The 288,358-nt window shown below is 40.5% G+C and overlaps 3 protein-coding genes across 4 annotated transcripts; 1 reads left to right on the forward strand and 2 right to left on the reverse strand.

Moving 5' to 3' along the window:
- Positions 1–10,596: 10,596 nt before the first annotated feature.
- On the reverse strand, positions 10,597–168,114 carry fndc7rs1 (fibronectin type III domain containing 7, related sequence 1). Its single transcript, XM_073062451.1, has 70 exons — positions 168,032–168,114; positions 167,907–167,925; positions 163,934–164,194; positions 161,052–161,306; positions 139,504–139,773; positions 137,439–137,699; positions 135,509–135,772; positions 129,379–129,639; positions 128,480–128,740; positions 122,725–122,991; positions 122,001–122,258; positions 121,409–121,669; positions 119,830–120,090; positions 117,651–117,911; positions 115,785–116,045; positions 114,585–114,845; positions 113,231–113,491; positions 104,327–104,587; positions 101,301–101,561; positions 99,243–99,503; positions 96,553–96,813; positions 96,057–96,317; positions 95,687–95,941; positions 94,292–94,552; positions 91,077–91,334; positions 88,605–88,859; positions 84,495–84,755; positions 81,896–82,156; positions 81,374–81,634; positions 80,726–80,986; positions 80,356–80,610; positions 79,901–80,161; positions 78,990–79,250; positions 78,248–78,502; positions 73,734–73,994; positions 72,227–72,487; positions 70,504–70,764; positions 70,046–70,306; positions 69,676–69,930; positions 69,221–69,481; positions 67,107–67,367; positions 64,004–64,258; positions 62,110–62,370; positions 61,752–62,012; positions 59,420–59,680; positions 58,325–58,585; positions 55,812–56,072; positions 55,466–55,720; positions 53,344–53,604; positions 52,560–52,630; positions 52,079–52,340; positions 48,333–48,587; positions 47,020–47,280; positions 46,662–46,922; positions 39,416–39,676; positions 38,407–38,667; positions 36,704–36,964; positions 36,345–36,599; positions 35,608–35,868; positions 34,263–34,523; positions 33,565–33,819; positions 32,675–32,935; positions 32,306–32,566; positions 30,628–30,888; positions 27,299–27,559; positions 26,679–26,939; positions 20,068–20,328; positions 19,552–19,839; positions 17,643–17,885; positions 10,597–11,379 (listed from the first exon to the last, which is right to left on the reverse strand). The coding sequence occupies exons 1-69, from the start codon at positions 168,083–168,085 to the stop codon at positions 17,644–17,646; spliced, it is 17,325 nt and encodes a 5,774-aa protein (XP_072918552.1). The 5' UTR covers positions 168,086–168,114; the 3' UTR covers positions 10,597–11,379; position 17,643.
- A 28,442-nt stretch (positions 168,115–196,556) lies between these two features.
- Positions 196,557–215,660, reverse strand: fndc7a (fibronectin type III domain containing 7a). The gene is made up of 14 exons (XM_073063418.1): positions 215,477–215,660; positions 214,898–214,916; positions 214,345–214,602; positions 211,350–211,604; positions 210,075–210,335; positions 206,631–206,906; positions 205,444–205,698; positions 205,060–205,317; positions 204,440–204,694; positions 199,103–199,357; positions 197,531–197,788; positions 197,355–197,384; positions 197,180–197,216; positions 196,557–197,096 (listed from the first exon to the last, which is right to left on the reverse strand). The coding sequence occupies exons 1-14, from the start codon at positions 215,522–215,524 to the stop codon at positions 197,090–197,092; spliced, it is 2,472 nt and encodes an 823-aa protein (XP_072919519.1). The 5' UTR covers positions 215,525–215,660; the 3' UTR covers positions 196,557–197,089.
- An 11,624-nt stretch (positions 215,661–227,284) lies between these two features.
- On the forward strand, positions 227,285–283,823 carry stxbp3 (syntaxin binding protein 3). 2 transcript variants are annotated; one of them, XM_073063419.1, is made up of 19 exons: positions 227,285–227,654; positions 234,290–234,339; positions 245,311–245,392; positions 249,224–249,300; positions 249,748–249,820; positions 253,864–253,964; positions 255,190–255,356; positions 257,201–257,291; positions 257,843–257,967; positions 263,737–263,838; positions 267,533–267,590; positions 268,717–268,782; positions 269,723–269,803; positions 269,970–270,108; positions 271,884–271,987; positions 278,545–278,643; positions 281,450–281,535; positions 282,392–282,540; positions 282,751–283,823. In XM_073063419.1, exons 1-19 carry the CDS (start codon positions 227,612–227,614, stop codon positions 282,810–282,812), a joined length of 1,755 nt encoding a protein of 584 aa, XP_072919520.1. In that variant the 5' UTR covers positions 227,285–227,611; the 3' UTR covers positions 282,813–283,823. The 2 variants fall into 2 exon arrangements, with proteins under 2 accessions (XP_072919520.1, XP_072919521.1); XM_073063420.1 differs by lacking the exon at positions 227,285–227,654 and adding an exon at positions 231,102–231,188.
- Positions 283,824–288,358: the final 4,535 nt, after the last annotated feature.

The following is a 288,358-nucleotide window of genomic DNA, read 5'->3' on the forward strand; positions in this document are numbered from 1 at the left end:
AAGGATACTATATCAGAAGGACGGGAAGGTACCTAGGCGGTGGGGGGAGGGGCAGGGGTGGCTCTGTTGGTGTTTTTTTTAAAAAAAAGTCAAATTTTTAGAGGTGCCATAGAACTGGAAGATATAGAATCCTTCTGGGTTGAGTTAAGGAACTGAAAGGGTAAAAAGACCTGTATGGGAGTTGTATAAAAGCTTCTAAAGAGTAGCCAGAATGTGGTCTGCAAATTACAACAGAAGATAGAAAAGGCATGTCAAAGAGGCAAAATTTTGATAGTTGATGGGTTTTCAATATGCAGGTAGATTGGTGAAAATTAGGTTGGTGCTGGATCTCGAAGGAATCTTGTAGACTGCTTGCAGGATAGATTTAAAGAGGCTTGTGGTTGAGCCCACTAGGGGTTCAGCTATTTTGTATTGGGTGTGTAATGAGCCAGATATGATTAGGAAGGTTAAGGTAATAGACCTCCTTGGAGGCAAATAAAATTCACCCTGCAATTTGCGAAGCTAAAGTCAGATGTATCAGTATTACAGTGGAGTAAAGGGAATAAGAGGCATGAGCGAGGAACTGGCTAAAGTTGATTGGAAGGGGTCACTAGCAGAGCAGCGATGGCTGGAGCTTCTAGGATCAATTCAGAAGTTGTAGGGTAGATACATCTCAAAGTAGCAGTATCCCATCCAAAGATGGGATGATGCAACTGTGCTGACAGGCGAAGTCAAAGCCAACATAGAAACAAAAGTTAGGGCATATAATGGTGCAAAAATTAGTGTGAAGTTAGAGGATTGAGAAACTTAAAAAGACACAGGCAACTTAAAGACAGTAAGAAGGTGGGGAGAGATGAAATATGAAGGTAAGGTGGCCAATAGTGTCACAGAGGACACCAAAAGTGTTTTCCCTCTAGTCATTTAAGAGTATATGTGGACCTCTGGTAAATGACACTGGAGAGGTAATGGGAACAAGGAAATGGAGAACTGAATAAATATTTTGCAACGGTCTTCACTGTGTAGACAAATTTCAAAGTCAGGGTGAAAGTGGGTGTCGTTGCTATCACTAGGAAGAAGATGCTTGGAGAAATTGAAAGATCTGAAGGTAGATAAATCTGGACCAGATGGTCTGCAGCCCAGGGTTCTGAAAGAAGTAGTTGAAGAGATTGTGAAGGCAATGATCTTTTCAAGAATCAATAGATTCTGGCATGGTTTTGGAGAAATGGAAAATTGCAAATGTCACTCCACCCTTCAAGAAGGGAGAGAGGCAGAAGAAAGGAAATTATATACCTGTTAACCTGACCTCAGATGTTGGAATTGATTGTTAAGGATGAGGTTTTGGGGTACTTGGAAACACTTGATTAAATGAGCCAGAGTCAGCATGGTTTCCTTGAAGAGCAATCTGCTTGGAATTTGAGGAAATAACAAGTAGGATAGATGGTGAAGTGGTGAATGTTGTGTACTTGGATTTTCAGAAGGCTTTCAACAAGGTGCTGCACATGAGGTTGCTAAAGATAATGCATGGTTACAGGAAAGATACTATCGTGATACTATTGGCTGATTGGCAGGAGGCAAACAGTGGGAATATAGACTGCCTATAACTAGTGTTCTGCAGGGGTTGGAGTTTGAACTGCTTCCTTTTGCATTGTGTATCATGATTGATGGCTTTGTAGGTGATATGAATATAGGTGGAAGGCTAGGTAGTTTTGAAGCAGGGAGGCTGCAGAAGGACTGAGACATCAGGAAATTTGGCAAAGAAGTGTCAAATGGAGTAGTGTTGGGAAGTGTATAGTAATACACTTTGATGAAAGAATAAAGGCATAGACTGTTTTCTAATTCAAAAATCTGAGATGCAAAGGGACATGGGAGTCCTTGTGCAGGATTCCTTAAAGGTTAATCTGTGGTTGAGTCGGTGTTAGCATTCATTTTGAGAGGAATATAAAAGCAAGAATGTGAAGTTTTTGCTTTATAAAGCACTGGTGAGGCCTCACTGGGAGTATTCTGAGCAGTTTTTGGCCCCTTGTTTAAAAAGGATGTGCTGACATTGGATAGGGTTTGGAGGAGGTTCACAAGAATGATTCTTGGGAATGAAAGGATTATCATAGGAGTGATTGATGGCGCTGTGCTTGCACTCACTGGGATTTGGAAGAATGAGTGGGGGATTTCATTGAAACTTATTGAATGTTGAAAGACCTAGATAGCATGGATGTGGAGAGGATGTTTCCTGTGGTGGGAGAGTCTGGGACCAGAGCACATAGCCTCAAAATTGAGAAATAGCCATTTAAAATGGAGGTAATGAATCTGGAATTCGTTGCCACAGGTAGTTGTGGATGCCAGATCATTGGGTGTATATAAGGTGGATATTGATAGGTTCTCGATAATTCAAGGTGTGAATGCTTGTAGGGAGAATAGGATTCAGAGGGAAGTGGATTAACCATGATGAAATGGCAGAGCAGACAAGATGGAATGAATGGCTTGATTTTGCTCCTATGTCTTATGGATCTATGGTTTCCTGTGGCCTCCATAGTTGGTTCAACTTAAATTTGACTAACAATTCTCTGCCACTTTGAAACAAAAATCAATTAAATGGCCTATTCTTCTATTCCCTGTTTTACTGATACCTAAACTGACTTACCAACTGGTTATTGACGTAACAAAAGACATTTTTCCTCCAGGACTGAAAGCTCCTGCTAGGTTTCCACCCAAAATTGTTTGTAAAGTAGCAAAGACTAATTTGGTCTGAGAATTAGTGTGCTCCTTCTAGAAGTGCTTTGCATAAGTATCATGACTCTTCCCTGAATTGAATTTCCAGTCTATTTCTGCACACATTTCAACAATCCTTAAAAGGGATGGTTTTGTTGCTGTGGCTTTTTATTAGCTTTCACATAACATGGCAAATAAACAGAAAACTTGTTCTTGGTCAACAAGTGAAAGTTGAAATCTTATTCCCCAGATTCCAGACTAATTCTTAAATGCCCTACTAAGCACATTCTATGGTTACTTGGATTTTAATTTAGCAATATAACAATACACCTTGGTTATTCATGGATGTCAGTTGGATCTTGAGCAAATTGGCTGTTACATTCAAACAGAATTGTTAAAAATTAATTTTCTAAAGTTGTGTGTTTTTGGTCATGAAAGATGTGTATAAATGCCTGTTAGATAATTCAAAATCTCCAGTCTTGGGAAGCATCTTAAAAACTAATGTAGTCTTCCAGTTTAGCAGATTCTTTTCATTGTTTATTTACTGAACTGAGAGAGTGGTTTGTGCTTGGGTTTTTGCATTGCTTTTCACCTGTGATTCCCAATGGGAATAATGAGTATGATCCACAATCTTAGCAACACCACAATAAACCTTCCACTTGATTCATCCTATTAATTGCAGCACTTTCTTTCTGATACTTGTTAGGTTGCTAAGCACTATAGTTGGATCACTTACTTTCTGTTATAATTGATCTGATCTGTTCTAAAGTTTTCCACAATCTGTCTCTGGTCACAGCCAACTGTTCAATGCTCAGATGACCCTACATCCTATTTCATTTTCTCTTCTGCTTCTAGCTCCTCCACAGGCAACCCTTTTGAACTGTATGGCTCAATTTCTTAAGTAAGCTAAACATAATTCCTATTGATAAATGATATTGCACTAGCGACCTATTCCAAAACAGACTATAACAGATACTGTCAGTTTGTCATGTTGTGATGGTCATAGCACCTCTAAAGAAACTGGTCTCAACCTTTTCTGCTCCATGCAGCTTACACATAAAATATCTTATCAGGTCAGGTTTAAGTTCCATTATGCATTACGGTGTGTATATATATGAAGTAACCTTTCATTGCCTACTATCAAGAGACCATTAAAAGCACATGACTTGCACCACCTTTCAAAGAAGAGTTCCAAAGACTCGGTTGTCAAAAATAAATTACTTGCTTACTACCCCCAGAATGCCTTATTATCTTAACACTGGAATCTTAATTGGATTTATTTTTCCTGCCAGAATCAACAATATTCCCCACATTGTCCAAATATCTTTATCTACTCATAACATACTTGTATCCCATTTGTGGTTTCCTTGTGTCAGTTTATTTACTTACTTTATTTCGTAGGCAAATTTAACAACCATAATTTTGGCTTTATAAGTTATAAGAACTTTTAAAAAGCCTTTGTTAGACCTTGTTGTCTGGACATGTTCAGATCAACTGCTTTCAGCTAGGTTAACTTCCTATCCTTTGCCCCAACTCCTTTAATTTTCCACAATAACCTTTGCTTCAGTGGGAAAATTAAAGGGCTAAAAGAGGAATCTGATAGGAGACTGGACCATGGAAGAAAAAGGAGAGGTGGCATAAATAGTGTAGTGGTTAGCACAATGCTTTACAGTTACAGCAATGCTCTTTAAGATCTCCCTGTGACCGCCTGGTTTTCTTACATATGCTCTGGTTTCCTCCCACAGTCCAAAGACAAATCAATTTGTAAGCTACTTGGTCATTGTAAATTGTTCCAGAATTTGGCAAAGGTTAAATCAGCAGTTACTGAGCAGTGTGGATCAAAATGTGGAAAGGGCCTATTCCATGCTGTATCTCAAGTAAATAAATAATGGGGAATGGGTAAAGAAGTGGAAGGGAGGAAAATTACCCATGTTCATGCTGTCAGGTTGGAAGCTGCCCAGACACATGGGACTTTATGCTTGGGTATGTGACACTAAAGGAGGCTTTAGTGAAGAGTAACTCTCCTGGTACAAAGCACTTTGCCCACTTGTGTCTGACCGGGATCAAACATAGGAGATTGGTGGGTAAAATCAAAGCTCAGGGCATCGGGGGGGGGGAAGACTTTGACATGGATCGAAAACTGGTTGGCAGATAGAAAGCAAAGGGTATCGGTGAATGGGTGTTTCTCGGAATGGCAGGTGGTGACTAGTGGGGTGCCACAGGTCTCGGTATTGGGACCACAGCTGTTTACAATTTACGTCAACGATTTAGATGAAGGCATTGAGAATAACATCAGCAAATTTGCTGATGATACTAAGCTGGGTGGCAGTGTGACGTGATGAGGATTTTAGGAGAATTCAGGGTGACTTGGATAGGCTGGGTGAGTGGGCAGATACTTGGCAGATGACGTTTAATGTGAATAAGTGTGAGGTTATCCACTTTGGGAGTAAGAACAGGAAGGCAGATTATTATCTGAACAGTGTAGAGTTAGGTAAGGGAGAAATACAAAGAGATCTAGGAGTCCTTGTTCATCGGTCACTGAAGGTGAATGAGCAAGTGCAGCAGGCAGTGAAGAAGGCTAATAGAATGTTGGCCTTTATTACAAAGGGAATTGAGTACAAGAGCAAGGAAATCCTCTTGCATTTGTACAGAGCCCTGGTGAGACCACACCTGGAGTATTGTGTACAGTTTTGGTCTCCAGGGTTAAGGAAGGACATCCTGGCTATAGAGGAAGTGCAGTGTAGATTCACGAGGTTAATTCCTGGGATGTCTGGTCTGTCTTACGCAGAGAGGTTAGAGAGACTGGGCTTGTACACGCTGGAATTAAGGAGATTGAGAGGGGATCTGATTGAAACATATAAGATTATTAAGGGATTGGACAAGATAGAGGCAGGAAATATGTTCCAGATGCTGGGAGAGTCCAGTACCAGAGGGCATGGTTTGAGAATGAGGGGTAGGTCATTTAGGACAGAGTTAAGGAAAAACTTCTCCCAGAGAGTTGTGGGGGTCTGGAATGCACTGCCTCGGAAGGTAGTGGAGACCAATTCTCTGGATGCTTTCAAGAAGGAGCTAGATAGGTATCTTATGGATAGGGGAATCAAGGGATATGGGGACGAGGCAGGAACCGGGTATTGATAGTAGATGATCAGCCATAATCTCAAAATGGCGGTGCAGGCTCGAAGGGCTGAATGGTCTACTTCTGCACCTATTGTCTATTGATATGAAATATGATTCTGATTGCTATATAGAAATTTGTCAGGAAAAAATGTTCCTCAGTCAGCTACCAGACTTGCACCAACATCAAACAATGGTAGATTGAGTTTGTCTATGATATAAAGTCACATTGCTTTTAGGGGCTACTTTTAAGCATCTGAACTGAAATCATAGGCTTCCTAGATAAGCTTACAAACTGGACCTCTCCCAAGATTACTTGTTTAACTTCTTAACTGAAAGCTGCAGTAAAAGGCTTCATGTATGTGACTTCTTGTGTCATTTAAACTGGAATTAATCACTCATTTAAAAAAAGAATATGAGCTCATCATCTGCAGTTCCATTAAAAAGAATTTTTAAAAGATCAAATTAGTGTAATTTTTAAATGGACTAGAGCAGGGATTGGCAATCAAAATGAAAGCAATTTTTATCCCAAGTTTCTTTTCCCCCCCCCAACCAAAAAATTCTCAAGCTGCATTGCATGAAATCTTTGTTTTGAAAGTTTAAAAAAAAACAAAAGAGAACAGTGTTGGAATAAATATTTAATAATGTTCACAAAGTATAATGCACTATTCCCTAACACTTTAGACATGTTCTTTCCAACCACCATATTCCTCTTAATACTGTCATCCTAAGCCTACCTTCTTTTCTGTCTCTTTGGACAGAATTCCATCATTTTAAAATGGTCATAAACCTTATTCAAAAAGCACAAAAATGCAGGGCTGAAAAGCTGCTGATCACATTGCTATTTGCATTGGAAGTTTTTAAATATGCAGGAAACAGAAGATCTGTGGAATGAGGTATGAATTTGGCAGTTTAAGTCTGAGACCCTTTGGAACTGGGGTGGGGGGGGGAGATTTTCATTTTAGAGAAGCTTGGAGGAATGGGAAAAGTTAAGGAATACCTCTGATAGAATGAGACCAAACATGTAAACATGGCAGAGACAGATTATGCTACTTGAAGTTCTGTAGGATGTATCTAGCACACAAGTTGATACTAGTAGAAAAATTAACAGACAGACATGCGTGGTGTGATGGAATTCTCCATACTTTGATATGTGTGTGATTTCAGCTACAGTCAAGGAATGTGCCACCTTCCAAGACAAGGCAGCCCACTTGCCCTTAAGGTCATAAGACAGGAGCAGAGTTAGGCCATTTGTCCCATCATGTTGCTCCACTATTCCATCATAACTGATCTATTATCCATCTCAATCCCATTCTCTTGCCTTCTCCCCATAACCTTTGACACGCTTTTTAATCAAGAGCCTATCAACCACTGCTTTAAATTTACCTAATGACTTGGCCTACCCACCTGTCTGGCAATGAATTCCACAGATTCACTACCCTCTGGCTAAAATATCTCATCTCTGTTCTGAAGTCTGAGGCTGTGTCTTCTGGTCCTAGAATCCCCCACTTTCAGAAACATCCCCTCCACGTGCACTCTATCTAGGCTATTCAATAGGTTTCAATAAGATTCCCCCCATTCCTCTAGCACAGAGGTTCCAAATCTTTATGACATGAACCATTACCATTAACTAAGAGGTCGTGGAGCCATCAAACGCTCTGCATATGTTAACCCTTTCTTTCCCAAAATTGCTTAATATTCCAAGTGCAGTCTGACCAATGCCTTATAAAGCCTCAATATCTTAAGCATCTTTTTTTTCATTACCAGCACACCCTAGCTGCTGTTGGTACCATCTACAGAATGTAAAATGCAATGTAATTATGTACTACTCTCTGAAACCCATGATACCTACCACCGTGAAGGATGCATCACTGCTAATCTGTGAAGATCTTGGGCCAGATCCTTATTGCTATGATACACAGCCATAATCTGAGCTTGTGGTATCCTTGTGTTTGCTCGCCTATAACTACTGATGAGATAGGACAAAGCCGGAACTCGAAATGCTCTTTTATTCAGTAAACTCATTCAACTACAAATCTCAAATTGAAAACTCAACTGTACATCCCAAAGCATGACTACATGACTGGTTTACCCAATGCACATTCATGGTGTTGATTGGAAGACTGATCAGTTACTGAAAGCCAGGCTGGAATTGGTTGGTAGTTGAACAATATGTGGGTGTTGCTTCGATCATTCTTTCTAAAAGCATTTCTAATATTTCTCTGCACCACCAACAATCCTGCTTCCGCATGACGATCCCAAGCACACATTGGATGCAAACCTTATACTCCTCTCTCCAAGACTAGAGAACAAGTCTAATTTTTCCACCCCTTTCATTTTCTTGAAATAACTCAAGAATCTAGTAGAACATCATCATAAAAAAGAAATCAGATTCATCTTCTGCAAACAAGCAATTAAAAGTAGAAATATGAAAATTCCTGTTAGCAATTTTGTACTCCTTTGCAGGATTTGCTGTTATAAACTTTAAGTTTTTAGAAATAAGGGAACTAATGAGAACTTCAGATATGTGCAAGCTTAAACTTGCTGCTTTAAAAAAAATCTTCCCAATGTTATATATAGAAATTTTAAAGTTATACTTAGGTATAATTTCTGTTAACAATCTTTTCACCCTGGAAAGTTAATTTTATGAAGATTTTAAAATTGCAGTTGCTGGAAATCTGCATTAAGACATAAAATGCTGGACAAACACAGCAAGCCAGGTGCCATTTGTAGTTCTGAAAGGTCAACTGCTTCTCTTTTCAAATATACTGCATGGCTGACCTACTAAATAGTCAGCATTAAGTAGTTTTGTGTATTTATTGTCTTTTCTACTGTTACTTCAAAATCCAATTTACATTTATTTTATTAAAGATATATTTAAAGCTTAATCTTGTACATTGACAGCCCTAATTTTTTTCATGTCGTTTACTTTGCTGGTATGGGGTCTGTACGAATTCTTCAGTGTTTATTGGCTATTTTTTTGGCTTGATGTTATAGCTGAATGCCAGAATTCCACAAAAAAAGAGAAACTTGATCACAATTTGTGTTGGCAGTAATGAAATCCATGTCCTTGACAACTCTCAATTCTTATGAGTGATCTGAAGTTTGTAACATAGCCTTATAACTGATAGTAAAATCTGTTACAAAGCTATTTTGCCAATTAAAGTAAAAATAAAAATGCTTGTACCAGACAAATTGCAATTAAATTAGCAAGTATGTTATATAAACACAAGAGATTCTGCAGGTGCTGGAAATCCAGAACAACATATACAGAGTACTGGAGGAACTGAGCAATTCAGGCAGCATATATGGCAATGAATAAGCTGTCAACATTTCAGGCCAAGATCCTTCATCAGGACCAGAAAGGAAGGGGGCAGATGCCAGAATAAGAGGGTGGGGTGGGAGGAAGAAGGACAAGCTAGAAGTTGATAGGGTGAAGCCAGGGAATAATGTAAGAAGCTGGAAGTTGATAGGTGGAGAAGCCATCTGCTAAGAGATGAAAGTGGACCATGGGAGAAAGGGAAGGAGAAGGTTTGGTGGTAGAGTCCCATTGGAAATGTCAGTAGAGGATGATGCAGAGGGCCCTAAGAACTCCTTAAGGGAGCAGAAAGAAGGGGTAAGTGTGGATGTTTGGGAAATGAAGGAGATGTGGGCATCAATGGTGGAGAAAGAAATCCCATTCTTTGAAGAAGGGGGGCATTTCTGGTGTCCTGGAAGGGAAAGTCTCATCCTGGGAACAGCTATGGCAGAGACAAAGGAACTGATTCAAGGAAATGATATTGTTGCAGGGGACAGAGTGGGAAGAGATATAGTCAATATTAAGTGTAGGATCAGAAGGTTTATAAAAAATATCAGTAGACAGTTTGTCTCTGGAGCTGGAGTCAGAGAAATCAAGAAAGGGAAGAGAGGTGTCGGGAATGGGCTAAGAGCATTTAAAGGTAGTGTGGAAGTTGGAAGCAAAGTTGAGGAAATGGACAAACCTAGCACGGATGCATGAAGCAGCACCAGTGCAGTCATTGGTGTAGCACAGAAAGAGTTGGGGGTTATTACCATTGAAGGCTTGGGACGTGGACTGTTCCATGTAGCCGACAAAAAGGCAAGCACAGCTAGGACCAATGCAGGTTCCCCTAGCTACACCTTGAGTTTGGAGAAAGTGAGGGGAACCAAAAGAGAAATTGTTTGGCGTGATGCAGTCTATATTTGATATGGGTAGTATTCATCCAGTTTTTGCTTTATAATGCATAATATTGGAATGCAAGTCTGAAGGTATTTTAAAAGATATTATTCAATGTGTTAACTACCATTGGACATGAATTCCTTTACTGTTGTAGAAAATTGCTGATACATTGTGAGGACAATAGCAGTTACTTAAAAACAGGAACAGAACGTCAACACTTTGAGCAGGTCTGCTGTACTGTGGCTGTTCATTAAGTCCAAACTAACCATGAAGAAGTTCTTTGGGTTTTGTGCATGCATGTAGTTTGATACATTCATTTATAAAGAAAGCTAGTTTTTCCTTTTGGTTCCTTCTGACCTTAGATTGACTTCAGGATTTGCTCAATAACACACAGGCAGTTAGACTTGGTGACCTTAAAGAAATACATGATTTTCTTAGCAAAAGAAAGGCATGCTGTATATTGCAAGAAGTAATATTTCTTATAAGACTGTGCATCATATTGTTTACAGAACAATTTCAATATCACTAAGAATTTCTTGTAAATAAATTAATTAGGTTGAAAATACTTATACCAAAATTTAAGCTATTTAAATTATTTTATTTAAACCATTTATAAAGAATCAGAAAAGGTATTCTCTGAACTAAATAATGACTAAAGTGCTGAGATTTGTTTTATTTACATGCATCAAATATAGAACCAATATTTTACAAGGAAATCAGTAAAAATATAGTTTTTTATAAGTATGAAGACTGTCATTGAAGTAATTGCACTTGGCTTCTACAGTGAAGTTATATTTTCTCTTTGTATATCACAGAGAAATAAAATCATTCTATTTACTTAATCTTGCATTATGAAGTTGTGCCACAGTAGATAATCAGAGTAGAAACATAACATTTAAAAAAGTCATTATATTAGCATCACATATATAGACAATCTAATATCTACAGGTTGCTTCAGTTCTATTAGCATACCTTTCTGAGGAGTATTATATTATAATTATAACTCTAGGGGAAAACAATTAAGTACTACCCATGTAGAGATATTTTTACAATTTTCTAGATGGCTAGTTGTTTACTAGACAAAGTTGGCAGTCAATGTGATAGAAAGATATTTTAATGTAGCTGACTAAGCAAAATGGAATATGATTTTTGTCATCAATGTGAGATCAGATTTTGGCAATTTCACATGTTAAAGTATTTATTACTTCTGGTAGATTTCTTCGCTGACTGCATTTTGTGTTCCAATCGAACCACCAGATATACTGACAATCTTGTAACAACTATTATTAATAATTTGTTGCAGCCTTTTAAACTACAGTTGTAACCATACTGTGCGTCCTTTTTATTCCTTCATGCAATATACGGTCATCTGTTATAGTACAATTCTTTTGAAGAGGAATAATAGCCTAGAAAGAACACAGGGAACAATTAAAGTCTCCATTGTTAAACATTTTCATTAAATATCTAACTTACTGAAGGTTTGCCCCCTTTCTTCTGTTAGAAACATGAAAGAAGTTTACAATGTTATTTCCTCACTAGCTCTTTGAACAATCCCAGCTAATCACACTGACCAGCTTTTTTCACATTGCTTTGCATTTTTCTCTGTTTCGAAAATAACTCTAACCTCTGTATTAGGAATATTTCCTGATTTTTTCCCCCTTATTCATTCAGTTATGGTGCTATGTTAGTTACTGACTGTCACCTTCTTTCATCACCAACATCATATATTTTAAAATCTCTGTAATTCCTGATCCCAGAGGTGTATCTCTGCCTGTAAACTTAGTTTCTTACTCGTATTTAAAAAGTTTACTGAACCTTTATCTTCAATAACTGAACTTTTAGTTTAATTCCCAAATACTCCAATCGACTTCTTGACTACTCCTCAACTTTTCAAATACTTATGAAAAATCCTACTGCTTTCTATAACATCATCTCCTCCTGTAGTTGGAGTGCCCTTTCTTGGATCAACATTCTGTCTGGAGATAACTGCAACACTCTTACTTTTTAATTGTCATACTCATACCCATTGATCTACATGGACTTTTTGACTTCTGTCCCCCATTTCCACCAGTTAGTTTCTAGTGCTTCTACAATCTCTCTAGCTCTATCATAACAATCCACTCTGCCCTGGTGCTCTCTAAGTGCTTCCCATCTGAAACTATTTCTCCATATTTTGTGACTTGTGGCATCTCTTTTGACTCCTTTTTGTTTCCTCAAATTGACCTTCCATATTAGATGTGCCTTCAGATGGTGAACTCATTGCACCTCATTCCTGGAATCCCCCAGGGAAATGGGGGTGGTCCTGCCCGTAATCAGGAACTTTGCTGGATTCCATGAGAGTGGAGGAATAATAACAAAGGATGCCAAGCTGAAATGTAGACCACTATAAGGAACCAGAAACCAGAAGTCTAAATCAAAAATAGTAATTCTAGAGTTACCTACCAGGTCAATCAACATCTGTGGAAGGAGGAAGAAATAATGTTTCATAAGAACCAAAACACATCTCCCCATGACCTTTGATACTCTGATTAATCAAGAACACATCAACCTCCACTTTAAATATACCCAATGACTTGGCCTCCACAGCTGTCTGTGGCAATGAATTCCACAGATTCACCATCCTCTAACTTAAGAAATCTTTCCTCATTTCAGTTCTAAATGGATGCCCCTCAATTCTGAGAGTAATATCTTCTCCAAATCCACTTTACCTAGGCCTTCCAATATTCAATAGGTTTCAATGAGTTTCTCCCCCCCCCCCACCCAATTCTAAGCTCTAGTGAGTATGGGCCCAGAGCCATCAAATGCTCCTCATGTGTTAATCCTTTCATTCTTGAGATCGTTCTCATGAACCTCCTCTGGACCCTCTTCAGTGCCAGCACATCTTTTCCCAGATAAAGGGTCCAAAACTGCTCACAATACTCCAAGTGCAGACTGACCAATGCCTTATAAAGCCTCAGCATTATTTCCTTGTTTTTATATACTCTTCCTCTTGAAATGAATGCTAACATTACATTTGCCTTCCTTACTGCCAGCTCAACCTGCAAGTTAATCTTTAGGGAATCCTGCATGAGGACCCTAAGTACCCTTGAACTTCAGATTTTTTATTTTTTTGCTGGTTTAGAAAATAGTCTACAGCTTTATTCCTTCTACCAACGGGCATGACCATATGCTTCCCTACATTATAATCCATCTACCACTTCTTTGTCCATTCTCCTAATCTATCTAAGCCCTTCTACAAACTCCCTGCTTCCTCAACACTACCTGCCCCTCCACCTATCTTCGTATAATCCACAAACTTGGACACAAAGCCATTAATTCCATCATCCAAACCATTCACATACTGTATAATGTGAAACAAAGTGGTCCCAAAACTGACCCCTGTGGAACAGCACTAATCACCAGCAGCCAACCAGAAAGGGCCCCTTTATTCCCACTCTTTGCCTCCTGCCAGTCAGCCAACTTCCTATCCATACTAGTACATTTCCTGTAATACATTGGCTCTTGTTAAGCAGCCTTATGTGCAGCACCTTGTCAAAGGCCTTCTGAAAATCTAAATAAACAATATCCACTGACTCTCCTTTGCCTATCCTACCTGTTATTTCCACAAAGGGTTCCAACAGAATTGTCAGGCAAGATTTTGATCTTAGAAAACCATGTTGATTTTGCCCTGTTTTATCATGTGCCTCCCAGGTACCCTGAAACCTCATCCTTAATAATAGACTCCAATATCTTTCCAACCACTGAAGTAACTGGACTTTCTTCTGCTTAAATAGTGGAGTGACATTTGCAATTTTCCAGTCTTCAAGAACCATTGCTGAATCTAGTAATTCTTAAAATATCATTACTGATGCCTTCACAATCTCATCAGCTACCTGGTGTGTAGCCCATCTAATTCAGATGACTTTTCTACCATCAGAACTTTTCAGCTTCCCAAACACCTTCTCCTTAGTAATAGCAATGACACTCACTTCTGCCCCGACACTCTAGCACTTCTGGCATTCTGCTAGCGTCTTCCACAATAAAGACTGACAAAAATATTCATTATGTTCACCCGTCACTTCTTTGTCCCATATTTTTACCTCTCAAGTGTCATTTTACATCTCTATTTTACTCTTTATATATCTGAAAAATCATAATGTATCCTTTTTATGTTATTGGCTAGCTTACCTTCATATTTCATCAACCAACAGTCTTTCCTACTGTTGGTTTTTAAAAGGTTCCCTATCCTCTACCGTGCCACTAATTTTTGCTACTTTTATGTCCTCTCTTTTGTTTTTATGCTATCTTTGAATTCCCCAATCAGCTAAATACTTCACTATTTTTGTGATGTGTTTTCCTGTGCCTTCCGAATTTCCCCCAAAAACTCCAGCCATTGCTGTTGTGCCATCATCCCTGCTAGTGTCCCTTTCCAATCAACTTTCACAAGCTCCTCTCTCTTGTCTCTGTAATACTGCTACATCCAATTTTACATTTTCCATCTCAAATTGCTCTGTGAATTCTATCACATTGATTTCTGCTCCCTAAAGCTCACTAATCAAATCTGGGTCACTAATATAGCACGCAATCCAGAATTGCCTTTGCCTAGTGGGCTCATCCACAAGCTGCTTTCAAAAGCCATCTTGTAGGTATTCTACAAATTCCCTTTCTTGGGATTCAGCACCAACCTGTCTACCTGTATATTGAAATCCCCCATGATTATCACAACACTGCCCTTTTTATATGACTTTTCTATTTCCTGTTGAAGTTTGTAGCCACATCCTGGCTACTGTTCAAAGGGCTATATGTAACTCCCATCAGAATAATTTTTACTCTTGCAGTTCCTTAGGCTCTACCCACATGGATTCTACATCTTCCAATCCTAAATTACCTCTTTCTGAGGATTAGAATTCATATTTTACCAACAGAGTCCCCCCACCCCCTCTGCCTACCTGCTTGTCCTTTCAATACAATGTGTATCCTTGGATGTTAAGCTCCCAACTATGATTTTCTTTCTGCTGTGACTCAGAAATACTCACAATGTCATACATGCCAACCTCTAACTGTGCTACAAGATCATTTACCTTATTCCATACACTGTGTATTCAAATATAACGCCTTCCGTCCTGTATCAATAACCCTTTTTAATTTTGGCCCCCGTTACACTTTAACTCATCCTGCTGACTGCCTGTCCTTCCACACTCTCACTACACACTGCATCTAGTTGTATACCAACTTCCGTCCTCAGCCCTATCAGTCCAGTTCCCATTCCTCTGCCAAATTAGTTTAAACCCTCCCCAACAGCTCTAGCAAACCTGCCCGCAAGGATTTTTGTCCCCCTCAGATTTAGGTGTAATCCGTTCCTTTTGTACAGGTCATACCTTCCCCAGAAGAGATTCCAGTGATCCAGAAATCTGAAACCTGTCCCCTGCACCAATTCCTCAGCCGTGCGTTCATCTGCCAAATACTCCTGTTCTTACCCTCAATGGCACATGACACAGGCAGGATTCCAGTGATTACTACCCTGAAGGTTCTGCTTTTCAGCTTTCTACCTAACTCCCTATATTCTCACTCAGAAACTCCTCCCTTTTTCTACCTATGTCATTGGTACCAATATGTATCATGACTTCTGGCTTTTCATGCTCCCCCCTTAAAATGCCATGGACCCATTCTGAGACATTTCTGACACTGACACCTGGGAGGCAACATCCATCTGGGTGTCTCTTTCATCCGCTTTTTGCTCCTCTAATTATGGAATCCCCTATCATTACTGCACTCCTTCCCCCTTTCCCTTCTGAGCCACAGCACCAGAGTCAGTGCTAAAGACCTGGTCACTGCAGCTTCTCATCCACCCCAAGAGTATCCAAACCAGTTTACTTATTATTGAGGGGAATGGCCACAGGAGTACTCTACACTGGTTGCCTATTCGCTTTCTCTCTCCTGTCAGTTGCCCAGAGACCTGCCCCCTGCAACTTAAAGGTGACTACCTCCCTGTGGCTCCTATCTATCACCTCCTCGCTGCAACCCCAGTTCCTTAAAGTGTTCTCTGAGGAACTGCAGCATGGTGCACTTTGTGCAGATGAAGTTATCAGGGAGACTGGAGGTCTTCCAGAGATCTCACATCTCAAACAAAGAACATACCACTACCTCCAGAACCATTCTCAGTGCACTAGCAATGTACTGACAGAGAAAAAAAAATACTAGAAACTTATTTAGAACCTATGCTTGTGCTTACCCAAGCCTGTTGACCCAAAGCTTGACCAGTCTAACACTGGTCCACACACACAAATGCCACTCCATTTACATCTCCAGTTTTTATTGGCCCCACGCTGATTGCAGCCCGCTGAGAAGAGCCGACAACACCTAAGCTCTTTGTAAACCTCATGCCGTGTCATCAATGGACAACCTCTCACGCTGATTTTAGTCCACTGACTATTGTTAATGATACGTTAACTCTCATTCCTACATTTCCTTTCAGATTTTATATAAGCCATTCTTAGTCATTTAATTTCCCTTCCACTTTCCCACTACATTTTACATGCAATTTATAATATTTTTGGTCTTTTGCTTTTGAAGTGCTTGTTTCTATAGAGTATGTCTCTATGAAAATGATTTAAAAATATAATTTCTCAAGATACAGAGGAACTACACAAATCTCATAGTAACTGTTGATTTAATGATGGATGCAGGAGAGCACCTTTCTCTAAAAAACATTCACTTTATTAAGTCTCTCATTGGGAAGGCCACTAATCACACCTGCATGGAATATTGGCAAGAGATGAAATGAAATACCTCCCAAAATATCAAAATCTTCAAGCAGCTATAGAAGTGTAACAGGATTTTAGATGATCAAATGCAGCCGAAAACTTGCTGACAAGTTTAAACATCAGACCAAATGATTAGAAACATAGAAAACCTACAGCACAATACAGGCCCTTCACTCCACAAAGCTGTGCCGAACATGTCCTTACCTTAGAAATTACCTAGGCTTACCCATAGCCCTCTATTTTTCTGAGCTCCATGTACCTGTCCAGGAGTCTCTTAAAAGAGTCACAACACCTCCAATCTTCGTGTCATCAGTAAATTTACTAACTCATCCCTCCACTTCTTCCTCCAGGTCATTTATAAAAATCATGAAGAGTAGGGGTCCCAGAACAGATCCCTGAGGCACACCACTGGTGACCGACCTCCATGCAGAATATGACCCGTCTGCAACCACTCTTTGCCTTTTGTGGGCAAGCCAGTTCTGGTACCACAAAGCAATGTCCCCTTGGATTTCATGCTTCCTTACTTTTTTGATAAGCCTTGCATAGGGTACCTCGTCAAATGCCTTGCTGAAATCCATATACACTACATCTACTGCCCTACTTTCATCAATGTGTTTAGTCACATCCTCAAAATATTCAATCAGGCTCGTAAGTTACTGGAACAAAAATAAGCAAATCATGCTTTAATAATAGATTTGGGCATCTGACCACAAGCTATAGAAATAAATAAATAAATAATCCTATAAATCAAATCTATAGAAGAACATTTTGAAAAGGACATTTTTCTACTATTTCTCTCAATTATATTAAGTTCCTAATATACAAAACAAAATTTGTAATATAAAAAAATCAAAAAACTCTTTTAGTATATCTGCTAGAATAAACCTTCAATGACTATCATTCATTTTCAAGGCAGAAAGACTTACCTTAGAAAAAATTTACTGAAGTGATTTCACTTTCGCCAGCAGAATTTAAAGCAACAATTTCAACTGTATCATTCTGAACATTTGAAACTTTACACGAGAGAGTTGATGTTCTGCAAATCTCATTTCTTTCTAAATTGTAAACTTCATACACAACATATTCTGCGGCATTAATCGACTCCTTCCATGATAAAAATAGTGTACCATTTTCCAAAGAAGAATTTAGATTGGTTGGAGGGCAAGGCACTGAAATACAAAATATTATTTATATGCATGATTGGTTTGTTACTTGCATAATGCCACCAAGAGATTGCTTTTCTTTTAATTGAAGAGACTAGAATGTTGCATGGAATAAATTGATCGTTATTTAAAATCATGATGAATGGAAAGTTCTTAACACAAAGTGCATTAAATCGTGAGATTTCATCATTAGAATATATTCAAAGCGGAGACATGTATTTTTGGATTGGAGGTGGGGTGGGGTGGCAGAAATGGTCTTGAAGTACCCAAGATGACTTTGATCTCTGCAGCAGGCTCAGTAACATTAAACATAAAGCTTTTTAGGTCCCATGTGTACCCTGATCACCTAGATTCATCTCACCAGCACTTCTCTTATCTTCTCTGTGCTGGTCTTAAAATTCTGGTCTAGTCTTCAGGCACAATTGAGTTGATATTATCTAATTTCCTACGTATTTTTAGTCATTATACAGTAATAATTGAAGGTCATGATGATATGTGACTTGGATGGAATGTCATTTGGCTCCTTGAACGTTCTCCACCGTCAAAAAGTTCATCTCTGATCTTCATCTTGATTTCCCAAGTGCTTGCTGCCCTTCACCTTATCAATGTTAAAGATTACAGGTTAGAGGATGAAGTTGAAGAACAAGTTATTAATACTCTGTGGCAGGAGTGAATCAGGTCATGTACCAAAGCAATGACATTCCCTATGCGAAGATCCTTTTAGAGCATCACAGGAGAAGCTAGACCACATTATTTAGTTGAGGTCTATTACTGGTTATTCCTGGAACAAAGCAAGCTTTAATGGCCACATGCCACACTGAGACATTATTTAGTTAGGGCCTATTAATTTACCTCCTCTTCTTTGTTAGGCCATTCCTGCATGTTACCTCCACATTACCAAATGCTCTCTCACCTCTCACTCATAATTGCCCTCTGATTCTCCCTAGCCCAAAAAATTGATTCTTTCTATTGATGAATCCTGATATAGACCACCGATCTCTATCCAAGACTTGTCACAAGGCAATGATTAATGAAAGATCAGTTCACATCTCTCCTTGCCCCCCTCCTCAACTGGGTTCATATGCTCTGATGAACAGACACCCCTGTTCAGGGTCTGATTTGGCTAGCTTATCTTTCTTCACTCATTCCACAACATGTGAAGGAAATTGGGTAATATCAACTCAACTGCGCTGGAAGTCCACACTGCAATTTTAAGGCCAACTAAAGGAGAGGCACTAGTGAGCTGGAACTAGATGTCATCAGGATATATAGGGAGCCTGATTTTTTTGGGATAATGTTGTTTAGGAGTATGAGATTGAGAAGCATGCCAAGCAAGGTGATTGGGCAATTCAAGAGAAACAAATGGAGATTATTCCCCGGCTTCATTTCAGTAAAACAACAACACTGAGTAAGGTTAGGACCTTCCAACTCAGTTAGGAGGTGAAGCATTGAAGAGGATGATGCGGTCATTGAAATAGAAGGCTAAGGTTGGATTAAGGAGGAAGTAACTGTATATATAAGAAAACATACTGGAACAGATGACTTGTATTTATTTTCTTGTCCATTAATATCTTTTAAGTCCTAACAGTACAGAGCTGTAGGGAATCATTTAACAGTATGATGAGATTTCAAACATGTGAAAATGTGCTTTGTTTCTAATTCTATTACCTACCATTGAAACCACTTAAAGGGGTGCTTGGGCTGCTGACTCCTGCTGAATTCCGAGCTGTAACAGAAATGTTATACGTGGAGCTGCAAGGAATCGGGAACTGGAAGAACGTTCTGGTCGTCCAATATGAGCGCAGTGCATACAGGGAGAACGGATCCTGTTCAATTTGTCCATTAATATTGACTTCATAGTCTTCAGCACAGTGACTGTCCATCCAGCTGACCTCAATTTCTTGTACTCCATTACTGGCAGGACCCAATATGGCTTCAATGTCTTCTGGTACACATGGAACTAAATGTCAACATGGATGGAATAACAAGTAAGATGAAATGAACACCAGTCGTATTAAACTGGAATAAAACTGGTCAGGCAGTTGCTATTTATATGCCTATAAATAGACTGGATTTTTGTAAAAAGAAATATGTATAGTACATATTAGTATAATCTTTTTTTCATAACAAATAAGGTTCTAAATGAAAACACAAGTTGAATAACAGATAGGATTAGTAGTACATTTACCTGTGCCAACTTCATATGTAGTTTCAATTATATTCCTGCAAACTCCATCAGAAGCATAAACAGACACGTTGTACTTGGTACCACAGCTCAGCTGCTGAATGTAACAACTTGTGTTTGTTGTGTTACAGTAAAGCAGGTCTTCATTGTTAGCACTGACATCTGCCCTATATGATATTGCTGTATTACTGTCGCCCCATGAAAGCAACATGGAGTTGTTTGCACAGTCCACATTAGCTTCAAGGTATGGTGGATTACATGGCACTGGAAGATTGAAGAAAAAATGTCTGTTATTTGGTGAGTGTTGTATTAGAGGAAAGCATTGTGCAAGTCATTTTAAAGTTGGCAATTTTGTACCAGTAGCACCTCAAATACTTACAACATATTAATATTTTAGATGAGGATGAAGAATGTATTGTAGTCAAACTTGCTGACAGCACAAGAAAGCATATTAGGAGAAGTTTGTGAAGAGTCTGCTAAAGGACACAGATGAGTGACTGGGCATACTTTGGAGGATAATATAATATATATAATGGAAGTTATATAATTTGCTAGGATTAAAAAACAGAATATTGTTTTAATGGACATTGTCCATAGAATGTTGCAGCACAGGGTGATCATCACACTAAGTTATAACGCAAACTACAAATATTAGGAAGGCAAATAGAATGCAGGACTTTATTGCAGAGACAATGACAAAAGCTGAGAAATCTTGGCTCCATTGTTCAATGGAGCATTGCACTGGATTTAAATTAGGCTTAATTAAAGAATGGGAACTTGAGTCTAGAATTAGAAAAGAGATCAGCAAAACTTGATATGGGAGGCAAGGGGTGAGTAAGTGTGATTTTGCAAACAAAGAACTTAGAAGTAGACTTTGCCAATGCTATTGCTGTAACTTCAAAGCAAGAAATCTAATAAGTGATATATGAGATAGACATAGACACAGCTAGACATGGGAAGCATGATTTCACTTCAATTACTGAAACACAACTTAAAGAAGAGGGTTGTGGTTTGGTAATTGAACTGATATCATGCTTCTACCTGTCTATATGGGAGCATAATTCCAAATTAAACATTTTAAAAAGTTAGATGAGATGGAGGAGAGTAAAATACTGTAAGTGGCAGGGAATAAAGGGTACTGAACTGGACTATAATACTGGAAAGCTACTACGTTTGCTCCATAAGACTCAGGATGAGGTCCTTCGCTTTTGGTGTTCTTTGTTAATGATTAGACTTAAAAGTAGGCACCACAATTAGGAAGATTTCAGCTGATATAAAAATTGGCCATGGAGCTGATAGTGAGGGAAGTTGAAAGTAGACTCAGAGGCCAGTTTATTAGGTACACCTAATATAACTATCTAATTAGATAATATGTGTGGCTAGGCACAGCTCTAACACCATCTATAAATTTTGCTGATGACACAGCTATTGTTAGCAGAACTTGATGGTGATGAGGAGGCATACAGGAGTGAGATAGATCAGCTGGTTGAGTGGTGTTACAACAACAACATTGCACTCAATGTCAGGGAGACCAAAGAATTGACTGTGGACTTCCAGAAAGGGAAGTTAAGGGAACACATACCAGTCCTCATTGAGGGATCAGCAGAGGAAAGGGTGAGCAGTTTCAAGTTCCTGGGTATCAATATCTCTGAAGATCTATCCTGGGCTCAACATACTGATGCAATTACAAAGAAGGCACAACAGTGGCTACATTTCTTTGAGAGTTTGAGGAGACTTGGTATGTAACCAAAGACTCCCACAAATTCCTAACAGTGTACTGTGGAGAGCACCCTAACTGGTTGCATCACCATCTGGTATGGAGGGGCCACTGCACAGAATTGGTAGAAGCTGCTGAACGCTGTGAACTCAGCCAGTTACACTGGGCTCTGACCTCCCCACCATTGTGGACATCTTCAGAAAGCGATGCCCCCGATAGGTGGCATCCATCATTAAAGACCCCCCCCCCCCCCATCACCCAGAACATGTCCCCTTTCATTGCTACCATCAGGGAGGAGGTGCAGGTGTAGATACACACTCAATATTTTAGGAATAGCTTCTTCCCCTACCCCAATCAGATTTCTGAATGGACACTGAATCCTTGTACATCACCTCACTATTTTTTTCTTTATTTGCTCTCTTTTTTCACTGTTAATTTCATTTAATTTTTAAAATTATATTTCTTATTGTAATTTATACTTTTTTATTATTACATATTGGAATGTACTGCCATGCAAAACAGCAAATTCCACAACATATGCTAGTAATATTAAACCTGATTCTGATTTTGAGCCAATCATGTGGCAGTAAATCAATGCGTAAAAGCATTCAGACATGGTTAAGGTATTCAGTTGTTGTTCAGACCTAACTTCAGAATGCAGAAGAAATGTGATCTGAGTGACTTTGACTGAGGAATGATTGTTCATGCTAGACAAGGTGATTTGAGTATCTCATGTACTGTGAGATTTCATAGAAACGTAGAAAACCTACAGCACAACACAGGCCTTTTGGCCCACAAAGCTGTGCCGAACATGTCCCTACCTTAGAAATTACCTAGGGTTACATATAGCCCTCTATTTTTCTAAGCTCCATATACCTGTCCAGGAGTCTCTTAAAAGAACCTATCATATCTGCCTCCACCATCGTCGCCAGCACCCATTCCATGCATTCACCATTCTCTGAGTAAAAAACTTACCCCTGACATCTCCTCTGTACCTACTTCCAAGCACCTTAAAACTTGCCATCTCATGCTAGCCTCTGACTATCCATATGATCAATGCTTTCATCATCTTATATACCTCTATCAGGTCTTATCCTCCATCACTCCAAACTAAAAAGGCTGAGTTCACTCAACCTGTTCTCATAAGGCATGCTCCCCAATCCAGGTAACATCCTTGTAAATCTCCTCTGAACCTTTCTATAGTTTCCACTTCCTTCCTGTAGTGAGGCAACTAGAACTGAGCACAGTACCCCAAGTGGGTTCTGACCAGGGTCCCATCTCGCTGCAACATTACCTCTCGGCTCCTAAACTCAATCCCATAATAGATGAAGGCCAATGCACCATATGCTTTCTTAACCATAGAGTCAACCTATGTAGCAGCTTTGAGAGTCCTATGGACTTGGACCCTACAATCCCTCTGATCCTCCACACTGCCAAGAGTCTTACCATTAATACTATATTCTGCCATCATATTTAACCTACCAAAATGAACCACCTCACACTTACCAGGGTTGAACTCCATCTGCCACTTCTCAGCCCAGTTTTGTATCCCATCAATGTCCCACTGTAACCTCTGACAGCCCTCCACACTATCCACAACACCTCCAATCTTTGTGTCATCAGCAAACTTACTAACCCCACTTCCTCACCCAGGTCATTTATAAAATTCACAAAAAGTAGGGGTCCCAGAACAGATTCCTGAGGCACACCACTTGTGACCAACACCCATGCAGAATATGATCCGTCTACAACCACTCTTTGCCTTCTGTGGTCAAACCAGTTCTGGATCCACAAAGCAATGTCCCCTTGGATTTCATGCCTCCTTACTTTTTCAATAAGCTTTGCATGGGGTACCTTGTCAAATGTCTTGCTGAAATCCATATACACTACATCTACTGCTCTACCTTCATCAATGTGTTTAGTCACACCCTCAAAATATTCAATCAGGCTCAAAAGGCATGATCTGCCTTCGACAAAGCCATGCTGACTATTCCTAATCATATTATGCCTCTCCAAATGTTCATAAATCCTGCCTGTCAGTATCTTCTCTATCAACTTACCAACCACTGCAGTAAGACTCATTGGTCTATAATTTCCTGGGCTATCTCTATTCCCTTTCTTGAATAAGAGAACAGCATCTGCAACCCTCCAATCCTCTAGAACCTCTCCTGTCCCCACTGATGATGTAAAGATCATCGCCAGAGGCTCAGCGATCTCCTCCTTTGCCTCTCACAGTAGCCTGGGGTACATCTTGTCCAGTCCCAGTGATTTATCTAACTTGATGCTCTCCAAAAGCTCCAGCACATCCTCTTAATATCTCCATGCTTAAGCTTTTCAGTCAGCTGTAAGTCATCTCTACAATCACCAAGATTCTTTTTCCTAGAGAATACTGAAGCAAAGTATTAATCAAGTACCTCTGCTGTCTCCTCCGGTTCCATACACACTTTTCCACTGTCAGACTTGCTTGGTGCTATTCTCTCATGTCTTATCCTCTTACTCTTCACAAACCTGTAGAATGCTTTGGAGTTTTCCTTAATCCTGTCTGCCAAGACCTTCTCATGGTCCTTTCTGGCTATCCTAATTTCATTCTTGCTAGCCTCGTAAGTTTCTAGATCTCTATCGTTACCTAGTTTTTTGAACATTTCATAAGGTCTTCTTTTCTTCTTGACTAGATTTACAATAGCCTTTGTACACCACAGTTCCTGTACCCTACCATCCTTTTCCTGTCTCATTGGAACGTATCTATGCAGAACCCCATGCAAATATCCCCTGAACATTTGCCACATTTCTTCTGTACATTTCCCTGAGAACATCTGTTTCCAATTCATGCTTCCAAGTTCCTGCCTGATAGCCTCATATGTCCCCTTACTCCAATTATATGCTTTCCTAACTTGTCTGTTCCTATCCCTCTCCAATGCTATGGTAAAGGAGATAGAATTGTGATCAGTATCTCCAAAATGCTCTCCCACTGAGAGATCTGACACCTGACCAGGTTCATTTCCCAATACCACATCAAGTACAGTCTCTCCTCTTGTAGGCTTATCTACATATTGTGTCAAGAAACCTTCCTGAACACACCTAACAAACTCCATCCCATGTAATCCCCTCACTCTAGGGAGATGCCAATCGATATTTGGGAAATTAAAATCTCAACCCTGTTATTATTACACCTTTCCAGAATCTGTCTCACTATCTGCTCCTCGATGTCCCTGTTACTATTGGGTGGTCTATAAAAAACACCCTGTACTGTTACTAACTTCCACCCACAGAGACTCTGTAGACAATCCCTCTATGACATTCTCCTTTTCTGCAGCTGTGACACTGTCTCATCAACAGTGCCACACCCCCACCTCTTTTGCCTCCCTCCCTGTCCTTTCTGAAACATCTAAAGCCTGGCACTTGAAGTAACCATTCATGCTTTGAGCCATCCAAGTCTCTGTAATGGCCACAACATCGTAGCTCCAAATATTGATCCACTCTCTAAGCTCATCTGCTTTGTTCATAATACTCCTTGCATTAAAATAGACACCTCTCAAGCCATCGGGATTTTCTGTGATAAAATTCCTGGGATTTTCACGCACAACATTCAGCAGAGTTTACAGAGAATGGTGCAAGAAGCAAAGAAAGATCCAGTGAGCAGCTATTCTATGGGTGGAAATACCTTGTTAATGTGAGAGGTCAGAGGTGAAAGGCCAGACTGGTTCAAGCTGACAGAACGGCAACAGTAATTCAAATAGCCATGTGTTATGATAGTGATGTTCAGGGAAGCATTTCAGAACGCACAACACATTATACCTTGAAGTGTACAGGGTACAGCAGCAGAAGACCATGAAAACACGTTCTGTGGCCATTTTATTAGACGTAGGAGGTACCTAATAAAGTAGCGACTTGGTGTACGTTCCAGAGGAAGGTATAACTGGATTAATCAGGTGGGCAGGTGAAAAAAACGAACACTCATCCACAGAAATATGGGTGATAAAGTACAACATAAAAAAGGCCCTTTGGCCAACTACATCCATGCCTACCTTCTGTCCACCTACACTAAACCCATTTTCCCAATTAGGAACTAAAATCATTCTATGCCTTGCCTGATCAATTGCCTGTCTAAATGCCTCTAAAATGTAGTAATTGCATCTGGCTCCACCACTGTCTCTGGCCACATGTTCCAGATTTCAGCCACTTTCTGTGTAAAACTCGGGTCCCCTTTAGAACTCCTCCCTCTCACCTTAAAACCATTACCTGTTGTTTTCAAAACCTAATCTCGAGGAAAAAAATGAGTTTCTGATTTTTTACCCTATCTAGGCCTCATTATATACCTCCACAGCATCACCCCTTAGCTTCCTTCACTCTGAGGAAAACAAGCTCTGTGCACACAATCTCCCCTCATAACTAGAAGTTCTCCAATGCAGACATTCTTTCCAGCACAATGACAGAGAAAGATGGAGTGAGAGGGGATGGCAGCAGTTAAGCTGACTGGTATAAGCGTTAGGAAAGAGTTTATGAGGACATATTTTCTGCTTATGAGGATTCTCTAGTTTGACTGATTGAGGGGCTTTCCAGCTGCTTTTCCTGTGTTCAAGTATCTCAGAAACCTGGCAAGGTTGTTGCATTTGATCTGTCAACTGAATGTCTCTTGAGCAGTCAATATAAAGTCTCTGAATAACTGTTCTCAGTGAGACTGGCGGAACTGAACTCAGTATCATATGATGTTCTCATGAACATGTATAGTTATGATACATTTAGCAAAGTTTTTATTCATAGAAGAAAAGGGATACAGTATGTGTGTGTGTGTGTGTGTGTGTGTGTGTGTGCACATGCACGCACGCAATGGATAATCCCAATAAATTCTCTGCGCATGGCATAAAATTAACTAAAATGGAAAGCTGGAACAGGTTACCTCCTTGAAAACTGCTTATTGCACTGTCTGAACTGTTGCATATTTCATTAACAGCTACCACTGTTACATTGTACGACTGTCCACACTGCAGGTCACTGATTTCACAGGTTACATCCTCTGCAGAGCACAAGTGTATTTCTTCGTTGATTCCCAAAGCAGTGGCAATGTAGAAATCGCTCCCACGGCTTGGCTCCCATGAAACTCTTGCAATGTTAGTATCGCAATCCACAAAGGCAGAGACATTCCTTGAGATGCATGGTCCTGGAATTGTTTTCGGAAAGAGCGTATGCTTAATATACGATTATTTCAAAAAACAATTTAAAGTAATTAGTAGCCTGGCAATATTGTAACATTTAAAACATTTCTAATGATTGCTTTGCTTCAATTTTAGTTTCTGTTTAGAAAAGCTAACTTTGAATACTAGAAAATAATTTATATCTCTGTCTTCCAGTGGTATTGCATATCTAACCACTCTCTAATACAACTGATATTTACATTGTTATATTGCACGAACAATCCTATCCTTCAACTCTTTGCATCTGCTGTTTTACTATCTTGTTTTTTACTTTGTTACTTGAGTTAGGATGTTAGCAGCTTCTAGTTGAGCACGAAGACATTACCTGTTTGAATGGACACCTGTACACTTTTGGAACTGTTGCATATTTCATTAGCAGCCGTTACTGTTACGTTGTACGACTCTCCACAGTGCAAGTCAGTCATGTTGCAGGTTGTTCCCACTGCATTGCATTGGTGCTCGTGTCCATCACTCGCTTCTGCAGTAGCAAAGTAAGTGTCGCTCCCGTCGGACTGCTCCCACGACACTAAGGCATCATTGGTATCGCAGTCCACCTGAGCAGTAATACCCTCGGGGGTACATGGTGCTACGTTTTATAAAGGAAAGTAGCTTTCAGTTTGGTATCAGTTACATACATACATCATATAGTAGCCAGTTAGTATCAGTGTGCGTTGCAAAGTAACTTCTGGGAAACACAGTTCAAAATAACTAGCACTGAAAATAAAAGGATAGTTTCATAAAAGTGGTAGTCAGAAAAAAGGTCAGTTGATGATAATTAAAATGCATGTTAGAGATAGTAATAGAGAATTTGATCAAAGATAAGTGAAAGAGATTGACCAACATTATTTGTGCTTTTAAATATTGACAGTGATGAACTGACAAAGTGAGGGTTATGATTAACATAGACCAAACAAGCAGAAAGAACAAATGATTGGATAAATGAAGTGGTAGATATAAAAAATAATTTGATGAATATGAATTCACGATCGTCACAGAAAATTAAGACCTATCATTCAGACTTTCAAAATATTGATAGTAATGAATAATTACGGTAATAGCAGATTGTTTAATATAGACACCAACTAGATATATAGAATATAATTTTTAAATTTAATAACATGAGACTGGATGTCAGAGTAAAAGAAATTTGCTATGAAAAATTGAAAAAATGAACTCCGTGATTAAGTAATTAAAAAAATTAACATCTTTAAAGAGTAAGGATTAAATTAAGCCAGAAGTGGATTGAAGAATAATAAACAAAATCAAAGATAATGAAATGTAATGTGAAAGGTGATGGTTCCTGAAATACTGAGCCTATGGAAATATAATATCCAAAAGCACTTTCTTGTATGTGTCATCTGAGTTAAATGATCAGAGCTATTTGTTTAGCTTAATTTTCTTTGGGGTTTGAGAGTAACTCAGCACAATGGCACAGCTGGACTGAATCCAGTTCCAACAACCTGGATTCTGTCCTGACCGCTGGTGCTGTCTGTGTGGAGTTTGCATGTCCTAACTGACTGCCTGGCCTTCCTCTGCATGCCCAGGCTTTCTCCCATATCCTAACATGTGGCTTGAGAGATTAATTGCCTTATTGTGTAGGTGTGGGGTAGAATATCAGAGGAGTTGATAGGAATGTGGGAAGCCTAACAAAGGGATTAGTGCAATATCAGGTGCTTGCAAGTCGATGCATGCTTGGAGGGTCGAAGGGCTTCTTTCAGTGATTAACATTTGCATACAAAATTAAAATTGATTGGATGAACTGTGAAGGAGGGGCCTGTTCAACTATTTGGCCTTTTTCATCTTTTTCTATGTCCACTAGAATATCTTTGCCTCATTGTAAATTTCACAATCCAAGTAACAATATATGGTGTTGTTGAAACAGGAAACCAATATCAAAATAGAAGCTGTTGTTATTTTGATCTGCAATGTAAATATGTAAATATTATCATAGCATTTGTCATGGTCCAGATTGGGTTCCCTTTAAATTTACTTTGTTTGTGTTATGCTCCGAACCGTTGACTTCTTGTTTCCCTTTAATTCCCTGTTTTCTCGTGTCCCTCGGGCTTGGTGATTAAAGGCAATTTACTCTCGACTGAACCGGCAGTTTATAAGTCTCCAGCTTCAGCCGTTCGGGGGAGAGCGTTATGGAGCGTTAATGAAGTCACCGAAGCTAGTACAAGCCAAAGTCATCTAGCCAGAGCCAACGAAGTTTCTTGCCGGACCAAGCCAAGTCTCCTCCTGAAGCAAGTGCCAGCGAGCTGCCTTCCCTTGCCAGAGCGGGTCCAGCAAGGTTAACCCGCCAGGGTGAGTCAGGAGCTCACCGCTGCTTGGAGCAAACTTGTGCCCAGTTAGAGTACCGTCTATCGTTGTGTGGTCTCCGATTCTATGTCCTGTGTTTAAAAGGGGTCCCGGCCCTGTACCCTAGAAGGGTCCTGACCCTGTGTCAAGAGAGTCCTGACTCCGTCCTGTGTCTAAGGAGAATTCCCCGCTCATTGTTTTATGTCCTATGTCTGAGTCTGTCCCATGAATAAGAAGAGTCCTGCCTCAGTGTTCTATGTCCTGTGTTCAAGTATCAAGTCCAAGCTCCATGGTTCAAATATCAAGTCCAGGCTCCGAGGTTCAAATATCAAGTCCAAATCTGGGGTTCAAGTATCAAGTCCAAGCTCCATGGTTCAAGTATCAAGTCCAAGCTCCATGGTTCAAGTATCAAGTCCAAATCCGGAGTTCAAGTATCAAGTCCAAATCCGGGGTTCAAGTATCAAGTCCAAGCTCCATGGTTCAAGTATCAAGTCCAAATCCGGGGTTCAAGTATCAAGTCCAAATCCGGAGTTCAAGAATCAAGTCCAAATCTGGGGTTCAAGTATCAAGTCCAAATCCGGGGTTCAAGTATCAAGTCCAGGCTCCGAGGTTCAAGTATCAAGTCCAAGCTCCATGGTTCAAGTATCAAGTCCAAATCCGGGGTTCAAGTATCAAGTCCAAATCCGGGGTTCAAGTATCAAGTCCAAGCTCCATGGTTCAAGTATCAAGTCCAAATCCGGGGTTCAAGTATCAAGTCCAAATCCGGAGTTCAAGAATCAAGTCCAAATCCGGGGTTCAAGTATCAAGTCCAGGCTCCGAGGTTCAAATATCAAGTCCAAGCTCCATGGTTCAAGTATCAAGTTCAAGCTCCGAAGTCTGTGTTCCGAGTCCTGGCTCTGATCCCCGAACTCCAAATCCTAGCCCAGACCCTGAGTCCCAGCCTAGTCCAGGGCCTGAGTCCATGTCCATTATGCCCATTCCTGCTTCCACTTTGCTCTCCTTGATTTCTCTCTGTTCTATCTTTGCATCATGGCTCTCCTTGTAACTAGTAATAAACTCTATTTAGTTACCCTACAAAATATGTTTGTGTCCTGCATTTGGGTCCTCCCCCAGCACCCTTACCCCCATATTATGACATCATCAGACTTTATTGATAATTGGAATGTTGATTTTGCTACCCATGACACAGTGTATAAATAATATTGTGTAATAACCTATGATTGACAACATTGAAATATCATTTACCATATATAAAATTGATAAGCATGACCATTGAAAATATTTCAAGTATGAACTTTAAATATAATTTATGTGGGCAAACATTGTCTAAAACAGAACACAAGTAGAAGTGGTTACCTGTCTGAACAGTCATTACTGCACTTTCTGAGCTGTTACACATTTGATTAACAGCCATTATTGTTACGTTGTAAGACTGCCCGCAGTGCAGGTCAAAAATTTCACAGGCTCCCTCGTGTGCCCTGCATGATCGTGTATGTCCATCACTTGCTTTTGCAGTTGCAACAGAGAAATCACTCCCACCCTTCTGTTCCCATGACGCCAGTGCACTATGGGTACTGCAGTCAATGTGAGCGTCAGTGTTCTGAGGAGTGCAAGGTCCTACAGAGAAAGGAAATATACTTCAGATTGCTACTAAAAACGCATCTCCAAAATCTGTATTCTATTCTTATAGCTATATTACAATATGCTATTCACATTATAATGGCTGATACTATTGTAATAGTATTTTATTACAATTATATTAAATTGTTTCAATTCTATGTTAGTTGTAATAGTACCGCTAAATGTGTTGTTCCTTGTTGAAGTGTAATTTCATTTATTATCGTAATCATGCTCTGCTTTAACATAATTGAGCTCTTCAAGCACTTTTTGATTACTTCAATTGGAAAATATTTTCCTTTAAAGGACAGCTTCTTACACTAAAATGAGTAAAATCAGAATTTATAGGGAGGTTGAAAATAGAAATGAGTTTAAAACAAGATGAAATACATAAAGGCAAGGAGCTTTTGGCCTGCAGCAAGAGATGCATGAAGAAATTATAAAGATATGCACACTGTGGAATTAGATCAAATGTTTTCAAAGGGTTGCTGCAATATGCATAAGGCAGAGGGTCACAAGTGGCAGAGGTTCAAAGCAAATTCTCGACTGATTCTGCACTGTAATAGCTGAGGGGTCCAATGTTAACAAGTTCTGCGACATATGCCTGTGATGTTAAACCTGATTCTGATTCTGTTCAGCACAATCGGGAAATTCCTGGCAGCATTTCTTAGGAAATTGAGGACATTCACATTTGCAGACAAACTGCACTGGAGTCCAGAGCTTCCTGCCAATTACTGAAAGAAATGCCAGCCATTCGACAAGGCCCCTAGCACTTATCACAACAGTACAATACACTATTTTTATTGAATACAGCATAATAATTGCTCAGTAAAGTAGTTAGTAGAATAAAGAATACATTGTGTATCCATTTAATTCATACAGCTTTGGAAAATGTTAGCTCTGTTATCCAGAATCATTAGAGCATCAATCAAAGTATCAGTGGAAACACTTTAAACTGAACAAAAACACAATATATTCTTACAATGGAGTTACTGTTCCTAAACGGCATGGCAGCGTAGTGGTTAATGTGAACGCTTTACAGTGCCAGCCTGTAAGATCAGAGTTCAATTTCCACCACTGTCTGTGAGGAGTTTGTACGTTCCCTCCATGACCATGTGTGTTTCGTCTGGGAACTCTGGTTTCCTTCCACATTCCAAAGACGTACGGTTAGGGTTAGTGAGTCGTGGGCGTGCAACATTGGCGCCGGACACATGGTGATACTTGTGGGCTACCAGCACAATCCTCCCTGATTTGATTTGACAGAAACCTCACATTTCACTGTACAATTCAATGTGCGTGTGACAAGTATCTTTAAAAGCATTAAAGGAAGTACAGCCGTGATCTCTAATCTAATCTGCACTACGAACTATAGTCATATAGAAGGACCAAACAAACGACAGATGGAATCGAGCAATACCTGTAAGTACATTCACCACTGCACTCTGAGGACTGCTGCAGATGTCATCTGTTGCTAGAACAGAGATCGTGAAATATTCACCACACTGCAAGTGTGGGAGCTGAGCCCTTGTATCACTTGTGTTGAATAGGGCAATTACTTTTTGTCTATCTTGAACGGCGACAGTATATAACTTGGCTCCGTCAGTGTCATTCCACGTGATGGACACTGTATTCGAACTGCAGGTTAGCTCAGCTGCTAGGCTCTCCGGGATACAAGGTGCTATTCAAAAATTTAAAAAAATTGTATCAATTCCTCTGGCCTGGAATGTATCATAATTAATAAATCTGACCATTTCCATTGTGCATACTACGAATTAGATAGTATTACCAGTTTGTATTTGGATGGAAGTACTCGAAATGCCATGCCGACCGTAACTCAGTGTCGTTACAGTAATGTTATAGGACTGTCCGCAGTGTAAATCCAGCATTTCATGGCGTGTCTCTGTGGTGTTGTGTGTGAGTATATGTCCATCACTTCCCTCAGCAGTCACATCGAACTCTTTTGCTCCATTAGTCCGGCCCCATGAAACTACCACTCTGTTGGAGTTACAGTCCACATTGGCGGCGATTTCATCTGGAGCACAAGGTGCTATAGAAAATGATATGTAAACATTAAAATTCATCAGGCTCGTGCCAGAGGAGGTTGCCAACATTTTACAGAACTTAGGTTGCTCTGACAAAGTTACCTTTATATTCTATAGATTGAAATCTTAATTTACACATTGGTTAAACAAGTCAAGAGCAAGCCTGGCCAAGGTTCTGTCTGCTTTCACTGAGTATTGATAAATGGATTTTGCGGTCATTAACAAGTATTAGCAAACATTTCAGTTATAAAACCTGATCTGGTATCCTCTCTGAGAGAAATTAAGGGAACCACTGTCCCCAACGACCTGTTGTCTACCGGCACGAATTTGATCTGAAGGCCAAGCTGGTTCTCCATACTGAGAGGCAATCCTTGAGGATGAGCAGGTTGTGCACTGCAAACAGACTCTTGCCGCAGGTGACCTTATGACAGCCTATAATTTGAATTTACGTGACCTTATGACATTCTATAATTTGAATTTCAATCAGATAGTAAAAGCAGTTAGATTATTAACAATTAAATATATAATAGCTGACTAGTCTGAACATGACTGGACCCATTTTGTTGAGTGTGAAAAGTCCTGAGAAGATGAAAAGGACTCGTGCATTGAGAGAGGTTTTCTCTTCCTATATTACCTGTTTGAATTTCAGAACTGGAGCTCCGGAGGCTGCTACAGGTTTCACCGAATGCGAGGACTGAGATGTTGTATGCTTGGCTGCAGTGAAGATCTGGGATGACACAGTTTGTTTCGGATGTGGTACAGGTGGCCGTGTGTCCATCGCTGCCCTCTGCCGTAGCGGTGTACCACAATGTGAGGTTACTCGGCTCCCACGTTACAAAGGCAGTGACACCGGCACAATCAGCTTGTACGTTCTGAGGGGGGCAAGGGGCTTCAGGACAGGAGGAGAGAGAAAAGAATCAATATTTAATGATAGTAGTACAGAGTTTCAATTGTTTCCATTAATATACACGCCAGAAAATAAACTTTTACTATAGAGATGCACATAGTGATGATGTAATTACAGTATATTCTCATTCAAGTACATACAGTTCATCAGCGTCTTAATTTTCTAACAAGCTATTTTGTCACAAGGCTTTGGATCACATCTGAAAGTGGAAGAAGGAAAACCTTCTAATATAAAGGGTTAATGCTATAAGACATGCAGAAACCTACTGACAATGCTGAATAATATCAACACTGGGAGGAAAACACGAGTCTCTACAAATTCGTAAAATAACAGCGTGACTGGACTGGACTGCAGTCTGGAGAAAAACCTTTTTGCTGTGACAATGAAATGTTTTTCAAACATCCTAAGCCTCTAGGAATTTTTACCTGTTTCAGTTTCAAAAACGGATGTATTTACACTCTGACAGTTATTGTCCATTGCTGTTATAGTTATTGAATATATCTGACTGCAGTGCAGGTCCACAAAGTTACAGCTCGTCTCTGTTGTGTTACACAGTGAAACGTGTCCATCTTGTCCTTCTGCTGTTGTAATGTACCACAAGGCACCCTCAGCCTTTGCCCAGGTCACTGACGTACTCTTGGTGTCACAGTCCAGACTGGTGGAAGTGTGTTCGGGTGCACAAGGTGCTGCAAATTACAGAAACACAAAGTAACTGTGACGTGGTGGGAATGGCTAAAATCCACTTCTTTCAATATAAGTAGTCAGTAAAATTATTTTTGAGCTTGCGAGAATAGTGGATTTATTTTTGTACTTGTTGTCAACAAAGAGACCCCTATAATACTTAACTAATTGAAGCAGTAATTACTGGGGAAACAGAAAATTCAGAACAGGAAAGTCACTTTTGAGCTTAGTTTCATTTAAGGAGGCTATCGGTTTTATTGAAAATAACACTAAAATATCTAGAAACAATCTAAATATAAGTTTTGGAGGACTTTCAGTACTGATTACATTAAGAGTGTCACTCTCAGGACTTTGACGGTACCAAACCAGCAGATTTTCTGGATTATTGGATTATATTCCTGTTAGTACACTGACACATTTCAGTTTTTGGGAGGATATTATACAGTGACATGATAATATTTCCAGTGAATGTAATAAAGGGTATGCAGAAAACGGGGTCTTGGTCAGTTTAGGAACTGGTCTCTACTTGAACTGAGCCTGAAGGACGAAATGGAATCGTGGCCCTGAGGTTTAAAATAAGCTCAGGAACCAGGGCCAGGTGAGTTGGAAGGGGGCACGGAAACTTGGTTCAGCAGAGGGGAAGGATGGAAAGTTAGCCCTGGTAAGCTGCAGGTCAAGTATCACCTGGTGTGTCAAATCCGAACTATCTGTATTTCAGAATAGTTAAATATTAAATTGAAGCTTTCCTCTATTTGCATTTTAATCTGTCAGTCAGCTGCCATACTTCCAACCATTGCATTTACAGCTTTTCTCTGCACGTGTACTATATGGATTATTGAAGGTTACTGATAGAAAGGACCTTATATTCCCCATGGCAAGTTTTCTCAATTAATGGTCATTCCATGCCTGATGTTGACAACTTTCAAAATGTTTAATATTTAGCATAATTCGTTTGTGGGCATACCTAACAGTTTTCTACCTCAACGTGGTGTGATGTTTGAATACATGGAAGGTGCACTGTAAGTGAAATTTTCAGGAAGAATTGTACAGTTAATTATGAAACTTATGCAATCAGATCAAAACACCTACCAGTGCTGAATGCAAATAGAGAGCTTTGTGAGGTGTCACACACACCGTCCAGTGCTGTCACAGTTAAGTTATACACCTGTCCACAGTGTAGGTTGGTTATCTGACATTCGGTATTGGCCGTCTCACAGGAAACTGGGTGCCCATCACTTCCTTCCGCTGTTGCCGAGTAGGAGACTGCACCTTTAGTGTGGCTCCACAATACTGAAGCATCGTTTGTGTCACAGTCTAGATGGACATCCAGGTTCTGTGGGATGCAGGAAACTAGAAAAGGCAAAAGCAACAGATAAAGTATCACTTACATGGTAACTGCTAAATTGTTTTTAGAACCAAAATATTAAGGCAAATGTTTATTTATTTAGAGATGGAGTGTGGAACAGACCCTTCTGGGCCAACAAGCCATGTCCCCCAGCCACCCACCTATTTAACCCTAGTCTAATAACAGGACAAATGTCAATGACCAATTAACCTAAGTAGCATGTCGTTGGACAGTGGGAGGAAACCAGAGCTCCCGGGGGAAAACCCCCATACTCATGGGAAGAACGTATCAACTTTCTTACAGAGGACGCTGGAATTTAACTCAGAACTGCAACCCCTCGGGCTGTAATAGCTTCACGCCTACCGCTGTCCTCCAGAATAAATGTATTCTAGAGGAGGATGTTCTAACAGAGAAGGCACCAAAGTTAATGTGAAGGAGAGAGAAATCAGTAATGCAGGAAATTGCTCTTCGCTGCAGTTACCTGTTCTCGTTGTGACGGAAGGGCTTTCAGCAGAGTCACAGGTGTCATCGTGCGCAAGGACTGTGACAGTGTAGGTCTCTCCACAGGACAGGTCAGTGATGTCACACAGCGTGTCGTTGGCGCTGCATTGCTGCACGTCGCCTCCGTCTGCAGTGGCAATGTATGATGATGCGCCTTCACAAAATTCCCAGGAGACCGACATATGTCCAGAATCACAGTCCATGTAAGCATCAACATTCTGGGGGACACACGGTACTGCAAGAAGAAAATGTATCAATATAGGCTGATGGACACATAAAAGCCAACACTGTAAATAATGTATGTAAATTTTAGAAATGATTTCCAGTTCTTCACGTTACCTGTTTTAACCGCCAGAGCCGAGCTTTGTGAGCTGTTACACCCCATGCGGACTGCCTGTACAGTTACATAGTAATACAGTCCACAATACACATCGGAGACCTCACATTCAGTGCCTGTTGTATTGCAGGAGGCCCAGTGGCCATTGGTCCCTTGTGCTGTAACATGGTATGACTCTGAGCCATTGCTGGCATCCCAGAACACTGAGACAGTGTTGTTCTCGCAGTTGATGAGAGCTACCACATTCTGTGGGATACAGGGTACTGTAGAAAGATGCACAAGAAACTATTGTGAACAATATAACATGATTACATGTTACACAATATCAAATCTTACAATTTTTGTATGGAAATCATAGCTAATTTGTGCAAATCCTACTACTACAGCAATGAGCAAAATTGTATACAATCTTTTTTTAGTAATATTATTTAAGACTGAATCTTAACAGAGAGTATATATTAGAGCATTTGTGATAATGGAAATGCTACACAGTTAACATTGCCTGAATATTATCTGTTTCTGTCGATTACCATCGGACCATATGATTATAAGTCATAGGAGCAGGATTAGGCCATTCAGCCCATCAAATATGCTCCACCATTCAAGCATGACTGATTCATTATCTCTCTTAACCCCACTCTCCTGCCTTCTCCCTGTAACCTTTGATGCACTGACCACAGAACATACCAACCTTCACTTCAAATATACCCAATGGTTTGTCCTTCCCAGCCATCTGTGGCAATGAATTCCACAGACTCACCACCCTCACCTCAGTTCAAATGAGTTATCCTTCTATTCTGAGGCTATGCCCTCTGGTCTTAGGCTTCCCCACTATAGGAAACATCGTCCCATGTTCACTCTATCCAGGCCTTTGAATATTCGATAGGTTTCAATGAGACCACCCCTTTATTTTCTAAACTCCAGCGAGTACAGGTCCAGAGCCATCTAATGCTCCTCATACCCTTTCATTCCCAGAATCATTCTTGTGAACCTTCTCTGGATCATCTCCAGTGTCAATTCATAGCTAAGGAGCCTAAAGTTGTGCACTATACTCCAACCGTGTTCTAACCTATGGTTTATGAAACCTTAGTATTACATCCTTGCTTTTATATTCTATTCCTCTCAAAATGAATGCTAACATTGCATTTGTCTTCTTTACCCCTGATCAACTTGCAAATTAATCTTTAGGGCATCCTGCACGAAGACTCCCAAGTCCCTTTGCACCTCTGATTTCTGAATTTTCTCCCCATTTTGAAAATAGTTTATGTTTGTATTCCTTCTATCTAAGTGCATGCCCATTCATTTCCCTACACTATATTTCACCTAACCAAGGTGGATTGTATATGAAAAAGATATTCTTGTCTCCTTGCCAAGCTAAATATTTTCATAATCTCAGCAAGCTCTGAAACAATTCAGAAAGCAAGGTCTATATAAAGTGAGAGTGTTGAACCCTTACTAATGTTATATGATTACCAGATAAGACAGCATTCCCAATGCACAGTTAAAGCATGAGCAAGAGGCCTCCTCTGCCAGGATTATCTGCTACCCATTTGAGTTTGTTGCAATGATTACCTATGTTAATTATTATTTTACTAACTGTTTGGGGTTGGATATTGATCTACTGTTCTATCATGTTATGCAATTTTTGAAATTCATTTTTGATGCTCATTCTGTTGATGTTTATTGAAAAGGAAAGAATCCTTACCTGTTTGAATTTCAAAGGCTGGACTTGGCAAACTGGTGCAATTCTCGTCCATCGCTAACACTGTTATATTAAACATCTGGCCACATGGGAGGCCTGCAATCTCACAGTTTGCTCCTGTTGTATTGCACGAGTAGTCCTCTCCTTCCACTCCTTCTGCCATAACAGTGTAGTACACTGCACCCTCGCTCTCCTCCCACCAAACTGATGTTGTGTGTTTTCCACAGTCCAAGTGAGCACTTACATTCTGGGGACTACAGGGAGCTTAAGAAATAATTAAAAAATAACAAAATGGAAAAAGGAATAGTCATACATTTACTTAAATTAACATATATACATCAATAAATTTTAAAAATGGAAACTTCTAAATAAGACCATTAATAATTCTTTCTGTAAACATGGGAAAGCATTGTATGGGACAGTAAAAACATCAACAACTAAATGTTTCGATCTGGTGACTGTGTGACAGTCACATATCTGGAAGTTGCCTTGATGGGTTTCACTACTATGTAATACCTTGAGAGGCTAACTTGATCAGTACTTGAAGAATTCAATCACTATCCAAAATGGGAATCTAAAATAATTGATAAACTACCATTATTGGGATTAAATCATTGAATCCTGCATGGATTTATTAATTTCAAGGCATGCTTGATAATATTTACAGTCATTAGGTGGAGGATTAGAGCACAGATATTGTCGCAGGTTGTTTAATTAGGCATTTACAGAAAAAAAGTTGAAACGCTCAAAGTAAAATTTATTATCAGACTATAAATAAGTCACCACATACAACCTGGAAGTTAGACAAAATGGTGTTAGAGCAGTCTTGGTAACAAAACATGCAAAATCTAAACAGCAATTTGATCTTGTGTGGCTGACTAGCAAGACTTAGGTACAACTGATAATTTTTGCTTAATATTATGCCAATACACTGCTCTAGTATACTACTGAATTAAAATAATGGAACTGTATTTTTTGGATTATATGTCATAGTCAATAATCAATGGATTACCTGTCTGTATTTCAACTGCTGAGCTCAGAGAATGGTTGCAGGTCCTGTCTGATGCTACAACGTACACAGAATATAACTGACCGCAGCGCAGCATGGGTGTTCTACATGATGTTTCTGATGTGCTGCATGAAATGTTGCCCCCGTCAGCTCCTTCTGCAACAGCAGTGTACCACAGTGCTCCTTCACTATAGTCCCACAATACAAGAGCTGTATTGAGGTTACAATCCAGTTGTACTGTGACATTCTGTGGGTCACAAGGGACTGAAAATAAGATTGAAAGTTAAAGTGGACGTCAGGCAATGGATCAAGCATTGTGGATTCAAATAAACTGATTGACAAACTTACTAAGTTAGTAATAACTTTATTAGAGTTTATTGTTCCAAATCATGGAAATGGTTAGCAATTTAAAGTATCAGAGTTGATGAGGTTCACTCTCTGAATTTGTGAATATGATGTTTGAATTCATCGCAGATGATACGATTGCTAGCAGAAATGGAATCCATGAACTGAAGGGCAGGGGCAGCATGGTTATCAAATGATTAACAGACAGTAATCAGAGGTAATGGTAAATTGTTGGTTATCATACTGCAGACAAGTATGTAGTGGTACTCCTATAGAGTTAGGACTTCATTCATTAATTAATTTTATATATTAACATCTTAGATAAGTCTGCCAAAGATTCTAAACATAGTCTATAGTTAACAGCATAATGGGGAAGGATTTAAGTAGGACATAGAATTATGAGATGAATGAAGATACTAGCAGTATCACGTAATCCTATTTTGAAGGAAAGTTGAGGAAGAACATAAAATAAATGGTACAATATCAAAGCAGGGACACCAATAAACTTGCAGTTTAGAAACAAAAATCTTTGAAGCTTAACTTTTCTCATTTATTTATTATTTTTCCAGGGATTGGACTGTGGTGAACTACATATACCTGTCTGGACACGCCCCCTGCTGACTGCTCCTGTGGCTCCTCCCACAGACCCCGGTATAAAGGCGATTGAGGCCTGAGCCCGGCCCTCATTCTCCAGGATGTAGTATGGTGGTCAACTACTGCTTGTTCTTTCTTCCAGTCAATAAAAGCCGATATCTCGACTTCACGTCTCAGAGAGAGTTATTGACGGTGCATCATGGACATAGTGCAGGGGTGTCAAACTCATTTTAGGTCATGGGCCGGATTGAGCAAAATGCAGCTTCATGTGGGCCGGATCAGTCGGACGCGTGCGAACGCAGCTTTCGTTGCCTCCGTTTTTTCAGCCTGCTCTCATGTGTCTCAGTCTCTGCTATTACTACAAAGTGTTTCACTTTACAAATTCCGTTTCTTATGAAGAAGACTGCCGAGCAAGACTGCCGAATAAACACTAAAAACCCTGAAAACCTGGTACCTGAATAAACTCAGCATTAGCCATATCATACGCCATAGGCGCTTCGATTACTGGGGCCAGCTTTAATAGTAATTAGATATTATCTCGCGGGCCAAAGATAATTCCACCGCGGGCTGGATTTGGCCCGCGGGCCTTGAGTTTGACATATATGACATAGTGGGAAAGACCAATATTTATTTCTCATCCCCAATTGCCTTGAGAAGGTAGTGGTGTGCTGCCTTCTTGAACCGCTACTGCAGTTCTGATTAAATACTTTCATAAAACCCTTGGAGAGGCATTTCCAGAATTTATACTGAGCAGTGATAAAAGAATAGTAATATATTTCAAAATTGAGATTTGTGACTCAGAGGGGAAGCTTTAGATTGCGACTTTTCTGTGTGTATGTTGCATTTGTACTTCTTGGTGGTAGAGGTTATGGATTTGGGAGGTGACATTAGAATAATTTTGGCAAGTCACTGCAATGCATTTTGTGGAAGGTACATATTGCAGCCACGGTATATTGGTGGTGAAGGAAATGGATGTTTAAGGTGGTAAATTGGATGCCAGTCAAGTAGGCTGCTTTGTCCTGGAAGGTATAAGAACAGAAATTACTGGAAGCACTTAGCATCTGTGGAGAGGGAAACAGAGATAATGTTTCGGATTGATGATACTTCAGAATTTGGAAAAGTTGGAGATGTTATAAGCCACAGAAAACTGAGGGGCTGAAGAGAACAAAGTAGATGTTTGTGATTAGACTGAAGGTCAAGAAAGACTGAATAACACCAATACTGTAGTTGCTAGCTGAAAGAGGGTGACTATGGCTTGTTGATCAGAGCTAATATATCAAGAGGAGACGTAAATAGAGAAAAAAGAATGAGGGCCTGGAGAAAGGGAAAAATCAAAGCTGCAACTTCCCTGCAGTTGCTGCAAAACAAGACCAGGAGAAATACGGGAAGTATTAAGCAAATCAAGCAGAACCTTAAAGAAGGAATAGCTAACAATACCAATGGATGACCTTTTATCAGAACCAGGATTTTCAGATATAGATTTAAAAAGCTGGTTATCTCAAATTTTTGAGTTAAATGTTGAGTTTTGATTCCCCCGGCCTTGTAAACTAAAACATCTTTTCAACTTCCCTAGCTCCCATGAAAGGCCAACAATCTGAAATGCTATTTGCCTGATTGATGAGAATTTCCAGTATTTTGGATTTCCACCGGTTGTAGATTTTTGATTTTATTTAAGACTAGACAACCGGGTGACCCGTTGGGGCACCCTTTGAGAGAAAGGTAGTGCAGTCTGATGTGATGTGCTTTGGAAATTAAAGAAGAAAAACTCAGTTTATTAAAGAAGAAAGACGCGTAGCAAGACAAACATAGCTCTTACTCGTTTAACGAAGAACACTTTTGATGACAACATTTCTGGTTGATCTGCCACCCTTCAAGAATACTCTAACGTTCTCATTTCTTTTTATCTGGCTTAAAGCCACATACAGCTGACCATGCTGGAATACTGGTTTCTCCAGATAAATCAACACATTCTCCATGGTTTGGCCTTGCGCCTTATGTATAGTTATAGCAAAGCATGACTGTATCAGGAACTGGCTCCACTGAAGAGGAATATCTTCCCCTTCTGATAAATTGAGAGTAATTCTTGGGATCATGACAATGTCATTTTTGAACGCAGCAATGTTTATCTTTGCTACGATGAGATTGTCGTGCAGTCAATGACAATGGACGCCTCTGGCATGCCTCAAATTTGTTCTTTTGCAAGTCGAAGGGACGCAATGTACAGGTTTTGTTGTCGTAGTAGATTTTCCAATAATTCAACAATCTCACGTTGAATTCCATCATTCTGAAGTATCCTGATTCTTGATTCTACGCTGTCTTGAGGATCCATGAAGTAAATTTGAAGGAATCGGGCTTGCTGGTTGTGGTCTGGCATTAAATGTCAGATGTAATAATGGATTTGGCCTTGAATAATCACAGAAGGATTCCATCCATTCCTAGTTGGAAGGACTTCTTTGGCACTAAAAGATGTCGTTTGGAAGAGGCAATTGTATTGTCTGATGTTCTTCCTGAACTCATTTGCAATAGGTTCATCACTGCTGTATAAATTGAAGAGTTCATTAGGAAGAGGCTGCAAATTGCCTATCCTTACCTTTCCCTTCATACAGCAGAAATTTGCGGTTTTTCCAGTGAATAGGAAGGCAGGACAGTGAGGGCATCAGCAGAAACGTTACGGCGTGTGGGTCGTGCATTTTGCCTTGCTCTTTCTCTGTTGAGGTGTTGTCGTCGAAAGCGGCCATTGTCGTCTTCAGCAACTCTTGCAATACAGTAATTACTCTTCACCGCATATTCTCGAGTTGATCTTTCCTTTTCTCCTCTGTCTCTTCCTCTCTCCTCCTTCTCTGCCTGTTTTTGTCATTCTGGAGATGCGCAGCCCTTTCATCCTTCATCTCTTCATCTCTTCTACCATTTGTTCTTTCTCTCTGATCCTGGAGTCATACGTCCCTGGCCTGATCCAATCCTTGTTCTCTCCTCCTTCTGTGTCTATTGTTGTCATTTTGGAGATATGCATGCCACTCCTCCTCTGTCTCTTCTTCCCTCATTTTTTTTGTCCTGACTCTTTAATCCTTGAGTCGTGCAGCCCTGGCCTCATCCGATTCTTGTTCTCTCCCTCTCTTTGCCGCTTCCTGATGACGTTTGGCATCATCTCTTGACCATAATGTCCCCCTTATCTTTCCACGTGGCATAATTAGGCTGTCCATATTTTTTTACCCTAATGTTAGATAGAAGATATGAAGCAGTAACACCAAAGCCTCCAGGGTGCTGATTTTTGATGATGTGGTTGACGCTCTCCTAAATGGACGTAATGGCCCTGCCCTTTTGCTGCGGTTGGTGTTGCTGCTGTGAGCATCGTGAGTGCTGCTGAGGCTGGCCGTGCGCATGCGTCGTGGTGTCGCGTCACATCGCGGTTTCCATTAAAGCTGGAATCAGCTCGGGTTGATTGATGAGTGAGCAATTTTATACGAATTTATAACCCTGAACTTTGCCTGCATTCTGTAAGTTAGCACATTTTAAGTTTATTTAGTCAAGAAAAGTGCAGCTGTAATGCACCATTTGGGCTAATTGGAGGTTGCAAACAGACAGAGCATGAGAGTTTTAGTAGTATATAGATAGATAGTTTTGAGCTACTTGAGTGCTGCTGGTGGTGGACTCGTCTGAGAAAGCGGGTAACTTTCCATCATAAGCTTGACTTGCACCTTGTGGATGGTCGAAAGGCTTTGTGATGTCAAGTGGCGAGCACTCTGACCGGCTCTTGTGTTCACGTGACTCATTTATTTGAATTTCCCATGAACGGTGACTCCAGGATGTTGATGCATGCAGGATACAATGTAATGGTGGTGACATTGAACATCAAAGGGAGGTAATGAGGTCCCCTTGTTGCAGATAGTCAATGCCTGGCACTGAACATCAAAGGGAGGTAATGAGGTCCTCTTGTTGTAGACGGTCAATGCCTGGCACTGAACATCAAAGGGAGGTAATGAGGTCCTCTTGTTGCAGATGGTCAATGCCTGGCACTGAACATCAAAGGGAGGTAATGAGGTCCTCTTGTTGTAGACGGTCAATGCCTGGCACTGAATATCAAAGGGAGGTAATGAGGTCCTCTTGTTGTAGACGGTCAATGCCTGGCACTGAATATCAAAGGGAGGTAATGAGGTCCTCTTGTTGTAGACGGTCAATGCCTGGCACTGAACATCAAAGGGAGGTAATGAGGTCCTCTTGTTGCAGATGGTCAATGCCTGGCACTGAACATCAAAGGGAGGTAATGAGGTCCTCTTGTTGCAGATGGTCAATGCCTGGCACTGAACATCAAAGGGAGGTAATGAGGTCCCCTTATTGCAGATGGTCAATGCCTGGCACTGAACATCAAAGGGAGGTAATGAGGTCCCCTTATTGCAGATGGTCAATGCCTGGCACTGAACATCAAAGGGAGGTAATGAGGTCCTCTTGTTGTAGACAGTCAATGCCTAGCACCTCAGCAGCATGAAAATTATTTGCCACTTATTTTGAATATTGTCTAGCTCTTACAATATGCTGGCAAGGGCTGATTTATTTCCTGAGGAGTTGAAAATGAAGCAAAGCATTCCTACTTCTGACCTTAAGAAAGGAAAGCAATTGATGGCTGGGCTGAGGACACCGTTCTGAGGAACTCCTGTAGTAATGGTCTGGGTTGAGCTGACTGACATCCTGCAACCATAATCGCCTTCCTTTCTACAAAGTATAACTAAAACATTATCCTTGATGCCTACTGACTTCAATTTTTCTATGACTCTTTGACACCAGACTTGACAAAAACTGCTGCTTTAATGACAACCTTTTAGAATTCAGCTAATGCTGCAATGAGGTGTTGAACCAATTGATCCTGACCAATTCCCAAAGCGGACATCAGATTACTAGTGAATAAGTACCACTGTTGACAAGACGTTCCATCACTTTACTGATCAACCGCGGAGCATTGGTCATAATTAGCCAGTTTGGATTCGTTTTGCACTTTGCGAACAGGCAAAAAGCCAAATTAACTCACAATAAAAAAAGTTGCAGATGTTGGGTATGTGAAAGAAAAAAATAAACAAAGTAGTGGAAATATTCAGCCAGCTAGGTATTGCTCGTGGAAAGAGAAAGAGATTTAATATTCAGATCTTTCAACAGTTACTGCCTAACTTCTTGAAAACTTAAAGCATACTTCATTTGTATTTTAATGTTTCACATTGTTGGGTATATAGCAGAATTAGCTCTGGAATTCGGGTTTCAGTATTACAGATGAGATATCCCAACATGGGATCTGAACAGCCATTCCTGCACTGTTAGTTCTGGCATCCTGGGTGAGTTACATATTAATTTCAGTGTGTACCATAGGTTGCAATCTTTGCATTCACAATTCAATTAAAACCATGGAATATAAATCCAATATCCTTCCTATGCTATGTAGTTCCCCTGCCCAGTGACTCAGGTTAAGAACAGCCGAATAGATTTAGTGCATGTGAGACTGGTTAGGGAAGATTATGACTCGGTGTGTTGATCTTAGTGCTAGCTCACATTCCCAGTAAACATGAATAATTTTGACTTAACAAACCTGTGAATAACAGTGACAAGCCAGTCTTCTCACGTGCATGCAGAGTGTGACTGCAGAAGAGTTCTCCTCCAGGTGGTAAAAAAGCAAGGGAAAAATTCCGAATCTTTCTAAATTGCTGGTTACTGCCCAAGTTGAATTTCCCCATGGGGATGAATAAAGTATCTATCTATCTATCTATCTATCTATCTACTGGTATACTCTGTTCAATTCTGCACATTACACTTTACGAAGCATGCAAAGTACATGGAGATTTAGTGGAATGATACCGAAGGATGAAGAAGTTCCATTACGTAAAGGCACTGAAGCAAGTGGGGATGATGATGAGTTCAATATTCATTTCATTAAGTACATGGTCAGAATTCCTAATTTCTGGCTGCAGCTAAACCAATGTTTATCATTCTATGGGTGGTCCTTACCAATAGCTTTGATAATTTGCATGGTGAGGATGAACAGTGGTTGATTTAGAAATACACTCACCTAGGACTTGTGAAAATGCTGCAATCCCGTACAAATAACATTGGGAAAAGATCCATTAATCAGAACTCACACACAGCAGCAAACATTATTCCCATTACACCACTGGAAAAATCTTGAGTTGAGGTAGAAATGACATTTTGAAAAATGTTTAACATGAGGATAATGTTTAAAAAGTGAGAAATATACACAATGATAAATTGCCAGTGGATAGCAAGACTTCATTTGCTGATCTGTTACTAAAAGCTTTCAGGAAGTGAGCAATACCTGAATGTACGTTCACCACTGCAGTCTGGGGCCTCCTGCAGAAGTCATCTGTTGCTAGAACTGAGATTGTATAATATTCACCACACTGCAGGTCCTGGATTTGAGCCCTTGTATCACTCGTGTTGAATAAAGCCGTAACTCTTTGACTGTCTCGAACAGTCACAGTGTATAACTTTGCTCCAGCAGTCTCATCCCACCAGAAGGATATTGTGTTCAAGTCACAATTAAGCTCAGCCGTTAGATTCTCGGGAATACAGGGTGCTATTTAGAAAATACAAGTGAATATCAATTCCTGCTATCCTGCAGAAACACAAAATGAATACACATGGAAATAATTTCCTTGCTGAATGTTATTTACCAGTTTGTATTTGGACGGAAGTACTCGAAATGCCATGCCGTCCGTAACTTAGTGTCGTTACGGTTATGTTATAGGACTGTCCGCAGTGTAAATCCAGCATTTCATGGCGTGTCTCTGTGGTGTTGTGTGAGTGTATATGACCATCACTGCCTTCTGCAGTCACATCGAATGAGGTCGCTCCACCAGTCCTTCCCCAGGACACCACCACTCTATTGGAGTTACAATCCACATTGGCAATGATTTCATCTGGGGCACATGGTGCTGTGGAAAAGGAAATACAAAAATTAAAATCCACTACCTGCTAGCAAATCACTGAAGTCAAATATTTTCAAATTTGTTCTACATTTGTCCACTTAGCCCAACCATATTAGAATCAAAGGAATTCCAGGTCAACAGAGAGGGTTGAGAAAGTCTGCAGATGCTGGAAATCCACAGCAACAAACACAAAATGCTGGAGGAACTCAGCAGGTCAGGCAGCATCTATGGAAATGAATTAACAGTTGATATCTTGGGCTGAGACCCTTCTTCAGGCCAACACCTTGGGTCAGTGTGGTTGGCACCAAGTTTGAAAATTTAGTCATCAATGTTGACTGGAAAAATTAGAAGGATTCTGATTCCAAAATCCATAGAGAATTTTGGAATTTATAGACATGAGTGAAAGTTGAACACCATGCGATGATTGGAAATGAAATCATTGGAGCTTGGGACCGCATTTCCATAGCAACCTGTTGTCACACCGAGAAAAGGAAACTGAGAGACAGACTGGAGAGACTAAGTTGACAGACAGTGTTTCTGTGGCAGTTTAGTTTAAAACCGATTGCTTGAAAAAGTAGGCACATCAGAATGATGGACAATTGGCCACTCCAATGCTTGGTTATAACTAAGAGTGAGTTGCTGTGTACCATCTCTGTATATTTCAGCATTGCCATGCAGTTTTAACTTTAACTACCCAATGTAAATTTAGCAGGAGGGCAATTTAAAACAATGTTGGAATAATTTACAATGATTATTGTTCGATCGAGTAAAGATTACCAGGGACATAATAGCAGTTCAGCGACGTCTGTTCCAGTTAACGATACTGAAGAACACTTTTGGAGAAGTATGCACTACTGCGTCACCAGGGAACTGCCTCTTCTAACCAGATAATTCAGTTTAATGACATTTCTGCAGAGATCGATGTGCATAGCTTGACTACTCACCTTTCCCTGACTTTTACAGTGCAAACACTTCAAAAATAATCTCTTCATTGCAAGCTCTGTCAGAACATCACAGGGAGATGAGAGGTGCTATATAAAGCTTTATTTCTTCTTTACCTGTATGAATTTCGTAGTGGGAGCTCCGGAGGCTGCTGCAGGTTTCACCGAATGCGAGGACAGAGATGTTGTATGCTTGGCTGCAGTGAAGATCTGGGATGAGACAGTTTGTTTCGGATGTGGTACAGGTGGCCGTGTGTCCATCGCTGCCCTCTGCCGTAGCGGTGTACCACAATGTGAGGTTACTCGGCTCCCACGTTACAAAGGCAGTAACACCGGCACAATCAGCTTGTACATTCTGAGGGGGACAAGGGGCTTGGAGAGAAAGAAACACATGAATTACTGAAATGAGTGAGTACCACAAAGGCAGATGTCAGACATTGGGGCAGCACTAGACTAGGCCATTCGTGCTGTTTAATTAGATCAAGGCTGAATTTTCCACGAGCACCTTGTTTTCAATTCCCTGAATATCCTCATGTAATAACAGCTGTCAAAATTTGAAAATGCTTATTAATCTAGCATTGTCAGTTAGGCAGCGAAGTCCTGATTGCCATTTTTAATTATGTTAAGTTATAATTGCTGATCCCATCCCTGAAGGATCTTCTTGTAATTTTAAACTGATTTCCCCTTTGTTCAGAACTCCTCTGCCATTGGAATTAGTTTCTGTCTCCACAGACAAATCCTTTAATCATCTTTAAAAACAGTTCACCGCTTAATCTTAAAACAGTACACTTTGGTCTTATTTGAAGCTAGGATCAAGTTTCAAACTCTTATCCTCTGCAGTCTTGCTCTTGAAATTTCCATTGTTCTCATGCACTCAGTAAACAGCCTCAGAGCAGTGAGCTGAAACAGCAGCTGCTAGTTTCAGGTTGATGATATTTCATCAGAACTGGGGAATAAGTTTTAAATTGCAAAAGGAATAGGAAGGGACAGAGAGAACAAAGAAATGTTACCAGGTGCACGTGAGGAGATCTTGAATGAGCTGTCAAAGACACACTGGTTGGTAGGTAAATTGGTCTTTGTAAGTTATCCTGTGATTAGCTACAGTTAAATTGGGGGTTGCTGGGCAGCACGACTTGAAGAGCCAGAAGGGCTTGTTCCACACAGTATCTCAAAAAGTAAAAATAAATAAATAAAAGAAAAGTGGAGGTATGTCTGGAATATATAAACAGGGGGAATTAAATCTACCTGTGGGACTGAGTTGTTAGAAGAGGTGATTGATAGATAGATAGATAGATAGATACTTTATTCATCCCCATGGGGAAATTCAACTTTTTTTCCAATGTCCCATACACTTGTTGTAGCAAAACTAATTACATACAATACTTAACTCAGTAAAAAATATGATATGCATCTAAATCACTATCTCAAAAAGCATTAATAATAGCTTTTAAAGAGTTCTTAAGTCCTGGCGGTAGAATTGTAAAGCCTAATGGCATTGGGGAGTATTGACCTCTTCATCCTGTCTGAGGAGCATTGCATCGATAGTAACCTGTCGCTGAAACTGCTTCTCTGTCTCTGGATGGTGCTATGTAGAGGATGTTCAGAGTTATCCATAATTGACCGTAGCCTACTCAGCGCCCTTCGCTCAGCTACCGATGTTAAACTCTCCAGTACTTTGCCCACGACAGAGCCCGCCTTCCTTACCAGCTTATTAAGACGTGAGGCGTCCCTCTTCTTAATGCTTCCTCCCCAACACGCCACCACAAAGAAGAGGGCGCTCTCCACAACTGACCTATAGAACATCTTCAGCATCTCACTACAGACATTGAATGACGCCAACCTTCTAAGGAAGTACAGTCGACTCTGTGCCTTCCTGCACAAGGCATCTGTGTTGGCAGTCCAGTCTAGCTTCTCGTCTAACTGTACTCCCAGATACTTGTAGGTCTTAACCTGCTCCACACATTCTCCATTAATGATCACTGGCTCCATATGAGGCCTAGATCTCCTAAAGTCCACCACCATCTCCTTGGTCTTGTTGTAAAAAGACAATTGGACAGGCAAATGGATTGGAAGGATTTAGAAAGTTATGAGCCAAATGTTGGCAAATGGGACTAACTTAAATGGGGCAGTGGGGCATCTCAGTCAGCATGGACCAACCAGGCCAAAAGGACTGTTTCTGCACTATGAAATCTGAAATACCAATAGAGTAATTTGCACATTTTCCCTGTGACAACATGGCTTTCTCCAAAAGTTCAGGCTTCATTCTACAGTATATGCCAACAGTATGTGTGGCAAGGTCAATTGTCCCCATTGTGTAGGAGAGTGGTAGGATCTGGGGGAAGTTGATGGGACTGTGGGGAGAATTAAATTGGTTTAATGTGAGATTAGTGTAAATGTTTTTTTTGTCAGCATGATCATCAAAAGGATGAAGGACCTGTTTCTGCGCTGTATCACATTATAACTAAGAATCTTTCCCTCTTTCCAATAGTTCTGATTAGTTGCCTTCTCCTTGTCACAATTCTTCCAGATGTGTCTCTACCACCAGGTTCAATACGCACTGTAACTAGTTAGTGTCTAAGAGATTTATGAGGATGCTGCCTGGACTAGAGATCCTGAGTCTAGAGAGGTCGGCACACAGGACATTTACTCCCTTGTGCTCAGGAGAATGGTCGGGGGGGGGGGTGATTTCATAGAAATTTATAAAATCATGGATAAGGTGGAAGGTCTTAGCCTTTCCCCCGGGGCTGTGCAGTCAAAAACCATAAGGCACAAAAACAAATAATTAATGAGAGACTCAGAACAGACCTGAGAGATAACTTCCTTGCATAGAGGGCAGTGAATAATTGGAATGAGCTGCCAGAGGAAGTAGCTGAGGTGGGAATTTGGATAGGTATGTGGAGCGAGGAGCCTGGGCAACTGGGATTAGCATGGACTAGTTGAGCCGAAGGGCCTGTTTATATGCTGCTTGATTCCATGTTAAGGCCCTAGTGAAGATATGCATTGCATTCAGACTGAAAACATTTACTTTGATTAAATTTGGTAATCTATAAAAATTAGTTGGCATATTCCTTCCTCTGGACGAAATACCTTAAACAATATAACTTCATTTTATGCTTTAAAATAATATTAGTAGATTGTTTTATTTTAGTAACTATTATGATTGGTTTGGTTGGTGGGTGTGATACAGAAATGGGTGAGTTTCCATCTGTGACTGGACAGAAGACAAATCCCAGGAGAGGCTTAGAGGGAGTCTGTGAATTCTGTGACCTGGACCCCAGAAGCAGCTAACATGAAGATCAGTATCGTGGGAGTGGATAAGAGGTAGGCCCGAGGTCCCGGAATGAGAGCTGGCTTAGCTGATTCAGCCTATTGTGATACTCTGGAATTGGAATTCTCTGCAATTTTGTTATTTAGGTACCGACGTAGTCAATGACCTGAAACATTAACTCTTTCTCATCATTGACACTGCCTAAATTGTTAATTTTGTTTTTTTTAAAAATTTCTTCCAGAATCTCATTAAGTCTTTGTATCCATTTGGCCAGCAAGGAAACGAGGATTCCTAGTTGTCATCTGGATTAAATTCAGCCTATGAATTCAACATAGACTACAGAGTTTAATTAGGACTTGCAATTGCAAGGGTCAAGAGAGGCTACTTTTAGTGGAGGAGAAGGGAGAATACCTCCCGTTTTACACACCAATGACAGAAACCCTCTGATCACTCAATACTTCTACTGAATGTGTTCAAACTGAAGATCCAGAAACACTCAAAGTGATTTTTCCAGTTCTGAGATCTCGGAATAGATCTTCCTTCTGTAGCAGTGTCAGGTTTTTGTTTTACAAACCAGAGACTTCAGCAATGTTACCTGTCTCAGTTTCAAACACTGAAGTGTTTATACTCTGACAGTAAGCATCCATTGCTTTTACAGTCATTGAATATATCTGACTGCAGTGCAGATCCACGAAGTCACAGCTCGTCTCTGTTGTGTTACACAGTGAAACATGTCCAGCTTGTCCTTCTGCTGTTGTAATGTACCACAAGGCACCCTCAGCCTTCGCCCAGGTCACTGACGTACTCTTGGTGTCACAGTCCAGGTTAATGGAAATGTTGTCAGGTGCACACGGGGGCTGCAACGTACAGAAACACAAACCAGGAGGGAATTGTTACAAAACAGATCTTTCAAAATGGTTGGTTATGACAATGTAAAATTTAATTTTAAAAAATAAATTATGATGGGTAACCCCCACTCTATTTACATAAGGAATTTCTCCACGTCTTAATTTTGATAAATATATCTTAGGCTTTATTAAGAATTACACTAAAAAGCTTCCCATTTCCCTTCTGACATGTCGGTCTATGGCCTCTTCTACTGCTACAATGAGGCCGTACTCAGAGTAGAGGAGCAACTCCTCATAATCTGTCAGGGTTGCCATCAACCTAACAACATGAACATCAATTTCTCTAACTTCTGGTAATTTCTCTCCTCTTCTTCTCTCTTCTTTCACTCCTCATTCTGGTTCCCCTCTCACCCCTTCTCTACTTCTCACCTTCCCATCTCCTTCCTCAGGTGCCCTCTTTCTTCCATGGTCCATTATCCTCTCCTACCGGATTCTTACGTTACCTTTTCCACCTATCGCCTCCCAGCTTCTTATTTCATCCCCCTTCCCCACCCACCTACTCCCTCATCTGGTTTAACCAATCACCTGCAAACTTGTACTCTTTCTCCCCCCCCCCCCCCCCCACAAACTTCTTGTTCCGGCTTCATCTCCTTTCCTTTCCAGTCCTGATGAAGCCTCTCACATTTGTCCTGAAATACCAACTGTTTATTTGCCTCCATAGATGCTGCCTGACTTGTTAAGTTCCTCCAGCACGTTGTGTTTGTTGCTCAAGTTTTCCAGCATCTGCAGAATCTCTTGTGTTTATGATTCCCAATAGATTGACATTTTGCTGACTGCCCATTCCTGCCTCCTGAACTGAAGTGATTGTGGGTGTGGATCACATTACATGACCAACCAATCTAAATTTTGTTTTAGTAGAGATATTTTTATTTAAAAAGGAACAGCCACTGAAAGAGAAATTATTATAGTAAACTGACTTAAGAAAAATAATAATTCAAGTAAAGAGACATACCAGTGCTGAACTCAAACTGCGAGCTTTGTGAGGTGTCACACACACCATCCAGTGCTGTCACAGTTAAATTATACACCTGTCCACAGTGTAGGTTGGTTATCTGACATTCGGTATTGGCCGTCTCGCAGGAAACTGGGTGCCCATCACTTCCTTCCACTGTTGCCGAGTAGGAGACTGCACCTTTAGTGTGGCTCCACAATACTGAAGCATCGTTTGTGTCACAGTCTAGATGGACATCCAGGTTCTGTGGGATGCAGGAAACTAGAAAAGGCAAACAGATGATGAACATTGCCAGCAGCTTTATGGATGGTTTACTTAGCCAAAATCTTCAATTAATTTTACAGTATGTGGCTTTATAAAATTGGGAGTACATGCCTTTTTGAAATGTACCATTTGTATGTGATATACATACACACTCAGTGGCCATTTTAATAGATACAAGAGTTGAACCTGGTGTGGTCTTCTGCCGCATACCCCATCCACCTCAAGATTTGACGTATTGTGCATCAAGAGATACTCTGCTACACACCACTGTTGTCATGTAAGGTTCTTTGAGTTACTGTCAACTTCCTGTTAGCTTAAACCAGTCTGGCAATTCTTCTCTGACCTGTTGTTATTAACGAGGTGTTTTTGCTCACAGAACTGCCACTCACTGTATGTTTTTTTTTGCACCATTCTCTGTAAACTCTGTTGTGTGGGGAAATCCCAAGAGATCATCAACTTCTGAGATACTCTAACCATTTTGCGTGGCACCAACAATCACTCCACAGTCAAAGTCACTTAGATCATATTTCTTCCCATTCTGATGTTTGGTCAGAACAACAACTGAATCTCTTGACCGTGTCTGCATGCTTTTATGCATTGAGTTTCTGCCACATGACTGGCTGATTAGATATTTGCATTAACAAACAGGTGTACAGATGCACCCAATAAAGCGGCCAATGATTTGGACAAAAAGTAGGTGGGTTGATTAGTAAGTTTGTCAATGCTCTTGATAGTCAGCAAGGTTATCAAAGGAGACATCAGGAGATGGGTCAGTTGGAAAGGTTAGCAGAGAAGTGGCAGGTGGTGTTTGATCTGGCCAGCTCTGAGGTGTTGCACTGTGGGTGGTCAAATGTAAGAGGGAAGTATACAGTAAATGGCAGGACCTCTGGGAGCACTGATGCACCAAGGAATCTTGGGACGTAAGTCTGTAACTCCCTGAAATGGCAGCACAAGTAGATAGGATGATGAAGAACTCATAAGGTATAGTTGCCTTCGTTGGTCAGGGTGTCAAGTATAAAAGTCAAGAAGTCATGTTGCAGCCATATAAAACCTGGTCAGACCTGACCACATTCGGACTATTCAGATTGCCACGTTTTGGGAAGGAAATGGAGACCTTGTAGAGAGTGCAAAAGAGGTTCCCCAGAATGTTGCCGAGACTAGAGAGATTTAACTATAAGAAGTGGTTAGACAAACTTTGGTTGTTTTCTCTGGAGTGTTGGAGACTGAGAGGCAACCCGATACAAGTATAAAACACGATGAGAACCACAGATGATGTCATTGCAAAGTCTCTTTCCCGGAGTGAAAATATCGGGTACTGAGAACATGGCCAGAATGTGTGATAAGAAAGTTTAGAAGAGATTTTTGAAGTGAAACTTTTTTTAGACAGAGAGTGGTAGGTGCACAGAAATCTCTGCCAAGGGAAGTAGTGGAAGCAGATAAAATAGAAATGTTTAAGAGACATTAAGACAGATACATAACAAGCAGGGAATGAAGGATATGGAACAAGTGCTGGCGGATGTGCAGGTTAAATTGGGATCATGGTCACTACAGACATTGTGGGCTGAATTCTCTATTCCTGTGCTGTGGCCAGCTCCTCCCCATGTAAAGACTTGTACTGTGAGTATTGAAATGTCTGTAAGTGGATTTTTTAATAACAGGCAGACAGATAAGTAAATGCTTTGCCACTTCAAAAGGTTCCGCTTAATTAAAAGGCTTAGTTTAAACCCATAGGTTATACTATATTTACAACGTCAGATTGAGAGAAAGCATTTGAGGATATTTCTCAAGCAGTATGATGTTGAAATAAAGATTAGTGTGATCAATAGCTTTGCAGGAAATTACTCTTCGCTGCAGTTACCTGTTCTCGTTGTGATGGAAGGGCTTTCAGCAGAGTCACAGGTGTCATCGTGCGCAAGGACTGTGACAGTGTAGGTCTCTCCACAGGACAGGTCAGTGATGTCACACAGCGTGTCGTTGGCGCTGCATTGCTGCACGTCGCCTCCGTCTGCAGTGGCAATGTATGATGATGCGCCTTCACTGAACTCCCAGGAGACCGACATATGTCCAGAATCACAGTCCACGTAAGCATCAACATTCTGGGGGACACACGGTACTGCAAGAAGAAAATGTATCAATATAGGCTGATGGACACATAAAAGCCAACACTGTAAATTTTAGAAATGATTTCCAGTTCTTTACGTTACCTGTTTTAACCGCCAGAGCCGAGCTTTGTGAGCTGTTACACCCCATGCGGACTGCCTGTACAGTTACATAGTAATACAGTCCACAATACACGTCGGAGACCTCACATTCAGTGCCTGTTGTATTGCAGGAGGCCCAGTGGCCATTGGTCCCTTGTGCTGTTACATGGTATGACTCTGAGCCATTGCTGGCATCCCAGAACACTGAGACAGTGTTGTTCTCGCAGTTGATGTGAGCTACCACGTTCTGTGGGATACAGGGTGCTGTACAATGGAGAAAGCATAGAGAAAGAATCCTTCAGCAGCTGAGGAGTTAATATTGCAGTTCTGTTACTAATATTTAAACAATCCAGAATGTTGAACTAGCTGCCTGGAGGTATGCCAGCTACCTTGAGCAATGAGGTACTGAGAGGTGATCTGTTCTGTATTTAAGGTACTAAGATATTTTGGGATTGGCAGCCCACAAAACCCTCCATTTAATGGAGTAACTACTCTGGGTCGCTATGTTTTTTTTATGGCAAGGAGCACACAGCTCAACATTTTGTAAATACAGTGGATTCTGGTTAATTGGTCCATTTGTTACTTGGGGCTGCTACTTTTTTGAGATAGCTCTTAAAGAGCAAAAACTGATCGAGAGAATAGCCAGGATTCCCTTTGTTTATTTGGGACACTAAGCCGCTTAAATATGACAAGAGGCTGTTGCCAAAAAGTTTCTATCTAGCACCAGGCATGTGCACTTGTGTGGCCATTATCTCTACGCTGTACTTAGGGCAAACACTTTTTAAATAACATCAGTTGCAAGTGGTTGTGTTCAAAAAGCAGTGATTTTTGTCACTGATAGTTGGCATGACACTGAGGCTGTCTACAAGAAGGGTCAGAGCTGTCTCTATTTCCTGAGGAGACTGAGGTCCTTTAACATCTGCCGGATGATGCTGAGGATGTTCCATGAGGCTGTGGTGGCCAGTGCTATCATGTTTGCTGTTGTGTGCTGGGGCAGCAGGCTGAGGGTAGCAGACACCAACAGAATCAACAAACTCATTCGTAAGGCCAGTGATGTTGTGGGGGTGTAACTGGACTCTCTGACGGTGATGTCTGAAAAGAGGATGCTGTCCAAGTTGCATGCCATCTTGGACAATGACTCCCATCCACTCCATTATGTACTGGTTAGGCACAGGAGTACGTTCAGCCAGAGACTCATTCCACCGAGATGCAAAACTGGGCGTCATAGGAAGTCATTCCTGCCTGTGGCCATTAAACTTTACAACTCCTCCCTCGGAGTGTCAGGTACCCTGAGCCAATAGGATAGTCCTGGACTTATTTCCACTTGGAATAATTTACTCATTATTATTGAATTATTTATGGTTTATATTGCTATATTTCTACACTATTCTTGGTTGGTGCGACTGTAACAAAACCCAATTTCCCTCGGGATCAATAAAGTATGTCTGTCTGTCTGTCTGTCAGTGAAAAAGGCGTAAGACAATTCAGAACTGTTTTGCTCACTGCAGTTTCAAGCATTCAGGCTTGGTGATACCAGAAATGGCCAGAAGTTAAAATGAAACAGTTTTACTACTTCAGCAAGTTAAGAACTGCAAAGAATTTGAAGGTATCGACAATCATCTTGATGTCACAATGAAAATGAAGATTTGCAATCATTGACAGCATTGTACAAAGGCAGTCTATTACCTGCACTAGTGTCTGCGTACTGATCTTGTTCATCAAAAGAACTCGGCATGCACACTGGCTTAAACCCTCCGTTCACAAACAAAAGAAAATCTGCAGGTGCTGGAAATCCGAACAACACACACAAAATGCTGGAGGAACTCATCAGGCCCGGCAGCATCTATGGAAAAAAGTACAGTCATAGTTTTGGCCCGAAATATTGACTGTACTTTTTTCCATAGATGCTAATTCCTCCATTGATAAATACTAGGAAATACAGAATTTTATAGTACTGTAGTAGTATTGATAGTGTTTTAATTTGTTCTGTATTTCATTTAAATACATAATTTGTTACTTAGCTAAATGATAAATTGTCTTTCTTATACCATGTTAACTATTTCCACAATGGGGCTACCATTTAATTGAGCCAAAACATACTGGTTCCAACATGTCCCAATTAACCAGAATCTATGTTACATACTCTGAATTCTACCATTGTCCAAGAGTAAGAATATATGACAACAACAATAAACACCTGTCAGCTCCTAGCTGAACAAATCCCACACTCAACAAACGGAAAAGATAAAGACAAACTTTATTTGTCACTTGCACAATGAAACATCCAGTGAAATGCATTGTTTGCTAATAAGTAATGGTATTGAATCATCCTGTGTTGTAGCTGGGATCCCAGATATTAAATTTATTATGTAGTAATTTTCTGATGGTGTTATGTTTGTTTTTGAGACATACATCATGCATATACGGTGCACACTAAAATTGAGGTATTATAACAGATTAGGTTATTCGGACAATTGACTATTTTATGTTTTTCACATAATTAAAAGATGATTTACCTGTTTGAATTTCAAAAGCTGGACTTGATAAACTGGTACAACTTCTGTCCATCGCTAACACAGTTATATTGTACGTCTGGCCACATGGGAGGCCTGCGATCTCACAGTTTGCTTCTGTTGCATTGCATGCATACTTGTCTCCTTCCATTCCTTCTGCCATGGCAGTGTAGACCACTGCCCCCTCACTCTCCTCCCACCAAACTGACGCTGCGTGTGTTGCACAGTCCAAGTGAGCACTTACATTCTGGGGACTGCAGGGAGCTGAGGAAATAGATTTTAAAAGTTGGTGTAATTGTAAAAGAGCATGGTGCAGCATCAGTGAAAACTGAGCCTCCAGGTGATCCTAAAGAATTCTAAAGATACTGTAATCACCAAGAGAAGAGATTTCAGTGATGAATGGTTGACCCTTTAATCTGAGGCAAAGACCACAGGTTTTCAACACCCCAGCTTAGGGAAACATCATTCATGTATCCACGCTGTCAGCCTTATAACAGAATCTACGGTAATTAGTCTGACAAATTGGAAGACATGTATCAGATACAATATGAATTAGTGTGAGGTGATATATTTTGGTGGAAAGATAAGGATAGCAGTCACACTGCTAATGAATGGCGAAGGTAGCCTTGGTGAGTAGCTGAGGTTTATTGTACAGCATTTTGATTTATTTACTTATGAGAAATGAACATTACTGGTAAGCCCATAATTTATTGTCCATGCATTTCTGTCCCTGAACTGATGGACTGGTTCATTTCAGAGGCTAGTTAAGTAACAACCACATAGGCCAGGCACAGTAACTGTGGCAGATTCATGACGTCTGTTTCTGAAAAACCAAATTAATCATGTCTACCATTATCAGGACAATATTTTTATCCCAGATTCATTTATTAACTTTAGTTTAAATTCCCAAGCAATTCTAGAAAATTACAAACCCATGTCTCCAAAATCACTGAGCCTGCCTCTAGATACCAAACCCAGTAATTTAATCACTGTCACCAATATGATATCAACAAATTGCAGCAACAAAATGATGGATAGACATGACTGACATTTTTTTTGGATAGTGTGTCACATCAAGCAGTAAAAATAGTGAGTTACCTGTCTGAATTTCAATTGCTGAACTCACAGAGTGGTTGCATGTGCTATCCGATGCAACAACATATACGGAGTACAACTGGCCACAGAGTAACACGGGTGTCCTACATGATGTTTCTGATGTGCTGCATGAAATGTTGGCTCCATCAGCTCCTTCTGCAACGGCAGTGTACCACAGTGCTCCTTCACTATAGTCCCACAATACAAGAGCTGTATTGAGGTTACAATCCAGTTGTACTGTGACATTCTGTGGGTCACAAGGGACTGAAAATAAAGCTGAATGTTAAATTGGGTATCAGGCAGTTGGACCAACGGTAAGCAAGTAAATAAGTGCTTGGGTGAAGTCATGAAGAAGTCAATAACTGCCAGAAAGTTATTTTGAAGACGTATTCATAAATTTGTAGAGTAGAAAAGCAAAGAAGGTAGTGAAACTTTATAAATTATAGGTGCAGCCACAAATGGAGTACTGAATCCATTTCAGGATTATGACAGGTTTACAAGGTCCCAAGAGAGGGTGCAGGGGAGATTCAATAGGATGATAGCAGGGCAAGGGAATTCAGTTACATCAAGATACTGGAGAGGGTGATATGGCTCTCTTTAAGACTGTAAACTGAGCGGGGGAAGTAATATTTTGAATGTTTTTGCCAGAAAAAATAAGGAAAGTTTGTTCTGGGAGGAGGGTAACAATCAGAAGACAGATTTATGATAAATGGTAAGGGAGTGGACATGAAGTAAGATACATTTTTACACAAAGAGAGCATGGATTGCAAGGCCTTGAATGGAAGTTGAAGAAGATTCAATGTTTTTTTTTCTATAAAGTACATAAATGTTTAAAGGGAAAAGAGCTTAGAGACAAACAAATCAGAAGGGAGATATTGGGGGAGTGGTCAAGTGGAGAAGAGGTCACGTTCTTACTCACGTTATTATTATCTAGAATGCATTGTCTGAAAAGGGATTTGGACATATGCATTAAAAGAAAAAAAGCTTGCAGAATTCTAAAGGAGAAAGCAGAAGAACTAGATGAACAGGTTTAAAAAGACAAATATGACTCATTCTGCTTCATCTGAGCCAATTATGTACATTTCAGCAACTCATCCTTTAGAAGGATAATCAGAGCCTTTATCATAATATTTTTATTTGCATTGTTCTAACTCCTTATGCTATTTATGTCTGAAATTAGTTCTCAAAAAAGTCACTAAATGCTAACATGCCCAGCCATATAATATGACTCAGAACTCCATAATTTTTACTGCGAACAAAACGCTAACATTTGTCCAGAATGATATCCCAACTAAAAACATTACTCATTTCCTTTGGCAGATGACAGATGGTTAGTTTAGAAATGCAATGTTAGAAATAACTCTGTGATCCGAATATGGTGCAGGAGTAATACTTTTCCCTGTTGGATCCACGGAAACATCTGCAATGGAGATGGATATAAATTTAAATGGATTTCCACTGTAGAGTTGCCAGACTAAAGGTCTCAGGCACTGATGCCTAGAAACTGTGCTTCATCCACTTTAGGGGCACAAGACAGGTGCTGTTCAGCCTAAGAACAAAATCACCTGACCGAAAAAAAATCATCAAGCTGAGCCATCCTTGTTTATTGAACAACAAGTGTGGTGTGGGGGAGAATGTTGTGAATCATAGCAACTGGCAGGGGGATGGGGAGGAACAACACCCAAATGTCCACGTGGACATCACTTGGCACATGGAACAGACCAGTTGCATTTTCAGCCTCAAAAAGCCGACACAACATCAGGGTCGTGGACTGAGGCATCTGCGACCTGAAGATAGCTGTGCATGGTGGCTTCGTACTGTGCCCAGAGCTGCTGGAAATCAGATTTGTAATGCATTAGAATGACTGGGGCAGATTTATAAAACGTAAACTGAAGTCCCATGGGCACATTTTTAAGCACACTAAGTTTGATGTAATCCTCAGTTTAGTGAGAGTTAAACATGAAGGTTGAAAGTTGGAAACATTTGATCCAACTTCAGTTGGTAGGTGCCACATATGTTGATAACTTGTCCACGTGCACAAAGTACAAGGGGGAAACAGCCCTGTACTGACGTGGGTCATGCTGAGAATTACTCGTTGGGCTGAACCTCAACTGCAAAATGACTGTTGCAAGTTGGTTTGTATTGCAACTTGCTTATTAAAAAAGGTGCTAATGGGTTCATTTTCCTGCATTAAAATAGTTTGTCTAAGAAGTTATAAAATTACCTTTCAAGAAAGCATAATTAATGAAAGAATTATTAATAATATTGAAAACAATAATCTGAATGTTGCCAGTGAAACATCGCACTTCAGTTGATGAGAGAACAAACGGTTTACCTGAATGTACGTTCAACACTGCAGTCTGGGGCCTCCTGCAGATGTCATCTGTTGCTAGAACTGAGATTGTATAATATTCACCACACTGCAGGTCCTGGATTTGAGCCCTTGTATCACTCGTGTTGAATAAAGCCGTAACTCTTTGACTGTCTCGAACAGTCACAGTGTATAACTTTGCTCCAGCAGTCTCATCCCACCAGAAGGATATCGTGTTCAAGTCACAATTAAGCTCAGCTGTTAGATTCTCGGGAATACAGGGTGCTATTTAGAAAATACAAGTGAATATCAATCCCTGCTATCCTGCAGAAACACAAAATGAATACACGTGGAAATTATTTCCTTGCTGAATGTTATTTACCAGTTTGTATTTGGACGGAAGTACTCGAAATGCCATGCCGTCCGTAACTCAGTGTCGTTACGGTTATGTTATAGGACTGTCCACAGTGTAAATCCAGCATTTCATGGCGTGTCTCTGTGGTGTTGTGTGAGTGTATATGACCATCACTTCCCTCAGCAGTCACATCGAATGAGGTCGCTCCACCAGTCCTTCCCCAGGACACCACCACTCTATTGGAGTTACAATCCACATTGGCAATGATTTCATCTGGGGCACATGGTGCTGTGGAAAAGGAAATATAACCATTAAAACCTATGGCACAGACATCACTTGCCAGTATGCCACAAAGCTCAAATATCTTTAATAAATCAGCCACAACAATGTCCACATATTCTACTTAGTCCAAGTACACTAGATCCAAAGAAATTCTACATCAAACCTCTGATTGGCTTTCAGTTTGAATCAGCCTCCCACTGATTTCCTTGATCACCGAATCTTCGATTCAGTGATGTCAGATAGCGATAGAAGGATTCTGAGAGAAAAATCCACAGAGAGATGCTGAAAAGCACAAGCACTTATTGCATTGGGGGGGGGGGGGGGTGGGGGGGGGGGTGGTGAAATCACTGGGGATAAGATTAAAATCTTGCCACCACCAAGAAGAGCATCCTGCATCCATACTGAAGGAAAGCAGCTCCCTGGGCTGACTCATGCCCTTTTCAATTAAGTCAATCTGTATCTGTGGCTGTCTCTTTGAAAGTCAGGCACTTATCGAACTAAACAGATCCAAATGAAGCCCAGTTCTCATGCCCTCTTCTCATTGCTACCTTCAGGGAGGAGGTACAGGAGCCTGAAGGCACACACACATTGATTCAGGAACAGCTTCTACTCCCATTCAGATTTCTGAATGGACATTGAACCCATAAACACTGACTGACTACTTTTTGTCTCTTTTTGAACTACTTATCTAATTTAACTTTATATATATATTTCTTACTGTAATTTATTGTTCTTATTAATATGTACTGCAATGTACTGCTGCTGTATAACAACAAATTTCATGACTTATGCCAGTGATATTAAACCTGATTCTGAATCCTGTTAGAACAGTGAACAGCTGCAAAAGAGTCCTTAAGCTAACAGGACATTGTTCCATAGGTCCAAATGACATATATTTCATCACTCCATTCAAATTCATCTCTTCTCCATCCTCTGCAAATTTGGCAACGACATCAATACTCCCCAATGCCATTCGGCTTTACAATTCAACCGCCAGGAGTAAGATATGTTAAAGTGCCGGGGTTAGGACTCAATGTATTTAAGTAAACTACTTAAGAACTTTTTAAAAGCTATTATTAATGCTTTTTGAGAGGGTGATTTTAGATGCATATCATATTTTTACTGAGTTAAGTATTGTATGTAATTAGTTTTGCTACAATAAGTGTATGGGACATTGGAAAAAATGTTGAATTTCCCCATGGGGATGAATAAAGTATCTATCTATCTATCTATCTATCTATTTATAGACTAGAAAACTGGCAGAACGGGCTAACAGATCAACGCAGAGCTGGTTCCCCATGTTGCGTATTGATGATGTGCAAATTATCAGGGGACAATGTCAGGATAATGAGTCAGATTCCCTGAATTTGTTTCAAGATGTTAGATAACTAATCCAAAAAAGTGTTGGTTGTTGTGTTATCAGGGTGTTGCCCCTTTACGACTCTCTTCACACACATTAACGGCAATACACCAAATGTCTGCTTATGGCACATTATTGTATTTAACTTTGCTCAGTTTGCCCTGACTTTGACAGTGAGTCCACTTTCAAACTGCAAGTAATTCCTTCGTTGCAAATTTGCCACGATATCCTGAGGGAATGAAAGCTGTTAAATACAGAGACTCTTTCTCCTTTTACTACCTGTTCGAATTTCATGGTGGGAGCTCCGGAGGCTGCTGCAGGTTTCACCGAATGCGAGGACAGAGATGTTGTATGTTTGGCTGCAGTGAAGATCTGGGATGACACAGTTTGCTTCGGGTGTGGTACAGGTGGCCGTGTGTCCATCGCTGCCCTCTGCCGTAGCGGTGTACCACAATGTGAGGTTACTCGGCTCCCACGTTACAAAGGCAGTGACACCGGCACAATCAGCTTGTACGTTCTGAGGGGGACAAGGGGCTTCAGGACAGGAGGAATAAAGACAAACAAAAGATCCTGAATTAGTGATAATGATGAGGCATTTCAGTAGTGAATATACAGCACTGCATGGGAGAAGGACCTTAGCCCCTCAACTCAGTTGAGCTTTGAATTAGACATAAGCTTATAACTAGCAACTGCTTAACTGCATCTTGGTTGAACACCTCTTTACATGCAGATATAATATAAATCTATCAATCAGGCTTTTGGTTATTTTAGTATATCTAGCCTCAACAAATCCGAGGGGAGAGAGAGATCCGGATTTCACGTTACTGGCGGAAATAATGATTTCTGGTCATGTTCCTTATATCTTCCTTCTACACTAACAATGCTTCCCATTGCTCAGGACACCCAGTTCACTGAAAATTACTGAAAATCAAAACACACACTGCAGATGCTGTAAATCTGAAATTAAAATAGGACTTGTAAGCACCCTGTAGGTCAGGCAGCATCTGTGGACGAAAGCAGGTTTCAGTTGGAGACCCTCCAATGGAACTATGGAATGGAAGTTAGTTCAAAGGTACAGAAAAGCTGAGGGGGAGGGGGATAACCCACCCTCTCTGCAATTTAAAACTGACCCGTTTTCCCCCTTTCCCAGTCTGGACAACTGGTCTTCAACCTGAAGTGTTAATTGTATTTTTTTTCCAGTGATGCTGTGGGAACTGAATGTTCTGGAAAGCTCTGCTTTTATTACAGGTTGAGTACCCGTTATCCAAAATACCTGGGGCCAGAAGTGTTTCAGATTTTGGATTTTTTTGAATTTAGGAATATATAATGAGATAGCTTTGGATCGCCATTATTTCGGACTCTGAATTTATGTGCTACCGGTAAGCAGTCTTTGTCTTACTCTTGTTTATCACACACATGTACTGATGCAGCTGTTCAGTGTGTTCGATTTTCATCAGCAACAATCTTGGCAAACTCATCAATGAATTTCTCTGTTCCTTCGTGATCAGCAGATACTTTATCACCACAAATCTTTAAAAATTTGTGCCTTTTCTTAAATTTCTGCAATCAGACTGCCGAATATTCACAATTACCTTCAATTTTCAGTTTATTGAGAAAGATCTTCATTCGTTTCATGATCAGCATACCGTTAAGTGGCATATGTTCACTCCAGTGCTGATTAATTCACTCTTTTCAATACACGATCAAAATTTTCATGCAATGTTTTTCTATTTTTCATTAACTTCTGTCCGTTACATATGTGAAATCACTTCTCAGAGCTGTCTGTGGTGCTCAGAGACCTGCGCATCGACTGGGAATTTTCCCAGCACCTTGTGGAAATTCTCATTTGTGACGTCATGTCAGTGCTCAAAAAATTTTTGATTTCGGAGGTTTTCTGATGTTGGAATTTCAGAAAAGGGGTACTTAGCCTGTAATGGAAATTATTTCTCTCCTTTGAATACCTTAAGCACCTCAATTCCATTATCCTAATATGATTTTACCACATGTCCTAACAACTTAGCTTTCAGCCCCAGCATTATCCTAGTGAATCTGTGCTGCATTTTACCTATTTAACCTATCCATCCAATCTGTAAGCCGAAGTGTAAGGCTATATCATACTGCTCTGGTTCCCCTGACACAATACCACCTATATTCAGATTTGCTAATTGTTCACAACCTTGATCCCACCGATGTGGTCTAGCTGGAAACTGGACCTCAGGAACTATAGAACTGTGAACCCAGTCCCAAGTTGCTCTGAACAGTTCCTAATAAAAGATAATGCAGGACGGAGGGCCTTGACTTCTATCAGAGCTGATATGGATTTTAATCAATTTTTAGATAATTTTGATATTCAAAGATATTTAAAATAATTTAAATGTAAGACAATAAAAATATTAGAATATTTGTTGAAAATAATTGATCTAAAGTCATATTTATACAGAAATGATTAAAACTAAAGCAATCCCATTTTAAAAACAAATTTTCTTTTTTCATTGCCCACTAAAACCCTGGTCTACAAATGAATTCAAATGGATTTTGGATTCCGATATGACACAGGATATGGGAGGCTGTTCTCTGCTGTTATGTTGGGGACTGAGTTCTACGGACAGTCCAACAGGAAGGCATGCAAATAATTTTGCCCCCCCGGATCTGTCAGCATCTCTGTGTTTCAAGGTTCAAACACAGTGGATAAGGACTGAGATGTCAGAAATTCCAATCAGAGTTGTCATAAACAGAGCTCAGACAGAGTCCAGCATTGATTGCACTTCTTGAAATGTGCTGCATTCAGAGCATTATGCACCATTCCAGACTTCCAACATCCCATTAGCTTCATCAAGGGTTAGCAACATTAACTGATTTTATCTCCAAAGATGTCATCTAATCTTAATGTTTTTAATTGTGCGTTTTAATAAGTGGTGTTTACCTTTTCAGAAATCCATCCATCTTGTATCTAAAATAAATAACCTCAACGTGGTTTTACCTATCACAGCTTTGCATAATGTTTCTCTTTGATAGCGAGCCACTAAAATAATCTCTTAGCGATAACCAGGTATGACTTTGGAATCATACATTCAATATTGATTGTAATCTCTAGCTGGGACTTATACCACCAAGGCACAAGAAAGGCTCCTTCATATTTGAGGGGAAGATAGTGAAAAGATCTGCTATTTTACCATGAATGTAAAGTGTTAGTGCTCAAAGCCAGATAGAAACTACAGGGTCATAGCATTCAACATTATAACTGAATGATAGCAAAGCAGGCATCTTCATAAACAAACAAGCCACTAGTGTGATCTTTCTGGATTACAGATCTCATAAAATACCCTTTACCCTACAGCACAGTAACATTTCCCTCCCTAAGAAATTTTTAAAGAAACTTTACCTGTTTCAGTTTCAAAAACGGATGTATTTACACTCTGACAGTTATTGTCCACTGCTGTTACAGTTATTGAATATGTCTGACTGCAGTGCAGGTCCACAAAGTCACAGCTCGTCTCTGTTGTGTTACACAGTGAAACGTGTCCATCTTGTCCTTCTGCTGTTGTAATGTACCACAAGGCACCCTCAGCCTTCGCCCAGGTCACTGACGTACTCTTGGTGTCACAGTCCAGACTGGTGGAAATGAGTTCAGGTGCACAAGGGGCTGCAGAGTTTACAATACAAACTGGCTATTACTGAGCTGGAAAAGTATACAATAGGTACTCTACAGCCTTTTTTCAGCAAACAAAATATCAACATATTTGATTGAATTAAGAATTTTGAAAAAAGGGTATTTCTTTATTGAAATCTCTTATGTTTCTATTTGGCTTACATCTCGCAGAATCTATCTCTGTACATGCTGGATGACACAGGAAAAGTAATTGCTTAGCCAGAACCACTTGCTGAATGTCTAAGTTATTAACTTATAAAAGGTTATTACTTTTACAAATAACTTGCAGCAATTTTTAGAGTCTTTAAAGAACCTGAATATCAGATTTCTTATTTCTAGAAATAAGAAACTTTCCTAGAAGGATCCCAGCTTAACAGAAAGAAAAACTTTGCTCCACACCCCCATCCAACTCTACCAGTAACTCACTCAAAAACTACAAGGCTGTGAGGGAGACAGGCCTCAGGAGTACCCCACCTGAGGCCTCATTAACAAGGCCCAATCATTTTCATAACCAAGTCCAGGGAAGTGTTGGTATTCAGGGACCATGGCCCTGAGCCTGAAACTCATTATTGGTCCATCTTTCTACCTTGATTTCCAATCACATCAATTTTGAGAATTAGATTTATTGATGAACCAAAAGCATCCTACCTGGATACATTATGGCTTGCTATGGCAACTGCTCTGCACATGACTGCAAGATACAGTCTCTTGACCTCATTATGATCTTGCACTCTGTAGTTGTAGATTCTGTTGCTGTTTAACCTTGTTCTATGTCAATGCACGGTGTAATGACTTGACCTACCATCAACAAGCTTTTCACTGTATCTCAGTATATGTGACAACAATAAACCAGTACCAATATAATCCGAGTAAGAATACTGATTATGTCTGCTTCAATGAAAATGCTTTACAAAAAACAATTCTCTTCAGAAAGTGTCCCCTTAGAAGCAATGGGCAGCATGTAATTCCACACCACAATTCCTGTTATCACTATTCTCCAGTGTCTTTCCATCCAAAAATATATCCCAGAATACTGTATATAAATTGCTTTGGGTTATCCTGTGGTCATAACAGGTGAAGTATAAATTACAGTCATGCATTCATTATTAATTCAAATCCTACCATAGTCTCACTCCAATCTACTTCAGAAAACATTTCTTCTTCCTTATCTCAGATTACACTCACAGGCTTTAGGCTCTTGTACATTTCTGCATACCTTTCTCTCTGACAGCAGCCCCCACACCTAGGCAACATGCAACAATAATAGCTTCTTGTTCCGTATTCGCTGTGTCTTCAGCTAAATAGGGAACTGCTCTGTGGAACTTGATTTTAAAATTGCTTTAGAGTTATAGAGTCATAGAGAAGTACATCACAGATTCAGGCCATGCCAAAACCATTTAAACTGCCTACTCTCATCAATTAGGACAATAGCCCTCTAGATCCCTACTTTCCATGTAACTATCCAAACTCCTCTTCAACGATGAAATCAAGCTCGCATGCACCACTAGTGCTGCAGCTCATTCCACACTCTCATGACCCTCTGAGTGAAAAAGTTCCCCCTCATGTTCCCCTTAAACTTCTCACCTTTCACCCTTAACCCATGACCTCTAGTTGTAGTCCCACTCAACCTCAGTGGAAAAAGCCTGCTTGCATTTACCCTATCTATATCCCTCATAACTTGCTACTTTTCATATCTTGCTATCAGTCATGACTTTTCCCAGTTACTATTAAATATCCATGCTCCTCGTCCCAATAAGGAGTCTCAGATATTTTACAACAGAAAATAAGTAGCTAAAATTACCATTGGAAACATGGTATATTGATAATATCTAATTCAAGACACCTACCAGTGTTGAATTCGAACTGAGAGCTTTGTGAGGTGTCACACACACCGTCCAGTGCTGTCACAGTTAAGTTATACACCTGTCCACAGTGTAGGTTGGTTATCTGACATTCGGTATTGGCCGTCTCACAGGAAACTGGGTGCCCATCACTTCCTTCCGCTGTTGCCGAGTAGGAGACTGCACCTTTAGTGTGGCTCCACAATACTGAAGCATCGTTTGTGTCACAGTCTAGATGGACATCCAGGTTCTGTGGGATGCAGGAAACTAGAAGAGAACAAAGAGATCAAATGAGTAGCGGATGTACACCAACAGCTAACTTGAGGGACTGGTTTTGGTAATTGCTTGCAAAGATACAGGAGAGCTTTTTCAGGAAAACAGAGTTTTTGCCAGATCAGAAATCAGTTAGTGTGACTGATGGAGAAATCAGCGATTCAGAAGTTGGACGACTCTGCAGTTACCTGTTCTCGTTGTGACGGAAGGGCTTTCAGCAGAGTCACAGGTGTCATCGTGCGCAAGGACTGTGACAGTGTAGGTCTCTCCACAGGACAGGTCAGTGATGTCACACAGCGTGTCGTTGGCGCTGCATTGCTGCACGTCGCCTCCGTCTGCAGTGGCAATGTATGATGATGCGCCTTCACTGAACTCCCAGGAGACCGACAGAAATCCAGCCTCACAGTGCGTGTAAGCGTTGACATTCTGGGGAACACACGGTACTGCAAGAAGAAAAAGCATAACCTGAACCTGTTGCAGAAATATTCAGCCACATAACAGTAAGATGTGAAAGAGAATATCTGCAGAATTTTAATATACGGTTCTGACTAGAATTACCTGTTTTAACCGCCAGAGCCGAGCTTTGTGAGCTGTTACACTCCATGCGGACTGCCTGTACAGTTACATAGTAATACAGTCCACAATACACGTCGGAGACCTCACATTCAGTGCCTGTTGTATTGCAGGAGGCCCAGTGGCCATTGGTCCCTTGTGCTGTTACATGGTATGACTCTGAGCCATTGCTGGCATCCCAGAACACTGAGACAGTGTTGTTCTCGCAGTTGATGTGAGCTACCACGTTCTGTGGGATACAGGGTACTGTAGAAAGAGGAAGCAGAGTATGGATTAACATTTGGCTGGTTTAAAAGTTTATAAATACAAACGTTTGTAATTTTGTACCCAATATCTAGCGTAACATCTATCCATTTTATAAATCTATGCTAATTCATATTATTCCTATTTGTCAGTGATTCTGTTCTGTTGGTTTTCAAAAAAAAGAATAATCAAAATGTTACCTGTTTGAATTTCAGATGGTTGACTTGGTAAACTGGTGCAATTCTCATCCATCGCTAACACAGTTATATTGTACGTCTGGCCACATGGGAGGCCTGCGATCTCACAGTTTGCTTCTGTTGTATTGCATGAGTACTTGTCTCCTTCCATTCCTTCTGCAATGGCAGTGTAGACCACTGCCCCCTCACTCTCCTCCCACCATACTGACGCTGTGTGTGTTGCACAGTCCAAGTGAGCACTTACATTCTGGGGACTGCAGGGAGCTGAAGGAATGAGAGAAACAGGATAGATAAAGGCTACGTCCGATCTTCAGTTCAGCTGAAGTACGTGCATCAAAAATAGCATTCAGTTTGTAAGCCTTTCTTCTGTTTACCAGTGAGAGGGTTTTGGTGAATGAATGATGTGATGTGTAACATTAACAAATCTCGTATGGTTATTACTGTGAACAATCATCACTTTCAACAAAGTCCAGTTCTGTATAGATTGTTGTTGTACTAACAACAATCAGTCTATCGTGCTTCATAGTTACTTCTAAACTGTGCTGGCCTTTGTGTTTGTGAGGGAGGTGATGCACCATCAATAACTCTCGGAGACGTGAGGCGAGATATAGGCTTTAATTGGCTGGAAGAAAGAACAATCAGCAAGTGACCACCACACAACATCCTGGAGATTGAGGGCAGGGGCTGTGTCCCCAATCGCCTTTATACCGGGGTCTGTGGGAGGAGCCACAGGAGCAGTCAGCAGGGGTCTGTGGGAGGAGCCACAGGAGCAGTCAGCAGGGGTCTGTGGGAGGAGCCACAGGAGCTGTCAGCAGGGGTCTGTGGGAGGAGCCACAGGAGGAGTCAGCAGGGGTCTGTGGGAGGAGCCACAGGAGCAGTCAGCAGGGGTCTGTGGGAGGAGCCACAGGAGCAGTCAGCAGGGGTCTGTGGGAGGAGCCACAGGAGCAGTCAGCAGGGGGTCTGTGGGAGGAGCCACAGGAGCAGTCAGCAGGGGTCTGTGGGAGGAGCCACAGGAGCAGTCAGCAGGGGTCTGTGGGAGGAGCCACAGGAGCAGTCAGCAGGGGTCTGTGGGAGGAGCCACAGGAGCAGTCAGCAGGGGGTCTGTGGGAGGAGCCACAGGAGCAGTCAGCGGGGGGGGGGGGGGGGGGGGGCGTGTCCAGACGGGTATATGTAGTTCACCACAGGAGGCTTGATGAGTCTAAGTCTTTTCTTGGATTTTGCATGTACTGTGTGTAAATTCCTACTTTCTTGATGGAATCCACATGGCTTTTCCGAAGGGATATGTTATGGTGTCCCAGAAAAGAATGCTGGAGAAAATTAGGTGAATTTTTGAAAAGGAAGTGTAGCAACATGGGTAGATTGGTGCTTCAGAGGATTTAATCAACAAAATAATGAAAGCTTTTTTGCAACTGAGGAGTGACTAACTGTTGCTGCCTGTGTAGAGAGATATTCTATGGGTAGAAACTATGTTGAAAACAGAAAAGAGAGAAGTTGAATTGACAGAAGACATGGAGATCAAAGGGATGTGCAGATTAGTGTCAAAGGTAATTTATCACAAATAGGTATGAGATATTAAATTTCTAGGGAAAATAATAATTGTAAATACATTATTACCAAAGTTCATTCTAATTTCAGCATCATTTTGTCAACACATTAAAATCTACACTGGTTGGCATATCTCACTGTAAGTTTTATTGTGACAATGAAGCATTAGTTAATAAATTACCTGTTTGAATTTCAACCACTGAACTCAGAGAATGGTTGCAAGTCTTGTCAGAGGCTACAACATACACAGAATATAACTGGCCACAGAGTAACACGGGTATTCCACATGATGCTTCTGACGTTCCACATGACACGATGCTCCCATCAGCTCCTTCCGCAACGGCAGTGTACGACAGTGCTCCTTTACTGTGGTCCCACAGAACCAGAGCTGTATTGAGGTTACAATCCAGTTGTACTGTGACATTCTGTGGCTCACAAGGGACTGAAAATAGGATTGGAAGTTAAGGGATGTAAGACCAGGGGTCAACCATCATTGTGAATTTACCAAATATGTATTTACTTTAAGATCTATGGGCTCTGATGCATCATCATTAGATGCTTCACTAAATATGTGAACGGATATTTACTTACTTACTTTAGCACTGACTGAATAAATTTAATTATTTTCATTCCTTATTTCTCAAACTCATCATTGCTGACATTATATTGAAGTCAATATTTATATCTCTGGTCAAAAGAAATTGATGAACAAATTTCCAATGGAGCTGAATTCCTCATGCCAGATAACACAAAAGCAGAGCAAAATGATTACTGATTCAACCGTGCAAGTATAAAATGATGCAGGCTGTTTTCTGCCAAGGCGATTCCTTCATCCAGCATCTCGCACACCTCTTATGCTTCTGTTTTTATACAACCATACAGTCATGCTGACTTGAAGCAATTAAACAACCCATACAAGCATTAGTACATTGGATGGGACAGCTTTTAAAAATGCATTTTAATTAAAACAGCCTTCCTTTTTTCTCACAAATCCATAAAGGTATCCTCTAAACTTTGGGAATAAGGTGTTTAATTGATAACCAAGCAACCTTTTGAAAATGTTATTATTTTGCAACACAGAACGCTGCATTGTCTGTACCAGCGGGAATATTTTAATTTAAGGGGGTTTAAAAATGCTTTCCTACAGTTCACATGCTAGGACAAAGGCATGAAAAAATAGAGGAATTACATCTGTGGAATCACAACTATGAGTTCAACAAATTAACTTTCAAAGACACCTTCAACATAGGCATAATAAAATAATAACATAAAATGTTTGCTGTTCACACTTAATCATTGAACCTCACATTGTGAGGTTCATACAAGACTTCATCGGCTAGTCTGTTCTAAACATCTTTACAGAAGGGAGTGATATACATGCACTCTGGAATCTCCTGCAGATGTTACCTTTTGTTAGAACAGAAACTGTATATTCACCACACTGCAGGTTTTAGATTTGAGCCCTTGTATCACTTGTATTAAAGCCATGACTCTTTAAATGCCTTGAATGCTCTGGCAGTCATGTGACCAGGAGGATACTGCATTTTAATCAGAACTTAACTCGGTCGTTAGATTCTCAGCAATGAACAGTGTTTCTTAGAATATAACTTCTCCTACTGTCCCAAAATATACACAATAATATAAAATTATTTCCTTGCTAAATGTTATTTAAAGATTAGTTGTATTACCAGTTTGAATTTGGACGGAAGTACTCGAAATGCCATGCCGACCGTAACTCAGTGTCGTTACGGTTATGTTATAGGACTGTCCGCAGTGTAAATCCAGCATTTCATGGTGTGTCTCTGTGGTGTTGTGTGTGAGTATATGTCCATCACTTCCCTCAGCAGTCACATCGAACTCTTCTGCTCCATTAGTCCGGCCCCATGAAACTACCACTCTGTTGAAGTTACAGTCCACATTGGCAACGATTTCATCTGGAGCACAAGGTGCTATAGAAACAGAAATACTACCATTAAAAAGTTCATGTGAGAAAAATTTTAAGAAATGGCCTTTCCTGATGTTTTATATGAACTTAAATAGTCCTCGTGAATCTGTTCCCTTTATATTCCACATGTTGCCAACTCATATAAATTATTGTGTAATCATTTGAAGAAGTTCTAGCTTGGGACATGGCTAAGTTATGGTCCATATCCACACATATTTCATCTCTCAGTGCTTTCTATATGAACAGTGAATATAACACATGGTTCTGTTACAAGAAGAGAGGTCTTAAGTTCCATACTAATGAGAAGAGACATGAACTTGAGTCTCACTGTGGCATTCAGCAACTAAAAGTAATCAATTAAAATATCTGGAATTTGAAAAAAAATTGTCATTGAGAATGGTGATATGAAACATCTAAAATACGATAACTATCTATCTGGATCACTAACTGTCTCCAGTAGGAAAATCAATTGTCTTTGTGCAGTCTCGTCTATATATGGCTTCAATCATGCAGCAAGCAATTCCAGCAGGCAATTTTCTTAGGTCAAGCTCCTATGCTAAAACATCATATGAATAATATTGGATAAACTGAAGCACCAGGTTTGAATATGACAAAGGTATATCCAGCTCAAAGCACCCTGGAAAGTTCTCCTCACAAACATCTTGGGTTTTAAGTGAAGTAGAATTTTACTTTCTGCACTTTGCTTCAGAGCTCTCCTTTACCACTAATGGATGCATCCTACTCTACAGTCAGGTGGGCCATTGGATATGGCAGGACTCTGGTGTAGCCATCAAAGTAGGTACACAATGTCCATGAGGTCTCATGATGTTGGGTTGTGTCTTGCTAATTACCACTCACTTTCCTCTCCTAGTTCATGGATCAGCATTCTCTTTTATGTTGAGAAGTTTGGAAGAGGCACTTAGGGTGGGAGGTTCCGTAACAGTCATCTACAACAGCCCTGACTCAAAGCCAAATGGGGCTGTGGTGGGTGTCAAGCCATTGACATGAAGTAATAAACTAGTTAATCTCATACTCAATCTCTCTTTTGCAGTTGCATCTGTCTGAAATTGGTCTACAATGTCCTTGTGGAGACAATGTCCAATATCCAGTTGATGATGCTCTCTGTCATATTCTGTGTTTCTTTCAGAATGATTCACATCAGTTCTAGGAGCTGAGAAGTGGGTATCAACACAGATCTGTAATCTCATAGACTTTTCCCTGAGGACGAACCCTGGTTCAATGAATAGAACATGCCGTGAAAACCATAAGGAGCACCTATGTTAAGCTACCTTCCTGGTGAAAGCACCACGCAGGACCACGAAGACACAAGAATCTACAGACACTGGATTCTGGAGCAGCAAAGAATCTGCTGGGGGAACTCAGTGGGGTGAGCAGCATCTACGAGAAGAAAGAAATTGTTGATGCTTCGGGTTGAAACTCTGCATCAGAACTGAGGGTGGAGAGGTGACATGGCCAGTATAAAGAGGAGGAGAGGGCAATGGTGAAAACAGTGACCTGTGGACTGAGGAGTAGTGCAAGATTACAGGTAGGTTGCCCCAGTCATCAGAAAGGAGCTAAGGTGGGCTTGGAACCATGTGTCTCTGACAAATGGTGCAGCAGACTGAAGTGCTCTTACACCCAAATGATGTGGACAAAGCTGTGGAATAATCACATCCAGTCCTGAATGGTAGTGGACAATTTTTTAAAAAATTGAGATGAGGAGAAATCAAGAATATTCTTTTTCTCCATATTGACAGAGCCTAGTATATCCGGAAAGATGAAGTTTAGCAACTTCCAGCCATTATTCAGAAAGAGATGCCATCCATCTCAGCTTCCTCCTTCAGCAAAATTGAATTCACGCTGCATGAAGGCGGCGAGTACCGGGAAAGGGTTGACAACATCACAGCTCTAGGGTAGAAAACATGCTTCAGAACTCAGTGCACAAATAGCCAATATGGCCTAGGAGAGTGACAACAATGAAATCTTTGCATCCAAGCATAAAATTCCTTTGATCTGCAAGTGCACAAAAGCAGGACAAGTCCAATGCAAATAATTACCGTCTCCTCAGCCAGTAACTGTAAATGCTAAAAGTGTTGCACAAATCCTGTTGTTGTTTGGGACTCTGACGTGAGTAACTTTGCAACTCATTGGCTTATTACCCTCAATTACTAAACTTCAAAACCAGCCTCTTTAATGATGCAAAATGCTCAAAGTGGTCTTAAGCATTCCTGTTAAAACTAAATTCCATTGGGATCAAGGTGAAGCTCTCTCATGAATGGAGTTATATTTGACCAAAGGGAGTTTGTGGCTGGTGGAAGTCATTACACCTTTCTCGAGCTCTTCTGCAGGACCTCAGGACAATGTTCTAGGTTTAACTATCTTCAGGTGCCTCATCAATGACCATCCTTCCATCATAGGGTTAGAAATCGGGATATTTGCTAGGAAATGCACGATGTTCAATCTCATCTCTATCTCTCAGAAAAGTGAATTGCATACAACTTGTGAACAATTTGCGTACAAATTGCGAGACTTGAGAAACTGAGTTACAGAGAAAGGTTGAATAGGTTAGGACTTTATTCCCTGGAGCGTGGAAGAATGAGGGGAGACTTGATAGAGGTATATAAAATTATGATGGGTATAGATAGAGTGAATGCAAGCAGGCTTTTTCCACTGAGGCTAGGGGAGAAAAAAAACCAGAGGACATGGGTTAAGGGTGAAGGGGGAAAAGTTTAAAGGGAACATTATAGGGGGCTTCTTCACACAGAGAGTGGTGGGAGTGTGGAATGAGCTGCCAGATGAAGTTGTAAATGCGGCTCACTTTTAACATATGAGAAAAACTTGGACAGGTACATGGATGAGAGGTGTATGGAGGGTTATGGGCCAGGTGCAGGTCAGTGGGACTAACAGAAAAGTGGTTCAGCACAGCCAAGAAGGGCCAAAAGGCCTGTTTCTGTGCAGTAATGTTCTATGGTTCTATGGTAACTGCATGCAGTAAGCCTGGATAACTTTTAGTTATAGACTGATAAACAGAAAGCAACATTTGCAAAACACAAGTGTAATGCCGAGATATTCTCTAAAAGGATGTAATCTAACCATCTCCCCTGATCAATGGCATTACCCTCACTGAAAGCAAACCACCAAAATGCTGTGGTCACCTCTGGCCAGAAACTCAACAGGACCATCCATATGAATGTTGTGGAGAAAAGAGCACGTTGGACGCTGGATACTTCATATGAGACCATAAGACATCGGAGCAGAATTGCACTATTTGGCCCATCATTTGCTCTGCCATTCCAATGTTGCTGATTTATTATCCCTTTCAATTTCATTCTTCTGCCTTCTCCCTGTAACCTTTGATGCCCTGACTAATCAAGAACCAATCAACCTCTGCTTTAAATATACTCAATGACCTGGCCTCCAGGACATCTATAGCAATGAATTCCATAGGTTCCCTACCCTCAGGTGAAAGAAATTCCTCCCTATCTCTGTTCTAAATGGACATCCTTCTATTCTGAGATCATGCCCTGGACTCACCAACTATAGCAAACATCGCTTTCACTTTACATCTAGCAACCACCGTCTACAAGAAATGAGTGATGAACTGAAGGCTCCCTCTGTACTGCCTGGCAACAACAACAGCTTTCAAGGCTGATGCCATCTAGTACAATGCAATCTACCTGAATGGCATCCCATCCCTCATCATAAACATTCACATTCTCTATCACAAGTTCACTCTGAGGCTGCAATGTGTACCAACAACTCTCAGTTCCTCTTCAATTCACACAACATCCTGACCATGAAAATGCTTTTTCTTCATTGCTGAGTTAATATTTTGGAACCCCTGCTGAATATTACCGTAGGAGTGCTTTCAGCAGAGAAAAGAAAATGGTTTGAAAAGGGAATTCAAGAGCACCTACCCAAATGAAATTGGGAGGAACTGATAAATGTTGGTCTTGCCAGTGACTTTTTAAATAAATAATAAACATACAACTATGAAAACTGTAATAGAAACAGATAATCTTTTTCTGATTTGTTTTTGTTGTTCCTCTTTGGCTGTTGTGGTGCATTGGGTGGCATTTTTTATGCCATTTCCTTAGCATTTGTCTGTTTTTTACGAGGCCAGGATGCTGCCTCAACACTCAACCCAGCACAGCTGGAGAGCGTGCAAGGAGCTGGCGAGATTCGAACCCGGTACCCTTGGCTTCCAAGTTCGGTGCTGATACCACTACACCGCTGGCTGGCTTTTTTCTAATTTACCTGTATGAATTTCGTAGTGGGAGCTCCGGAGGCTGCTACAGGTTTCACCGAATGCGAGGACAGAGATGTTGTATGCTTGGCTGCAGTGAAGATGTGGGATGACACAGTTTGCTTCGGGTGTGGTACAGGTGGCCGTGTGTCCATCGCTGCCCTCTGCCGTAGCGGTGTACCACAATGTGAGGTTACTCGGCTCCCACGTTACAAAGGCAGTAACACCGGCACCATCAGCTTGTACGTTCTGAGGGGGGCAAGGGGCTTCAGGACAGGAGGAGAGAGAAAAGAACAAATGGGTCACTAATAAATGATAGAAGTGCACTTTCAATGGTTTCTTTCAATATCAAAGTCAGCAAGAAAAAAGTCAAATGTAGAAAATATCCTGGGAAGTGACGCAGTAACCAGCTTCCCGTTCAGAGACACAGAATCTTCAGAACATAATTTACGATTTTATTTTTAAAACACAAGGGAAATGGTCTCACAGCAAGAGGAAAGAAGAGGGAAACATCTTCACTCTACAAATAGAAATTTATAACTACCTTTATAAGATGTTAAAAGCTGCATGGAAACCTTGAGAATAGTGCATCCTTTTTATTTTTTTAAAATCATATTAACATTAAGAACTAAAAGCAAACATAAACACCAAAATTACCAGTGTGGCTCTCCTGGAACACAATTCTCAGAAAATGAAATATTATTGCACTAGATTAACATTTCCCATGCCTCATAAATGCCTTCAGATTTTTACCTGTTTCAGTTTCAACAATAGAGGTATTTACACTCTGACAGTAACTGTCCACTGCTGTTATAGTTATTGAATATATCTGACTGCAGTGCAGGTCCACAAAGTTACAGCTCGTCTCTGTTGTGTTACACAGTGAAACGTGTCCATCTTGTCCTTCTGCTGTTGTAATGTACCACAAGGCACCCTCAGCCTTCGCCCAGGTCACTGACGTACTCTTGGTGTCACAGTCCAGACTGGTGGAAGTGTGTTCGGGTGCACAAGGTGCTGCAAATTACAGAAACACAAAGGAATTATGACTGGGTAAGATATTGCAACTACTTTTTCTCTGAAGGAGGTCCAGGTTATATTGCCAATCTTGACAAACAATCTTGAATACAGAGTTCTCAGATGACAGTCACCATGTATTTACAAAAAGAAAAACATGCCCTTTTAATACCATTACTATAGAAAAGTGAAAGTAAGAGAAAAATCAATACAATATTTCTGGACTTATTAAGTCTTTTGACATAGTTAAACAGCATGTTCACAGGCAGGGAACAGGGGACCATGTGCAGACAGATAAGGTTAATTTAATTTGGCATGGTGGTTGGAGTAGAGCTGGTAGGCTTCAGGGCCTTTTCCTGCACAAAATCTGTCAATATTTCTATGTTTTCAATGAAAAGAAAGATTTATTAGGACATAGCAGAAATGTTAGATTGTTAATGTCGATCTAATTTAAAGTTAGGTATCTAAGTGTCACTTAGAATAATTTGACACTACAAGTCATAGATTTGCTAATAAAATTCTAGTCCCAATTAAGTGCATTGGAATATTTGTACATTGTAGAATGTACAGTACACTGTGAATTAATATTTTTGTGGCAAACAGACCGCGCAGTTTAGAATTATGATGAATATAGAAGTAGAAAGACATACCAGTGATAAATTCAAACTGAGAGCTTTGTGAGGTGTCACACACACCGTCCAGTGCTGTCACAGTTAAGTTATACACCTGTCCACAGTGTAGGTTGGTTATCTGACATTCGGTATTGGCCGTCTCACAGGAAACTGGGTGCCCATCACTTCCTTCCGCTGTTGCCGAGTAGGAGACTGCACCTTTAGTGTGGCTCCACAATACTGAAGCATCGTTTGTGTCACAGTCTAGATGGACATCCAGGTTCTGTGGGATGCAGGAAACTAGAAGAGAACAAGGAGATCAAATGAGTAGCGGATGTACACCAACAGCTAACTTGAAGGACTGGTTTTGGTAATTGCTTGCAAAGATACAGGAGAGCTTTTTCAGGAAAACAGAGTTTTTGCCAGATCAGAAATCAGTTAGTGTGACTGATGGAGAAATCAGCGATTCAGAAGTTGGACGACTCTGCAGTTACCTGTTCTCGTTGTGATGGAAGGGCTTTCAGCAGAGTCACAGGTGTCATCGTGCGCAAGGACTGTGACAGTGTAGGTCTCTCCACAGGACAGGTCAGTGATGTCACACAGCGTGTCGTTGGCGCTGCATTGCTGCACGTCGCCTCCGTCTGCAGTGGCAATGTATGATGATGCGCCTTCACTGAACTCCCAGGAGACCGACAGAAATCCAGCCTCACAGTGCGTGTAAGCGTTGACATTCTGGGGAACACACGGTACTGCAAGAAGAAAAAGCATAACCTGAACCTGTTGCAGAAATATTCAGCCACATAACAGTAAGATGTGAAAGAGAATATCTGCAGAATTTTAATATACAGTTCTGACTAGAATTACCTGTTTTAACCGCCAGGGCCGAGCTTTGTGAGCTGTTACACTCCATGCGGACTGCCTGTACAGTTACATAGTAATACAGTCCACAATACACGTCGGAGACCTCACATTCAGTGCCTGTTGTATTGCAGGAGGCCCAGTGGCCATTGGTCCCTTGTGCTGTTACATGGTATGACTCTGAGCCATTGCTGGCATCCCAGAACACTGAGACAGTGTTGTTCTCGCAGTTGATGTGAGCTACCACGTTCTGTGGGATACAGGGTACTGTAGAAACAATAATCATAGTTTTATACTCAAATTAGTAATTTATTATCAATGTATTCCTGTATAAATACAGACGTTTGTATGTCCATATCTTACAAACAAACAGGATTGTGAATTTGCATTTTATCTTTACATTAAAAGGTCTCAAATTGATAGTTGGGAATGAAAGGAAAATAACTGCATAATCAGTTTTTCAGAGCAGCGGTCAGCTTTTGATACGATTGATGATGAAGCCTATAATAATAATAACTAACTATAGTAATTGCGAATATATTTGATGTAGAGCCTTAATGATGACGTGCCATTTCGATTTATTCCTGCATTTTCTTAGCGAGTGAAATAAAGAGGCTTTTGTTATGTTAAGTAAAAAGGTTGTCATAAGTTTACCTGTCTCAATATTAAAAGCTGGACTCAGTAAACTGGTGCAATTCTCGTCCATCGCTAACACAGTTATATTGTACGTCTGGCCACATGGGAGGCCTGCGATCTCACAGTTTGCTTCTGTTGCATTGCATGCATACTTGTCTCCTTCCATTCCTTCTGCCATGGCAGTGTAGACCACTGCCCCCTCACTCTCCTCCCACCAAACTGACGCTGCGTGTGTTGCACAGTCCAAGTGAGCACTTACATTCTGGGGACTGCAGGGAGCTGAGGAAATCAAGCAAATAAAATAAGTAAAGGCAGTCAATTTGTATGTAAATTCCAGACATGGGTAAATATAAAATAATATTGAAAAAACTCCCACAATAAATTCTAAAAATTCTTATAAAGCATCAAAATGCCTAGCACGGATTGAGATTACAAGCTGAATGAAAGAATATAAATGATTGCACGGAAATGCATGACAAGCAATCAAACATGCTGTAAGCTTGTTTCATACTAGTATATACCATATCATTAATTAGTTACCTGCTTGAATTTCAACCGCAGAGCTCAGTGAATGGTTACAATTGCTGTCAGATGCTACAACATACACAGAATATAACTGGCCGCAGAGTAACAGGGGTATTCCACATGATGCTTCTGACGTTCTGCACGACACGATGCTCCCATCAGCTCCTTCCGCAACGGCAGTGTACGACAGTGCTCCTTTACTGTGGTCCCACAGAACCAGAGCTGTATTGAGGTTACAATCCAGTTGTACTGTGACATTCTGTGGCTCACAAGGGACTGAAAATTAAAAAGGATGTCAGACAAGAGGATCAAAAAGACGTGCAAGTGAATTACACTGGTACTTGTCACTAGTGCAAAGTGAATGGGGATTAAAACAAATCTGATGTACATGTAATTGCACATGTAATCTCCTTAAAAGTAGAGCTGATCTATTTCTCTATCATAATAGCCGTAAGAAGTGATTGTCTTGTTGGCATCCTGAGCATCAGAACAAACTATAGAAGTTCCTGATGTGCTTGAAAATGTGTTATTTTAAGATAATAAACAGGGATTACCAATTGCCAAGATGAACTAGCCATCTCTGCAGATGATGCATACAGATATGGGGGTGGGGGGGGGATAAAGAGAGGGGCAAGTCTTTGATCCCTGAAGGGCAAACCTCCATGCCAAATAAATGAGTATTTGCATCTGGCGCAAAGAATGTGGCAATCTAGATGTCAGTTATGAACAAAGTTAAAGCCTTCAGAAAATATTTCAGAAGTCCAAGTGCATCTAATTTTAGCATATAGGTTGAGCACCGCTTATCCAAAATACTTGGAGCCCAAAAGGGTTTGGACTTCATATTTTGCAATATTTGCATCAATGGGACACAAGACTAGGCAAGAAATCCATTTACATTGTATATGCTGCTTATACATGCACCCTGGAAGAAGTTTTGCATGTTAAAATAAGTTTGTATTGGTACATGGATGGCAGGGTTATAGAGGACTATGGTCTGGGTGCAGGTTGATGGGACTAGGCAGTTTAAAAGGTTCTGCATGGACTAGATGGGTCAAAGGTCCTGTTTCTATACTGTATTTTCCTATGAATCTAATCTGTTTTTAATAATTTTGTGCATGAAACAATAATGTGTACATTGAACAATCAGAAAGGCAAGCTATCAATACCATGGCTGCCTAGGTGGACAGTCAGTGTGTTTGGCATCACCATCATTTCTGACTCTGAATTTATGTGCTACCTGTAAACAGACTTTGTCTTACACTTGCTCATCACGCTTATATACTGATGCAGCCGTTCAGTGTGTTTGATTTTCATCAGTGGGGATCTTGGCAAACTCATCAATGAGTTTGTTGCTTCATGATCAACAGATGCTTTAAGACCAAAATCTTAAAAAATTTAATGCTGCACCTTTTCTTAAATCTGTGCAACCAGCCTGCTAAATATTCACAACTACCTTTGTTTCAGTTCATCATGATAGACCTTTGCTTGTTTCATGATCAGCATACATTAAGCGGCATATGTTCACTCCATCCACTCTTTCAATACACAATTGAGATCTTCATTTTCTGCTCTATGCAGAGTTTTTTGATTTTTCATTAACTTCTGTCCATTATGTATCTGAGGACAGTTCATGTGCCTGGGAATGTTCCCAGCACCTTGTGGAATTTTCCATTTGTGACATCATGTCAGTACTCAAAGAAATTTCAGATTTCCGAGGCTTTCAGGTTTTGGTATTTCAGATAAGGGGTGCCCAACCTGAATGTGGATCCTCCAGCTTGAAGATTCAGCTGTATCTTTTGCATACCAGCTTTTACTGGACACAAGGGAGATGTATCACGCAGTGGGTTTATAAGTAATACTTTTCCCTATTCCGTGTGCAGGTATAAAGGATCACCTGTTTCAGACACCTGCCTCCAACATCCACTCTATAAGATCGAATAGTCTTGTTCGATCCTTGCTGGAACAGATAATTGCTGGAATATTGTGGCCTTTAAACTTTGATACAGAGAAACTTTGATTTGCCTTCTGCAATGCGGACAAAATGCTTCTGAAGCTACAAACAATGTATGACCTTGACTTTGCCAGGTCAGAGACACCAGCAACAAAAAGACTAAGAAGGACAATGATAACTTCATCCAAAATCCATTTATCAAGAGAGTAATTAACATGAAAAAAGCAATGACTTGTGCATATTCTCTGCAGGATACAAGGGTTCCCATGCTAATAGGTTACATCAAATTGAAAGATACCTGAATGTACGTTCACCACTGCAGTCTGGGGCCTCCTGCAGATGTCATCTGTTGCTAGAACTGAGATTGTATAATAGTCACCACACTGCAGGTCCTGGATTTGAGCCCTTGTATCACTTGTGTTGAATAAAGCCATAACTCTTTGACTATCTCGAACAGTCACAGTGTATAATTTTGCTCCAGCAGTCTCATCCCACCAGAAGGATATTGTGTTCAAGTCACAATTAAGCTCAGCCGTTAGATTCTCAGGAATACAGGGTGCTATTTAGAAAGCAGAGAGGAATATTTATTATTATGCAATTGTATAAACAAACAAGGTAAAACTATTTCCTCAGTAGATGTAACTAAATGATTAATTACTTTACCAGTTTGTATTTGGACGGAAGTACTCGAAATGCCATGCCGTCCGTAACTCAGTGTCGTTACGGTTATGTTATAGGACTGTCCGCAGTGTAAATCCAGCATTTCATGGCGTGTCTCTGTGGTGTTGTGTGAGTGTATATGTCCATCACTTCCCTCAGCAGTCACATCGAATGAGATTGCTGCGTTAGCCCTACCCCACAACACCACCACTCTATTGGAGTTACAATCCACTTTGGCAACAATTTCATCTGGGGCGCATGATGCTGGAGAAAAGGAAATACAAACAGTAAAAGTGACTGGAGAAAAATATGTAAAATCATTCCTTTCTACTATCAATCCTGCTATTTAAGATGATTTACAGAACCTCAAAACATATCAGGCTGCTGTTTATTGATTACATGTTGATAGATTTCAACACTAGCATTCCCTTAGTCCTAAACATCAAGCTTTGAAGTCGGACCCCTGCATCTCTCTCTGCAGTTGGCTCTCGAGTTCGTTATCAGGAAACCACAGGCATTGCTGATCAGTAGTATTATCTCCTCAATGACAATCAACACAGCAACACCTCAACAATGAATGCTTAGCCCATGGCTCTACTCTTTCCACATTCATAACTGTGTGGCTAAGCACAGCTCAAATGCCATTTATAAATTTGCTAATACCACCACTGTTCTTGATGGAATCTCAGATGTCAACAAGGAGGCAAATAGGAAACAGATAGATCGGCTGGTTGTGTGGTGTCATAACAACAACCTCACACTCAATGTCACAAAGACCAAGTAACTGATTGTGCTCCTCAGGATGGGGAGTTTGGGAGAACATATACTGGTTCTCATTGAAGGATCAGCTGTGAAGAGGGTGAGTAGATTCATGTCTCTGAATGTTGACATCTCAGAGGATCCATCCTGGGCCCAACACATCGATACAATCACAAAGAAAGCATGACCGTGGTCTACTGAGCTGGACATTTGAAGAGATTCAATTTGTTGCCAAAGACTTTTGTAAATGCCTGTAAATGTATAGTGGAGAGCATTCTGACTAGTTGCTTCACAGTATGGACATTACAATATCCGTATGGACACTACAATGCACAGGATCACAACAGGCTGCAGAGAGTTGTAGACTCGGCCAGCTCCATCATGGGCACAAGACTCCTCACTATTGAGGTTGCTTTCATGAGGTGGTACCTCAAGAAGGTAGCATTCATCACCAGGGACCCTCTTCACGTAGGACATGCCCTCTTCTCCTTATGACCATTGGGGAGGCAGTGCAGATGCCTGAAAAGCCACACTCAGACTCAGAGACAGCTTCTTGCCATCACCATCAGATCTCAGAATGGCCCATGAACACATCAACACTCCTCTGTAATCCTTTAGCGTTGCACTATTTAACTTTGTAATTTACAGTAATTTTTCTGTCTTTGCACTGCACTGCTTCTGCAAAACAACAAATTTCACATCACATATATTTGCGACAGTAAATCTGTTTCTGACTTTGATCCACTCTGGCTCTACAGCATTAGGGCCGCCAACTGCCGGTTTAAATGCTCAATCTCTGTCAAGTCAAGTCAAGTCACTTCTTATTGTCATTTCGGCCATAACTGCTGGTACAGTGCATAGTAAAAATGAGACAACGTTTTTCAGGACCATGGTGCTACATGACACAGTACAAAAACTAGACTGAACTATGTACAAAACAACACAGAGAAAGAAAAACACACAACAACTACACTAAGACCTACCCAGGACTGCATAAAGTGCACAAAACAGTGCAGGCATTACAATAAATAATAAACAGGAGAATAGGGCAAGGTGTCAGTCCAGGCTTTGGGTATTGAGAAGTCTGATAGCTTGAAGGAAGAAACTGTTACATAGTCTGGTCGTGAGAGCCCTGAATGTGGGATATTTGAATCAATAATGCTAGGTATGCATATATTATCTTTATCTTTAGGTCATGGTAAGATTTCAGTGCGTGTAGTGAAGTTGCTATGTGATGCACCATCAATAACTCACTCTGAGACGTAAGAAGCGAGGTATCGGCTTTTATTGACTGGAAGAATGAACAACACTACATCCTGGAGAATGAGGCCGGGCATCAGGCCTCAATCACCTTTATACAGGGGTCTGTGGGAGGAGCCACAGGAGGAGTCAGCAGGGGTCTGTGGGAGGAGCCACAGGAGCAGTCAGCAGGGGGTCTGTGGGAGGAGCCACAGGAGCAGTCCAGACAGGGGTCTGTGGGAGGAGCCACAGGAGCAGTCAGCGGGGGTCTGTGGGAGGAGCCACAGGAGCAGTCAGCAGGGGGTCTGTGGGAGGAGCCACAGGAGCAGTCAGCAGGGGTCAGTGGGAGGAGCCACAGGAGCAGTCCAGACAGGTATATGTAGTTCACCACACTATGTTCTAGCTGGTTTATGAAATCAGTGAACCATAGAGCTGCAATCCTGATAGAGCTGCAAACCCAGATAGGGCCGTTGTGGAACTCTGGCTAAGATAGTGCTCTGGAGAAGAGGTGGACAAATGTTTATTTATGTTGGCAGGACAGACATTCTGTATACCAGATTAGTTTTGGCTCCAATCTTTACAGAGCACTTCAAGATAATTGGATGAGTTTCGTGATACTGCTGGAAGATAGAGTGTTTTGTAAATCCTTTTAATTTCACTGTTAGTTGACCCAAGTAAAACAGCACCTAAATGTTTCATTATTTGCATGCTTTTCACATGTCCTGAGGATATTATTTGTTCCTTAAGTTTGTAATAGTGGGGGATAAGCTCCCACTAACTATTCAATGCTCCCAAAGGCATGCATTACAAATAGCCTCCGTCAACCAGGTCCAGCCTCTGGCCTTCACTTGTGGCATAGCTACTAAGCCCGGCAGAACCATTTCTACTGACAGGAGAAGGGGCAAAGGTGGGCTACTGGCACCTTAAAACTAGTCATTTGGGTAAATGAGGCTCGCCAGCTGCGGTTAGTGGCTAATTTAGGAGAAGAAAACCTCTGATCTCAAACCTCTGCTGTTTTGCAGCTATACCCACTGATTGGGAAGTCTTTGGGAGTAATCCCTGAGGAAAATTCTGGAGCTGGAGTCCCGAAGGCAGTCCTATGTTGAACTCAATGCTGACTGGCAACTCTTGTGATGCCACTGGTCTTTGTCATTCCTTTGGATTCAACAGTTGTGTAGAGAGGGGGAGCCTCCTACATGGGTAGGCTTGTGTATCACATAGACACCTGAGATGCAACATCCATGGTTGACCCCAGCCAATGGAGGGCCTCAAAGAAGATATTATCATTCAGACCTATGTCCACTGTAACAGACACAAAAAGGAGGCCCCTAGAATTCACCAACCGGCCACCTGGTAGTCCTCTTGAGCCGTTTGATCCAGTTTTCTGCTTTATGCCCATGATTCCAGCCACAAAGAGGAAGTCTATGGGAAGCTATCAGGCCTGAAGGAATATAGATTTCTGAGGCCCTTACCTTTCTAGAAAGGGTTGGGATATAGCCAGGATGGCAGAAAGACTGAGCTTAGATTTTCAGGTCCTCAGGTCAGAGAAGTAGTCCTGCTCTGACAATCCCTACAAATATTAGAGATTTCTCTATTGGGATCCAATTTAATTGGACAATAGGTCAGAATGAGCTTGGTGCTCACTTTACCCAGTTCACTCCAGTAATGGTAGTCACAATTATTTGCAAATTATTAAATCCAAATTAATACTTTGGCTTGGTTTCACATCAAAAATTTAAGTGTAGCCCACGTAGAATAACCAAAGGTCAGCCAACCTTTCCACTCTCTTCAGGTTACTAGCTGCCTGCTGTCATGTAATCCCAAATGATAGTTTAATAAGAGTGAGAGATCCTTGTCCATGAGCTGTACTTCCAGTGAGGCCAATGTGATCTTGTCTATTCTGGTCAGTAGTTCTTTGAGCATTTCTTGGAGAAACTGCCCTGACTACAATTCACCTTTAACCATGAGCACTGTAGTCACCTTGCCAATTTATGCTACTCTCAAGAGTTATTGTGAGTAAACTGAATGCACATCAAACTTATCTCTCGATCTTGAAGATACTCCTGAGTAGATGAGAAGTTTTATATAAAGGGGAATATTTTATTTTTATATCACCTGTTTGAATTTCAGAACTGGAGCTCCGGAGGCTGCTGCAGGTTTCACCCAATGCGAGGACAGAGATGTGGTATGTTTGGCTGCAGTGAAGATCTGGGATGAGACAGTTTGCTTCGGGTGTGGTACAGGTGGCCGTGTGTCCATCGCTGCCCTCTGCCGTAGCGGTGTACCACAATGTGAGGTTACTCGGCTCCCACGTTACAAAGGCAGTGACACCGGCACAATCAGCTTGTACGTTCTGAGGGGGGCAAGGGGCTTCAGGACAGGAGGAGAGAGAAATAACATTATGAATTAGTGATATCAGTGCGGTGTTTCAATGGTAAAAATACAACATTAGGAGAGGAGTGAACCCGTCAGCCTCTTGAGTCTATTCTGCTGATTAGTTGGATCTTGTCAATCATTGAATGATTTAGAAAAGCAAAAACTGCAGTTGCTGGGAAACTGAAATAAAATGCTGGAAATAGACATCATCAGTGTAGTTAGAAACAGAGGTGATTAGTGAACTCACAAAGTAATTAGCCAAGGAGAGACCTGAATGGCATTGCTGCTACTAGATTCCTATTCAGAGTCACTCAAGTCATTGAAGACTGTAATTTATGTTTGGGCCATTCAGAAAATCATTGGCTCAGTCAGGAAATATACATATCAAAACACATTGGCCTTCATACTGCTTGTCAATATTCTAAATCAATTGATTGTCTAATTGGATCTGTGATTTGGACAAACATTAGTGGACAGGAAGTTGTCTTTCATGTTCTTCCAACTAATATGAATGAAAGAAATTTGGTGTTCATTTTGTAATTATTTAATTTATTCCTCTCAATGTTAAAGCAGATAAGCTGATTATTGCCACACTACTGCTGTGGCATCTTACTGTGTACACATTGACAGTCAAGATTCCCACATTGCACTCCATGAGAATGTGTTGGTTTATTCCGAAATGGCACAATATAGTTGCAAATTGTTTGAAAATTGGACTTTAATATCTTTCTCAAGCCTTTTCATATTTTTCATTTCACTTAAGGTTTTTGTTATTCAGTTCCTTCAATTCTCACAACAGACGATGGTTTGGATTCCCATCTTGTGGAACTGATTGTCCGGCTGTTTTACAACTTTACATAATATCACACTGGCAGAAGGATTCATAAGGTGATGGAAGCCAGCTGCTTTACAAAAGCTCCCTATTTCACTGGCCTTTAACAACCTTGTGCAAAAGAATTCAAGCAATGCCCTACTCTTCAAATGTGAACAGAATGCAAAATGAAATGGGAATTTGAAAAAATTATATTTACATTTTACAATGTCTATATCTTGTCTAGCTAGTAATTGTTGCAGGTGGGTGTGAGTCAGTTCATTTGTGAGTGATGCAAATGCAATTGAGCTTTGTGCGGTCGATCAGTCAACATCCCGCATTATGATGGCATAAAGTCATTGATAAAGCTTCTAATGCTTTGCCTATCAACACACATAAAATGTTGGTGGAACACAGCAGGTCAAACAACATCTTTGGAAAGGAATTTCAGCACAAAATGTCAATTGTTTACAAACAAGGGAAAACCTGCAGATGCTGGAAATCCAAGGAACACACAAAAAAAAGGGGGAAGGAGCAACTGTGGGAGGCACTGGGCAGACAGGGAGTTAAGGTGAGAGAGGGAAAGGGGATGGGAGATGGTGAATGAGAAGGGGGGTGGGCTGTGGGGCATTGCTGTAAGTTTGAGAGATCAATGTTCATGCCTAATTGCCTCCCTTTGGTACTCCTCCCTCCTTTTCTGTCTTCCATAGCCTTCTGTCTCTGCCACCTATCAACTTCCCAGCTCTCTATTCACTACTCCTCCTCCCGGTTTCACCTATCACCTTGTGTTTCTCCCTCCCCTCCCCCCACCTTTTAAGTCTACTCCTCGGCTTTTTTTCTCCAGACCTGCCGAAGGGTCTCAGCCCGAAACGTCGACTGTACTTTTTCTCGTAGATGTCAGTTGTTTATTCCCTTCCATAGTTGCTACTTGACCTGCCGAGTTCTGCCAGAGTGTTGAGTGTGTTGTTCTGGCTTTCCAGCATCAACAGAAAATCTAGCATTGGTAATGCTGTGCCTAGGGCACTGCTCTGAGGAACTGCTTCTGTGGCATCCAGTGGCTGAGATGCCTGACCTCTAGGAAGTTCCTGGAGTCACAACCTCAGGAAGATTTTTAAAGATAAAAGATTTAAGGATAAGATTGCAATGTAACAAACTCTACAAATACCTCATAGACATATAAAGTTAACCTCTAGCTTCTGACTAAATTTGGAGCTATTATAAATTGCCACTCATATCTGATCTGAGGAGTTTTAAGGCAATTCCATGTTTATATTGATTGCCCCGAGCTTTTGTTTTGTTGCAAGAACAGCCCTGCGATATCCCAGCCTCAGTGCTATTCTAAATCTCAGAAAGGTATTTCCAACTGTAAACTTTCTCTCAAAAATCTTCAGAAATCTCACCTGTTTTGGTTTCAACAATGGTACTTATACTCTGACAGTAACCATGCATTGCCGTTACAATTATGAAATACGTCTGACTGCAGTGCAGGTCCACAAAGTCACAGCTCGTCTCTGTTGTGTTACACAGTGAAACGTGTCCATCTTGTCCTTCTGCTGTTGTAATGTACCACAAGGCACCCTCAGCCTTCGCCCAGGTCACTGACGTACTCTTGGTGTCACAGTCCAGGTTAGTAGAAATGTATTTGACTACACAAGGGGCTGCAAAGCACAGAAACACAAACTGATTAAGATAAGTGAAGGAATAGATGCAGTGCAAATACACACAATCAGAAGTTATGGTGAATACTGTGGGGCTCTTGAGAAATGCTGTTGGAACTAATCAAACAGTCAAGAAAGAAAATCTAAACTGTTTTCAAAGAAGGAGGCCCTCTTCTAAATGAAAATAAATAGCTTTCTAACATGGAAAATTAACCCCAGTATTATTAAAGATTAATTAAAAATCTCTGCAAAAACACATTGAATTCAAATTACAGTGGAATTTGTCATGTAATGTTAGCCTTCAGTATTGTGAGTTGTACTGTGGGGTGTTGTTTGGCGTTCTTATAGTTGTTACTGCTGGACAATTTCTGTTCTCCATGGCAGAAGAACAATCAAAGGTTGCAGAATATTCATTGTCCTAAACTTTAACAGTACCAATAGAGTTACATTAATCAATCAATGACTGTGTTGGTTGAATATTTGTCACATAAAAATTGAACTTCAGGATATTAGGTGTTATTGTATTATCCATGAGCGAGAGCAAGGTTTTCTTTTGTGAGCTCCAAACTTTATTCATAATTTAAAAAATTACTTACAGGAATAAACATTTGAATGCTTTTTCATTCCTAGATCCATAGTCAATACTTTCAGTATTTTTCTATTACATTTCATAAAACCAATAGAACTGTTCCACTCATGTGGCCCCCTGGGGTGGTACATTACTAAAATAATTGAGGGCCTTCCTCACCCAACCCAGCCCCTCCACCTCCAATAATGGAAGAACCTGATAATGGATGCTTTCCCGTTGAGCCCATGTGGTGTCTGCACCAAACGTCAGTGTATCCCTCAGCACGTATTCCCGTAGCCTATAATGAGCCAGTCGGCAGCATTCCTCTATGGACAGACTGACACGTTTTGGACGGATTGCAAAGATTGCCTAGTTCACGGCTAGGCTTGGCCCAGTGGGGAGAAAGCAACACGAGATCGGAGATCCCAATCACACCGAGAGGTTGGCTGCTTGAGTCGGGGTGGATCAATAGTGAAATCATGAAGGGGACGGACGGTCAACAAGTTGAGAGGAAGTTGATGGATGTTTCTAGGAGAGAGCTGGGAAGTCTAATGGTCATTTAGGGGTAGGGTCACAAAAGATCAGATCAGTATGTGGAGGGAGGCAAATTCAGTAGAGTGGGAAGGAGTGAGTAGATTCAGGAAACCAGGTACCTAAAACAGTTGTGTCCCACTGCCAGTTTAAGAAGCCCTGCATAAAATTGCCATGCTTGCTTGCCTAATTGAATCTAAGTTGGGCTGAGATAGCTAAAAAAAACCATGTGTGCTTTTCAACCACAAGCACTAATTTTTCCCAGCCGTGCTCTTATCAAGTGTTGCATGAAGAGTGATGTCATTACATTTATCAAATATGACAAGTTCAATCTGTGACTGAAAGTGCCTGTTCAAATTCCCAGAGTGGCATGATTGGACCATCATAACAGGATTGCACGCATGGATTTGTATACATTGAAAAAAGAACATTGCACAGTTGAGAGAAAAAGATCTAATTTCTTGGTGTAAAAGAATTTGGCAGTGAAAATTCCAGCTATTCAGAATATAGACTGATGTTTTGTTTGCTGAGCTATCCAACCTGAAGAGCAGGTGAAGCACTTGAGGCTATTTTTTTTAATATACTTACAGTACTGTACAAAAGTCTTTGGTCTGCACCCATACCACACCCCACCCCGGCACTCTTTCTCTGCCACCTGTCCCTCAGCCCTCCCCCGGTGCTCCACCCTCGCCATTCCCAACATCCTTTGCTCCCGCCAGATTTACAAACTTGTTTTCCGCTCCACGTTGACAAATGCAGTATTGTGCAAAAGCCTTAAGCACCCTGGTTATAAATATGTGCCTAAGACTTTTGCACAGTACTGTATGTTGGAAGAATAAACTTGAACAAGCGACACCACAATGGGAGAGGGGTTTGATCAACTCTGCAATAGTTCTCCATTTCAAACATGGTAATACATTTTAACTTCCTATTTGAACACCTATAGACACATACTTCATTTGAAATACAAAAGGGAATGCGTTTGTAGACCCACCAAGAATTAATCTGCATAGCAGCTGATTCTAGTGCTGACCTTTACAACGCTATTTGGGGACAATGCCTGTGCAGAAATTTAGCGTGAGTCAGCCAAGTATTGCGTTACACAATTTAGAAAAGGCACAAAACAGGAGCAAAAGAAAGTGGAAAAGCATGTTCCTGAGGGAATAGATGGTTAAAATGAAAGGTTTTGGAGACTTCAGAGGGCAGAAGGGTTGTCAGAACAGCCCAGAAAATGGGTGTGCACTGGCCAAAGTGCAAAGGCACTGGGAAATGAAATCAAGTGTCTGGAAATGCATGGCACAGTCCCAGTGGGAGTGAAGGAACATAGAACGTAACAGCACAGTGTCATGCTGACATCTTAACCTACTTTAAGATCTACTTTAACCTACTTTAAGATCAGTCTAACCCTATCTTTTTACACAGTCCTCCATTTTTCTATCATTCATGTGCCTATCTAAGAGTTTCTTAAATGCCCCTAATGTACCTGCCTCAATACCCTCCCCTGCCAGAGTATTTTTAAGCACTCTTTGTGTAAACTTACCCTGACATTCCCCCTGTACTTTTTGGATCAGCACACAGACAGACTATAGAAATCTGATAAAGCTGTAGCTAAACACAGTAGAGGTTAGAAATCAGGAAACAGATCTTAACAGGAAGCTGGTCTTGAAGTGAGAAGACCACAAAACTTCAACACATTACCGAATTATCTGCTCATGTCTTAACAAGAGCACTACATGGATTTAAGCTTAAAAAAGTGGAGTCCTACAATTTTCATGCAGTGTGAAATCTTCAATTACATTAACTTTGTGGATAGGTTGGGGTAGGTTTTAAATCACCATATTCCAGAGAAGATGCCTACCAGTTTCAAATTCGAACTGCGAGCTTTGTGAGGTGTCACACACACCGTCCAGTGCTGTCACAGTTAAGTTATACACCTGCCCACAGTGTAGGTTGGTTATCTGACATTCGGTATTGGCCGTCTCACAGGAAACTGGGTGCCCATCACTTCCTTCCACTGTTGCCGAGTAGGAGACTGCACCTTTAGTGTGGCTCCACAATACTGAAGCATCGTTTGTGTCACAGTCTAGATGGACATCCAGGTTCTGTGGGATGCAGGAAACTAGAAAAGGCAAACAAGAGATGAAGAGCAGTTGTTGAGCAGCTGGTAAATTTATGAGTTGTTTATTTAAGTACTACCATTCGATTAGTACCACTAACACGAGAAAATCTGCAGATGCTGGAAATCCAAGCGACACACACAAAATGCCAGAGAAACTCAGCAGGCCAGGCAGCATCTATGGAAAAGAGTAAACAGTCAATGTTTTGGGCTGAGACCCTTCAAGAGGACTGGGTAAAAAGATGAGAAGTCAGAGTAAGAAGGTGGGAGAGTGGGGGAAGAAGTACAAGGTGGTAGGTGATAGGTGGAACTGGGAAAGGGGGAGGGGTGAAGTAAAGAGCTGGGAAGTTGATTAGTGAGAGAGATAAAGGGCTGGAGAAAGGGGAATCTAAAAGGAGGGGACAGAAGATCATGGAAGAAAGGGAAGGGGGAGGAGCACCTGAGGGAGATGATGGGCGTAATTACTACCTCTACTTAATTACTACCATTTTTGGTGGGAGCGCATCCAGTGTATCATGTATAAATGTTGTTCTTTGCCAAAGAAAGAACAATTGTCATTGAAGGACTACAGTGAAGTTTCAATAGATTGACTCCTCAATTGCAGGCTGGATAAATGAGGAGAGATTTGAGTTGACTTGGCCTGTGTTCTCAGGAGTTTAAAGGGATGAAAAGAGATCACACTGAAACTTTCACTAAGCTGAATGCAGAGAAGGTGTTTACTAGAATTAGAAGATTTACTAGATTTATTAGAATTACTAGATTTATTAAAAGACAGAAACTAGAATCTGATCGTACCATGTCAGAACAAATGACAGGATGTTTAGGACTGGGTAAAGAGAGCTTTCTCCATGCAGAATTTTCTCCCCAAGAGAGCAGTGGAGCAGTGGAAACAATGTTTGAGAGATTTCTGGATGTTAAGAAAATTGAAGATAGTGCAGGAATTGCATTGAAATGGATCAATGATGAGCAACGTCAGAGGGTCAGATGTCCTACAGCTGCTACTGTTTGGGTTCTTATTTGAACTTCACTTGTCTGTAAGTTTTGCTGGCTAACTGTGCTTTGGCCAGTGGAGAAATTAGTGTTCATGTGATTGACGGAGAAATCAGTGATTCAGAAGTTGGACGACTCTGCAGTTACCTGTTCTCGTTGTGATGGAAGGGCTTTCAGCAGAGTCACAGGTGTCATCGTGCGCAAGGACTGTGACAGTGTAGGTCTCTCCACAGGACAGGTCAGTGATGTCACACAGCGTGTCGTTGGCGCTGCATTGCTGCACGTCGCCTCCGTCTGCAGTGGCAATGTATGATGATGCGCCTTCACTGAACTCCCAGGAGACCGACAGAAATCCAGCCTCACAGTGCGTGTAAGCGTCGACATTCTGGGGAACACACGGTACTGCAAGAAGAAAAAGCATAACCTGAACCTGTTGCAGAAATATTCAGCCACATAACAGTAAGATGTAAAAGAGAATATCTGCAGAATTTTAATATACGGTTCTGACTAGAATTACCTGTTTTAACCGCCAGGGCCGAGCTTTGTGAGCTGTTACACTCCATGCGGACTGCCTGTACAGTTACATAGTAATACAGTCCACAATACACGTCGGAGACCTCACATTCAGTGCCTGTTGTATTGCAGGAGGCCCAGTGGCCATTGGTCCCTTGTGCTGTTACATGGTATGACTCTGAGCCATTGCTGGCATCCCAGAACACTGAGACAGTGTTGTTCTCGCAGTTGATGTGAGCTACCACGTTCTGTGGGATACAGGGTGCTGTACAATGGAGAAAGGATAAATTAAAATACATCACAATACAGAATTGAAATGAGTAATGCAATAGAGGTTTCAACTTGATTAGAGCCTGTTAAGATCAACAGCTGAATAGTAGAGTTTATGGTACAGATTTACTAGCAATTATCAATAAACAAATGCAAGTTAAAATTCATGATGCACAGTCAATACTAATTCATACTTAGGGCTTTAGTAACCACAATGACCATAGTTTTACCTGTCTCAGTTTTAAAAGCTGGGCTTGGTAAACTGGTGCAATTCTCGTCCATTGCTAACACAGTTACACTGTACGTCTGGCCACATGAAAGTCCTGTGACCTCACAGTTTGCTTCTGTTGTATTGCATGAGTATCTGTCTCCTTCCATTCCTTCCGCAATGGCAGTGTAGACCACTGCCCCCTCACTCTCCTCCCACCATACCGAAGTTATGTGTGTTGCACAGTCCGAATAAGCATTTACATTCCGGGGGCTGCAAGGAGCTGAAATTATTAGAGAAACAGGGTAGATAAAGGCACTGTCAGAATGTTATTGAAAAATCAAGTTTGGTTGCAAAGAAGTAGCATCTGAAATTGATTAAAATAAATTCAATGTGATTATTGCCATTATAATAAATAGAAAAATATCAAAAACTGGAAAAAAAACTGTTTTAATGAATAGTAAAATAATTTAAAATCAGATAAACTTACTGCCAATTGGGACTGACCATTAACATGTTATCTTGAAGAATCTATACATTTTGATGAAGAAGCTAACTAAATATACAAAGGGACTGTAGTTAGTGTAATTTTTTTTCCAAATATTTGGTTATGTTTCTCAAAAGGAACATTCAGGAATATATATATATATTGGTTACTCCAATAGAAATGAGTTGAATGTGGCCAATCCAGGAACAAAAAATGAATAGACCTTTGCTCTTAAATAGAGAAAATTTGTGAATGCAAAATACTAGATATTCTGAAAATCAAAACTTAAAACAGACAAATGAAGAAAGACTTGGCACTTGAGGGGAGGTAAAATGATCTAACATCTTGAAGGCTATGCATCATATGGATTCCCATAGCAATATCTGTTATAGTAAAAGTGACAGATGTCAGTAATTACACAAAGCAACAGCTTGTTCAAACAAGCAGGAAAGCATTGTGGTGGAGGACAGGGATTACCGGTAATTAGACCTCTGGTTAAGGAAGAAATGAAGACCCAACAAGATCACCTGATGGAGGATAGATATTAATAGATTGTATATGCATGGATGAACTGCCTTTGAATTTATCATAAGAACATAATAAAAAAAAGATCAAAGATAAGAGTAGGCCACATGATTCCTCAAGGGTATTCAACCTATTCAAAAGTTCCTGGCTAAATCTGTATATCAAGTCCCAATTCCCACACTCCCCCATAACCCTTGATGTTCTTTGTATTCAAACATCTATCAGTCAGTCTTGAATACACTCAATGGACTGAGCATTCACAGTTCTGTGGTACAGATCCTCTTAAATGAAGTTTCTCCTCATCTCAGTGTTAATTCCTTGAGATTTGTCCCATTTCCAGACTCTCTGATCTTAGGAAATAACCTTTCAGCTTTACCCTGTTAAATCCTCCGAAGAAATTAAAGACAAAAAAGGACTGAATGTACTAGAAATAAAGCATACACTTGCTTCAAAGAGGTGCACGGAGAGTCATAACATGATACTGTAAATGCAGGCCCAGGGCAACTAGACTGGACATCACATACATAGTGAGCAAGAATTTAACTCTGGCATCATTCAATGTGAATGCTTTCTGCATGATTGCTAACAGGTAATATATCTGAGTGAGGTTCTCAAAATCTGCTAACACAAAGACACGGTGACATTTGGATAATCAATAAAACATGTCACTCTTACTAAAATCAGACACAAATCATTGAACAGCTGATTACATATCAAAGTACCAAAGCAAATATTTATCAATGCTTTAGGCTGTGCTCATGTTGTCCTTTAGATCAGGAATTCCCAACTTTTTTTTTGTGCTCCATTAACGAGGGGTCCATGAATCCCAGGTTGGGAACCCTTGCTTTAGAGTCGTAGGGTACTACAACACAGAAACAGGCCCTTCATCCAATCTAGTCCCTGCCGAGTTGCCATTCTGTCTAGTACCATCAATCCACGCCTGGACCACAGTCCTTCACACCTCTCCCATCCAAAATTCTCTTAAGTGTTGCAATCAAACCTGCATCCACCACTTCCACTGGTAACTCATCCAAACACTCTCACCACCCTTTGAGTGAAGAAGTTCTCCCTCAAGTTGCCCTTAGATATTTCACCTTTCACCCTTAACCTATGACCTCTAGTTCTATCCCCACCCAACTTCTGTGGAAAAAGCTTGCTGGTTATCTGTACCCTTCATACTTTTCTATACCTCGATCAAATCTCCTCTCATGCATGGGAAAATTAGTAAATGAAAAACAAAGAAAGGCACAGAACTGTAAACAGGATAAATCTGTGAGATTCATTTTGTGCTGTTCTGTTGGCACACACATAATGAATGTAGTCTCTTCAGTTCTGTGCTTACGTCATAGCATCAACTGACCTAAGGGAAATGACACATCAATCACATAAAGGAAATTAGATATTGAGACATGAGTACAAAGCCTGTAGCTATAAGAATATCAACCCTCTCATCACCTATGATTTTGGTTTCTTGTTTGGGGTGTTAACTGGAAAGGGAAATGGACATTTTTCAGAATGACTTTACTGGATGGTGATAAGTGATTTGATCAGAAGAGATTGAACTGATGACATTCAGCTTATAGCATTAGCTATAAGCATTCAGCTTACCAAGTTAAATAGCTTCTGTACTATATAAATAAATAAATCTTGGTGATTTTCTAGAATGCAATGTGCCACAGGTCAGTAAAACAATGAGTTACCTGTCTGAATGTCAACCACTGAGCTCAAAGAATGGTTGCAAGTGCTGTCAGATGCTACAACGTACACAGAATATAACTGTCCACAGAGTAACAGGGGTGTTCTACATGATGTTCCCGATGTTCTACATGACACGATGCTCCCATCAGCTCCTTCCGCAATGGCAGTGTACCACAGTGCTCCTTTACTGTGGTCCCACAGAACCAGAGCTGTATTGAGGTTACAATCCAGTTGTACTGTGACATTCTGTGGCTCACAGGGGACTGAAAATAAGATGGGAAAATGAAAATTAAAATGGATCTGCCTTGTTTGGCCTGTCAAATCAATCTGCCCTGATTGGCCTGTCAAATCCATTTCAGCTTCTTCTACATTCACTGAAGAGTAGTAATTGAAATTAATTACATTTTTTAAACACAGAAATTATTTAAAGCAATTAAAATTAAACTATACTTAGTCATAATCTATTTAACACATATATCAACTAAAACATTCACATTAATTAAAATAACAAGCTAAAAAAAAAGGACTGTTTGGCTTTATTTGGGAGGTGTAGATCACTGGCATTTATTCCCTGTACATAGTTATGCTCCGAGATGTTTTTGGTGGTCTATTCTGAAGAACAATTAAGTGTCAAGTGTATTGGTCTGGGATAGGAGTCACAAAGGGACTAAACCAGATTAGGATCAAAGGCATCCTTCACTAGAGGACATTACTGAACCTGGTGAGAGTTTAGGATATCTCAGCAGCTCTACAGTTACTTTTACAGACTCTCTTCACATTGCTATTGAAATTCTCATACAGTGACGCTGGGATTTGAACCTGCATTCTCACAGACATGATTCCATGGTCCTGTAAACTCTCTGATAGTTTGTTAAATTGGCTTGTGTTCACAAGAGATTCATGTAGTGCAAGAAAATTATTTGACAGCCCTGATCCTGACCTTAACCAGTACGTTCACACAATTAGGAAGTAAATTTCTTTCAATATAGTTGAAGGTTGTAATAGCTGCCCAACTAGTTGCTCTGAATTAATCAGGAGGTGCAGGAGCCTGAAGATCGAGCCTCAGTGATTCAGGAACTGTTCCAACCCCTCACCATCAAATTTCTGAATGGCCCACAAACAATACCTTATTGTTCCTTTTATTTGCATTATTGAGTCATTTTCATGATTTATAGTAATTTTACGTCTTTGCATTGTACAAAACAACCGATTTCAAGTCATATAAGAAAATGAAAATAAATCTGATTCTGATTCTCTGCTGGCAATCTTGCAATAGTATTATGTAAGCAATGTCAGGATATTGGCGTATTTGTGTAGGAAAAAGGATACTTGCTCAAGTAAGGATTGATGAGAGGAGAGTTCAGTAGTGAGTATTTTTATTATATTATTGTTACTTTTTTACTTAGGGCTACAAGACACCAGTGGAAGAAGTTATTGAGCTAACTAGTGGGTATCATTGTAGAGAAGAATTAAATTATCTTTAACTGACATTTAGCTTCCTGACCAAGGTCTCCTAGCTTAATTAAGATACCACAACTGCTAGTCGATTTGAGATTACCGAAATTAATTGGGCCAAGGGTGGAAGTGAAATCTACCTGGACCTAATCCTTGAACTACAGGGAGAATCCAACTGATGAAGCAACAGAAGAACTCTGCACTTTGCATTCTCTGCCTATTGTTCTGGTGAAGTACCGTATGTATTTCAGAGTCTCAAGGAACAAGCCTAGTATGTCAAACAAATGATTAATGGATTCCCCTTAAATCCATTATTAACTGGGTGAAAAAGTTCTCCAAGAAGATGAAAACTTTGAAACTTTCTCTCTGAAAGCTATCTTACTCAATTTTAAGAAAGCATTTTAACTATATGTATGCTAACCAACTCTGACCATCACCGCTATTCCACTGACATTTCCCTAGCAGAATAATCTATTTATTCTGTTGGTAATTTGGATATTCTTCCAACTTTGACACAATTTAATTTCAATCATTTAAACAATGAACCATCCAGATCTTGTCAAAGTATGACATTAATTCAGTGAAATATATATTTTGAAAACCACCTGAATAGAATCTGATGCTGCGACTTGGCGTGCTATCACATGAGTAGCCTTGGGCGGTTACAGTGATAGTGTATCTCTGTCCACACTCTAAATTATATATTTTGCAGTTTCCATTGGTACTGGAGCAGTGCTGTGTGTGGCCTTTGCCTCTCTCTGCAGTTGCCATGTACGATAATGCTCCACCATACTGACTCCATGAAACCACTGCCGTTCCAGATCCACAATTCAAATGGGCTTTGACATCCTCTGGTGTACACGGTGCTGAAAAATACAACAGTAACCATTGGTTGCACAATTTCTATTACAGAAATATAATTACTCCTGAAATGAATGATTGTTACAATTTACAGTTTGTAAACTTGAACTGAATTGGAACACTGGTCCCTCTAGTGTTCAAACAGCTATCACAATTAGCCTTGAATACATTCAACAAATGAGTATTCACAGCTCTCTGAGGGAGAGGAGTCTGAAGCAGAAATTAACAACTTATCTGCACAAAGAAATTTTACCCTATCTCTGGCTAAGGCCTCACCCTGAGATCCCTACATCCACATCCATGCTCCCTAATTCTCCAGATGGAAGAAAATCCCGTTGGCATCTGCCCTGTAAAGCCCGCTCAGAATTTTGTAGGATTCGTTGAGATCACCACTCATTCTTCTGACTCTCGATCAGTGGATGATCGTCTCAGGAAACAGAACAGTAAACCTGCGTGCAGCAGTCCGGGGTAAGTATAGCCTTCTTTAGGTGCAGAGTCCAAAACTGCACACAAATCTTTGGCAAAGCCCTGAAGGATCTCAGACTTCATAACCTTTCTACTTAAATCTCCTTGCAACCAAAGACAATGTACTAAACGCTTCCTAAATGTTCGCTGCAACAGCATGTTTACTTTCTGATCTTGTTTACTAGTTTCTCACCTTTTATTAGATATTAAGTCTGGATTACTCTTCTTCCTGCAATGATCTCACATTTGTCTAAATATACACCATCTGCCACCTTCTTTCCTAAGCAGTTAACAAGTCAATATCCCTTAGCAGACTCTTGTTATCGTAGTCAAAGAGCAATACAGTGTGAATGAATCCATGCCAACCAACTGACCTCAGCTTCCTTCATTCAGCCCATATCCCTCAAAACCTTCCCCTCTGTATACCTATCCAAGTGCCCTTTAAATGATACAATTTTATCTGCCTCGACCACTGCCTCTGGCAGCTTGTTCCATATATCACCACCGAGCTTGGCCATCTCTCCCTATAATCCAGGACCACTAGGCCTGGGAGCACCCTTGTTAATCCTCCTTACAGATTTCCTTTGGCTATATACATTGGTCCCAGCATGGACACCGCATCACACCGCCTCTGGCATCTCCCCTCCTGGACGAGCCCATGGCATGAGGCTGAGTCTTCTCTACAACTGAGGCTTCTTGGCTCCCTGCTGTCTGTCTCGTCAACAAACAAGCAGGCTGAATGGAGGAAAATCCCCTTTTCTCTCACTTCGAACTCTCATCCTTGGGTTTAAATACAAAGGACTGGGAAGAACCTTAGGTTGTGGTGCAGTCATCGTGACTTCACTCATGTCATTGAAGAGGAAAGGCTGCCAAGGCGTCAAGTAATTTACAGCTCTTTTTTTAATTAATCAGTTGTGAGGTCGAAGTTTTGAATCTTTTTTCAATGCTTTCATATTTTTAACATTAATGTTCTGACATAATTTAATTGCAATTGATATTGTTTCTTTACAGTATGCTTCTTAATATGAAAGATTGAAGAGCCACCACAACTTAACCCTACAACAACCCAGGGTCATGCCATATCGGTGACATTCCCTTTGTCCCATCCAATGCTCCGATTACTTCCAGCAAGATGGCAGCATTCTCGGATGTAGCAGCCTCTCTGGGGGGCAACCAAAGGAGTTTTTGTCTTTTTAAATGTCTTTTTTATGAATGCAAGAAAATGCTGAACATTGAAACTTTCAAGGGCTGCAGGTCGACCTCATTAGCGAGCTGGAAGACGAGCTGCCCGCTACAGAAAGGCAACAGGGTCAGTGCATGAAGGCGGCATGCTGTCTGACAGCGACTGATTGTCATGGACATCTTTCTTGCAATCGCAAAGCCCTGTAGGACATTGGTAACTTAAAATACCTGTACTGCAAGTCTGATTCAGTTGTTCATCGATGAGACAGACGGCTGTAGCGAGGACTCAGCCTCATGCCGCGGGCTTGCCTGTTGCAGCCGTCCAGGAGAGGAGAAGCTGGAGGCGGTGTGACGCGATGTCCCTGCTGGATTAGGGGCTGGCCCCTCCCATCAGTGCTGCCCTCCAGTGTTCACTCGGTGAAAGACAAGCTGGATTGTGCATGAGCATATGTTTGTCTGCGGACTGCCGAGAACGACTTGTTCTTGCCAATAACACCATACACCATCAGTTTACAGACCATGTCACTTGGACTTGGGTTACTGTATATATTTTCTGTGTGTGACTACAGGTTTACTGTGATCTTATATGTGCTATGTGTGTCTTGAGCTGTGTGTGACTGTTGGCACTGTGTTTTGCACCTTGAACCCGGAAGAATGCTGTTTCATTTGGCTACATTCACGGGTATTCATGCAAGGTTGAATGATAATTAAACTTGAACTTCCATCTTCTCTGAAATATTACTTTGAGTATAAATACTTCTGACAATTATTTAGTCCAGAGCATAAAGCTTAAATTAATCTTTCTTTTTTGAGTATTTCTGTGGGCAGGTCTTCTTTGGCCCTGTCATATTGGAATTTACATCTGGTTGACTCATTACTGTGCTGGGCCATGTATACAGGAATTAGTACAGTGTTTATCGAGGACATTCTCACTGAGGGATGCACACAAGTGTAGATTTAATGGACAGGTACAATGTAAGCACAGGTACATTATCACTGCTTGAAAATTGTGGGCCGTTGAACACCATCTATGTAAAGTACAGATTACATTCCAAATGTCTTTGGAAAATCCATGCCCAAATGGTGTACATCTTAAAGTACAATAACCAAACATTTCTATTACCTGACTGGATTTCAAAAGGATCACTTTGTTCACTGTTACATTTCCCATTCATCGCCTCCACAGATACATTGTAGCTGTGCCCACAATGCAGTTGTTTAATTTCACACTGTGTAGTTGATGTATTACACCAGTAAACTTCTCCATTCTGATTTATCGCTGTCGCAATGTAAGACATTGCACCCTCACTCTTACTCCAGGAAAGAGTGGCTGAATTAACTTTGCAATTTATACTTGCCATGACGTTGGTGGGGAGACATGGTGCTACATGGAAAAAAAAGGCACAAAGATATTTTACATGGCAAAGTAATTTCATTGCTCAAATTAACATTAATGGTATATTATAACTTTAGATCTCCCATGTTTCAGATTTTCCCATCATAAATCTCTATGTTCTCAGTTATAATTAAGGCTTCATTTTTTCCCAGCGTTTATTATAGAAATATAATTATTTTAGTTGGTCTTGGAGATTTCTTTTTTTAACTTTTGGCAAAATCTATTAATTTTAGATGTTGAAAATTTTTGGATAGAAATACTTTGACTTTCAGTCTTTTATAGATTACAGAGGCTTCTGTAGAATGTGCTGAGAATTTTTTCAAGTAATGTTGTTGCAACAAGGTAATTCCATGTTTACACATTTTCCATTTAGACCAAAACTATATTCTTCCCATAATCATTTTCATTGCGAAAGTACCGAAAGGAGGATTCGTATATTGCTGGGCACTTTTTAAACACACCATTCTGGCAATGTATCACAGATTATTTAGAAAGACCCCTTGCAAATATTTGCTGCAGAGCTGACATACGTGAGGCAGAGGTCTCTCTGCTGGGACTCTATCGTAAAACAGTTCACCAACAGGTCCATCTACTTAACTCAGTGCAGCCCACCCCATTACCAAAATAAATGTACAAGTGAAGTCCTTCTCTTTACATTTTAGTGTCTGTTAGCAAATCTCTAATGCTCAGGAGGTTTCGGCTGGAGCCATTTTAGTTTTGTGTGAAGGCATTCTAAAATCCAACATGTGGCTTTATTGGTAACTGCAAGGATGACTGCTCTGCAGGGTTTACATACCAATTCAGCGTTTCCCTTAATTATTTTGTCACCAAAATTTTAAATTTAATTGTTTTATTTCTTTCAGTGTACTATTTTTTGAGGGGTGTGTTGTTACTTTTTCAGCTTTATCCACAATATCATGCCACAGATTGCCACATCCTATCAACTAAAAGGATTGGTCGGCATTCTACAAACTCACTTTAAAAGATACATGCAACGTTCAGATGACAGAATTTAAATTCTGCTTTTACAATCAGGTTTATTTTAAATGACAAGAGCCTCTATCACCACTGCTGGAATTACATTTTCCAGTCTGCAGCTGGAACACCACCGTTTTCAGTCTTTTATTTCTTAACCCTCAATGGGTGGAAACTCCAGACTTTTTCTATTTTACAAATTGTTCCAAATTTTTCTGCTAAATCACTTATTTTTAGTATTCTTTTGAAATAAGTTTTTAAAATACCTTTAAAATATCATAATTTTTAAAAAAGTATGCTTTAAAATTTTTCAACGTTTTTCAGAGGCTTTCTCCCAGGGCTGAAATGGCTAGCACGAGAGGGCACAGGTTTAAGGTGCTTGGAAGTAGGTACAGAGGGAATGTCAGGGATAGGTTTTTTTACGCAGAGAGTGGTGAGTGTGTGGAATGGGCTGCCAGCGACAGTGACGGAGGCAGATATGAAAGGGTCTTTTAAGAGACCCCTGGATAGGTACAGGAGCTTAGAAAAATAGAGGGCTATGGATAACCCTAGGTAATTTCTAAAGTAAGTACATATTCAGCACAGCATTGTGGGCTGAAGGGCCTGTATTGCGTCGTAGGTTTTCTATGTTTCTATAACCAATATTAGCAAGAGCACCAGTGAAATTTATACTTGGTTAATAAAAGTGTCATGTTACAGGCCCGGTAATCTAGTTTGGGCCGGGATTAATATTCCATAGGAGGTAAATTTAAATAGGGCAGATTGGCAATTTGAATTCATTTTAAAGCAAACTAGGTAAATAATAACCATAATTTCTGGCAAAAAAAGCTTCTTTGAACCTATCAACATATTGTGTGCAAACAGTTTACTAATAGAAATTTGCTGGCCTTTTGCACTTTGATTCCAGCTCAGCACAGAAATGATTGACTCCTTCCTGACTGACAAGGTCAAGGAACTGGTACTTGAGTTGGATGCACTCAAGACCGTCCAGGAGACTGAAAACCTCACGGAGTGTGATCGTAGTGTGAAGTAAGGTGAATAAACAGTCAATGGAGAGTTGTCCTGCGGCCATTCTCCTCAGCTACGTATCCCCCTTTGGATACTTCTGGGGGGTGGGGGAAATGACCTATCTGAGCACAGCAGCAGTAGACAGGCCAGTGGCTCTGTGGCTCAGCAGGGAAGGGTAAAAACAGGCAGAGCTGTAGCGATAGAAGACTTGATAGTTGGGGAGACAGACAGGAGATCCTGTGGCTGAGGAAGAGATGCCAGGAAGAAATGTGTTGTCCCCAAGGGGCTAGGTCCACTGCAGGGTATTCTCAAAGAGGTAAGGTGAGTAGCAATAACCCCTCTAAGGTGTGCGCATGTGCACGCACACACATCTTTTGCTACCAGCACACAAAGGAATTTAAACTGTGCACAAAAGGTTGTCACCCTCTACCTTATTGGCATGTTAAGCATATTTCACAATCGTACACAATCACATTTCCTTTTCTGGTTTCTGATGTGGACAGCGTTGATAATGTGGAGTTGGCGATGATTTGTCTGCAGATTTTAAAACTGGCTTATTTATACTGTTTTTATTGAATAAATTATTCATTCCACACATGTTGTTGTCACTGGGCAGAAGAATTGCACAGCACAAGACTTTTGTGCACACTGGTCATTACAAATTAGGGGGAACATTGGTTTGCTCGTGGTGCCTATTTACTTCATAACATAGGTAGAAAGGGAGAGGAGGTGCTGTGTAGAGAGCACAGGGAGTTAAGGAAGAAGCTGAAGAGCAGGCCCTCCAAGGTAGTATCTGGATTACTCCAGTGCCATGTGCTAGTCAGCTGTGATGGTGCAGATGAATGAGCGGCCGAGGAACTGGTGCAGGAGGCAGGGTTTCAGGTTCTTGAATGATTGGAGCCTCTTCTGGGGCAGGGGTGACCTGTACAAGAGGGATGGGTTGCACCTAAACTGGCCGGGGAGGGGAGGGCAGTTTGCTAGTCGGGAGACTTTAAACCAGATTGGCAGGGGGATGGGAACCAGAGCACCAGCTTAGAAAGTGAAGGGATGGAGAGGAAGATAGATGTCAGTGCCAGTAAAAATGAGCAGGAGCAACACTTGAAGTGTGTGTATTTTAATGCTAGGAGCATTGTGACTAAAGCTGATGAACTTAGAGCATGGATTAGTACATAAAGCTGTGTGGCTATTACAGAGACTTTGTTGAGAGAAGGACAGATATCGGTGATTAATGTCCCAGGGTGTCAACGTTTTAGAAAAGAAAGAAAGTGGTAAAGGGGGAGGGGGAAGTTGTACTATTAATCAGGGACAAAGTTACAGTTGCACTCAGAGGGGATATAATGGTGGGCTTATCCACTGAGTCTATATATGTAGAACTCAAAAATAGGAAAGGTGCAATCACTCTGATTGGATTGTACTACAAACACCCCCTTCCCATAGCCTCTAGGACATTGAGGGACAGATATGCAGGCAGATTAAGGAAGGATGTAAAAATAATAGGGTTTTTGTTATGGGGAGCTTCAACTTCCTGAATATAAAACGAGGACCTTCTGAGTGCCAGTGGTTTAGATGGGGCAGAATTTGTTCAGTGTCTTCAGGAAGGTTTCTTAAATCAATATGTACATAATCCAACAAGAGGAGGATCTGTACTGGATCTGCTGTTGGGTAATGAGCCTGGCCAGCTGACCGACCTTACAGTGGATGCACAGTTAGGGAACAGTGACCACATCTCCTGAAGTTTTAAGGTAGCTATACATAAGGATAAGTAAGGACCTTCTGGGAGAGTATTAAACTGGAGCAGTGTGAATTACGAGAGCATTAGGTAGGAACCAGGGAGGGTTAATTGGGAACAGCTTTTTTCTGGTAAGTCCACCCAACATGTGGAGGGTGTTTAAAGACCAACTGCACAGAGTTCAGGACAGGTATGTTCCAGTCAGAGGGATGGACAAGGATGTCAAGGTAAGAGAACCTTGGATGTCAAGAGAGGTGATGAATTTAGTCAAGAAGAAAAAGCAAATGTATCAGAATCAGATATAATATCACTTGGCATACGTTGTTATATTTGTTGTTTTGTGGCAGCAGTACAATGCAATTCATAGTAATAAAGCTATAAATTACAGCAAGTATATATAAAATTAAATTAAATAAATAGTGCAAAAAGAGAGGGAAAACTGGTGTTCATGGGTTCATTGTCCATCCAGAAATCCGATGGCGGAGGGGAAGAATCTGCTCCGGAAACGTTGAGTATGTGTCTTCAGGCTCCTGTACCTCCCCTTTGACGGTAGCAATAAGAAGAGGGCATGTCCTGGGTGACGGGGCCCTTAACGACGGATGCCGCCTTTTTGAGGCATCGCCTTTTGAAGGTCAGCTCGATGCTGGGGTGGCTGGTGCACATGACGGAGCTGACTGAGTTTACAACTTTCTGCAGCTTTTCCAATCCTGTGCAGTGGTCCCTCCATACCAGATAGTGATGCAACCAGTAAGAATGCTCTCCACGGTACATCTGCAGAAATCTGCAAGTGTCTTTGGTGACATACCAATTCTCCTCAAGCTCCTAATGAAATATACCCGCTGCCATGCCTTCTTTGTAGTTGTATGTAAAGCTTAGGAACTTCGATTCGAACAGAGCCCTTGAGGATTATAGAAAAGTTAGAAGAAGAACAAAAGAAGGGAATTAGGAAAGACAGGATGGGCCATGAAAAGTCCTTGGCAAGTGAAATTAAAGACAATCCGAAGGCATTCTTTACATACATCAGGAGCAAGAGGATAACTAGGGAGATGGTGGGAACACTCAGGGATAAAGAGGGAGCATTTGTTTGGATGCAAAGGATGGGGGTGAGGTCCTTAATGAGACTTTACATCAGTATTTACCCAGGAGAAGGATAGGGAGGATACGGAGATCAGTGCCGTAAGTATTAGTATGCCAGGGCTTTTTAAAGTAAACAAAGAGGTAGTACTACAGATTATCCCAAAAAAGACCCTGCCACAGCAAGGTCCTGGAAGACTGGTGAGCAGCTAATGTTGTTCCATTTTTCAAGAAATGAATCAGGGATAATCCTGGAAACTATAGACCTATGAGCCTCATATCGGTGTTAGGTAAAGTTACTGGAGAAAATTCTTAGGGATGGGATTTATGGGCATTTGGAAAACCATGGGCTAATTAGGGAGAGTCAGCATGTCTTAATGCAGGGCAAGTTGTGTCTTACTAATTTGATTGAGCATTTTGACAAGGTGACAAGGGTGATTGATGAAGGTAAAGCTGTGGATGTTGTCTGCACGGATTTTAGTAAGGTGTTTGACAAGTTCCCTCATGGGATGCTCATCCTGAAAATTAAGATGCGCGGGGTCCATGGTCAATTGGCTATTTGGATTCAGAACTGGCTTGTCCACTGGAGACAAGGGGTAGTGGTCGAAGGGACTTATTCTAGCGGGAGGTCTGTGATTAGTGGTGTTCCGCAGAGATCTGTACTGGGATCACTGCATTCATTGTCTATATATACTGCCTATAAAAAGTACTTACTCCCTCCTTGGAGGTTTTCATGTTTTGTTGTTTTACATCATTGAATCAGTGGATTTAATTTGGCTTTTTTGACCCTGATCAACAGAAAAAGACTCTTGTGTCAAAGTGAAAACAAATCTCTACAAAATGATATAAATTAATTACAAATATTAAATAACAAAATAATTGATCGCATAACTATTCAGCCCCTTCAAGTCAGTATTTAGTAGATCCACCTTTGGCCGCAATTACAGCCTGGAGTCTCTGTGGATCAGTTTCTATCAGCTTTGCAGATCAGAACACTGCAATTTTTCTCCGTTCTTCTTTGCAAAACTGCTCAAGCTCTGTCAGATTGCATGGGGATTGTGGGTGATCATCCCTATTCAAGTCCAGCCACAAATTCTCAGTTGGATTGAGGTATGGACTCTGACTTGTCCACTCCAGGACATTAACTTTGTTGTTTTTAAGCTATTCCTGTCTAGCTTTGGCTTTATGATTGGGATCATTGTCTTGCTTGAAAGTAAATCATCTCCCAAGTCACAGTTCAGTTGCATTAAATTTTTCTCCAGGATTTCCCTGTATTTTGCTGCATTCATTTTATCCTCTTCCTTCACAAGCCTTTCAGGGCCTGCTGCAGTGAAGCATCTACACAACATGATGCCGTCACCTCCATACTTCATGGTATGGATGGTGTGTTTTTGATTATGTGCGTGTTTGGCTTACGCCAAAAATAGTGTTTCATCTAATGGTCAAAAAGCTCAATTTTGGTTTCATCAGACCATAGAATCTTCTTCCAGATGACATCAGAATCTTCTACATGCCTTCTAGCAAACTTTAGCTGAGATTTCATGTGAGTTGTTTTTTACAGTGGCTTTCTCTTTGCCACTCTTCCATGAGGCTGCAACTGGTGAAGCTCCTGATCAACAGTTGTTGTATGCACAGTCTCTCTCATCTCAGCCACTGAAGCTTGTAACTCCTCCCTCACTACTCCCCTTCTTGCACGGTCACTCAGTTTTTGAGGACAACCTGCTCTAGGGAGTCCTATAGCTGTGCCATATTCTTTCCATTTGTAGATGATCGACTTAATTGTACTCCCAGGGATATTCAGTGACTTGGAAATTTTCTTGTATCCATCTCCTGACTTGTGCTTTTCCAATAACCTTTTCACGGAATTGCTTGGAGTGTTCTTTTGTCTTCATGGTAGTTTTTGCCAGGATACTGACTCACCAGCAGCTGGAACTTCCAGATACAGGTGCATTCTTATGACAATCAATTGAAGCAATTTGACTGAACACAGGTCTCCAAAAACAGATCTCCATTTAACTAATGATGTGACTTCTAAAATCAATTGGCTGCACCAGCGATGATTTGGTGTGTCATATTAAAGGGGGTGAATACTTATGCAACTAATTATACTGTGTTTTATGCTTGTAATTAATTTCGATCACTTGGTAGAGATCTGTTTTCACTTTGACACAAGAGTCTTTTTCTGTTGATCAGTATCAAAACAAAAACAAATTCAATCCACTGTGATTCAATGTTGTAAAAGAATAAAGCATGAACACTTCTGGGGGGTGAACAGGGTTGAATAAGCACTGTAAATGTCTTGGATGAAACTCTGGATGGGTGGGTTAGTAAGTTTGCAGATGATACAAAGATTGGAGGTGTAATAGATAGTGTAGATAGCTGGCAAGTAATACAGCAGAATATCGATCATTGCAGACGTGGGCTGGGAAATGGCAGATGGAGTTTAACCCAGCAAATGGGAGGTGTTGCACTTTGGCAGGTCAAATGCAAAGAGACAGCACTCTGCGAAGGGCAGAGTTCACAAGCAGAAGGATCTAAGTGTCCGAGATCGGAGTTCCTCGGAAGTATCTACGCAGGTTCAGAAGCCACGTGGCATGCGTTTCTTTATTAGATGAGGCATTGAGTTTAAAGGTCAGGAAGTTACATTGCAGCTGTATAAAACTCTAGTTGAGCCGCATCTGGAGTATTTCATACAGTTCTGGTCGCCCCATTACAAGAAGGATGTCAAGGCTTTGGAGAGGATGCAGAAGAGGTTTACAGGAAGCTCATGTGTTTGAAAAAATTTCAGTTGTTTCTTCTGGAGCAGCAGAGGCTGAGAAGAGATCCGATAAAGATTATGAGAGGCAGAGATAGAGCAGACCGATGGTATCTTTTTCCCAGGGCTGAAATATCCAATGTCAGAAGGCATACATTTAAGGTGAGAGGTGGTCATTTTAGAGATGTGAGGGGCAGGTTTTTTTAAACGCAGAGAGTGGTGGTCACCTGGAATGCCCTGCCTGGGGGGGGGTTGTAGAGGCAGATTCATTAGGGACTTCTAAGACATGTTTAAATAGGCACGTGAAATTAATGTGCAGAAAATGGAGGGATATGGACACTGTGTGGCAGAAAAATTAGTTTAGTTAGCCATTTGACTGCTAACTTAATTGGTTCATCACAACATTGTGGGCTGAAGGGCTTGTTCTATGTTCTTTCCTATCCCTAAAGTGGCTTGGAGCACCATTGTATCAATCCATCAAACTTTTCCTGCTGTAGCTCAAACCCAGTGCCACCTTCTAGAGAAAAATAAGGATGACAATAAATACCAGCCTTGTTCAAACCCTAATGAATGGAAACTGGATTGTGATTAGTCTGAAAACTGTCCAGATCATGTTTAATTTTGTGTTTAATTTCTCAATGTGTCACCCAGACGCCATCATCACAATAAATAATTCCCTGGCTGATGGATTAAAATATTGATGCAGGAATACATTTAAGATGCTAAATCTTTATATAATTTCTTGCTACCTCTGCTTTTAGTTGGAAAAAGATTTACACAGAAGTAATAACTGCTTGCTACAATGAGCGAATTGAGTATTAAAAGCCAGCATCAATAATGGGGATACAAGGGAATTGCTGTTAAAGGTCACCTTTGCACTGATGTACTTTAAGGGAGGAAATCAGCTGATTATCTGAGTATCTGATGTGGCCTCTTGAGACCTCAGAGCCACTCTGAATGAGTTCGGTGGCAATAAGTGCAGGCCTGTGAAACCGACATATTACATTTATGCATAATAATTAAAACAGCAGAGACACTGAACAGGTACGTAGATACTGAGATATCGTCTTACTGATGGTGAATTTGTTACCTGTGTGAACAATGGAGCTGGAATTCATTGCACTCTCACACATCTCATTAGCAGCTTTGACATGGAAACGATATGCTTGGCCACAATAAAGCTCTTGAACTTCACAGAATATGTCACTTGAATTGCATGCAATGTGGTGTCCAGTGCTTCCTTCTGCCATTGCTGTGTATGACGTTGCCCCATCACTGTGTCCCCACTGAATCAATGCTCTGTTTTTATCACAGGCCACATTAGCCTCAACATCCTGTGGAACACATGGTGCTATTGACATGAGGGAGAGCGAAAAAAAAAACATTGTAAATTATGAACTGTTTGATAGATCTGTGACAGATGAATCTCATCAATATCATCCAAGTTCAATGATGATTAATTTTTCCTTGCCTAAACAAGCAGAATTATTCTACCTAACAAGCATCCATTTCAACTATGTCAGAAGGCTGCTTGTAGATAATTTACAATATTTACCCATCAACAGCAGCAAATGAATTCCAAAAACTCTGGAGCTTAAAAATCTGCGCTAGTTTTCAGTCACGTTCCACAAAGAGGCAAATTCGAGTGCGATAACTTAAGTTCACTTTTAGTAACTGTGGAATCTTCAATTTTAGCATCATCTGTTTCCTGTACTTCCAGTTTGCAAACTCCAGTGCAATAACTTGAAATAATTTAAAATAAAATGACACCAAATGGAAGTGAAACGAGTGTACTTTCTCACCATCACGAATATTGTTTTGCTACCTTTACTGTCTATTTAATTCATCCATTGTGTCATGTTTGATACTTAATTATTTCAATAAAATATTAAATATCTTCTGAAAGTGTGTGATAGTGAGACCTGACTCTTGGGAAGGAAAACTAAATTTTCTTCAGCTCCTTTTCAATGAGGTTCATGTAGCACAATAATCTGATGTAATGGATAGCCCATAATTAAGTAACAGCCCATCTATTGTCAAATTTGTTGTATGCTCAGACATTCCCTTTCTATGCCACTTAAACATGCCTGAAGTCACCTAACCTTACATCAGAGAGAGCATCATTTTCTGCAGTCTCCATCCTTTCTGCATCACCAACACTAAGGAATTTGCTGCTCCAGGGCCCAAGACATAGAAAATCGACTTATAATAGCAAATCATTACCTCTCCTCTATCAGACAACACAGATTGTGATTCAATAACCATGTTGTCTTTTTACATTTTTTAAAAATCACTGTATTTGTCAAGCAGCAATGCCTTCCTATGCTTCACTTCTGTTCAAGTATAAATGCACCCTTTCATTCCTGCTACATAAACTCTCCCCTGACTTTGGACATAAATAAGTGAATGTAGAACATTCCACACTTTCAGAAAGTTGCCCCCACCTGTTTGAAATTGAACAGTGTAACTACTGTTGCTCCTGCAGTTGCCAGCCATCGCCTCTACAGTTACTTCATACGTCTGCCCACACCGCAGCTCAGGCAGATCACAATGTTCCTCAGTTGTATTACATTGCGATGTATGGCCATTATGCGCTTGTGCTGTTGCAGTGTACAATTCTGCCCCCTCACTCTGTTCCCAAGTCACCAGCGCCATGTTATCTTCACACTGTACAGCCGCTTCAACTGACTCAGGAGCACAAGGGGCTTGGGAAACAAAAAAACATTAATTAATATTGTGACCTATTTTACTGAACATTGTCTTCATGCATAATTCCAGCTTCTGGTTAATTGATCACATCTGATTGAAATAATATTTGTAAAATATGTCATTAAGGACAAATGTTGGCAAAGGAATAACATGATTTATTTCCAAGGTGTTGGACTTCAACAAATATTCCTTTTTTTGCTTTCCTTTCTACTTTACTTTGTTATAGAGCTGTAACAATTCCACATTATGTTCTTTTATGGTAAACTGTATTTAACTGTTCTGGACAAGTATATAAAGTGTATTTTAAGATTTTTGCAAATAATCAAATGCAGGAAGATTGTATGTTTGTAACATCATCCTTTGTGAAAATATAACTTAGAAATAAGCACCGAGATCTCTACAAGTGCAGATTATACTGTCAGAAGTTATGTCTAAACTAGTATTTTCCCACTAAATATATATGTAATATATTATTTTTATATTCATTAAAACATGCCGAAGTCACCATTGTGTGTTTTCTGTTGGTCTCATTGCCGAGCACATTACAGAAGTGAATATCTGAGCTAGTTTTTCCCTTCCTCTTCTGTATGATCCTAGTATTCAAAACAGTCTTAGTCTGAATGGCTAAGTATCAGTACAAGGGTATACTTATTCACACAGTCAATACTGGAGCTGGCAACACATTTCCTTGAAGGTTATACTAATATAGTTACCAATTTTGAGCCAGATTTACATATTGGATTAAATATCGAAAATTTGTTTTTGAAAGGTGCTATTCTTTGAAAGAAAAATGGAGGGCAATGTAAGAGGGAAGGGTTAGGATGATATAGGAGTAGGTTAAAGGATCAGCACAACATTGTGGGCTGAAGGGCCTGTACTGGTTTATGTTCTATGTTTATCATAGACAGATCGGTGCCAATATTAGAAGTAGTTACCTGTCTTCATCTGCTGGCTGTAACTCCCAGAGATGTTGCAGATGTCATTGAGTGCTAGAACAGTGACTGTGTATTTGCGGCCACATCGCACAGCCACTAGCTCACAACTACTGCCTGTTGTTGTACAATAATCCACGTGACCGTTAGTTGCTTCTGCGGTTGCCACGTACATCAGCGCGCCATCGCTGAGGTCCCACGATACTACTGCATATCTTGTCTCACAGTCAATGTGAGCTGTGACATTCTGAAGGCTGCAGGGTGCTGAAATGTGAACAGAGAGAAAAAGAAGTTTGCAAAAAAAAACAATTTGATTATAGTTTGGCTCCAAACATATTTCAAAATGGTGTGTGATTTTACTTGAATGAATATGATTAATTAGCATGTTTTGCAAATTTGCATTGCAACTGAAAAGAAACAGGACTTTGCCACTGCACGTAACTAAAACTACAATATCACTATCTGTTTCACCCTGAGGGTAGTATCTTAGCATTTCTCCCTCTTTTGCTTTCCAAATTCTGGTTTGTTCACTCTTCTCTATATTCATTCCTTTACTCACTCCACCATGTGTGAACAACAGAGCTCGATTCCTGCCACTAAACCATGAAATGACTTGGCAAGTGCAGATAAATACAGGGCAGAGATTTGACATTTTATTACTGTTATTGATAATGCATTTACTTAAAATTATGTGAATATTTATCTAATTTCATTTCCTCCATATTTAACCAATATGGTTACAATCACCATGTACACCATTGTTAAGATTCAGCTGAACAATGTCAAAAACATACTTCCAATCAGATTTCTTTGCATTTTAATGTAGATGAAGCACAGAATCATTAATGTTGGTCAGTTCACTTCCATCACTATTCCTAAGTCTTATGCCTGGTAACATCCTTCACCCATCCACCCCTCCACATATTGGTTCTTCCATGTCTCCTTTCATAATTGTGGAGACAGAATATTGTAATGGAGAAATGGATGGGAAATACAAAATGGGAGAAGGAAATTTGAATCATCTTTGGATGCTAATCTACATTAATCAGTAGATTCCTTCATGTGTTGGAATTTTCACTGGCATGTTATGACAGAATATTGTTTACATTCTCCCTTTCAGTCCCAGCAGCTCATTGTTAAGAGATTAGTGAATTAGTAAATCATAGTTAGATATATTTACATTTTTTTTATAATCAAGCAAAATTTAGAGTAAAGGCCTGATTTTGAACAAGTATAAGTTTCCATTCTGGAGTTGTCCTCCGACTCTTTACACTGAGTGCTTGTCAGCTTCAAAGGTAATTAGATTATTTGAAAGGCCTTAAAACAAATCAATCACCCAATCCAATTTTTAGTGCTCATCTTCAATTTGGTCCCATTCTATTTAATTCTATTTGTATATCCAGGTTTCCTTTAAGTGCTATGTGTCTCAAATAATACACTTAACAGTGAGATTCATGTCACAACCGTACATTGTAACTAAGGCGGTGCATAAAGAGGCTCCCCTTGAATTCCCTTTTGATTTGTTGGAGATTGTCTCAAATTTACTTGTTTGGTGCTAATATTACTGTGAATCAGAGGATGATAACAAGTGCCATAATTTGCAATTTAAATTGTAAGCATTTACATTGAGTCATACAAAACATGCCAGTTACATGTATTGACAAGAGAAAATCTGCAGACGCTGGGAATCCAAGCAATGCACACAAAATGTGGGAAAGGAGTACTGTTGAGGTTTTGGGTCTCAGCCCGAAACATCGACTGTACTTCTTTCCATAGATGCTGCCTGGTCTGCTGAGTTCCTCCAGCATTTTGTGTGAATCACATGTATTGACTTGCTTATTTCAACAAAGATACTAAAGTACAGAGTACCTGCTTGAATTTCAAAACTTGAACTTTGGACGCTGCTACAGGTTTCATCCACAGCTATTACACTGATATTGTAGTGATGTCCACATCCTAGGCCTTTGATGGTGCAGGTGAGATTGGATGTGGTACATGATACTGAGTGCCCATCCCCTCCCACAGCGATCGCCATATATGATATGGCACCAGAACTATGCTCCCAGAGTACTGACACTGAATTAAGCTGGCAGTCTACAACTGCATTCACAATCTGAGGAGCACATGGTACTATGAGAGAAAGAGAGAAAAAAAATTAACAATTGATTCAAAGAACATTTATTGTCAAAGAATGTATATATTCTACACCTTGAGATTTAGAACATAGAACAATACAGCACAGTACAGGCCCTTTGGCCCACAATGTTGTGCCGAACATTCTAAACCAGACCTTAGATCCACTCCCACTCATTTCAAATTCAAATGTGTTTCTCTCTAGCAAATCTCTACCCTGATTGTGTTGTTTGTATGCCTTCGCAGAGAGGTCACTGGAGTACAATACCATTCGTCTACTGTTGAGACAATACTGTGAGGTGATTCTTCCTCAAGCCACCCTGACCGTGCAATGGTTGACATTAGGGACTTCAAGTACGGAAAATCAAACCTGCATAGAGTCACCTTATTCCCAGCTAGAACTGCAATATTTAAAGTACGCCCAGAAAACGGTTTGAAACCTGAGCTATTAATCCTTGTGAACTATATTTCCCAATTCACTGCAAAGGAAGATGCAGACCTAGCTTCCAAGATAACCCAATTAATTCATTCTTCGTGGTCAAAGTCTCACAGTAAAGATGTAGATTAAGTTCTTCTGAAACTTACACTAGAATATGCTTTCTTCCCGCCCTGTGGTCAGCTGGTTTTTTTGTTTCGTGCATAATTGTGTGCCTCAGTTGAGAGTAGGAATTGACTAACATGTGACTGGAGGATTTGTTAGTGCACTGAGGTATTGGGCAGCCAGGAGCCAAATTACATTTCCCACAAAGAAGTTCTGACAGTACACACTTCTGCGTATGCTCAATTCCTGCAAGAACAAGGTTGTCTACCAATCTCCACACACAGTACCACAGAGCCCCTGACAATACACATTCACAGTGGGACACTGAAAGAAGTGGAGCGCTCCTCGATACCTGGGAGCCACCTCTCAGTGAAGGCAGATATTGATGATGTTGATATTTGGTGTGTTTGCTTAGTGCCAGTAGTTTGCTCTGGCACGTAGTGCTCGCATTCAGTGCTTGCATTTAGCATACTTGACATTTGGTAGTTCTCTCTTGCTGTGTTAATGTCTCGAATCCAACGGAAGTGAATGTTTCAAATAAGAAACGACATTTCTTCTTTTCAGGAATTGATGGATCTACCCTATATCCCTAGCAAAGACATTTGAATACTGTGTGTATTGAATACTGTGGCTGAACGGAAATGTATTCACACGCTTAGTGGCCACTTTATTAGGCACAGGAGGAAGCTGCTACAGTGGTTACTGAGTGTACTTCTTGACACTTGTGGCCTCCTGCTGTGGTCACCCATCCACTGCAAGGTTTGAGGTGTTTTGTGTTCAGAGATGCTCCTCTGCACACTACCGTTGTAATGTGGTTATCTGAGTTGCTGTTGCCTTCCTGCGATCTTGAACACTCTGGCCGTGCTCCTCTAACCTCTCTCATTAACAAGGCATTTTTGCCCTCAGACCTGCTGTTCACTGGATTTTGCTTGTTTTATGCATGCTTCTCTGTGAACTCTGGAGACTGTTGTGTGTGAAAATCCCAGGAGATCAGAAGTTTCTGAGATACTCAAACCTGCCCATCTGGCACCAACAATCATTCCACAGTCAAATTCACTTAGATCACATTTCTTCCCAACTCTGATGATTAGTCTGAACAACAACTGAACCTTTCAACCATGTTTCAACGAATTGCTGCCACATGATTGTCTGATTAAATATTTGCATTAATGAGCAGGTATACAGGTGTACCTAATAAAGTGGCCACTGAGTATAAGTGCACGTGTTATAATTCCTATAAAAATGACTCACTGGCTTCACCCACTGACACTGAAGAAACACTCCAAGGATCTTCTGTGAATGCTCTCACAATTAAGTTTCTAGCTCGACTGCTTCCCCTGTTCAAACAGTTAACGTAAATAAGAAGTTACATACCTGTGTGAAGCTGTAGACCAGAGGACTGTGAACTAATGCAGCCATTTTTTGCTGCCCTCACAGTTACTGTGTAGGAGTGGCCACATTGTAGCTGTGTGAATTCACACTTGGTGTCTTGTGTGTTGCGGAAGACTGTGTATCCATCACTGGTCTCTGCTAGTGCAATGTACAATGTTGCTTCTTCACTTCGAGACCACGATACCAAGAGACTGTTAAAGTGACAGTCGGGATAGCCAGAAATGATCACAGGTGGGCAAGGTGCTGTCAACGTAGGGGGAAGAAACACAGACTCTGGAGATATAACTGTGCAGTATCTCTTGATGATTTTAAATATGTCAGATGTAAATCTATAGCAGCTTCTTAACAATAATCCAGCAACAAATTATACCATGCAACATCAGTGATTCAGATTTCACAGTAAGGTTTAGGAGGAATGGTGCACCTGGTCATCTAGACTGAAGCTGCCCACAACGTTTTATGGGGCTTGAGAGCACAGATTTCCTCATGTGAATTTGTTCCTAATCTCAGGATTCTGAGGGATAAGGTGGACGTGCACTTGGAAAGACATGGGTTGATTAGCACAGCTTCATGCATGGGAGTCTAATGAAGCTGAAGTTTCTGAAGAAGTAACCTTAGCATCAATGAGAGCTGAGCAGTAGATGAGGTCCATAAGGACCAGTGAGCTCTTTGATAATGCTCCGTATGCTAGGTAGGTGTTTTGGAAAGTTAGATCTCATGGGGTTCGGGAAGAACTAGCTAACTGGATAAAGAATTGGCTTGATAGTAGGAAGGTTGTTTTTCTAACCGGATACCCATGACTAATGGCATTCACCAGGGTTCTGGGATAGGCCCATTATTATTTGTCATCTATATCAATGACTTGGGTGAAAAAGTACAAATGGTTAGTTAGCTTGCAGATGGCACTAAAATTGTTGGGGTTGTAGGCAGTGAGATACTTATCAGGAATTACAGAGGGGTGCTGATCAGTTCTGTAAGTGGGCTAAGGAACAGCAAATGGAGTTTAATTTAGGTAAGTGCAAGGTGTTGCCAAATGTGTTGTTCAATCACTATACACCATGGAGCCACTAAAGACTCAGACTGCACATTTTCTGCTGATTCCACCAATAGGCCAAAGATGCACATGAGGGGATCCCTGGGAGGTGCTTTAAATAATTCTGGTCTATCTGTGCACCTGCTGACACTGTCAGTTTTATACAGCACTCATCCTACAGCAAGTTCTCGGTCATTGCTATGGATTGCTGAATTAAAAGTTAGGTTCAATCACAGAAAAGAATACCATTTGTTTTATTGCCAGGGTCCGGAGGATCAAAAATGGTTGAGAGATGGACTGAGGTTTTTCAATTAAACTGAAAGTCTTATTTAATATGTTTTCATGTGTTTTCAGTTCATGGGTTACTTTTTTAATCTTTGAAACTCCTTGTCAATGTTCTATGTTCAAATTTTGGAAAATATCCCTTAGCCTAGTAAGTTCAAATTGACTGGAAAATTTTCAGTGGTCCAAGAAAAGAGAACAATGTGATAAATTTGCCAAGAAAACTTCTAGTCTAGAATGCCATACCTGTCTCAAGATCAACAGCTAGGCTTTGGATACTGCTGCACTTCTCATTAAAAGCAGTCACAGTGATCGAATAATTGTGGCCACATGGTAAATCCTGGAACATGCAGTTAGGCTGTTGTGCTTTACAAGAGTAGATCAGACCACTGCTCATCTGTGCTGTTGCTGTGTATGCCAACACCCTGGCACCAGGACTCCAGTGCACCGAGGCATCATTTGTGGCACAATCCAAATTGACATTCACATTCTGTGGAACACAGGGTGCTTCACGTTCAGAGAGAGAGAGATGGAAGGAAAACAGAAATGGCAATTAAAGTGTGAATACTGGAACTTCTTAAGCACCAGTTCAGCTCTCCACATTCACCGCTAATTTTTTATTCATAAACAAGCAACGAAAATACATGGCTGCCTTTCACTGGAATTGTACCACAGCTACTAATACAGTCACTGGACCTTAATGTCTGATTGTTATGGGGAACTCCGTTGGTACTGCTACAATCAGGCGAGCATCCTGATCTTAACCAGAACGACTATGATACGTTTGACAAAATATGCTTTGCATTAACTAAGACAAGTTATGCAATATTATCAGTACCTGTTTCAGTCTGCAAACGTGAGCCCTTGGAGTTTATGCACTCAGTGCTTGTAGCGCGTATGATTATGTTATACGACTGACCACATCGCAGGTTCGTGAACTGGCAGCTTGTTGCTGTGGTGTTGAGTGAAACAACGTGCCCATCGCTTCCTTCTGCAGTAACAACATGTGCTCCTGCTATGGCTCTGGCAGACCAGGACACCACAAGGGCATTATCGCCACAGTTCAAGTTTCCAGTCACATTCCATGGCTTGCAATCTGATATATTTCAACATGCAAGAGAAAAACGGTGCAGCTAAATCCAAGAAGTAATTATGAAACGTATTATCATTACTATTTGTCATCTATATCAAAGATCTGGGTGAAAAAGTACAAGCAGTAGTTAACATGCTTGCAGATGGAACCAAAATTGTTGAGGTTGTAAGCAGTGAATATATTTATCAGGTATTACAGAGGGATGCTGATCAGTTGTGTAAGTGGGCTAAGGAACGGTAAATGGAGTTTAATTTAGATAAGTGCAAGGTGTTGTTTAATCACTATACACTATGGAGCCATTAAAGAGTCAGACTATCAACAAATTTTAAGCTTTTCATTTATTTTTAGTGTGATAATACTGATACTATATTGAAAAAAAAGTATCATTGGAATACATTTCACTATTGCCTGATTGTTGGCAAATAATAGCATAAAATCTCGGAGATACAAACTGAATGGTAACACTTACCTAAGTTTGAAATATCTCCAAAAACCGTGGTCCGGTTACTCTCACACTTTTCATTGACTGCTTTCACAGTCACGGTGTAGTCTTGTCTGCACGGCAGATTTGTGATCTCACAGGAAGTTTGCTGCGTGTTACAACTGTATGACCACTCATTGGGATCTGTGACTGATGCCGTGTAGGAAATGGCCCCCGGGCTGGAATCCCACGACAGTGAAGCAGTGCTCGTGGCACAGTCCAGCTGGGCATCCACGTTCTGCGGAATGCATGGAGCTATAAAGAGAGGAGAAAATGAAAGCTCAGTTTTAACTGCAACTAAAAAAGGCAACAAAGCTCAGCCTTCTAGTAAAAAAAATTAAAAACCAGCGCATGCAAAACCAGAGAAAACCAACAAGGCTTGATTTGCTGTTGTTGCTTTGTCACTTGCTGTGTTCTGCATTGTCGTCTCCTGTGTTGTTGCGACGAGCATGGTGCATGTAAGCTGCGTTGGCGCTGGAATGCGCAGGTGCATGATGTCAGCCAGTTGAGCGCGAAAAGAAGGCAGCCATATCCAGTGGGCAGCGTTGGGAGCGGGCAGCAGAGTGAAAGGGCTTTGGCTCCACGGGCTTCGGCGGTAACGGGACGAGGTGAGGCAGTTGTTGATTGCAAAAGGAGGTAGTATGTGTGTGAGGCCAGTTTTCTGTGCTTGGTGTCAGATGTAGGAGGTCCTGGAGCCTCCCGACGTCCCGGACGGCCACATCTGCACCCGGTGCATCGAGATGCAACTCCTAAGGGACCGTGTTAGGGAACTGGAGCTGCAGCTCGATGACCTTCGTCTGGTCAGGGAGAGTGAGGAGGTGATAGAGAGGAGTTATAAGCAGGTGGTCACTCCGGGGCCATGGGGGACAGAGAAATGGGTTACAGTCAGGAGATGGAAGGGGAAGAGACAGGTACTAGAGAATACCCCTGTGGCTGTACCCCTTGACAATAAGTAATCCTGTTTGAGTACTGTTGGGGGGGGGACAGCCTACCTGGGGGAAGCGACAGTGGTCGCGCCTCTGGCACAGAGTCTGACCCTGTGGCTCAGAAGGGTAGGGAAAGGAAGAGGATGGCAGCAGTGATAGAGGACTCTATAGTCAGGGGGTCAGACAGGCGATTCTGTGGACACAGGAAAGAAACTTGGATGACTGTTTGCCTCCCAGGTTCCAGGGTCCGGGATCTTTCTGATCGTGTCCAAGATATCCTGTGGCGGGAGGGAGAACAGCCAGAGGTCGTGGTACATATTGGTACCAATGACATAGGTAAGAAAAGGGAAGAGGTCTTGAAAGAAGAGTACAGGGAGTTAGGAAGGAAGTTGAAAAGCAGGACAGCAAAAGTAGTAATCTCGGGATTACTACCTGTGCCATGCGACAGTGAGAATAGGAATAGAATGAGGTGGAGGATAAATGTGTGGCTGAGGGATTAGAGCAGGGGGCAGGGATTCAGATTTCTGGATCATTGGGACCTCTTTTGGAGTGGGTGCGACCTGTACAAAAAGGATGTGTTGCACTTGAATCCCAGGGGGACCAATATCCTGGCGGGCAGGTTTGATAGTGCTGTTGGGGAGGGTTTAAACTAGTTTGGCAGGGGAGTGGGAATCAGAATGTGAGTGCAGGGATTAAGGTAGAAGGACAAGGGCATGATGCTAAGAGTTCTGAGTTGATGAGGAAGGACAGGCAGGGGACAGGACATAATTGTAGCCAGTTAAAGAGGTTGAAATGTGTCTATTTCAATGCTAGGAGTATTAGAAACAAGGAGGATGAACTTAGAGCATGAATTAGTACGTGGAACTATGATGTTGTGGCCGTTACTGAAACTTGGTTGGAGGAAGGGCAGGATTGGATGATGCAGGTCCTGGGGTTCAGGTGTTTTAAAAGGAATAGGATGGGGGTTAGAAAAGGGTGGGGAGTGGCATTGCTGGTCAGGGATAGAAAGGGCTATAGAAACGGCTATAGAAAGGGAGGACACTGCAGAAGGAGTGTCCATGGAGTCAGTCTGGGTGGAAGTCAGAAATAGGAAGGGATCAATCACTGTGCTGGGAGTAGTCTATAGGCCCCCAAATAGCCCTTGGGACACCGAGGAGCAGATAAGTGGCAGATTTTGGAATGGAGCAGGAAATACAGGGTAGTAGTTATGGGTGATTTCAACTTCCCTCATATTGACTTGCACCTCCTGAGTGAAAGTGGGGTAGATGGGGCTGAATTTGTCAGGTGTGTTCAAGAAGGATTCCTGACATAGTATGTGGACCAGCCAACGAGAGGAGAGGCCATACTGGATCTAGTTCTGGGTAATGAACCTGGTCAGGTGACAGACCTCTTGGTGGGGGAGCATTTTGGTGAGAGTGACCACAGCTCCCTTAGCTTCAGCATAGCTATGGAAAGGGATAAAATCAGACAAAATGGTAAAGTGCTTAACTGGGGAAGGGCTATCTTTGAAGGGATGAGGCAGGAACTAGTGAGAGTAAATTGGAAACAGATGTTCAAAGGGGAAAGCACAAAAGTAATGTGGGAGAAGTTTATGACCACCTGAGCTGGGATCAGGATAAGTTTGTCCCACTGAGGCAAGGAAAAAATGGTAGGAAAAGGGAACCGTGGCTGACGAAACATGTGAGGCAACTTGTCAAGAGGAAAAAGGAAGCATATGTTAGATATAAGAAGCAAGAAGTAGAGGGGCTTATGAGAAATTTAGGGTAGCCAGGAAGGAGCTAAAGAAAGGATTTAGGAGAGCTCGAAGGGGGCATGAGAAGGGCTTGGCATGTAGGATTAAGGAGAACCCCATATGCATATGTGAAGAATAGGAGGATGACAAGAACAAAGGTGGGACCACTAAAGGATAAAGAGGGCAACATGTGCCTGGAGGCAGAGGAGGTTGGGGAGGTCCTAAATGAATACTTTGCTTCAGTATTCACAAGTGAAAAGGATCTTGATCAGGATGAGGTCAAAGTAGAGCGGGCCTGTGTGCTGGACAACGTGGAGATTAGGGAAGAAGAAGGGCTGGATCTTCTTAAAAGCATTAAGATTGATAAATCCCCAGGGCCGGATATGATACACCCCAGGTTGTTGTGGGAATTGAAAGAAGAGATCGCAGGAGCATTAGCCATGATCTTTGAATCCTCTTTGGCTGCAGGGGAAGTGCCAGAGGACTAGAGAATGGCAAATATAGTTCCCTTGTTTAAAAAAGGCAATAGGGAGAAACCTGGGAACTATAGACCGTGAGTCTTACATCAGTGGTATGCAAACTACTGGAAAGGATTCTTAAGGATAGGATCCATGAGCATTTGGAGAAGTACAGTCTACTCATGGATAATCAACATGGCTTTGTGAAGGGAAGATCGTGTCTCACAAGTCTGATTGAGTTTTTTGAAGAGGTAACAAAAGAAATTGATGAGGTTAGGGCAGTGGATGTGGTCTACATGGACTTTAGCAAAGCATTTGACAAGGTCCCTCATGAGAGACTCATCCAGAAAGTCATGAGGCATGGGATAAGTGGAACCTTGGCTGTTTGGATAAAAAATTGGCTTAAAGGAAGAAAGCAGAGGGTAGATGTGGAAGGAAAGTATTCTGCCTGGAGGTCAGTAACTAGTGGAGTGCCGCAGGGATCTGTCCTGGGACCCCTGCTATTTGTGATTTTTATAAATGACCTGGATGTAGAGGTGGAAGGATGGGTGAGTAAGTTTGCGGATGACACGAAGATTGGAGGAGTTGTGGATGGAGGTATAGGTGGTTGAAGGTTACAAGAGGATATAGACAGGCTGCAGAGTTGGGCAGAAAAATGGCAGATGGAGTTCAATCCGGACAAATGTGAGGTCATGCATTTTGGAAGGACAAACCAGAAGACTGAGTACAGGATTAATGGTCAGTTACTTAAGAGTGTGGATGAACAAAGGGACCTTGGGGTTCTAATCCATACATCCCTCAAGGTCGCTGCACAGGTTGATAGGGTAGTTAAGAAGGCCTATGGGATGCTAGGCTTCATTAACAGGGGGATTGAGTTCAAGAGTAGAGAGGTCATGTTGCAACTCTACAAATCTCTGGTGACAGCGCACTTAGAGTATTGTGTTCAGTTCTGGTCACCACATTATAGGAAGGATGTGGAAGCTATGGAGAGGGTGCAGAGGAGATTTACCAGGATGTTGCCTGGATTGGAGAACAACTCATATGAAGCAAGGTTAGCAGAGCTGGGACTTTTCTCTTTGGAGCATAGAAGAATGAGACGGGACTTGATAGAGGTCTACAAGATTATGAGAGGCATAGATAGGGTGGATAGTCAGTACCTGTTTCCCAGGGTATCAATAGCAAACACCAGAGGGCATATGTACAAAATTAAGGGAGGGAAGTTTAGGGGAGACATCAGGGGTAAGTTTTTTACACAGAGGGTTGTGAGTGCCTGGAATGACTTGCCAGGGATGGTGGTGGAGGCTAAAACATTAGGGATATTTAAGAGCCTCTTGAACAGGCACATGGATGAAAAGAAAATGGAGGGTTATGGGGTAGTGTGGGTTTAGTACATTTTTTAAGGATTATATGGGTCAGTACAACACAGAGGACTGAAGGGCCTGTACTGTGCCGTAGTGTTCTATGGTTCTATGGAATGTGTGGCGTCAATTGCGGGCTGCCCCCGGCACATTCTTAGGTAACACAAACCACACATTTCACCAAATGTTTCAATGCACATGTGATAAGTAATTCTGAATCCCAAACTTCCTTTCACATAACACCATTAACAGGGTAATATGTCCCAAGGTGCTGCAGTGGATGCCATATTCAGATATATTCAGTCAGAAGGCCATTTATCAGTAATAACAAACACAAATGACAATAACAAATAAACTATCGGGACTCTGAGGACTTGTGGAAACTGTGTGGTGGTTTCTTTCAAACTTATAGTCTTTTAACACCTTTGGACTATTTTTACTGTGCCCATGGTCTGTTTTTTTTTTATCAATTATGGTACTGTCTGCACTGTTGTAACTATATGTTAACTATAACTATATGTAACTATGTGGTTTTGTGTAGGTCTTGTAGCTTTAGTTTTGGTTTGTTGGGTGGTAGAGTTGGTCTCCTGACTTGGTGTGTGTCTGGGTAGTCTTGTTTTGTCTGGTGGATTTGGAGCTCCTTTCCAGGGACCGCACTAAGATGGTAGTGCGATATTAATACACAGCAGCCTCTCCGGACTCTGGCTTTGGGGATTACCAAACGTTATGTGGATTTTCTAGTGTAGTCTGTTTTGTCGTGTGTTTTTGTGATATCATTCTGGAGGAACGTTGTCTCATTTTTTAACTGCATTGCATTTGTGGTTTCTAAATGACAATAAACTGAAACTGAACTGAACAACGTTCATTCTCCATTACAATCATTATAGCAAGTAAATACAGCAGACGGGCTTGATCCAGCACTTGTGCCCAGCGCTATACCCCCCAGCTGCACTCACGTTTCATAAACCTGTGAGTACAGTTAACCTTAAGGCCTCACCAGCATGGCCACCCCAGCTCAGAGTGGTCCACAAATGAGAACTAGGCATCATGGCCAGTTCCCAAGATCCCATTCTCCAACGATCTCGATGACCTCTTGACAGTTTGCTACAGTGTCGGCAGGGTTTGCATTTATTTGCGACTACTACAGGCAATTTATATACCAGGCCACATTTTGCATTTAGATTCCACAGTCATTATTTGTTTAATCAAATTTACAACATAAAAAACCTCTGTAGTTATGATTAATGCTTGGCTAAATCTTCAGCTTACCTGTCACAAAACGAACTGGAGAACTTTGTGAACTGTTGCACAGGTAATTTGAAGCAATGACAGTTGATGTGTACACCTGGCCACACTTCAGGTCTGGAAGCCAGCAGTTTGTGTGCAACGAGGCACACATCATTTGAGTCCCATCACTTCCGTTGGCCGAGACCATGTAGTTAATTGCCCCATCATACTTATCCCATATGACATTCACTGTATTTGTGTCGCAGTCCAACTGTGTATGAACATTTGCTGGGGTGCAGGGTGCTGGAGAAAAGGATAATTATTTAGGAAAGTGTGGCCTGTTGAATTGTTCAACGCAGTGCAAGTTTCCCTGCTGTATTTCACCACTATCTAGTCAATGATTACCACCGTCTCTACTAAAAATAATCATATAAAGCTCTCTCTTCTAAATATAGCCATAAAAATATTTTACACTCATCATTTCTCTTATTAATAAACAGAATCCTAGCCTCACGATAGGTTATAATACACCAGCAAAACTTACCCCATTCGTAAGATGTGTTGTCAGAAACACTTTTGAGTTATAATTTAGATTTTGCCACATTTCAAACAATTTATTTCAGTCGATTAAATGTCTTCAACACACATTTATAAAATCTCCCTTAATTCCTAGTATTACTATAAAACTAATGTCAGACTTACAGCTAGGTTCATTACTGCTGTTACTATTGCTAACTGTCACCTAATCCTTGACGGTCTTCTTGACAGGACGGATGTGAAAAGGAAGTTTACTCTTGTCAGTGAACCCAAAACTCGGGATCACTATTTAACAATAAAAAGCCCTCCATATAAAGCAAAGATGAGAAAGCTTTTCTCAAGCGCACATTGAAGGAAACTCGGAATTAAAGCGAAGCAGATGTACACATGGTGGTCCATCCTACCTGTTTCTCCAATGGCGTAGTAAGATCTGCCGCTGTCACATTCATTATCATAAGCAATGACAAATACAATGAACCCTATGCCACACGGTGGCTTGGAGATGGCACAGCTGGTCGTGGAAGAGCTACAGTTGTACTTGCTTCCATTCGTTCCCACTACTTCCACCTCGTATGTCTGGGCCCCCAGTGCCAGTTCCCATGAAATGGTTAAAATGTCAGAAGAGCAGTCACTGGAGGCTTTCACATCTTCTGGTATACAAGGGGCTGCAAAGAAAATGAAGCTGGTGAGACCATTCCGATGGAATGAAAACCTCATCGTCTCACACTTTTTCCTAAGTTCCTTCTCAACATCCTCCCTCTTGTCCTGCACAATTAGTTACACTGTGTTTGCTTTCACAGTCTACCTGAATTAACTACCTGAATCCCCTACTATCAGCATCCTGGGGGTTACCATTGACAGGAAACTGAACTGGTCTGGCCATATAAACACCGTGGCTCCCAGAGCAGGTCAAAGGCTAGGAATTCTGTGGCGTGTAACTCACCTCCTGACTCCCCAACGCCTGTCCACCATCTACAAGGCTCAGGTCAGGAGTGTAATGGAATACTTGCCACTCACCTGCTTGAGTACAGCTTCATCAACACTCAAGAAGCTTTACACCATCCAGTACAAGGCAGCCCACCTGATTGGTACCCCCTCCACAAGCATCCAATCCCTGCACTATCGACAAACGGTTGCAGCAGTGTGTACTATCTACAAGATGCACTGCAACAACACATCAATGTACCTAAGGCAGCACCTTCCAGACCCATGACCACTACCATCTGGAAGGACAAGAACAGCAGATACCTGGGAACACCACCACTTGGAAATCCCCCTCCAAGTCACTCACCATCCTGACTCGGAAACGTTTTGCCGTTCCTTCATTGTCGCTGGGTCAAAATCATGGAATTCTCTCCCTAACAGCACTGTGGGTGTACCTACACCTCAGGGACTGCAGCGGTTCAAGAAGGCAGCTCATCACCACCTTCTCAAGGGCAACTAGGGATGGGCAATAAATACTGGCTTAGCTGACAGTACCCACATCCTGTAAATGAATAAATAACTTTAAAAAAGTAGCCAGGCAAAGTTGACAGTAGAAGAGAAATTCCTTTCAGCACATTTGCAGGGGTTTGTATAGGTTACTTAGGAGCACAGTCCTTTTGCTGAAACCACTCACAAGAGCCTGAACTTTAAAATGCATATATTATCATGGATTTCATAAGCAGGTACATACAGTTGCATATAGGAAGTTTAAGATGTACCAAAATTATGCATTTATTCAGCATTAATTAGAATATTGAATCTAAAACAGAGCAGATGAAAAGGCCCAAGTGAAAGGTAAGTGTCAAACTTTCAATATGAGTGGAGGAAAGTTTACGGGTGCTGCCAGACTTTGCTGTTTTTTTAACATTGATAACAAAATGTACTGCTGGGGCTGGGTGGCAGAGTCTGTCACAATAGGATATTTAAGAGACATGGATTTTAAGAAAAATTAAGGGTTATGGTCTATGTAGAAGGGAATGGTTAGACTGATTGTGAAATAGGTTTATATGGGTCAGCACAATGTCATGGGCTGAAGGGCCTTACATTGCTGTACTGTTCTGTTCTGTGTTCTAAAACTAGTGAGGAAGGAAGCAGGTCAGCCTCAATCCCAAGGGAACACTCAAGTACAGAGTGTTATCCAATGTTGTCATCTCTGATGGTAGTTGTTCTGAATGCTTAATAGATACTAATTTTAGCCACAGTTCAAGTTTTGCTGCTGCAGCGATAGCCAGATTTCTTGTACTCCGGTGTAGTGGTTCACTGCTTTGCATCCGTCCACTGGTCAGCACATCACAACACAGCAGCTGCAAATCCTGCTGACTGAATCAAAGCAACAGCTTGTGGAGGAACACTGGGGTCTCCTCAGTGCACATCACTGGGCCCTGTTTTTGCTGGATTCCAAGAAGTGGAGTCCTCCACATCTAAATGAGGTAAATGATAGGACTTCTTTGGTGATTCTGAGTCAAGAGGACTAGACAAGAGACATATGGTCCAAATTAAGGTAGAAATATTAATACTGATATTATAAAGAATCAGCACAAACAACAAAGAGCTGATTGTGGACTTCAGAAAGAGTAAAACGTGAGAACACACCCAGTCCTCACAGAGGGATCAGAAGTGGAGAGAGTGAGCAATTTCAAGTTCCGAGGTGGTAATATCTCTGAGGACCAAACTTGGTCCCTAAACATCGATGCAGCTATAAAGAAGGCAAGATAGCAACTATATTTCAATAGGAATTTGAGGAGACTTGGTATGTTACCTAAAACATCCACAAATTTCTATAGGTGTAGCTTGGAGAGCACTCTGACTGGCTGCATCACTGTCTGGTATGTGGAAAAGGGCTACTGTTCAGGATTGAGGTAAACTGCAGAGAGTTGTAAAATTAGTCAGCTCCATCATGGGCACCAGATTCTGTAGTATCCAAGACATCCTCAAGGAACAATGCCTTAAAAAGGCAGTGTCCGTCATTAAAGACCCCCATACCCAGGACACGCCCTCTTCTCATTGTTACTATCAGGAAGGAGGTACAGAAGCCTGAAGGCACACACTCAGCGATTCAGGAACAACTTCACTCATCTGCATCCAATTTCTGAATGAACAATTGAACCCCTGAACACTACCTGACTACTTTTTAAATTTCTGTTTTTACACTACTTACTTAACTATTTAATACACATGTGTATATACTTACTGTAATTCAGATTTTTTTCTATTTTATCATGTAGACTGATAATATTGAACTGCTGCTGCTAAGTTAACAAATTTCATGACACATGCCAGTGATAATATACCTGATTCTGATTTGCTCATCTACCTTATATGCAAAAAGCTTTTCACTATTCTACAACACAGCAGCATAAAGAGCCACTACCAAGTTTAATCACTGAATATCAATACAGTTGAATATAATCAGAGTAATTGATTGATTAGAATTGTTCTACGGATTACGGGAGAAATTATAACCCATCTCAGCCATCAGGAAACAAGTGAGATAGAGTGGAACACGAGTTTTATATACTTCTGTGAAGTGGCATGGTAACACAGTGCTTAGCATAAAGCTATTACAGCATCAGTGACTGGGATTCAATTCCTGTCGCTGCCTGTAAGGAGTCTGTATGTTTTCTGTGGTGACATGATGTGTCATGTGTAAGAACGTGACTGGACGGAGTTCTGAGCATGCGCAGAAATGACAGAATGATTGAGAAACTTGTATGGTTAAAAATGTGGTTGCTGTTTCCTGTTAAATAAAGTTCTAGTTATATTCTTCTAGAATATGGGTTGCTCTCAGTAACTCATGGCACGTATAAAGAACACAACATGGTGTCAGAAGTCGGTCTGGAGGAAAAATACGTTCACTAAACACGGGAGAAGCAAAGATAATCAAAAAAAAAGAGCGCAAACTTTTTTAGTGTTTGCTAACAGCTTTAAAAATGGAAGCTTTGCAACCTCCGAAAACACTTCAACTGACTCAGAACGTAGCTGAGAACTGGAAAAAATTCAAACAACGTTTTGAAATTTATTTATCGGTGATTGGAGCAGAAAATAAAACGGAAAAAACGAGAGCTGCGATCCTACTCCATGTGATTGGTGATGACACAATTGAGGTGTTTTACTTTTACTTTACTTTCATTTTACTTTTGGGAATGGAGATAATTTGAATCTAAAAGCGATAATCGACAAGTTTGAAGCCTTTTGTATACGGAAGCGCAATGTGACGTATGAACGGTACAAATTCTTTACAAGCAAGCAGAAAGGTGGTTCGACGATTGATCAATTTGTTACGGAATTGAGAAACCACAGTAAAACATGTGAGTTTGCAGAGCTGATGGACTCTCTCATTAAAGACAGAATTATTTGCTGCATTCTGGATGATGCTCTGAGAGAAAGACTCTTAAGAGAACCAGACGTAAATTTGGAAAAAGCTTTGATTCTCTGCAATGCTTTGGAGACCGTGATGTCACAGGTTAAAGAGCTTTTTATTGAGAGCTGCGTAGGCGCTGTGGAAAAGTGCAAACAGTTAGAGAAAATAATAAAATGGCAACAAAACCAACAGGGAGCAAGACGTCATCTGAAAGAAAAAACTTTGTGATTACTATGGGCAGCAGCACCGACCTAAAAAGTGTCCAGCGTATGGAAAATGGTGCAATCACTGCGGTAAGAGTAATCATTTTTTCACGCTGTTGCAGCAGTAGAAAGGAAATAAAACATGTAAATGCAGTGCTTGAAAATGAACGTGCAGAGTTTTATATTGATGTGCTTTGTGAAAATAAACAAAGTAAGAATGCCATTGCAAGTGAACCAAAACAATATTCTGTTTAAATTGGATACTGGAGCACAAGTAAATGTTCTTGCAGAATCTGAGTTTAATGCATTAAAGCCAAGACCAAAGTTACATCAGACAAACATAAAAGTGGCTGGGTATTCAGGTGCAGACATTCCAGTTAAAGGAACATGTGTGGCAAAAGTATCACACAAAAATATTGAGCACACGCTTTCATTTGTGGTAGTGCCAAGGAATGTACAGTCAATACTGGATCTATCTGCCTGTGAGAGACTGAATTTGGTGAAAAGAGTCTTGTCCTGGACAGTGACACAGTCAGAATACAGTGACTTGATGAAAGAGAGAAAGAGAACAGAATTTGATTCTAACACGGCAAAAGTAAAGTAAGTCATAAAGAAAGCTCCCAGACCCATCCCTTTGTTACCAGCATCTGACAAAGCATTGACGCCAAAACCAAACTTGTCAGTACAGTACAATACTGATCTGAAGCCAAAGAGTGACAAGAATCAGGACCCAATTGAAGAAGTGAAAGTGCAAGTGAAGGAATTGAGAACTTTGAAATGAAGAAGTCTCAGCATAAAAAAGAGATTACACCGTTAACAAGTGAATTGTGATTTCTTCACAAAGACCTCAAGAAAGAGCCAACTTCAGAGTTTCCATTAACTGATGCAGACCAGATGAAACATGAAAATAACAATGACACACAAGAAATGTGTGAACCACTTAGAAGGTCTACTTGTGTTTGTAAACCCCCAGAGAGACTGACAGAGACATGTTAAATTATACATTTGTTTTGATTAATGTTGCTAATTGTTTTCTTTTTAAGGAAAGGAAGATGTGATGACATCACGTGTCACGTGTAAGAACGTGATTGGACGGAGTTCTGAGCATGCGCAGAAATGACGGAATGATCAAGAAACTTGTATGGTTAAAAACGTGGTTGCTGTTAGCTGTTAAATAAAGTTCTAGTAATATTCTTCCAGAATATAGTTTGTTCTTGGTAACCTATGGTACGTATATCAATACAGTTGAATATAATTAGAGTAACTGATTGATTACAATTGTTCTATAGATTATGGGAGAAATTATAACCCATCTCAGCCATTCAGGAAACAAGTGAGATAGAGTGGAACACGAGTTTTATATGCTTCTGTGAAGTGGCATGGTAACACAGTGCTTAGCATAAAGCTATTACAGCATCAGTGACTGGAATTCAATTCCTGTTGCTGCCTGTAAGGAGTCTGTATGTTCTCCCCATGATTGTGAGGGCTTCCCTCAGGTGCTCCAGTTTCCTTCCACAGACCAAAGATGTACAGGTTAGTAGGTTAATTGGTCATGTGGGTGTAATTGGTCACATGGCCATTATTGGTCACATGGGTGTAAATGGGCTGAAACGGCCTATTACCATGCCGCAAATCTCTAAATCTAAATGTCATGAGCTTCCACTCATCTGATGTCAACGGAGTAAAATTGATGTTCCACCTAATCTCATGAGGTACCAAACAAGGAGTTAGATTCAAATATGCCCATGTCTCAAGCTGATGCTATTTTGCTACCTATTGTATGTAAATCATTGCACCACATTTGTTAAAAGCTATCTGAACAGAAGTACTTGTTATTGGGCTGCAGATGGGCAGCCCAATAACAAGTACAAAGCAATAAGGTCAACACGACTGACTATTGATTTCCAAGGGGAAAAAATAGATTCTGGTTAATATCTGAATATGATAACCTGACCTAGAGTGGAATAACAGGGCTTAAGAACACACCTGTGCGTATTGCAGTGGGGTCACTTGCATTACTCTTGCATTGGTCCCTTGATATTGCCTCAATTTTCAGTTCATACTTCAATCCACATTTGAAAAAGGTAAAGACACAGGAAGTTCCTCTGGTGTGGCATTTTTCTGTTGTCCCATCGGATGCCAGGGCAGTTACCCTGTACACGAAAGCTCCTCTCCTGGCTCTCCAGGAAGTCCACACGGTGTTACTATGGCAATCACGATCTACTTGGAAATTCTGAGGAGTGCAGGGCTCTACAGGTAATGAAAGAAGACTATTAGTTTATAGAGTGTAATGAGCACATGCTTTAAACTTCTCGTTACCTGTCATATAATATTGGTGATTAACATATCACAGCAATATTTGTTTAAATTATTACTATGTCAAGTCTTCTGCATTGAAGTAAGTACAACTAAATTCACTCTAAGTGTTTGCTCTGGCTTTTGACTCTTTCTAGTGCCTCGAGTTACAACTGTTTCTATTACAGCTCAAGTGAAGATGTTAATGTTTGTAAAGTCCATGACTTATCTAATACTTATTCATAAATAACTTAATCATATTCAGTACATCAAATGTCCATTTTATAAAGTTCTCTATTTACTCTTATAACTACCTTTCTTCAGTTATCCTCATTTGCCTTGATGACTTGGAGCATTCAACAGGCCTCTTCGTCTACAGTGTCTGTGTCAACCACGATGCCGAATGAAACAAATCCCCTCTGCCTGTACATGATTCATATCGCTCAATTCCCTGCATGTTATATGCCTGTTTAAATGCCTTTTAAGAGCCACTATCATGTCAGCTACCGCCAAGTACCCCTGGCAAAGCAATCCAAGCACCTACTACTTGTAAACACGAGGAAATCTGCAGATGCTGGAAATTCAAACAACAACACACACAAAATGCTGGTGGGACACAGCAGGCCAGGCAGCATCTATAGTGAGAAGCGCTGTCGACGTTTCGGGCTGAGACCCTTCGTCAGGACTCACTTTCTTCCCTTCGCTAACATCTGCCTGTATCACCAAGATCATCCTGCAAAGTGAAATTTGTTTCACACTTTTTACCACAGACTCTGCGCTGGCATCAACCTCTGTTATCAATTGAAACAATGGTGCGGTACCCAAAACTACATCTGCTCAAAAATTCAGCTGCTCAAACATAGCTCACATCATCCTATTCATTATCACTCCTTGATTGCCCAAACTGTAAGTTCTAGAATTCCCCTTTTGAACCAATTCATCCTGCTATTAAACCACTATACCTACTACTTGTAGCTAGGTAGGATACAAAGATCTCTGGCAAGGATCCAGCAATCTCTCTCAGTAACCTAGCATACGTCCCATTAGGCCCTGGGGACTCAATGTTCTTCAACAGACCCAACACCATCTCCTTCTTCATCTCAACATGCCCTCCATCACTGGCATACCCCATGCTGATCTCACTTTCCCTGACGCCCCTCTCGTTGTTGAACATTGATGCCAAGTACACGATCAGTATCTCATCCACTTCCTCGGGCTTCAGGCATAAATTCCCTCCTTCATCCTGGAATGGTCCTACTCTCCCCGGCTACCTTCCTGCCTTTCACGTATGTAATGAATGCCTCTCACTTTCCTTCTTGGTACCTCTTGGTGCTCCTAATTCCCTGTGTGTGTCCTTTCATGCTTTCTTTCTATTTCTTAAGGCCCTGTCGAATTTCAGTTTTCTATACCTCATACATACTTCCTTTTCCTTTCTGGCTACATGTACAACTCCACTATAGCAAATTCTGGTGAATAACTCACCTCACAGACAGTTAGCAATAAACAATAACTGTGGGCCTACCCAGCAAACACCCAGATCTCAAAAACATCACTTCAAAATTAATCTCCCTCACAAGCACGCAGTATAATAATCCAGTACTCTCTATGAACGTAAACGTACGCGTTTCAAATATTATGGGTGGACTTTCATTGGAGTTACACTCGTTGGTCTGAGCCACAACCGTTACTGAGTAACTTTCGCTGCAGCCCAATCCGGTAATTCGGCAAGTAGCAGCCGAGGAGGTGCAGATCAGAACTACACCACCACCGTTTCTGGCAACAGCTCGATAGTCCGTGGCACCGGGGCTGACTTTCCATGAGAGCACAGCTGAGTCGGCAAGGCAGCTGTAAATTGCTTTCACGTCTTGCACTGGACTTATCGCTGTTGAGACAAAATATACCCAACATCAACTTCTCTCCGACTTGAAAATTTAATAGCAGAAAACAAAGGAAAAACATTTGGTATTCATATAAACTTTGGGTTAAAAATCCAAATTTCAAGTTACCAGTGTGCCAATCGACAGTGTTATATGGATGAAACTCTGGTGCTGTCTGACAGATGCACCCTTACAGGGCAGTAATGCTGGCAGATTTCCGATGGTTTCTGCAATAGTCAATCCCTCACTAATTAGCATCTACTATAGGTCAAATGAAAACAAACAAGGAGAACGAACTGTACCCTATATTTATGCTCAAATCTGGGTCGTCATCTAGCCCAACAAGCAGGCACCGGCACTCAGAAAAAACGATCCTTTGGTTGTACTCCCCGTTTCTCTTCCATGCAGGCTTGGCCACCTTCCCTTTTCAAACGCAGCACCCTCCACACTCCCTTCATTTACGCTGACAGTCAGACTGAGGAACTTTGACCCCTGTCCGTATTGTGGCTGGATTTGCAGGAGCAGTCACCAACCAAAAACTATCAGTAATCCAGAAGTTACAAATGAAGGTCCTCAACCTTAAAAATTAACTCTGTTTCTGCTTGAGGGAGGCTGCCTAACCTGCTAAACATTTCCAACTTCCTGTTTCTATTTCAAAAGATACCAGTGTTGCTATTTGAGGCTGTACTTCTGACTCCATCTTGAGATCTACAGGAGAGTGCATGCGTGGGCAGTTTTGACTTACTTGTATTACCCACCCCCCCCCCCTCACCTCCACCCCTGGTGTTGAGCAGTCAGCCAGTCCATCCCACCCAGGTGAAGAGCAGCCAATTGAAAATTGCTTCTTCCTCCCAATTCTAGGTAGCCTTCTGCAAGGCAATGTTGCCTAACCCTTCCTTCACAGTCCCCTCCCTTGCTGAACAAACAGGCAGTCCCTCTCCATGTGACTCAGAAATACAAAATCACGAGGTAAACTATGACTGAAAGTTAAAGCACAAGCTCAGATTGGTTCCAAAGTGAGGCAGGAAAACTCTGATTGTATCATCTAATTTTCTTTTAATTAATTACTGGATGTAGGTGCACTTTTACCACATATGCCCGACTGCCCATGAATTGGGAGTTTGCTCGGCTGTTTCAAAAGAGAGTTAAGAATAAACCACATTCTTGTGAGTTTTCAGTCAAGTCTTGGCCAGATCAGATTGTTTTTCTGAGAGGACATTACTGAAACAATTAGGTTTTTGTTTACCATTGCTTAAAGTTAACTAAAGTTAACTTTCACAACTGCCATTGTATGGTACATATGTTTATCTCTGAATCATTAGCTTTTTCCTATTCCCAGAACATAACCATAGAGTCATTGTTTCATTAAATAGATTCTGTGCTAAAGAGGTATCACAGATGTAATTTGTTATAGGGAGAGAAGTGGGAGTTGGCACCTTCACCGTACACCTAGAGAGATCAGGGAGCCATCTTGTATTCTGGGTGCTCGTGTCATGGAATGTTCCAGCAGCAAACTAGGAAGTAGATTAGAAGTCAGTAGAGTTGCTCCACTGTCTGGATAGAATCAAAATTCCTGAATGAGCAAAACAGAGGGAACACTGGGTTTCTTTGATAATAATGAATTGATTCTGAAATCTGTGATTCATCTGGGAGCAAGCTGCAGGAAAATGTACCCCAAGGAAGATAAATAGCAAACAATATAGATTCAAATGTAAAGATCAATTTAGTTACTCCTCTACTGAGTCAACATTATTTAGCATTAGTTTCAATAGAATAAACACTAAAATGCAGTTTCTACATTTTACTTACATTCAGTTGTATAATGTATAGATGTGCCTTCTCCAAAAAGTTTGAAATCATTCAGTGACTTTATGGTGATGGTGTAATTAGTACATAGTGCAAGATTATTTAGTATTATAAAATTAGTAAATATATTTGTAGTTATTCCATCAGAAGAGTCTTCAGAATTCTTATGCACTGTTACTTCATACTGGAATACTTTAGCAACTGGATTCCAACTTAACCGGATTGCAGTTTTACCAAGAACTGTGACTTTGATGTTGGATGGAGGCATCACCACTGTAAATAAAAAAGGTACATTAACTGTCAGGGTATTTTAACATTTTAGTCTTCACATAGGAAACACTATTCCATGCACTCACCACTCTCTGAGTAAAAAACTTACCCCTGACATCTCCTCTGTACCTACTCCCCAGCACCTTAAACCTGTGTCCTCTTGTGGCAACCATTTCAGCCCTGGAAAAAAGCCTTTGACTATCCACATAATCAATGCCTCTCATCACCCTGTACACCTCTATCAGGTCACCTCTCATCCTCTGTCGCTCCAAGGAGAAAAGGCCGAGTTCACTCAACCAATTCTCATAAGGCATGCTCCCCAATCCAGGCAACGTCCTTGTAAATCTTCTCTGCACCCTTTCTATGGTTTCCACATCCTTCCTGTAGGGAGGCGACCAGAACCGAGCACAGTACTCCAAGTGGGGTCTGACCAGGGTCCTATACAGCTGCAACATCACCTCTTGGCTTCTAAACTCAGTCTCATGATTGATGAAGGCCAATGCATTGTATGCCTTCTTAACCACAGAGTCAACCTGTGCAGCTGCTTTGAGTGTCCTATAGACTCGGACCCCAAGATCCCTCTGATCCTCCACACTGCCAAGAGTCTTACCATTAATACTATATTCTGCCATCATATTTGATCTTTACCATGAATACTATATTCTGCCATCATATTTAACCTTACCATTAATACTACATTCTGCAATCATAGTTGACCTAAAAATTTTTCAACGATACAACTTTCCCAGATTTTAATCCACTCTTTTTGCAGGGTTTTTTGCTCCTCATATGTTAACTCCTTTATTCCCAGAATAATTCTTGTGAACCTCCTCTGGACCCTCTCCAATGGCAGCACATCATTACTTAGATAAGGAGCCCAAAACTGCTCACTCCAAGTGCATTCTGACCAACGGTTTATAAAACCTCGGCATTGTATCCTTGCCCTTATATTCTAGTCCTCTTGAAATAAATGCTAACATTGCGTTTGCTTTCCTTATCGCCAAATCAACCTGCAAGTTAACTCTTAGGGAATCCTGTGCAAGGACTCCCAAATCATTTTCCAACTCTAATTTTGAATTTTCTCGCCATTTAGAAAATAGTCTACGCCTTTATTTCTTCTACAAAAGTGCATGAATCAAAATCAGAAACAGAATCAGGTTTATTATCACCGGCATGTGACGTGAAATTTATTAACTTAGCAGCAGCAGTTCAATGCAATACATAATGTAGAAGAGAAAAAATAAATAAAAATAAAAATAATAATATAAATGAACAAGTAAATCAATTACAGTATGTGTATATTGAATAGATTTAAAAAGTGCAAAAAACAGAAATACTGTATATTAAAAAAGTGAGGTAGTGTTCATGGGTTCAATGTCCATTTAGGAATCAGATGGCAGAGAGAAAGAAGCTGTTTCTGAATCACTGAGTGTGTGCCTTCAGGCTTCTGTACTTCCTACCTGATGGTAACAGTGAGAAAAGGGCATGCCCTGGGTGCTGGACGTCCTTAATAATGGACGCTGCATTTCTGAGACACCGCTCCCTAAAGATGTCCTGTGTATTTTGTAGGCTAGTACCAAAGATGGAGCTGAATAGATTTACAACCTTCTGCAGCTTCTTTCAGTCTTGTGCAGTAGCCTCCCCACCCCCCCATACCAGACAGTGATGCAGCCTGTCAGAATGCTCTCCACAGTACATCTATAGAAACTTTCGAGTGTATTTGTTGACATGCCAAATCTTTTCAAACTCCTAATGAAGTATAGCTGCCGTCTTGCCTTCTTTATAACTACATCGATATATTGAGACCAGGTTAGATCCTCAGAGATCTTGACACCCAGGAACTTGAAGCTGCTCACTCTCTCCACTTCTGATCCATCTATGAGGATTGGTATCTGTTCCTTTGTCTTGCCCTTCCTGAAGTTCACAATCAGCTCTTTAATCTTCCTGACGCTGAGTGCCAGGTGTTGCTGCGGCACCATTCCACTAGTTGGCATACCTCACTCCTGTACGCCCTCTCGTCACCACCTGAGATTCTACCAACAATGGTTGTATCATCAGCAAATTTATAGATGGTATTTGAGTTATACCTAGTCACACAGTCATGTGTATATAGAGAGTAGAGCAGTGCATCAGTGTTGATTGTCAGTGAGGAGGAGATGTTATCACCAGTCCACACAGATTATAGTCTTCTGGTTAGGAAGTCGAAGATCCAATTGCAGAGGGAGGTAAAGAGGCCCAGGTTCTTCTCAATCAGGATTGTGGAAATGATGGAATTAAATGCTGAGCTATAGTCAATGAACAGCATCTTGACGTAGGTGTATGTGTTGTCCAGGTGGTCTAAAGCTGTGTGAAGAGCCATTGAGATTGCATCTGCTGTTGACCTATTGTGGCAATAGGCAAATCGCAATGGGTCCAGGTCCTTGCTGAGGCAGGAGTTCAGTCTAGTCATAACCAACCTCTCAAAGCATTTCATCACTGTCAGTGTCAGTGCTACCAGGCGATAGTCATTAAGGCAGACCATATTATTCTTCTTAGGCACTGGTATAATTGTTGCCTTTTTAAGCAAGTGGGAACTTCTGCCCGTAGCAGTGGGAGGTTGAAAATGTCCTTGAATACTCCTGCTAGTTGGTTGGTGCAGGTTTTCAGAGCCTTACCAGGTACTCCATCGGGACCTTCCGCCTTGCAAGGGTTCACTCTCTTTAAAGACAGTCTAACATCCGCCTCTGAGACAGAGATCACAGGATCATCAGGTGCAACAGGGATCTTCACAGCTGTAGTTGTGTTCTCTCTTTCAAAGCGGGCGTAGAAGGCGTTGAGTTAATTTGGTAATGAAGCAACTCTGCCAGTCATGCTACTGACCTTATACTTCTCTATTTTCAATCCTAGTCCTTCAATCTAAGACCTTCTGCAGCCTCTCTGTTTCATCAATACCTCCTGCTCCTCTACCTATCTTCAATACTTGGCCACAAAGCCATCAATTCCATCATCCACATCATTAATATAAATTATGTAAAGAAGCAGTTCCAATATTGACCTCTGTGGAACACCACTAGTCAACCAGAAAAGGCCCCCTTTATTCCCACTCTTTTCCTCCTGCCAGTTAGTTAATCTTCTTTCCATTCTCATATCTTTCCCATAATACCATGGGTTCTTGTTAAGGGCCTTCTGAAAATCCAAGTAAACAACATCCACTGACGCTCCTTATTTCCACAAAGAAATTCAACGGATTTGTCAGGCAAGATTTCCCCTTAATCAAACTATGCTGACTTTGGCCTATTTTATCACATGCCTCCAAGTACCCCAAAACACCTGTCCTGTCTCCCTTCCTCTTCACCATCTACACCTCGGACTTCAACCACTGCACAGAGTCTTGCCATCTTCAGAAGTTTTCTGATGACTCTGCCATAGTTGGATGCATCAGCAAGGGAGATGAGGCTGAGTACAGGGCTACGGTGGGAAACTTTGTCACATGGTGTGAGCAGAATCATCTGCAGCTTAATGTGAAAAAGACTAAGGAGCTGGTGGTGGACCTGAGGAGATGTAAGGCACCAGTGACCCCTGTTTCTATCCAAGGGGTCAGTGAGGACATGGTGGAGGATTAAAAATACCTGGGGATATGAATTGACAATAAACTGGACTGATCAAAGAACACTGAGGCTGTCTACAAGAAGAGTCAGAGCCGTCTCTACTTCCTGAGGAGACTGAGGTCCTTTAACATCTGCCGGACGATGCTGAGGATGTTCTACGAGTCTGTGGTGGCCAGTGTTATCATGTTTGCTGTTGTGGGCTGGGGCAGCAGGCTGAGGGTAGCAGACACCAACAGAATCAACAAACTCATTCGTAAGGCCAGTGATGTTGTGGGGGTGGAACTGGACTCTCTGACGGTGGTGTCTGAAAAGAGGATGCTGTCCAAGTTGCAAGCCATCTTGGACAATGTCTCCCATCCACTCCATAATGTACTGGTTAGGCACAGGAGTACATTCTGCCAGAGACTCATTCCACTGAGATGCAACACTGAGTGTCATAGGAAGTCATTCCTGCCTGTGACCATCAAACTTTACAGCTCCTCCCTTGGAGTGTCAGACACCCTGAGCCAATAGGCTGGTCCTGGACTTATTTCCACTTGGCATAATTTACCTATTATTATTTAACTATTTATGGTTTTATATTGCTATATTTCTACACTATTCTTGGTTGGTGCGACTGTGACGAAACCCAGTTTCCCTCGGGATCAATAAAGTATGTCTGTCTGTCTGTTAATAATATCTTCCCAACCACTGAAGTCAGGCTAACTGGCTTATAACTTCCTTTCATCTGCCTCCCTCTCTTCTTAAAGAGTGGAGTGACATTTGCAATTTTCCAGTCTCTAGAAGCGTTCCAGAATCTAGTGATTCTTGAAAGATCATTACTAATGCCTCCACAATTTCATCTGCTACCTCTTTCAGAACCCTGAGATGTAGTGCATTTGATCCAGGTGATTTACCTACCATTCAGATTCCCAAGCACTTTCTCCTTAATAATAACAACTACACTTACTTCTGTGCCCCCCTCAACACTCTTGAATTTCTGACATACTGCTAGTGTTTTCTACCGTGAAGACTGAGGCCAAATACTTACTAAGTTTATCTACCATTTCTTTGCACCTCATTACTACCTTTCCAGCGTCATTTTCTAATAGTCTGATATCCACTCTCACCTTTCTTTTATTCTTTATATATTTGAAAAATCTTTTGATATCTTCTTTTGATTTTTTGGCAAGCTTATCATCAAATATAATCTTTTCTCTCCTTATGGCATTTTTAGTTTTGTTCTGTTGGTTTTTAAAAGCTTCCCAATCCTCTAACTCCCCACTAAGTTTTGCTGTATTATATGCCCTCTCTTTATGCTGTTTTTGAATTCCATTGTCAGCCATGGACAGCCATCCTTCCATTAGCATACTTTCCATCTTTAGGATGTTTCTATCCTGCGCGCTCTGATCAACTTTGGCCTGCTGTTCTCTCATACCTCTGTAACTCCCTTTATTCCATTGTAAGACAGATCAATTTGATTTTATCTTCACACTCTCAAACTGCAGGGTGAACTCTATCATAATAGATCACTGCTTCTTAAGGGTTCCTTTACCTTAAGCTTCTGAATCAAACCTGCTTTGTTACACAACACTCAATCCAGAATTGCCGTTTCGTGTGGGCTCAACCACAAGCTGTTTTAAAAAGCCATCTCGTAAGCTTTGTACAAATTGCCTCCCTTGGGATCCAGCACCAATCTGATTTTCCCAATCTACATGCACATAGAAATTCCCCCATGACTCTTGAACATTACCCTTTTTACAAGCCTTTTCTATCTCCCATTGACATTTGTAGCCCACATCCTGACTGCTGTTGTGACACCTGTATATAACTCCCATCATGGTCTTCATAAACTTGCAGTTTCTTAACTCTACCCTCAAGGACTCTACATCTTCCAATCTTATGTCAGCTCTTCCTCAGGATTTGATTTCATTTTGCAACAACAGAGCCACCCCACCCCCCTGTGCCTTCCTGCCTGTCCTCTCAATGCAATGTGTGCCCTTGGATGTTAAACTATGATCTTCTTTCAGCCATGACTCAATGATGCCCACAATGTCATACCTGCCAATCTCTGAATTGTGCTACAAGATCATCTACGTCATTCTGTATACTGCGTATATTAAAAAAAAAACAGCTTTAGTCCTGTAGTCATCACCCTTTTTGACTTTGGCCTCCGGTTAGACTTTAACTCATCCCATTTACAGCAATTTTGCCCTATCATCTGCCTGTTCTTCCTCAAGAGCCTCACTACACAATGCATCTACCATCTGCCCCATCCCTCTGCTAAATTAGTTTGAATCCTCCTCAACAGCTCTAACGCATTTGCCTGCAAAGATATTTATGGGTGCTCCTCTGGTTTCAGGTGGAGCTTGTCTTTTTTTGTACAGGTCATACCTTCCCCAGAAGAGATCCCAATGATCCAGAAATTTGAAACCCAGCCTCCCTTAGCCCCATATTCATTACCAAATCATCCTATTCTTACCTTCACTGGCACGTGGCATAGGCAGTAATCCAGAGATTACTACGCTGGAGGACCTGCATTTACTTTAATGCAAGAAGCTTCAAGGGTGAGCCAGGTCAGGCTAGAGGATAAATCTGCACAATTACAATCATAGGAGGGGAATCACCCTTCCAATGAGGGAGAACATAGAGAAGATATCCTGGAGAGATTATCCAGTGTGGTCATGTGGATAAAAATTTAGAAATAAGATGGGTGATTATTTTCTGGAGTTATTCTGCATGCCTCCAATGGTCACAGGAAATAGAGGAACAGATATGTAAGCAAATCGCAGAGAAGTGTGAGAGTAATAGGATTATGGAAATGTGGAGTTTTCCTTTTCCATTATTGACTGGGATCAGGATTGCCTTGGTGCAAGAGACATGGATGGGACAGAATTAATCAGATGCATTCAAGAGACAATGAAACAATATATAAAGTTTCCCATCAGAGACTAAGGGCAGTGCTCAACTTTGTCACAGGAGATTAAACTGGGCAGGTGGTGGAAGTGCCATTGGAGGAAGGCTTTGAGAACACTGTTACAGAAGTCTGTAAGTTTCAAAGTAGTTATGGAAAGGGATGGTGTTGGACCTCCAGTTAAAGCCTTGAATATGGAGAATGCTGATTTGGATAGCATAAGAAAAGTTCTGGTGAAAGTAGATTGGGAGCAAATAGTTGCAGGGAAACAATATCCATCAAGCAAGGACTTTTAGAAGAGAGTTAGTAAGAGATCAGGGCCAGCAAGGTACATTCAAATGGTCAGCATAGCTCATCTCCTTAATTTGACTGAGTCTTTTGAGGAGTTAACTTGCAAAACTGAAGAAGCCAAGGCAATAGATATTGCCAATATGGACTTTAGTAAGGCAATTGACCAAGTCCAAAATAGTAAGCTGCATGGTAGGCTGCTCCAGAAGGTTATTTCACATGACATCCAGCGTGAGCTGGCTAGATGGATCCAAAATTGGCGGTGTGATGGGAGGCAGAGTGGTAGAAAGCTGCTTTTGGATTAGAAATCTATGACCTGTAGTATTCTCCAGAGATTAGAGCTGGGACCTTTGTGTGTGATATTAACAACAAAGGTGTGAACATAGGAGGTATAAGTACTAAGTTTGCAGATGACACAGAAGTTGGTGATGTACAGTCGGTAAGGAAGGTCGGTTAAGGCTGCTGCTCGATGCAGACTAGATGTCGGATAAAACATTAAGAGGGAAGATCATGTGGCCAGCCCTATTCATGTCAGCATTAACACTACAACTGCCTCTACCCACCTTCTCCCAGAACTGACCCTCATCAAACGATGGTGGGATTCAATTAGCAGAACTAACATTAGCCTCCTTTGATGGGCATACATTTCACTGCATGACTACATGCAAACAAATTATGAACTCTTCCTTACCTGTTCAGTTTACTGTTTAATAGTCAATTTTTTTCCTTTACTCTCCAAAAAACATGTGGATTTATAAGTTAATTTGCCTCTGTAAACTGCCTTTAGTGTATAAATGAGTGGGAGAATCTGGGGAGGGAAGTTGTTGGAAATGGGGGGGGATGAATTAAATGGGAAGTATAAATGGGTGATTGATGGCTGGTATAATTCGGTGGGTTGAATGGCCAATTTCTGGGCTACCTGCCTCTATGATTGTTATGCTAACAACAGTTGATTTGACTGGAATAGATTACAGGGGAATCTGCTGTGGGAATCTCTGCATGCCTGCATATATCACAATGGCAAATGAGTTACCTAATGGTGCGGTGGAAGGGGAGGGAGAAAGACAGTTTAGAGGACACAATTCGTAGCAGCAAGATAAACGTTGGCTATTTGAAGGATCAAAGTATGTTTCTGGTGAAGGATGGATTCAGCAGAGTCCTGTACTGTAGTGTTTCTCAACCTTCTTCTGCTTGTGGCCCACTTGTGACTTTCACTTACCTCTGTGGACCCCACCTTCCAGTTTCCATTAGCTGCTAAAGTTTTTTTTGTCAACTGTACTAATTATTCTGATACACAGTCAATATTTATGTTTTAATGATATTTATATTATTATATGTTAAATATAACATTACAGGTATATATGAAAAATAAAACTCTTTCAAAGCTTTGATTGGGATAATTTATTTATAATTTATATAGCTGGCTGGTGGTGCAATGGCATCCACACTGGACTTCAGGTGAGTGGTCCCTGGTTTGAATTCGGCCGGTTACTTGCATGCTTTCCATCCTTGCTGGGTTGAGCACTGAGCTAGCAAATTAGTCATTTAATGTTCTTCCAACCAACAATGAAAAAGCATTTAATATTGGGTATTAAAAACACAAAATGCTGGCAGAACTCAGCAGGCCAGACAGCATCTATGGGAGGAGGTAGTGACGATGTTTCGGGCCGAAACCCTTCATCAGGAGTGAAGTAACATGGGATGGTCGAGGGGGGATGAGAAGTGGGGGGACGGATAAAGTAGAGAGCTGGGAAGTGATAGGCTGGAGGGAAATGGGCTGGGGGAAGGTGGAGAATTATGGGAAATAAAAGAGAAAGAAAGGTAGGGCTGGGGGGGAGCCAAAAGTTTCAGGGCCGAAGAAAAAGTAGGTTGGGAGCAGAGAGAGAGGCTCTCGCTGAACTCCCGTCGGAGAAAAGATCTGAACTTCTTCAGTGTAGGCATCACTGGAAGAGGCTTCGCAGTAGTGAATTCAAAGGCAACACAAGTGAATCTGCAGATGCTGGAAATAAATAAAAACACAAAATGCTGGCAGAACTCAGCCACCTTCCCCCTGGCCCATTTCCCTCCAGCCTATCACTTCCCAGCTCTCTACTTCATCCCTCCTCCCACTTCTTATCCCCTCTTCACCATCCCATGTTACTTCACTCCTGATGAAGGGTTTCGGCCCGAAACGTCGTCACTACCTCCTCCCATAGATGCTGTCTGGCCTGCTGAGTTCTGCCAGCATTTTGTGTTTTTATTTATTTCCAGCATCTGCAGATTCACTCGTGTGCCTTAATATTGGGTATTAGTCAGATGCTTGTCACTGATGCAAACTAGTGAGTTTTTGATTATCTGGTTACAACTTGGTCAATGATAATCGAAGACGACCTCTTTTTGCAACAGAGAGTAAGCGGGCCATTTCCATGCTGTAATTGTTATATGGTTATCAAGACAGTTACAACCTTCTGATAGCATGTAAAGAGTTTGACTAAAAACACATTCAACTAGGCAAGTGGTGGGAAATCCAATTAAAACAACTTTGCTTTCTCCCAGAGCTGTGGAAACTTTTTTTTGAATATCACAAGTTATCCAGAAATTTTGCTTGAGTTGTTATATCACTCTGCAGCTTAATAAGACTTTCTTGCAATGTTGTGTCAACAAAATTCACATTCTCCCCAAATGGATCCACCACCCAATCTGGAATATGCAATCCCAGCAGGTACCTGAACCCAAATTCCCTATCAGTGTGGAGTTGTTTCAAATGAAATAATTTCCAACTCAGGATCAATAAAGTACTTATTATTATAGAATCAGATCATCATCTTGCAGTTCTATTTCAAGAGTGGCCAGTGAACGAAATTTCATAAACTCCTATTGTCTAATATTAAATTTTCCAAGGAAGGCAGTAATAGCCTCTTGCATAATATACAATCGCAGTTTTTTCTTTGTAACTGTTTAATAAATCGTTTTTTTTTAAAGATATACTGTATCTGACAGGTTAAATAAGTCAGACTAAGCACTGACAGTTGTTCTCCAATCTGCTTTATCACTTAGAAACGGTACAATACTACCCAAAGTGCAACAAACTGAGGAAGACAATTATCTTTTGATAGCCATCAGACTTTTGTACACATTAGTGGCTGTTCAAAATCTTCATTTGCGGCTTTCATGTCACATTTTTAAAGTACTATAACACGCACGGGTCTGTGGAAGGCTGATAGAACAGTGTCCTGCAGCACAGTCGCCGATTGGCCTTGCTGCAGACAGCCTCTCCCAATCTGCAGTTTGTGGTTTGGGGTGGGTATGGAGCGGGGCTCCTTGCAGGGCGTGAACAGTGATTTGTGTGTGGTCAAGCAGGAGTAGAGATAACAAGCGATGTGCCGCACCACACACCGGCTGCCTCACTGCCCCATTCATTTCATTCTAAATTGCACATATTAATTCATTTTTATTTATATATTTCAGTAATACTTCATTAAAATAGTGAACTGATCGTGGCCGATTCAGAAACTCCTGTGGCCCCCATGTTCTTGTGTTTTTTGTTACCCCTACAAAATCCGGCATGGCCTGGCCCACGCTGAGACCCGCCGCTGTACTGGACAATCATTAGCGATAGAGGAACTGTTCTTAAATCTAAGTCCGTTACGTTTGGGCTTTAGCTTATACAAAATAAACATTTGTAACGCCTGTACCACTGTAACCCCATCTCCCCCACCACCGTATTCTGCCACGCGGGTAATTTACGACGCCAACCTTTAGAAGGTGGGAGGAAACCAGGGATTGGGTCCGTGTCTCTGCCTGCCCCTGTGAGGTAGCTGCTCTGAAAACTGTGCCAGAGTGCATCCCAGCCCCAGGAGGTGCCGTCTGACATGGAACATACCGCGGTAGGACGGATGCTCCGGTTTGATAATCCGTACACTGGTTCGAGTGGGACTAAATCACCATCTCGTGGCCATCACATATAATCACAACATTACGTGTCTGGGGAAACCCTCAAAATAAATTCCGGGAGAAATTTAAACAAGGTAACGTTTGTAATCATAAGCAGTCCCATATCAAACACCAGGAAGTAAAAATTTCTGCAGAACGGTCCATTGTATTAGAAAGAACACAGAACAGTACAGCACAGTATAGGTCTTCGGAAGCTGATGTTATACCGATCTTTTAACCCAGTGGTTCTCAACGTGGGTTGACCCTGCACCTCAGGCCATGCCGAATTTCCTAGGGGTCGTAAGTAACAACCAAGAAAATGGGGGCCACAGGTGTTAGATCATAAAATATAAGAGCAAATTAGGCCATTTGGCCCATCGAGTCTGCTCTGTCATTTCATCATGGCTGATCCATCTTTCCTCTCAGCCCCAATCTCCTGCCTTCTTCCCATATCCCTTCATGTCCTGACCAATCAAGACTCTATCAACCTCTACCTTAAATATACCTAAAGACTTGGCCTCCACAGGCACCTATGGAAATGAATTCCACAGATTCACTACTCTCTGGCTAAAGAAATTCCACCACATCTCTGTTCTAAAAGGATGCCCCTCCGTTCTGAGGTGGTGTCCTCTGGTTCTAGACTCTCCCACCAAGGAAACATCCTCTCCACATCCACTATCAAGGCCTTTCAACATTCGATAGGTTTCAATTAGGTCACCCCTCAGACTTCTGAATTCCAATGAATGTAGGCCCAAAACCATCAAACACTCTTTATATGACAAGTCGTTCAACCCTGGAATAATTTTTGTGAACCTTCTTTGAAACATCTCCAGTGTCAGCACATCCTTTTTAAGATAAGGAAATTCTGCTCAAGAACTCCCAAATCCCTTTGCGCCTCAGATTTTTGAATTTTCTCTCCATGTAGAAAATAGTCAACCCTTTTGTTTCTTCTACCAAAGTGCATGGCAGAATGCTTCCCGACACTGCATTCTATCTGCCACTTCTTTGCACATTCTCCTAATCTACTTAAGTGCTTCTGTAGCCTCTCTGCTTCCTCAAAACTACCTGCCCCTCCACTTATTTTCGTATCATCTGCAAACTTTGCAGTTAGCCATCAATTCCATCATCCAAGTCACTGATGTATAATGTACAAAGAAGCAGTCCCAACGCAGATCCCTGTGGAACATCGCTAGTCACTGCCAGTAAGGGCTCCCTTTATTCCCACTCTCTTCCTCCAGCCATTGCTTTATCAATGCTAGTAATACCATGGGCTCTTAACTTGTCAAAGGCCTTCTGAAAATCCAAGTACACAGCATCAATTAATTTTCCTTTGTCTATCCTGCTTGTTATTTCTTCAAAGAATTCCACTAGATTTGTCAGACAAGATTTTCCCTTGAAGAAACCATACTGATTATGGCCTATTTTATCATATGCCTCCAAGTACCCTGAAAGCACATCATTAACAATCGATTCCAACATCTTTCCAACCATTGAGATCAGACAAACTGGCCTATAATTTCCTTTCTTCTGCCTCTCTCTCTGCTTGAAGAGTGGAGTGACATTTGCAATTTTCCAGTTTTCTGGAACTATTCCAGAATCTAATGATTCTTGAAAGATCATTACTAATGCCTCCATAATCTCTTCAGCCACCACTTTCAGAACCCTGGGGTGTACACCATCTGGTCCAGGTGATTGATCTACCTTCAGAGCTTTCAGTTTCCCAAGAACATTCTTTCTAGTTATGGTAACTTCACACACTTCTGACCCTTGACTCTCTGGAACTTCCACCATACTGCTAGTGCCGTCCACAGTGAAGACTGATGCAAAATACTTATTCAGTTTGTCCACCATTTCCTTATCCCCCTTTGCCACCTCTCCAGCATTGTTTTCCAGTGGTCCAATATCCATTCTAGCCTTCCTTTTACACTTTATGTATCTAAAGAAATGTTTGGTATCTTCTTTGATATTATTGGCTAACAAACCTGCATATTCTACCTTTTCCTTCTTAATGACTTTTTAGTTGCCTTCTGTTGGTTTTTAAAAGCTTCCCAATTCTCTAACTTCCCACTAACTTTTGCTCTGTCATATGCCCTCCCTTTGGCTTTTATGTTGGCTTTGACTTCTCTTGTTAGCCACCATTATGTCATCTTGCCTTCAGAATACTTATTTCTGTTTGGGATGTGTATATCCTGTGCCTTCGAATTTACTTCCAGAAATTTCAGCTATTCTTATTCTGCCATCATCCCTGCCAGTATTCTTTTCCAATCAATTTTGGACAACAGCTCTTTCATGCCTCTGTAATTCCCTTTACTTCACTGATACACCTGATTTTAGTTTCTTCTTCTCAAATTTCAGGGTGAATTTGATCATATTATGATTACCTGTCCCTGAAGCTTCTTTTACCTTAAGCTCTCTAATCAATTCTGGTTCATTGCACGACACCCAATGACTATTGTAACAATGCTCTTTCGGCATGCATTCTCTATCTCCTATTGTAATTTGTTGGCCACATCTTTACTACTGTTTGGGGTCTGTATGTAATCCCCATCATGGTCTTTTTACGCTTGCAGTTCCTTAACTCTACCCACAACAATTCAATACCTTCCGAAGCTATGTCACCTCTTTCTAATAATTTGATTTTATTTTTACCATCAGAGCCACACCACCCCCTCTGCCTACCTGCCTGTCCTTTTGATACAATGTGTATCCTTGGGCTTTAAGCTCCCAGCTATAATCTTTTTTTCAGCCATGACTCAGTGTGCTACAAGTTGAACAACCTTATTCTATACATTGCACTGATTGAAATATAACACCTTCAGTTCTGTATTCACCCTTTATGACTCTGTATGCCTTTTACATTACAACTTGTTGACTGCAATTTTTCCCTATCATCAGCCTCTCCTTGCTAGGAGTCTCACTAAAAATTACCTTTGTTTTTAAACCAACTCCCTCATCCTCAACACTATCACCCCAGTTCCCATCCCCCTGCCAAATTAACGCAACTCTAGCAAGCCATCCCACAAGGATATTGAACCCCCTTGGGTTCTGGTTCAAATGGTTCCATTTTAATATCAGAGAATGTATACAGCATACAACCTGAAATTCCTATTCTTTGCAGACATCCACAAAAAAAAGAGAATCTCAAAGAATGAACAACAGAAAAGCATTAGAACCTCCAAAGCCCCCTCCCCCCCCTCCCACACACAAGTAGCATCAATGCATCAACCTCTCCTTCTGCCACCCATTTCAGCAGAAAGCGTCAGTGTCCACCGGCCACCAAGCCATGTAACCCATCCCTTTTGCCCATTTGTACAAGTCGTACCTTCCCCGGAAGAGATCTCAATGATCCATAAATCCACAGCACTAGACTTAGTGCCAGAGACCCAGTCACTGTGGCTCCCCCTCAACAGTATCTAAGGTTGAGGGGAATGGTCACAGCTGTACTCTTCACTGGCTGTGCATTTTCCTTCCTTCTCTTAACAATCACCCAGTTACCTATCTCCTGCAACCTAGTAGTTACCTCCCTGTAGCTCCTGTCTATCACATTGAGCTGCAGCTCCTGGTCCTTAATGGATTCTCTCAGGAGCTGCAGCTCGGTGCACCTGGTGCAGATGTGTTTATCTGTGAGACTGGAGTTCTCCCAGACTTTCCACATCCCACACACACTACAAAACACTGTCCCTGGAGCCACTCTCACTAAACTACTCTGCCCTAAGAGACAAGGAATGAACAAACAAGGGCAAAAAGAGAGAAACTCAGATACTTTACCACACCCAAGCCTGATGAGCCAAAGCCACTCGAAACACTGGCACACTCAAAAGAATGGCACTCCAGTTGCACTTGTGTTATTTTTATTCACTCTTTCTAATGAATCCCTCTCATTGACTGGTCACAGTCCAACTCTTTTTGCTGTTTTAATGAAGTATTATTAAAATATATAAAATAAAACAAAATCAATATATGTAATTTAATTGAAACCTTGAATGAAGTGAATGGAAAAATATGCTAGATGATGCAAATAAGGAAACAAAACAGATTGGCCTGTGAGTATGTGTGTGATGCTGCACATCAATCGTTATCTTTGCCCCTGCTTGACCACGTACAAATCACTGTTCATGCCCTGCAAGGTGGCCCACTGAGCCCCATTCCACATCCACCCCAAATCACAAACTTCTGTTTGCCTTCCGATGACGTGTGCATGTTATAACGCTTACGAAACCTGACATGACATGAAGGCAGCAAACAAAGATTTTGAATGGTTACTATTGCATCTAGAGGGCTGATGATTATCAAAAGGTAATTGTCTTTGTCGCTTTGGTGCATTTAAAGACATTATTGCAGCATTTCTAAGTGATAAGCAGCTTGGAGAACAAATTGTTACTGCTAAGTCTGACATATTTTACCTGTCAGATATATTTGAAAAACTGAATTTATGAAATGGATAGTTACAAGGTAAAAAAATGGAACCTCATATCATGCAAAGAGGCTATTACCACTTTCCTTGGAAAACTCAAAACATTTTAGCAGCAATATTGAATGTCGCGAGTTTACGCAATTTCCTTCACTGGCCACTCTTAAAATAGAATTGCAAGATGGTGATCTGATTGTATAATAATAAGTACTTCATTCATCCTGAGTTGGAAATTATTTCATTTGAAACAACTCCACACTGATATGGAATTTTGGTTCAGATTCCTGCTGGAAATGCATATTCCAGATTGGGTGGTGGATCCATTTGGGGAGAATATAAATAATATTGACACTACATTGCAAGAAAATCTTGTTGAGCTGCAAAGTGATATAACAACTCAACAAAATTCAAAACACGGCAAACAATATATCTGGATAACTTGTGATTTTCAAAATCAGTTTCCACAGCTCTGGGAGAAAGCAAAGTTATTTTAATTGGATTCCCCACGTCTTATCTAATTGAATGTGGTTTTAGTCAAACTCTTCACCTGCCAGCAAAAGCTCGTAACCATCTTGATGTTGTGAAAAGAGGTGATTTTTGATTATCTTTAACCAAGTTGCAACCAGATATTCAAAAATTCACTAGTCTGCGTCTGTCGCTAGAATCTCACTAAATACGCAAAGTATTAAGTGCTCTTTCATTTCTGGTTGGAAGAATATTATATATATATATATATATTATAAACAAAGTATCCTACTGAGAACTTTGAAATAGTTTCAAAGTTCAACCAACCGATTCCCATGGTTACCCTGACTATACCTCTCACATCCTATCTTCTGTAAAAATGCTACACCTGCTTCTCAGTTCCTTCATCTCTGTTGCATATGCTCCCAGGATGCTTTTCTTTCTATGACCTCATAAATGTTCTTCTATTCAAAGAACCAAGAATGCCCTCACCCGCATCTCCTCCACTTCCCGAACATTCGTGCTCACTCCATCTTCCCACAACCTTAACAGTGTTAGAGTTCCTCTTGTCTTTACCTATGCATTCAACACATCATTCTCTGTAACTTCTGTCATCTCCAAAGGGAACCTATTACCAAATATATCTTTATCTACACCCCTCCCCCTGCTTTCCACAGGGATCACTCCCTCTGTGATTCCCTTGTCCATTCATCTGTCCCCACTAATCTCCCTCCTGGCACTTACCCCGCAAGTGGCTAAAAGCTACATCTGTCCATTCACCTCCTCTCCCCCCTCCATTTAGGGCCCTAAACAGTATTTCCAGGTGAGGAAACACTTCACCTGCAAATCTGCTGCGGCCGTCTGTTGTGACCAGTGTTCCCAATACAGCCTACTCTATATTGGTGACACCCACCGTAAATTGGGGGACTGTTTCATCGAGCATCTCTGCTCCATCTGCAAAACGTGGAACTTCCCAGTGGCCAAACATTTTAATTCAAGTCCTATTCCTGTCCTGACATGTCGGCCCATGGCCTCCTCTCGTGCCACGATGAGACACCCTGAGGGTGGAGGAGCAACGCCTTGTATTCTGTCTATAAAACATTTTGGGTAGCCTCCAACCTGATGGTACGAATATCGATTTCTCCTTCCGGTAAAAACATTTTCCCTCTCCCGTCTCCACTCATATTTCCCACTCTGGCTCTTCACTTCTTCTCACCTGCCTATGACCTCCCCCTGGGTCCCCTCCTCCTTCTCTTTCTCCTGTGGTCCAGTCTCCGCTCCCATCAGATTCCTTCTTCTCCAGCCCTTTTTTTTCCTACCCACCTGGCTTCACCTATCACCTTCAAGCTATCCCCTTCCCCTCACCCACCTTTTTATTCAGTCCTCTTCCCCCTTTCTTTCCAGTCCTGAAGAAGGGTCTGGGCCCAAAATGTTGACTGTTTATTCATCTCCACAGATGCTGCCTGACCTGCTGAGTTCATCCAACATTTTGTGTGTATTGCTTTAAAATAGTTTTATTTTTCATATACACCTGTAACATTATATTTAATATATAATATCTATAACCTGTTAAAACATAAATATTGACTGTATGTTAGAATAATTAAAACAGTTGACCGAAAATAAAACACTTTATAGTAATGAACAGAGGCTATGGAAGATGGGGTCACAGAGGTAAATTAAAGTTAAAAGTGGGCCACAAGCAGAAAAAGGTAGAGATCCACTGTCTTAACCTACTCCAAGATCAATCTAACCTTTCCGTACCTTATAGCCCTCGATTTTTCTTTCGTCCTTATGCTTGTCTAGGAGTTTCTTAAATATCCCTGATGTATCTGCCTCTCCCACCACCCACAGTGGTGCATTCCATGCACTCAGCACTCTCTGTGTAAAAAACTTACTTCTGACATTCCCCCTTTACTTACCTCCAATTGCCTTAAAAGCATATCTTCTGATGTTCACCACTGCAGCCCTGGGAAAAGGTGCTGGCTGTCCACTCTTATCATCTTATGCACCTCTATCGAGTTGCCTTTCCCCCTTCTTCGATCCAAAGAGAAAAGCCATAGCTTGCTCAACCTATCCTCAAAAGACATTTTCTGCCATCCGGGCAGCATCCTGTTCAATTTCCTCTGCACCCTCTCCAAAGCTTCCACACCCTTCCTGTAGTAGGGTGGCCAGAACTGAGCTCAATGCTTCAGGTGTGGTCTGACCAGAATGTTATAGAGTCTTGGTCATGGTCATAGTCATGAAGTACTACAGTGCAGAAGCAGGTCCTTTGGACCTGAATTGTTCTTCTGCCTAGTCCCATTGACCTGCACCTGAACCATATTTCTTCATACCTCTCCCATCCATGTATCTATCCAAATTTCTCTTAAATGCTAAAACGAAACCCACATTCACCTCTTCCGCTGGCCGCTAATTCCACACTTCCAGCATGCTCTGAGTGAAGAAGCTCCCCCTCAGATTTGCCTTAAAAATGTCATCTTTCACTGTTAACCCACAACCTCTAGTTCTAGTCTCAACCAGTCTCAGTGGAAAAAGCCTGCTTGCATTTCCCCTATCTATACCACTCATAATTTTGTATACCACTATCAAATCTCCTCTCATTCTCCCTTGCTCTTGTGGATAAAGTCCTAAATAAATCAGCTCATCAAGTCCTGGCTACATCCTTGTAAACTCTCTCTGTACTTCTTCAATCTTATTGACATCTTTCCTATAAGCAGATGACCAAAACAGCACACAGTATTCCAAATTAGGCCTCACCAATGTCTTATACAACTTCACCATAACATCGCAACTGCTGTACTCAATACTTTGATCTATGAATTCCAATGTGCCAGAAGTTTTCTTCACAGCATTCTCTACGTATGATGCCACTTCCATGGAATTACGGATCTGTATATTTCTGATTTATTCCTAGAGCCTTTCTTGAACAACTGAGTATTAGCAAACCTCTAGTTCTATGGCACCTCACCTGTGGTTAAGGACTGTTTTTAAGTACCCCTGCTAGGGCCCCTGCAATTTCTTCACTAGCCTCCCACAAGATCAGAGGGAAGAACTTTGTCAGGGCCCGGGGATTTATCCCACCTAATCTGCCTCAAGATGACAAGCAACCCCTCTTCTGTAATCTGGATTTCGTTCACGACCTCACTACTCTTTTTGCCTCAGTTCTATAGACGCTCTATCTATCTCCCCAGTAAACGTAAATGCAAAAATCGTTTTGAGATCTCCCTCATCTCTTTTAGCTCCATGCATAAGTGACCACTCTGATCTTTAAATGGACAAATTTTGATCCCTGCTTTTAATATATCTGCAGAAGCCCTTGTGATTCTGTTTCACCTTGTCTGCCAGGGTAACCTCATGTCCTCATGATTTCTTTCCTAAGTGTTCTCTTGCATTTTTTATACTTCTCAAGAGACTCAATTGATCCTAACTTCTGATATCTCTTTATGCACCTCCTTCTTCTTATCCTACTCAATATCCCTCAAAGCCAAAGTTCCCTTTTCCTACTAGCCTTGCCTTTTATTCTGACAGGAACGTACAAATTCTATGCTCTCAATATTTCACCTTGTGAAGGCCTCTCTCTTACCAAATATCCATTTGCCAGAAAGCAACTTTTCTCAATCCACACATGCCAGATCTTTTCTGATGCCATCAACATTGGTCTTTCTCCAATTTTGAATCCCAACCCAAAGACCAATCCTATCCGTCTCCATAATTATCTTGAAACTAATAGACTTATGCTCACTAAATCCAAAATGTTCTCCCACACACACTTTTGTCATTTGACCTGTCTCATTGCCTAACAGGAGATCCAGTATCAAGCTCTGTCTAGTTGAGACCTCTTTTTTAAATTCTCCTGAACCCGTTTGACAAACTCTATCCCATCCCGTACTTTTACAGTATGGGATTCCCAGTCAAAATGTGGAAAGTTAAAACCATCTACTATCACCACCTTATTTTTATTACAACTGTGTGCTTTTTCTCTACCAATTTGCTTCTCTACATCCTGCTGGCTACTCGGTTTTCAGTTGTATAATCCCACTAACTTGGTCAACCCTTTCCTATTCCTCAGTTCCACCTGTGCAACTTCAGTAGACAAACACTACAATCGATCCTATCTGAACTCTGCTGTGACATTTTCCCTGATTAGCAATGCCACCCCTCCCCCTTTAATACCACTCCCTCTAGCATGTCTAAAACAATGGAACCCCAGAACACTGAGCTGTCAGTCCACATGTTGATTCATGGTCTAAGCTTGTCTGCCTTACCTACAATAGTCCTTGCACTGAAATAAACACAACTTAGGACAGTAGTCCCACCATGCTCAACTGTTCTGTTCTGAAGCTGTAACATTATCAGTTCTCCCAGTTTTTTTCTGCTTTACCCCTTCTGCCTTATGTTACGTTGCCTCTGTTTGCTTTCCCTTGACCTTTGTTTCTTACTATTGGCCTTCCCCAGCGATTCATTCTTCCTCTCATCATTCTCTTACTGCTTCTGTTCTACAGTTGTGAACAGCAGAAATGTTTCCAGGGATACATCAAAGCTCAAAGTAAATTTATTATCAAAGTACAAATGCATCACCATATACTACCCCTGAGATTCATTTTCTTACAAGCATTCACAGTAGAACAGAAATGCAATGGAATCAGTGACAAACTACACAAAAAAGACATGGTTCATATATCAAGATTTTATTTATGAAACTTCAATTGAAAGGATGATGGGAAGGGGATGTGTTGGGGGGGGGGGGGGGAACGAAATTAGCTCAGAAGACCAGGATCACAAAGGGCAAGAGAGGCAGAGCTTGTGATTGAAGTCAAGGAAAGCCCAGAACCAAGCAGAGAGTGGGGTAAAGTTGGCCACAGAGAAAGAAACCACAACCTGAAAGAAAAAAAATGGGATAACTTCTTACGTTTCCCCCATTTCCATCACCAAAATATATTAAGTTCTTCACCATGAGAAAGGAGTAGTTGATTCAGCAAGCTGTAGAACCCTATCATTTTTCCATTAACTTGGCAACATCCCAAACTTTTTTTGCAGCATATAACTAGATGTTTTGGGGCTGAAAATAAAACATGAAGTGTCCACAGAAAGCATTCTGATATCAGTCAAATCCAGAAGTCTTTCTGTGTCTGTTCGAGTCAAAAGCCCTGACAATTTGGTCTCACCATCACCCTGTCTTACGGCTTCAGACAGCATCATGATTTCCACCCTGTAAAGTCAGCTGCTACTTTGTCATCAGGATGCTACCCTGTCACTTTAAAGAGCAAAGTGTACCCACCTTTCATTGTTTGACAAATTGCTTTGAAGTTGTCCTTTCTGATTTGCCAATGTCAGAAAGGCAAATTATTTCAGTATAAACAATTGACAAGTTGATCCATCATCTCCAGGAAGAGCATAAGGCTACAGGTGATGGTTTATAAGAATAGGTAAAATTTACCACAGTTTAACTTGATATTGCAGTAGAGGAGTGGTAGGGACAGAGGACAAGGAACAAGGTTCCTCTAGTTGCTGTTAACTTCAACCTAAAACTGCACAGAATTCCTTGGAGGTGCATTTTGCCACATTCATAGCCAGGGCCAGATACCTCATAATTTAACAACTTTCAAAAGCAGTGATATGAGACTATTTAAATTAGCGACCAAATTAACATAAATATCCTGATTGCAACATTTACTTTAAGTTAAATTATATGAATGGAGATTTGACAAGAAAGCATACTTACAGGTGACGATGTTCCTTGTTTTGCTTGCACCTCCAATACCAGCTGAATTTGCTGCAAAAACAGTAATTCTGTAGACAGTGGAAGACTCCAAACCCGTGACCGTTCCATTGTTTTCGTAAAATGTCAAATTATAATCACTGGTGTGAGATTTCACATTCAGAAGATATCGATCTGCTCCTAATACTTTGGTCCACTTCGCAATGATCGTTGAACTTGAATTAGATTTTAAGTTGAGCAACTGTGGTCTGTTTGGCACTTCATGAGTAAATAAATAAAATGGAACAATGATCAATGAGACTGTGCTTTGGAAAGATACGTAATTAAAATGCTTAAACGGCTAGAAGGTTTAGATATGCACAATATTTTCTAGACTATGATCATTTCAAGTTAATAACTTGATGTTTACTTTGAGTTATTACTGTATGTTATCTCAGAATATGTTTCCCCTCCATACTCTGTACATGCTAAACTGAGAGGGCACCGGACAGACAATGATGGGCCTTCTTGTTATATCTGGTTCATTGTTTGGAGAGTTTAAAGAAAAATTACACAGATCGCGGCGGGTGCCTGGAATACACTGCCAGAGATGGTAGTGGACGCAGAATAGATAGCGATGTTTCAGACGATCTTAGTTAGACACATGAAAATATAGAGATAAGGATATTTTATAGACTGAATGGATTACTTTTGTTAAGTGTTTAATTACTACTTTAATTAGTTTGGCATGACAATATGGGCCTAATGACCTGTTTCTGTGCTGTACTGTTCTACGTTCTATGACCTTTTCCCCCTCCTAACACTGAAGCCTGTTCGAACTTGAGCATTTGATCAAGCATTGGGGCAGTGCAGCAGATAATTGTACATCTTCTCACATAAATCTGTCAAGGTCCTGCGTTGCCTTGTCTTCAAACAATACTAAATTACAATTCATACCCAACTGTGGCCATTCTTCCATTTGCAAAAGGGATGTTCTTAGTCAAAACGTTTCAGGAGACAAAATTTCCTAATTTTAAAAATGCTGGAAAAATACATGATGAGCATTTTGATATAGTATGTTCCTCTATATAGTGTGGAGTTCCCCTATTTATACATTGAAAAATAGCTCCATAAATTGAAATGCATACCTCCACAGAGTCAATGTGTAATAGCAACAATTCATAAACCTTATGTTTGTACATCAATGTATTCCAATGTATGCTGCTGGAACGTGGTGATATGAATCGGACTAGGTCATTCAGACACTTCAGCCAGCATCATATTCAGTCAGATCAGCGTTAATCCCTGACTTCAACTGTACTTCCTCAACAAATCCCCATGTATTTATGACCAAACTTCTATTGACCTCAGCGCTAAGGCAAATTTCATACTTCCACTCTCTGAACTGAAGAAAGAATTGCTGTTAGATTGCATTTCAAGATCTCCAGATTTCCCAAAGCACTTCAGAGCCAAAAAGGTATTCAAAGCGCATTCAGCCTAGGAAACACACCATCCCATCTGTGCACAACAAGCTCCCACAAATGGCACAATGATAACAGATAGATAACGAGGTCATCTGGTTTTGCTGGCTCAAACGGGAGGCAGAGGAAGATTGTTAGTGGGATGAGGTGAGATTCATCACACATTGCTTACTTTTACCAAATTCTTTTACTGCTCTTTACCTTGCCTTTTGTCTTTAAATGTATGAATTACCCCTTGTCCAACCCTTCATTTTATTTTTGCATTAAGGTGCTGCTGATATACAGAATTATCAGTGTCCTATTGTCTGCGATAATAGCAACCATTGTGCTGTGAGGGTGATGATATCCCTTTGAGCAGATTATTTTCAGTAATTTATGCAGACAATTACAATGAAACACGTTGCTGCCCAGAGTTGGCATACATAGATTGTAAAGATACAAAACCTTTATTGATAAACTGGTACAGAACTTTGGGAAAAGAGCCAAAGATGGATAGTCGCATCTCCAAAGGGAACTAGAGGGAGCGTCCCACCAGTCTGGTTGCAATTTAGGACTTGCCTGTGTCCACACTCCACATAACAAGGGGATAGCTGGATTATGAGATAGAAAGTTAATCAATTATTGAATTGAATGCATTGGGTGGGAATTCCTACATGATTAGATGAAATTTTTAGATCCCTTCCAATATTATTCTATTGAGCCAAGGCATCCAATAGGCAAATTGAATTAAATTTGCAGGAAAACATTTTTACTTTTTTGTTTATCTGCATTGGCCAACACAAAAGCCTCTTATGCAGTCTATAATACTCATTTTTCATGATCAGTGCAACAATACCAGCTCATAATTACCACGTCTCACTGCACTAGACAAGGCCTGAGAACACTGAACAACTTCTGGGAAGGTACAAGTTGGAATCTCTCACCCTTCTCTTAAAGCACATTGCTAACATAATCCAAGATAACTTTGCAATATCAGCACTGTTATCATTCAGGCAAGCATAGTCACATTGTTTGTTAATCTGTCTCTAGGTAGCTGAGGGAAGAATGATTGCAAGGGAGCAGAAGGACACATTGGCCTGTTTTTGGTGAGACCTATGAAATCCATCTGAATCGAAGACGAACTTTGGTTCGTCACTGACGAACCATTACTCTATACATTCCATTTCACTTAAATACTAAGCAGAATATCTTGGAAATGCACAGGCTGTCTGTGACAGAGAAGAATTTAGTACATCTAATTGAACACTGGCATTTACAAAGCTGCCACACCCACCATAACAATGCAACTAGTCAGAAATACATGCTTACGTGTTTGGTGTGGGATTCAAACCCACAGCTCTCTACCCCAGAGACAAATTGATACACTGAAAGTAGGAGGAAGGAAATCCAACCCTAGCCTCCATTAAGTATGTGTCATTGTCTTACCTGTCCTTCCTGTTTGCCATGTGGAAGCAAGTATGGTAAAATACCTAAATGCTTTGACGGTAACATTATAGAGTACTCCGGCTCGTAACCTTGGAAATATTTTTGTAGTGATAAATGAAGGTGTCACAAAGATGAATGGTAGACTTCTGGTATGATTTGCAATCCTTAGGTCAAGAACATAAGTATTAGCTCTAGGATATGGTGTCCATGATACTTTTAACTTGGATGAACCCACTGATGATATTTCTGTGATGGCAAATCCTGTGAACATAGTTAAAAAAACAATTATGCCTTTTCATGTCACAGCTTACACAATTGGTTACATATCATAAAGCTGATAAACATTGAATCTAATGGATTTTGTTGGGTTAAATGTATTATATGATACTTCATTAGGAGTTTGAGGAGATCTGATATGTCATAAAAACTCTAGCAAATTTCAAGGGATGTACAGCAGAGGGCATTCTAATTGGTTGCACCTCTCTCTGATATGGAAGTGCCATTACACAGGATCATAAAAGACTCAGCCAACTCCATCATGGGCACAACTCTCCCCACCTTCGAGGACATCCTTCATAAGTGGTGCCTTAAGAAGGCATCATCGATCATTAAGGACCACCAACATCCAGGATGTAACTTCTTCTCATTACTACTATCATGGAGGAGGTACAGGAACCTGAAGACCCAGGCTCAATGTCTTAGGAACAGCTGCTTCACCTCCACCATCAGACTCCTGAACAGATCAGGAACCGATGAACACAGCCTCGCTACGTCTCTCTTGTAGCATTTTGTATCTTGTAATATGCCTGCACTGCACTGCTGCCACAAAACAACAAATTCCATGACTTATGTCAATGCAAACAAACCTGTTTCTGATTCTGTCAAGCAACCACAAAAAGAGATAGTACCTTAATGTAAAACCACAATATTTTAAACTATCTAACTTTAATGTTTGTTGAGTTCACTTTTTTACTAAGCTCTTTTTTTACTTTGACTTCTGAAATAAAACAAAGTCCCTCTATGGATCATTCATCTGTATGCTTCTTAGTATGATGTTTCATTCTCTGATATTCCACCACTTCACCAGGGATCATTTTTAATTGTTAGAAGCCTTTTTATATTTGTGCTTTTGGTTACTTTACAAAATATAGCTATTTCACTCAATCTCATTTCAACTTATAAACAGAGATTATACAATCTTTCGATATGGTTAAGCATGGGGCCCCACAAGAAGATAATCGGTATGTATTGTCTGTAACTGCTTTGAATATTTATGATTGAAAACACCAACATTGACCAAACAATTTGAAATTACATTATTTAAGATTTTTAAAGAGACTTTGTAAATATTGGACTTGTAAAGACCTTTGGCTTTCTTGTCTATATGCCTTATGAACGTGATCTTGAATGTCACTTCAGTCAGCCAACCAAAAAGTTCTGATATAATTTGTTTTAAAATAAAGTTAGGAGATCATGAACACTCAAAGGTCACTTCATTTGCTGCCTCCTGATTCTAACAAAGTGACCACTGAATGTATGCTCTCAGTCTTCTGTTTCTGAAGCCTGAAGAATATTCTGGGAGATCAGACACACTCAAACCACCCTATTTGGCATTAACAATCATTCCAAGGTCAAAGTCACCTAGATTACACTTCCTCCCCATCTTGATGTTTGGTCTGAACAACGCAACCTCTTGACCATGTCTGCATGCTTTTATGCATTGAGTTGCTGCCACATGATTGGCTGATTAGATATTTGCATTAAGGAGCAGGTGTACAGGTGTATCAAATGAAGTGGCCATTGACTGTACAGTCACCTGCTCCTTTAAAAGGTATAAAGTGCCCAATACTCAGTAACCCTCCTAAGCTCAGTTCAGGCCCAGGGACAGAAACATGGGAAGAGGAAGAGTGTGATCAGTGTGCAGCTGCAAAAACTTGGAAATCTGAAATAAAGACATAACTACATAAAACAATAATGAGCTCCCCTTTTTTATTTTTTTTGGCAGCAAGTTTGAAAGCCACTGTTTAAACATTGCTGTGCCGAAAACATGCTCCTTCACCACCATCCGCAAATGGAAATAATTGCCATGCAAAAGCAATAGATCTGGGACATTGAATTGTTGGGGTACAGATTCAACGGGGCACCTGACGTAAGAGCAGCTTATATAAAAAGAACATTTAAAAACACATTATCACGACCTGGATAGCTGTGGATAACTTAAATTTCCTTTTAGTCTAAAAGTCAGGAACGGCGATTCCCTCCATGTCACAAAATAAAGAGAGATCTTTTTTGTAAATTTGGTGCAGTATGGTAATTAGGATTTTATTTGCATTTCTCGCTTTAAAATTGGCGGTTTTAACTAAAGTGTTCAAAGGGCAATTCGCTTGGAGTACTTTTCCCTCCAGAATTTACACCAGTGACACCGCTTACTATTAAACATTTAGCTCGTTTGATTTCAATCGATTGCTGAGCGACAACGACTTTTCACAAACAGCTCCAACTTCCTTAAAAATCACATGCACTTAAGTTGGACAGTAGGTGGCAATAAAGGATTAAAAAGCCACCTAACATTTACTCCCAATTTGGTTCAAACGTTTAGTTCATGAATTTGTAGTGTAATCATAAATCCAGTTAGAGTCGGATTTGGTAGGGTCGTTCATGACAGCGAAACTCGGGGAATTGTTGCAGATTGCTGGATTGTAACTTTCATATCAGTGTGTGTTGAACATAATTTACGAATCTCTGAACAAAAGGCAATTTAAACAATAATACAATTACCAAGTGGGAAATTGTATTATCCATGACGCAAATATTCGGGGAATATTAATTGGCAGTGTTAACTTCGCCACCGTATATTTCAAAACAATTTGCTTAACCATTAATGCAGCATGTAAACATTTTGTGGGGCTGATTTTCTTCATCCATTTCCCTACTCGTTTGTGTTTTAATGTGGGGACGAAGGAGAGAGGGTCCGAAATATTCTTGGTATCCAAGACTACAAACAAAATTAATTTTTAATAGGTTCTGAACCGTAATTACGCTGTTCAAATTATCAATTGGATAAAACAGCATTTGTCCGGTCTTCGTGTATCATAAGGAATTAGAGTAAATTAGTGAACGAACTTGAAAATATGATAAAATATTTACCATATATAAAATGTTAACTAAATATCCGTGTGAAAAGTCGTTTAAAAGTTAAACCATACCTGATTTAACAATTTCATCTATGGATGTTTAATAATGCGCATGATGCTGTCGACCGGTATGTTCTTGAGAAAAAGTAAAATATAGATTTAACCACGAATTAGTAAAAAAAAAGGTAACTATGTTTTTTAGATTTATGTTGAAGAGGGATTCCCAGCCTGGGGTTTACGAACCCCTGGTTCATGGTAGGTGCCCATGGCACATAAAAGGTCGGGAACTCCGTCCTTCACCTGAGATGTTAACTGAGTTGAATATTCCCCAACGTCTTCTGATTTTTTTAAAAATTTCACTTTTCAGGGCACTAGCCAATTAGCCTTCCAGCGGTTACATTGGGACAACCTAATATCAGCTCGATCCGTTTACTTAAAGTAGGAGACAGATTTTGTTAAACTAGTTTTGGCAGAAGCTTCATGAGATTTATTCCAAGTGTTTGTAGGCATTTCCGAGTTAAATTCTGAACATGGCTCCTTAGAGCCAGTAATACTGAGAAGTTCGAAGTACATTTACAGAAAGCAAAAGATATTTGAACGCAATAGGAAGACTGGGGTATTTGAAGATTTTGAAAGAGCCAGGATGTTTAAAACAAGATGAACTGGTGCATTGGGGTTTGTACTCAATGCATAGGGACTCGCATTGTAATTAAAACCAAGACAGCTGCCGAAAATCACTCTAAATCCCAGTGTTGGCTAAAGGGAAGTAAATCTATGCAGTGGTCTAAAGTTTTACTTTTCCATTCTATGAAGAAGTTGTATTAGATATTATAACTTACCGGAATGGCAATACGATACCTGCAGAAAGAGGAAAACAGTGGTTTTAAATTATTCTACCCTTCAGCAATTACAACAGGCATTCGCTAAATGTTAGCTTAAAAAAAATAATCAGTAAACTGTTTACCTGATAGAGAGTTGTTAATATTAAGCATATTCTCAATGAATTTACAATCTCCATTGCATTTCTTTACATGGAGTGACTGGGATGACAGGTCTTGGAATGCAAATAAACCCCCAAAGGACAAGATGATTCTTTTGAAGTGTTTGGAGAAGGAAACTATCACCAGCACATTCTCCAGGAACCAATCAGGCAGTCAGAAAACATCCTTGGGATCCACCTCTTTAGAAACTCTCTATCCAAAACCAATTTACCGAAAATAATTTCTATCCGGCATTAACTCTGCAGATATTCATTTGACAACATTTATATATTCAGGTACTTGTGTTGCCTGTATTTATTAACACCTTTCCTGTCTCTCTTCAAACAGAAAGTCACCACTCCAGGGTTAAGGTAATGAAGAGAAATTTGAGACTAGACTATTTTACAGGATGCCTGAAGTTCAGGGATGACCAGATTAAAGCAGAATTGGACAATAAATGAGGCTCAAGCTAAAGCAAAAACAATCTGCTGGAAGAACTCAGTAGATCAAGCAGTTGGGCAGAGAGAAAGAAAGTTCATTTCATCTCTCTCTATTCAACGGCCCAATTTAACCCATCTGGACAAGCCCAGCCTCACCATCAGAGGAATTCCTTGTCCTTTATATTCCTTACCCTAACCAGACTGCAACTTAAAATTAAAATGCTTTTTCTCTTCCCTAGATCTGACAAAGAGTCTTCAAGCTGAAATGTTTCCACAGATACTGAGCATTTCCAACTTCTATTTTCTGCTTCAGATTTCCATCTCCTATTTTAACCCTTGGACATCACTGTGTTTCTTATGGCAGGCTACTCAACCCAACCATCTTCAGCTGTTTTCTTAATGACTTGCCTTCCACTAAGGCCAGATCAGTGATTGATTGCACTCACTCTACAATATTAAAATCCATTTACGGTGCATTAGATATAGTAGTAGTCATGTGGATAAAGGCATACCTGGGTTGATGTATGGTCAATAACGTGCATGATCTGAAAGAACCAAAAAATAGCCATAGGAGAGAGTCTGACTCCTTCCCTTTGATGGCCATTGCCATCACCATTTCTGAATTCCACCACTATTAACCTTCAGGGGGTCCATATTGATTAAAAAAAATTCAACTGGACCAGCCACGTGGCTCCAAGAGCAGATCACTGCTGCATAATTCACTTCCTGATACTTAAAACAAACTTCTACGTAGTTCTCCAGTCAAAGTTATTATGGGGTGTTCTCCATTTGCCTTGACTAGTGCAGCTCCAGCAACACTCATGAAACTCAACACTCAGCAGAAACAGAAAATGTTGGAAATGCTCAGCTGGTCATGAGTCATCTGAGGAAGGTGAAACAAGATTAATATCTCACATTGAAGACTATTTGTCAGAACTGGGGAGAAGAAAAAACATCCATTACTGACGCAACATATTTGTAATGTGTACCACCTAAAAATTACAACACAGCAACTTACAGAGGCTTTAATCAGCAGCACCTCTTAGACCTGTTCCCAATACTATCTGGAAGAAAAACGACAGTATTGACAACTGCAAGTTTCCCTTAAACTCATACATTGTCCTTACATGGAAATACATCTTCGTACTTCATCATCATTCGGCCCAACTATTGGATCTTTCCACTCTGCAGTTCCAGAAGATGATTCATCACTATCATCTCAGGGATGAGCAATAAATATCTATCAGTTGAAGCTCACATCCCAAAGAGAAATATTAAAACATCTTTGTAACCTCCTCCATATAGGCAATGTCAATTGAAAAGTTCAAAGTGAATGGTAGGTTTTAGCTTTGTAAGAGTGAGGAATCAAATGTAGTGAGGTTGCAAATGGTAAGTGGGCCTATTAGATGGTAGAACAGGTTTAGGAGGCTGAATGGCCTCTTCCTGTACTTTAGATTCCAGTGATAGATTGCTTCTGTTGGACAGAAAGGCACCAATGAATGAGCACATTGGAAATGACAGACAGGTGAAAATAGGGTATGTACTCCAAGAGTTCAGAATGTGCCACAAATTGCTTAACTTGGATTCAATATATTTTAAAGCTGTTTGTGAAAGACTGAATATTGGAAACTTTACTAAACAAGAGGAGCTAGAAATAGAGTAAATATGGGAATTGCCTAGATGGGATAAGTTGCCCTTCTCTATGTTGTAACATATTACACTGATAAGTGCAACAATATTGTTAACATCTTCCAATTATGTAAATACCAAGGCTCCAAAACTGACTTCTGTGTGAACACATTAGAAAAGCACTAACAAAATGAGTGAGTTACAGGGCGGGCTTTCTGCTTTATCACTTTCATTGTTTGGTTATCCAAGCATGCAGCTCTTATTCCAAACAAGAGAAAGTCTGTAGATGCTGGAAATCCGAGCAACACACACAAAATGCTGGAGGAACTCAGCAGGCCAGGCAGCATCAATGGAAAAAAGTATAGTCAATCTTTCAGGCGGAAACCCTTTGGCAGGACTGGAGAAAAGAAAGCTGAGGAGTAGATTTGATGGGTGGGGGGAGGGCAGAGAGAAACACAAAGCAAATAGGTGAAACTCGGAGGGGGAGGGATGAAGCAAAGAGCTAGGAAGTTGATTGGTGAAAGAGACAGAAAGCCATGGAAGAAAGAAAAAGGGCGGAAGAGCACCAGAGGGAGGCGATGAGCGGGCAAGGAGATAACATAAGAGAGGGAGAAGGAGATGGGAAATAGTGAAGGGTGGTGGGGGGGGGGGGTTGTTGGAGGCATTACTGGAAGTTTGAGAAACCGATGTTCATGTCATCAGGTTGGAGGCTATCCAAATGGAATACAAGGTGTTGTTCCTCCAACCTAAGTGTGGCCTTATCCCTACAGTGGAGGAGGCCATATTGGAATCCCTTTCTCTCTTTTTCCATTTCCTATCCTGACTTCCCTCTTACTCTTTCTCTTCTCCTCATCTGCCCTCCACCTCTCTCTGGAGACCTCATCCTTTCTTTTCTCCCATTGTCCATGTTCCTCTCCTATCAGATTCCTTCTTCTTCAGCCTTTTATCTTTTCCACCTATCACCTCCCAGCTTCTCACTACATCCCCCTCCCCCCACCCACTTTCTCCCTCACCTGGTTTCGCCGTTACCTGCCGGTTTGTACTCCTTTCCCTCCCCCCTCCCCCATTCTTATTCTGGCTTCTTCCCCTTCCTTTTCCGTACTGATGAAGGGTCTCAGCCCAAAATGTTGACTATTCATTCCTCTCTTTAGATACTGTTCCTCCAAGCATTTTGTGTGAGATACATCTTTTTGACTTTTTTTCATTATTCTGGCAGAAAGTAAAGCTTTCTTACTGAGGCAAAAAACAAAAAATTGGTAGAGTAGAAAGAAGATTAAAATAATAGACAGGATAAATCTCTATCAGTGCTGGTGTACCACAAAGCTGTTTGCTTAGCTCACTTTATTCTTATAACTGTGAGGCTAAGTACAGTTCCAAACCATATTTAAGTTTGCTGATGATATCAGTGTCCTTAGCCGAATCTAAGGTGGTGACAAATTGGAGGGAGACTGCCTGACTGGTGCCATAGCAACAACCTCTTATCCAATGTCAGCAAGTCCAAGAGCTGGTTATTGACTATAGGAGAAGGAAGCTAAAGGCCCCTTAGCCAGTCCTCATTGGGGATCAGAGGAATTTAAAGGCTAAATTCCTCAGTGTTGTCATTTCAGGGTCCAGCACATAAGTGTCATTATGAAGAAAGCATGGCAGCACCTGTACTTCCTTAGAAATTTGTTAAGATTTGGCATGTCATCTAAAACTTTGACAAACATCAATAGGAGTGTGGTGGAGAGTATATTGACTGGTTGCATCATGGCCTGGTATGGAAACGCCAGTGTCCTTGAATGGAAGAGCCTACAAAAAGTAGTGGATATGACCCAGTCCATCACGAGGAAGCCCACCCCACCACTGAGCATATCTACACAAAGTACTGTTTGAGGAAAGCAGCATCCATCATCAGGGACCCCCACCACCCAGAACATGCTCTCTTCTTGCTGCTTCCATCAGGAGCCTCGGGGCCCACACCACCAGGTTCAGGTTCCGTTATTATCCATAAACTTGAACCCATTACTCAACTTTACCCACCCTATCACTAAACTGTTCCCACAACTTTGTTCTCACTTTCACTGACTCTTCATCTCATTGTCTAAATATTTGTTGCTTATTTATTTGATATTATTATTTTTTTAAATTTTGTATTTGCTCAGGTTGCTCACGTTGGTTTTTTTCATTGATTCTATCGTGCTTCTTGTATTTAATGTGAATGCCCACAAGAAAATGAATCTCTGGCTTGTATATGGTGACTTTGATAATAAATTTACTTTGAATTCAGAAATCAATGCAATGTTTAGGAATGCTAAGAATATAAATTGACAGTTGAAGAGATAGTAAGTTAAACCTTAATAAGGAAGCAGCACTGGGAAGTACCTGGATGAAAGGCCCTTTTTAAGCTGATTTACCCTTATTGTTATTGAAAACCAAACTGCTCGTAGTCTGGTTGTCAGGTAGATAAAAGAGCAAAAAATAAAGCCTGTCCTTGATTCATTGAAATCCACACCCATTGTCTAACTTGTATAACAATGTTCTGGATTTTCCATTCGATTATTTAATTGTATGGTTTGTCTGCATTTTCAAGTGTTGGAATAGTATTCCTTCATTAGTTTGATTTTGGAAGAGAGGGTCCTGTGCCTTGAGAATTGTTTAACCATTTTACTGATGGGACATTGCATTAAAGAGTTGACATCATTGAGTTCCAACAATGAGTCAAAGTGGCACCAGGAAGAGGGTAGGATTTCTGCCATGCATGGTGAAAGGAGCCAAATAATACTGTTGACAATGATGAAGGGTGTCTGGACTGTCCCATGATGGGGAGGATGTGCTAGACGCATGAGAATATGGAAATGACAGCATGTTTCACCAGACCTGGATTTCTGCACACTTCCTTTGAACAATCTTGGTTGCAAGGTATCTATAACACCAGGATAGTTGTTACTGCTTTATGCAAAGCCCCTGCTTTCTTTACTTATTCCTGTTTTGTTTATTTTTCTCCGTCTTGTACTTAAGTAGCTTTGCTTCAAAGATCTACTCATGTGCAATGTACTTTGTTGGCAGCCCGCACAGAGCAGAGAGCTTTGTCCTGAACTATGTGATGAATGAAAGGCCTAGAGTGCTCGTGGAGAGGATGTTTCCTATAGTGAGGGAATCTTGGATTAGAGGTCTTAGAAACATAGAAAACCTACAGCACCATACAGACCCTTCGGCCCACAAGGTTGTGCCGAACATGTCCCTACCCTAGAAATTACTAGGCTTACCTATAGCCTCCTATCTTTCTAAGCTCCATGTACCTAGCTAAAAGTCTCTTAAAAGACCCTATTGTTTCCACCTCCACTACCTTTGCCAGCATTCCACACACTCACCACTGTCTGAGTAAAGAACTTACCACTGACATCTCTTCAGGTCATAGCTTCAAAATAGAAAGATGTCCCTTAGAACAGTGGTTCCCAACTGCGAGGAAATGATAGGATTTGGCGATATGAACTGATATGAGTCAGCTGCACCTTTCCTCATTCCCTGTCACGCCAACTGTTGAACTTGAATGCACGCAAGGTCATCAGCTGCCTAAACGCGGTGACACCCTCATACCAGGTATCACTGGTTGGCCTCGCGCGGCCCGCGGGAAGTGCTGTTGCTACTGGCCTGGAGCGCGGACAGATGGGCGCCGCCTCTAAACCTGTTCAGCACACCGAATGTTCGTGGGGAACCTGGTGCTAAAATATTCACAGACAACCTAATTCGGGCTCAGGGTTTTGTAAATAGCAGAGCCGCTACCTCACTGTGACCTACTGAAAGTCATCCCTTGAGCCAAACTTTTGTCAGCCGATAGATCCTACAAGGGGGGTGGGCACGTGTCCTGTCTCACTCCTTGCTCGCTCGGTCGCTCTCTCCAGACTGCGACCGCGGTGCCCCCGGCGCGGGGACCTCCGGCCCTGGCCTTGTCCTCTCACCCCACCCATGACCAGCCGCACCTGGCCAAGGCGTCTGGTGGCGGGCAGGCGGGAGGCTGGAGTTCGGGCCCGGAGGCTGTCTAATGAGGCTATGAAAATTGCTTTGGTACCTTGAGTCCAAGCGCCTTGCACTTAAAAACAAATCCGTTGAGTTTTTTGAGCAGAAAAAAATGTGAGCAAGCAGGACAGAAGCAAGTGCTGATAGCCACGTAAACTAAATTGCGGAATAGACTGGACATAAGGAACCTCCTTTGAGTATCACTGTATTCCGGTCGTGTTTAACACCGCCGTCCCCCCACCCCCATCCGCCAGTCCACAAGAGTATTGTCAATATTAAACCGATCCACGGTGCAAAAAAGGTTGGTGACCCCTGCCTTAGAACAGCAGTGAGGACAAATTTCTTTAGCCCGAGGGTGTGGAATCTATGGCTGTGGAGGCTAAGTCACTGGGTATATTTAAAGCAGAAGTTAATAGGTCTAGGTTCTTGATTAATAAGGACATCAAAGATTACGAGGAGAAGGCAGGAAAATGGGTTCAGGAGGAATAGTAAATCGGCCATGGAATGGTGGAGCAGACTCAATGGGTCAAATAGCCTAATTCTACTCCTCGTCTTATGGCTGAACATCTTGTACAAATAACTCAAGTTGTTTTCCAAAGAAACACGCACCTAAAATAGAAACAGCAGGGGCGGACAGCAGCACAGAATGAAATCAAGTTATAGGGATCCAAAATGTACTTGCAGATCACGAGTTGTGCCATTTGTGATTTAGCCAATCAGCATTCCTGCCTTCGAAAGGTAGAAAACATTTTGATTCAATGTAGGATCACTTTCATATTTCCAATGCTGGAAATTTCCAGTTTAGAGAACCTTGTCTCATCCCAAATGAGTCTTTCAAACCGAAATAATTTCCGATCCCTTCAGGTGAATCCCTGGCTATATTTTTCGAACAAGTGGAGAGCTCTTTCATAGATCTATACAATATTTCTTCTTTGATTAATGTCACTAAAACAGTTTATCAAATCAGTAACACGTTGCTGTCTACTGTTTGGGAGCAGGCTAAGAGCAAATTACCTGCATTGCAATATAACTACGCTATGGCTGTTTTTTTGTTGCCTGCATAAAACAGTCCATGTTCCAAGCCTTCCCTGGTAACGTTCCCCAACTCTGTCTGCGCTACATTGATGACTGCATTGGTGCTGCTTCATGCACTCTTGCTGAGCTCATCAATTTAATCATATTTGCCTCCAACTTCCACTCTGCCCTTAAATTCACTTGGTCTATTTCTGCCCTTTCTTGATCCCTTGTCTCCATCTCTGAAGACAAACTGTTTACTGCATCTTTTATAAACCTATCAATTCCCACGGCCTACTTGCCTATACTTCTTCCCATCCTATCTCCTTTAAAATTTCTATTCCTTTTGGTAGAGGAGCAACACATTATATTCCATTTGGGTAACCTCCAACCTGATGGCATGATTATTAATCTCTCCTCTCAGTAAGAAAAAAATTTCCATCCTCCTCCCCTCTGGCTTTCACCTCTTCTCACCTGCCTATCACCTCCCCCGGGATCCCTTCCTCCTTCTCATTCTCCTATGGTTCACTCTCCTCTCCTATAAGATTCTTCCCTCTCCAGCCTTTGACCTTTCCCAGCCACCTGGCTTCACCTATCACTTTCTAGCTATCCTCCTTCCCCTCCCCAACCTTTTTATTCTGGTGTCTTCCCCCTTCCTTCCCAGTCCTGAAGAAGAGTCTCAACCTGAAATGTCGACTGTTTATTCATTTCCTGAGATGAAGCAAAGAAGAGGGAAATTTGAAAGTGAAAATGCGATCCCACATATTCACAGTCATCAAAAGCTAATGGATTATTGTCAGACAAACATCAAAATTGTTTTGAATTAACCATTTAATTGTGAAAAATGAGGGTTTAGGCACCCATTGAACCTTTCTCAGCCCTGAAATACTATACAGGACACCCTCAAGGTACAGAGGGTTTGGAAACTCTCCATATTGTGATTTTCAATAATGTGGACCCTTGACAGAAATTGGCAAAATCTGTTGTTTCTTTTGCAGTTTGTGTTTATTTAGTTTAAAAAATCTCTTATAAATGTCATAAGGTCAAATATTTATTCTGTATCTTAAATTTTTTTATCTCAAAATTCTGTGAATTCAGTAAGGGGAATTTCCATTAACACTCCTGCCGTAACACTGTACTTCGTACTTCAGCCAATTTCTAAGTGTGGAGAAGTCTTTGCCTTTGGCCACTTAGATGAGCTTGTGGTGGTGCCATGTATCATGGAATCACTTCTCAACAGAAATGCAAGCCCTCGGGGATGTGACAAAACAAAATTGCTTTGCAATATTGAATGCAAGCCAGTGTGTTCAAGTATGGACGAGAAGGTTGATAGTGGTTACAATATTAGAAAGGATTATCATAAGGCACATCTTGGCATATTGCTTGCAATACTTAGCAAAACAGGGACAAAATTACACATTTAAAATATTCACAAAATTAGGAAATGCACATTTACCAATGTATTAGCTATAGGAATTCTGATCCAAAATTCATTATTAACACAATTTTAATAAAATCTTCTAATAGGGAATTGGAATTGGTGCCTGAAATTAGATGGTGTAGGAGCCAACTCTACTCTCTCTCTCTACCCCCCCTCTCTGTCTCTCTCTCTCTCTCTCTCTCTCTCCTCTCCCCACTCTCCCCACTCTTCCCACTCTTCCCTCTCTCTTCCCCTCTCTCCCCCCCCTCTTCATACACCATACAATCTTCATGGGAGGGGGGGGGAAGATTGTATGGTAGATGAAGAGAAAAAGGAAATGTGCTGAACTCAGGCAGCTGAGCTCACCACCACAAGGAGCAGTTGATGTTTAAATGAATGTAAAAAATGTCTAGACAAGTGGATGAGGGAGAATAGAATAGATAGATTTTGATGGGAAAAACCAGGATGAATCAGGGCTTCATGCCTACTTGCCAAGGCATTTCATGTGCCTCCAAGTTCTTTGTTTGAGTTCCTTCTGGTTTTCTTTATATTCCTCAAAGACCCTGGCTGATTTAAGCTTCCTAAGCCTTACATATAACTCCTTTTTCATTTTGAATAAATTTAAAATCTCCCTCATGATCCAAGGTGCCCTTACCTTACCACTTTGTCCTTCCTTCTTACTGGAACATGACTGTCCTAAACTCTGATCAGCTGATCTTTAAGTGACATCCACATGTTAGACGTGGACTTAACAAATAAAGTATGCTCGTGATTCACTCTCCTGAGGTCCTGCCCAATAATGATATCATTTGCCCTGCCCTAATTTTAATACTTTCCTCCTAACTCCAGACAAATCTTTATTCATAACTATATTAAAACTGAGGGAATTGTGATCACTGTTTCCAAATTGCTCTCCCACTGGAAAGCCAGCCAGCCGGCTAGGCTTGGTCCAGTACGGCCCATGCTCATTGGACTGTCCTGTCCTTCCCAGAAACCACTTTCACATGTGAAATCTCAAGAGAGAATGCAAGTATATTACTGAGAGCCGAAGGGTAACAATACCAAGACCGACCAGGTCTTCACTCAGACTGTGCATACACACTGCATTTTTAGACTCAAAGTATATGGGGGAAATTTGATAAAAGAACAACTCTGAAAATATAGGTTTGTTAACTTGACCCATTTTGGTAGTAGGCTCTTAAAACCAGGTATTATTAAGGTGCTCCATCTTTGCAGTTAACTCGAAGAAACACTGATTTGCTTGTTTGAAGCTCTTTGATCTTTATACCTGGAGGTTGTAAAAGCAGAAGAGGGAAGAACTGCTAACACACTGCCATCCATATCTTTGATGATATGTTTATTAAAAATTACCCTTAAATTTCAATCTTCACTTTTCCTAATAAGTTTAGGATTTGGAGTGATTTCAACTGTATACTGATGTCAAAACAGGTATAAATTCAGAAGAGAGTGTTTGATCAGATTACTGAGTGAAACACTGAGCAATGGTGAGGATGGAATCTAGTACTGCTTCTTAAATGTAAAATGAATCAAGTATCAAACCTGGTTTGCAAATTGCTTTGGGGGGTAAGAACAGACTTGCTGCACCCATCAAACATTGTAAGATTGTGGGGTAAAGGTTGCTTCAGGAAGCTTATTTAGGCCTGATGGGCTGAGTGGCATCTTTGCAAATGTAAAATTCTGCAAAGGAAATGTGGGTCTTTAGCGTACTTTCTGAACATGTGCAGGAGTATTAGTCGCTAGTGCTCAGCTCATCACCTCCAATCGCTTCATAGAATACAACTCGTGGGGGGTTAGTACAGGGAGCAGCTGATTCTTTTACACGTGTTTAGTATGAGCATCAAAGTTGGATTTCTTCGCCACCTGTTTCTACTTTGCATATTCACATAACTTAAAAAAAACGAAGTTCACTATTTTTGTATAACAATGAGAATCAGAATCAGGTTTAGTATCACTGGCATATATTGTGAAACTTGATGCTTTGCAGCAGCAGTACAATGTAATACATAATTTTAAAACTACATTATAATAAGAGATATACACACACACACACACACACACACACACACACACACACACACACACACACACACACACACACACATACATATATATATAAATTAAACAAGTAGTGCAAACAGGGAGCAAGACACTAAAAAAAATCATGAGGTAGTCTGATAGCAGATGAGAAGAAGCTGTTCCTCAAACATTGAGTGCATGTCTTCAAGCTCCTGCATCTCCTCCTTTACGGTAGCAAGGAGAGAGGACATATCCTAGGTGATGGGGGTCCTTAATAATGGATACCACCTTTTTGAGGCATCATCCTTTGAAAATGTCTTCGATGCTGGGAAGACTGTGTCCATGATGGCCCTGGTATGCAGTGGCTCCTCCATATCAGACAGTGATACAATCTATTTGAGTGCTCTCCATGGTACATCTGTAGAAATTTGGGAGAGTCTTTGGTGACATATGAAGACTCCTCAAAAGTCCTAATGAAACATAGCTGCTGTTATGCCTTCTTTGTAATTGCATCAATGGGTTAGGCTTAGGCTTCAGAGCTGTTGACACCCGGGAACTTGACCCTTTCCACTGCTGATTCCTCGATAAGGACTTGTGTGTGTTCCCTTCCTGAAATCCACAGTCAGTTCCTTGGTCTGTTGATGTTGAATGCAAGGTTGTTGTTGTTGTGACACCACTCAACCAGCTGATCTGTCTCACTCTTGTACACCTCCTCAGCAGCATCTGAAATTCTGCCGACAATAATTGTGTCACTGGCAAATTTATAGATGGCACTTGAGATGTGCCTAGCCACATAGTCGTGGATGTAGAGAGAATAGAGCAGTGGGCTAAGCACACATCCTTGAAGAGAGCCAGTGTTGATTGACAGCGAGGAGAAAATGTTATTCCTAGTCCACACTGAATATGGTCTCCCAATAAGGAGATCAAGGATCGAGCTGCAGAGCAGTGTACAGAGGCCAAGGTTTCAGAGCTTATTGATTAGACTGATGGTATGATTGTGTTGAACACTGACCTGTAATCAATAAACAAGTCAAGTCACTTTTATTGTCATTTTGACCATAACTGCTGGTACAGTACATAGTAAAAATGAGACAATGTTTTTCAGGACCATGGTGTTACATAACACAGTACAAAAACTAGACTGAACTATGTAAAAAACAACATGGAGAAAGCTACACGGACAAACAGCAGCCTGTTGCTATTGCTAGTGATCTGATGATGCAAGGCATTTGCTGTGGACCTATTGTACCAACAGGTAAATTGGAGCAGGATTAGGTCCTTGTTTAGCAGGAGTGGATTCTGGCCATGAACGACTTCTCAGAACACTTAATCACAGTATATGTGAGAGTATCTGGGTAATAGTCTTTGAGGCAGCTCACCCTGCCGTTCTTGGGCACTGGTATCAGTGTCACCCCTTTGAAGCATGTGAGAACGTTTGACTGCAGCAGTGAGAGATTGAAGATGTCCTTGAACACTCCCACCAGTTGTCTGGCACAGGTTTTCAGAGTCCGAACAGGTAAACCATCAGCGCCTGGCACTTTGCGAGGATTAACCCTCTTGATTTGTGGCATCAGTCTCCTAGACAGAGATCACAGGGTCACCGGATGCTGCAGGGATTTGCACTCCTTTATTCCCCTATAATGTCGGCTTTGATATCTGCTGAATCAGATGCTTTTAAATTCTGGACGTGAATGTGCTTATTGCATGAACTAATGCTCAGTGCCATGCTGAGAAAATGCTGCTTCGTATAAGGTACAGCCTTTCAGGTGAATCTTTAAACTTTGGCTCTTCTTGACTTCTCTTGTGGATTTAAAATATCCCCTAGTGTTATTGATTAAAGAGGGAAGAACAGAGAAGTCTTTTTGGGATGGTGGCATATGTTCCTCAACAAACATCACCAGAAAGTGGATAACCTTGTCATTTATTTCATTGTTGCTTGTAGGACCTTACCTTCTACAAACTGGTTGCAGGTTTGCCAACAACGAAAAGCAAATTTTCCATTGTTTCTGCATATCATTTAACAATAACCTTGACTTGACAACTTACAAACACCTACACCATAAAAAGACTTCACTTCATATGAAGAGCCTTAGTAGACATGCAGGTTACATAAACCTGTCCTTTCTTTCTTAAAGACAATTATATTTCCACTCATGTAGAAGTCCAGTGAAAACTATATAGGATTTTGACTGCTTGAAGTTAAAAATGCAACTAATGTTCTCAGTCTGGGAGCTGGAGTAAAAATTGCACTTGTTAGTGCTTGTTACATAAAACAAATAATTCGGATCTTTTCTTGTCTGTGTCTTGTTTTGTAGCTATGTACAGCTGTTAACCATTAAAGACAGAATACCACAGTACTGTATTTACATTTGAGTATTCTTCAACTGAAGTACAAAATAGAATTCCCTGTCAGTATTCACCCACTGTCCAAGTTCTCCTTTAATTAATTTAAATCATAAAACATAGGAACAAAATTAGACCATTCGGCCCATCGAGCCTGCCCTGTCATTCCATAATGGCTGATTTATTATCCCTCTCAATCCCATTCTCCTGCCTTCTCCCAATAATCTTTGACACCCTGACTAATCAAGAACCTATCAACCTTCATTTAAATATACTCAATGATCTGTTCTTCACAGATGCCTGTGGGAATGAATTCCAGGGATTCACTACCCTCTGGCTAAAGAAATTCCTCCTCACCTCTCTCTGTTCTGAATGAATGTAATTTACAGCACTTACTAATTTTGTAAGCCCATGACCAATAAATTAAATTGTCCTGGCTTAAAAAGAAATGGAAACATACAGTACGTATTTACACTTTATTTGGTAAGTTGTGGCTTCAGCTGCTGAACCGGGCGAATACCCTTATGTAGATATGGGATGCTCCCTGAGTCATGACATTTGATAAACTGTGCGTAAAGGTTTGAATCTTAGGCTAGTACAGTGCGATCTTATGGACCAGAAATGAAAACTCACAGACATAGAGGCTCTGTGAGATGGTGGTAAATTTCTTTGTGCATGAAGTGGACAGACAAAAGAATCAAATTGCATAAAATGTATTTCTGAGTTTATAATTTCTAATATTTATATGTCAGGAATAAATCTTAAGTAATACTTAATTAAGTTCCTTAGCTTTCATTTGTTCCCTGCACATGTTTTACATCTATGAGGTTATAACAGACAGAAATATTAGACAGCAAATATTAAGCTCGTATTTAGTACAATTCCAATAATCCTCAATAGAAAATCGTAATTGTTTGGAGTCTGGCTCACCAGGGCTGCTTCCCATGCTCCCTTTCCACAGTTACTGGGGGCCTAGTTCCATTCCTCTCTTCCAACTCACCAGCATCCCAATTCCCACACTCCCTTCTTATGGGATCCCAGGTATTCTGTTGTCTTTCAGCTCAATAACACTCCATCTCACCAGTGATCCAGTTCCATTCTCCCTTTCGATTAATTGGGGCACTGGGTTCCACTCTCCCTTTGAACTGACCATGACCTACTTCCCTTGATTCCCTTGATATTACTGGGTTCACTGGAAAACGTATTATTATAGCTTCATAAAAATGTTGTTTAGAAGTGTGGTATGGCAATATTTTGAATTCCATCTAACGGTCCCTACAATCTGCCAGTCTGACACCACTGAAGTCTCAAACCTAGCCAGATTACTAGAGTTTTATTGCATATGATACCTTATGCACATTCATTAAAATGAAACTAACTTTACAGGACTATAATATAATTTTTGGTTAAACAATTATCATTTGAAACTTAGCTGTAGGAAGATTAGGAAGCATCACTGCCCGTCGTTTACTGATTCTCCCATCTGATATTTCCCACCGAACAGTCGCAAAGACTGTACAAGAAATAGGTCTTGCTCAGTTTGGTGGTGAGACATGTTGCACAAGACAGTAATGACCTTCCCTCAGCACTGACAGCAAAAAAATTAAGAGAACTACGATGATTAACAAAGCATTGTTCTCTTCTCACTGTTATAATCAGGAAGGAGGTATAAAAGCCCGAAGGCACACACTCAGTGATTCAGGAACAGCTTCTTCCCCTCTGCCATACGATTTCTAAATGAACACTGAATCCATGCACTCTACCTTACTACATTTTTTAATGTCTGGTTTTTTTTTGCACTACTTATTTTAATTTAACTATTTAATAGACATATATATATACTTACTGCAATTCAGTTCTTTTTTCTCTATATTTATTTATCATGTATTTCATTGTACTGCTGCCAAAAAGTGAACAAATTTCATGACATATGCTGGTGATATTAAACCTGATTCTGATCTGAAATGAAATGTAGACGATAGAAAACTGGATTCAATGTTATAGCAGAATATGAGTAACTCTACATCTGCTCCATATTGTTCTTGCGCTGGAGGTGTTTGTATTGAGGGACTGAGTATTAAGGTGGTAAAGCTTTTAGGCTATTTACACTAATATCCCTTACTTTAATGGTCACGGCCAAAAACAGACACAATCCTGAAATACTGGAAAACACAAATGATTTCCACATGGGTGTCAATTGTGTAATTACTTTTATATAATGTAACCTTATCACCTAAATGGTCGTCAAATGTTCCATGAGCTCGTATTTATGTGTCATTATTAAAATAAGTACACCTCGCCCTCCTTTCAGAGTTCTGAGCTCTTACATCAATAAGTCTAATTGTTTCACATTGCACATGGTGTCATGTTATTGGATATGCAGCTCATTAGACTTCAGAAAATATTTAATTCTGAAGATCTTCCCTGTAATGTGTAGGGAGTGTATCACGTTTCCATTATAATTGTAATATCTCATGCTGATCGTGTTCCTTAATTTCACTTGTGTTCAGCTTCAATAAAATGTCATAACTATCATATGTAGCAATAAAGTTATTTCCTATTGTCTGGTTTTTCTAGATGTTTGACTTCAGCTATCGCTTCCACTGTGCTTCTCCACTACAACGCAAATAACTTCGAACTGTTGCAGCCCTGCAGCATGTGCAATCAAAAAGGATTAAATCTGATCTTTATTGCTTTCTCTACAAATGTGGTTCCCACTTATTGTGCTTGGCCAGTTATAATGTGAACTGGAGATCTTTTGTTCTGATAAACAGATTTGGAACAGAAGTCAGGAAGAGCAGAGAGAGCAGAATTATCAGCCCAGATTCCCTTGCAGGAGGAGGAAGTGTTTTGAAGCAGGCTCTCTACCAAACCTGAAGATGTCACTCAAATCTGGGAGAGCTTCCAATTAAAGTGATAACTAATGTTAAATGCTGACTCCTCTCCAGTAAGCACTTCTACTGAAAAGGGAGCTGAATTTCTACTGTGTGTTCAGTGACTTTAACACAGGTAGCTCTGTTCTGAGTCCATCATGAGTAATGTGATTTGAAATATTTCCCATAAGACCCTAGGACATAGGAGCAGAATTAGGCCTTTCAGACTATCGAGTCTGCTCTGCCATTCCATCATGGCTGATTTATTCCTCTCAACCCCATTCTCCTGCCTTCTCCTTGAAACTTTTGATGCTCTGTTTAACCCAGGGTATATCAACCACTGCCATAAATATACCCAATGACTTGGCCTGCACAGTTATCCTTGGCAATGAGTTCCACAGGTTCATCACCCTCTGGCTAAAGAAATTTTCCTCATCTCTGTTCTAAATGGACATTCCTCTATTCTGAGTCTTTGCCCTCTGGTTCTAGACTTCCCTACTATCGGAAACAACTTCTCCACATTCACTCTCTCTAGGCCTTTCAATATTTGACAGGTTTCAATGAAATTCCCTCTCATGCTTCTGAACTCCAGTGAGACCAGATCCAGAGCTATCAAACGCTCCTTGTATGTCAACCCTTTCTTTCCCAGAATCATTTTAGTGAACCTCCTCTGGACCCTCTCCAATGCCAGCACATCTTTTCTTAGATAAGGGTCCCAAAACAGCTCACGATACTCATAAAGCCTCATCATTACATTCTTGCTCATATATTCTACTCCTCTCAAAATGAATGCTAACATTGCCTTTGCCTTCCACAACACCGATTCAACCTACAAGTTAACCTTTAGAGAATCCTGCATGAGGACTCCAAAGTTCCTTTGGACTTCTAATATTTGAATTTTCTCCTCATTTAGAAAATAGTCGATACCTTTATTCCTTCTACCAAAGTGCATGACCATACACTTCCCAACATTGTATTCCATCTGTCTCTTCTGTGCCATCCTTCCAATCTTTCTAACTCCTTCTGCTTCCTCAATGCCACCTGCCCTCCACCTGTCGTTGTATTGCCACAAACTTGGCCACAAAGCCGTCAATATCAACATCTAAATCATTGACATATAATGCGAAATGAAGCGGTCCCACATTAACCCCTCCAGAACATCAACCAGAAAACTCCCACTCTTTGCCTCTTGCCAGTTAGCCAATCTTATATCCATGCTAGTATCTTTTCTGTAATACTGTGGGTTCAAATCCTGTTAAGCAGCCTCATGTGCAGCACCTTGTCAAGGGCCTTTTGAAACTCCAGGTAAACAACATCCACTGACCTCCCTTTGTCTATCTTGCCTGTTACTTTCTCAAAGAATTCCAACAGATTTTTCAGGCAAGATTTCCCCTTGAGGTAACCATGCTGACTTTAGCCTATTTTATCATGTGCCTCCAACTACCCCAATCCCTTATCCTTAGAACTGGACTTCAACATCTTCCCAACCACTGAGTTAAGGCTAACTGGTCTTTTATTTCCTTTCTTCTGCCTCCCTCCCTTCTCTCCCCAGAACCATTCCAGAAATTAATGACTCTTGAAAGGTCATTACTAATGCCTCCTCAGTCTCTTCAGCTACCTCTTCCAGAACCCTGGGATGTAGTCTATCTGGTCCAAGTGACTTATCTACCTTCAGACCTTTCAACTTCCCAAGCACCTTCTCCTTAGTAATAGCAAGTACACTCACTTCTGCCCTCTAACACTCTCGAATTTCTAGCATCTTGTTAGTGTCTTCCACAGTGAAGCCTGACACAAAATACTTACTAATTTCATCTGCCATTTCTTTGTCTCCCATTACTACCTTTCCAGGGGTCTAATATTCACTCTGGCCTCTCTTTTACTCTTTATATAAGGGTTCCTTTACCTTAAGCTCCTTAATCAAATCTGGTTCATTCACAACACTCAATCCAGAATTGCCTTTGCCCTAGTGAGCTCAACCACAAGCTGCTCTAAAAAGCTTCTCCTTTTATTAAATAATAAATTCATCTAATTAATTTAACCATGTGGTATATTTGGCATTGTTGACCAAAGAAGTTCCATACCAACTTCACGTGTTAAAATGCTGCTTGGCTCCATGACTAGAGTTATTTTTAGAGGTGTAGATTTGTTGAGGAAGACAAGACTCCTTTTAATTTTGTAAACCTATGACTAATAAATTAAATTGACCTGGCTTGAAAATCCTCTACCTTCCCACTAATTTTCCTCTCTTTTGCTTTAATGCTGTTTATGACTTCTCTTGTCAGCTACAGTTGCTTCATGCTCAATGTAGATTACTTCTTCATCTTTGAGATGTATATTTCCCACATTTACTGCTGTGTATACACCAATGTATATTTGATGTATATTTCACACCAGCAGAATCAACAAACTAATTTGTAAGGCCAGTGATGTTGCAGGGGTGGAACTGGACTCTCTGACGGTGGTGTTTGAAAAGAGGATGCTGTCCAAGTTGCATGCCATCTTGGACAATGTCTCTCATCCACTCCATAATGTACTGGTTCGGCACAGGAGTACATTCAGCCAGAGACTCATTCCACCGAGATGCAACACTGAGCGTCATAGGAAGTCATTCCTGCCTGTGGCCATCAAACTTTACAACTCCTCCCTCAGAGTGTCAGACACCCTGAGCCAATAGGCTGGTCCTGGACTAATTTCCACTTGGCATTATTTACTTATAATTATTTGATTATTTATGGTTTTATATTGCTATATTTCTACACTATTCTTGGTTGGTGCGACTGTAACGAAACCCAATTTCCCTTGGGATCATTAAAGTATGTCTGTCTGTCTGTCTGTCTGTTTGTCTGTTCCCGTGCCTTCCAAATTACTCCCAGAAACTCCAGCCATTACTATTCTGTTATCATCCCTGTTATTGTCCACTTCTAATCAACTTTGGCCAGCTCCCCTTTCATGCTACTGCAATTCTCTTTAGTCCATTATAATACTGAACTGTTTGATTTTAGCTTCTACTTCTCAAACGGCAGGGTGAATTCTATCATATTAAGTTCAAAAGTTCCAAGTAAATTTATTATCAAGTAATAGTATGTCACTATATAGAACCCTGAGATTCATTTTCTTCTGAGCATACTTGATAAATCTATCAAATAATAACTATAACAGAATCAATGAAAGACTTCCCAGTTGTCTCCTACGTGTTCCTTCACCTTAAGATCCTTAATCAAATCTAAACACCAATTCAGAATTGCTGCTTCCCTACTGGGCTCCACCACAAACTGCTCTAAAAAGCCATCTCGTAGGCATTCTACAAATTCCCCCTCTTGGGGTCCAGCATCTACTTGATTTTCCAACCTAACTGCACATTGAAATCCTGTGTAACTACTGCAAAGTTGCCCTATTGACATGCCTTTTCTATATCTTGTTGAACTTTGTAGCTCACCTCCTGGCTACTGTTCGGAAGCCTGTATATACTGTAACTCCGATCAGGATCTTTTTACGCTTGCAGCTTCTTAACTCTATCCACAAGGATTCTACACCTTCTGATCCTATGTCACCTCTTTCTAAGGATTTGATTTTATTTTTTCACCAACAGAGCCAGCCCACTCCCTCTGCCTACCTGCTTGTCCTTTCAATACAATGTGTATCATTGGATGTTAAACTCCAAAGTTCCTACATCTCACACAAGGAACATACCACTATCTCTGGACCCATTCTCAGCACATTAGCTATATACTAACAGAGAAAGAAACACTTACTGGAAACATCTGTCTGTGCTTATCCGAGCCTGTTCTCGCTCAAGTCTTGTGTGAGATGTGGGAACTTTAGAAGATCTCCAGTCTCCCTGATAACTACATTTGCACAAAGTGCACTGAGCTGTAGTGCCTTAGAGACCGTGTTAAGGATCTGGAGCTGCAGATGGATGACCTTCGGCTCATACAGGAAAATGAGGAGGTGATAGATAGGAGCTCAGGGATGTAGTCACCCCTAAGTTGCAGAAAGCAGCTACCTGGGAGACTTCAGGAGAGGGAATAGGCAGCCAGTGTAGAGTACCTTTGTGGCTGTTCTCCTCAATAATAAGTATACTGCTTTGGATACTGTTGGGGGGGAGTAACCTGCCACCCTGCCCTAAAATTTAACTGGTCTATTTCCAACACCTCCCTCCCCTTTCTCAACTTCTCTGTCTTCATCTCTGGAGACATTCTATCTACTGATATCTTTTATAAACCTATTGACTCTCAGAGCTACCTGGACTATTCTCTTCCCACCCTGTCACTTGTAAAAATGCCATCCCCTTCTCTCAGTTCCTCCGTCTCCACCACAGCATGAGGTTTTTCATTCCAGAACTACTGAGATGTCCTCCTTCTTCATAGAAAGAAGCTTAACTTCCTCCATCATCAATGCTGCTTTCACCTGCATTTCTTCCATTTTGCGCACATTTGCCCTCACCCCATCCTCCTGCCGCCACACCAGGGATAGGGTTCCCTTCCTCTCCTTCACTATTCCCCATTCTTGTTTCCCTCTCTCATTAATCTCCTTACCTGCCCATCACCTCCCTCTGGTGTGCCTCCTCTTTCCTCTCCTATCAAATTCCCTCTTCTCCAGCCCTTTATCTCTTTCACCAATCAACATTACTTCACCTCCTCCTCCTCTCCCGGTTTCACCTATCACCTACCACCTTCTTGTTGCCCTCCTCCCCCTTCGTACTCTGACTTCTCCACTTCCTTTCCAGTCTGGATGAAAGGTCTCAGCCTGAAACATCGACAGTTACTCTTTTCCGTGGATGCTACAGTCCTGCTGAGTTCCTCCAGCATTTTGTACGTGTTGTTTTGGATTTCCAGCAACTTCAGATTTTCTTGTATTTTGTCTCGCTCATGTCTGCTGATCCAACGCCTGACCACTCTAACACTGTCTACTCACACAATGGCTGCTCAGCTTACACCTCGCTTCTTTTTATTGGCCCTTGGTGAGCGCCTGATAGATTGATGTGAATGCAGACCACCAAAAATTCCTGTTTTTAAGCCTTGTACTGCATCACCAACGAATGACCTCACACACTGATTGCAAAGTGGCACTTGTCCTGACTCCACAAAAGGTTTCTCACCTCTCTTTGCTTCATTTGCCATCGAATGCAGAGCAATGGCCAGACAGACAATGTTCTTGTCCACTCTTACCTGTCCACTTACTGCTGAACAGGCAGGCTAAGCATAATAGATTGCAGATCTACAGACATCAGTGGCATTCAGGCCTCAGCCAACCATACTTTCTATTAGGCGAAGCCATATCTATTAAAGTACTGCCTCTTCCATAGCACTCTTTGGCAACAGCGTGAGATTTCCCTGACTCCCAGCTTCGCATTCTCTATCTCCATCTGGACTGATAGATTACCAGCAGATTACCAGTTTTATCTGGTGTCAGATATATTATTTCCTAAGATGTTGTAGGCTTGATTCACAGCATTTATTTTTCAAAATATATTCAATATTATTAATAGCTGCAAGATTCCCCTTTTTTGTAATGTTTTGCAACTAAACCTATTCATCATACTTCTTTCTCACTGAATATTGGAAACATTCACACCAATACATTTGTTTCCTCTCTAGGCACTGGAGAGGCCCCAGACAGTCGGTGAGTAGTTAATGTTGTTCTGTCATTAAAGAAAGGAACCAGGGCTAATCCTAGAAACTATAGACTGTGAGTCTCATGTCAGTGGTAGGGAAGTTATTGGAGAGAATTCTTAGGGATAGATTTTGTGAGCATTTGGAAAACCATTGCCTACTTAGGGAGTGCCAACATGGCTTTGTGTGGGGCAAGCCATGTCTTATTAACTTGATTGTGTTTTTTCAAGGTGTGACAACAGTGATGGACGAAAGTAGATGATGAAGTTGTGGATGTTATCTACATGAACTTTAGTAAGGTGTTAGACAAGGTCCATCATGGGAAGCTCATCCAGAAGATTAAGGTGCATGGGATCCATGGTCAATTGGCTGATTGGATTCAGAACTGGCTTGCCTATAGAAAACAGAGGGTGGTGGTTGAAGGGACTTATTGTAACTGAATTGTCATTAGTGGTGTTTTACAGGGATCTGTAATGGGGCCTCTGCTGTTTATATAGTAATGTATATAAAAGACCTGGATGAAATTATAATTGGGTGGGTTAGTAAATTTGTGGACGATACCAAGATTGCTGGAGTTGTGGATGGTTGAGAAGACAGGCAAAGAATACAACATGATATAGATCAGCTGCAGATATGGGCTGAGAAGTGACAGATGGAGTTTAACCTGGCCAAGCGTGAAGTGTTGCACTTTGGTAGGTCAAATGTAAAGAGGCAGTATGCTGTTAAGAGCAAGACCCTTAACAGTGTTGATGAGCAGAGAGATCTTGGGGTCCAAGTTCATAGCTCTTTGAAAGCGGCTACACAGGTTGATAGGGTGGTTAAAAAATGTGGCATGCTTGTCTTTATTAGTCGAGATACTGAGTTCAGAAGTCAGGAAGTTACGTTGCAGTTTTATAAAATGCTATTCAGGCTGCATCTGGAGTATTGCATTCCGTTCTGGTCACCAAATATCGGAAATTGTTGAGGCTTTGAAGAGGTCTACCAAGATGCTGCCTGGATTGGAGGGCATGTGCTATGAGAGGTCGGACAAACCTGGCTTGTTTTCTCTGGAATAGTGGAGACTGTTAGAGGTCAAATGTTTATGAGAGGCATAGATAGACTAGACATTATTTTTTCCCAGGGTTGAAATGTCTAATACCAGTGGGCATGCATTGAAGGTATTTTCAATAGGAGTAATTGGGGTAATTTCAAAGGAGATGAGAGGAGCAAGCTTTTTGTGTTGAGTGCCTGGGGTGCTGGTAAAGCAGATTTGTTAGGCTTTTTTTAATAAACGAGGGGTGATTGACAAGTTCGTGGCCTAAGGTAGAAGGAGTCAATTTTAGAAAACCTAGCACATTTATTTTTCAACATAGTCCCCTCCTACATTTACACACTTAGTCCAGCGGTCGTGGAGCATACGGATCTTGGACCTCCAGAAAGTGTCCACAGCAGGGATGATTGATAAATTTGTGGCCTAAGGTAGAAGGAGATGAGTTATACAGCTCTCGTTACATGCACATGCAGGTCAACTCTTTGAGTGATTATGCAGAAAGTTTGAAGTTAATAACTCATCTCCTTTTACTTTAGGCCACAAACTTATCAATCACCCCTCATTTATTTAGATAGACACATGAATGTGAGGAAAATGAAGGGATATGGACATTGTGTAGACCGAATAGATTAATTTAGTTGGTCATTTGATTACAAATTTAATTGATTTGGCACAACATTGTGTTGTACTGTTCTAAATTTTTTTAAAAACCAGCTACATTGGATAGCTGAAGTTGTTTTTCAACCAAATAATTAGGGGTTCCCTTAAAACTCACCAGGATTTTCCTAAACAAAAAGTACACTGCAGATGCTGTGGTCAAATCAACACGTACAAACAAGCTGGAGGAACTCAGCAGGTCGGGCAGCATCCATTGAAATGAGCAGTCAACATTTCAGGCCAACTCGTTTCAACGGATTCTGCCCGACCTGCTGAGTTCCTCCAGCTTGTTTGTCCCAGGATTTTCCTTGCTCTTGACATTGCCGCAATTCCCTTTCAATTTTTCATAGCCTTAACTGACCATCCCGTGTTCATTTCCATGAGACACAGATACCTTGCCTCTCATAATTCTTTCCAGTCTTTACCAACCATCACACTCTGGTAAATTTTCAGCACCCAATGCTACGAGAACTCTATTTATTAATCTATAATAACAGTTTTTCCATTATGACTTTGGATAAACAAGCTCCTTCTAATTAATGTTCTCCTTCACATCATTATCAACTATTTTATTCAAAAGCCACGCTTTGAACACTTTTTGATACATTTTAGAATCCAGATAATCTGCCACATAACAAAGCTTTCATCTTAAAAATGTAACTTGAGGAGAGACCATTAGAAATTTGTCATGGAGTATTTTGTTTTTTTTAAATAAAAGGGATTATTATACTTCTGCAATAATATCCTGTGGGAGGAGATAACCTAATTTAGGCCAATAACAACAATACTTTAGCCTTTCAGTCACTTGAGGTATTGATAAAAATAATGGGGACCATTGCAAATTACAGAAAATAAGATACATGATCTGACCTGATTAACTTTAAAGGCATTGTTCGTGCCTTCAAAATCTAGGACAATGAGTCACCTAGCTCTTTATGCTTTAATAAAACTGATCCCTTCATAAAAATGTACATTCTTTACAGAAAAGTATCAACACTCCCAGCCAGCCCCTCCCTCTTGTAGTGAGTAACCCCAGTCATATTTTCTTTCCACTTATTCATTTTAAGTGATTGGGGCATCACTGGCAAGAACAGTGTTTATTCTCCCTTTCTAAATACCCTTGACAATCTGGTGGTCAGCCACCTTCTTGAAAGGGTATATTCCTTTTGGCAAAAGGACTTACTGAGTAGAGAGCTCCAGATTTAAACCCAGCTCCATATTTCCAAGTCGGAATGGGATGGTGAGGAGTGTCGCTCACAGGTGTCGCACAAGGAGGTTGCAGGGACTGAGAGCAGCAGAGGAAGTAACCTCAGTGTCTTTGACTCCTTACTGTGTCTCAGAAGCAGGTCACTGGCTTCACAAAGGGTGCTGGAGCACACGCTCCTGTCTGCAAGAACAATGTTGAGGTTGAGAGAGTTGAGAGCCTCAGGTTCCTAGGTGTGAGCATCACCTGGTCCAACCACGTTGTTGTCATGGCCAAGAAAGTTCACTACTGGCTCTGCCTCCTCAGAAAGCTAAAAAGATTTGGTTTGTCCCCATCGACCCTTACCAATTTTTATCCATGACCCATAAAAATCATTCTGATTGGATGCACAACGGCTTGGGATCTGGATACATCATGGCTTAGTCTCATTCATTGTCACAGATGGCTCTGGAGGCCAAGTCATTAGGTATATTTAAGGTGGAGGCTGATAGGTTCTTGATTAGTAAGGGCATTAAGATTATGGGGAGAAAGCAGGAGAGTGAGTTTGAGAGGGATAATAAATCAGCCATGGAATAGCAGAGCAGATTATAAGATCATAAGACATAGGAACAGATGGGTTTAAAGGCCTAATTATGCTCATGTCTTATAGTCATGTGATATAGCAACACTCTGCACATGAACGCAAGGAACTGCAGAGTTGTAGACACAGCGCAGAACATCTCCAGTCTCCCTTCTATGGACACTATCCATATGTCTTGCTGCCTCAGTAAATCAGCAAGCACCCATCCTGGTCAGACTCTTTCCTCTCCCCCCTCCTTAGGGCAAAACATACAAAAGCCTGAAAACATGTACCATCAAGCTGAAGAACAGCTTTATCCACTTTATTGTTCATTTCGTCTTGTCCGATAAGATGGACCATAAAAAAGTTCATCTTATCACACAGGATGTCCATTCAATCAGACTCTTGAATAGGACTCTAGTACAATAAGATGGTCTTTTGACTTTGCATTCTACCTTGTTATGACCTTGCACTTTATTGTTTCCCTGCACTGTACTTTATCTGTAGCTTGTTACACCATATTCTGCATTGTTACTGTTTTACCTTGTTTTACTGCAAAGCAATATGCAATGATTTGATCTGTGCGAACAGTATGCAACACAAGCTTTTCACTGTATCTTGTCCTGTACATGGTACAATAATATACCAGTACCAATATTAAATGTATTTCAAGAATGTATTTTGTTTCATGGGCTTTCCAAGAGTTGTACTTTGCATTCCTTATAGTTTGAGTTAGCAGGTATGCTAATTCCCACCTAAATCTAATATATTTTTTTTTTAAAAACTTTTCTACCTAGATATTTTTGAATTCTTCACTACAATGATTATTTTCTTTCTGATCAATTATTATAAATTGCACTAATACACTTTTTAAAACTTTGGAGTCTGTTCCTTCATTACTTCAAATTCTGTGAACAGGGAATTTTGCTCTGTTTGGTTCTGAATGGTTTCAAGGGCAATTGTTTCCTCTTTATGATCACAAGATAATAAAATGCACACAGTTGAAAACCTTTCTGCCTGTTAATTCATCCAACCTAAAGCATCTTCAGTATTTCCATTGTTGTATCCATGTTGGTGTCTCCAAGAATGGTTCCTGACTATCATGGCCAGAACATATTCCATGTGAAAACTATTTATTGCACAAACAAATGTTTCCTAAGAGTTTCCCTAAATCTTATAATCCATTACAATTGCCTTGGTCTACTCTCTGTATTTCTACACTATTTAAAAACTTATGCACTTGTGAAACAGAAGGAGGCTCAAAATCTTTCCTAGGATGATTCCTCATATCTTTGCCCGTTTGACAGTATCCTAACAGCTTTCATTATTACCTGACATTCAAACATTTATTTTTTATTAACCTATCTCCAAGATTTTCTTTAAATTTGCTTTTCCACTCATATGTATTAAGTAGTTTTGGGAACATTGTTTAAGCTTTTCTGGAAGTTCAGATTTATCTTTTGATTAACTTTCTTAAAGTCTTTTTGAAAGACACCTCTGTGGCCTGAAAATTATTCATACCACTCTGAAAGGATCATTGGAGGTTTTTTCATTTCTGCCGGCATGTATTTTCCAGTGTGACCAAAGCCCCCACTCCACAGATGATATCCACAGAATTGCACCATTCTTCTCAAGAGCAAATTTCAATCTCAATGGTCTGAAAAAAACTGACAGGCTTAGCTAATTACCAAATAATCTGCCCAAAGAGGGTCCTATTTAAAAGTCATCACTCAAAATGCTTTCTTTGTCTCCACTCGGATCTTGGACCTCCTGTGATTTTAAAAGCTAACTTGAGCCCGGACCTCTTTATCCATGGAGGTCAAAGCCACACCCACTCTTTGCTTCGGGACTAATCCCAAAATGTTAATCCCCATCACACCTCACAGGGTGCTGCATTGTTTGGGGGGGGGGGGGGTGTCACCAAAGCTTCATATTCAAAGTTAGGAGACTTCATCAGGACAAAATCTGCAGATGTTGGAAATCCAAAGCAACACACACAAATGCCGGAGCCAATTTTATTACATCATTGATAATCAGCTGTGCTGGAATTGAAAGGAAGAACGAATAGAGCTGTAGTTACAGGGAATTCTATAGTTAGGGTGGTGGGGGGCGGGGGGGAAAGGAGAAAAACCTTTTGCAGAAGCAGGCAGTATTTCAGGATGTAATGTTGCCTCCCTGAGGTCAATTGTTAAAAATATTAATGAAAGGCAGTTGAATGTTATTGGAAAGGAAGGGTATCCAGCCAGAGCATTTGTAGAACAAGGAATGAGGTCCTTCAGACAAATGTTAAGGAGTTACAAAGGAAATTTAAAAAGAATAAGACCTCAAGGTAATAATCTCCATTTTACAGCTGGTGCCTCATACCAGTTAGTATAGGAATAAGAGTTCAGTGCCAATGAATGGGTGGTGGCACATAGGTTAGAGGGGCCAGGACCAGTATCCTCACTGGCAGACTTGGTGGTATTGGTCAGGAGAGTTTGAATTAGCTTGGCAGATGAGGTAAAATGAACCTAAATTCAGAAGGGAGAAAATCAGAGCTGAAAATGGAAGACAAAACTTACCCAGTATTTGGGAAATTGAGCCAAGGTTGCACACACACAGTTTAATGAATAGGGCAGTTGAGACCAAGACATGAACTGACATAATGAAATTATGATATTTCAATTATTACTGAGTCCTGGCATAAGGAAGGATGGGAGCAGCTGCTTAACCTTGCTGGATACAAGGTTTCATACTGGGTAGACAGGGATAAATTAAATATATAAGCTTTTAGTGATACATGTACATTAAAACATGTTGAAATTTGTCATTTACATCAAATCAAATCAGCAAGGATTGTGCTGAGCAGGCCTCAAGTACTGCCATAGTTCTGGTACCAACATAGCCGGTCCACAACTCCAGAACGCTAACCGTGTGTCTTTGGAAGGGAAATAGAAAAAGTTGCAATATTGATTATGGAAATAATCACACATAACAGTGAGAATAGATGAACATTAAAAAGGATAATAAACTGAAGCCACATGGTTTAACTGAATAAAAGGACTCTCTCTGAGAGAAGTATGAATTAGATTTCTATTTGCCCTGAGGTAGATGTAATAGAAAAATTAAAGGCACATTTCTGACAAAATTCACACTATGTGAGAAATTCTAATTAATGTGATATTAGCTAAGATATTGTCAGTGTGGAGAATACAGAATTCTGAATTTGGCTTAATGGAATATACCCAAGCTGCTGAAACGAGAGCATTTCTCTGATTAGGGTCATTATTCTGATCAGCTTAGCACAATTTTGGAAAAGGACAAGGATAATGTACAAGTAACAGCCTTAAATTAGAGAAAAGGTAAATACTGCCGGCCTGAGAAGTGGTTTTGGAAAAGATTCAAAACAACTACATGTAGGTAAATCAGTCACTGTCAGAGCAATGTGGAACATCCAAGAAGATTGCATGGTGTTCAAAGCAAATAGTTCTTGCAGCGTAAAAGGGAAAGAGAACGAGATCTAGAGTCCTCTGGTTTCCAAGTGCCTTGAGGCTAAGGATAAAAATGGAAATCTTATGTGAGATGCCAAAATATATCACAATAGAAAATCTTGCATAGTAAAGGAAATAAAAAACATAAAGAGGTATGAGAATATATTGGCAATTAAAATAAACAATCCAAACACATAAAGAGCAGGAGACAAAGTATGTGGGTATGGGATTTTATTTGCTTGACTTCTTCCTGCTTCCTATTTGAGCCGGAAGAATCACCTCCCTGGTCTCTCAGCAGTTCGGCAAGATTTCAGGGACAGAAATTATAATTGCAAATAATAGAGAAGCAGATCAGGATTACTTTTATTTTTAATAAGTGTGCAACAAGTAAGTTAATAATTGCCAATGATCATTACTCACATTATTTTCAGTGGTTTCTTCAGACTTGTTACCTTAATTCTAAAAACTAAAATTCTTGAACATGCTAAATAGTGCTTCTTATTTCAAAGTGTTTTCACTAATTTTTATATGATAGTTTATTAATGATATAATTTAGATTTCACTCAATTAAAAACATGAACACACAAAACACATCGAAGGGTTATCAAATCAAAGGTCTAGTTTCCGACTTGTGAAAAATGTACATCAAGGCACTTCTCAAATAATCATAAAGCTGGTTTCACATTGTGTCATCTAAATATAATGTGAGGAATCATTTTATTGCCTTCTGTTGGGATGAGCCGATTTTGATGATTTCAAGTCCTAGTAAAACAAATATGTATTAAAAAGCATTGCAATTCCATATGTTTTGTAAATTACGTTAAATGCCAGAAATAAATTGTCACCTTGGCATTTCCAAGCTTCTCTTCCCTCGATAAATTACTGAAAAAAATTGAATATTAATAATATTTAATTCATAAATGTATAAATTAACACAAATAATTGATTAAAATATTGCTAATTAATTTACAGATGGAAATTAGATTCAATATATAGCCAACTGTGGGAAATAGTTCTTACCCATTGCACCCGAATTCATAGAACAGGAGACTAAAAAACAAAGAACAAAGTACTTAAACTCTTACTTGCTTTAATTGTCACTAAAACTTGCAATGTTCAGGATTTCTAAAAATCCTAAATACAACGGAGTGACTGAACTGATTTCAGTTTCCTTCTATTTCAAATAATAACATTACCTGAATACATTTTCATCGGACAAAATGTGATTATTGATCCATCTGTGGAAATTGGAGAAACAATGACAGTGTAGAGATCCCCGCAGTAAATCTCATTTATGTCACAGTACGTGACGCTGGTTGTGGGGGAGCAGGTGAAGTTTGCATTGTCGCTGGTAACATTTACTACGTAATTCACAGAGGAAGAGGCATGCCAATAAACTCGTAAAGCATTGCTTCCTAGCCTGTAAAGTTTAACTGCAGATGGACAGCAGCCACCTAATACAAGATACAAATACAAGTACATTATATACATTGACTTTACAAACACTATACACACTAGATCATACAATGAAAATAAGCTAACTGGTTTTCTAAACTTAGAGCAAAGGATTCAAGCACTTACTAAACTGAAATAGAAATAGGAAAAAATCTCAGTAATAACCAAATTTACTTAAAATAGTTCAAACATTAACTGTAATATAGAAGCAAGCAGACATTGACATCAAATCTGAAATATTATCCCACAAAAATCTGAAGTTGGAATGGAAAGTACAATGGGCACGTGCTTCTGTATCATGTATTGAAATCCTGTATTTCATATGTAATTTGGGAGTACAATCACTATAGACACATGATAAAGCTAGGAGAGGTATTGTCAATCTGAACTAAATTTACTGCCAGTGTAAATGTTAGATGCCCATTTTTTGCCTCGAGTGATTTATTTCCTTTAATCAGAAATTCAATTTACATAACAATCAAATTTCCAGAGAAATTTCAATTTTGAAGGAAAATTGACAGACCGATTTTCCCTCAGATTGACATCTGGTCTACTCACCAGCCAGCCAGTGAAAGCCATGTTATGAGGACATGTTAATTTTGTGAGCCAAGCCTGGTTTGTGTTGTACCATCCGGGCAGCCTATTGTTTTGTGTTGCACCAACATCAGGCATGTTAGATTGTCTCCAGTCTGGAAGGGAAGCAGGTTCCTAGGGATAGGTGGGGGGGGTGGGGTGGGGGGGTGTCATTTCTGGGAAGGATGACAGGGAGGTGGCTGCTTTGTGATCACATCCTTCCAGTTCCACATAGACGTGCATCTCTCTGGTCCTGTTGAGTCACACCACCATCTATGTCTGACCCCAGTTTGTGCAGCACCTGGCTCACGCTGCACACTCCAACAGCTCTGCACGTGAATAGGGATTAGAGCCCCTCTGTTGTCCTGGGACTTCAACCCGAACTCTAAATGGACACGCAGCCTGACTGTGTTAGACCAGTGATGGATGCTGGGCACCTATCTTGCAGTGACATCTGTGAGCCTAAAATCATTGGTCCTCCTTCCGTCAACACCCAGCTTGGAGTGGTACTGACCCAAGTCTGCCACGGGTATAAATGGAATATTCAGCTTGGGCATCCTGACTAGAATTGCAGTTATAAAAAGAACTGCAATTGGGGATCACCAGGTTCAATCTCAATGAAACCACCCGAAAGGTTATGACCTTAAAATGGGCTGCTTTTCAAACAGCATACAGTACATCTACATGGTGAATAATTGAAAGTAATATCTAAATACAGGTTGAATTTTTGTTTTACTTACTGGATGAATATCCTTGGTATCTACACTCTGATACCATTCCAGTTTCACTAATGGCAAGTAAAGACACTGTATAGTTGGTGCTGCAGGTTATACATCCAAGAAGACAGTGGGTTTCTCCGGTGTGGCACTTGGCTTGTCCTTTAGGCGACTCCAGGAGTGTAGTATATGACAGTGCTCCAGTTGCAGGAGTCCAGCTAACATTGGTTATTGACTGTGTAACTTGTACTACCGTTAAGTTATTAGGGCAGCAGGGTGCTAGAAAAATAGAAAAATTACAGCTCAAGTTGCAACTTTCTACTTCTAAATATTTATCCCCTTAGTATTCAATACTAGGAAATTCCTTTGAGATTCTTAAATCATATTTTGATTCAGGTTATAATGTAAAAGATCACAATTAAATTAAACATTGAAGTGCAAGTGTCCAGAAGTTCAGCTCTAGTCAGTAGCATTGTAGTGGCATCAGAACATTTTACACTGCCTTTGAAATTCCGTTTCAGACTGTATTGCACACTAAAGGGATGAATTAATTTTGTCTTAACAATATTTCAGTCCAGATTAATTGTTCATAAATTGATGAAATGTACTCACCTTTTCCTGATAAAAATCACACTGGTAATAAACTAATATCCAAGTATAAAACATTTTTTGGAATCTTAATTATTCATTTTACTATTCAGAATAAATCTAGTGAACATGTTCAAAATTTGAACAGTTCTCACTTCGTCTGGCCCTCTTGTTCAGCACCTTAAATGGCCCAATGATGTCTTGAGGTACTGTAGTACAAAGTTACTTAAAAGCATTATTATTGAAATGTAGCAAAGTATAAAATACAATTTTTTATAAAGTGTGGTCCCATATTGGTAACAAGTGATTTCAGTGTTGTTGGTGGAGGGAAACTTGTTGACCAGACACTGGGAGAATCTCCCTGATCTTTGTTAATTGTTAATGCCCACTTTGGAAGGATTTCCATTGGATTAAAAAGGCAAAGACATTCATCCTCAGTAGCTTGCCTTGAGCAGCAGCAAAATCCACTTACATTGCTATCAGTGGAAATGATACAATAGAATTAATGCCACAGCTTCTCATGTTCAGTGCAAACAAATCAAGGATGGGTTTTCACTTTGAGTATTACAGATTCCCTAATTAATGCAATAGTGTCAGTTATATTTATGTGGACAAATCACTGAGCTATTGTCCTGAGCTATTTAGCAAACCAATAGAAGTAGCAATCCTGGGATAATTTTCTCCTTTCATACAGAAATACTGAGACCGGCTTTTTTTGCCCCCGGTTTACTTAGTATCAACTAGAATAAGCATTCCCAACTCTGTAGCTGTTGAAGCAATCACTTGAGTTGACCAAAGTGTTTTTGCAATGGATTGTCTATTGGTGGGTCTTCAGGAGCCTGTTGAGGCTGATCCAGAAGCCACATTCTGGTGCAGTGTGGACACGAGTAAGTAGTGGCTATGGTTAGCTGTTGAGTCTTTTGATTGTTCATCCACTCCTTTTGCTGTATTCTTTGTGGCACAGCGGAAGTCGATCTCATGTAGCACAGCTTCCTCTTGAACAGATTTCCTCCACGTGCATTTATTGACAGCAATGTCTTCCCGGTTTTTTAGATGTCATCTTGAATTCCTCAAGACTGATTTTGATGTTATCTTTGAAGCATTTCCTTCGCCCACCAGGGACTTCCTTCAGCTGGGAGTAAAGGATCTGTTTGGGGAGATATGAGGTAGGCATCTGAATGACGTGACCTATTCATCAGAGTTGGTGTTGTTTCATTGTGGTGGAAATACTGTTCTATTGGGCTCTTCCAGTGGTGTTAGTGTGTTTGTCCTTCTAGTGATCCTCAAAATCTTTTGTAAGGTTCTTTGGTGGTATTGTTCCAGGGCTTTCAGGGTGTCTTTTGTGGGTGGTCCGTGACTCAGCTCCATACAGTAATGCAGGAAAGACAACTGCTCTATGTACCGAAAGTTTTGTTTGGGCCTGCAGGTCACAGTCTTCAAGATTCTTTTCCTTGATCTTGCATAGGCACCACTAGCACTGCTTAGGTGGTGGTTGAACTCTGAGCTGAGGTCCACTTTAGAGGAGAGAATGCTGCCGAGGAGGGGCAAGTGCTCTACATTTCAAGGACGATATTATTAACTTCAATGGGGGGCTGGATAAATGACTGGTTAGGCAGTGGATGATATAGGATCTGTGTCTGGTTTTATATTTATTCAAGACACAGGGCCCTGTATGCTTTGGCAAGGGCATTCGGAATACACGAGAGGAATTCTTCAGTGTGCAATGATGGCATTGTCATCTGATAACTGAAGCTCTGTGATGGTGGTGGTGCTGACCTTGAACCGGTTGAGGTTGAAAAGCCTGTTGTCCTTTCTATACACGATTGGGTTTCCCTGTGGCAGGTTTTGGCCAATGAGGTGAAGAATGGCAGCAACAAAGTTGGCAAACAGGGTGGGTAAAATGATAATGATGCATTCGTTTGACTCCTGATTTGATCTTAACCAGATAGTGGAAGGAGTCTGACGACATGGATACGTGCAAGCACTTTGCCTGTTGATGGGAGAGAGATGCCTCTGTAATGGTCACAATCTGCCCTGTCTCCCTCCTTGAATATTATCACTATTAGAGCATTCCTCAGCTGAGGGCAGTTGTTCCTTTCTCCAGGCCTTCAGGAGCAAGGCATACATGTGGTGCAAGAGCGCTGGTCCTCCTTCCTTAATGATCTCTGCTGGGATCCTATCAGGACCAGTGATATTTTGCTTTTCAGTCTCTTAATAGCATCATGGACCTCTTCCATACTGGGAAGTTCTCCCATGCCCTTTCTCACAGATCTTTGGAGGATTTGGTTAGTAATCATTGGTTCAGTAGAATTGTTGTAATTAAGTTCTTGAGAGGGCTCTCTCCATCAATTTCCTTCCAATCCTTTAGCAAGCTCTGCCCATCATCTGAGCACAGGGGGTTTATCCAAATGAATTTGCTTTAGTAGCACTGAAGAAGTCTTTCAGGTCATCAAATTCTGCCAGTCTCTGGGTTTCCAGGGCTTTCTCAATCCACCAGAAGTTTTTTAGCTCCATCATCCTGTGCTGGACATTTGCCTTGGCTCTGGAGTAAGCTCTTCTTTTGGCCTTGCTGCTGAGGACATTCTTGAAGATAAGGAGTTCTATCTTCATATTGTTATCATGAAACCAATCCTGATGTTTTTCTGGACTTGTAGCCAAGGATATTTTTGTAGGTGTCAAGGACAGTGGATTTAAGCAGACCCCAGCATTCTTCAATATCCTCCAGATACTCCTGTTGGAGGTTTTCCCCAAACAAAGCCTGAAGGTGATGCTGGGTGGCAGCGTCCAATAGGCTCTCACATTTTAGCTTTGGCCTGGTCTGCTTCTAATAAACCCTTCTCTTTGTCCTGAGTCTGATAGACACGGTGGAGTGGATGTGGTGATGAATCTGTTCAGCATCCAACTGTGCCAATCATGGCCCTTGTGATTAAGGCCCATCATGGTGGTCCCTGGATTGGACAATGATATAGTCAATGAGATGCCACTGTTTAGATTGTGGGTGCTGCCATGAATTTGTTTTTCTGGCAGAAGATGGTTCTTGTGATAAGACTGTGCTCAGCACATGGTGTGAAGTAGTACTCCATTTGAGTTAATGTTGCCAATATCTTCCTTTCCTATGGTACTCTTCCAAACGATGAAGTCCTAATTGACCCTGGCATTGGAGTCCACTAAGAGATTTAGCTTATTCTCCTTGGGGATGCGCGACAGTGTTGTGTCTAGGTAAGTGTAGAAGGCTTCTTTTTCGTAGTCGTGCGAGTCCAGAGTTGGTGCATGAGCTCCCACAATGGTTGCCATCTGGCTCTTGGCAAACAGATCATCACGAGATGTTTGCTGATTCTCATGGGAAGTTCAGAGTTGACCAAAAAGCTGTTTTAAAAAAACACAAACCAAAAAAATTTAAAAAACCCGCAACAGCAACACCTGGATCCTGGGCTTGACAGCAGCCTTCCCTTTCCAGGGGAAGATGTAACCACCCTTCTGCTCCCTCAGTTGTCGTTTGCCTGCCAGATGGGGTTCAGAAAGAGCAGCTAGGTCAGCTGGCCATCATCGGCGATGATCAGTTTTCCTCTCTGGTTGATCACTGATTGCACTCTATCAGAGCGCACACATCCCAGGCTCCAAAGGTCACGATGCTTTGTTTCTTACTGCATATAGCAGTCCCTCTGGATGTGGTCATCCAGTCAGGAGATTTCAAGGGAAGCTACTTTAGAGTGCCTTTTCCAGACCCTTCCCTGAGCGGGATGAGCAGGGTGGATCGTAAATTGGGTTGCTCAGTTTTGGGGTGCCACTGGGGAAGTGTTCTTCCTGCCTCAGTCCATGAGCCCAGAGCACACAATCCTGCCCCTTGCACAACTTCCTGATCACCGCAAAACTTAATCCAGGGTGTTAGGGTGGATTCCCTTCATGGAAAACACTGGTGTGTGACATTGTTTAACATGGGGAGGCTGGTGCATGGACAGCCACCAGAGGGCTGAATCCAGAGATGAGGGGTTAGACTATGAGGAGAGATTGAGTTGCCTGGGACTGTACTCACTGGAATTCAGGAAAATGAGAGGAGATCTTATAGAATCATAAAATTTTGAAAGGGATAGCTAAGATAGAGGCAGGGAAGATGTTTCTGCTGATTGGCGACACTATAACTAGAGGACATAGCCTCAAGATTTGGGGGAGTAGATGAAGAGGAACTGCTTTTCCCAGAGGGTGGTGAACCTGTGGGAATTCTCTGCCCAATGAAGCAATGGAGGCCACCTCAGTAAATATATTTAAATCAAGTTTGGATAGATTTTTGCATCGTAGGGGAGTGAACGGTTATGGGGAGATGAGTCCATGGCCAGATCACCCGTGATCTTATTGAATGGCAGAGCAGACTCAATGGGCCAGATGGCCTACTCCTGCTCATATTTCTTATGTTGTTATGACTCCTGGCAGATTGGGGCAGGGTCCAGTGGCGCAAAGTGTAAGGCAACTGGAGACCCTTCACTGCTGCAGCCTGCCTCCTGTACTGCAGTTGTGATGTGTCATCATCTTCCACCAGCTCCACCACCGGTTGGATTGCTGTTTGTCTGGAATCTCCCTGTTTGACCTTACCGCCATGGGTGACCCTACCAGCAGCTGAACTCCCAAAAAGGCATCAACTGCAACGAGGTGACGATCTTACTCTATAGTTCAGCAATTTAGAAATCCAGTTACTAGTTCATACAGAATATTGAATACTACTTCAGCTACTGACACTGCACACAGAGCTCACCTTCCAAACACCCGAATGTTGTTTACCTGTTTCTGTTGGCATGCTGTAGCTGGGTAAGCTCCTTCCTTCTGGAGTAGTGGCTACTACACTGACGGAGAAGGTGGATCCACAGGGTAGGTGAGCAATTTCACAAGAACATCCAGAGCTATTGCAGGATCTGATTCCAGCCTTTCCGAAAACAAACACTTTGTATTGTGCATGAATATTATTTTGTTCCCATGAAATATTAACCGTGGTCGGATTTATCTTTGTAATATTCAGAATTCTGGGACTGCATGGTCCTATTTAAAGAATACAGCAATTTAAAACAATGTTATTCACATAAATTTCATGTCGCTTAACTTCAGCGATCACCAATTAAACAAAGTGTAATAAATATGTTTACAGATTTTACAGCCAGTGTGTATACCTAAAGGGAAATCTATTATCATTCATTTTTAATAGTTTCACCTCTCAAATTTGAATCAAGCATAACACCAACATTCTCAGAATTATAAGGTTTATTTCAGATTTCTAACATCTGCAGGATTTTATTTTTGGATCTCTTCAAGAATTCTATTCTACATATCACAGAACTTTCAATTAGTTTGTTTATGGGACCCAAATTATAAGTTTGAAGTGGTCTTTATACACATTGTATATTTACCTGTTGTGATTGGCTTTCTGTGACATGAATTGTTGAATCCCCTGATATCACTGTAAGAATATATAGTAACATTGTATTGTGTATTGCATTTCAATCCAGATAAGGTACAGACTGTGGAAGTGTCATTACAGAATACTGTTGAGCCATCATCTTGTGCCTTGGTTTCATACATTTCAGCTCCACGAACGGAATCCCATTTCACCTCAATAGTATCACTCGAGACAAATAATGTTTTAACTTTTGTTGGACAACATGGCACTAGGAGAGAAAGAATAAATTCTTTAGTCCAAGCAATGGCAACACATCTTCAAAAAGTTTACAGGCACAGAGTAATAATTAGTATGATGTTTTCTAGCTATAACTAACTATGAATGTAATACTTACTCGTTGTATAATTTAAAACATTGCCTGGAGGACTCTGACCAGCTTTGTTGTAGGAGAAAACACTGATAAAGTACGTGAATCCACATTCTGACTGGAAGTAACATCTTTTAAGTGTAGTGTTACAGGTAACCTCCAGGCCATCATCCCTTTTTACAAAAGTATTGTAGTAATCAGTCAGAGCAGATGGGGACCAGGATACAGTTAAGTTCCCTGGATGCATCTCCTGAATTGTAATATCATGTGGACTACAAGGTACTGCAACAAAGAGTAAATGAAAGTCTCATTAAAAATATACTCAAAGCATTATGTCCTATTAGTAAAAGTGCAATATATTCCATCTGAGCTATTATTTAATATTGATTGAGAATGCAGTAGGTAAGTAATCTCACTTCATTTCTGTCAATCTGATTTATATTGCCATTGTTTTCAGTGAGGGCTGAGGACTCAGCCAAACTCCGGCAAAAGCCAATGGACAAATGCGAATTGGGGTCCTACTTTATCAACAAGACCCTGACAGGAAAATAACTTTCGGTGCAGTAGGTTTCTCCATTATGGAGGATATCTCAATTATCTGAGGCCACCAGTCTGAAATACCATTTTCAGTTTGCTTTCCAATAGAGACCACATTTGTCCAAACTCAAAGGGGGGAATCTCTTATCCATCTTCTTTATATGCATAGAAGATTGGTTTCTTTTTTGCATTGATTTTTCTTCTGGTATAAAAAGTATGTCTACTTATATTTTGTTTACTCTTGCATCTATGGATATTTAATTTTCCTATACTCCAGTGACCCAGTTATTTGTTAGATCAGCATTCCCCACCAACGCCACATCTCCTTGTTTGTAGAAATGCCCATGGCAGTAATATTTTCACCTTATTGATGCAGAAGATCTGCATAGGTTTAAAAAAAGTGGGGAGAAATTAAAAAAAAAAAATCAATAGGCTGATTTATTTATTTATTTTAAACTATGTCTATTACATGTTTATTTCCAAATACCTGCTTACTTCCAAATGATGATCAATCTTCATTGTACAAATTAAGTGGTTTACAGATTGCCAATACTTTACTTGTTAAGTAATTGAAAGTTAAAATACATAACAATGGTGAATATGAAAAAAAATACAACCAAACTATGGTTTCATTGAAAATGTTTAGCAGAAGTTTTTCATTGCATTTGTGTACCTACCACTAGTGAACTCAGTAGGCCTTGCAGGGTCAGAAGGTCCCGCTTCATTAAAGGCGACAACAGTGACATTATATTGTATACTACACTGGATAGGAGAGATGACACAGGATGTGGATTTTGATGTGCAGTTCTGGACAACCTTGCGAGATTTCTCAATGGGTACAGCAACATAAGTTGTTGAGCCTTCTGAGGCATTCCAAGTAACCATAACTCCCAGGGACTTACTCAGTGAATCAATTGTGAGAATTGCACGTACTGCTTTTGGAGCAAGTGGTCCTGAAATAAAAACATCCAAGTAAATTAGTTTAATTTCTGAAAAAATAATCGTAATTTCGGTGAAATAACCTTTTTGCTTTGATTTCCTGATTGTGTGGCATTTCTAAAGTCATTCACATATTTAAAAATCTGTTAATTTAACCAATCTATAACAACTTGTCTTTGTACTTTGAAGATGAGCTTATTTACAGGAGTGTTATTAACGAAATTTCACAGCAATCTTCATCAGAAATGATTAGAAGATATGAATTAAAGCATGGTTATGGAATTAAATTCTATGGTTCATCTTAAAAGAGACAAAGATAGGAAGATTTATGAAGAAAATTCCAAAGTTTAGGGCTTGGCACAGCACTAAATTCTGCTATTCATTTCCTAATTTGTACTAATTCTCATTCAACTATCAGTCTGCACTTGTTGAACTATACTGGCTCCCAGTTAATGAAGGTGCATCTTTTTTTGGTTTTCAAATCTTACTCTCTCCCCTTACGGTCCTTTGTAAAATTGTAATGATCAAATTTCCTAATGTTCTTAATGCCCATTTGGTACAACAATCACAGCAGAATTAACAATGGTGAAACAAATTAAGTTACATGAACATGAGGCCATCAGTAGAAGAGTGCAGATGTCTTGTTGGTCCCATTTCATTTAGCAGGGTATGACCACCCACACATTCAGTTCCTTTATCTACCAAGTCAAACACAATTATCATTGATAAACCAAAGATTTCATAATTTATCCCCTTTCATTTTCCCAAAAAAGAGATTCCGGAGCAACATCATCCAGAACCACTGTTGATTTCTGCATATAAATTTTTGATGGCCTGATTTATCTTCAACCCCATCTCTTAACTCTCCAATTGTCTCCAAACTGTCTGATTGTTTGTCTAATGTCCAACACTGGATAAGCAAAACTTTTATCCAACTACATCTTAGGAAGCCATTATCTTCAGTCCCTATCTTTCCTCACCATACATCTCCCCTTGTTATGTGTCACAACCAAACCATTTGCAAATCTATTGCTTTAGTTTACCACATTGCTGAGTTCCATGTTTTAGAGTCATATCATATGACCACCAGTCCTTTGGCCCAACTCGTACATGAAGACCAGGATTCCCATCTAGACCAATTCCATTTCCTTGCCTTTTGGCATGAAGCCAAAATAGTTCTGTTGGTAAGGTCAGACTAGGAGAGTAGTAGGGGATAGGGACTTAATCGTTGGGGGTACGGAGTGTGGTACATACAGATTTATTTGTTACATTCTATCTCGGCCCATTATGCTAAGGTAATCCCAATTAATATTGGGTGGGAATGTTAAAATCACCCTCTACTATAACCCAATTCTTTTTACATCCTGCAACTATTTGTGTACATATTTGTTCTTCACACTCACAGTTGAAAGCCTAGAGTGTAACACCTAGAAAGTAACTGGCCTTCCTTATTTCTAAATTACACCCCTGTAGCTAAAATACATTGTATGTGTTATCCTTATAGCTTCATTTGCCAATCCCTGTGGGATATCTTCCATGAATACCACTGTATTGCCCTCCCTGTTGACCAGTGCAACACCTCCTCCATTTTTGGAACCCTTTCCCTACCCCCTTCAGACTTGAAAACAATATACCCATAACATTAGGAACATCAATCTACCATTCCTGCTCCTCCCTCCGCCATGTTTCCATGATTGCCATATTATAGTCCCATGAGCTGATCCACAATCTTAACTTCTTTGTCTCACCTGCAAGGCTCCTTGCATTAAAGTAAATCACCTAAGCGTACCAGCCCTTGTGTGCTTCCCCACCTACTCCATCTCCGACTGCTCTGCCCACTTGACTTGCTGATTGACTATGTCTGTCTCCCCACTACTACGTTGTCATGTTGAGTCCACCTCCTTGCATCACAGGTTTAAAAATCACACCAAGCAGCACTAACAAACCTCCCTGCCAGAATATTGATACCCCTCCAGTTTAGATGCAACCTATCCTTACACAGGTTGATCTGCATCCCCCCCCCCAAAAAAAAAGAGGTTCCTGTTATCCAGACACAAAGCATTGCCCCTGCACCAACTCCTTAGCCATGTATTTAGTGGTTCCAAGTTTGTGTTTCTGTAGTCACTACATCATGGAACAGGGAATGATCCTGAGATTACCACCTTAGAGGCATTACTGATCTCACCTCTGCTGCTCTCCCCAGGTCATCATCATCCAAATGGTATACTTGTCTAACCTTTACACTGTTCAGAAACAAATTCCTTGGGGGACTAATTGCTGCTAAAATCCTCAGCCCTGTCATTGCCTTCTGCCTATGCCATTAATACCATGACTTCTGTTGCTCACCCTTCCTTTTCACAATTTTCTGCAAACATTCAGTGACGTCTTTTACCTGGGCACCAGAGATGTAATGCACCATCCTGGAGTCATCACAGATACATCTTTACGACCCCCTCCCCCCCAGACTATTGACTCATGTATCCCGTTACTCTCCTCATCGGATCTTTCCTGCTGACCAACAGAACCAATCATAACACTACTGATCTCACTTCTGCTGTTCTCCCCAAGTCATCATTCCCCACACCACCCCACCCCCACTGCCAACGGCATCTGAAATGGTATACTTGTCTAACCTTTACAGCGTTTGGAAATACCTTGCTTGTGGGATTAATTGCTTCTAAAGTCATCAACCCTGTCTTTGTTACATCTAGGCTTGAGAACTCCAATGTATTTCTGACTAACTTTCTTAATCTACCCGCTGTAAACTTGGCATCTTCCAGATATCTGCTTCTGCATGCAAATTTGTACCAGATACTATTCATCCATCACCCTGAATGCTGACATATCAATCAGCACCCAGATGATAAAATTCTCATCTTTGATTTCAACTTCCTCCACGTTTCTTTCCTCTCCATGTCTTGCTGTAAAATTGAATACATCCATTTCACAATTCCTGTCCGTGCTCATTTGGCTACCAAAAGATTTTAATATATAATGTTTCTTCAGAAGAATGTTTTATATAATTAAAAGAAAGAATTTATTGTTCTTCCCTTACTAAAACAAACCAACTTTTAAAAATATTCTACATAAAAACTTGCCAGAATTAAAAACACAAACTACAATAGTGAATTATCGAGTTCCTTATGAAAAAGTACATTTTAAAAATAAATTTTTTCTCTTACTTGTCACTTGTTCTTTTATCCTGTCATCTCCAGATATACCATTGGCATCCAAAGCATGGGCTTTTATAGTGTACCAAGTGCCTGGGTCCAAGTCAGTAAAAGTTACATTGGTAGACGTTGTGGTCTTTTTAATTTTGTTGCCCATTGCATCTGACCTGATGATAATGAAACTGTATTTCACAGCGTGGGACACAGGCTCCAAACTCACAGTGATGATATTAAAGTTTGTGGAAGAAGAGTGGATGACTGGGGCATCTAAAACTGGAAACCGACAATTATTCTTAGAATTTGCATTAATAGACAAAACTTCTTAAACAGTATATGGCAAAACTTTAAATGTAATTCTCATTAAATATTTACTCTAAAATAGATTCATCAACTAATTGTTGTTTATTTCACCTCAATTCTATGGTTTATGATTCTGCAACAACATTGATTAAAAATAATGGTATATTTAAAATCAGTTTAAATTTGTTATGTATTGAATTCACACCAGGTCTTATAGAAACTTAGAAATCTACAGCACATTACAGGCTCTTTGGCCCACAACATCGTGCTGACTGTGTAACCTACTCTAGAAACTGCCTAGAATTTCCTAGAATTTATAGTGCACAATTAAAACCATTTTCACAAAATACAATGAACCCAGTCACAATGAATTGTGATTGAAAATGCCTATTGACTTGCAAATTCAAATAAGTTTGTGATCGTTTTGCACAGTGTAGTAGTAGTAGTAGGCCTCTGTTGGTCTCGATAGACCATGGATTTGCGCCTTGGGAAGTTTCCAGGGTGCAAGCCTGGGCAAGGTTTTTTTTAAATGGAAGACCGGCAGTTGCTCAAGCTGCAAGTCTCCCCTCTCCACGCCACCAATGTTGTCCAAGGGAAGGGCATTAGGACCCATACAGCTTGGCACCGATGTCATGGCAGAGCAATGTGTGGTTAAGTGCCTTGCTCAAGGACACACACACAGCCTCAGCCAAGGCTCAAACTAGCGACCTTCAGATCACTAGACGAATGCCTTAACCACTTGGCCACACGCCAACACTGCACAGTATAATCTACGTTAAATAGCTTCCACTCAAGATTTAATATTTTACTGACACTGTGTCAAGTCTACAAGTTTCCTTGAAGCAGTCTTCAATTTCCAAGTACACTTGTCATTTACACTATTAGCAACTGTACAGGAATTGCTTGCATCTGAGAGTCAGCACTGTCCTGCAGCACAGTAGGTACCCCTTGCTTCTCTCCACCCTAATGAAGATTCTATAAAGATACCTGTTCTTGTTTCTACGGGCAGAGATGGCTGACTGCTTCCTCCAGGATTTGAAGACTGCACAGAGATGACGTATGAAGTATAGGGCTGTAGACCTGTCAGGGTTCCTGATGAATCATTGACGTCTATTTTAGTGATTGAATTGCCAGCTTTGGCTTTCACAATATAGCCTGTGGCTTTGGGAACTGCAGACCAATTCACAGTAATGCTATTGCTGGTCTTTGAATAAGCCTTTATGTTCAAAGGGATATCAGGAGCTATAAAAACAAAATGAGAGTTAATTCAGAATTTTTTTCCTCAATACCTTAACCGATAAAACTGTTCCATTTTCATAAACAAGTTAATTTAAATAAGCCTTTGTGGCAACAATGTCCTTGCATTATCTTTACATCTATAAACCATTTTTGGTTCTGTTATCAAATGATTTAGTAATGAATGAGCTGATTGCACTCTCTAATTCACCCAATTTAATGTTGAAGCAAGATTTGATATTATTGTGTACAAAATGAATATATTCTCACCTTCATCTCCCAGAAGAAAATGATGCATGGGATGTTTCACTCTGACATGATCTGAAAATCCTGGATATTGGACCTTTGATTTGCAGATTTTCACTGGGGAGCATTTGATTCAGTCCACTGAATGGTTAAATAAACAGCCCTCAGTGTAATGAAGACTTTAGTATTCAGAAAACTAGAGGATCCTGGATTGTTCAGGTTGGAGCAGAGAAGGCCAAGGAAATACTTAATGAAGGTTAAATATTCAATATTCCTGGGGATGGGCTTGACAGAGCAAATAAGGAGAAACTATTTCTACTAGCAGGAGATTTAGTAACTGGAGGGCATTCAGCTAACATAACTGGTAATAAAGACCAATAGGAGGAGATTATTTTAAGGCAATGATTTGAATGGCACTGTTTGGGAGAGCTGCGGATTCAATAGTACGTCCAAAATTTTTGTTCTTTAGCTGAAAGAAGAAAGTGTGATATAATGAGAGAAAGGAGAGTGGTTGAACTAATTGGTAGCTCTTTCAAAGACTGGCAGACCTTCATGGGTTGAATGGTCTCACGATGTTTGATTCTTTATTTGCATGGTAGTTAACAAATTGCAAATAATTGAGGAGGTCAGGAAGGGGAAGATTTTCCTCTATTGACTGTATTCAACATTTAAATAATTCCTAACTTGTGGCACAACAATCAAACTAAGTTGTACTTCTTTGAACGATGCCTCTGAAATATTTTATCTCCATCATGGCAGTGACTTAGTTTAGCAACATGTTTTCACTCCAGAAAAGGTTCTAAGGTTTGAAATCTCCTATTGAGTCTCCTAAAGAAGGCACTTCGTAGATGTCCATTCCGCCCCCCCCCCCACCCCCAGATTCTACAAACCAACTGGTTTGTAGAACACACTCCCCATCCCCCACTATAAAGTGTTGAGGGTGTTAAGGGCCAAACTCTAAAGTCCAGGATCCATAACCATTCACCAACTCACTTCAAGCTTGATTTGATAACATCGGTGAGTAAAGCTTCCAAAATACAACACCAACATGTTTCATTGACCTATTTTGAAATTTTAAATTTCTAAAATTTTCAGTTAAACCCTCTATTTTAAAAGAAGTTAATCATACCACAACAGGCACATGTTTAAGCCCGAATTCAGAACTGTGCTTTCATCTGATTACTCAGTTATCATGGTTTTAAAAAAAAATGTACTTCTGGTGTAAAGACAACTTCATTCTCAAGAAACCTTTTTGGACTCCAAGGTCGGTTCTCCAGTCACAAACACGTTACCCTTGATCCAAAGAGTAATATCAGCACCATACACTCACACAGCATTAAGAAAACCTAAATCACTGGCAACTTCCAAATAGTGAAATCAGAAAAAAAGAGTAATTTAGATATTTGAGTATATTCATTCAGGCTATGAAATTTTCTGAAATACCCCTGATAACTCCATTTTAGAGGATACAGTAGTGTCTATATAGAAAATAATTTATTACCTCCACTAAACTAGTGTGAGCAGACCTCAATGTAAATTTGTGGTTTTAATAATGAATATAGTTCAGTAGTTCAGAAATTAGTATTATCTGTATTAATAAGCAATCATTTGTCTTCACTTTTTGCCATTCTTGTACATGTACTAGCTTATTTAAAATAACTAGCTTTATATTTTGTATTAAATAAAGAAATCACACAAATTTTTAAATGTTTTGTAAATAATTATCACAACTTAGCTTTAAGATTAAGGTTACTTAAGATTTAAGTAACGAATTTACTCACTTCTGAAAAAGGAGAATCAACAATCGCAATTACAACAAAATAAGTCACCATTAAAATATTTTGAACCATTATTTTCTGAAGGAGTGAATTGAAATTTGTTGTTGTTTATCCTTCTCTTTCATTTTTGTTTAATTTTTTTGTATGAAAGTTACAAAAATTAAGCACTGGTAATGCCAAAACAAATGTGCACTCCTAGTCTTGAGGTGAGGGAAACAGACAACTGTGCCTGACCCTCACAAATCAGATTGAGGATTATGAAATTAAATCGTCGAACTCAATGTTAAATCAGGGAAGGTAATTGAAATTAAAAGCGACATGGAAAGATTTGATTAAAAATGAATGAAAGTTGAAAAAACCCTATATTTTCATATCTCCACCAATTGAAAGGCAATATTATTATAAAATTTTTAGTTCTTAGATATTGATTAGCAATAAGTAATACTTATATAATCGGTTACAAGGACATAAACTTTCTGCAGGAGATTTAATTCATTTCTATCCAAGTGCAAATCTTTCAAGCCTATTCCCGACAAGACAAACAAGTGAAAAGTTCATTGAGATTTCTGCCTTTGACTTTGCATTTGCTCTCCCCTGAAGTTGCTGCTTGGTTTCTGCGAAAATAATCGCGACTGTCATCGATCCCACCTTTGCTGTGACAGGAAGCTACAGGTAGAGTCACACGGATTTGAAGGAGCGGAATATAATTTTGTAAAACTCGCCTGTCTGGTGTTGTATTTGAGCTTCAGCCAGTACGTTCCCGCTCGAATCAAAAGCCTCTACTTTGATATTGTACTGAGTTGCAGGCAGCAGGTTGGACACAGTACCGAGAACAAATCGATTGTCGAAGAGAACAAACACAGGCTGTTGCGTGGCTGTGTTGGAAGCTGCAGAAAGCTTGTAGGAATGTGCTCCAACGTATTGGCTCCAGCGAGCTGAAATACTCCTGGAAGTCACGGTGTAAATCGATAGGGTGAAATCTTAAAAAGAAAGGATACGGATTAACGAGTGTGGTTTTGTAATCGGGTCGCGGTTTGTGTGTGTAGTAAATGCAGGCGTGCATAAGTAATACAGTATACTACAATTAAGATTGTTGCTGGCTATGTAAATACTTTTAGTCTTTAAACTCATCCCTTTAATATACTACGGACAAAGCCATATTTTTCGTTTGTAGCCGGAGTACCGCGTGACTTCATGCAACTTATCTGCTCTTTATAGAATCCAGACCCATTTGGCAGCAATAATTACGAGTATCCATTGAAAGAATTATCTTACCCACGCTTGCCAAGGACATCTGGGAAAAAAATTGAATAGAATAAAAGCACAGAATTCATTATGATATTATTTTCATTTTCTAATGCGGCTCATGGAATGTTACAGTTAAAATAAATCTCCCTTCCACTCAAAAGGGATTTGACACAAAAGTGTGACAACAGGATGGAGCATTTTTTTCGCGAGTTTCAATCTTGCCATGGCTTTTGCCATAGAATTTAAATATCACGTTTCTATTTCAAATTTCCCTTTTTGAATCTCCCCATTGATTCAGAGCTCACGTCTGGGGGACGCTGACAGCTATTGAAAGAACCACTGTTCTAACATGCAGCATCTACTCAAAAGGGTCCCTTTTGATAGTCAACTGAGACGTCCTGGTACATTAACATTCACGCGTGTATATTTAAAGTCCTCAGCGGTCCTTTCATGCAAAACAAAACCAATTATTATCGGAATATTAAAGCAATTTCATCACGTTTCAGAAGTGCTGTCAGAAACCATACCAATTAGATAGTTGGCAAAGTAATTTTATTTATAGAAACTTGAAACGTATCTTTCTAATGTGCGCACGCTTTAACTCACGTTTGTAATGCAGACAAGCAGCACATAAGTCAATCCTCCAATGCCCATTGTTTGGTGGTTTCCCCAGCATCAGTTTGGAACCAGATTTGTGCGAAAGCGGCGTACGGTTTCACCGTGGACAAACATCCGAAATATCACTTTATAAGAACGGCCTTACTGCGCGAAATGACTACAAATCCTGAAGTCTGGCACCGCCCCTTTCATGCAATTTAACCAATGACACACCGCAGTCCTATTTTGGTATTTGCACCCGTTTGCCTTATGACATCCTACAGCGGGCTGGCTACACCTTATTTTGTTGGAGCGAAATCTTCAAGTTCTGAAGTGAAATACTGTTTGAGTCTGAACGATTATACCTAATTTTGAGTACTGTAGATTGCTTAAGCCAATTCGCCCTTGGCAGGGTATGCGAATAAAGTAGCCACTGAGGGTGCGTTCGTGGTCTTCTGCTGTAGCCCATCCACATCAAGGATCGACCTGTTGTGCATTCAGAGATGCTCTTCTGCACACCGATGTTTTACCGTCGCCTTCCTCTCAGCTGGAACCAGTCCGGCCATTCTCTTCTAACCTCTCTCATTCACAAAATATTTTCGCCCACAGAACTGCCGCTAACCGAATTCTTTTTTTTTTACCATTTTCTGTAAACTCAAGTCTGTTGTGCATGAAAATCCCAGATCAGCAGCTTCTGAGATACACAAACCACACCATGCAGCACCAACAATCACTCCGCTGTAAAAGTCACTTAGATCACATTTCTTCCCCCATCTCTGATGCTTGGTCTGAGCAACCGTGTCCGCATGCTTTTACGCGCTGAATTGCTGCCACAGGATTAGCTGACTAGATATTTGTATTAACCAGCAGGTGTACAGGTGTACCTAATAAAGTGGCCACTGTGTATTTGCAGATGAATTATCTGAGGCATCTGTTCTAAATCATCTGGCGGTTGAACTCCATCAATGTAAACCCCTGACGCCCCAGTGCCCTTCTAATGAAGGGTTCAGACAGTTTCCTTAGCTGGTCTCTGTCTTGCCACCCAATCAGAAGACTATGGGTTCAAAGCCTTCTCCAGACATATATGTGCTAGGCAACATCTTTCAGAGACACTAAGCCCTGACTTCTCTCAGGTGGGTGTAAAGATTTCCTGTTCTTCATTTGCTCTCCAGATAGGAATAAGATGGGAGTGATCAGCTACCGTCTGCGTGCACAGACATCAGAAAACAAAGCAGCACCCACACTTCAACTCTCCACATCTACTGCGTACCATCACTGGCCAACATTGCTCATTTTGATGGATAATTACAACCCAAGTCTGATGGTCCCTCCTACTACCACGGTCCCCCATAGGTGATTTCTCACCCATAGCTGTTGGTTCAGTCCATTTTGGAAAATAAACTGGAATTAAAATATTCTATTGTCTCACAGGGTAATCTCTAACAGTGGTTTATTATTAACATTTCAGAAATCAATTTCTAATTTGTGCATTTGGTTCATTAATAATAATCTAGTTCTTATGGCCAAGTTCCAGATTTTCATTTAAGTGGACTATTTTGGTCCAGATTCGTCTTGTTTGCTCTATATCTTTACTTTCATAGTGGTAAAATCTTCACCTATATTTAGTTTTTCCTGATAGCAGTGATCTTTCTGTTTCGATAACATTGTTATATTTTGAACATTGCAGTTTTGCAATGCTTCGTTGTCTCTTTTACGGTGTAGAGTCCAGAAACGAGCTGAAACAATTTTTCCTATATTTTGTTTTTACAGGAAAAATAGGAAGCATTACGCTGTGCTTAAACCATTTGATTTGTTCCTTTTGCTTTTAAAGTAACTGTTGTATTTTCAAATCGAAGCATTATCTGCCTTGTCTTGGGCACCATGGTAGCTTAGCAGTTATTACAACACAGTTACAACGCAGGGTGTCGGATTTTGGAGTTCAGTTCTGACCCATCGTCTGTGAGGAGTCTGTACATCTATCTCCCTGTGGAATGCATGGGTTTTCTCTGGGTGCTCCAGTTTTTTCCCACAGTCCAAAGACTGTAAGTTAATTGGTCTTTGTAAATTGTATCATGGTTAGGCTAGGGTTAAATCAGGGGTTGCTGGGCAGTGCAGCTTGAATAAATGATCTCCAGTTGTTCAAGACCCACTCCAGCCTGTGTCCATTGGTCCTAAAAGGCCATCCATTGAGCCAGTAGACTCCATGCTCATCCTTCTCTCCCTCCCTTGGGATTTTAAGATGTAGTCTCTTTCAGCATTCATCTCAAATGTCTCTGTTTTATGCCTACACATTTCATCTTATGTGCACATTCATTTATTGAGATAGGGGAATAGGCCCTTCCAACCCTCGGGCCATGTCACCCAGCAATCCCCAGGTTTAATCCCAGCCTAATCATGGGACAATTTACAATGACCAATTAACCTACCAACCATTATATCTTTGGACTGTGGGAGGAAACCGGAGCACCCGGAGGAAACCCACACGGTCATGGGGAGAACATACAAACACCTTACTGGCAGCGGTGGGTCTTACACTAAACAGACATCTTCTTGTATATGGGAACTTGGTAAGCAATTGCATTTCCAACTTGCAAACTGTTCAGGTGATGAACAGTTCACAGGAGTAGAACTCTGCTGTAACCTGAGGAGAGCCTGTACTTAACAAAAAAACAAAAAAAAAAATACAGGTGTGTGGATAGTAATGGTTCAGAGGGATATGGCCAAATGAAGACCAATGAGACTAGCTCAGGTAGGCATGGTCAAATTGTGCCGAAGGGCCTTTTTCTGTTCTGGATCTCTCTTTGATGTGCAAAGTATAGACATAAATGTGAGGAATCTGCTGGGAGGGGGTGATATTGTTCAATCAGTTGCTGTAATTTTGGAGACAAATCTGTTTATAAGACACAGGAGCAGAGATAAGCCATTCAGCCCGTCGAGTTTGCACCGCCTCCATCATGGCTCATTTATTATCCCTCGCAACCCCATTTTCCTGCTTTCACCCTATAATCTTTGCTGCCATTACTAATCAAGAGCCTATCACCCTTCCCTTTAAATATACCCAATGATTTGGCCTCCACAGCCATCCATGACAATGAATTGCACAGATTCTCCACTCTCTGGCTAAAGAAATTCTTCCTCATCTCTGTTCTAAAGGTACATTCTTCCATTTTGAGGCTGTGCTCTCTGGTCCTGGACTCCACCACTATAGGAAACATCCTCTCCATGTTCATCCTAACTAGGCCTTTTAATATTCAACATCTCTTTGCACTGAAATTATAGAGACTGAGGGTCCTTAAGCAGATTGATTGTATGGTGAATAATTTATGGATGCCCCCTTCCAAGCTCACATACAAAGGTAACACTTGAAGCAAAGTATCACATGTTTGGAGACGTAACCTGTGGTTACTATGGTCACTTTAAAAGCAGAAAGAACAACTGCACTTTGATTATAAAACTTGGAAAAACAATTGTGTTTTGAAGCAATATCATAGTAGAAATCTCCTCAACAAATCGCATTTCAGTACCAACTAAACTATATGATGCAAATTAAACTAGATGCTGAATGGGAAAGGGGTCCCTCTTGTCACCACCCCCCTTACCCTGTCATAATTATTTCTGTTTATTCCCAACTTATAAACAGTTTATGCTATGAACAGTTCTCAGGAATGAAACCCTGCTGTAATCTGGCGACTGCCTGTTCAAACACAGGAGGCGGTGTAAAAGAAATATACTCAGCTAATTCCTTAGACAGGAGGTTTGCCCTGTTGTGAGCAGCTAAAGAGATTGGATTGGTATTGTTTGGAGTTTAGAAGAATGAGGGGTGATCTTATTGAAACATACTCAATCTTAAAGGAGAATGATAGATGATTCTACACAAGGGTGAGCTTCAAATGAGGGGATATAGTAACAAGAGTAAGAGGGAGTCATTTAAAATTGAGGTGAATAATAATTTCTTTTGAAGAGGTTGATGATTCTCTAGAATTCTCAATCCCAAACCCTAAAAGGTAGATCACTAAAGATATTTAAAGAGGAGGTAGATCAATATTTGGAAAGATCAGAGAATTTAGGGCCATGGGAACCTGCACAAAAGACGAGCTGAGTCCTGGGAAAGGTTAGGCATGATCATGCTCTTTCACATTGATAAGATCATTAGCATCCTGGTACCTAAGGGAAACAAGGTAATATACCTTTGTCACTACTGCCCAGTGGCTTTGACATCCACCCTCATGAAGTGCTTTGAGAGGCTAGTTATACATACATTAACTCCAGCCTCCCAGTCAAACTCAACCCACTGCAATTTGTCTACAATTGAAACAGGTCTCTGGCATCTTCTTGGTATTACACTCTGCAGCATCCTGACAGTAAAGATATTTATTGTAGACTATGGTTTATTGACTACAGCCCCACCTTCAATTCTACAATTCCAAGAAAATTTACTTCGAAATTCCTAGACCTGGCATTCAACACTTGCCTTTGCAACTGGATCCTTGACTTCCTGACCAGCAGTAAGGATAAGTGGCAACACCTCTGTCATGATTATTCTCAACCTGGTGTCTCACATGGCATTGTCCATGGTCCTCTACTCCACTCACAACTATTTCTCCAGATTTTGGTTTAACTCCGAACTGGCAGATGATACCACCATAGTGGGCTTTATCAAAGTAATGATAAGTTGGAGTACAGGAAAGACAGAGAGGTCCTAGTGACATGATGTCAAGACAACAATCTTGCTCTCAATGTCTGTAAAATGAAGGAATTAGTCATTGAATTCAGGAAAGGGGTGGTGCACCTGCTTCTGTTCAGTGGTGCAGAGGTTGAACGGGTTGAGAGTGTCAAGTACCTTTGTGCGAACATCACCAGTAGGCTGTCCACCACAATGATGCCACAGCAAAGAAAGCTCACCAGCAACTCCACTTCCTCAAACACATTTGACATGTCCCCTTTGCCCCTCACCAATTTCTATTTTTGCTCCATAGAAAGATTCCTATCCAGGTGCCTCAAGGCTTGCTATGGCAACTGCTCTGCCAGTGACTGCAAGAAATTGCAGAGACTTCTGTGCATTGGTTACCAATCTCCTTTCCATGGACACGGTCTGTACTTCTCACTGCCTTGGTAAAGCAGCTAGTATAATCAAAGACCTTCACTTACCTCTTTCTCTCTTCTTCCCCCTCCCATCAGGCAGAAGATACAAAACTCTGAAAGCACATACCACTACACTCAAAGGCAGCTTCTATCTCGCTGTTACAAGACTAATTAACAGTACCCTAGCATGATAAGATGGATATTTGTGCTCATGATCCGCCTTGCACGTTACAGTCCACATGCACTGCATTTTCTCTGTGATTGTAACACTTTATCCTGCATTTAGTTATTGTTTTAGCTTGTACTACCTCAACGCACTATTGTAATGAGCTGCTCTGTATGAACTGTATGCAAAGCAAGTTTTTCACTGTACCTTGGAACACATGACAACAATAAACAATTTAGCAAATACGTAAAAATTGCTCAATACAATAACCATACTTATATAGTATTGAAATGAATGATATCAAAAGCACACAAGACTGATAAGAAAGAACAATTACTTAAAGCGAAGAGAAAGAGGAATCTAATTCTGGCATTTATAGGAATGAATGTATGTGTATATATAGAGCTTTAGAATTTAATAATATTATGGGAGCTTAATTGTATGTAGCGGCAGCCATAAGTTGAATGTTTGTATCTCAAGGACAGCTTGTACTTTGGGGCACAAAACATAAAAGTATTTACTTAATGTGGTGAACTACATATACCTGTCTGGACACGCCCCTCTGCTGACTGCTCCTGTGGCTCCTCCCACAGACCCCTGTATAAAGGCGATTGGAGGCACTGCTCCTCCCTCAGTCTCCAGGATGTTGTGTGGTGGTCTCTTGCTGCTAATCGTGGTCTCTTGCAGCTAATGGAAGCCTATCGTTCGCCTCCCGTCTCCGAGAGTTATTGATGGTGCATCACTTAAACAAAACAAAAATTTTGAACAACCTCTTCTTGAGCTTCTAGCTGGGTACAGACATCAATTATAACTGACGTTTCGTTGAAAAACTCCGCCATCTTCATCAGGGATTATGCCTGGACATGTCAAACCCAGTGGTATTTAGGCCCCTTCAGTCTGTCCCTCCTGATTGGTTAGTCCTTATTCCAATCAGGTTTATGCTCTCCCACCTAGTTTACAATCAAATTACAGTTCTTACTTAGAGCGAGACCTTCATCTTTGTTAAAGTTCTTTTTCTCTAGTTTTATTTCAATTACTCCCTTTACCAGGCGTACCAAAACCCATTGGCATAACCCAGCAGTTTTGCACCGTCGAAGTCAATCCTATGGCCATTGCAAATGCAATGTTCTGCTGCAGCCAATTTCTCCGGGTAACCTAAATGGATACAGCTCCTGTGCTCCTTCATGCGGGTTTCCACCGTGCGTCCCATACACCGCTCTGCATTCACAGAGAATCCTGTAAACACCAGCCGACCTGACTCCCAGGTCATCTTTGACCCATATAAGCTGTGATTTGAGCTTTCATTTGTGTTTGTCGATGGTACTAATCATGTATTTCTTCAGGATTCTGGTGATCTTTCCAGAAATTGTGGAAATGTAGGGAAGCCAGGTGGTAGCAACAGGTTCCAGACAGGTGTTGAATTTGCTCAAGAAGAAAAAGGAGAACTATGTAAAGCTTTGGAAGTTAGGATCAAACAAAAGAAATGAGGAGTAGAAAGAAGTCAGAAAAGGACTAAAGAAGGGAATTAGGAAAGCTAGGAGGGACCATGTAAAGTCCTTGGGAGGTAGGATTGAAGGTGAATACCAAGGCATTTTATCTATAGATCAAGAACAAGAGGATAACTAGGGAGAGGGTGGGATCACTCAAGGATAAAGGGGAAAACATTAGCTTGGATGTGGAGAATGGGAGTGAAGTAATTAATGAGTATTCTGCTTCAGTATTTACCAAGGAAAAGGATATAGAGGACCAGGAGGTCAGTGCTCAGTGTATAAATACATTAGGGTGTTTAGAATTCAAGGAGGGGGAAGTGTTGGGCCTCCTAATGAGCATTAAGGTGGATAAATCACCAGGGCCTGATGGAATTTACCCCAGGTTATTGAAGAAGACAAGAAATGAGATTGCTGGCGCCTTCACCAGTACCTTTGTATTCTCTCTAGCCACAGACGAGGTCCCAGAGGATGGCTGAGTGGCTAATGTTGTACCTCTGTTTAAGAAGGGAAGATCCTCAGAACTGTAGACCAGTGAGTTTCGCATCAGTAGTAGGGAAATTGCTGGAGAAAATTCCTGGGGATAAGATATATGTGTTTGTAAACCCATGGCATAATTAGGGAGAGCATCCATGGCTTTGTGCAGAGCTTACCAACTTAACTGAGTTTTTGACAAGGTGACAAGTGAGATTGATGAGAGTAGGGTTTTGGATTTTGTTCATGTGGATTACAGTAAGACGTTTGACAAAGTCCCTCATGAGAGGCTCATCCAGAAGATTAAGGTGCGTGGGATCCATGGTGAATTGGCTGTTTGATAAACAGAACTGGCTTGCACATAGAATTCAGAAGGTAGTGGTTGAAGGGACTTATTCAATCGAGCTGGAGGTCTGTACTTAGTGATGTTCCACAGGGGTCTGTGCTGGGACCTCTGCTGTTTGTGATGTATATAAATGAACTGGATGAAAACGTAGATGGGTGGGTTAGTAAATTTGTGGATTGGTGGAGTTCTGGACAGTGTAGCAGACTGGCAAAAGACTACAGCATGATACAGATCAGTTGCAGATATTGGCTGAGAAATGGCAGATAGAGTTTACCCAGATAAAGGTGAGGTGTTGCACCTTGGCAGGGCAAATGCTAGGAGACATTACACTGTTTAAGGCAAAATCTTTAACAGTGTTGCCAAGCAGAGAGATCTTGGGATCCAAGTTCATTGCTCTTTGAAAGTGGCTACGCAGGTTGCTATGGTGATTAAGACTTATGGAAGGCTTGCTTTTATTAGCTGAGGCATTGAGTTCCAAAGTCAAGAAGTTATGTTGAAACTTTATGAAACTCTGGTTAAGCCATATCTGGGTACAGTTCTGGTCGCCCCACTATAGGAAAGATGTTGAAGCTTTGGAGAGGGTGCAGAAGAGGTTTACCAGGATGATGCCTGCTTTAGAGTGCATGTGCTATCATGAGAGGCTGGACAAAATTGGGTTGTTTTCTCTGGAGTGCCAGAGGCTGAAGGGAGATCTGATAGAGGTTTATAAGGTTATGAGAGGCATAGTTAGAGTGGACAGAGAGTATCTGTTTCCCAGGGTTGAAATATCTAATACCAGAGGGGGTATGTTCAAGGGGGATGTGAGAGTTAAGGTTTTTACTCAGAGAGTGGTGGATGCCTGGAATGAACTGCCTATAATGCTGGTAGAGGCAAATACATTAGAGACTCTTAAGAGGCATTTGGATAGACACATGGATGTAAGGAAGATGGAAGGATATGGGCATTGTGTAGATAAGAGGTATTAGTGTTTGGGTGTTTTTGAGTTGCTTTTTAGCTGGTTCAACACAACATTGTGGGCAAAATGGCCTGTTCCTGTGGTTGCTGTGCTCCTACTCCAATATTCTATGTTGTATGCTGACTTCGGCCTATTTTATCGTGTGCCCTGAAACCTCACCCTTACTCATGGGTTCTAACATCTTACCAACCACTGAAGCCAGGCTAACTGGCTCATAATTTCCTCTCTCTTGCCACATAGATCGCAACAACTTGATCTTTCCCCTCCCACTCTAAATTCCTCTACAGGTCAGTTTAGATGTTCAAACCTGGGCACCAGGCAGATAAAACAGCCTTTAGGACTCTTGACTGTTACAATAGATATTTCCCTGATTATACTATCCCCAATTACAACCACATTTGTCTTCCTCCCCCCCATGGCCCCCTGAACAACTGTGCCAAGGTTTGGATCCTCATTTTTCCTACAGCCCCTCTCTCATCCTCGCAGGGACCGGTTGTCTGAGGCTGTTACGGATTTGGTATGTCAGCATTTGGATTTCTGTGCACAGACTTCAGCTTTATATTTGCTTAAAGGTAGTTCCACAACGAGTGAACATGTTGATACCCGAGATGCCTTTTGATGAGGGATTGAGCAGACATGACCTATATTTTTAAAGTGTGTAAGAATGAGATGTGATCTCATTGAAATGTATAACACTCTTACAGGACACCTTGTGGTTTTTGCATGGGAGATGTCTCCCCTGGTTGAGAATGGCAGAATAGAATCACAGTAGCAGAAGGAGGCATAGAGCATTTAAGACTGAGGTGAAGAGAAATCAATGGTGGAGATGCATCAGCACACAGGAAGGAGATTGAAATTCTGGCTGAGTGGTGCCACAGCAACAACCTCTTACTGTCAGCAGGACCAAGAAACCGGTTATTAAGTTCAATAGGAGGAAACCAGAGATCCATGAGTGAGTCCTCATCGAAGGACCAGAGGTGGGGAGGGCCAGCCACTTTAAATTCCTGTGTTATCATTTCAGAGGATCTATCCTGGGCCCAGCGTGTAAGTGCAATTACAAATAAAGCACAGCAGCGCCACTACTTCCTTAGAAGTTTGCAAAGATTTGACACGACATCTAAAACTTAGACAAACTGCTATAGATGTGTGATGGAGTGTATATTGACTGGCTGCATCACAGCCTGGTACTGAAACACTGGAGCCTTTGAACAGAAAATCCTACAATAAGTGGTGGATACAGCCCAGTCCATCATGGGTAAAACTCTCCCAACCATTGAGCACACCTACATGGAGCATTGTTGCAGGAAAACAGCATCCATCATCAGGGACCCCCACCACCCAGATCATGCTCTCTTCTCACTGCGGCCATTAGGAAGGAAGTACATGACCTCAGGACTCACACCACTGGATTCAGGAACAGTTATTACCCTTCAACCGTCAGGCTCCTGAAGCAGAGAGGATAACTTCACTCAACTTCTCTTGCCCCATCACTGTACTGTTCCCACAATCTATGGACACACTTTCAAGGACTCTTCATCTCATGTTCTTGATATTTATTGTTTATTTACTTATTATGATATCTTCTATTTTTCTTTTGAATTTGCACATTGATTGTCCATGTTGGTTGGGTGCGGTCTTTCATTGATTCTATTACAGTTCTTGGATTTACTGAGTATGCCTGGAAGAAAATGAATCTCAAGATTGTATATAGTACTTTAATAATAAATTTACTTTGAACTTTGAAATGTCAGAGAGCAGTGGTGAAGAGAAATGCCTTTAGATACAGGGTGGTGAACCTTCTGTAATTGTCCAACTAGAGGGCAGCGGAGGCTGGCAAACGTCTTCATTCAAATCAGAGATTAATTCCTTTATAATAAGAACAATCCACCAAAGGTTATGGGCATAGTGCAGGAAAATGAAGGTGAGTCCTGAGCTTGGTGAAAGTTGGTTCAGGCTCGAACAGACTGAAGGCCAATAAACATAATGAGCAGGAATTAACCATTACAAAGTAGTAAAGTCAAAATTTATATTCAGATTACATACATGTCACCACATCCAACCCTGAGATTCTTTTTCTGCAGGCATACTTGGCAAATCTACAGAACAATAACTGTAAACACCAGGAATTGTCAACTGAAAACAAACTCTGCAAATGCAGATGTAAGCAATAGTAATAAATAACGAGCATGAAATAACAAGTAAATGAGAGTAGCTATCCCCTTTTGTTCGAGAGCCTGATGGTTGAGAGGTAGTAACTGCTTTTGAACTTGGTGGTGAGAGTCCTGAGGCACCTGCACCCTCTACCTGACAGCAGCAGTGAGAAAAGAACATGGCAATGGTGGTGAGGATCTCCGATGACTGATGCTGCTGTTCTACGCAATGTTTCATGTAGATGTGATCAATGGTTGGGATGTACTGGGCCAAATCCACAACCTTTTGTAGGATTTTCCGATCAAAGGCATTGGTGTTCCCATATCAGGGTTTAGTGCAGCCTATCAGCACACTTTCCACCACACATCTACGGAATTTCGCCAAGTTTTTTGATGACATGTCGAACCTCACAGACTTCCGAGGAAGTAGAGGTGCTGTCATGTTTTCTTGGCAACAATATTTATATGATGGGTCCGGGACAGGTCATCTGAGATAGTGACACCCAAGAATTTAAAGTTACTGATCCTCTAATGAATACTTGCTCATGGACCTCTGGTTTCCCTCTCCTGAAGTCTACAATTAGTTCCTTGGTCTTATTGACATTGAGTGAGAGGTTGCTGTTATTTCTCCACCCAACCAAGTTTTCAATCTCCCTCCTGTATGCTGATTCATCACCCCCTTTGATACAGCCCACAACAGCGGTGTCATCAGCAAACTTGTATATGGTGTTGGAGCTGTACTTAGCTATAACTCATAGATATAAAGTGAGTAGAACAGGAGGAGTAGAGGCCCCTTGTGCCTGCTCAGCCATTAATGGCTAATGTAACCTTAAGTTTTATTTTTGGTTTAAATACATGGCAGCTTTCACCCTAGATATATTCAGTAACCTCTTCCATATCTCTCTGGTGTGCACTTTCAGAGTCCTGCTCCAAATCCTTCTGTTGATGGCCTGTCATTGGAGATGAAACGTTTACTCTTGTTTCCCTCTCCACAGATACTGCCTGACAGACTGTATTTCCAGAAATAGCCATTTATATTTCAGATTTCCACCTGCAGTCCTCTGTAGATACGGGACTGGTGCCTGCACAGGGTTCAACCTCTGGACCTGCTAGTTAGCGACAAACACACTGCTGGAGGAACTTGGTGGGCATTTGAGGAGGTCCAGTCCCAAAATGTCAGCTGTTCATTTCCTTCCAAAGATGCCATCTCCTCTGCAGAGTTCTTCCAGTAGTTTCATTATTGCTCCGGTTCCAGTATGTGTGTTTTCCCCTCTGGACTGCTGGTTTGATGTCGGCACCGGACTTCTCTAGAGCTACGGGTTCAGAGCCGGCATTGGATTCCCCCTCCGGAACCGCTGGCTCGGCGCCCGCACCGCCTCTGGATTCAGTGACATTCCCCGAAAGCGGCTCACTGCTGCCTGACTGAAGTCTGCTTACTCGCTCGTAGACGCACGTCACTGGAGGAGTTTTCCGGGAGAGTAAAGATGGCAACTCCGGAGTACAGCCTGAAGAGAGTGTTGTGGCAGAGTAAGTTCAGCAGCGCCGGGGCCGCCGCTCTCCGGCTGCAGTGAGCCGAGGCGCCGGCACCGCTCTGTCGGTGGCCCCGCGAACGAACGCGGAAGTGGCATGATCCGAAGCAACAGGTCGCGGCGCGGGGATCTGGAAAACATGTCGGCTTTCACCCCCATGATTGCAGTCCGCATAATTAAGTTGGGGAGGGGGGAAAGTTTTATTTTATGAATAACTGGAGACAGTAAATGGCAGCTTTAATAAGTGGGCATGGGTAGGTGGGGAGAATAACTCATGAAATAAGTCTTCGCGTAAAATTCGACCTTTACATTTAAGGTCACTACTTGAAGCGTGAAAATAACAAAGCCTAAATCCCGTCGTCTCTGTGGGAATATTCGGCTTCGGTCGACCTCAACGACACAACTTTCGGTGTGTTAATGGGGGCTTTACCACGGGGCGACCGGACCGATTGGCTTGCGGAGTGCGGTGTACGCAGGCGCAGCCCCTGCTCGCTGTTTTGAAAAGTTTGGGCGTCAGATCTCGTTTGCGGCCTGTGGCTGATCGTCGCTCCTTTCGTCGGGTCATGGCCGGCTCAGTGGTCGGTTAGGGAGTTCGGCCAATTCCCCCACCCCCCAGCCTCGCTGCTTATAACCCCAATGATAACGTGAACAGCTGAGCCGGGAGTGTGTCCTGGTCCTGGTGCACCTATGTTGCATAAAACATGAGGCTGGCAGTCTAGATTCTGAGAAGCATGATTATGGAAAGCACTTTTTCATAGAGACACACAGCAGAGTTCGTTTGCACACCATGTCTGATTTGATTCTCACTATCTTTATGTACATTATGTTTGTTATAATTTTGTATACCTTTATCAGGTAAACCTACTCCAAAGAAAGCTAACCAAAAGTCTATGCAGTCTCTGTGACTCCCTTGTCCACTAGTCTCTCCCTCCTGGCACTTACCCCTGCAAGGTACCACTCCTGCCCTATCACCTCCCTCTTCACCACCATTCCCAAACAGTCCTCCCAGGTGAGCCAGCTCTTCCACTTGAAAGTCTTTTGGGGTCATCTACAGTATCTGATGCAGCCTCCTCTATAGCGGTGAGGCGGGTTGTAGATTGAAGAACTGCTTCATTGAGTACCTTCACTTCACATATTACAACAGGCAGGATTTTCTGGTGACCACACATTTTAATTCTACTTCCCATTCTCATTCGGACATGTCGGTCCATAGCTTTCTCTACTGTCAAGATGAGTCCATTCTCAGGTTGGAGGAGCAACACTTCATATTCCAGCCAGGTAGCCTCCAATCAGACAGCATGAACATCGATTTCTCTGACTTCCAGTAATTTATCCCCCTGCTTTCTTTTGCCATTCCCCTTTCTGGCTCCCATCTTACCCCTTCTGTTCACCTGTGTATCATCTTCCTCTGTTTACCCTCCTCTTTCCCTTTCTTCCATAATCCACTCTCCTATCAGACTCCTCCTTCAGCCCTTCACCTTTTTCACCAGCATCTCACCTCAACCTTCCCCCCACCCCTCCCCTGCCCACCTACTTAACCCCTCATCTGGCTTCACTTCTCACCTGCCAACGTGTGCTCCTTCCCCTCCCTCAACCTTCTTATTCTGTCTTCTTCCCCCTTCCTTTCCAGTCCTGATGAAGGTTGTTCACTCAAAGTAGCGACTATTTATTCCTCTCCCTAGATGCGGAGTGACCTGCTGAGTTACTCCAGCATTTTGAGTGTATTGGTCTGGATTGTTTGTGACTTACCAGTCTCTCCTCATTGGAATTGGTTTGTTATTGTCATGTGTGTTACAATAATAATGAAAACCATGTTAGAATGCTATCCAGAGTGATCATGACATACACTGAGGTAGTAAAAGGAAAACAGAATGTGGAATATAGTGTTAGTGTTACAGAGAAAGTGCAGTGCAGGTGGACAAGAGCCCCAGCAGAGTCAAATGGGAGATCAAGAATTCATCTTTAGTATATGAGAGGTCCATTCAAGAGTGCTAACAGTGAGATAGATGCTGCTCTTTGCTTTTGTGTTTGTGCTTTCAAGCTTTTGTGTCTTCTGCCTGATAGGAGAGGGGAGAAGAGAGAATGACTGGGATGGGAAGAGGCCTTGTTTATGTTGGCTGCTTTCCTGTGGCTGTGGGAAGCATAGTCAGAGCCAATGAAGGGAGGCTGGCTTGCCTATTGTGTGGGGGCTGCAATCATAACTCTGCAGTTTCTTGTGCTCTTGGGTAGAACGGTTCCGTGTTGAACTGAGGCTGTGGCTGACTCCAGCTGCAGTGATGCCTGGCCTCGTGTCTTTCATAAAACCAGTTCTGAATGCTATTTGCTTACTTTTATTTTTTGCATGATTAGTTGTTTTTGTACATTGGGTGTTTGACAGTCTTTTTTTCCGATGGGTTCTCTTGAGTTTCTTTGTTTTGTGGCTGCCTGTAAGGAGATGAATCTCGAGGGTGTATAATGTACACATACTTTGATAATAAATGTACTTTGAACACGGAGCTGCAATGCGTCTGAACAGGAGGCGAGTGCAATGATATTTAAAAGAAATTTGGAAAGGTCAGTGGAAAGAAATGGTTTAGAACAGGGGTTCCTAACCTCCTTTTATCCCATGTACCCTTACCATTAACCGAGGGGTCTGTGCACCTCAGGTTGGGCACCCCTGGTTTAGCAGAATGTGGGCTAAATACAGAAAGATGGGACAAGCCCAGCAGGGCAACTTGGTCAGAGTAGACAAGTTGGGCTGAAGAGCCTGTTTCTGTGCCATGTAGCTCTTTGACTCCACATGCAATTCATGTGATTGTATATTATTGTCCCCGTATTACTCTATTGTGATCCCAATTTAAACATTTTTCAGTATGGCAATGAAAATATGTCAGGGTAGACAAAATTGAAAAAAATAGTACCAAACCACTGAAGTGATCACAAATCTCCATTTCACTTCATACAGAGCAGCACCACTCAACCAGTTGATCTGTCTCACTCCTGTAAGCCTCGCAATAACCCAGCCCGATGTATTTGCACATTGCATCTGGTCTCGCGCATGTATGTAGCTTCTTGAGTGTTCTGTTTGCTATGTTCCTCCAAGCAAAGTTCAATATTCTGTTAGATACTTGATGTTGGAGAGGGATTGTGAGAAATTTGCTGCTGAGTATTTGGTTTCATTTAATTACTGCTCTATGATGACTTCCATGGTATTGATTCTAGGGGACTTGGCAGTAGTGATGCTTATATGGGTTTTTATTTTGCAGGCTGTTATTCCCAGCACTTCCTTTGCATAATAGTTGCATTCATTATAAACATTTCTAAAGAGTATTTCAAATTATTGTTTACTTCTGTGTCTTTGAAAAGGTTTTGATAAATCAAATCCTGATTCCCTTTGCTTTGCTCAGTACTGTTTATGAAGTAACTAAACCTGAAACAAAGGCTGATTTCTTTTTCCTTCCTTTAGTTTTTCTGTCATGAATTCCAAAACTTGAAACACTCTAAAAGTAAGAACATACCAAGGAAAGGGGCTTGTGTGAAACCCTTGTATAATGTAAGATTTGTACAGGATTTTTATATTCTTTATTTGCTATTGACACAAGTGGTTATATTACTGGTTGATCCGTGACTTACCTAGGACCTTTTCTACCCTTACTTTTGGCATCTATGCCTGAGGAGAATGCATTTTGAAACATCTTACCCCACATGCACATCATCACACCATTCTGTTATATTACACCTGTCATGTACAAGCCCAATTGTGTTTAGGCTTCACCTTCTGGTCAGTCGTGTTTATGTGATCAAAGCATGTCTAAATTTTAAAGGTTAACTTTCAGGTTGAGTCCTTAGTAGAGAAGACAGATGCAATGTTGGTCTTAATTTCAGGAGGACTAGAAAATAAAAGCAAGCATGTACTGCTGAGGTTTTGTAAGGCATTGGATTGACCACATTAGAAATATTGTGACCAATTTTGGGCCCTCTCTCTGAGGAAGAATGTGCTGGCCTACGAGAGGGATCAGAGGAGGATCACAAGAATGACCCCAGGAATGAAAGGCTTTATATATGAGGGGCATTTGATAATCTTTGGACGTATACTCGATGGAGTTTGAAGAATGAGGGGGATCTCAATGAAGCATACTAGATACTGAAATGCCTGGATAGAGAGTGGAGAGTTTAAGAGCTGAGCCTTAGAATAAAGGAACGTCCCTTTAAGACTGAGACGAGGAGGAATTCTCTCAACCAGAGGATGGTGAATCTGTGGAATTTGTTACCTCAGCTTATTGATTGGTCAGAAGTTTAAGTGTTATGGGGGGGAGGAGTTTAAAATCAGTGTTGATTGAATGGCAAAGTAGACCAATTGGCCTAACTGTGTTCCTATATCTTACAGTGTTATTGCACCTCATGATAAGCAACGACAGGAGGAGACACTGTAAAGGCAGTAAATCATAAATGTAAGAAATTCTGCAGGTGCTGGAAATCCAGAGCAACATGCAGAAAATGCTGAAGAAACTCAACAGGTCCGACAGCATCTGTAAGTCTTGATGAATCCTGGTGAAGTGTCTCAGCCTGAAACATCAACTTCTTATTCCCTCCATAGATGCTGCCTGACCTGCTGAGTTCTTCCAGCACTTCGTACATATTGTAGAGGCAGTTTTTTATTCTTTCTGTTCACCTAGCCCTGCCAATTTATGGAATGCATTGAATAATTTTCAATTAATGATATTAGGTTGGTTTTGTGTTCCAGCCAGATTTGTTTTGTGCAAACCTAGTGTGACATCCGTTAGTCTCGTGAGACCATGGATCTGTGCCCTCTCCAGGGCGCAGGCCTGGGCAAGGTTGTATGGAAGACCACCAGTTGCCCATGCAGCAAGTCTCCCCTCTCCACGACACCGATGTTGTTCAAGGAAAGGGCAAGGCTGATACAGCTTGGCACCGGTGTTGTTGCAGGAGTTGCCAGAGCGAGGTTGAAGGCAACGTCAGACTGCCTTAGTGACTCCAGCTCCGGATTTGTCCTCAGGGTTTACTCCTGAAGCCTTTCCCATGAGTGGGTATGGCCGCAAGGCAGCGGAGGTTTGAAATCAGAGTTTTCCCTCTCTTAGATGGACTGCCTTCCCAGGCTGATGAGCTCCATCTACCCGAAGCACTGGTTTTAAGGTGCCAGGACCCGCCTTTGCCCCTTCACCTGTCAGTAGAAACAGTTCTCTGGGCTTAGAGGCTAAGCCACACGAGAAGGCCAGGAGTTGGACTTGGTTGTCAGAGGCTATTTGAGGCGCATGCCGTGAGGAGCACTTTTCGGTAGTGGGAGCCTGTCCCGACTGCCACTCCTCGGCTTGACAACCTTGGAACCTAGTATTGAGAAAAGTATTCATGAACATGTTTTAGAAGCCACATTGCCATCTAAGACTTGAACAGCATTGTTAATGAAGAAGTTAATGCTCTGAGCAATAGTGTGTTTCTTTTACTTACCTTTTTAAGTGACTTAAGCAGGAGTTTAAAAAGCTAATGATACAGTGCATTAAGCTATTCCTCTTCTGAATTTTGTCACCTGCAGAGGGAATCTGCTGCTCTTGTGTGAAGTGAAATGGAAATTTATAATCGCAGCAGTGGTTTGAAACTATTTTTAAATTTTCAGAATCAAAATCAGGTTTATTTTCACTGGCTTTTATCATGAAATTTGTTAACTGTGCCGCCATATTTTCATACCGATTTTATCTACACTACCATATTTTCATGCTGGTTTTATCTACCCTGCTATATTTTCATTGCCATACTAAGTAATGTTTAAGCAGAGACAATAATATATCATCTAAAATAATCACATACAAACGTAAATTGCACGTGGAGTGGGAGAGTTATGGGGCACAAAAACAGGCTCAGGCTTGTGCCATTTGTTTGCTTTTGGCCCATGTTCTTCTAAATCATTTTATTGCATTGTCTAAATATCATTGTACTTGTCTTCACCACCTCTCTGGCAGATCATTCCATATACCCACTCCCTTCCATGTGGAAAAGAATTGCCTCTCAGGTCCCCTTTAAAACTTTCATCTCTCACCATAAACCTCAGACTTAAAGTGTTAGACTTCCCTAAGCTGGGAAAAAGACCGTGACAATCCATCTTGCCCATGCCTCTCATGATTTTACGAATCTTTGTAAGGTCATTGCTTAGCTTCCTTCACCACAGGGAAAACAGCCCCAGCCTATCCAGTCTCTCCATGTAATTCAAGCTCTCTGGTCCTGACAACATCTTCGTTAATCTTTTCTGCACCCTCTGTAGCTTAGTCATAGCCTTGCTATAGTATGGTGGCCAGAATATTCTAGGTGAGGCCTGACAAACATGACGTCCTAACTCTTGTACTCAGTGCCTCATTTGATGAAGACAAATACAAATGTTTGTACACCATGTGAGGTAGGCATTTTTGGTATGACTTGTCACAGATCAAGAACTTTAAGAATACAGACCCAATTGAAAGATATAATTCAAAGTGATCACGTAGGCACGTGGACTTCTTGAAATTTTGATTTGTGAGATTACCTGTAAATATACATAAAACACAAAATTAGAAGCACTGATGAACTGTTAGGATTAAGAAGCTAACTCATGAATTATGCTTTTATTTGATCTTACTTTTAATTTAGAATTTTATTTTCTTGAAGAGATCAAGAAACTCATACTGGATGACTGCTTGGAAGCAGGAGAATGGAAGGTAAGTCAAATGTTTGAATGCAGCACATCATTGTTAACTGATGTCATGTTTGAGCACAATCATTTCAATTTTTAATCATCCTTTTTTTAATATGCACTTTTTTTTCTGATTGTGCTACCAAAAGAATGAAACATGGACTAGAAGAATTTAAAGTTATCTCCTGAATAGATATTTAGTTGAATGATGAGGGTAAAAAGATAATATTACTAGATCAAAATTAAAAGCTGATGACATTGCCAAAGAAGACAGCAAATCTGAGGATTGTGAATATTTCACAATTTCGCAAAGGAAAACCAAAGTATTGATAAAGAAAATAAAAATAGTACACAGGAGTAGAGAAACATTTACAACCTTTGATTGACCTTTGTCAATAAGGAAAAGATTAGCAAAAGTTAATGTAGATCCCTTATTCGATGTTACAGGAGAAATTATATAGAATGTTTTGTGCCTCTGTCGTCATAGAAGAAGAGAAAGAAAGCCACGGTTGTCATCTGCTGGAATATCATAGATTCTAGAACATCCTCTGTAACTGGAAAGTTGCAAATATGTCACCATTGTTTAAACTGAGTGAAAAAACTGAACTGTGGCCCAGTTGGTCTGACGTAAGTAATAGGGAGAATGATGGAATCTACTCTTAAAGAATTCTAACAGGGCATTTGGAATGTAAGATTAAGACTCTGTACCATCATTATAGGTGTAAGAAAGAGGACAGTGTTTTGAGTAGTAAATAGCTGACTAGATGCAAAATAGTTGATGTTGTATATTCAGACTTTCATGAGGCACCACATAACATTAAACAAAATTGGAGCATACCATATTGGGAGTCATATTCTGCAGTAGATTGAAAACTAGTTAATAGATGGAAAGCCAGAGAGTAAGAAAAAGAGGTAATTTTCAGGTTGAGAAACTGTGACTAGTGAGTTAGATGAAATACAGAGTTGGGAAATGTATGATAATGCATTTTGGTAAAAGAACAATAATGCAGACTATTAGGTAAATGGGGAGAAGGTTCAAACATCAGAGGTGCAGAGGGACTTGGGAGTTCTCATGCAAGACTCCCAGAAGGTTAATTTACAGGTTGAGTCTGTGGTAAAGAAGGCAAATACAATGTTGGCATTTATTTCAAGTGGAATAGAATATAAAAGCAATAAGATAATGCTGAGCCTTTATAACACACTACCCAGGCTGCACTTGGAGGGTTGTCAACCGTTTTGGGCCCCATATCTCAGAAAGGATGTGTTGTCATTGGAGAGAGTCCAGAGGAGGTTCACGAGGATGATATGAGGAGCATTTGGCAGCTTTGGGCCTGTATTCACTGGAATTTAGAAAAATGCAGTGGGGTGAGGGGGAATGTCATTAAACCTACCGAATGTTGAAAGGACTGGATAGGGTGGATGTGGAGAGGATGTTTCCAATGATGGAGTATCCAGATTAGAGGGGGCAGCCTCAAAGTTGAGGGGCAACCTTTTACAACAGAGATAAGGAGGATTTTTATTTTTAGCCAGAGAGTAATAAATCTGTGGAATGCTCTGCCACAGACTGCAGTGAAGGCCAAATTTAAAGTGGAAGTTGATTGTTTTCTGATCAGTCAGGGCATCACAGAATATGGCAAGAAAGCAGGTGTATGGGGTTGAGTGGGATCTGGGATCGGCCAAGATGAAATGGTGGAGCAGACTCGATAGGCTGAATGGCCTAATTCTGCTCACATGTCTTATGGTCTTGTGGTGTTGATGCTTCAGTTTGTCACAATCTGTATCAATGAGATGGATGAGGGATTGAAGTGTAATGCAAATCTGCTTACTGATTGACACGAACTTGGGTGGCAGTTTGGGCTGTGAGGCAAATGTGGAGAAGTTTCAAGGTAATACAGATAGATGAAATGTATGGTCAAGAATATGACAGATAGAATATGATGTGGATATATGTAAGGTCAGTTACCTTGGTAGAAAAGAATAGAAGGAAAATGCTTTTAAATAGTGAGAGATTGGAAAGAGTTGAGATTCAGGGAACCTGTGTGTCCCTTTAAAAAAAAAACATTGTAGTTAACAAAATAGAAGCATAATTGTGGTCCTTGACCATGATGACTGTTTCTCTTCCCACAAATGTTATCTAACCTGCTGAGTGCTTTCTGTATTTCAAGCTTTTATTTCAGGTTTCCAGCATTTGTGGCTTTTAAGATTTTATCAAAAGTTAACAAGGAATTAAAATAAAAGTTGTGTGGCATTTATTGCAAAGAGAACTTAAGCTCTATATAATGGAGCATCCTGCTCCAGTTTTCTAGAGCCCTGGTAAGACAACATCAGGAATATTGTGTACAAATCTGGCCTCTTTGCCCTTGGAAGAATGTAATTATAAGACAGTGCAGCAAAGATATGCCAGGTTGGTTTCTGGAGCAGATATGTATGTATGAGAAGACATTAAGCAGACTAGATTTTAGTGACTGAAGTTTAGAAGAATAAAAGGAATACCCATTCTCCAAAACATTGTGAATCTTTGTGATCATCTACCCATGAAAGTTCTGAATCTCAGCTGTTCTTTATATTCAAGAGAGAGATTAGTGGATTTTTAGATTTTAGACCAACTGAATGAAAGCAGGTTTGTATGGGACATAGCACGGAAGTAAATGATCAAGCAAATTCTCTTTGAATTACAGGGTAGACACAAGAGACTGAATCACCTCCAACTGTTATATGTTATGTCCTTGCATTCTAATTAAAATGTCTTCTCTTAAGCCATTCTTGTATACCTATAAACTGGCAAGTCATGAGCAGGAAGAGAGCGCAGTGTTTTTGTAAACTCTGTAGCTGTATAACTGGACAGCACATTTTTCAAAAGTGTTGCTTTCTCAGAAATTTGCTTGTGGTAATCATAGAATGCTTGAAGCTGAACACAAAAGTAATTTCACAAAACCAGTATCATGTAGGAATTTGGAGAAACAAGAAATTAACTTTTATTGAATATAAAGCATTTTATTGCATAATGGTGTTGACACTTTGCAGTAGTTCAACTAGGCTAAAAATGTTTTGTTGATGATTTTCATTTGTACTCAGTGTATGAGACCTTTTGCTTAAGTGTCCAACAATAATCAGCCAGCATTGATTCCAGTTGCCCTGATACCATTTCTCCATGACCGCTATGTCGTGGTGAAACCTTTCAGCATGCTCGTGACTGACAGCACCAAGATTTGCGGGAAAGAAGTCTAAATGGGAATGCAGAAAATGAACCTTCAGTGAAATGTTGCTCTTCATGGTTTTGCATGCTTGAAGCATGTTGTCAAGAAGCTGTATTAGCTTGGTGCTCTGTAGTTGCCAAGAAAATTTTCAACAACATCCTTGAATGCAATTTTCTCTGCTCTCACTAGAAGTTCGTCGATGATCAGTTTGATCTGTGGACCAACATAAATGCCTTCCTTAATCTTGGCAGTAGTTATTCTGGGAAACATCTGTCTCAATTATCAAAATCCTTCGCCTTCCTCGCTTAATGCTTTCACAAAATTTTTCATAAGCTCCAATTTTATATGAATTATATGAAGAGGAGGCAAAAATATTTTTGTTGGGTCTACAAGAGGCTTATATGTCACACTTTTCTGCCCTGGAATGAGCAGCGTACAGTGGCCAATCCTTTTTATAATAATGAGCTTCTTTAGTATGGCTGTCCATACTAAATTGCAAATGAAGTAACAGTATTGGAGGGTGGATATTGCCATGGTGTAGCAACACAGCTTTCAGGCTTAATGCTGAGGAATCAGTAAAATGATGCTATAATAGTGGGTCATGCTGACAATCCAAAGCAGTCAAAAGCCCATATATACCAGCACAGTAACACAGATTATCAACCTGACCAAAGAATTGCGGCTCGAAAGATAGAAATTTTTGTGCCTGGTGACAACAGATTCCATCCTTGCAGTCTTGAACACAGTAATTCTGCTTCTGCCTTTGACAAATCCAAATCTCTGACCGGGTCATTAAACTCAGATTGAGTTATCAGTTGAGGCTCACTTGACATAAAGGGTTCAAAATCTGTATCAATATCAGTGTTGTTTTCCATTCCTAGCTCATTTGTCTGCCTCCTCTAGACTCCACGTCAATGCTGGCTTCGGTACTAGAAGGCTATCATCGTGCGGTAGAGGTCTCATGGCTGAAGGGAGATCCCGGGGTATTCAATGGATTTCTTGTTTTATCAGAGAAACCAGACACACTGGTCAGACTGAAGTAGTAGTCTGTCACATGATTCTTCTGCTCTCACCATGCCATCAAGACAGGGAACGGCGTTGACTTCCGAGTACCTGAGCCAAGCTCTAACATTGACAGTGCATGTTGTGTAACAAATGTGAGGAGCCCGGGCTTTGTCTTGATCACTGATTTTTCTCATTAAAGCTCATAGGCTTTCTCAATAAGAGGAGGTCTGAATTGAGATTTAAACGTATACTTGCCACAAATATAGCAGAAAGTATCATGGCTGTTGCTACATCGGCGAGACATTTTGCTATCACAAATACTCCTGAAAATACAATTACTTTATTATAATGAGTACACACAATATGCTATGTGTGTGGAACATACACCAACGTGATCACAAATTGATATACATACATGTAAGCTCAATGCATAGAACGGTGTGTACGTGATACATTTATAGCCTTTCCAAAACCTGTCCTGCCATGCAGCATCTACCTTGCCTAAGTATGCCAGGCATGCTTGGACAAGATAGAAATCTTTTCAGCTTACGTTGTGGCAACATTTTAATTGACTTGAATTATAATTTGAAATAACAAATATAGGTGATTTTTTAAAAAAATGGTGCATGATAGGGAAATTCATGCTCAGCAGCCCAAAATTCAAAAGATACACCCAAATGTGTTCAGGAAGCAAGGTCTTTGTTGTTTAGTGTAATTCCAGTGGGTCACAGTTTCCAAATATCTTGATTTGTCTTGCATTATTTTTAAAAGAAGGAATTTTGTATAAAGAAATGAAAGCAAATTCAGAGTTGAAAAAGCAAAAAAATGCTGCTAATGCTGGGAGTGTGAAATGAAACGGAAAATGCTGGAAAAACAGCAAGTCAGGCAGCAAGTGTGGAAAACGTGTTTCTTATTGAAGACCTTTTGTCAGAAGGTTGGGATTTCTTGTTTCTGAACATTTTGCAAAGTGGTTGCTAGCAAACTAACCAATAGTAAGTGTCCTCCAGTGATAGAAAAATCTGTATAATTGCATAATATCTTTGTCTGGGTACCTCCTGAGTAAGAAATATTGCACTCTAAAATTGTGTTAACCAATTTGAGTCATTTAAATATGAAGGGTCCTATGAAAATTGCAGTTTTCTTTTCTCTTGTTAATTTATAGAATTTAAATAGAATTACTTCTGTAAACGGTGCTGTAATCAAATGGCAATTGTCTTTGAAACCTCATTAGTTTTCAATAGGCTTTCATAATGCCTCAAGTTATTTGTGAAGTGGGGTGCCGTGCGCAATCATAATCGATTGAAAACAGATGTGGGAGCACGGAGGAACATTGGGAAATCTCCAGGAAGACCTTCTTCGTTGCTGCTGCTGCTGCTGTGAGGTCCGGGACTCTGCTGGGAAGAACAGGCCCCCAGTCCTCGGGGTCGCGTTGCCAATGGTCGTTGGCGGGGCCCTCTTAATACGCTCGGCAGAGGATGGTGCTTGGAGAAGCTGTGCCGGCGAGGATGGTCGTCGGCTCGAAGGTTTGACGGACTCGGAGTCCTTTCAACGGACTCAGGTCGCTTTCGGTGTGTGCTACGTCTGCGAGGCTGGTTTCGACGGAGCTTTCATTGTGTGCTGCGTCTGCGAGGCTGAGTCGGGCTGCGCCTTGGAAGTCCATAGCGGGGGTACTCCCTTCTGCCGCCGGCGTGGGATAGCGAGTCTGTCGGGACCCTGGGGACTTGTGGAAACTGTGGTGATTTCTTTTGAACTTACAGTCCTTTAATATCTTGGACTATTTTCACTGAGCCCATAGTCTGTCTGTTTTTTATCAATTATGCTATACACTTTTATTCTGTAACTACTTGAAAACACAATAAAAAAAGTTAAAAAAAAAAATAAAAAAAATTATGCTGTTGTTTGCACTGTTGTAACTGTATGTTGTAACTATGTGGTTTTGTGCAGGTCTTGTAGCTTTAGTTTTTGGTCTTGTTTTGTCTGGTGGATTTGGAGCTCCTATGCGCTAGACGGTAGCGCAGCAGCCTCTCCGGACTCTGGATTGGGGATTGCCAAACGTTACGTGGATTTTCTGGTGTAGTCTGTTTTGTCCTATGCTTTTGTGATATCATTCTGGGGGAAAGTTGTCTCATTTTTTAACTGCATTGCATTTGTGGTTTCTAAATGACAATAATCTGAATCTGAATCGGAAGTAGCTTGCTGATTTCTTGTATGTCCATCTGCTTGATCCTTTGTTACTTGTGATCATTGTGCTGGTATCAGGGCATGATTACCGGGTTTGCTGAAGGTTACAGAAGATGGACCAAGTGACTGATCTGGGTTACGTTCCTCAGAACTCTGCAGAACTTCAGGGTTCATAACAATACATAAATTGGGCCCCAAGCAGTGAGCTCATTATTACATAAATTCGGGCAAAATAATGATTCCAAAGATTTCCATGCTGTAATTGTTATATGGTTATATGCCAGTCAGGAGGATCCAGAACATGGGCAATGGGAAGTACGTAAGGCCATTGCTGACCAAATTTGTGACTTGTGCCACAAAGAAGGTCCAAGGTAGATCAAGGTTCACTGAGTGTTGGATGTTCCCCTCCACGGCACATACCGTCCTGACTTGGGAAATATATTGCTGGTCTCAATTATGGACCCAACATCATTACAGTCGGCCCTCCTTATCCGCGGATTCCACATGCAAGGATTCAACCAACCGCAGATCAGGAAATCTCGGAAGTTCTCTCTCCAGCACTCGTTGTTTGAGCATGTACAGACTTTTTTCTTGTCATATTCCCTAAACAATACAGTATAACAACTATTTACATAGCATTTACATTGTATTAGGTATTATAAGTTATCTAGAGATGACTTAAAAGTACAGGCAGTCCCCGGGTTATGAATGAGTTCCGTTCCTGAGTCCATCTTTAAAACAGATTTGAAGTCGGAACAGGTACATCTGGTATTTTTTAGCATCAGTCAAATGTTTTTCTTAGTATATAGTACATATTTTACCTTTCTATGCATATAAAACACTTAAGAAGCATACGTATTTCAATAATTAAACCACTGCGTTGCTTAGTAATAATTGTAGCTTTCATCGGGGCAGTGCCTTTCACATGCTCAATTAAAATTGTTCCGATTGTTGACCGACTGTAGCCTAACACTTTTCCAATGACCGATGGCGTTTCACCTCTTTCCGATCGCTTTATTACTTCCACCTTATTTTCAATCATGATCGTGATTATTTTTGTGAACAGAAACACTGCGGATTCAGAGCTGCACCGCCGGGTCCTAATGTCCACAACACTGAGACGTTAAATAAAGTCCGGGGTTCTGCTGGGTCCTAAAGACCACTGCACAGAGACAGGTTAAATAAGGGACTTGAGCATCCGCGTTCTTTGGTATCCGCGTGGGGTCTCGGAACCAATTCCCCGCAGATAAGGAGGGCCAACTGTATATGAGTGGCTTCACCAGGTAGATTGCAGAATGTGGCTTTTGAGCATCCTTCTTGAAGACAATTAGGACTGAGCAATAAATGCCTAGCCTGTAATGCCTACATTGTGGAAACAGATGTAAATGAATAACTTAGATTTGTTTAATGGATAATGGATGAAAAAAGTAACTCCCATTATATGATGTTCTTGAATGGTATGGTACTGATAATCTTAAAGTGTTTCCATACTACCTTTAACATTTTAGGTTACTGACATTTTTCTGTCTCAATTTGTCCCCAGGATCTCTGACCTCCTAAAGAGGAAATACTAAAAGTACTTTTGTAGGAGGTTTCCAATATATGTGGGAGCTGTCTTTTGCAAATGTATCAACTCCTTTGCACAATTTATGTGTTAATTTTTTATATTTTGCACATTTTTTATTGGGAATTCTAAGATTGTAGTTTATATATAAATTTAAATTTTAGGTGATCTCATCAGATAAAAAACAACAAATTTATCTCCCAAATATTATTGTATTCTCCTTGTATGTATGTTAGGGTTATGAAGATGATCGCAATAGTACCTTAAATGTTTATTTAATTTTCCTTATTTTTTCATCCCTCTTCTCTCCATATTTCAACCCAACACATTAGTAGCAATACATTAAATTTGCACTCTGGTATATTTCAGTTTTTTGATCCTAGATCAATCATAAAACATCATGGTAACCAACTGTGCTGTGTTGCAGGGTGAGGGTGGGGAGTGAGGGAGGTTCCACCCTTCCACCCTTGATTGCTTTCCAAAAATGCCTACTGGGACAAAATGTAGTTGTACTATGACTCCCCCTTGCTCTATAGTCAACAGTTTGCATCCTTGTTGATACAGTTGCAGTCAGAAGTTTACATACACCTTAGTGAAATACATTTAAACTCAGTTTTTCACAATTCCTGACATTTAATCCTAGAAAACATTCCCTGTCTTAGGCCAGTTAAGATCACTATTTTATTTTAAGAATGTGAAATTTCAGAATAATAGTAGAGAGAATGATTTATTTCAGCTTTTATTTCTTTCATCACATTCCCAGTGGGTTAGAAGTTTACATACACTTTGTTAGTATTTGGTAGCATTTCCTTTAAATTGTTTAACTTGGGTCAAACATTTTGAGTAGCTTTCTACAAGCTCCTAACAGTAAGTTGCTGGAATTTTGTTCCATTCCTCCAGACAGAACTGGTGTAACTGAGTCAGGTTTGTAGGCCTCCTTGCTCGCACACGCTTTTTCAATTCTGCCCACAAATTTTCTATTGGATTGAGGTCAGGGCTTTGTGATGGCCGCTTCAATACCTTGACTTTGTTGTCCTTAAGCAATTTTGTCACAACTTTGGAGGCATGCTTGGGGTCATTGTCCATTTGGAAGACCCATTTGTGACTGAGCTTTAACTTCCTGGCTGATGTCTTGAGATATTGCTTCAATATATCCACATAATTTTCCTTCCTCATGATGCCATCTATTTTGTGAAGTGCACCAGTCCCTCAGCAAAGCACCCCCACAACATGATACAAAGCACCCCCACAACATGATACAAAGCACCCCCACAACATGATGCAAAGCACCCCCACAACATGATACAAAGCACCCCCACAACATGATGCAAAGCACCCCCACAACATGATACAAAGCACCCCCACAACATGATGCAAAGCACCCCCACAACATGATACAAAACACCCCCACAACATGATGCAAAGCAACCCCACAACATGATACAAAGCACCCCCACAACATGATACAAAACACCCCCACAACATGATGCAAAGCAACCCCACAACATGATACAAAGCACCCCCACAACATGATGCAAAGCACCCCCACAACATGATACAAAGCACCCCCACAACATGATGCAAAGCAACCCCACAATATGATACAAAGCACCCCCACAACATGATGCAAAGCACCCCCACAATATGATGCTGCCACCCCCACAACATGATGCAAAGCACCCCCACAACATGATACAAAGCACCCCCACAACATGATGCAAAGCACCCCCACAACATGATACAAAGCACCCCCACAACATGATGCAAAGCACCCCCACAACATGATGCAAAGCACCCCCACAATATGATGCTGCCACCCCCACAACATGATGCAAAGCACCCCCCACAACATGATGCTGCCACCCCCATGCTTCATGGTTGGGATGGTGTTCTTCGGCTTGCAAGCCTCACCCTTTTCCCTCCAAACATAATGATGGTCATTATGGCCAAGCAGTTCAATTTTTGTTTCATCAGACCAGAGGACGTTTCTCCAAAAAGTAAGATCTTTGTCCCCATGTGCACTTGCAAACTGTAGTCTGGCTTTTTTATGGCGGTTTTGGAGCAGTGGCTTCTTCCTTGCTGAGCAGCCTTTCAGGTTATATCAACATGGGACTTGTTTTACTGTGGATATAGATACTTGTCTACCTGTTTCCTCCAGCATCTTCATAAGGTCCTTTGCTGTTGTTCTGGGACTGAATTGCACTTTTCGTGCCAAAGTATGTTCATCTCTAGGAGACAGAATGTGTCTCCTTCCTGAGTGGTATGACGGCTGCGTGGTCCCATGGTTTGTATACTTGCGTACTATTGTTTGTACAGATGAACGTGGTACCTTCAGGCATTTGGAAATTGCTCCCAAGGATGAACCAGACTTGTGGAGGTCCACAATTTTTTTTTCTGAGGTCTTGGCTGATTTCTTTTGATTTTGTTTGTAAACTTCTGACCCACTGGAATTGTGATATAGTCAATTAAAAGTGAAATAATCTGTCTGTAAACAATTGTTGGAAAAATTACTCATGTCATGCACAAAGTAGATGTCCTCAACATCTTGACAAAACTATAGTTTGCTAATATGAAATCTGTGGAGTGGTTAAACAATGAGTTTTAATGACTTCAACCTAAGTGTATGTAAACTTCTGACTTCAACTGTATATACATATTAGAAATGGCCATCCCAAAGTGGTGTTGAACCACATCCAGAGTAGAGTTAGTTCCTTGTGAAGAAGAATAGAAGAGTAAGTGGCATAAAACTACTAGTGTGGTCAATAAGCAGAATGTTTCAGAAAATATTTAGCTTGTTTTTCTATTGCAACTACAGTATAAACCAGATGAAATTAACTATACCACAGCGAGAATTGCAAGCTACACACACAAAATACTGGAGGAACTCAGCAGTTGACACTTTGGGCTGAAACGTGGACTGTACTCTTTTCTATAGCTGCTGCCTGACCTGCTGAGTTCCTCCAGCATTTTGAGTGTGTTGCTCGGATTTCCAGCGTCTGCAGATTTCTCTTGTTTGGGAAGAATCTCAAGCTGTCACTTTTTCTTACAGATACTTATTCTGGACCATTACACCACAAGGCTTCTTTCATCTTGCTGCAAAGTATCCACACTTATGGCTGAAAAGATCACCGGTATGTACGTAAGAGTACTATGACTGATGCTGATAATCTTCCATTTTTTAATTTCAATTACCAGTTTATTTGTAAACTCAACTGTGTCATGACTTATAAATTAAAGAATTATCATAGTTTTGTGATTTGAGTTCTCCCTTCTGCCTATCTGTTTTCCCAATTTCTAAACCCAGACTTTTCGATAATTCAATCATGTCACAAAGGAAATAAAGGTACATTATAAGATGAATTTCCTTTTTATAATTGACTGTTCTCTCAGCTTTACAAATTCTCCCTTCATCCAAAATATTTTGTAGAAACAATAGAAATGATAAATCTGACATAAATCTACTTGCATTCTTAGTTTAGCAATGTTTTGCCATCATGCATGTTGAGAGATGAAGATCTGTTGAATTCTTCATTGAACATTCAATGATAATGGTTTAAGTTTAATTAATTAGAGAAAAACATGATGTCAGATGACACACAAAATGATAGGAATTCACCATCAGATTTTTTCAAATCCAATTTCGGATCATCAAAAAGGATATTACTTGATGCACAGATGTTACTTTTCTAACATTACAGTCTGATCCCATGTGGATTTAATGAGATCTTTCCAAAAGCACATCACTATTGTATGCAAATTGTTTTGATGATCTCCTATTGTGATTTTTTTTAAAAACTGCTATTTCTGTCCTGGATGATACAAAAATGCAATCAAACAATAGAGAAAATATTAAATAAGAGCTAAAAGGTCTATTGAGGAACAGAGGGACTTGTGTGGAAGTGGCAGGACTTATAAAGAAAGCTGTTAGCAAAGTATTTGGTATCTTAGGCTTCCAAGATCCAAGATGGCGATGCGACACAGCTTGCAGCGGCCACTCCGGAACTGATTATCTGTTATTTGTAAAGTGGGGTGCCGTGCACAATCATAATCGATTGAAAACGGACGTGGAAGCACGGAGAAACATCGGGAAATTCCAGGAAGACCTTCTTCATTGCTGCTGCTGCTGTGAGGTCCGGGACTCTGCTGGGAAAAACAGGCCCCCAGTCCTCGGGGTCGTGTTGCTGATGGCCGTTGGCGGGGCCGTCTTAATACGCTCGGCAGAGGATGGTGCTCGGAGAAGCTGTGCCGGAGGGGATGGTCGTCGGCTCAGAGGTTCAACGGACTCGGAGTCCTTTCGACGGACTCAGGTCGCTTTCGGTGTGTGCTACGTCTGCGAGGCTGGTTTCGACGGAGCTTTCATTGTGTGCTGCGTCTGCGAGGCTGGTTTCGACGCAGCTGTCATTGTGTGCTGCGTCTGCGAGGCTGAGTCGGGCGGCGCCTTGGAAGTCCATAGCGGGGGCACTCCCTTCTGCCGCTGGCGTGGGATGGCGAGTCTGTCGGGACCCTGGGGACTTGTGGAAACTGTGGTGATTTCTTTTGAACTTACAATCCTTTAACATCTTGGGCTATTTTCACTGTGCCCATAGTCTGTTTTTTATCAATTATGCTATTGTTTGCACTGTTGTAACTATATGTTGTAATTATGTGGTTTTGTACAGGTCTTGTAGCTTTAGTTTTTGGTCTTGTTTTTGTCTGGTGGCTTTGGAGCTCCTTTCCGGGGAACGCGCTAGACGGTAGTGCGATATTAATACGCAGCAGCCTCTCCGGACTCTGGATTGGGAATTGCCAAACATCACGTGGATTTTCTGGTGTAGTCATATGCTTTTGTGATATCATTCTGGGGGAACGTTGTCTCATTTTTTAACTGCATTGCATTTGTGGTTTCTAAATGACAATAAACTGAATCTGAATCTGAATAAGTAAAGGGAAGAATGCTAGTGAGGAGATTATAAAACAGGTAAGGCCACATTGGGGTAATTCTGGCCATTAGACTTCAGGAAGGGTATTGAGATCGTTGGAGAAGCTATGAAAAGGATTTTACAGGAATGATTCCAGGGACAGGAGATTTCAATGTGACACCAGTGAATATGGGGTTATTTTTCTTGAAGTGTAGAAGACTGAGGGGAGATTTAATAACGGTGTGGAAGATCATGATGGTAAAAAGAAGTTGATGACTTTACTAGTTCACAGATCAGAGCAATCCAATTTAAAATGACAGACCAAAGTTTAATAAGAATTTGTGAAGAAAAGCTGGTTTGAGCAGAGTGTGGAGTGCCCTGGAATTTATTGCCAGTAAGAAAGGTGGGAATACAGTTATTCAAGGCTTTGAAAGGGTATTTGAATAGTTTATAGGGCTATAGCAAACAGAAGGAGGAATGGGATCAAGAAAATTCCTGTACAAAGGGCTGCTGTGTTATAGGAGTAAAATTTCAATGATTATGCTAGTCGTCAAAAAATAGATGGAAAACTAATTATTACATACACTTTCCCAATTGCTATTTGGATTGAGTATTTTATTACAATAATCCAATAATCCATGTGATGAGCTGATCCATCCTTATAATGAAATAAATTGTTTGAGTTAATTGTCTTTTAAAGCCATGGATGTAGAACAACAAAAAAAAAACACTTAGAACTCTTTGCTTTTATTTAAAAGTTCAAAGTAAATTTATTATCAAAGTACACATATGTCACTGTACTGTCCTTGCTGAGATGTTGTAACATCAACAAGACAGTCAGCCAAACTCCACTCAAAAATGACATGAGAGTCAGGGTATAAGCTCCAAGCTCTTTGGGTTTATTGAGGTCTCAGTGGAATGACGTAGAGAATAAGGAGTGAAACTGAAAAACAAAATACAGGACAATTTTCACGTTGTTCTATTCACTCAAGTAAATATGCACAAGTAAGTAAGAGCTTAGTGAAGTTTCCTGCAGGATCCTGACAAATAAATACCACAGGTAAATAGTATGTGTGAACCATTAGCATCCTGGTTAGTGTCTAATAAACACAAAAGTAACATTCTATTTCAGCAAAATCTTATTGACATCTTTAGATTAACTTCTGAAAAGTATAACATCAACCTACAAGCAATGCTTCTGTTGTGGAAGCAACAGGATGGCTTAATGTAGAAGAATCTTTTGCTCCTAACATAAGCCTCTGGCCTTCTGCTAGCCAGTGTGCTTTTCTATTTATGACTTACTGGCAATACAGGAAGTGACCTAATGTAGATCAGGAACTGCTCAATATAAGCTGAATGTGGTTAATTGCATAGAAAAATATAAATGAATTGCCTGAACGGCAGAATACTCACTATATACAACACTGCGATTCATTTTCTTGGGGACATTCGCAGTGAATACAAGAAACACAATAGAATCAAAGAATGATCGCCATCAACCAATATGCAAAAGACAACAAATTGTGCAAGTACAAGAAAAGTAATAATAATGATAAATAAATAAGCAATAAATATCAAGAACGTGAGATGAAAAATCCTTGAAAGTGAGTTCATAGATTGTGGGAACAGTTCATTGATGGAGTGAGTGAAGTTATCCCCTCTGGTTCAAGAGCCTGATGGTTGAGGGGTAGTAACAGTTCCTCTTCCTGATGGCAGCAGTGAGAAGAGAGTGTGGCCTGGAGAGTGGAGGTGATTCCTTGATTCCTTGACACTGCTCTCCTGTGACAGCACTTTGTGTAGATATGCAATGATATTACTGTTGCATCCTAATTCATTCCATTCATTCTCCTTGTTCTTTGGGTGAGGATGCCTGGTGGGCATAGTCCTTTTGCCACTAAAGCCTAAACTTTAAGTTGCCATATTATGTGCAAATATTAAGAGAGAGTTCCAATCCTGTTATCTACTGTCAAGAATGTGACAGCTAGATTTCTGTGTTTGCCCATGATATAAATATTACCAATGATTATTTTGGAATTGCACTTACTATGAATGCTTTGATTCTAGTTGTTGAAGATCTACACAAAATCCGTGAGCCAGTTCCAAACATGAAGGCTATCTACTTCATTACTCCAACAGAAAAGGTATTTTTCCTTAATAAAGCACGCAGAATGAGGAAAGCATGTTTCTGATTCTGCATTATGGAGCTGTAGCTCAAAGAATTTATTTTCAATACCTCTTCGGAACATTTTAATTTTAGCATGGAAGGAAAATATGTATAATTTTCTTTAAAAATAAAAAGGCAGTAAAGAAGATTGTCTTCATTAGTGTGCTGAACTTTATTTATTGTTAAGCTATATGCAGTATTTGTTATTGGTGTAAGATTGAATGGATAACTGCAAAATGCACAATTTTTATTTGTAGAGATATTAATATTTACATAAACCTTTATATTGATTTTAAAGCAAATGCTCAAAACTCGATGTTGAAACTTTTGAGTGTATTATGTATGAATAACCCGTAAGTTGTCCTATTTTATGATTTCTATCTGTATTTTAAAATTCTGTCTGTAAAATTCTTTTACTTTCCAGTCTGTAGATGCACTTATAAATGACTTCAGAAAACAGAACAAGTATAAAGCAGCTTATGTTTACTTCACTGACTGTAAGTCACTTCATTTTATTTGGTGTCATTCCTTTCCACAGTAATTAATTGCTATGTTGGATATGTTTTAGCCTAAACATAACCAGACTGTCATTTTGAGACTTACATGGCCTGAGCTGGTAATCAAATCACAAGCAAGAGAAAATCTGCAGATGCTGGAAATCCCAGCAATACACGCAAAATGCTGGAAGAACTCTGTAGGCCAGGCAGCATCGATGGGGCATAAAAGCACAGTCGATGTTTCGGGCAGAAACCCTTCGGCAGGACTGGAGTAGATTTAGAAAGTGGGGAGTGGGTGCCGAGAGAAACTCCAGGTGATAGGTGAAACCTGGAGGGGGAGGGATAAATTAAAGAGCTAGGAAGTTGATTAGTGAAAGAGATAGAAGACCATGGAAGAAATAAAGAAGTGGGGAGGCAATAGGCGACACTTCACCTGTGAATCTGTTGGGGTCGTTTACTGTGCTCGGTGCTTCCAGCGTGGCCTCCTGTATATCAGTGAGACCTGACGTAGATTGGGAGACCGCTTCACCGAGTATCTTTGCTCCGTCCGCCAGGGCAAGCAGGATCTCCCAGTGACCACCAATTTCCCATCCCCTTTTCCCTCCCTCAGCTTATCTCCTTGCCCACCCATCGCCTCCCTCTGGTGCTCCTCGCCCCTTTTTTTTTCTTCCATGGCCTTCTGTCTCTTTCACCAATCAACTTCCCAGCTCTTTAATTCATCCCTCCCCCTCCAGGTTTCACCTATCACCTGGTATTTCTCTCTCCCCTCCTCCCACCTTTCAAATCTACTCCTCAGCTTTTTTCCCTCTAGTCCTGCCGAAGGGTTTTGGCCCAAAATGATGACTGTACTTTTTACCACAGATGCTTCTTGGCCTGCTGAGTTCCTCCAGCATTTTGTGTGTGTTGGCTTGATCTAGTCAGTATTGATGCATTGGTTAAGGCTTATAACGGGTGTTGTTTTTGGTACTGTTTTGTTGGTGGATAAAACCTAAATTGGTATTTGGCAGTTTGCTAACGTCTACAACGCAGACATAGATTTAAACTTGTTTTTACTTAAGGTCCAGAATTGGACTTCTTTCTCTCTAATCCAGTGTTTCCTGCTTTGTTGATACTGAGGAGCAAGCAATTATGTTTTGTAGATATAATGTGTTGTCCTGCTTTTCAGATGTATGAATAATATAAATTTCTCTAAATGAAATGTTGCTGAGCACTAAAGCTACATGATCCACCAGAGTAAAACTGGGACTTGATTTTCTCACATTTTAACAAAATTAGCACAGAAATTTCTGAGATGTTATTTAAAAAATCCTCATGTCAGGGCATGAAAAGCTACGAGGAGATGGCAGGAGAATGGGGATGAGAGGGAAATGGATCAGCCATGATGAAATGGCGGAGCAGACTCAATGGGCCAAATGGTCTAATTCTGCTCCTATATCTTATGGGCTTTATTTTCTTCAATAACAGAAGCTTATGGATGAACTTTTATGCAGAATTACAAGTTCAGGCCAAGTGATATCTGAACAAAATGCAATGGGAGCCTGTATCATATTTTAAAGTAAATTTGTAAGCAATGTTAGAGTGAGAGATAAAGTTTGTAAATTCAGTTATAGTGATGTTAAAATTTTAAATCAATTTGTTTGGTTCAGGTGGTAATTGCTAAACTGATGGAACTATAATGTTATGGATTCTGAATTATTATACTTTGGGCATTTATTTTGTTTGCGAAGGAAATACTGATGACTGAACTACTCAGTCCAATGCATTTTCTTTTGAATAATGGAGATATAAGAGCTTAGCTGGGACTTTAAATGCCTTAAAACTGATAATATGTACGATTATTTATTAATCAGAATACAAGTACGGTTTGAAAATACTTGATTTTCAGAATCAGGTTTATTATCACTGTCGTATATGATGAGAAACTTGTTCTTTTGCAGCAGCATTACAGTGCAAAGACATAAAATTACAGAATTAGTAAATAGGTAAAGAATTAACAGTGAGCTAGTGTTCATGGAGAGGGGAAAGAACTTCTCCTGAATCATTGAGTTTGGGTCTTCAGAATCCTTCCCCTGGCAGTAGTAACAAGGAGAGAGCATATCCCCTTTGGCGAGGGTCCTTAATGATGGATGCTGCCTTCCTGAGGCTCTGCCTCTTGGACTTAAAGTTGATCACCTTTTGCACTGCTGAACCCTCAGTGAGAACTGGTGCATGTTCTAAAGTCTTCACCACCTTGAAGTCGCAGTCAATTCCTTGGTCTTGTTGATGTTGAATGTAAGGTTGTTTGTTGTGACCAGGCAACTGATCACAGTCCTGTATGCCTCCTCGTTGTCATTTTGTTCCAATTAACATTTTCCAGTTGTGCTCCCATATGTTAAGGTTTGGTGTTTGGCACAAAATTGCAGTCAACATATTGGCAAATCAGTAAATCAGTCTGTATGCTTTATTATCTAAAGCGTGAATGAGCATAAACAGGTTCAGAAAACTCAATATATCGAATGCTGCCATCGCCAAACAAGAAACAGTCCAAATCGACGCATTTTAAATCATACTCGGGGACCTCAGTCAGGCTTGTTTGTTTGAAAGCTCTGCCCAATTATCATCAGTACTTAACCTGCAGCACCAGGGGTCCCAATACACTCTACCATTGCTGTAGTACAATAAGGAACACCTGCCGTTCCATGCCCAGACCGCATTTCGAGAAATCAGGAGAGGCTATGGGCTTGATATGAGTCAGTGGACCGCCCGGTGTTCAAAGACTCATCAGACAATCTGAATGAATACACCATGGTTGTCATAGACTTTATAAAAACAGTCATAGATGAGTGTGCACCACAAAATCATTCAGAGAGTTTCCCAACCAGGAGCCCTGAATGACCATGCGATCTGCAATCTGCTAAGGGCCAGATCAGTAGTATTCAGATCTGGTGACCAAGTAAGATACAAGAGGTCCAGGTATGATCTCCGGAAAGCCATCTCGTGGTGCGCAAAATGGTAATTGCGGACAAAACTTGAAATCACTGGGGGATGCTCAACAGCTTTGGCAGGGCTTGAATCCTATTACCTCATAAAAAAATGAAACCAAGCGACATAGATAACAACAAGGCTTTGCTTCCAGATGAGCTCAATGCCTCTATGCTCAGAGAAATGTTACCTCCTCATTAAGTGTGTGTCCATAGTGTTGGGAAGGTTATTTGCAAACCATTTGGCAATTGTTGGTGTTAGAACTGACCTCAGCTATATAGCTATTTTTGTATTTCAATGAGTTTAGAACTGCAGCTCTAAAAAAGAAACCTCACACCAGTGGAAGCTTACACCTTGGGCCTACATGCCCAAGTAGTAGCTACATTGTGCTTTGAGGCTCAGTCTTAAATGCTCTACCGTCAAGTCCTCCCATTCAATAGAGCTCTTCATTGACAATTTCTCATTGTAAATTTATTCCTCTTATTGCTCAGGTCTCCGTTAGTCTCAGTATTTGCTCATACGCTAAAAGCTTTGAGATCATGAATGGCTGCTTTAGCCTGTACGATGGGTGGTTGATAAGTTTGTGGCCTAAGGTAGAATGAGATGAGTTATGCAACTGTCATTACATGCACATGCAGGTCAACTCTTTGAGTGATTATGCAGAAAGTTTGAATAACTCATCAACGGCGATTTATAAGTTTGTGGCCTAAGGTAGAAGGAGATGAGTTATGCTCCATGACCGCTGGACCAAGTGTGTAAATGTAGGAGGGGACTATGTTGAAAAATAAATGTGCTACGTTTTCTAAAATTGACTCCTTCTACTTAGGCCACAAACTTATCAATCACCCCTCGTATATGCAATTGCCCTTTATGAAGAGTAATAGTGTGTCTCCCTTTTGACTTATGCCACTATGACTGAAATTAAGGTGTGTGACTGTGGAGATAGACTAGTTCAGAGGTGTAGACTCTCAGCATATTGACATTTCTAATTTACTCTTTTAAATATATACAGTACTTGATCTGTGAAATGTAGAAAAGTGGATATTCAGTGCTGCTGAAATAACCTTTTTTTTAAATTTTAGATTGTCCTGATAATCTCTTCAGTCAATTAAAAACTACATGTGCAAAACCTATAAAACGTTGCAAAGAAGTTAATATTTCCTTTCTTTCATATGAATCACAGGTAAATATTTCTGTGGTTTTTAAAATGTGTTCAAATTTGTGGTGTTTAATTCAGCATGCTAAAAACAAATATGATGTTGCTGTTTGGCTGAAAGTGAAATAACCTTTTGCTTTTTCTAAGGGCAAAAAGGCTGCATCTTGAATGATGCAGTGTAACCCCACCCCGATGGGCTTACGTTAATGCAAAAACACTTATTTTTGTCAGAATACAATTGGTGCACCTGTTTTTGTTCAACTGCATCTGCTTGATTGCTTTGAATATGCTTTTGAAAGCACAGAACTTTCAGAAGAATCAATAGCCAGCGAATGTATACTGAAAGATATTCATCTTAATTTGAGTGATGGCATATTCAAGACTTCTTGTGATATTTACATCAGACCCTGTGGAATTACATTCTGCCAAATATTATGTCATAGATAAATAAGAAGGAAATGTCATTTACCTTTCCTCACTTGCTGACAAAGTTTAGAAAGATTATTTCAAGAGGCTGAAGTATGAACATGAGGAAAATTGTTTTTAGGAAAAGACAAACACGATGAGCTCCTGTCTATGGTTTTATTTGTCTGCATAACACATAGTTGCTGTGAATAGGAAACATATAGAGAGCTGAGTGAAATCGTAACAGAATCATAAGAACAGTTTCCTTAGGGCATTGTATTTCTGAACATTGAAGGAGTAGTTACTGTTTAGCTATAGTCTGTATCTGTTTAAGCTGTTGAAAAGTACAAGTTTTATCTAAGCTTATCTTTGCAAAAACTAGATAAATAAAAATCTTTGTCCAACACCTGGGTACATTACAGAATTGTCAAATGTCCAGTGGGTTAATGTGAGTAGGTCACTGGGACACCCTTTGTGGGGTAAAAACTAAACATCTAGGTTGACTGCCACTTGAGTTCGATGCTGTGCATCCAGGTGTGAGCACTAATTTTTATCATGGTAATAAATTCAGCCATTCTCCCAGTAATTGATGAAAAAGAAATGGGTTTATAATTATTGTTGCAGTTTGATTGTCTTAAAAGTACTAATTTCCATGAGTAGGATCTACCCTGCATCTCTTGACTCACCTTGCAGATGTTTAGTACTTTGTAGACTTCACCCCACTTAGCGTAGTTCTGAGATGGAGCACCCATCCCTGAATTTTAACCCCGCTATGCAAGTGACATCGAACTCAGAAAGTTAATTCTTTAAAATTTCTTTTCTTCTTCCCCACCGCATTATCATCTAGGTATTCATCTTTGACATTCCTGATGCATTTTCCTCAATTTATAGTCCAACGTCAAAAGACAAAAATAACATTATGGAAATGATGGCAGAGAAAATTGCAACTGTGTGTGCAACATTGGATGAAAATCCTGGTGTCCGCTACAGAAGGGAACGTGGAAATAATTACAGGTCCATTTTGATATGCTTACATTACAATTTAATCTTTTTATTCATCCCATTAGTCAATGTATGAATTGCACTGTCACCATTGTGTTTCCTGGGTTATTATTCTGCAAAATGTTTTCACATTTCATATTGACTTCAAGAAACCATTAAAGTTTTATTACAGCAACATTATCAAATATTTTAGTAGGTTTATTAGATGCCACTACGTATCACCAGTTCTCATTGCCCCTTAGTAAATGTTCTTTCTTCTGTGCAGTTGAGTAGTGCAAGGAAGATGTAAAGTTAGCTCTTCTCAAATGGGTCACTTGCTGTTGTTGACCTTAGAATCCCTGATCTGGGATGGTACATTGTCAAGGCTGCCAGATACTGAATGCTTTCGGATTGGAGATTGTGTATGCATAAACGTTGTAGTAATTCCTATTAATGTTCCTTTATATAGTCTGCTAACACTCACCAATCCACAGTTTTACGTAAAGAATTGCCACGTACAAGATAGAGTGTCGTCTTGGTCTATGGAAATGAGGTTCAGCTCGAGTCAGAACTTTCAGGATGCTAGCAAGGATATAATGTTGAGACTTTATAAATCACTGGTAGAGCCTCATTGTGAGCAGTTTGTCATATGAAGAGTGTTTGATGGCTCTGGGCCTGTATTCATTATAATTCAGAAGAATGAGGGGTGACCACATTGAAACCTATTGAATGGTGAAAGGCCTTGACAGAGTGGATGTGAAGAGGATGTTTCCTATGGTGGGAGAGTCTAAGAGCAGAGGACACAGCCACAGAATAGAGGGGTGTCTTTTAGCATTGGAGATGAGGAATTTCTTTAGCCAGAGAGTGGTGAATCTGTGGAATTCTTTGCCACAGGCGGCTGTGGAGGCCAAGTCTTTATGTAAATTTAAGACAGAGGTCAATATATTCTTGATTGGTTAGGGTATGAAGGAATAGAGAGAGAAGGCAGGAGATTGGGGCTGAGAGGAAAATTTGATCAGCCATGGTGAAATGGTGGAGCAGACTCGATGGGCCGAATAGCCTAATTCTGCTCCAATGATGTATGGTCTTATAACTGGAGTGTGTGGAAGAGGATTTAATGTAACTAGCATTACATTATCTCAGAGAAAATTGCTGAACTATAGGTGAAACTGTTTATCTATGATGTTCATTTCTGGTTTTTGCCAATTCACAAAAGGGGGAAAATAAAGGGAAGGTTCCTACCCATGCCTTTTATGGTCACTGGCCTTGCACTGCAGGCAGTAGGGGGCTGGTTATCCATTTTGTCAGTCAGGAAATTGACTCAGCAAAGAGATGTGTAAATTAAAAAGGGGCAACCTCACTCTCTACTGCCACTGCCTACAATAAGCTTATCTGTTACATAGACTATGACCTGTGCAAACTGAACTTTGACAGTATATGACTCAACTTCCTTGAGAAATTAAATTAAATTAGGAGTCAAAGTAAAAAGAATGATGATTCATTTCCAATAAATTAGGTACATATACTATATCAATGAGTGGAACTTTACTCGTGGCTTGCCAACTTGTAACAGAACTAATGGAGCTCTCAATTTGAGCATTTATTGCAAGATTTCAGATTCTATGTAATAGCTATCTGCTTTCTAATGCTATCTTATATGATGCATTATTTTGTTGTTGCACACTACTAGAATAGTGTAGTATCTGCTAGATTTCCCTCAATGATAAATTATTAATAAAAAGGGAAACTCTTTTAATAACTTCTTTATATAAGCTTCAATAATGGAATTTATGTTTTGTTTTTGACAAGGTTGCAAAGTAAAATGGAATCAGCATTTTCTTCTTCTTCCAAAATGATATTTTTGATTTTATTTCCAGTTTCACTGAAAATAATGCAGAGTATCTTGCAAATCTGGTAGAGGAAAAGCTGGCAGAACATTATAAACTAGCTGACGACTGCAATATAAAGGTATGGTATGTTTAAATAAATTGAATCGTACACTGTGATACCTAATTACTAAATTGCAATTCAATCTGATAGAATGCAACTACTCATTTTGAAGTGAAAGTGCTGGGGAAGGTTTACTAATTGCCTCTTGCAACCTATCAACCAGATGAGATTAGGTGGGTTGAGCTTATCACTGAGGTGGGAGCTACCACAATTTAACCTCCATTCCAAACCCTGGCCTTTTTCCATATTCTCTAATATCCTTATCTTCCAACAATATCTACCCTTTTTCTACATGTTTATTGACATTGCATTGATAACCCTTCTGTTGAGTGGATGAGATGCCCTCAAACTCTGTTGACTGTTGAAAATCGCATGTCCTTGCTCCTGATGCCTATTATTGTGAATTCCTGCTAACTAACACCCTTATTGTATAAATTGCATTCTTTTCTTCAAATCTCTTCATACGTCACTCACTATCAATTCCATGTCTTTGGGATGTTTTACTACAAAAGAGATGCTCTGTGTATACTGTTGTTGATAACCATTCTGTATGGTTTGTAACATTTCAGGGTAAAACACAGTCACAGCTTCTGATAATTGACCGTGGCTTTGATCCAGTATCAACACTCTTGCATGAGCTAACTTTCCAAGCTATGGCTTATGACTTGGTTCCAATTGAAAATAACATTTATAGGTAAGCTTGCACAATCTTCATTTCACAATGCTGATTTGATACAACATTTATTGAAGGTTGGAATTTCTTCTAGAAATAGTTGCTTAAATGAAGTTGCTTCTAAATTCATGCTCACTCATGATTGTTTTAGTCTTCCTTCACTCAGCATTATTGATAATAATTACCGACTGTATTATGCAGGAAATATGGAAATATAGGGCTAACTTAATTTCCTGATTCCTTCCTCAATTTATTGACATGCTCCACCTACGGTTTGCTTTCTGGGGTTATCTCATCCAAATTGCATTTGCAAGTTGGCATTCCTTAACTCATCAGTTCCGTTTGAATTAAGATACTCAGTCAAAAGTTGAACAGTCTATGCTCCAAACCTATACTGGTACTGCTCCCCAACTTTTCCTTCACTACATTGACAACTACGTTGGTGCTGCTTCCTGCACCCATGCTGAGCTCATCAATTTCATCAACTTTGTTCCACCCAGCCCTCAAATTCACTTGGTCCATCTCGAACACTTCTCTCCCTTTTCTCAATCTCTTGGTCTCCATCTTTGGAGACGGACTGTCCACTGACATCTTCTATAAACCCAGTGACTCTCATAGCTACCTTGACTATATCTCTTCCCACCCTGCCAAATGCAAAAATGCTATTCCCTATTCCCAGTTCCTCTGTCTCTGCTGCACCTGCTCCCAGGATGAGATTTTCCATTCCAGGACATGTCAAAGGTCCTCTTTCTTAAAGGATCATGGTTTCCCTTCTGCCATCATCAACGATGCCCTCACCCACATCTCCGCCATTTCCCGCACTTCAGCCCTCACTCCATCCTCCCGTCACCACAACAATGACCGAGTTCCCCTTGCCCTCACCTACCACCCCACAAGCCTCCAGATCCAGCATATTATCCTCCGCAACTTCTGCCACCTTCAACAGGACCCCACCACTAAACACATCTTTCCCTCTCTACCCCTCTCTGTTTTCCACAGGGATCGTTCCTTCTGCAACTCCCTGGTCCACACGTCCCTCCCCACGGATCTCCCACATGGCACTTATCCTTGAAAGTGTAAGAGCTACACCTCCTCTCTTACCACCATTCAGGGCCCCAAACAGTCCTTCCAGGTGAGGCAACACCTCACTTATGAGTCTGTCGGGGTCATCTATTGCATCCGGTGCTCCCAGTGAGGCTTCCTCTACATCGGCGAGACCCGACACAGATTGGGGGACCGCTTCGTTGAGCACCTACGCTCCGTCCGCCACAACAGACAGGATCTCCCGGTTGCCACCCACTTCAACTCTGCTTCACATTCCCATTCGGGTATGTCCATACATGGCCTCCTCTACTGCCATGATGAGGCCAAACTCAGGTTGGAGGAGCAACACCTCATATATCATCTGGGTAGTCTCCAGCCCTTTGGCATGAACATTGAATTCTCCAACTTCCAGTAATTCCCTCCCCTTCCCTTCCCCTCCCATCCCCCATCCCAGTTTCACTCTGCCTCCTCCTCCAGCTGCCTATCAACTCCCTCATGGTTCTGCCTCCTTCTACTACCCATAGTGCTTTCCTCTTACATTCCTTCTTCACCTTTCCTGCCTATCCTCTCCCTGCTTCCCCTCCCCCACCCCTCGATCTTTCCTCTGATTGGTTTTTCACCTGGCACCTTCCACCCTCCCCCCACCTTCTTTATAGGGCCCCTGCCCCCTCCTTCTTCAGTCCTGATGAAGGGTCTTGGCCCGAAACGTTGACTTTTCGTTTCCACGGATCCTGCTCAACCTGCTGAGTTCCTCCAGCGTGCTGTGCGTGTCAAAATTATTCTTCCTATCAGACTTAAACTTAAGAAAATATGGACACCTGTGACTCTGCTGGGGTGCTTTATTGTATCCAGTGCCTCTGGTATGGCCTCCTCTATGCCAGTAAAACCCGACATAGATTGCAGGACCACTCCACCAAGTTCATTCATCCTGTCTGCTGCAACAGCCAAGATCTCCCGGTGGCCTCCCAGTTCAATTTGACTTCCTACTCTCATACAAACATGTCTATCCATGGCATTGTCTACTGCCATGATGAGGCTAAACTCAGTTTGGAGGAGCAACACATCATATTCTGTCTGGGTAGTCCTCAACCTCATGGCACGAACATCGATTTCTCTGACTTCCGGGAACAACCCTGCTCTGTTCCCCCACCCCAATTTTTTTTTCTTCTTCTTTTCCTCATTTCCTATTCTGGTGGTGCTCTCACCCCCTTCTGTTCCCCTCCCCTTCCCTTATAATCTGCTCATTACCTTGCTCTTGTTCCCCACCTCCTTCTCTGTATTCCATGATCCAATGTCCTCCTTTATTAGATTTCTTGTTCCTCAACCCTTTACATCTTCGTGCTATCACCTCCCAGCCTCTCACATCATATCCCCTTCACCGCACACCCACCTCTTCCCTCACCTGGAATTATCTATCACTGCCAGCTTGTACTCAACCCACTTCCTTCTACCTTCTTACTCTGGGTTCTGCCACCTTCCTTTCCAGTCCTGGTGAAGAGGCTTGGCCTAGAATGACAACTGTTGATTTTTCTGATGTGCTGAGTTCCTCCAATGTTGTGTGTCTGCGTAACACACCAATATCATTCAGAGATTTTTAAAGAAAGCAAGCTTTTGTTCAAGTTATAATGTTAAAATGAGTTAAAAGTTTCATCCTGAGACCCTGTGTGCTGTTAAAGAAGGATTTACTGACTAGCTATGACATATATATTAAAACTGGGTAAAATTTCAGTGTTACTTTTTGGTTCAGATGCTTTAAGTCGGCATGTGCCAACCAGCATTTTGTGTCTGTCGCTCAAGATTCTCAAAATCTCTTGTGTTTATTAAGTGTGCCAAAGTTGCTGTTTTTGGCTTAATCAGATTTAATTTGGAATTTCACATTCTGGAGCAGTGAGTAAGGAGATTTAAAGCATTTAATCATAAGTATTATTCTTCTGCTTTGATCATAATCACTAATAGTTGGGTGATATGTGGGATATCACAGTGGGGTCTGACTCTCCTGACTTGTCATCTTATAAGCAGTGATACACCAGTACACTTGTGGATTGATAGGGTGTGGCTCTCTGAAATGGATTTTCTATTCCATAAAATGTCCATGACATTATGTTTTTCTTTTTATTAAGTTTCAAATTAGTAAACATAGCAATATTGATAACGGTACATAGAGATCGGGATTACATTAATAACGGTTAACATGGACAAATACAGATTCCAAGTAACAAATGGAGTTTAGCCTCCCAATCTCTTAGTAACAACCCATGAAAAAGATATTTTATAAAGAGAGAGAAAAAAAAACCCTAAACTAAAAAAAAGCAAACAAAGATTGGGCTGCCGTATTTCATCGGTTAAAATTATAGTTTGTCGTCAACTCCGCTCCTCTATACATGAACAGAAAAATTACTAAAAAACGATTCAGAAAGGGTCAACTTACATCATATGAAAATATTGAATAAATGGCCTCCAAGTTTCTTCAAATTTAACGGAAGGGTCCATAGTACCACTCGTAATTTTTTCCAAGTTTAAACATGCTGTTGTTTGGGAAAACCATTGAAATGTGATAGGGGGTTGGAATCTTTCCACTTAAGTAAAATGGATCTTCTGGCTATTAATGTAACAAATGCAATTAGACGACAAGCTGATAAGGATAAATGACTGGAGTCTATCACTGGTAGTCTTAAAATTGCATTAATAGGATGAGGTTGTAAATCAACACGCAGAACTACTGAAATAATATCAAAAATATCTTTCCAATATTTTCCTAGAAGAGAAAGACCAGAACATATGTGTCAAGGAAGCTACTTCAGAATTACATCTATTACAAACAAGATTTATATGGCAGTAAAAACGAGCTAACTTATCCTTATGAGCTTTAGGTTGTATCAAAGCGTGTCTGGCACACATTGAAGAAGGATTAATTAGTTTAAGAATTTTCTTCCATTTCTCTGTAGACAAAGATATTTGAAGTTCTCTTTCCCACTCATTTTTAATTTTATCAGATGTACCTAGACGTATTGTCATAATCAGATCATAAATAATTGCTACTAAACTCTTCTGATAGGGGTTTAAACCTAAATTTTTTCCTGTAAATTCAATTTGATGTGATATCGGAAAGGTAGGTAAAGTAGCGTTCAGGAAGTTTCTAATCTGTAAATATCTGAAAAAGTGTGATCTAGGCAAATTATATTTATTCGACAACTGTTCAAAAGACATAAAACAATCATCTATGAATAAATCACGAAAACATGTTATTCCTTTTGTTTTCCATAAAAGAAAAGCTTGATCAATTCTAGATGATTAGAAGAAAAAATTAGATATAATAGAACTTGACAGGATAAATTTATTCAATCCAAAAAATTTATGAAATTGAAACCATATTGTATGTTTAATTATTGGATTTATCATTTGTTTATTTAATTTAGTAAGTGTAAAGGGAAACGCAGCTCCTAAAATAGAAGCCAGTGAAAACCCCTGTATAGACTCCCACTCGAGGTTCATCCATCGTAGACATTGAGTTTCATCCAACTCTTGTGTCCAAAATGTTAAATATCAAATATTAATTGCCCAATAATAAAATCTAAGATTTGGCAAAGCCAAACTGCCTTCCTTTTTGATTTCTGTAAATATTTCTTACTTAACCTGGGATTTCTATTCTGCCATATATATGAAGAAATTTTAGAATCAATAATATCAAAAAAAAGATTTAGGGATAAAAATTGATACTGCCTGAAATAGATACAGAAATTTAGGTAAAATAATCATCTTGATAGCATTTATTCTACCAATCAAAGATAAGGACAATGGGAACCATTTAGTAAACAGTTGTTTAACATGATCAATTAAGGGTAAGAAATTAACTTTAAATAGATCCTTATACTTCTTAGTAATTTTAACACCCAAATAAATAAAATAATCAGTAACCAATCTAAATGGTGATTGTCTCTAAATTGGAACTTGCATATTTAATAGGAAAAGCATACTCTTATCAAGATTCAATTTATAACTAGAAGAACTACTAAACTGAGCAAGTAGTGTTATTACTGCAGGAATGGATTTCTCTGAGTTTGAGATATATAATAATAGGTCATCTGCATATAGTGATACCTTATACGTCCCATTCCCATGAATAATGCCAAGTATATTAGGTGAATCAAGAATAGTAATTGCCAAGGGCTCCAGGGCAATATCAGAAAGTAAAGGGCTTAAAGGACAGCCCTGTCTAGTACCTCGAAAAAGCCTAAAAAAAGGGGATCTCTGATTATTGGTAAATACAGCAGCCAAAGGTGTATGATCCAAGATATAAATTTTGAGCTAACATTAAATTTCTCAAGTATATTAAATAAATATTCCCATTAAAGTCTGTCAAACGCCTTCTCAGCGTCAAGCGAAATAACACATTCTGGAGTATTAGATTAATTAGTGTATGCAATGTTCATTAACCTCCTAACATTAAAATATGAGTAACGATTTTTAATAAACCCTGTCTGATCCTCGGAGATAATTTGAGGCAATACCTTCTCTAATCTAATTGCTAATATTTTGGAAAAGATTTTAGAATCCACATTCAACAAAGATGTATTCAGTGGGTTCTTTATCTTTTTTTAGGAATTAAAGAAATAGATGCTTCATAAAAGGATTGTGGTAATTTACCTACTAATAAAACATCTTTAAAAATTCTACGTAACCAGGGAGAAAGTAAATCTGAAAAAGATTTTTAAAAATGACATTATGTTTTTGTCTTCATCTTAATAGATATCAAATAAAAGAAGAGTCAACATCCAAAGAGGCTCTTTTAGATGAGGATGACACACTCTGGGTAAATTTGCGGCATCTACATATTGCAGAAGTTAGCGAGTATGTATATGCTCTCTTCAATTAAAAGTTTGAAATATTATAATATTACAAAAATGTTTTTTCACTATTAATAAAAGGTTTAAGTATCAACGTCTGTTTGGAGCTGATATATGTATCTGTCAGCTAGAAAATCTGATGCAATATTTGTTGTAATTCCTTTACACTCTGTGAAGCAAGTTCATGAAGGAAATTGCTGTATCTTGAAAAATCTGGCTTCGGACAAAATCTTGAAAAATTAACCAACAAGTTAAAATAAATGTACTTTCAAAGGAAATTGAATATATATCATTTGAGATCTAATTATTAATGTATTGAAGTCAAGCAACTTTCAAATAGTGTAATGGAAGAGGCTCACCATATGATAATTAAGTGAACTATAATCTCCAGGCTGTTGTAATTTCTTCAGTGCCACAGCAGCTGTACAGGTATCTCTCTGCCCTTGTGCACTTGGCATGAAACTCTCAAATGCAATCAACTTATTCATGAGCTTGCTGAATGAGAAGTACTTAAACTTGGATGTTTAAATTTTTGTCAAGTACCATCAACAGGAACAGAATGAAAAGCTTCAGTGCCCCTTTATTGCTTTATCTCAATATTTCATCTACTGTTTTTCTGCACGTTAGTTGGACTTCAGAAATTTTCTCAGAAAACATAGCCATTCATTGATCAATGACCCTGTATGTAAATCCTGATTTTGCAAAGCTTGCTCACACAACTGTTAGACTCCAAGAAATCTGAAATGTTATTCAACAATTGAACTTTGAAGTCTTAAAGGGGCACAACTGTACCTTGGAAGCAGAAAATAAGGTAGTCTATTTAATTGCTTGATGCACTTGCCCTACTAAGTGAATATAAACTGATGCTTCTCTATGACATACGTTTTCTTTTCTAAAATGTGGTTTTCTCTTCATAATAGCTGATAGTATTTATAACAGTGCCATTCCATTCCCACTCTGCTCTCACCTCTGCCCCTCTTTCTCAGAAATGCAGCTGAAGCTGAAGTCAGAAACACAGAGGAATCCCTCTTGGGTTTGCCTTCAGTGCCATTAGCCATCATGTTCAACGGATCATCCTTTACCAATTTCTGGCAGAATAGAACAGCTCAGCGCAGCTTTCTTCCTCTTCCTCTTTTAGTATTCCAAATAAATAATTTCCTTGCAACATCTTGGTCCATCCCTCCATCTCCCTCCCACAACACCTTGCTAAGCACTTGCAGGATATGTTACAGTCCTCTTTTAACTTTTATACTTCTATTGACTTTATTTAAACTTCCAGTTTATGTTTCCTTTAATATTTGATTTAAGGTGAGCAATTCTACAGAAGATACAGTGTATTTTAAAACATTCTCTAAAGGGATGGAACACCAATACTGTGGGAGGCCAGGGTTTGCTTCTTGGAAAGCCTGCAAGTGATGTTGCTAGGTTATTTTCTTAATGTAAAGAGGGGAGAGCCACCTCTGGAATTGTGCATGTTGGGGTAAATACATTCCATGATTGCTTCAGAGCATTGAACTCAAGGCTTTCTGCATCAGTTGGAAGGAATGGATGAAGAACTATGCCTGATAGGCATCTTTGACTTCGAACACTACACATCCAAACCCTACAGTACTGATCATTTTCTTTCTGCTGAAGGCGCAAAAGAACTTAAAGTGCCTCTTTTTTACAAGCCCTTTAAAAGCAACTTGCTGTACATCTCCACTCCATAGGCCAGCAGATAAATAAATCTCCTTCTGATACCATTTTCTAAGTTCTAAGTGGTCTGCTACAAAGTGCAAATGGTTTAGAATCGGCATCAGGTTTAATATCACCGGCATATGTCATGAAATGTATTTACTTAGCAGCAGCAGCAGTACAATGCAATACACGGTGCATTCTTATTAGCTTGTCACTGTAATACCACAGTAACAATCTCTTGCTCAATGTCAGCAAGACCAAGAGCTGAGGTGGAAATGAGAGGTCCATGAACCAGTCCTCATTGGGGAATTGGAGGTGGAGACAGCCAGAAACTTTAAATTCCTTGGTGTTATCATTTCAGATGACTTGTGCTGGGTCCTGCAGGTAAGTGTCATTACAAAGAAAGCACAGCAGTACCTCTACTTTCTTAGAAGCATGCTAAAATTCGGCATGTCATCTGAAACTTAGACAAACTTCTATAGATATGTGTTGGAGAATATATTGACTGGTTGCATCATGGCCTGATATGGAAACGCCAATGTCCTAGATCAGAAAAACCTACAAAAATTACTGGATGCAGCCTAGTCCATCGCAAATAAAGTGCTCTCCACCATTGAGCACATCTACATGGAGTCCTATCGCAGGAAAGCAGCTGGCTACTTCACTGCCTGGTATGGGAACTGTACCTCCCTTAATCGCAGGACTCTGCAGAGTGGTGCAGACAGCCCAACTCATCTGTAGTTGTGAACTTCCCATGATTCAGGACATTTACAAAGACAGGTGTGTAAAAAGGGCTCGTAGGATCATTGGGGACCCAAGCCATCCCAACCACAATCTATTCCAGCTACTACCATCTGGGAAGTGGTACCACAGCATAAAAGCCAGGACCCACAGGCTCTGGGATAGCTTCTTCCACCAGGCCATCAGACTGATGAACTCACGCTGACTATATTAAATTGACTGTTCTATTTATTCTAAATTATTATGATTGCTATGATATTACTATGATTGCACATTGCACATTTAGATGAAGATTTTTACTCCTCATGTATGTGAAGGATGTAAGAAATAAAGTCAATTCAATTCAATTCCATCATGAAGGACCCCCACCGCCCAGGGCTTGCTCTCTTCTCGCTGCTGCCATCAGGAAGGAGGTACAGGAACCTCAAGAACCCACATCACCAGGTTCAAGAACAGTTACTACCCCTCAACCATCAGGCTCTTGAACCAGAGGGGATAACTTCACTTGCCTCAACACCAAACTGTTTCCACAACCTGTGGACTCACATTCAAGGACTCTTCATCTCATGTTCTTGATATTTATTGATTATTTATTCTTTCCTCTTTTTGTATTTGTATAGTTTGTTGTCTCTTATATATTGGCGTTTCCCTGTCTTGTTGGATGTGTTCTTTCTTTGGTTCTATTGTGCTTCTTTGTATTTACTGTAAATGCCTGCAAGAAAATGAATCTCAGGGTTGTATATTCTGACATACTATCAATGTACTTTGATAATAAATTGACTTTGAACTTTGACTTGTTCCTTCCAAGATGTAAACATTTTTACCTTGACATAGTTTATCTCATAATTGTCCACTTGGTGTTTACAGTGATCTTGTCCAAGGTGTATTAATGCTCCAGCCAGAGTTAAACTGCAATTCTGGAGACATATTATGGTGACTAAATAGATTCTTCAGGATACCAGCCAATGAATAACAATACAGTAACAGCAAATATTGTGAGAAGGTGAAATTATTATCACAAATATGATTGATCTTTTAAATTATCAAGATAAACTTGAAAATCTTTTTGACATTGGGGTTTGGAGAGAATAGTTCATGAATCGTATTAATGGAAGAGAAGCATCTTCTTCCATGGAGGACTTTTTCCGTAGTTCCTTGCACACTAGTTGATTGCTATAAAATTGACATTGAATTTGTTGACTGTAGGAGCTGTAAGTGTGAAGGAATGAATTATTCTGATGTATTAAAAATAAGCATTCTATATACTTACTTTTGCACAGGACAATACCAAAATTGGTAAAGGAACTTGCCCAAAGTAGCAAGACAACAGAAGGAAAAGTAAGTTTTCTTTTCACCTTTGTACATGCAAGAAATCTTGGATCATTGCACAGAGAGACTCCCCTGTGAGTTTGCTGAGAAGAAACAGGACTGAGAACTAGTCATGGGCTTTTTCCTTCGGGGATGGTTTCACTGGCTGTAGTTACAGAATATCTCACATGGACTTGACAGCCCCATATTCTTGCCTAATACCCCTGGATTGGGGCTTGCAAAAGATGATTGAGGTCACCTGTTGATAATCCGTGAAGAGCTGGAGACCTTGCAGACAATAGTCAGAGCAGGTGACTCCTTTCATCTAAGCAATAGAGAAATCTTCTGATGCAAGCTAGGCCTCTAAAGATTGTGTGGAATTGGTTTGTGTTCTCTGGCAATCGGAAGAATGAAAGCTGATCTCTTTGAAATGCATAAAACTCTGAGCTGGCTTGATATGGATAACACTGATAGGATCTTTCTGCAGGAGGGAATCATAGTATGCTCAAACAAAACTTTGGAAGCTAAAGCAGAGAATATTTGTATATAAGCAGCAGTGAAAGTGAGCAGTTGATCCTGAGAGATGAGGAAGAAGCTCTTTAGACTTGAGTCATTATACTTCTCTGCCAGAGAGAACTATGAGCCTTCAGTTTATGAATATCAAAACTGAGAATGATAGATTTATGGGTGATAAGGGAATAGGGCAGGAAGAGGTGTAGAATTTCATATTCAAAGTTGCATTGAAGGTGTGGCGAGGCTGGTACAGTCTACTCCTGTTCCCATTTCTTTTGTTCTTCTGAATAAAGTAAATAGACCTTGGTCTTGGAATGAAACATTATAATAAATAGGAACATGATGAAGGACAAAAATAAATGAATGTTATTCAACAGTAGTCCACTTATGCAACTGATTTTGGGATAAGGATAACGGAAGTGATCGTGGAACACTCCAGCAAATGGGATGAAGTAAGATGGGCCAAGTCACTGTCCTCAATAACAACTTTTTGTGAAATAAAGATAATTTAATTCCAACTGTTGGTTTCCATTCTCATTACAAAGTTTGGCCAGCCGCAGGATGTGATTGCCTCTACTTGGACAACATGCAAATTTGAACTGAAACTTGGTAGCAATTTTTCTAACTACGCTTCATTTTACAGGTCACCGTAGGTTCTTTATCTCAAATGATGAAGAAGTTGCCTGCTTTCCGAAGACAAAAGGCTAAGGTATTGCATTGAGATTTGTGTATTCTACTCTGTGCTGCAGCCATTTCTAGTTAGCCCATTTACATAGCATATTTCTTCCTCTGTAGCTATTCTTAATCTTAGTTCATTGCAATGTGCTGCCATTGCTATTACTCCATTTGCAAAATAGACAATAAACAAATAAGATTTTTAAAAATTCCAGTGTGATTAAGTTGCATCTTCTAGGAAAAAGACCCTGCACTTTATTTAATATAGTGCTAGATGCTTTAAAAAAATGCATCACAATTTGATAGCAGAGTTTTGATAGAGAACAGTTACTGATGTGGAATATCAAGGAAAGGTGAATGACCCTGAGAGTGTTCAAGAGTCAAATGTGATGGATGATGGCTGGATATTGAATGAGCAGGGCAGGTTTAAGTCATTAACTGCATAAATTTAAGGAAGAACTAAAGCTGGAAGAATGGCTAATTATGTATTATGTTGGTGCTATTGATGCTGCTTATTTAACAATTATGTTATAGACAAGTAAGAATATTATATTTTGAAGTACTATTTTATAATCTTGCTACTTTTAAAAATAAGAAAGATCAAATATCACACCTGTATGGTGGAAGACACAACTTAATTGATATTAACACCATTGTTCTGGAATGATAGATTATGGCCTCATTGAAGGCTACATTGGTGTAATGATAATTTAAATCACACAAAGTAGTCATATATAATTTCTAACACCACTGGTATTAAAATGTACTGCATAAGTGCTCTATTGCCACATTAATGAAACACAAGAAAAAAAGTCTCGATGCCTGGGATATTTATAATTAAATGGTTAGGGGTCAGTTGCACAATGTGACCATAAGCAACTGAACATGAAATTAGTACTATTGTGTAGATCTTTTGAATAAGATGTCTTCTTTAACCTGTGGCACATTTTCCCTCCCTCCTCTTTTCTTTGCAGCAAACAGTCCACCTGACTCTAGCTGAAGATTGTATGAAGCGTTTCCACGGGATGGTAGAAAAACTGTGCAAGGCCGAACAGGTATACAGCATTCTTTGGGCTCAGAAATGCTGGATATTTAACTATAACATATTTTGATATGTTGGACCATAAAAATGTTTTTTTTTTATTATCTGAAGTAGAGTTTTCCAGAGATTTGCAGAGTATTGATTTCCATTATTATTAAACCACTGTTTCTTTTCTTAAGGACCTGGCTGTTGGAACAGATGCACAAAGCCAGAAAATTAAGGACCCCATGAGAATCATTCTGCCTTTTTTGCTGGACAAAAATATTGGAGATTATGATAAATTAAGGATCATCTTGCTCTATATCTTCCATGTAAATGGTACAGTAAATGTAACAAGCATTACAGATCCAATAATTGTTTGGCTTCCTACATGTGAGTCCAAATCTCACAAAAGATGAACAATTTTACATGTTAGCATACATCTTTAATTAAGATTGTGGCACTACCACTAATTTGTGATATTTTACTATGGCTTTATTTTCCTGATCAAGATGTTTAGACCCAATTAAATGAAGTTGGTTTGTCACAAGAAAATATAATGGTCGCCTGATTATAGGAAGAAAGTAAAAGCCATAGAGAGGGCACAGAGGGAAATTACCAGGATGCCTTGATTAGATTCAATGTGTTATGAAGACAGGTTGGAGTAAAGAAGGATGAGAGATGACTTGATAGAGGTGAACATTGATTGAGGGATAGCCAATGATGTTTTACCAGGGCACAGTATTTTAAGGTGATTGGAGAAAAGTAAAGGGGTGTTGTAAGAGGTAAGTTCTTTACACAGAGAGCGGTGGATATATGGAACACATCGCCAGGGTTGGTGGTAGAGGGCGATACACTTGGGGCATTTAAGAAAGTCTTAGACAGGTACGTGAGTGATGGAAAAATGGAGAGCTTTGTAGACGGGAATGGTTAGATTGATATTAGTAGGTTAAGAGGTCAGTGCAACATCATGGGCTGAAGAGCCTGTACTTTGCTGCAGTACTCTATATTCTACAGTATATAATGATGTGATTGAGCCTTTTCTTAGTGTTGTAAGAATATTTTTCAGACTATATCTCAATGCTTACCTTAAAATTAAGATGCATTAAGTAAACATGCTGGAGTTTTGATGCATTATTTTGTGTTGAGAATTAATGTACTGAAATTTCTACTACTCTGCTTTAAATAGATCTGTGAAATTATGCTTTAGAATGCAAAAAAGTCCCTTTTTCTTTTGTTTCTTTTTACTGCTGAATACAAATTGATGTAAGATACACACGAAGAAAATTTTGTCAGTGACAACTGTACACGTGTAAACTGCCCTATTCTAAAGGTGTAACATACCAATCCTATAATCAGATGAAAAGTAAATGAAGGATTTTTAAAAATTTCTTTTAAAGAAACATTATGTTGTCCCATCATGTTGCCTAATAATTACTTGGCAATGTTTGTAAGCAGGTCTTAACCTCATTTAAAGAGCATATACAGTACTCAAGAAAATTTGCAAATATTCTCTGTTTTGAAATATCTAATAATAGAATAAATGGCTTCAATAAGGAAAACTTGTGGAATTACTTAACTTGGGCCTTGTGTTCTGTTCTTAGGACATAAGTCTTGGATCAAAAGTATTTTAATTTTATTTTTACATCTCCTCATACCAGAAATGCCAAATAAACTGTTTATTTCTAATAACTAGGAGTCCTGTTCCTTCATCCTTTCAATAAAAAAATAACATTTAATCTGATAACTGCAATTCTATATTAATTTGTACAGTTCGTTTAAAAAAAACTGTGAAGAACATTCGAGCAAGCTTTTGCCCTTTCCTTCTCCATTTCCTCAACGTCTAACCTCTCTAATTTTGCAGTATGGTGAACTAATCTGCTAATTCAATGAGCTAGGCATATTTGGGAACTGTTTTAGCAGACATTTTGCATATTCAAGTGTTTGGTACAATGGTACTTTGGGAAAAATGTATAGATGAGTTCATAGCTTACAAATTTGAAAAATAAAGCTCATGGAATGTTGTGATAATTATTGAATGTGTTAAAATTTAAATTAACACAACTAGCAATGACTCAGAAGAGGAATGTAAATGTTTTTACTTTCTGTTATAGGAACGACGGAAGAGAATCTTAGCAAGCTCATCCAGCATGGAAGAGTTGAAAGTAACTCTGACATCATTAAAAACTGGAAATTTCTTGATGTACCCATTCTCTCTGTAAGTTTAAATTGTTTAATCTTTGTGCCTCTGGTTTAAGTCAGACTTCATACTGGTACACTAAATTAATTTAAAAAAAAATATTTTAACGCTTTTCTCATCATTGGGGAGAAATAATATTGATGGAATTGATATTAAGTGTTTCCTATCTGATTTCTTTTCCCCAGCTGGGCTAGTGCCTTCCTTAAGTGAAACATTAAGCACAAATGTTTCTTAAAAAAGCAATTGAAATTATACAACACACAAAATGTTGACGGAACTTAGCAAGTCAGGCAGCAGCTATGGAAGGGAGCAAACAGTTGATGTTTCGGACTGAGGTCCTCCCTTTAAATTTGCTACAGCTTCCACCCTATCCTCAATTTACCACATGTTCCGCTGGTAATGGTAATGCTCCCCAACTCTTTTATTTCTGCTGTATTGACAACTGCATTGGTGCTGCTTACCTCACCCAAGCTGAGCTCATTAATTTAATTAACTTTCCTTCCAACTTCCACCCCATCCTCAAATTTACTTGGTTGCTTTCCGACACTGAGACAGAGTCGTTTGTCCATTGTACAGGCCTATCAGTGGCATCAACAGAGCTCTATGCACTAAATAAATGTACAGAAGGGATAAGCCATTGTCGGGGCAGCCATTGGTGGCAGTAGGTCGGTGGCGAGAGTAGAAGTGACGGACTGGCTCAAAAGAGGCTTCAACTTGGAAGAGGTTTCGGCTCTGTGTAAAGCGTCTGTTAAGGTTCCCTTTTTTCCCTCTCTTACTGTAAATGGCTGTGGTGTGTTCTTCGTGCTGGATGTTGGAGAACTGGGAGACCCAGAGTGTCCCAGAGAACTACATTTGCCCCGTGAAGTGCATCCGGCTGTATCTCCTTGAAGACCGTGTTAGGGATCTGGAGCAGCAACTGGATGACCTCCGGCTTGTACAGGAGAGCGAGGATATAATTGATCAAAGTTACAGGGAGGTAGTCACCCTGAGGTTACAGGAGGTGAGTAGCTGGGTGACTGTCAGGGGAAATGGAAATAGGTGGATAGAGCAGAGCACCCCTGTGGCCATTCCCCTCAATAATAACTTTACCACTTTGGATACTGTTGTGGGGGATGACCTCCCTGGAGAATGCCATGGCAACTGGGTTACAGGCACTGAGCATGCATCCGTGGTACAGAAGGGAAAGAGAGAAGGTGGGAGCGATAGAGATGGGGGCTCAGTAGTGAGGGGAACAGATGAGAGATTCTGTGGACATGAATGGGACACCCAGATGGTATGTTGCCTCCTAGGAGCCAGGGTCTGGGATGTCTCAGATCGCGCCCACACCATTTTGGAGAGGGAGTGGGATCAGCCAGATGTTTTGGTAGCAATATTGCTACCAATGACATAGGATGGAAAAGCAATGAGGTCCTGAAAAGAGAATTTAGAGAGTTAGACAGAAAGCTGAGAAGCAGGACCTCCAGGGTAGAAATTTCTGGATTGCCGCCTGTGCCACACACCAGTGAGGATGATTTGGCAGATAAATGTGTGGCTAAGAAGCTGGTGCAGGAGCAGGGATCTTGGATCATTGGGATCTCTTCTGGGGGAGGTATGACCTGTTCAAAAGTGACGGGTTGCACCTGAACCCAAGTGGGACCAATATCTCACAGGCAGGTTTGTTAGAGCTGTTGGGAATAGTTTAAATGAATTTGGCAGGGGGGATGGAAACCGGAATGAAGGGTCTCAGGATAGGATGGGTGGTTCCATCTGAAAAGGGCCTCCAAATCCCAACACCTGGGCATCCTGATAAAGAGCACCTTAGATCCTTTTGTAGAATGCCCGTGCTCAAACAGATTTTGGGACAAAACTTTTTATTGTCTTCAGCTCTTAGCTTCAGATTTTTATCACACTAAACTCAAATGGTTCTCATGCAATGTGAATTAATGTTCTCCAGATCAACACACACAAAATGCTGGAGGAACTCAGCAGGTCAGACGGCATCAGACTGTGCAGTCAGACTGTCAGGAAGGGTAGGCAGGTGATGGGACTTGGTTGCAGCCAACAGACTGAGTATCAAATCATTAGGGATGTAGAATCAGAAAGGATAGCAAATACGGTTCTCAAGGTGTTGCATCTAAATGCATGGAGTATAAGAAATAAGGTGGATGATCTTGTTGCACTGTTACATATTGCCAAGTATGATATTGTGGCTGAAGGATGGTTGATGTTGGGAGCTGAATGTCCAAGGTTACACGTTATATTGGAGGGATAGGAAGGTAGGCAGAGGGGGTGGTGTGGCTCTACTGGTAAAGAATGGCATCAAATCAGTAGAAAGATGTGACATAGGATCGGAAGATGTTGAATCCTTGTGGGTTGAGTTAAGAAACTGCAAGGGTAAAAGGACCCTGATGGCAGTTATATACAGGCCTCCCAACAGTGGCTGGGAGGTGGACCACAGATTGCAAAAGGAAATAGAAAAGGTGAGTCAAAAGGGCAACATTATGGTAGTCAAGGGAGATTTTAACATGGAGGTCGATTGTGAAAATCAGGTTGGTAATGGATCTCAAGTGAGTGAACTTGTTGAATGCCTACAAGATGGCTTTTTAGAGCAGTTTGTCATTGAGCCTACTAGGGGATCAGCTATACTGGATTGGGTGTTATGTAATGAACTAGAGGCGATTAGGGAGCTTAAGGTAAAGGAACCCTTAAGAACCAGTGATCACAATATGATTATGTTCAACTTGAAATTTGATAGGGAGGGAGTGAAGCCTGATGTAGCAGTATTTCGGTGGAGTAAGGGAAATTACAGTGGTATGAGAGAGGAGTTGGCTAAAGTAAATTGGAAGCAGCTGCTGGCAGGGATGTCAGCAGAGCAGCAATGGCATACATTTCTGGGAAACATGAGGAAGGTGCAGGACGTGTGTATTCCAAAAATGAAGAAATACTCAAATGGTAAAATAGTACAACTGTGGCTGATAAGGGAAGTCAAAGCTATTGTAAAGGCAAAAGAGAGGGCATACAACAAAGCAAAAATTAGTGGGAAGACAGAGGATTGGGAAGTTTTTAAAAACCTACAGAGAGCAACTAAAAAAAATCATTAGAAGGGAAAAGATGAAATACGAAAGCAAGCTAGCAAATAATATCAAAGTGGATAGTAAAAGTTTTTTCAAGTATGTTCAAAATTAAAGAGAAATGAGAGCGGACAGGACTGCTAGAAAATGAAGCAGGAGAAACAATAATGGGGACAAAGAGATGGCCGATGAACTAAATGAGTATTTTGCATTATTCTTCACTGTGGAAGGCACTAGCAGAATGCCTGATGTTGTAGTGTGTAAAAGAAGAGATGTGGGTGCAGTTTCTATTACAAGAGGGAAGGTGCTCAAAAGACCTAAAGGTACGTAAGTCACCCGGATCAGACGAACTGCACCCTAGGGTTCTGAAAGAAGTAGCATTAGAGATTGTGGTGGCATTTTGAAATAAATTATCTTTCAAAAATCATTGGACTCTGGCATGGTGCCAGAGGACTGGAAAACTGTAAATGTCACTCCAGTCTTTAAGAAAGGAGGAAAGCAGCAGAAAGCAAATTATAGACCAGTTAGCCTCTCAGTTGTTGGGAAGATGTTAGAGTCAATTGTTAAGGATGAGGTTATGGAGTACTTGGTGACACAAGACAAGATATGACAAAGTCAGCATGGTTTCCTTCAGGATAAATCCTGCTTGACGAACCTGTTGGAATTCTTTGAGGAGATTACAAGTAGGATAGATAAAGGGGATGCAGTGGATGTTGTATATTTGGACTTTCAGAAGGCCTTTGACAAGGTGCCACACATGAGGCTGCATACCAAGTTAAGGACCCGTGGTATTACAGGCAAGTTACTAGCATGGATAGAGTCTTTGAAAATGCAAACACGAGGAAATCTGCAGATGCTGGAAATTCAAGCAACACACACAAAATGCTGGTAGAACACAGCAGGCCAGGCAGCATCTATAGGAAGAAGCAGAGTCAATGTTTCAGGTCGAGACCCTTCGTCAGGAATATGCTGTATATAAGTGATTTAGATGATGGAATAGATGGCTTTGTTGCCAAGTTTGTAGGTGATATGAAGATTGGTGCTGGGGAATGTAGTGCTGAGAAAACAGGTAGGATGCAGAAGGACTTAGATTAGGAGAATGGGAAAGAAAGTGGCAAATGAAATACAATGTGTGGACTATTTTCTAAAATGGGGAGAAAATCCAAAAAATCTGAGATGCAAAGGGACTTGGGAGTCCTTGTGCAGAACACCCTAAAGGTTAACTTGCAGGTCGAATCGGTGGTGAGCAAGGCGAATGCAATGTTAGCATTCATTTCAAGAGACCGAGAAGACAAGAGCAGGGATGTGATGCTGAGGCTTTATAAGGCACTGGTGAGGCTCACCTTGAGTACAGTCGGCCCTCCTTATCCGCGAATTCAACCAACCGTGAATCGCGAAAACCCGGAAGTGCTCTTCCAGCACTTGTTATTCGAGCATGTACAAACTTTTTTTTCTTGTCATTATTCCCTAAACAATGCAGTATAACAACTATTTTACATAGCATTTACATTGTATTAGGTATTATAAGTAATCTAGAGATGATTTAAAGTATACGGGAGGATGTGCGTGGGTTATCGTGGATTGGGATCGAAAAAAATCGGAAGTTCTCTTACTAAGTAAGTTGAAACAGGTACATCCGGTTTTATTTAGCGTCAGTTAGTCAAACGTTTGCATTCGTACATAGTATATATTTTACCTTTCTATGCATATAAAACACTTAAGAATGCATGTTTCAGCGCTGGGCTCGGGAAGTTCCCGAGTTCGATCTAGTGACAGATCGCTGTCGAGTGCACTCTCCACCGTGCCGGGTTGACGTGGAGGATCAAAAAACCAAAAATTAAACCACTGCGTTGCTTAGTAATAATTGTAGCTTTCATCGGGGCACAGCCTTTCTCACTTTATCCATTAAGATTGTTCCGATCGTTGACCGACGAAGCCTAACGCTTTTACAATGACGGATGGTGTTTCACCTCTTTCCAATCGCTTTATTATTTCCAATTTATTTTCAATCGTTATTGTGATTATTTTTGTGAACAGAGACACTGCGGATTCAGATCTTTGCCGCTGGGTCCACCGCACTGAGACAGGTTAAAAAAGGTCTTGGGTTCCGCTGGGTCCTAAGATCCACCACATTAAGACAGGTTGAATAAGGGACTTGAGCATCTGCTAATTTTATTATCCACGAGGGGTCCCGGAACCAGTCCCTCGTGGATAAGGAGGGCCGACTGTATTGTGAACAGTTTTGGGCCCCTCATCATAGAAAAGATGTGCTGGCATTGGAGAGGATCCAGAGGAGATTCACGAAGGTAATTCCAGGAATGAGAGGGAGGATACATGGAACGTTTGATGGCTCTGTGTCTGTTCTCACTGGAATTCACAAGGATGAGAGAAGATCTCGTTGAAACCTTTTGAATGTTGAAAGGCCTCGACGGAGTAGATGTAGAAAGGATGTTTCCCATGGTGGGAGAGTCTAGGACAAGAGGGCACAGCCTCAGGATAGAGGGTGCCCTTACAAAACAGAGATGCAAAGAAATTTCTCTAGCCAAAGGGTGGTGAAATTGGTGGAATTTGTTGCCACCTGCAGCTGTGGAGGCCAGGTCATTGGGTGTATTTAAGGCAGAGATTGATAGGTTCTTGTTTGGACATGGCATCAAAGATTATGAGGAGAAGGCCGAGATCTGGGGTTGAGAAGGAGAGGAAAAAAAGTATCTGCCATGATTGAATGGTGGAGCAGACTTGATGAGCCAGGTGGCCTAATTCTGCTCCTATGTCTTATGGTCTTGCCTTTCTTGATGTCCCTATCTCCATCTCTGATATCTTTTATAAACTCACTGAATCTCACAGTTATCTTGACTATACATCTTCCCACCCTGTCATTGGTAAGAAATGCTATCCCTCTCCCTCAGTTCCTCTGTCTCTGCTATATCTGTTCTCAGGATGTTCCATTCTAGAACATCTGAGATGCCCACTTTTTTTTTTAAAAAAGGGTTTCCCTTCTACCACCATTGATACTGCCCTACCTGCATCTCCATTTCCCACACATCTGCCCTCACCTCATCCTCCTACCATCCTAACAGAGATAGGGTACACTTGCCCTTTCCTACCACCCCAAATGGTCTCTGTATCCAGCATTCTCTGTACTTCCCCCTCCCCCCCGCTTTCCGTAGGAATTGCTGTCTACGTGACTCCACCTATCACCTCTCACCATCTTACTTCATCCCATCTTCCCTGCTCACCTAGTTTCACCTATCAGCTGCCAGTTTGTACTACTTCTCCTCTCTCTGCCTTCGTATTCTGGCTTCTTCTCCCTTGCTTTCCGGTCCTGATGAAGAGTCTTGGCCTGAAACATCGATTGTTTTATTTCCCTCCATAGATGCCAACTGAACTGCTGAGTTCCTTCAGCATTTTGTGTGTGTTGCTCTGGATTTCCAGCATCTGCAGAATCTCTTGTGTTTATGATTTGAAATTGTAACTATAAAAAGATTTATTTTGCCTGTTGAACAGCTGCCGATTTTGTACTTTTAGTCTAACACCCAGCAACGTAAGCCTGTGCGTAAGGATCGCAGTACCGAGGAGAACTACCAGCTTTCCAGGTGGACTCCCTTCATTAAAGATATCATGGAGGTATGTTAACTCAAGTATGAAGTATTTTCTTTCTTAATCTACTGATATATTGATTTGAATTGAACTTGCATGAATGCACGTTCTTGTTTCATTTAAAGACAGTATTCAAAATTAATTTGTTAATATTTTATACAGAATTGACAGAATTTAGATTGAAAAGTACCATTGTCTTGTTTGCACCTGAAAATACTGAAGCAGCTGATGTCACTTTCCATTTGTTTGCTCTATTTTGAAGCCCTGTAATTAGAACAAATTAAAAATAATTAGCAATTAATAGAATAATTTTGAAAGCATTATAAATGTTTTCTTTACCTGTCTTATTTATTTTTTTCTCCCCTCCCCTTCCCAGTTGTTTAAATTGTGTCAGCAGCTAGAACTGTCAAAGATTCTTGATGCCCTTAAATGGAGCAAGAGACATTGCACCTTGTTCAGTTTTCACTGCTGATTGCTGTAATTAACCCTGATGACAGTGAAACAAAGGTAGAAATGGTTTAAATAAAGATGGAGACTACAGAGAGGGATACTATTTGTATTTTCTTTATCTTATTTTGAAACCTTAGTGAAACTGGCTGGAAGAGGTGTAGTTAATAATTGTTGGGCAGGTTGCGGCTGCTGTGGGGAAGAAATGCGTGGATTCAGTTATTTTTGAGAGTTCAGATGGTCAAAACCTAAGCATGGGTTGAAAATAATATGGGCTTGAATTTTTGTGTTCAACTGAAATTGAATGCAATGAGATCTTTGTTAGCACATCAAAGAGATAATAACCAATAGTAGTTGTACATCACAAGGCGTGCGCTCTTGGAGACCTGATTGAATTGAGCTGGCTCTTTCTGGCATTCAGTTCCTTGCAGGTAAATAAGTCCCAGGCTTGTGAGCATCTATCACCTGAGTTGATGAGATTTTCCAGCATTGTATAGGGGAGCTCTGTTCATTTCAAGTTTAATTGGTATTCAACCCACGATTGCCACCAACCGAAACAGCCAGGGTGCCAAACACACACCGCCAACATTCACATAGAGTGCAAGGCACATATCGCACAGATAAGTTAACTATAAACATACGGTCACACAAAAAAAATATATAGCCCAAGTTTCTGAGTGATATGTCCAGTAAATTGATGATGCCTTTGTTTAGACCAGGACTATAAGGTAAGTTCAGTTTTTTTTTTAAACTTACTTCATTTTTGTGTTTAATTGTGCTTAATTTATTAGTATTTAATAAACATTTTAAAAATCTTTCTGATATTGAAGGAAGCAATATTAGAAACATTTGAAATATTGTTAAGTTTAGTAGATTTTAACAAGGCATACTTCCATCAATGGCTGTCAGGGTGTATACAGAGCCTCAGCTGCCCGTCAGCTGTGTCCTGGCTCCCGTACTGTGGAATTGGGAGCCCCATTGTGACCGGACTCATGCAGTCATACAAGGTTAGAATAGGTTTGGGGAGAGCATGGGAGATGAGTCCATACTGGTATTCCAAATCAAGCATGACTTGACCCAATGAATGGTTCACTATTCTTAGCAAATCAGAGGAACTATCAAATGTTGAATGTGTGTTCATTCTAAATACCAACAAACACTGAGGGGTGACTGAGGATCTCTAGAAAGCATTTGGATTGGTAGAAATGAATTTATGGATTAAGTTCCAACAATAACACTGAACGAGGGAGGCATGAACAATGGAAATAACTGTTATCTGGTTAAAAAGCAACTGCTAACTTGTTTGGTAAACACTGCAAAAGCTCATGACACACGACTCTCCAAAACATTCAAAGGTCAAATTCTGGAGGTATATTATTTAACTAGAGAGATCACTAGTTGCATTGCTGAAGGCCAATTCAGCTGTTGTGGATTTGGTGAAGATAAATTGAAAGCTGATAAATTTAAAGCTGATAGATAAATTGAGAATTAATTGCTGCTTTTCATGATGTAAGATATGCAGTTGCAAGATCATTAATTAGAGGATTAGAGAAATCACTTCTGTTACAGATAGTGTAAATGCAAGCAATTTCTGAAAGGGGGAATGCGCTAGGTGTAATTGCATGAGAAAGGTAAAGCTTTGTATCTTGTTTAAATACCAGACCCTTAAAATGCCATCTCAGAACTAGCTTCTCATAATGCAGGCAGTCATAGCCAAGGACCTGTGAATCTATAAATAGCAGCAGGAGACTTAATAAACAAGTTATAGTTGGTATCATTCATGGCCAAAGAACCATCAATGCATATTATCCATAAGATTATAATGAGAAATGAATCCAATGTTGAATGCAGAGGGAATTGTTATGTCCCTGGGCTTAAAATGGACATAACTTGTTTTACAACAGGTTGTCTTTGAATTTCCCAATAGACCTCTGCATCTTTCCCGCCAATTTACCTCCAAACAACTGAAATTAAAAGTAAGATGAAGAGATGAGCCTAAATCACTGCACAGGTCCATTGTCAAAATGGCTCAAATATAATACATACTTGTTTCAAATATAGTCTTAATTTCCACTGTATCAAACTTTTCCAGTTACTTTTAATGCATATTTTCAATTCAAATTTAAATTTTTCTCAATGCCTTTTGGCACACTGGGCAGCAACATTGTCATTTCTTTAGCATTTTGTCTGTTTTTTATGAGACGGAGTTGCTAGCTCGACGCTCGACCCAACACAGATGGGAAACGTAAGGAATCACCTCGAAGTCCGGTGCTGATGCCACTACATCACCAGCTGAACAGATGCATATTTTAGTGCCTGTTTAAGACACAAGATCTTTAAACCTTGGTGTGTTCATAGCAGTATTTGGTTATTATATTTTGTACAGGATTCCATTGCCAACAAGCTTGATTCCCATGAATGGCCTTATTGCTCGGGCTGCAGTGCTGCTTGGAATGGCTCAGGAGCTGTAAGGTACACATTTCCTTCAACTGTGCTCTCAATCTTTTTGCGACATAAATCAAATTAGCAAAAATGTGAGTAACACATGCAATAACTGATTACGGCTTTATCCAATTTACCAATATAATTAGGCTGCTATATTTTAGTGTTCAAAAATGTCTTAACTCTACTCAGTGCCTGCCTATATTATGCAACTAATATTGTTTCAGATGAACCTATAGGAATATATTCTGTTCTAGACTATTAAAATAGGAATACATGTTTTGCAGTATTTTGGTTTTTTTTTGTGTATTGTGAGAGTTGGAAATAGAATGTCTGAACAGAATTTCTGTTGGTGTTCTTAGCTGTATGGTGAAATATTGCAATTCAACACTATAAAATTTACAAGAAACGATGACACAAGAATAACATAAAACTTGCAACATCTCAAACTATTGATGTTTTCTGATCATCTTGAACAGAAAGCCTTTAATGGGCTGGATGCAATGTTCTGTGAAAAGAAGTAATCCTGTTTTCTTATCAAATCTATCTCATGATGGTGATGGCTTCACAGTTAACTGTGCCGCCTAAATTTAGTAAAATTAGAAATCTGTTATTTACATTGCCCTTTGCAGCACTTATTTTGAATTTCAATTTCTTGTCAGAGATTATTTAAGAAAAAGAAATAGATTAGGTCATTTGTAAGTGGAAATATCTGGATGTAATTACCTCAGGAGGTCTTGGGTTTTTTAGTGAACAGTACTTGTAACTATTTTTCATTAGGTTGTTAAAATTCTGGACACTTTTTTTCTCTTTCTGTATAAATTACATAAATTCTACAAGTTATCTATACTCAGACACTAAATATTAACTAATCTTTTCTGTTTAGTGCTCGACAGGGGAACAAAAGCAATCTCCATGATGACCGCAGAAGTGGTTTAAAACTAATTGTATTTGTAATAGGAGGTATAACGTATTCAGAAATACGCTGTGCTTATGAAGTTTCTAAGACCAGTAAGCTTTGTGATGTCATTATTGGTAAGTAGTTACTCACCACAATTCAATTCAGTTCATTCAAATGATTATATAATTTATGCTTTATTCATAATGATCTGATTTATCATATTGGATACATATGAAAGAGTAACCTTACCTTGAGTAAAGTATGGTACTATTTTAAAATCATTGGACTGATATAGCAGATGTAGTTAAATGTTACTGAAATTATCTTTCTTATTCATGCCCTAGGGTCAACTCATATTCTTACACCCACAAGATTACTTGATGATCTGCAGAAGCTGAACAAGTAAAAGTGCCACACGAGTTAAAGTTGGCCACTAGTATCAATTGCACTTAACGTAAATAACAAGAGCTTAACATCCACGTAATGAAACGTTGTCTAAAGTATTTTGATAAACAAAGTACACAGCATGTATTGACCAGTTCAAGGATTCTAATTTAATTACACTATTAATACTGTAATGAATCTTCTGGGAGAGTCGATATTGGTAAAGTATTTCTGCTTTGACTTATTGCCTGTAAATCAGTGAGGATACCATACTCTGACCCGTATGGGTATTTTTAAAACGTTGACTATATAACGTTTTATATAGTTATAAATGTTATATAACGTTGACTATATAAGAGTCTTTTCAGAGTAATGTTGCTTATAGGCTTTGTACATTTTATAGCTATGTTTTGAATATATTGCCCACAATATACTGTATATGTCTAACTTAGGAATTGAATAAAATTGTAACATTTTCAACTTACTGTTATTAAATAAAATCTTTTATTCTATCTAATATTGCATTGTAAATGTTTTTGCAAAAGCATTTAAGCCTTATCAAAACTAGGAATGTACTTTAGGTAAACATTTTTGAAAAGAATTATATTAAACAAATTTGCCACTTAAAGTGCAGTTGCATTCTGAAATACTTCACTGTAATCAGAGAATAATGGGTATGGTCTTTTGCAATGAAGTACCTATAAGCAATAAAGGTGTGCCATTATGTTCCTTTATGGTGCAATGCAAATCTTACTTTTCAGGTGCTAATCCAGGAAGATAGCAACCAACATGTGCAGTTTTCCTTCTCTGAGCTGTACTAATGTGACTTGCGTGTAGAGCCAAAATAAGAGGCTGGAAAAGATACTGGCTGTGTATTGAGATGATTTGCATAGGCATGTTTCAACTGTCATTTTTTTTGTTTAGCTATGAAATATATGTAACTGGAATATTTTCAGCATTTTGTTGTACAGAATGCCAACTACCAAGCACTGTATGTTTTCTGACAAGCTAATAAATTAAATGCTGCAAAGAGGCAACTGTGTTTTGTATTGGTATGAATACCTTCTGAAAAACTGAACCCAAAAAATTGAATAGAACACTTAAGCAAATCTTTAAATATTTAATGAGGTGTATCAAGAGGGCATATATTGGTGAACCAGAAATATTATTTGAAATGAACAACAAAAAGTATTTTGGTGGGTTTAGTATTGTGCTAGGATGTGGTATAACGTAAGTTTGTGACTTAATCCCTGCATACTGAGTTCTGTATTCTAGCAATGTTCGAGGATGGTGAGAAGTGGATGAATCTTTTCTACAGACAGAAAGCTTAAAGAGAAGTTATCAAAGGCTCTGTTCCTAATTAATTTGAGAAGTGATACAAGTTAAAAGCATAGGTAGTGCTTGAATGTCTTTTATTTCTCAGAAAGTGTTGTCTAGTTTGGGAGATTTTTATTAAAGTCAATCTTACAATTCAAGTTATTATATGGTAAATAAATGGTAACAAAGGGGCCATTTTGTTCAACTCTGCATTTGGACAAGATTTTAAATATTCTCCAGCCACAGAAATATTTAAAGATGACCTTGTTATTGTCACATTGCAGGAGCATTTGAAGTTCCATCTTTGCCAATTCTCAGTAACAAACAAATATATTTACTCTTTTTCAAATCTGAGACCCATGACCACAGGTGTGCCTAGATATCACACCACGGAGTGCTTACAGAACAAAGTTCAAGATAAACTGTAGGAGGTGCAGAACATGTTTCTACATATCCTTCATCACCACGATCCAGGCACCTGAACAGCCCTTCCAGGGAATGCAGGCATTCATGAGCACCTCGTCCAACACTGCCAATTGTATCTGGTGCACTTGATGTGGCCCGCTGTAATCAGTGAAACTAAGTGCAGACTGCATTGCTGCATCACCGAGCGCTGTACTCTGTCTGCAGTGGTCATGATGAGCATTTGAAAGCCGGTTCAATTCGCCTCCACATTATCACCCCAGACTGTTTGTTCTCTGCATCCTCCATTACATGGATGAAGCCCAAAGCAAAGTAGAGGGACAGCAAGTTATAGTCTGCCTGTGTGATCTGCAACTCAATGGCATGAATATTGAAATTTCCAATCTTAAGTAACTATGTCTTCTGTGTCCATTTCTGTCTCCAAGTCCTTTTACATACCGCTTCTTCAAACCACCCCCAGTCCACCCAACCCTTGGTTCCGACACCTCTCTCCGTCACCTCTTCTCCACTGTTCACATTTGACTACCATCGCTCTCTAATTTAATTCACCACCTTCCTTTCTTATTACATTCTATAATCTGCAGCCCTTTTGTTGTCTCCACCAATCACGTCTCAGCCTCTGCCACTATCTTCATTCATTCCCCCCCCCAACCAGGTTTCATCTGTACAAAGTTCAAATTAAATTTATTATCAAAGTTTGTATGTGCAACCCTGACACTTACTTTCCTGGGGGCACTCAGTGCCAGTGGTGTACTGGTGAAAGGTCCTGACTTCGAATCTGGCTGGTTCCTTGCACATTTTCCATCTGTGCTGAGTTGAGCGTGGAGCTAGCAACTTGGTCTCGTAAAAGAAACAGTCAAATGCTACAGAAATGGTGGCCACCAGGTGTGAAAAGGAACAACAAGGCATTCACATTAGGGAAAAATAATACAATGAAAAACTACACACAAAGACTGAACAAGCAACCGATGTGTAAAAGACAAACTGTGCAAATACTAAATAAAAATCCATAATATAGTAACCCATAATACTAACATAGTAAGTAAGTAGATCTGAGAACTTGTACCTGAGCTTGCATGCCTGTGGACTGCAGCGAGGAAATGATGAAATATGAATTATTTCAGTTTCCCAGGAACTGTGTGCATTGGGCCTAATTCCTTAACGTTATACAAGCCACGTTTGGTAAATCCAACACAGTCCTGTTTATTTCCATGATATAGTAAATCTTCAGTTAAAAAGGCAAGTGTTTCACTAGTTTTACTTTAAAATGTGCACATTAATAAAAATTGCAGTAAAACTTTGACTTTGGTGCTGGACTGGCAGATTTTCTGGACTGTTATTCAACCATTATTATGTTACGTATTCAGGCAACAATAAATATAGATGAGTTAGGCAAGGGTTTTTATAACAAATAACACGTTTATTAAACACTGAAAACAAACCCCCTCAAAAGTAAACAAACTCAAACGTAACCGGAACTCAGCTGCTGTACGGCAGATTCACAGTTCTTAATAGTGTTGCATGTTCAAACAGTTCTTAAAGCGGTATTGAAAAAAAAACAGTTCTTTAAAGCAGTATGCCAAAAGTAAACAGTTCTTTAAAGCGGTATGCCGAAAGTAAACAGTTCTTTAAAAAGGAGAGACTTCTTAAAGCGATTTAAATTCTCTTCCACGTCGTTGTCCTTCGATTCCCCGGCGTCGAACTTTCCCACGAAGAATTTTATAAAATATAACGGCTTAAAGGAACTGACCTTCTTTCCACACTATTCTCAATCCTTTCTGGTCAAACCCAGGGATTAACAACAAGAATAGTCAACGAAATCCTTCCGAATGAGGATCAAATAAGGTCGAACTTTCCACCGTCGAAAATCGATTCTCCTCGATTTTTATCTTCCAAACTTTTATCTTCACTCTCCACAGCAAAGAAACCGCTGGCAATGACCTTTTAAACTTTAGGCATTATATAAAACTTCATTTTTCAACTAAACTGCGTCATCACATTAAATCACGCAGGGACATGAAGTCATCTTGGCAACTTCCGCCACGAACTGCCCCACCTGACAGGGTGGGTCTTCCTTTTATACCCTGTAAAAAAAACCTGTCACATGACCTCTACTGGCGGGAAAATGACATCACTCCACCATCACAAGACCATTACCTCAAGTCCAGTATAACTTCAACCCCAGTCATGTGACAAGGGTACCACTGTCACGTGTCACGGGTACGTAACACCTCCCTCCAAAAAAAAACATTTTTGGTCTGACAAGAACAAAAATTTCAACAATTACTTACAAGAAAACAAATGTATAAATTATATAACATACACAACATACAATACAGTAGGAGTGTTACAAAAAAAACCACTCCAAAAAAAAATTACATTGTCATTCAACATCGAGATAGACAATCAGCAACCACATTATCTTTACCTTTAATATGAGTTATCACAATATTGTACTCTTGTAACATCAAACTCCAATTTAATAATCTTCCATTTTTGTTTTTCATCTTACTCAGAAAAACTAACGGATTATGATCAGTGTAAACAATAAGTGGTTTTTGAGTTGTACCAACATATACCTCAAAATATTCCAAAGCCAAAACAAGAGATAACAATTCTTTCTCTATTGTTGAATAATTTCTTTGATGCTTATTAAATTTCTTAGAAAAGTAAGCTACTGGATGATCAACCTCATCACCCTCATTCCTTTGCATCAATACTGCTCCCGCAGCTTCATCACTAGCATCTACAGCTAATGAAAAAGGATTTTCAAAGTCAGGTGCCTTAAGCACAGGTTGTTGACATATCATTGTTTTCAATTTTTCAAATGCTTCTTGACAAAACACTGTCCACACAAACTTCACATTCTTCTGTAGAAGGTTAGTTAATGGAAGGGCAACATTAGCAAAATTCTTACAAAATTTTCGATAATATCCTACCATTCCCAAAAATCTTCTGAGAGTTTTTTTCCCCGTCGGAGTGGGAATCTCTAAAATTGCCTGAACTTTTGCCTGAACAGGAGCTACCTTACCTTGACCTACAACATAACCAAGGTAAGTCACAGTGGCATGTCCAAATTCACTCTTGGCTAAATTAATAGTTAAGTTAGCTTTTGAAAGCTTTTCAAACAATTTCTTCACCGCAATTATGTGTGCTTCCCAAGTATCATTTCCTGTCACTAAATCATCAATATAAGCATCAGTATCTTTCAATCCCTGAATCACAGAGTTAATCATCCTCTGGAAAGTACCTGGGGCATTCTTCATCCCAAATGGAAGAACATTATACTCATATAACCCAGATGGAGTTACAAATGCAGAAATCTCGCTACCTCTGTCCGTCAATGGAACACACCAATACCCTTTCAATAAATCAATCTTTGTAAGGAACTTTGCTTTTCCAACTTTATCTACACAATCATCTACTCTAGGAATTGGATAAGCATCTGTTTTCGTTACAGCATTCACCTTCCTATAGTCTGTACAAAACCTAATACTACCATCAGGTTTTGGCACCATAACACATGGCGAACTCCAATTCGAGTTAGAATGTCTAATAATATCATTCTCTAACATGTATTCAATTTCTTTCTCAGCAAGTTCACATTTTCCATGTTCATCCTATATGGATGTTGTTTAATAGGTTTGGCATCTCCAACATCTACATCATGTGAAGCTATAGTAGTCCTTCTCAGAACATCTGGAAACAAATCCTTATATTTAAAAATCAATTCCTTCATCTGTTGTTTCTGCTCTAGCTGTAAATGTGCTAATTTCTCATCCATATTTTCCAGAATGGTCGAATTAGGTAACCTAACAGAAACAATGT

Source organism: Hemitrygon akajei, chromosome 12, assembly GCF_048418815.1.
Source record: "Hemitrygon akajei chromosome 12, sHemAka1.3, whole genome shotgun sequence".
Taxonomy (NCBI): domain Eukaryota; kingdom Metazoa; phylum Chordata; class Chondrichthyes; order Myliobatiformes; family Dasyatidae; genus Hemitrygon; species Hemitrygon akajei.

What these genes read in the sequence shown, in the direction of transcription:
- fndc7rs1 (XM_073062451.1), bottom strand. Translation starts at nt 168,085, where the DNA reads ATGGAGATTGTAAATTCATTGAGAATATGCTTAATATTAACAACTCTC. An exon ending in GCAGTTCGAATTTGAAACTG is followed by an intron (nt 91,335 to 94,291) that starts GTAGGCATCTTC and finishes TGTGCTTTGCAG; the next exon opens with CCCCTTGTGTAGTCAAATAC. An exon ending in TACATATGAAGTTGGCACAG is followed by an intron (nt 19,840 to 20,067) that starts GTAAATGTACTA and finishes GTTGACATTTAG; the next exon opens with TTCCATGTGTACCAGAAGAC.
- fndc7a (XM_073063418.1), bottom strand. Translation starts at nt 215,524, where the DNA reads ATGGGCATTGGAGGATTGACTTATGTGCTGCTTGTCTGCATTACAAAC. An exon ending in TGTTTTAAATTATACAACGA is followed by an intron (nt 205,318 to 205,443) that starts GTAAGTATTACA and finishes TTTCTCTCCTAG; the next exon opens with TGCCATGTTGTCCAACAAAA. An exon ending in CAGAAAGCCAATCACAACAG is followed by an intron (nt 204,695 to 205,059) that starts GTAAATATACAA and finishes TTCTTTAAATAG; the next exon opens with GACCATGCAGTCCCAGAATT.
- stxbp3 (XM_073063419.1), top strand. Translation starts at nt 227,612, where the DNA reads ATGGCAACTCCGGAGTACAGCCTGAAGAGAGTGTTGTGGCAGA. An exon ending in AACTGTGCAAGGCCGAACAG is followed by an intron (nt 269,804 to 269,969) that starts GTATACAGCATT and finishes TCTTTTCTTAAG; the next exon opens with GACCTGGCTGTTGGAACAGA. An exon ending in AATGGCTCAGGAGCTGTAAG is followed by an intron (nt 281,536 to 282,391) that starts GTACACATTTCC and finishes TTTTCTGTTTAG; the next exon opens with TGCTCGACAGGGGAACAAAA.